Source organism: Hypomesus nipponensis, chromosome 1 (genome assembly GCF_054491055.1).
Source record: "Hypomesus nipponensis isolate SF chromosome 1, ASM5449105v1, whole genome shotgun sequence".
NCBI classification, from domain to species: Eukaryota; Metazoa; Chordata; class Actinopteri; order Osmeriformes; family Osmeridae; genus Hypomesus; species Hypomesus nipponensis.
The window spans coordinates 25,928-305,649 of NC_140361.1; the positions used below are offsets into that span (position 1 = coordinate 25,928).

At 44.8% G+C, this 279,722-nt stretch overlaps 23 protein-coding genes, 2 long non-coding RNA genes and 1 pseudogene across 43 annotated transcripts; 12 read left to right on the forward strand and 14 right to left on the reverse strand.

The window, feature by feature from the left end:
• Positions 1 to 10,689: 10,689 nt before the first annotated feature.
• Positions 10,690 to 12,183, forward strand: LOC146301742 (uncharacterized). Its single transcript, XM_084699193.1, has 4 exons — positions 10,690 to 10,847; positions 10,974 to 11,024; positions 11,187 to 11,300; positions 11,733 to 12,183. Exons 1-4 carry the CDS (start codon positions 10,722 to 10,724, stop codon positions 11,850 to 11,852), a joined length of 411 nt encoding a protein of 136 aa, XP_084555319.1. The 5' UTR covers positions 10,690 to 10,721; the 3' UTR covers positions 11,853 to 12,183.
• Positions 12,184 to 12,252: 69 nt separating this feature from the next.
• Positions 12,253 to 27,964, reverse strand: kif3a (kinesin family member 3A). 3 transcript variants are annotated; one of them, XM_084698827.1, is made up of 17 exons: positions 27,789 to 27,957; positions 27,125 to 27,407; positions 26,735 to 26,879; positions 26,479 to 26,563; positions 23,843 to 23,948; positions 23,610 to 23,749; positions 23,165 to 23,362; positions 22,234 to 22,408; positions 21,751 to 21,849; positions 17,808 to 17,964; positions 17,344 to 17,524; positions 16,011 to 16,121; positions 14,387 to 14,512; positions 14,034 to 14,087; positions 13,601 to 13,669; positions 13,373 to 13,503; positions 12,253 to 13,008 (listed from the first exon to the last, which is right to left on the reverse strand). In XM_084698827.1, the coding sequence occupies exons 1-17, from the start codon at positions 27,792 to 27,794 to the stop codon at positions 12,960 to 12,962; spliced, it is 2,115 nt and encodes a 704-aa protein (XP_084554953.1). In that variant the 5' UTR covers positions 27,795 to 27,957; the 3' UTR covers positions 12,253 to 12,959. The 3 variants fall into 3 exon arrangements, with proteins under 3 accessions (XP_084554953.1, XP_084555216.1, XP_084555136.1); XM_084699090.1 differs by having other exon boundaries at positions 14,387 to 14,545; XM_084699010.1 differs by lacking the exon at positions 13,601 to 13,669 and having other exon boundaries at positions 14,387 to 14,545; positions 27,789 to 27,964.
• A 500-nt stretch (positions 27,965 to 28,464) lies between these two features.
• On the reverse strand, positions 28,465 to 44,015 carry sh3rf2 (SH3 domain containing ring finger 2). 4 transcript variants are annotated; one of them, XM_084700925.1, is made up of 11 exons: positions 43,923 to 44,015; positions 41,978 to 42,155; positions 38,166 to 38,522; positions 36,856 to 36,951; positions 35,943 to 35,984; positions 32,519 to 32,646; positions 32,111 to 32,281; positions 31,625 to 31,896; positions 29,654 to 29,907; positions 29,255 to 29,505; positions 28,465 to 29,157 (listed from the first exon to the last, which is right to left on the reverse strand). In XM_084700925.1, the coding sequence occupies exons 2-11, from the start codon at positions 42,131 to 42,133 to the stop codon at positions 28,977 to 28,979; spliced, it is 1,908 nt and encodes a 635-aa protein (XP_084557051.1). In that variant the 5' UTR covers positions 42,134 to 42,155; positions 43,923 to 44,015; the 3' UTR covers positions 28,465 to 28,976. The 4 variants fall into 4 exon arrangements, with proteins under 4 accessions (XP_084557051.1, XP_084557046.1, XP_084556637.1 ...); XM_084700920.1 differs by having other exon boundaries at positions 35,601 to 35,984; XM_084700511.1 differs by having other exon boundaries at positions 29,255 to 29,475; positions 35,538 to 35,984.
• A 6,776-nt stretch (positions 44,016 to 50,791) lies between these two features.
• On the reverse strand, positions 50,792 to 65,995 carry LOC146301745 (BTB/POZ domain-containing protein KCTD16-like). Of its 2 annotated transcripts, XM_084700937.1 has the most exons (3): positions 65,193 to 65,995; positions 55,709 to 56,293; positions 50,809 to 50,878 (listed from the first exon to the last, which is right to left on the reverse strand). In XM_084700937.1, exons 1-2 carry the CDS (start codon positions 65,983 to 65,985, stop codon positions 55,791 to 55,793), a joined length of 1,296 nt encoding a protein of 431 aa, XP_084557063.1. In that variant the 5' UTR covers positions 65,986 to 65,995; the 3' UTR covers positions 50,809 to 50,878; positions 55,709 to 55,790. The 2 variants fall into 2 exon arrangements, 1 of the variants encoding a protein (XP_084557063.1); XR_014762106.1 differs by lacking the exons at positions 55,709 to 56,293; positions 65,193 to 65,995 and adding an exon at positions 61,073 to 61,355 and having other exon boundaries at positions 50,792 to 50,878.
• A 5,960-nt stretch (positions 65,996 to 71,955) lies between these two features.
• Positions 71,956 to 97,240, forward strand: nr3c1 (nuclear receptor subfamily 3, group C, member 1 (glucocorticoid receptor)). Of its 3 annotated transcripts, none has more exons than XM_084701092.1 (9): positions 71,956 to 72,180; positions 73,649 to 74,889; positions 87,883 to 88,049; positions 89,168 to 89,284; positions 89,427 to 89,708; positions 89,863 to 90,007; positions 90,452 to 90,582; positions 90,803 to 90,960; positions 91,135 to 97,240. In XM_084701092.1, the coding sequence occupies exons 1-9, from the start codon at positions 72,106 to 72,108 to the stop codon at positions 91,285 to 91,287; spliced, it is 2,469 nt and encodes an 822-aa protein (XP_084557218.1). In that variant the 5' UTR covers positions 71,956 to 72,105; the 3' UTR covers positions 91,288 to 97,240. The 3 variants fall into 3 exon arrangements, with proteins under 3 accessions (XP_084557218.1, XP_084557955.1, XP_084558249.1); XM_084701829.1 differs by having other exon boundaries at positions 71,957 to 72,180; positions 87,883 to 88,034; XM_084702123.1 differs by having other exon boundaries at positions 72,103 to 72,460.
• Positions 97,241 to 97,733: 493 nt separating this feature from the next.
• LOC146301747 (fibroblast growth factor 1 pseudogene) lies at positions 97,734 to 99,178 on the forward strand (annotated as a pseudogene).
• Positions 99,179 to 103,723: 4,545 nt separating this feature from the next.
• LOC146301748 (NEDD4 family-interacting protein 1-like) lies at positions 103,724 to 110,154 on the reverse strand. Of its 2 annotated transcripts, none has more exons than XM_084702998.1 (8): positions 109,978 to 110,153; positions 108,858 to 108,951; positions 108,286 to 108,425; positions 108,047 to 108,134; positions 107,676 to 107,800; positions 107,408 to 107,474; positions 107,116 to 107,224; positions 103,724 to 105,052 (listed from the first exon to the last, which is right to left on the reverse strand). In XM_084702998.1, exons 1-7 carry the CDS (start codon positions 110,011 to 110,013, stop codon positions 107,118 to 107,120), a joined length of 657 nt encoding a protein of 218 aa, XP_084559124.1. In that variant the 5' UTR covers positions 110,014 to 110,153; the 3' UTR covers positions 103,724 to 105,052; positions 107,116 to 107,117. The 2 variants fall into 2 exon arrangements, with proteins under 2 accessions (XP_084559124.1, XP_084559900.1); XM_084703774.1 differs by lacking the exon at positions 103,724 to 105,052 and adding an exon at positions 105,285 to 106,708 and having other exon boundaries at positions 109,978 to 110,154.
• On the forward strand, positions 109,663 to 113,462 carry LOC146301749 (uncharacterized). 2 transcript variants are annotated; one of them, XR_014766561.1, is made up of 3 exons: positions 109,663 to 109,802; positions 112,755 to 112,895; positions 113,218 to 113,462. It is a non-coding gene; the product is annotated as an uncharacterized LOC146301749 (long non-coding RNA). The 2 variants fall into 2 exon arrangements; XR_014766467.1 differs by lacking the exon at positions 109,663 to 109,802 and adding an exon at positions 110,221 to 110,363.
• gnpda1 (glucosamine-6-phosphate deaminase 1) lies at positions 110,254 to 112,890 on the reverse strand. Of its 3 annotated transcripts, none has more exons than XM_084702252.1 (6): positions 112,752 to 112,890; positions 112,307 to 112,430; positions 111,524 to 111,706; positions 111,166 to 111,350; positions 110,768 to 110,942; positions 110,254 to 110,490 (listed from the first exon to the last, which is right to left on the reverse strand). In XM_084702252.1, the coding sequence occupies exons 1-6, from the start codon at positions 112,848 to 112,850 to the stop codon at positions 110,447 to 110,449; spliced, it is 810 nt and encodes a 269-aa protein (XP_084558378.1). In that variant the 5' UTR covers positions 112,851 to 112,890; the 3' UTR covers positions 110,254 to 110,446. The 3 variants fall into 3 exon arrangements, with proteins under 3 accessions (XP_084558378.1, XP_084558296.1, XP_084558465.1); XM_084702170.1 differs by having other exon boundaries at positions 112,307 to 112,408; positions 112,752 to 112,882; XM_084702339.1 differs by lacking the exon at positions 112,307 to 112,430 and having other exon boundaries at positions 112,752 to 112,875.
• A 563-nt stretch (positions 113,463 to 114,025) lies between the features above and the next one.
• Positions 114,026 to 117,346, reverse strand: hspa4b (heat shock protein family A (Hsp70) member 4b). The gene is given in 5 exon segments (XM_084698728.1): positions 114,026 to 114,254; positions 114,375 to 114,539; positions 114,790 to 114,909; positions 115,627 to 115,734; positions 115,927 to 117,346. Coding segments are annotated over 5 exon segments (618 nt in total). The 5' UTR covers positions 116,044 to 117,346; the 3' UTR covers positions 114,026 to 114,146.
• A 2,487-nt stretch (positions 117,347 to 119,833) lies between these two features.
• Positions 119,834 to 121,151, reverse strand: uqcrq (ubiquinol-cytochrome c reductase, complex III subunit VII). The gene is made up of 3 exons (XM_084706479.1): positions 121,036 to 121,151; positions 120,193 to 120,364; positions 119,834 to 119,998 (listed from the first exon to the last, which is right to left on the reverse strand). Exons 2-3 carry the CDS (start codon positions 120,344 to 120,346, stop codon positions 119,901 to 119,903), a joined length of 252 nt encoding a protein of 83 aa, XP_084562605.1. The 5' UTR covers positions 120,347 to 120,364; positions 121,036 to 121,151; the 3' UTR covers positions 119,834 to 119,900.
• Positions 121,152 to 121,278: 127 nt separating this feature from the next.
• Positions 121,279 to 123,942, reverse strand: gdf9 (growth differentiation factor 9). The gene is made up of 2 exons (XM_084705525.1): positions 123,490 to 123,942; positions 121,279 to 123,292 (listed from the first exon to the last, which is right to left on the reverse strand). The coding sequence occupies exons 1-2, from the start codon at positions 123,884 to 123,886 to the stop codon at positions 122,379 to 122,381; spliced, it is 1,311 nt and encodes a 436-aa protein (XP_084561651.1). The 5' UTR covers positions 123,887 to 123,942; the 3' UTR covers positions 121,279 to 122,378.
• Positions 123,943 to 133,390: 9,448 nt separating this feature from the next.
• Positions 133,391 to 135,521, reverse strand: sowahab (sosondowah ankyrin repeat domain family member Ab). The gene has a single exon (XM_084698739.1). The coding sequence runs from the start codon at positions 135,411 to 135,413 to the stop codon at positions 133,995 to 133,997; it is 1,419 nt and encodes a 472-aa protein (XP_084554865.1). The 5' UTR covers positions 135,414 to 135,521; the 3' UTR covers positions 133,391 to 133,994.
• A 691-nt stretch (positions 135,522 to 136,212) lies between these two features.
• On the forward strand, positions 136,213 to 150,194 carry LOC146301755 (septin-8-A-like). Of its 3 annotated transcripts, none has more exons than XM_084708570.1 (10): positions 136,213 to 136,332; positions 138,323 to 138,437; positions 138,573 to 138,768; positions 140,157 to 140,343; positions 140,664 to 140,825; positions 142,532 to 142,628; positions 144,508 to 144,676; positions 144,890 to 145,022; positions 145,220 to 145,407; positions 149,422 to 150,194. In XM_084708570.1, exons 1-10 carry the CDS (start codon positions 136,303 to 136,305, stop codon positions 149,474 to 149,476), a joined length of 1,332 nt encoding a protein of 443 aa, XP_084564696.1. In that variant the 5' UTR covers positions 136,213 to 136,302; the 3' UTR covers positions 149,477 to 150,194. The 3 variants fall into 3 exon arrangements, with proteins under 3 accessions (XP_084564696.1, XP_084563347.1, XP_084564164.1); XM_084707221.1 differs by lacking the exon at positions 149,422 to 150,194 and adding an exon at positions 145,770 to 146,515; XM_084708038.1 differs by lacking the exon at positions 149,422 to 150,194 and having other exon boundaries at positions 145,220 to 145,411.
• A 1,290-nt stretch (positions 150,195 to 151,484) lies between these two features.
• Positions 151,485 to 155,181, forward strand: ccng1 (cyclin G1). Its single transcript, XM_084666947.1, has 6 exons — positions 151,485 to 151,672; positions 152,488 to 152,751; positions 153,046 to 153,299; positions 153,380 to 153,458; positions 153,660 to 153,770; positions 154,022 to 155,181. Exons 2-6 carry the CDS (start codon positions 152,488 to 152,490, stop codon positions 154,247 to 154,249), a joined length of 936 nt encoding a protein of 311 aa, XP_084523073.1. The 5' UTR covers positions 151,485 to 151,672; the 3' UTR covers positions 154,250 to 155,181.
• A 43-nt stretch (positions 155,182 to 155,224) lies between these two features.
• Positions 155,225 to 157,180, reverse strand: nudcd2 (NudC domain containing 2). 3 transcript variants are annotated; one of them, XM_084668856.1, is made up of 5 exons: positions 157,090 to 157,180; positions 156,763 to 156,969; positions 156,561 to 156,609; positions 156,301 to 156,452; positions 155,225 to 155,791 (listed from the first exon to the last, which is right to left on the reverse strand). In XM_084668856.1, the coding sequence occupies exons 2-5, from the start codon at positions 156,949 to 156,951 to the stop codon at positions 155,708 to 155,710; spliced, it is 474 nt and encodes a 157-aa protein (XP_084524982.1). In that variant the 5' UTR covers positions 156,952 to 156,969; positions 157,090 to 157,180; the 3' UTR covers positions 155,225 to 155,707. The 3 variants fall into 3 exon arrangements, with proteins under 3 accessions (XP_084524982.1, XP_084524288.1, XP_084524901.1); XM_084668162.1 differs by having other exon boundaries at positions 156,763 to 156,959; positions 157,090 to 157,166; XM_084668775.1 differs by having other exon boundaries at positions 156,763 to 157,119.
• Positions 157,174 to 160,897, forward strand: aup1 (AUP1 lipid droplet regulating VLDL assembly factor). Of its 2 annotated transcripts, none has more exons than XM_084708698.1 (12): positions 157,174 to 157,351; positions 158,008 to 158,145; positions 158,275 to 158,425; positions 158,502 to 158,689; positions 158,882 to 158,954; positions 159,096 to 159,169; positions 159,336 to 159,402; positions 159,488 to 159,593; positions 159,713 to 159,844; positions 159,928 to 160,064; positions 160,228 to 160,304; positions 160,438 to 160,897. In XM_084708698.1, the coding sequence occupies exons 1-12, from the start codon at positions 157,311 to 157,313 to the stop codon at positions 160,463 to 160,465; spliced, it is 1,212 nt and encodes a 403-aa protein (XP_084564824.1). In that variant the 5' UTR covers positions 157,174 to 157,310; the 3' UTR covers positions 160,466 to 160,897. The 2 variants fall into 2 exon arrangements, with proteins under 2 accessions (XP_084564824.1, XP_084565289.1); XM_084709163.1 differs by lacking the exon at positions 157,174 to 157,351 and adding an exon at positions 157,358 to 157,491.
• An 899-nt stretch (positions 160,898 to 161,796) lies between these two features.
• trpc3 (transient receptor potential cation channel, subfamily C, member 3) lies at positions 161,797 to 167,603 on the forward strand. The gene is made up of 11 exons (XM_084668978.1): positions 161,797 to 162,534; positions 163,013 to 163,198; positions 163,751 to 163,915; positions 164,332 to 164,548; positions 164,645 to 164,878; positions 165,424 to 165,688; positions 166,094 to 166,289; positions 166,418 to 166,627; positions 166,761 to 166,826; positions 166,938 to 167,013; positions 167,135 to 167,603. Exons 1-11 carry the CDS (start codon positions 161,800 to 161,802, stop codon positions 167,332 to 167,334), a joined length of 2,550 nt encoding a protein of 849 aa, XP_084525104.1. The 5' UTR covers positions 161,797 to 161,799; the 3' UTR covers positions 167,335 to 167,603.
• A 93-nt stretch (positions 167,604 to 167,696) lies between these two features.
• Positions 167,697 to 170,623, forward strand: gstp1.2 (glutathione S-transferase pi 1.2). Its single transcript, XM_084669218.1, has 7 exons — positions 167,697 to 167,835; positions 168,237 to 168,272; positions 168,782 to 168,888; positions 169,022 to 169,109; positions 169,561 to 169,664; positions 169,935 to 170,036; positions 170,128 to 170,623. Coding segments are annotated over exons 1-7 (627 nt in total). The 5' UTR covers positions 167,697 to 167,834; the 3' UTR covers positions 170,317 to 170,623.
• A 569-nt stretch (positions 170,624 to 171,192) lies between these two features.
• On the forward strand, positions 171,193 to 175,213 carry fnta (farnesyltransferase, CAAX box, subunit alpha). The gene is made up of 9 exons (XM_084669107.1): positions 171,193 to 171,380; positions 171,758 to 171,843; positions 171,967 to 172,081; positions 172,198 to 172,302; positions 172,710 to 172,836; positions 173,555 to 173,703; positions 173,833 to 173,895; positions 174,272 to 174,443; positions 174,541 to 175,213. The coding sequence occupies exons 1-9, from the start codon at positions 171,256 to 171,258 to the stop codon at positions 174,691 to 174,693; spliced, it is 1,095 nt and encodes a 364-aa protein (XP_084525233.1). The 5' UTR covers positions 171,193 to 171,255; the 3' UTR covers positions 174,694 to 175,213.
• An 882-nt stretch (positions 175,214 to 176,095) lies between these two features.
• Positions 176,096 to 177,421, forward strand: tmem271 (transmembrane protein 271). The gene has a single exon (XM_084698750.1). It carries the CDS (start codon positions 176,150 to 176,152, stop codon positions 176,939 to 176,941), a length of 792 nt encoding a protein of 263 aa, XP_084554876.1. The 5' UTR covers positions 176,096 to 176,149; the 3' UTR covers positions 176,942 to 177,421.
• An 11,799-nt stretch (positions 177,422 to 189,220) lies between these two features.
• Positions 189,221 to 218,043, reverse strand: pigg (phosphatidylinositol glycan anchor biosynthesis class G (EMM blood group)). The gene is made up of 13 exons (XM_084670047.1): positions 217,451 to 218,043; positions 216,969 to 217,174; positions 214,713 to 214,922; positions 212,601 to 212,789; positions 207,476 to 207,614; positions 206,635 to 206,847; positions 201,188 to 201,405; positions 199,515 to 199,799; positions 198,645 to 199,045; positions 196,028 to 196,219; positions 193,791 to 194,100; positions 192,082 to 192,245; positions 189,221 to 190,557 (listed from the first exon to the last, which is right to left on the reverse strand). Exons 1-13 carry the CDS (start codon positions 217,602 to 217,604, stop codon positions 190,338 to 190,340), a joined length of 2,901 nt encoding a protein of 966 aa, XP_084526173.1. The 5' UTR covers positions 217,605 to 218,043; the 3' UTR covers positions 189,221 to 190,337.
• A 6,378-nt stretch (positions 218,044 to 224,421) lies between these two features.
• On the reverse strand, positions 224,422 to 230,567 carry kctd8 (potassium channel tetramerization domain containing 8). Its single transcript, XM_084672963.1, has 2 exons — positions 229,125 to 230,567; positions 224,422 to 225,860 (listed from the first exon to the last, which is right to left on the reverse strand). The coding sequence occupies exons 1-2, from the start codon at positions 229,936 to 229,938 to the stop codon at positions 225,382 to 225,384; spliced, it is 1,293 nt and encodes a 430-aa protein (XP_084529089.1). The 5' UTR covers positions 229,939 to 230,567; the 3' UTR covers positions 224,422 to 225,381.
• A 146-nt stretch (positions 230,568 to 230,713) lies between these two features.
• Positions 230,714 to 238,764, reverse strand: guf1 (GTP binding elongation factor GUF1). Of its 2 annotated transcripts, none has more exons than XM_084671181.1 (17): positions 238,502 to 238,764; positions 238,158 to 238,269; positions 237,803 to 237,951; positions 236,915 to 236,995; positions 236,697 to 236,774; positions 236,489 to 236,572; positions 236,337 to 236,401; positions 236,003 to 236,206; positions 235,676 to 235,815; positions 235,438 to 235,561; positions 234,818 to 234,950; positions 234,272 to 234,415; positions 233,418 to 233,551; positions 233,223 to 233,324; positions 233,016 to 233,135; positions 231,646 to 231,682; positions 230,714 to 230,973 (listed from the first exon to the last, which is right to left on the reverse strand). In XM_084671181.1, the coding sequence occupies exons 1-17, from the start codon at positions 238,721 to 238,723 to the stop codon at positions 230,839 to 230,841; spliced, it is 2,064 nt and encodes a 687-aa protein (XP_084527307.1). In that variant the 5' UTR covers positions 238,724 to 238,764; the 3' UTR covers positions 230,714 to 230,838. The 2 variants fall into 2 exon arrangements, with proteins under 2 accessions (XP_084527307.1, XP_084527970.1); XM_084671844.1 differs by lacking the exon at positions 230,714 to 230,973 and adding an exon at positions 230,982 to 231,568.
• Positions 238,765 to 248,278: 9,514 nt separating this feature from the next.
• On the forward strand, positions 248,279 to 249,507 carry LOC146301766 (uncharacterized). Its single transcript, XR_014758148.1, has 3 exons — positions 248,279 to 248,498; positions 248,695 to 248,805; positions 248,891 to 249,507. It is a non-coding gene; the product is annotated as an uncharacterized LOC146301766 (long non-coding RNA).
• A 6,835-nt stretch (positions 249,508 to 256,342) lies between these two features.
• Positions 256,343 to 273,862, reverse strand: gabra2b (gamma-aminobutyric acid type A receptor subunit alpha2b). Its single transcript, XM_084698761.1, has 9 exons — positions 273,792 to 273,862; positions 272,647 to 272,762; positions 267,049 to 267,116; positions 265,205 to 265,425; positions 264,175 to 264,257; positions 263,736 to 263,879; positions 259,877 to 260,029; positions 257,767 to 257,969; positions 256,343 to 257,252 (listed from the first exon to the last, which is right to left on the reverse strand). The coding sequence occupies exons 1-9, from the start codon at positions 273,860 to 273,862 to the stop codon at positions 256,947 to 256,949; spliced, it is 1,365 nt and encodes a 454-aa protein (XP_084554887.1). The 3' UTR covers positions 256,343 to 256,946.
• Positions 273,863 to 279,722: the final 5,860 nt, after the last annotated feature.

Here is a 279,722-nt window from a genome sequence, read left to right on the forward strand (position 1 = left end):
TCCCCTCTACGGGCGTGTTTTGGATTGGATTTTGAGATTTTTGGACCAAATTCTTCCTCCCCCTTTGTCAGGCCCATAACTCTGCTTAGGAAGCCCCCAGAGGCCCCAAACTTGGCCTGGCCTGTTCATCAGAGTCCCCTCTACGAGCGTGTTTTGGATTGCATTTGGACATTTTTTGGACCAAATTCGCCCTGCCCTTTTCTCCGGCCCATAACTCTGCTTAGGAAGCCCCCAGAGGCCCCAAACTTGGCCTGGCCTGTTCATCAGAGTCCCCTCTACGGGCGTGTTTTGGATTGCATTTGGACATTTTTTGGACCAAATTCGCCCTGCCCTTTTCTCCGGCCCATAACTCTGCTTAGGAAGCCCCCAGAGGCCCCAAACTTGGCCTGGCCTGTTCATCAGAGTCCCCTCTACGGGCGTGTTTTGGATTGCATTTGGACATTTTTTGGACCAAATTCGCCCTGCCCTTTTCTCGGGCCCATAACTCTGCCTAGGAAGCCCCCAGAGGCCCCAAACTTGGCCTGGCCTGGCCTGTTCATCAGAGTCCCCTCTACGGGCGTGTTTTGGATTGGATTTGGAGATTTTTTGGACCAAATTCACCCGGCCCTTTTGTCGGGCCCATAACTATGGCTAGGAAGGCTCCAGAGGCCCCAAACTTGGCCTGGCTTGTTCATCAGAGTCCCCTCTACGGGCGTGTTTTGGACTGTGTTTGGAGATTTTTGGGACCAAATTCGCCCTGCCCTTTTGTCGGGCTCATAACTCTGCCTAGGAAGGCCCCAGAGGCCCCAAACTTGGCCTGGCCTGTTCATCAGAGTCCCCTCTACGGGCGTGTTTTTGATTGCATTTGGAGATTTTTTGGACCAAATTCTTCCTCCCCCTTTGTCAGGCCCATAACTCTGCCTAGGAAGGCCCCAGAGGCCCCAAACTTGGCCTGGCCTGTTCATCAGAGTCCCCGCTACGGGCGTGTTTTGGATTGGATTTTGAGATTTTTGGACCAAATTCGCCCTCCCCTTTTGTCGGGCCCATAACTCTGCCTAGGAAGCCCCCAGAGGCCCCAAACTTGGCCTGGTCTGTTCATCAGAGTCCCCTCTACGGGCGTGTTTTGGATTGGATTTTGAGATTTTTGGACCAAATTCTTCCTCCCCCTTTGTCAGGCCCATAACTCTGCTTAGGAAGCCCCCAGAGGCCCCAAACTTGGCCTGGCCTGTTCATCAGAGTCCCCTCTACGGGCGTGTTTTGGATTGCATTTGGACATTTTTTGGACCAAATTCGCCCTGCCCTTTTCTCCGGCCCATAACTCTGCCTAGGAAGCCCTCAGAGGCCCCAAACTTGGCCTGGCCTGTTCATCAGAGTCCCCTCTACGGGCGTGTTTTGGATTGCATTTGGAGATTTTTTGGACCAAATTCTTCCTCCCCCTTTGTCAGGCCCATAACTCTGCCTAGGAAGCCCCCAGAGGCCCCAAACTTGGCCTGGTCTGTTCATCAGAGTCCCCTCTACGGGCGTGTTTTGGATTGCATTTGGAGATTTTTTGGACCAAATTCTTCCTCCCCCTTTGTCAGGCCCATAACTCTGCTTAGGAAGCCCCCAGAGGCCCCAAACTTGGCCTGGCCTGTTCATCAGAGTCCCCTCTACGGGCGTGTTCTGGATTGGATTTTGAGATTTTTTGGACCAAATTCGCTCTCCCCTTTTGTCGGGCCCATAACTCTGCCTAGGAAGCCCCCAGAGGCCCCAAACTTGGCCTGGCCTGTTCATCAGAGTCCCCTCTACGGGCGTGTTTTGGATTGCATTTGGAGATTTTTTGGACCAAATTCGCCCTGCCCTTTTGTCGGGCCCATAACTCTGCCTAGGAAGCCCCCAGAGGCCCCAAACTTGGCCTGGTCTGTTCATCAGAGTCCCCTCTACGGGCGTGTTTTGGATTGGATTTTGGACCAAATTCGCCCTCCCCTTTTGTCGGGCCCATAACTCTGCCTAGGAAGCCCCCAGAGGCCCCAAACTTGGCCTGGCCTGGCCTGTTCATCAGAGTCCCCTCTACGGGCGTGTTTTGGATTGCATTTGGAGATTTTTTGGACCAAATTCGCCCTGACCTTTTCTCCGGCCCATAACTCTGCCTAGGAAGCCCCCAGAGGCCCCAAACTTGGCCTGGCCTGTTCATCAGAGTCCCCTCTACGGGCGTGTTTTGGATTGCATTTGGAGATTTTTTGGACCAAATTCGCCCTGCCCTTTTGTCGGGCCCATAACTCTGCTTAGGAAGCCCCCAGAGGCCCCAATTTTGGCCTGGCCTGTTCACCAGAGTGCCCTCTACGGGCGTGTTTTGGATTGGATTTTGGACCAAATTCGCCCTCCCCTTTTGTCGGGCCCATAACTCTGCCTAGGAAGGCCCCAGAGGCCCCAAACTTGGCCTGGCCTGTTCATCAGAGTCCCCGCTACGGGCGTGTTTTGGATTGGATTTTGAGATTTTTGGACCAAATTCGCCCTCCCCTTTTGTCGGGCCCATAACTCTGCCTAGGAAGCCCCCAGAGGCCCCAAACTGGGCCTGGTCTGTTCATCAGAGTCCCCTCTACGGGCGTGTTCTGGATTGGATTTTGAGATTTTTGGACCAAATTCGCCCTCCCCTTTTGTCGGGCCCATAACTCTGCCTAGGAAGCCCCCAGAGGCCCCAAACTTGGCCTGGCCTGTTCATCAGAGTCCCCGCTACGGGCGTGTTTTGGATTGGATTTTGAGATTTTTGGACCAAATTTGCCCTCCCCTTTTGTCGGGCCCATAACTCTGCCTAGGAAGCCCCCAGAGGCCCCAAACTGGGCCTGGTCTGTTCATCAGAGTCCCCTCTACGGGCGTGTTCTGGATTGGATTTTGAGATTTTTGGACCAAATTCGCCCTCCCCTTTTGTCGGGCCCATAACTCTGCCTAGGAAGCCCCCAGAGGCCCCAAACTTGGCCTGGTCTGTTCATCAGAGTCCCCTCTACGGGCGTGTTTTGGATTGGATTTTGAGATTTTTGGACCAAATTCTTCCTCCCCCTTTGTCAGGCCCATAACTCTGCCTAGGAAGCCCCCAGAGGCCCCAAACTTGGCCTGGCCTGTTCATCAGAGTCCCCGCTACGGGCGTGTTTTGGATTGGATTTTGAGATTTTTGGACCAAATTCGCCCTCCCCTTTTGTCGGGCCCATAACTCTGCCTAGGAAGCCCCCAGAGGCCCCAAACTGGGCCTGGTCTGTTCATCAGAGTCCCCTCTACGGGCGTGTTCTGGATTGGATTTTGAGATTTTTGGACCAAATTCGCCCTCCCCTTTTGTCGGGCCCATAACTCTGCCTAGGAAGCCCCCAGAGGCCCCAAACTTGGCCTGGTCTGTTCATCAGAGTCCCCTCTACGGGCGTGTTTTGGATTGCATTTGGAGATTTTTTGGACCAAATTCTTCCTCCCCCTTTGTCAGGCCCATAACTCTGCTTAGGAAGCCCCCAGAGGCCCCAAACTTGGCCTGGCCTGTTCATCAGAGTCCCCTCTACGGGCGTGTTTTGGATTGCATTTGGACATTTTTTGGACCAAATTCGCCCTGCCCTTTTCTCCGGCCCATAACTCTGCCTAGGAAGCCCCCAGAGGCCCCAAACTTGGCCTGGCCTGTTCATCAGAGTCCCCTCTACGGGCGTGTTCTGGATTGGATTTTGAGATTTTTTGGACCAAATTCGCTCTCCCCTTTTGTCGGGCCCATAACTCTGCCTAGGAAGCCCCCAGAGGCCCCAAACTTGGCCTGGCCTGTTCATCAGAGTCCCCTCTACGGGCGTGTTTTGGATTGCATTTGGAGATTTTTTGGACCAAATTCGCCCTGCCCTTTTGTCGGGCCCATAACTCTGCCTAGGAAGCCCCCAGAGGCCCCAAACTTGGCCTGGTCTGTTCATCAGAGTCCCCTCTACGGGCGTGTTTTGGATTGGATTTTGGACCAAATTCGCCCTCCCCTTTTGTCGGGCCCATAACTCTGCCTAGGAAGCCCCCAGAGGCCCCAAACTTGGCCTGGCCTGGCCTGTTCATCAGAGTCCCCTCTACGGGCGTGTTTTGGATTGCATTTGGAGATTTTTTGGACCAAATTCGCCCTGACCTTTTCTCCGGCCCATAACTCTGCCTAGGAAGCCCCCAGAGGCCCCAAACTTGGCCTGGCCTGTTCATCAGAGTCCCCTCTACGGGCGTGTTTTGGATTGCATTTGGAGATTTTTTGGACCAAATTCGCCCTGCCCTTTTGTCGGGCCCATAACTCTGCCTAGGAAGCCCCCAGAGGCCCCAAACTTGGCCTGGTCTGTTCATCAGAGTCCCCTCTACGGGCGTGTTTTGGATTGGATTTTGGACCAAATTCGCCCTCCCCTTTTGTCGGGCCCATAACTCTGCCTAGGAAGCCCCCAGAGGCCCCAAACTTGGCCTGGCCTGGCCTGTTCATCAGAGTCCCCTCTACGGGCGTGTTTTGGATTGCATTTGGAGATTTTTTGGACCAAATTCGCCCTGACCTTTTCTCCGGCCCATAACTCTGCCTAGGAAGCCCCCAGAGGCCCCAAACTTGGCCTGGCCTGTTCATCAGAGTCCCCTCTACGGGCGTGTTTTGGATTGCATTTGGAGATTTTTTGGACCAAATTCGCCCTGCCCTTTTGTCGGGCCCATAACTCTGCCTAGGAAGCCCCCAGAGGCCCCAAACTTGGCCTGGTCTGTTCATCAGAGTCCCCTCTACGGGCGTGTTTTGGATTGGATTTTGGACCAAATTCGCCCTCCCCTTTTGTCGGGCCCATAACTCTGCCTAGGAAGCCCCCAGAGGCCCCAAACTTGGCCTGGCCTGGCCTGTTCATCAGAGTCCCCTCTACGGGCGTGTTTTGGATTGCATTTGGAGATTTTTTGGACCAAATTCGCCCTGACCTTTTCTCCGGCCCATAACTCTGCCTAGGAAGCCCCCAGAGGCCCCAAACTTGGCCTGGCCTGTTCATCAGAGTCCCCTCTACGGGCGTGTTTTGGATTGCATTTGGAGATTTTTTGGACCAAATTCGCCCTGCCCTTTTGTCGGGCCCATAACTCTGCCTAGGAAGCCCCCAGAGCCCCCAAACTTGGCCTGGTCTGTTCATCAGAGTCCCCTCTACGGGCGTGTTTTGGATTGGATTTTGGACCAAATTCGCCCTCCCCTTTTGTCGGGCCCATAACTCTGCCTAGGAAGCCCCCAGAGGCCCCAAACTTGGCCTGGCCTGGCCTGTTCATCAGAGTCCCCTCTACGGGCGTGTTTTGGATTGCATTTGGAGATTTTTTGGACCAAATTCGCCCTGACCTTTTCTCCGGCCCATAACTCTGCCTAGGAAGCCCCCAGAGGCCCCAAACTTGGCCTGGCCTGTTCATCAGAGTCCCCTCTACGGGCGTGTTTTGGATTGCATTTGGAGATTTTTTGGACCAAATTCGCCCTGCCCTTTTGTCGGGCCCATAACTCTGCTTAGGAAGCCCCCAGAGGCCCCAATTTTGGCCTGGCCTGTTCACCAGAGTGCCCTCTACGGGCGTGTTTTGGATTGGATTTTGGACCAAATTCGCCCTCCCCTTTTGTCGGGCCCATAACTCTGCCTAGGAAGGCCCCAGAGGCCCCAAACTTGGCCTGGCCTGTTCATCAGAGTCCCCTCTACGGGCGTGTTTTTGATTGCATTTGGAGATTTTTTGGACCAAATTCTTCCTCCCCCTTTGTCAGGCCCATAACTCTGCCTAGGAAGGCCCCAGAGGCCCCAAACTTGGCCTGGCCTGTTCATCAGAGTCCCCGCTACGGGCGTGTTTTGGATTGGATTTTGAGATTTTTGGACCAAATTCGCCCTCCCCTTTTGTCGGGCCCATAACTCTGCCTAGGAAGCCCCCAGAGGCCCCAAACTGGGCCTGGTCTGTTCATCAGAGTCCCCTCTACGGGCGTGTTCTGGATTGGATTTTGAGATTTTTGGACCAAATTCGCCCTCCCCTTTTGTCGGGCCCATAACTCTGCCTAGGAAGCCCCCAGAGGCCCCAAACTTGGCCTGGTCTGTTCATCAGAGTCCCCTCTACGGGCGTGTTTTGGATTGGATTTTGAGATTTTTGGACCAAATTCTTCCTCCCCCTTTGTCAGGCCCATAACTCTGCTTAGGAAGCCCCCAGAGGCCCCAAACTTGGCCTGGCCTGTTCATCAGAGTCCCCTCTACGGGCGTGTTTTGGATTGCATTTGGACATTTTTTGGACCAAATTCGCCCTGCCCTTTTCTCCGGCCCATAACTCTGCCTAGGAAGCCCTCAGAGGCCCCAAACTTGGCCTGGCCTGTTCATCAGAGTCCCCTCTACGGGCGTGTTTTGGATTGCATTTGGAGATTTTTTGGACCAAATTCTTCCTCCCCCTTTGTCAGGCCCATAACTCTGCCTAGGAAGCCCCCAGAGGCCACAAACTTGGCCTGGTCTGTTCATCAGAGTCCCCTCTACGGGCGTGTTTTGGATTGCATTTGGAGATTTTTTGGACCAAATTCGCCCTGCCCTTTTGTCGGGCCCATAACTCTGCCTAGGAAGCCCCCAGAGGCCCCAAACTTGGCCTGGTCTGTTCATCAGAGTCCCCTCTACGGGCGTGTTTTGGATTGGATTTTGGACCAAATTCGCCCTCCCCTTTTGTCGGGCCCATAACTCTGCCTAGGAAGCCCCCAGAGGCCCCAAACTTGGCCTGGCCTGGCCTGTTCATCAGAGTCCCCTCTACGGGCGTGTTTTGGATTGCATTTGGAGATTTTTTGGACCAAATTCGCCCTGACCTTTTCTCCGGCCCATAACTCTGCCTAGGAAGCCCCCAGAGGCCCCAAACTTGGCCTGGCCTGTTCATCAGAGTCCCCTCTACGGGCGTGTTTTGGATTGCATTTGGAGATTTTTTGGACCAAATTCGCCCTGCCCTTTTGTCGGGCCCATAACTCTGCTTAGGAAGCCCCCAGAGGCCCCAATTTTGGCCTGGCCTGTTCACCAGAGTGCCCTCTACGGGCGTGTTTTGGATTGGATTTTGGACCAAATTCGCCCTCCCCTTTTTTTCGGGCCCATAACTCTGCCTAGGAAGGCCCCAGAGGCCCCAAACTTGGCCTGGCCTGTTCATCAGAGTCCCCGCTACGGGCGTGTTTTGGATTGGATTTTGAGATTTTTGGACCAAATTCGCCCTCCCCTTTTGTCGGGCCCATAACTCTGCCTAGGAAGCCCCCAGAGGCCCCAAACTGGGCCTGGTCTGTTCATCAGAGTCCCCTCTACGGGCGTGTTCTGGATTGGATTTTGAGATTTTTGGACCAAATTCGCCCTCCCCTTTTGTCGGGCCCATAACTCTGGCTAGGAAGGCTCCAGAGGCCCCAAACCTGGCCTGGCTTGTTCATCAGAGTCCCCTCTACGGGCATGTTTTGGATTGAATTTTGAGATTTTTGGGAACAAATTCGCCCTGCCCTTTTGTCGGGCCCATAACTCTGCTTAGGAAGGCCCCAGAGGCCCCAATTTTGGCCTGGCCTGTTCACCAGAGTCCCCTCTACGGGCGTGTTCTGGATTGGATTTTGAGATTTTTTGGACCAAATTCTTTTTCCCCCTTTGTCAGGCCCATAACTCTGCCTAGGAAGCCCCTAGAGGCCCCAAACTTGGCCTGGTCTGTTCATCAGAGTCCCCTCTACGGGCGTGTTTTGGATTGCATTTGGAGATTTTTTGGACCAAATTCGCCCTGCCCTTTTTTCCGGCCCATAACTCTGGCTAGGAAGGCTCCAGAGGCCCCAAACCTGGCCTGGCTTGTTCATCAGAGTCCCCTCTACGGGCGTGTTTTGGATTGGATTTAGAGATTTTTTGGACCAAATTCGCACTGCCCTTTTGTCAAGCCCATAACTCTGCCCAGGAAGCCCCCAGAGGCCCCAAACTTGGCCTGGTCTGTTCATCAGAGTCCCCTCTACGGGCGTGTTTTGGATTGGATTTGGAGATTTTTTGGACCAAATTCACCCGGCCCTTTTGTCGGGCCCATAACTATGGCTAGGAAGGCTCCAGAGGCCCCAAACTTGGCCTGGCTTGTTCATCAGAGTCCCCTCTACGGGCGTGTTTTGGACTGTGTTTGGAGATTTTTGGGACCAAATTCGCCCTGCCCTTTTGTCGGGCTCATAACTCTGCCTAGGAAGGCCCCAAAGGCCCCAAACTTGAACTGGCCTGTTCATCAGGCCAATTCCTCTACGGGCCTGTTTTGGACTGGTTTTGGAGATTTTTTGGACCAAATTCGTCGATTCCACCATTGGGTGTCAGACAGGAGAAGAGCTCTGGAGAGGGCGGGTTGCACATGCTGGGAGATCATCGAGCAGCGAGTTGCAGTGGTCCAACTTTTAGAGGACAAGTGCTTGGACTAGTAGCTGGGTGGAGTGCTCAGACAGGTAACTCCTGATCTTCTGGATGTTGTAGAGGGTGAATCTTCATGACCGGGAGACCGCAGCAATGTGGGCAGTAACCAATATAGCTTCCTTTAGTGACTTCCTACCTGCAAAAATGGACAGGGGCGTTTGTTGAATGGCCGGGGAAAAGTCTGACCATAGCAAACCATCTATTTGAGGGTATGACACTCAGGGCTTTTTCACAACTTCAAACCCAATAAGGAATTGCGCCTAATGAATTGTTTTGGTACTTTCAAATACATCACTATTTGACGACACATAAGGAATGGGACAAAATTCACCATCTAATTTTGAACAGATTGGCTTGAAGCGGCTGAGAATCAAAAGCACACAAGTAAAATAATATCTAGTTTATACAGAATTCACTTGGATTTGACAGATAATACATTAGATGTGAGAAATAAATGGGAACTGGAGGCCAATACCATTATCCCGGTTGAGAAGTGGGAACAGTCCTGGGTGTCTGGGTGCCTAAATAGTCCAATTTGGAGGAAATTTGCCTGGAAGTTGAGAATGCGGTACTTCAAAACACTTTTTGAAATATATGGCTATGACAAGAGGTCTAGCCCCCTCTGCCGGAGAGGGTGTGGAGTTATTGGAGATTTCTCATACACCTTTTGGGACTGCCCAAAAATACCAAGTATACTGGTAGGAGGTAATGAGAGTAATTGGAGAGATATTGGGATTTAACATATTAGTTCATCCACAGAAATTCATTTTAGGGAACACACATTTAAGAGGGTTGGGAAAAAACCAAATTGTATATGCTCAGAGCTCTGGTATTAGTAGCCCATAAAATTATTACAAAGAACTGGCTTAAACCCCACCCACCCCAGACCAATGGACCCAAAGAGTCAAAGCTGTCAATTGTATGTAAAATATAACAGCAAAATTACAATTCAGGATGGACATTTATTTAGAGAGGTGGTCGCCTGTCATACAGTATACGGCAATGGAATAGAGTGTGGAATTAGAACTGGACACTTGCAATTAGGAAAGTAACCTCTAACATCTTGTGTGTCCGTAGTATCATGATTTTTGTGTATATAAGTGCATGTCAACACTATCTGTTTTTGTACCATGTTGTGTGAGATGCTCTGTCAAGGATCTTGTTTCAATTAATTTAATTAAATTAAGATTAAAAAATGTTTTTAAACAAATTCTAATGGCTGCTTTTTACTTATGTCAGAGCCCACACTTCTAGACTTGAACTTGAGTTAAAAAGTGTAGTCAGTACATCAACTTTTACCAGTGTTTTTAAACAATAGTGGCCGGGTTTGCCAGATTCATTAAGAAGCTCTTAACGCTAAGAGCTTCTTAGGAGCATTGCAAGAACGCATTAGAACACTCTTATAACGCTCCCAAGAAGCTCTTAGCGTTAAGAGCTTCTTAACAAATCTGGGAAACCTGGCCAGTAGCTGTACTGCTACTTCTACTGAAGGATATGTGTACTTTTGCCATCTCTGTTAAATTGGCAAACATTGTGCTGGAGACCAGATGATCATGAGACCATGATGAAGGTACTAAACCACAAAGAGAATGTTTTAGCTGCTCAACAACACTGGGACCGTCAAGAAGATCAGAGGCCTGTTCCATAAAGTGAGTTTACCGAATAAGCCAGACTTATGTCAGTTAGTCAGACTCATTTCTAGTTCATTAGGTTCCATAAAGCTAGTTCAACGTAGTTCGAACTCGGTTACTATGGCAACTTAGGCTGCGAAACTAGTCTCTGGCCTTCTCTTTTCCATCATAACCATTGATATGCAGTGTTGGTCAAATTTAATCCAGGTTTTTCTTTTGGTACATGTCAGGGGCACCCCAGCTAACCCCATCCCAAGTATCCAGCACTCCCCTTTTGTTCCCTTTTTTTAAGAGCTTTGTAACCTATAGTATCCGTGCATGTGGACGTGATATAGACTGTGTTATATTCACCTGGGGGAGTAGTACTGGTTTGTTACTTTTGTAGAAACTGGGTTGGAATTCAATCTTTGACTCATTAGCTCATCTGATAATGTTAGAGTTCATCTTTTTTTACTTTTCTTTTATGCCAAGAAACATAAAATGGCATTGTTTGATATAGTACAATCGATTTCAGCATCACATCTGGCCTGTTATCAAACTTTCAGTTTGAGCTGCACCAACTCAAAAGTCCCGACCTAATAGGACAACGGAAGACATGTCACTGTGACGCTGCTCTAATCTGAATCATCTCATCTGATTCTCTGAGTGAGTGTCAGCATTTAATGTCAATATAAGTGGCTAGGGCTTTATGTTTAAAGTTAACCTGGTTCCATCCCTAACCTCCTGCCCTGAACTACAGTTGTTCCAAGCCATGAAGACTGTGAGTTTTCTCTGCCTCATGTTTGTGCTGGTCTGCTCTGCACCAACTTCAAAAAACAAAAAACAAAAACAGCTTCTGTTGGAAATCATCACAGAAGCCAACAAAACCTATACAGAGGTAAGAAGACATGGTAGTGGACCGATGAAACCTCCTGAGGATTCCTTGTAAAGCTACAGGACACTTCTCATTTCTTTAGGACAGACTACTACTATCTTACTAACATTTTACTTTTTTTACCTGTAGAAACTTATGAACCAGTTTGTTCAGGAGCTGCCCATATTGCAGCAGTGTAACGTAAGTGACCGATCAAAATGAATCTGACAGAGTACACTTGCAGTAGGTTTGACATCAATTTAGCATGTCACTGACTGTTATTACATTTTCTGCAAAATATTGCTACAAATGGAACAATCGATTTATGCATGAGTGTATTATTTAAATACTATTTACTTTCAGAACACTTCCCTCTGCCTTGCTGGGAAGATCCTGTCTCATATCAAGTCAGAGGACTTTGGGGTGATGAATTGGAAGTTGCCGCAAAGCCTGAAAGAATATATAAGGCTCACCATGGTAACAAACAAATCTGATTGTACTGACCGTTGCCTTTAGCCGGGTAGGGTCTAACGGGTCTCTGGGACTCTAAAGTAAAAGGTTTACATGTCAATCTAATGATCAGTGTAGATTGCACCCAAATTCAGGGTTGTGGCAAGCATTTAACTAAACAGTATTACAGTCTTGGATTAACACTAGCCCTAGAGAAACATAAATGTCACTGGGGATTTTACATTGAAATGCCTTGTTAGTCCTGCACCAGGACGTAGCTACACTGGACTGATTTAGGGCAATGATTTAGGGATTGAATTCACATGGCACCACTGATCCTTATGCATGTTAAAGGGCCCAACATCCCCACACTTCAGGTGACAGCTCCGGTTGAAAGAACCATGGAAGTCAGGGACCTGTGATGGACTTGCTGGTTCTGACAAATTGTTTTTCTTCTAGAACACCACATGCCATGTACCACACTGCGAGGACCAGTACGAGCTGAGAGCCCTGCTGATAGAAGTCAGGGATTGTGCTAAAAAGCTCTACCGCACAAACCACTCTCACTCCAAATCCTAAACCCCAAAGGTTAATACTCTTTAAGGCATAGTTCAAGAATGACAATCTATTTAAGTTCTAAACCTTATTTATTAAAACATGTTACTTCTGAAATAATGTGTACTGTATCTACTAATTAATAAATACAAATAATTCTCAAACATGCAAATGCATAAATACAGTATCTGATGCTCCAGTAGTTGTGTATAGTTTATCTATTTAGTACTTAACCACAAGTTTCGGCATCAGTTTGTCAAAGTATAAGTGTGTACCAATAGGTAGCAAAGCTGCTTTATCTGTGAACATATGAACACACATGAATGGAACTGTGGGCAGAGCTGCACATTGCCAACTTCACCAGAACACCAACCACCAATACCTTAACTAAAAAATATACACAAAAAATACACAAAGCAAGATAAAACATGTAAAATAATTTAATAAATTAAATACAGTATACGGGGGTAAAGGGCATCAATAGATGTAAACATTTCAGACATACAGTATAATACAGAATGTCACTCTGCTTCGACTATGCTGCACAATAAAGACAAGAATAATAATGAAACAAAACAATGTGTTTTGAGCAAATGGCCATAGGACCCTAACCATAGGACCTGTCCAGCATGCATGTCCTACCTTTCTGACCTAAAACATATAAAGCTTAAAGCACATTTTTGATTTCCACAACTCAAACTTCTCTACATAGAGGTGCAAAATACCTACCGCCCATAAGCGTACACTGTGATTAATTGCAGGAAGTGTATTTTCTTGGTTTTCTAACTTTTATTTTTGCCCATTTCTATACCATCCTGAAGGAAATTGAACAGACTGTTTGGCAGAGGAAACCCCCAGACATCACAGACAGGAACACGGTTCTGTTTAGGAGGAACAGTGCAGACACTACTGCAAAAAACATTACACATTAAGACCCTCTTAAGGAAGCCAAAAATGTTATGAAACAAAAAAAGTTTAAGTAATCTCACTGTGTCTAAATCCTACAGTGGGTGCTCCCTGATCCTCTCACTTCATTACAGTGTGTTCACATACATGTTTTAAACAACGTTCAGGAGCCAGATCTTGGCCTCTTGTTGTTCCAGTGTGGCGTTGCAGGTCCCCGTCTTCAACTCACTGCAGGAGCGACTCGATCACCGCCTCAGGCTTTGCAGAGCGCTTCCTGTAGAGATACATTCATCACTTCACCCCGGACAACTGATAACTGATATAAAGCTTCATGATTTCTGAGAACTGCAACTTCTGGCGAGAAGAACATTTCCATCATTTAAATCAAAGAGGATCTCTAAGTGGAGACTTGCTCAAACAGAGGCGTTTATTGGCAGCAAGCATTACTGCAGAGTCATCCCATTACCTTACATTCACAATTGTATAAATCCTTTATGCCAGTTATCTAGCAGATGTCTTGGTTTCACCCTGTGCCTATTATTCCCAGGGGGCAGGAACAGACAGTAGCATGGAAATGTTGAAAGACTTAACCAAGAAGAGCAGCTTGCTTTTGTTGATTGCTTGTAGTGCATGTTTACCTGCGTCCAGTCTTGGGCCTGCCACTCTTGGCGCTCCTGGAGGTGCGTGGCCTCTCCAGTCTCATGAGAGACTGCCTCATGCTCTCCTCTGTGTAAGCCAGGTACACGTGGGACAGGTCCACCTCCAACGGCTGCACACACACACACACAAGGGCGTCAAGGGAGGGAGAAAGAAAAATAATGAAATGCTAATGGATGTAATCCAGCAAATCATGAGGAAGAACTTACGTCTTTCTCCTTCTTGTCTGGTAGGGGTGTCTGTTTCCTCATATTGTTGCCAGTGTATGCCACGCATTTCTGGACAAATAGATCAACAGCAACACCATGAGCGGAGAACTAAGAGCACCTCGCATGATGCACTGCTGCTACTGCACCAGCTCCTCCCATGATGCACTACTGCACCTCCCATGATGCACCACTGCTACTTCACCTCCCTCGATGCACCACTGCTACTGCACCAGTTCCTCCCATGATGCACTACTGCTACTGCACCTCCCATGATGCACTGCTGCTACTGCACCAGCTCCTCCCATGATGCACTGCTGCTACTGCACCAGCTCCTCCCATGATGCACTGCTGCTACTGCACCAGCTCCTCCCATGATGCACTACTGCTACTGCAACAGTTCCTCCCAATGATGCACTACTGCTACTGAACGTACCAGCTGCCATTCTCCAATGTCTTCGTTCCAGTGCACATAGTTCTCAATCATCTCCTGTACAGAGGAGACAAGCATCATTAAGACCACACACACCATGTAAATATGAATACACACACGCAAATATGAATACACACAAGCAAATACACAAATTCAAACTCACTAGTGGGAACTGAAACTGAACAAACATCCCCCAACAGACACACATATCCCTGGTAGACACACACACACCCCCGGTAGACACACACACGGTAGACACACACACACACATGTCCCTGGTACAAACAAGTCCCACAGTAGAGACATACACACATCCCAGGTAGAGACACACATCCCTGGTGGAGCCAGCTCAGTACCTGGTACTCCTGAGGGATAAAGTTGTCTATGATCAGCATCTGCAAACGCAGCTCTCTGCTCAGCTGCCTAATGTTCTCCAGAAGACCCTCGATTTCCCTGTGGTGCTCCTGCTGCAGGTCTGCCATCTGACACACACACACCACCACACTACATAAGGGCTGCAACAAATGATTATTTTGATAATCGACTAATCCAACAATTATTAGAATGATTAATTGACTAATCATCAAGACATTGTCATTCACCATTTAATTAACAAGTAACTGATGCATAATATCTTGTTTTGTATGTCATATGAATATGGAACAAAATATGGATGAGTGATAATTGGTCTGTACTGTTTCTTTACTGTTGGCGCTGAGTGGCTTTACAGGCCAGTAGCATCTCCACTAGCACTTTACCTCTGCTGCATAACTAGCTTTACAAGTCAGTAAAATCTCCACTAGCTCTTTACCTCTGCTGCATAACTAGCTTTACAAGTTAGTAACATTTCCACTAGATCTTTACCTCTGCTGCATAACTAGCTTTACAAGCCAGTAGCATCTCCACTAGCTATTTACCACTGCTGCATATTTTACAAGTTGCTGTTAAATGTTTCTTGTTTGCCTGCCATCTTGTTTACCTGCCTTTAGGCAGGTAAGTATAGGCCTCTTGTTAGTCCTATATTTTTCTATGGGCTTACTTTTACATAATGTGTTTTGTAATGTTTATACTTTTAATGCACATTTGCTTACTATTCATTGTAAAATGTTGAATTTAATTTATAAATGTATTTATTTTATTTTTGTTTGAATAACGTGTCATGTTTCTTATGATGTAGTATCCATTCATGCTATGTGTGTGCTTTGTAATATGTTGGCACTTCATATTCTCCAGGAAAATGCTTGATCGTCTCATTTCAGAAAGACTACTTATCAATCAATTCTCTTGGAAAAGGGAATCACCATTTTTAGTTGTTGGCTGTTTTGGTGCCAGGCAGCTAGAAGTGAGGGTTAGTGTTACAGCTAGCAGTGAGGGTTACGGTGTGTGTCCACTACAGCGTTGTTTTAAAGCTCTGCACCGCTTGCCTTCCCACAGTAAACCATGCTCGGGGGCGTGTCCAGCAGTTAATACAGAGTTGTAGTTCTTTAAGGTCACTGTTGTAATTCATGTAAAACGGTGACATGTGTTCTAACCTTTTATTATATTACTCAATCTCTGCAAATCAATCGCTAGATTATGGCTAGCCACTACACATTTACTGTACGGCTAGCGATTGACTGCCAGCCAGCATTTCAACGTTGAATGTCAATTGTGTGCTTGCTAGACTATGCAGCTAGCACAGAAGAAAGTTACGTAATGTGACGAGGTTGAATTTCAAAGTATAAAAAACACACCAGAGACGCTGACAATCTCAGCAACCCTGCGCCAGGCATAATTGTTTTGTTAACGTCTCTGTAATCGTACAGACGTATCAAACAAGACTGGGTGTGCAGACACACATACGATAAGTTTCTTCTCCCTCTTGAAACTGAGAAACCTCGAACATTTTTACAGCTAGCGTGGAGGGGTAGGTTTACAGCTTGCGGGGAGGGGTAGGTTTATAGCTAGCGGTGAGGGTTACAGCTAGTGGAGAGCGCTCACCTCAGACTTGGCTGCCATCAGCATGGTCCACACCTTCTTCAGCTTCTTGGTCTTGCCCTGGGCCTCCTCCTGCAGGCTGCTGTACTTCTCCTCCATGTCAACGCGTTCCTGCTGCTCAGTTTCAACAAACAACAAGAACACACAGTACGCACTCACTTTCTAAAAGGAAAGCGGCTACATGGCATGTACATATATACAGTAAATCTGACTGTGTCCGTATAGTTGTGTTAATCTCCATTTCTCCCCTTACTCTTATTTACACATTCAGGTGTCCATCTGTGATTGGCTCATCACTGTTATGCATCACCATTTCGACTCCCAACTTGTTAAAAACACTAGGTAAGGAATGGGTGCCACCCAATGTACCTTTCTAGAGAGGCGTTATTTGGTGAGGCAAGTTAGGAACCCTTGTTCCCCTGTGTGGAATGAACAACATTCCCCTTGCATTAATGTAATAAATGTCACCTTTTATAATGAAAAACGGTTTCCCTTTGTTGCTGCGCACACAACCTTTTCCCCTTCCAAACATGGTTCCTATATTTGTTCGGCCCGTGTCTCTCCCTCGACAGACACGAACCATAGAGAGAGTCATAACAGAAATACACCAATAACCTTAGGAAACAACAATACAGTAATTTCCCCAGCTTCTGAAAGCCTATTTACAGACTAGGTTGAATAGGAGTAAGAATATAGAAGGTTGACGCTGAAGTTTGGATTTCATAGGAGCAGCGTCCCCTATAGCAACAATACCCTGAGCTAAGAGCTAACAGAAGATAACTTTCAATCCTTCAAACAAGCAAAATATGATCATTCTACCCATAACATTGGCATCCACCATAATGCATTCAGTTTTCAAATCAACGCACAAACTATGTCAGAACTCTGACAGCATGATGCAGCACCTGCCTCCACCTAACCCTTACCAGCTATGACTCACCCCTGCTTCCCAGCAGAGGAAACCAGACATGTTAATGACATTACCCCACACATCCTGTCTGGGGGGAGGTGCCCTCATCTGTAGAAGCAGATGTGTACTGAATGTCATGAAGACCTCCCCTTGTATTATATGTTTCAGCTGTTTATGCCTTTTTACGCTTGGTATTTGACATGTCAAAACACTTCTTAACACTTCTGAAACAGTCATGAGGTATTTTTTATGTCTGGCAGGGGTGAAAAGGCTGCCAGGTAATTGTACAGTTAGTGGTTGGTGGTAGTTACAGGTAGCATGGTAGTGGTTTCTGATAGCATGGTGGTGTCAGTGAGGGTGTTGGTGGACTCCCTACTAGTCTCCCCCTCCTCATCCTCCCCACCTCCTCTTCTTCCAACCTCCCACCTCCTTTTCCTCCAGCTCCCTCCGTAGCTGCTCCGCCCTCCTGCGTCGTTCCTCCAGCTCGTTGTTGGACTCCTGCAGCAGCTTCTCCTGCTCCTCGGCCTTGGCCAGCAGGTCCACGCCGCCCACAATCACCTTCTTCTCCAGCGCCAGCAGCTTCTCCAGCAGCAGCTGGTGCTCCTGTCTGCAGGCCAGAGGGCTCAATCAAAAGTCTTCATTTTATCAGCACACTTAAATTAATTGGTTTGTTGGTTGATTTACTTAATGCAGGATTATTTACTTTGATTTAGTAACCGATTAAGGCAATGAATTACAGAACAGTCACTTCACATACAGCCTTGGATCACATACAGCCTTGAACCTAATATCTACTCAACAGAACTCTAATCTCTCACTGCATCCTTTCAGAAGTCAATAAAGGAAGGATGGTTTCTTCAAGAGGTGTGTGTGTTGAGAGTGCTGCTCACTGGGCCTTTAGCAGATCCTTTTCCCTCTTCTCCAGCTCAGCCCTGGCCTTGTTCCTTTCCTCCTCCTCCATGTCCAGCTTTGCCTCCAGCACTCTGCGCTCCTCCTCAATCTTCGCCTGCATCTCCACCATCTTGTCGGGAGAAACTTTCTTCTTCCCTGGAGGAGTTAATTAATAGTTCACAGTATATTTAGCCAAGTTGAGAGCTGAGGCAGATTTAAATTGCTTCATGAAATTCGTTTTTTGAATTTAACGTTAGGGAACATTTCATGTCAAGATGGGTTTTTCTAAAAAACAACATCATATCTAAGCTGCTGTCTATCAGAATGGTTTTACAAGTCCAGACAGCTTGTCTCTCTCACTATCTCTCTCTATCACATTCCCTGTTAAATGCATTTATAGATAAGGGAGGGTTACTCAGAACTGCACACCATTTTTGTTATAACTATTATGTAAAAAAATCCAGAAAGGAGCCATATCTTAACTGTGGTCATGTAAATGGAGGATGTCTCTTTTCTGGAGAAATTAGTTAAACTCACAGATACAGTATTTGTAGTAAATGTCATATTCCGTGTACCGCATTTTTTGGGAAATAAGACGCTTTTTCTGAGAAACCAGCAGACATCCCAACCTGCAAAAACGAATTTCAGGGAGGTGGCTTCACCGGCTACAAATATATGAGACGTTACGCTGCGAGACCAGCATTCGAACGATCACATATGTGCGACACTACTCCTTATTGGTTTAATTAGCATTCACGGAAAAGAGTTTGTACTGTTGTTTTGTTATAAAAACGTTCTATAAGCGGCTTTGAAATATAAACCACACCACCACAATAATTTTTTTAAATCGGGTTATAAACCATGGTTTTATTTCCGAAAATTACAGTACTGTGATTAGTGGTTGTAACCCTAACCCTGTTGCTAATTAGATAGGCTTACAGTTAATCTTTTATCTAAATATCTTTTGATAGAAATGTTTTAAGAGCTTTACATAAAAATGCTAACATTGTTTGGTAAAACAAGCCACACAGATGGTACTGAGCCGAACCTTTAGTTCCAACACTCAATGTAACCTAAACCCTAAGCCAAAGCACCTACCCCACCACCCTAACCCCCACTCTAACCTATCCTTTAGCTGAAACAAACAGCAGTCTGTATGCAAATGTTAATAATTGTATCTACTAAACAGAAGCTGTGGAGATTTTCGCACCAACCTCTTTCTTCTTGAGTTAAGATACATAGCAAGTCAGACAGGAGGCACCCAGAGTAAGAAAGAGAGAAAAAGAGTTTCACATTACTCAGTGATCTGGAAAAGTTATATGACTTTACAGAGCATAGGAATAACAGAGAAAGATAGATTTAGTAAGAGAGAAAGAAAGAGGGGGGGAATGACAGAAAGAATTTAAGAGAGACCAGTAGATAGACCACAGATGTTTGCTTCTTCAAGAGGAGATTAACCAGAGAGCAGACCTGTGAGAAAGATCAGATATGTGTTTAATCTCCTGAGTCAGAGTACCCCACAGTAGCTGACATGCAGTGTAGGAGCAGAGGAAGCTGTGTGATCTGTATCCCACCGTTAACGGCTTGGACTATTCATCTAAGCTCCCCAACAAGAACAACTTCAGGGTACTTGTAGGTACCATACCTGCAAACTCTGAAGGTCTGAAAAAGGTGTCATTTTATACAGCCCAGCCCCCCCCGCCCCGAGAAGAAAATAAAGGAAAATACGTCAGGTAACAGTCAAGACAACAAACAAAAAAAAGTTCTGAAACTTTATTTAGGTTGATTATTCCTCCACTTCAATAATACCAATTGGTATTGTGTTTTATATCGCCGGAAAGCCTGATTAGTCACCTTTACAATGAGGTACAACTTGTAAGGATCGTGCATTTGTAGAATGAGCAACACAGCTAATTGTGTGGGTAGCGGACCAATTTTTTTTGCCAAAATCCCCTTCACATGGATCTTGACCTCGATCTTTAGCCAGGCCCAGCTCCATTTGCACCTTAGCCCTGAGTCCAGCTGTGCTATATACATTGAATCCTTCTCTTTAAGCTTGCTCATTCTGGAAACAATTGTCAATATTTTATGTGCTGGACCAGGGCAACTCCGACTGCATTAAATCAACGTTAAATGATCCACCAGAGCATGTGTTTCGATCACTCATTAAACCAGACACCAATTGGTCTTGTTTCATTACGTGTTCGTAATGAAATTACGAACGTATTTAGCTCCAACATTGTAGGTAGGCTACTGCAACACATTTCGCTGATCTTACGTTAGCTGACAAGCTGACTGGTCGACAAGCTGACTACTGTAGCTTTTTCAAAGAAGAAGCTGCAGGTCACTTGATTGTGATTGGCCAAATGACTTGCCTGATGTATCACCAAAGATGCTTTATTGTGAAGACGACCGCAGTAGGTTTTTGAAACTCCCGTTTATGGGAAATTGTATCCCCCCCCCCAATAAAAAAAAGTGTCTGCTAAATGCATAAATGAAATGAATGGATGAATGAAATAAAAACTCTCCGGATCTACACGATTCACGTGGATGAAATGTTTTTAATTCAAAAAGTTTGCAGGTATGTGGTACTAGGGGAGCCCAGCACAAGGTCCCCATTACATTGCGTTCTCACTACAGTGTGTTGTTACGGATCTGTCTGCACAGTGGCCATATTTTTGTGGCACATACCAACCGGGTCACTGTGCAGGAGTTGAGGAATATCTATGTCCTATCCCTGACTGATTTTAGCAATCTGTACCTACTCAAATGTTTAGCTTCTGTCTTTTTACTTTTTGTTTTTTACTTTTGTGTCCATATTACAAAAGGAAAATATGTCCACGTCCATTTAGAAAATTCAAAATCCCCACAGTTGATAGAAATACACAATAGTGAGAAAAAAGGGATGCATTTACATAAAGGAGCAGGGTTAGGATTGTATTGCGGATTATCACTAAGGTTGGGTTGAAGGTTAGAGTGCTGTTCTACTCACAGCAGGTCTTACACTTGCAACCCTAACCTTAAACATAACCCTGTCATCTGCAGGCCAAGATTACTGCTAGGGGAGGGGCTAGAGAGTCACCCACACCCAGGCCCAAAGAAAACTTAGATAAATAAAGGGTGGTTCAGAAGGGGGTGGATAAATAAGAATTGGATTGGGTGAAAGACAGCGTAAATATCAGATCTGAAAAGCAGCAAGCCTATAAGGCAATAAACATTTACAAAGTGAAAAGATGTTTAGGAGAGGCACACTAATGCAGACAGAGACCATGGAAATACACTGTATCGGATGACCAAATCTGGCCCATATGCAATGAACTTCAACAACAACCCTGTGTCATGGTCATGAACTGCAGCAGTGACCAGGACGATTGCCTGACTGACTGAAACACACGAGGATCATCATATGAACATAGTTTCCTGCCGTTTCATAGGCCTGACCTCACCACATCCTGAACATCACTATGCAGCAGGTTTTGCAGGTTCCCAGCAGATTTCTGCTGGGTGGTTCCTAGGGGGTTATTCCTCCGGTGATTACTAAGGGGTGGTTACAAGGGTGATCACTAAGGGGGTGATTACTAATGTGATTACTAGGAGAGGGTTGCTTGGGGGTGGTTCCTAGGAAAGCATCAGTGCTGTGGGGTGATTACCAGGAGGACGGGTGCTGCTGTGATGAGTCACTAAGCTAACGAGGAACTTCAAACCCACAGCAAGCGTCAGGTGAAATATCCTGTGAGGAGGCTGGGGTGTGTGGGAGGATGACCTTACTGATCCTATCAGCAGCTGATAATCAGGCCATGCAACTGTTTCTGTTTGCTGTTTGTCTATCTACTGATGCAAGACACTGTTACAGGTTATAGAAAAAAATGTACAACTTAAAAATATAAAGTCTTCTTCGAAACCCAAACATCGTTCACACAAGTGTGTGTGAGACAGTCTTACCTCTTCGTTTTCTGCGTTCCTCTCCAACCTCTCCTCCTTCATCTTCTCCTTCATCCATTTCTTCTGACCCACTGCCTTCTGACCCTGAGATTTCCTCCCCTTAAAGGGCACAACAAATATCTAGTTAAGGAACAAGTTGCTTGGAAGACCTTAGAAATAGGCTGTAAACTGTTAAGCATTCATTTAAACGTGGTAGATTGGAGAACTTTGTTTTTTTCTGCACTGTACTGTGTAATATTGTAGTACCGTTCCTAGTAGCCAAAATGTGGTCCTTTGCCTGCTAAAGACTTGACTATGACCACTCAACTCCTGGATTCTGACCACAGAAATACAGTTAGAACTTCTGATCCTTCATTTTTTGCTGTATTTCTATATGAACTCTTTGTCAAATGTCACTTTGCATACATTCGTCTGTTAAATCAACAAAATGTGTCAAGACTTTTCTCTTTACAATGCTAACTGTGCTCCCAGTGAAGAGTCTACCTTCCTCCAGCTTCTTCTTGAGCTCTTCAATCTCCTTCTGGAACTGGCGCAACAGTGCGTCCTTCGGGTCCTCGTTGATGCGGGCCTTGTTCTTGATGTTCTTGGCCCGGTTGGCATACCGCAGCGTACTGATGGTCTCGTCATAGTTGTAATCTGCCGGCCCAATGTTAGCACACTGGCAGACACATATGAATGAAGGAGAGGGAGATGGAACAGAGTGAGAGAATGAGAGATGAAAGAGGTGGAGAGAGATTGAAGAGACAGAGACACAGAAAGTTGGTTAATTCCTATTCCTAACATTTAAGGAGTACCGTATTTTTTGAAAAAGACGCATTTTCTATAAGCCGCCCCACACCAGAATTGGAGCTTTGTGTTTGTAAAACTGAGTATAAACCGCACTGGAATATAGGCCGCACTTGATACGGGAAGAATTATACCAAGCAATGCAGGAGTATAGGCGGTCTTACAGCATGCCGTTGTGTAACACACTTCGAAAACGGAGGTGCGTAATGTATGTTTTCTATTGTCCGGGAATTAACTAATATTTAAATAGTATTCATGAAAAAGTGTTCCTACTGTTGTTTTGTTGTAAGCTGGATCAAAATATAAGCCGCACCACCACAAGAAATATGTAAAATCTGGGTACAAGCAGTGGCTTTATTTCCCCAAAATACGGTATGCATTTACAGGAAAGTGTCGGTCTGTAACTGGAAATTATATTCTATACAAGAATGACAGGATAATTTTCCAGTGCCATAATCTGCTCAGGACAGAGCATCCTTACATCTCAGACTTGCATGTGAATACGGTAAGTCAGAATGGCACATTATCTATCAACCTATTATCCTGGGCTTGGAAACTTGGTCTGAAGTTTTGAGAATGGTAGCAGCCATAATGGAAGCTGGTGTGTATGAGTTGCTCAGTGGGCTACCATCATGGTTTTGGAGTTTCCCCCCAGGGAGTCCTGCAGCAACCGGGTGAGCTTGGAGTTCCTGTATGGCACGTGGGTGCTCTTTCCGTCCACCAGGGCAGAGATCACGTTCCCCAGGGTGGACAGGGACAAATTGATCTTGGTGGCCTCTTTCAGGCGCTGGCCTGTTGCTCCGGTCTTGCCCTGCCTCTCTGAGCCCTGCATGTGGAAGGGGAGGGGGATCACACCACAAGAGAAAGGGTTTGGTTCCAGGAGGTTGTATCTGAGAGGTTATACTGTATATGAGAGGTAATATATGAGAGGTTATATATGAGAGGTTATATCTGAGGTTATATAGGAGGTTGTATCTGAGAGGTTATATATGAGAGGTAATATATGAGGTAATATATGAGAGGTAAGAGAGGTTATATCTGAGTGGCTATATGTGAGATGTTAGGATCTGTACCGCCAGGTCCACCAGATGTAGCTTGCCCATGCGGACGTGCTGGTTGCCATCCATGCCCTTTTCGCTACACTCGATGGTGATGGTGAAGATAGCGTGCGAGCGTGAGCTGTGCTCGTTCATATTGGTGGCACCAACAGAGCCTGGTCAGGAAGAAAACACAGGAAAACCCTTTCTGTTGTGTTCACAGAACCACAGTATGGTCTGCAGCGCGGTGGGCAAGGAAAGGAGCTTACGGTTCTTGTGTCCCAGGGTCATGATCCTGTCCATATCGTCTGCATTGTTCACTACGTACCCAGACAGGTCCTTAATGTACACGCCCACGTCAGGCCTCTCTTTCACCTAGGAAACACAGCAACAAATGTTGATCCATTAAATGCAACGGTGATGTAATCAGCATGTTTTGCTGTGGTGGCTTTTAACAATCACCCAAAATCCTTTAAATATGTTACTTCGCCATTTTACATCTTTACAGAGCCATGGCAAATAACACTGTAGTCACCCTGCTACCAATTAAGGAGGGGGGGGAAGGGGCGGGGGTAAAAGAAGCATTATAGTTACTCAAAGAAAAAAAACATAAAAATGTTTTTATGTGCCTTCTTGACAAAGCTGGTAGCCAGCTAAAAGTAAGGATTAGGGTTAGGTGTTTCTTAATGAAGAAAAAAACATCAAATTGCTTATGTTGCCTTTGTATTGTGCCTCCACTTGGAATGGATGTAAAAAAAAAAAAAAAGACAATTAGCAGTTTTAATTTCTGTGATGGCGATGATTGTTGTCTGTAAATCTAATTTCCATTTCCATCAATGACAATAATGCAATAAAAGTCTGGCTGTACGCAGGCAAAAGAAAGTTCAACGTCCAAACAGATTCTGCTTTTTTGGTAGGTTTAATCGATTGACGAAAAACTAAAATTCTGTATGACTCTACTGTATGACCTACTCTGCTTTCTCTTGTTCCGACTTCCTTTTGCTTTGGTACAAACACTTCTCCTAGCCAGCTTCATGTCCTAGCCTGATTACCTCTCATATACTGACAGACTGAGGTGTGCCCCCTAGTGCCCAAATAAAAATAATAAACATATATAGCTGTAAAAAATGTACATGTTATAAAAAGTTTCATCTTGCAGCAGTTATCAAGATTCAAACTGCATATCCTTTGGATACAGCTGCTACGCTATAACCCACGGAGCCACTGGCACTTCTGTTAATACATGTAATTGTAATCACTCAATCACTGACGTGGAAAGAACTTTTACAGTGTCCAAAGCAGTCTCACAATATTGTTCAAAATACAACTTTTACACACATGAGACAAGAAATCACATGAGACAAGAACACGCTACACACAAGACAAGAACACGCTGGCTAGATGTAGGATGATCTTATCTACAAAACACAATATGGCAACTTGGACAACAAGAGGGAAAAAATATTTAATGCTTGAGAAACTGGCTAAATAGCTGGCTGACGGGAGATTTACGAGTATGTGATGTCAAGTCAACCTAACCTAACTCTATATCCACGCTGCTACACATCAACTGTTGACTCAATCTGAGATTTTGTAAATGGAAAGGGCAGTGTATTAGCTATGCTCAGTTTGAATCATCTTTTGACATCAAGTTGAAATTGTGCATGGTGCTTCAGAGGGATGTCATCTTGAAGCCAAGGTTAGAAAAATAATCAGTCAAAAGGACATTTGCATTTTTGACACAGACATTGAGGCATTGTGTACATTTACATAAATACACCGGATTCAGCCATATTGTATTCATTTTTGCTAAATAAAGCTTTGAAAGACGTGTATCCTACACATCTACAACAACAGATGAGTTTTAAAGGCTGTCCCAAATTTGGACTGTACAAGAAAATCCATAAGCCTGACGTTATGGGTCCTTGAGAATTTTTGTGGTGTCTTCCTTGTGTGTGGAACAGACCATAGGTCAATGTAGCATTGATTTAAGGATAAATGAAATATGTGCAACAGATGAAAATTCAAAATGCTAATAAATCCGCCATATTGTATTACATTCTTTTTGCTAAATATCAAATTGAAAAACATGTATCCTTCACACACATCCCATGTTTCAAGTCAATTAGAACTATGGTTCATAAGGAGTAGATTTTTTTACATTGTTTTTGACACATTTTCTTTGTACAGAAAATTACAATATGGCGGCCGTTATAGGTTCTTGAGGCTTTTTTAAATTCCTCATGACAAAAAAGGTTAAATATTATACATCTGTTTGGTAGGTTGTCACAGGCAAACTACACTGCACTGTTTGTGCATCAGAGTTAGGGATGTGGTAATATGTTTGTGTTGGTCATGAAGGTTTTGTCTCCAAATATTAGTGCGATCCTGACAGTACAATTATTACAATCCTTTGAAAAATAACAATAATGACTAGGGCTGTCCCAGACTAAGATTTTCGAGTTTCGTCCCAGACTCGACTGTATTTTAATGAAATGCTGCCATACCACAGATTTTCTTTGCCATTTTGACTAATAACACAGACAAAGTAGGCTATGGCAGAGTTTGTAGTTCTGCAGCCAATTGTGCTGGTGCCGTGTGCAAAATATCAAAACAAACCGCAGATCAACGAAAGGGAAAATAGTGACACCTTTTCTTTTAAGTTATATTTTGAGAGTTGCTTTATTTGTCTTAAATAATATAGTCTACAATTTTCTGAGAACATTTAGTTAATTCAGCAAAGATGACCCAAGCGGGAACCAGATCTCACACTGCCATACGGCAGCTCGACTAAAAAAATCTTAGTCGACCAAGAGCATATCGACCAGAAAATCGACGTGTCGACTGAGTGGGGACAGCCCTAATAATTACAGGTTCCAGGGTTCTGGCCATGTTATACTCTGACCTCTAGTCTCTGCATCTGATCCTTGCCCAGTAAGTCCCTCACTTCTTCATTGTAAATCTCCAGGTAGGATACTCGTACTAGGAACCTGGAGAGAGAAAGAGAGACCGGAAAAACATCAGTCAATTAACAATCATAACATCCAAACTGTGAGTCTGTGATGAACTGGCCCTGAGCTCATTCATTTCTTCTTGGCAGGGGGGCAGCTCCTGGGGTTAGGGTCAGACAAGCCAGGTGCGGTGAGTTCTGGCTGCCTCACCGAGTGTCGCCCTCTGCCTTGGCAATGTGGCCAAAGACGTGAGCGAAGGAGTTGGGAATGATGCCTCTGAGCTCTGGCACTGCCCTCACACCCTCCATGGTGAACGTCTTGCCTGTTCCCGTCTGCCCGTATGCAAAGATGGTCCCTGAAATGGACAACAAGAAGCATTCACTAAACAAATCCAACAAAACTATCTAACAATCTGTTATTGGATAGTTATAATGGTAACACTGAAGATAAACAGTAAATTCAATTATGTTAGTGATGTGAATATCACTTAAACGAAACTACCAACATAACCGATTTAAGGGTGGCAGGAATACGTTATAGATCTCCTTGTCTTTTACTTCGTACAGTAACATTTAGAGTGTTGACAATAACAATACTTACCATTGTAACCCTCTAAAACTGAGTCGATGATGGGGCGGGCTGTGAGATTGTAAACATCCAGTTGTTTACTCTCTGGTCCGAATACTGTGTCGAAGGTAAAGGTTTTGGGGGGTTCGTGGAGTGTCTCTAGTTTGTTGACGGTGATGGTGCCTCGGATCTCGTCCACACTGACTGCCTGTTTGTTGGCCATCATTTTCTCTTTCTGGTTGAGAGGCCGACATCTCACCACCACCTTGACGTTGTCGCTGATCTCCGGCTTCTCGGGTTTATCAATCTTGTTGCTCTGCAAAAGCAAACCATAAGCGTTCAAACCATTTTACAATGTTAGCTAACATAGCAACCATCGAACAGATGTTTCGTTGTCTGTTGTTACTAGAAGAAGCCACAGCGCTGCCAGCTAGGCTAGCAGGCTAACATATTGCTAATACAAACAAATTAAGACGGCTACATTACAACCGCAATTACAGATTACAAATAACGACCATATAAAAATAAAATTACAGGCTCAACTCGTTACCTAACTGTAACTCGATGACTAACGTAGTGACAGGCTAGTTGCTATGCATCTTCCTCCGTTAGCCGGGTGGAGGAAGGAAGGTAGTTTAGCTACTGTACAGTACCCCTCCCCTGCTCCCAAAAAGCTTAACAAAAACAGAACACTTACCGGCATTTTAAGAAGTGTTACTACTATACTATTCAAGCGACGAAAACCGAAGCGTCCTCGGGATTCCAATTGTTGTTTTTCTCGTTTTAAGATAATGCAACCGCTACCAGTTAGAGCTACCCATATCCGAGATTGATGCCATTTTTTGTCAGGACTTGGCTGAGCCTGCGGCTGCGCAATATACGTTGTGCGACGCGTATGCAGTAAATGCAGTTGAGTCAAGACAATCACGTTGTAGGCTATTATTTAAGCATTATTTGTTACATGACATGGGCTTGTAGGTTTGACTTTGGCGGAGCAGATGATCTAAGGGAAGCACTCCCTGCCTCCTTGATGCAACACACACATGACATATGAGGCAGGGAGCAATAGATATATCCCCCTGATGGAAAGAACGTACAGACAGCACGGAGGAGAAGAGGATGCCGTCTTATCGGACGTGGCCCAATGGGCTTGTGCTACTACCACAGGTGTGGTAATGAGCGGATGACGCGCGCTGCCCGATTGCCGTGCCTGAACGAGCAGCGCTTATTTGTTGGGGGTAAAATGGAACAACAGGGTGCATTCTTTACATTCAGCGCCAATACATATTATCACTGTGTGTGTGTATAAAAAAAAAAAGGTAAAGGTAAGGCTTTTTTGCACACTTGAAGTCTAGAAAAGTGAGACACATACATTGTTGATGGAAGCATTTTTTATTACCATATCTTTTTACAAAGGCACCGACTACAGTGTGCAATAATATAGGTCAACACATAAAACACTCTTAAAGTCAGAGGTGAGTTTGTGCAGATGTTTGAAGTATATGCAACTAACACACTTCTGGCCACAGACAAATACACAAAATACATTTTAGAACTTTATCTTAACCACAGTATTAAACGTTTCTAGGGAAAAATATATTTTGTGCAGGTTGGCCATTTGTTGGGTAAATCTCTTGGAAGACATGCAAACACGCATACACATAGGATTTACATCCACACACACACATCCACACAATACATCATCCACACCCACACACGCTTGCTTTGGCTTTGGCAGGCCGGTCATCTCATCTTCAACACATTCAACAGCAAAATGACACATTACACAGCACATTTTTATGAATAATATACATGTACAGCCATAACCTCCTTTAAAAGACAAAAGACCATCAGTCAGCTCCCCCATAACCCTGCAGACCACCAGTCAGCTCAGCCTCTCTAGGAAGTGGAGCACGCTGCTGTGGAAGAGGCCTGTCTGGGCACTGCTCTCCTGGGTCACCAGAACCCGCCCGTCAGGCCGGTGTGGATGGACCAGCACCAGCTCTCCCTTGGTCAGACTCAACTCTGAGTCTGTGTGGGCCCGGTAGGAGGATGTCAGCCTGTGCCTGGAGGAGGGGAGGGGTGTAAGTGTATTAGTCTATACTTATGCTTGATGTTGCTGGCGTTTTGCTTCATGGATGAATCAATGTATACACACTCTACCTGCTGGGACTGGCCTGTGTTGGTGATGGTGCTGACAGTGAGGTTGATGAGGGTGAGTATGAGGAAGGTTTCTGAGTAGAGGTTAGGTTGTCTGTAGAGGCCGTCCTGAGCACCCTGTCATCTCTGAGGAGGATGCCGGGGCCGTCGCGGCCCAGTGTGAGGGAGGGAGCCCACACCTCGCCCTGCCAGCTCTCCTCACCAGCCACAGACCCTGGCTCATCCTGGGTAACAAACCTCACAGATTTGGTGGCCTGAAAAAACAGATTATAAATATTCCATCTAAACTGACATCCATAAACATCCGTCTTGCATGGATCTATGGAGGTAAGGGGTAGGGTAAAGGCTTGGGTAAAGAGTAAGGGGTACGGTAAAGGCTTGGGTAAGGTGGTGTTTGCATACCTTGTCTGTGTGGTTCCTGCCTGCCTCTGGCCTCACCAGGATGGACTGAGGAATGCTGGAGGCCTTTCTGCCCAACAACTCTCTGTCCTTCACAACGCTGGCAGCAGAGGGCGCTATGGGCTCAGACGTCCTCCCCAGCATCCATGCGGGCTGGGGCAGCAGGCTGTGGTTCTTCCTGGGCAGAGCAGGGGAGTAGCCGTGTGGCTGGAGGCCCCAGCTGGAGGAGGTGTAATGGCTTCCTCTCTGAACTGAGCCTGGGGACAACAGGGGTCAGGGACTCACACAGCAGCCATTCTCATCATCTGCAGTGTTTTTGTGGTGTCTCTCCTGACTTCCTTCGACCTGACGCTGCTGAACACACCAGCGACCCACCGGGTAGGCAAACAGCTCGATCTCATCCTGACACATAACTGTATCACTGACTTAACCTCTGTAACCCCATTACACATCTCTGATCAACTCTTTATCCAGTTCTCTGTCTCTCTCCCCCCAACTCCTCCTTTCTCCCCACCCCTACTAACTTTCTAACTTTCCGTCGCAACCTCCGCTCCCTATCCACCTGCCATTTCTCCTCCATTGTAACATCCTCCCTCCCTCCCATTGACAAGTTCATGTCCCACCCCACTGACACTACCGCCAATACCCTGTTATCCATATTAACTGCATCACTTGACACTCTCTGTCCCGTCAACCAGGCCTGCACGATCTTCTCCCTCCTGCCTGTGGCTCACGGATGATATTCATGAAGAACGGTCCACCCTTCGGGCAGTTGAGGAGATGGTGCAAGTCCAAAGATGGTCTGGACCCTGAGTTTCACTCCCTCCTTAAATCCTTCTCTGCTCACATAATTGGTGCTAAAACCCACTACTTCCTGAACAAAATTAACTCTGCCTCAAACCCTCACAAACTTTTCTCTACCTTCTCCACCCTTCTTAAACCACCTCTTCCGCGCCCCCCCCCCCTCCTCCCTGACAGCAGATGAATTCTCCTCATTCTCCAAAACCCTGGTACTGACCTTCCGAGCGGTGAACGGGACTGCACCCGACTACATCAAGTCTCTCCTCCAGCCTTACACCCCCACCCGCCACCTACGATCTTCTCCTGACAACCCTCTGGTGGTCCCACCACTCAAGAGCACCCGCTCCCAACCCAAGCTCTTCTCCTGTCTGGCCCCCCAATGGTGGAATCACCTCCCCACCTCCATCAGAGATGCTGACTGTCTCTCCACCTTCAAGAAAAGACTAAAGACTGGAATACGGCAGTACAGTACTGGGGAATTATTTGCTGGACCTGATGTCAGTTTCCTCCAGGCAAACAATGACTTATTGAGGGACTTGTTTCTCTTGTTGGTTAGTTGTAACTGATTTAACTTCTTTTACTCGCTTTGAATAATATTATTGTTGCTTGCTTTCCTACAGGTACACTCTTGCACTTTTGAGATTCATGTTGTTTAATTGTAACTTGTGCTCTTGTGTTTCTTCCCATTGGCACTTATTTGCTTTTCACAATGTATGCTTCATGTTTTGGCTACCCACAATGTTTTTGGGGCTATCACATTGTTCATGATCATTGACCTATGCACTTTTGTAAAGCTCTCTCTTGGAAGTCCCTTTGGATAGAAGCATCTTCTAAATTAATAAATGTAAATGTAAATGTTTTTAGTAGGATGCCCCTTTTTGATGATGTAAAGATCAACTTACAATTGACGAACATCAATCTATGTAGCAATACATTTAGATACAACACTAATTACATAGGAACTGCATTACGGTTCAGCAGTGCAAGTTATTGTAAGTATTGTATTGTAAGCTATTGCACATTGAAATGTGGTATGAGGGAGGTTAGGGTCAATCTGCTTGACTAGAAAAGTAAATTACACCTGTAAACTTCAGGTCTATCAAGACAGCCTGAATATACATGTTTACAAAGCACTATATTTGAGCACTATGAACGTTAGGTCCCTTCTCTCACCTCTATGTAATGAATGGAAGGCTCGTCTGACTTTGTCCCATCCTTGGGACCCCCCGTTCTGGGACATTCTCCCTGCGCCTGTTGATGACAACACAGGCTGCCCCCCCCCACTGCCAGACGGGGCCTGTCCTGCTGAGAATGAGGTTCCTTCTGAATCAACTCTGTTGAGAGCGACGACCACCGCTGGGCCTTTGGAACCCGACGTTCTTTTTCCAGGCACTGTTCCGGAGGCCACAGAAGCAACTTTTGATTCTAGAAGCCTGGCTGAAGTTCTATAGCAGGAGAATCAGATACAAAGAGGTTATTTGCGGACCAACATAACATGGTACAGTGTGTAGAGGTAAACTTCTTGAAAGTGAACAGTTCTCTTATTGGTTCCTCCTCCAATCACAGTAGCCAGCTACATCACAGTCCTGATTAAAATTCCATTCATTCTTCACATCCAGCTAAGTTCTCTCAAAGTTATCTAGGGTCCCGCCCTCTTACCTGAGCACTGGGGTAACATAGTTGCCGGGCAGAATGCCCACTTTACCCGTCCTAAGTGACAGGCCGCGGAGCCAACCCTCCTTGAAACTGCCGTACACGCCCACCATCTCCCCCCTCCTCAGCTCCAGCTCCTCTGAACGCCGGGGCTTGTAGGAGTACAGAGCAGCACACCTGGGGCAACAAGAACACCATCACTAGGCAAAAAGAACATCATCACTAGGCAACAAGAACACCATCATTAGGCAACAAGAACACCATCACAAGGCAACAAGAACACCATCAATACTGCTGGGACAACAGCCCTTGCCCACCAGTCATTACTGCTGGGACTACAGCCCTTACCCGTAAGTCATTACTGTTCCCTCTCTCTCTTTCTGGGAGTATAGCTACCTGCTAGTCGTTACTCACACACTGATGGAGAGCTGCTGGGTGGAAGATGGCAGTTTGGTGTCGGCTGGAGAAGAGGAGGAAGAGGTCTGGGGGTTGATCAGAGCCATAGTGATAGTGGGAGGAGTCTCGTTCATCTTCCTCTCACCCTGACACAGAGAACCAGAGAAGACAGACATAAATAAGAGAGAGAGATAGAGAAGACAGACAGAGAATAGAGATAGAGGAGGATAGAGATGTGGAGGAGAAGAAGAGAGACAGATGAGGAGGAGAATGGAAGAGGGAAAGACAGAGGAAGAAACCATAAAGGAAAAGAAAGTATGAGATATTGAGGATATTCTGTAAACAGACATGCATTCAAGCAAGTATAAACACCTGATGTAGCCTCGGTAACCATCTCAGCACATTAGATTGTCTGCTGACATCTACAGCTACATCTACAGCTATATCAGTAAATTCATTTACTATAACTTAGTAAATATTATAAATATATAAGACATAATACAAACAAAGCCTCTTCCTCCCTCCCACTCTGAGACGTAAAAAACAATGATGAACAAATCAGGGATTAATAGTATCTGACTCTAGGCTCCAATATCTTTACTCTTTTTGGGGACAGGCTCTCTCGTCCCCTAGCACAACAGTGAGTCAACCATGACGCTGCTTCCTCTCTCTCTCTCTCTCCCTCACTCTTTCCCTCTCTTGCTCTCTCCCTCTCTCTCTCTTTCCCGCTCTCACTATTTTTCTTCCTCTACCTCCCTCCATATCACTTTCTTTACCCCCAATATCTCTCTCTTTTCTTCTCACTTCAGTCTGTCCCCTCTGCACCATTAAGGATGCTGTTAATTTCAGTCACTACACAGGGAATTACAGATTTCTTCTCTATGACTTAAAACAACCACACGTAGCTATGGAAGTGGCGTCCTTCCAAGGCTTGTTTCAAGGACAACAACTGTTATTGTAATTATGCTCATTTCCATCATTATCCAGATGTGAACTCATTTGCATCTTGGTGAGAATTAGCAGCACGTTCCTGTGGAGGTCAGGGGAAATCAGCCTCGAGGGGCTCCCATTTAGACAAAGCATTCACATAAAGCTGCTCTTCAGACTCATGGCTAAGATGCCGTTATTACGTGTGCTGAGTGAAAAGAAGCGCTGTGAGACTAAGTTAGCCTGAGGACCGGCTGCCTGCCTGTCAAGATACTGGGTAATGGACAGGCTGCCTGCCTGTCAAGATACTGGGTAATGGACAGGCTGCCTGCCTGTCAAGATACTGGGTAATGGACAGGCTGCCTGCCTGTCAAGATACTGGGTAATGGACAGGCTGCCTGCATGTCAAGATACTGGGTAATGGACAGGCTGCCTGCCTGTCAAGATACTGGGTAATGGACAGGCTGCCTGCCTGTCAAGATACTGGGTAATGGACAGGCTGCCTGCCTGTCAAGATACTGGGTAATGGACAGGCTGCCTGCCTGTCAAGATACTGGGTAATGGACAGGCTGCCTGCCTGTCAAGATACTGGGTAATGGACAGGCTGCCTGCCTGTCAAGATACTGGGTAATGGACAGGCTGCCTGCCTGTCAAGATACTGGGTAATGGACAGGCTGCCTGCCTGTCAAGATACTGGGTAATGGACAGGCTGCCTGCCTGTCAAGATACTGGGTAATGGACAGGCTGCCTGCCTGTCAAGATACTGGGTAATGGACAGGCTGCCTGCCTGTCAAGATACTGGGTAATGGACAGGCTGCCTGCCTGTCAAGATACTGGGTAATGGTACTTCATTATTCTACCTTCTGTCAATGGCAGATACTTTAGATACATGTTCATGTTGTTTAATTGTAACTTGTTAAACTACATGCTCTTATGGATCTTCCCTTTGGCACTTATTTTATTTATTCATTTATTTTTCACAATGTATGCTTCATGTTTGGCTACCCGCAATGTTTTGGGATATCTCGGTTATGATCAGAGACCTATGCACTTTTGTAAAGCTCTCTCTTGGAAGTCGCTTCGGATAAAAGTGTCTGCTAAATGAATGAATGTAAATGTAGATGCTTTACAGTATGTCTCTTTCAAAGCTTTTCATATAGAGCAACTGACAACCTATTTGAAGTGAGTGAGGTGTTCTAAGAGATGAAAAAAAAAGAGACAGATCTAGAAACTAAAGGCCTGGCGGTCATCATTGCCAGTTTCTAGTGCCATGCAGTATTCATGCCATATGAAAGACAGGAGAGTAACAGAAAATAGAAGGAGAGAGGGAGATGGATATACAGTTACCAGCCTACTGATGTACTAGAATAACTCATTGTTTCTCTGTATTTCCTACTTGTAGTCTCTCCCGACTCGCCCTCTTACTCCTTTCTCTCTCCACTCCACTTGTCTCCTACACTCCAATTCACTCGTCCATTTACACCATTCCTCATCTCCTCCTCTCTTTCTCTCCACTCCTCCTCTCCTCCAGTCCCTCTCTACTCCACTCGACTCCTCTCCTCCATCTCTACACCACTCCTCATCTTCTTCTCCACTCCTCTCCTCCATCATGACACCATTCTTCATCTCTCCCTTTCTCCTCCACGCCTCCTCTCCTCACCACTCCTCATCTCATCCACTCCTCCTGGTTCACTGGAGTCAGTAGGCATTTAGAAAGCCCACTCTAAACTGAGGCAGGGCCTAATTTTGCTATTTTCATCCAAAAAAGAGTCTTACCTTCTCAGTAAAGAGAAATAGGTAGGAGATCTGAACCAGAGGAGAGGAGGGGTTTGTTATGTAACTAACCCTGCTGCCTAGTGAGTCATCATCATAAGCATGTAAGAAGGATAGAAAGAGACTGAGCTGGAGAAGTAAGCATCCTCTTTCCTCACACTTCTACTTCCACTAGACAGTGTTTCACTGTCTAGTGTGATCCTCCTGCAGTGTTATCCTCCTCTGCCTATTATTAGAGGAATCAAAAAGCATGAAGACTCTCAACAACTGCAGGACAACAAGCTTAAGTAGAATAAGTATCTCCCAAAGAAAGACATCCCATAAACACTTGACATACCCTGTTTGTTTCTTCCCAGCACACACACACACACACACACACACACACACACTGTGACCTCACGTGTGACCGGTATCTGTGTGTGTGTTGAGAGCAGTGCTTGACACGCTGTAAGAAGGTCCCAGAGTGCTGAACCGTGCTGGTCAAGTTGTGGGGGGGGTCCCGGGGCTGTAGGGGCCTGGGGAGGCCGGGGGGGCGGCCTTGGGGGGGGCGCTTCAGCGTGATGTAGTGGGGGGGTGGTGCCTGGGGGGCCTGGGCTGGAAGGTCATGGATGTTGGGGATCTTGGCAGGACCCTGGGGTGCCCCTACGACTGCTGTCCAGTTGGACACATCAGCAGTGTTCCGGTCAAGCTTGGTCCCATTACCGCTTCCTAGTTGAGGGGGATAATCTGACGAGTCACTCACTTTGTTCCTTCCCTTGAGAAGCTTGGCAGCCGCAGAGTTTGGCTTGAAGAGAATGGAAACAGTTAGTGTCTGACATAGATAAACAAGAGAGATTACAAGAAAAACTGAAAACTCAGAACACAGAGAAAACAGAAATATATCCCCCAGTCAGAAACTCTCAGTCAATTCCACATCTTACAAAAAATAACTGATCATAAAATAAATCATAAAATAAATCCCTCCTTTTCTCTACTGACTTCTCCCTGTCTCTCTACTGCCTCTACTCCTGCCTTCTCCCACTGTCTCTACAGCTATGCGTCTTCTAAATATCGTCCTCACTAACCTCCCTTAGGCCTTACACTGGTTGGTTAGGCAGACAGTCAAGCAGACAGACAGTCAGGCAGTCAGGCAGACACACAGTGGTGACTAGTGCTGTGCAGGGAGGTGGTAAGACAGACAGGCAGGCAAGCAGAAAGGCATAACACTCTCACTCTGTGATGGATGTGTTGTTATGCCATTCAAGCAGAGAAAGCATTTCTTTGACTTCATACGTGGTTGCACGAGAGCAAAGGATAGGAGAAGAGGGGAATGGAGAGAAGAGAAGAGAAGAAAGGAGAATAACGAAGATAGGTTGTTTCATCATTTCTTTAACTCTAAAACAGTGATGCACTTGTCTGTGTGTGTGTGTGTGTGTGTGTATGTGTGTAAACTGCAATTTCAGAGAAAACCAAGTAATCGGTTGGCTACACAGACAAGGGGGACCTAAGGACTGACATCTCTTGATGCATCAAAGAGTAGAATCAAGCAGCTGCTTCAGAGTTGAGGACTTCACGGTCCACTCATCAACAAGCATTGGAGAAAGGGCAGATATGAAACCTGACATGCTTGGTAGAGAAAGAAAGGTAGACAAAAAGGAAAAGGAAAGACCACTGACCTCTGTAAATTGAAGAGGAAAAATCCCAACTTTGTCCCCGAGCTTCCCTTCAATCCAGTCGTCATCTACTCTCCTGATGACTGCGAAGAGGTCTCCCTTAGAGAGGAGAGGCAGAGTCAGGGGAAGGGGAGGAGAGAGAGGGGAGGGAATAGGGTGGTGTGTTAAATAACTGAGCAAGCAAGTGAGGCAGTGTCCATGTGTGTGAGAGGAGAGAGATGGAGGGAATGGGGTTGAAAGAGAGAGTAAGAGAGAGTGAGGGAGAGTGAGAGAGAGAGAGAGAGTGAGTGAGAAGGAAAAAGAGGGAGAAGGGTAGAGAGAGGGAGAGAGAGATTAGAGCAGGCCAAGGCCTCTTTTAGGATGACCAGCCTTTCTTAACCCATCTGACTATCTGCTTAAAAAAAAACAGCCCAGATACAGTATGCTTTAATGGAGAGTGTGTGCTTCAAGGTTCTTATATAACGGTCTCTCTGAAACAGTGTTAGGAGAGCAGTCTCCAATGGAGCTGTCCAGCGCATGCCTCTGGCTCTGCTTCTTGCTGTCTCTGAGCTTTTTCAAAACTCCATGAATAGAAAGCAAGGAAAAGCAATCTAGAAATAGTATGGTTGAAGAGCTGGCAGTGATTTAGAAACCTGCATTTCAACTAGTAATGAGCAAACAGGATGAGTTCAACATGAGGGTGCTGGGATTTGTCATACAGACATTAACAGTAGTGAACTATGCCTGGTAGCTGAGATGTGGTTATACCGTGTCTGATACAACTGTTCCTTAAGTCTGACCATTGAAATGCAGTTTGATGCGCTTCTGATTTTTGGTTTTCTGCTATACTTTTGACATGCAGTCTTTGTATGTTGCTTTGCATAAATGCTAAAGGATGTAAATGTTCAATGTACTGTCATATTAGTAGCTTGCCAGGTGAGGTGTTTCACAGCACACACACAGCACTACTCAGACAGAGAGTGTGGGTGTGTGAGCCATAGGAGTCCTAGCAGCCACTAAGCTCTTGGCAAAAAAACCCTACTTATACTTTAATTACAGCCTGCAATGCCAACACTAACCCTGACACTAACCCAACACAGGGATGAATCATGCAGACATGCCTTCCCTTAAAGACCAGAAACCTAACCAAGTTCTTAAGTATACAGGTTCCCTGTATAACTGAAGAACACATGCACACCCTTTCCTCTCTCTCTCCCTACATTTAGTCATTTAGCATACGCTCTTATCCAGAGTGACTTACAGTAAGTACAGGGACCCTACTTCTCTGTCTCCCTGCATTCTGTCTCCCTGCCTCACTCAGGTTCCAGACTAACCTTGAGGAAGGGGAGGCAGTCCTTGCAGTCCTCCAGACCCAGCTGCTTGGGGTCAAAGTTGTACCGGGCCTTGCAGAGGGCCATCTGAGGCTGTGGCTGGAGTTCTAGTTGTTGTTGATGATGATGATAATATTGTAGTTGGTGGTGATGTTGTCGTTGAGGCTGGTGCTGATATTGCTGCTTGAGGACCTGTAGACTGCTCACAGTGTTGGAAGGAGCCAGCTCAGAGCTGCTTAGATTTATCATGATTATGTCACCATAGAGCATGTCTTCCTCCACCTTCTGTCCCAGACCGATGATGTCACCAGGAGCCCCCTCAGGCTCCCCTGAGAGGCTGAGGGCCTCTCTGGATACACCCTACACACACAGATCAAGCACACACAGATCGAACACACACAGATCAAGCACACACAGATCGAACACACACAGATCGAACACACACAGATCAAGCACACACAGATCGAACACACACAGATCAAGCACACACAGATCGAACACACACAGATCAAACACACACAGATCAAGCACACACAGATCGAACACACACAGATCAAACACACACAGATCAAACACACACAGATCAAACACACACAGATCAAACACACACAGATCAAGCACACACAGATCGAACACACACAGATCAAGCACACACAGATTGAACACACACAGATCAAACACACACAGATCAAACACACACAGATCAAACACACACAGATCAAACACACACAGATCAAACACACACAGATCAAACACACACAGATCAAACACGCACAGATCAAACACACACAGATCAAACACACACAGATCAAGCACTCAAACATCTTGCACACACACAAGACTGGACAGTGTTTATGGGTTTTGGCTGCTCTATTTGTGCCATTTTATTGGGCAAAGAGTTTGACATAGAAGTCTATATTTTTGGGCATATTACTGAAGCAATACAATGCAGTACAATGATGCTTGTGTTTCATGAGGTGACCCATATCCAGGTGTATTAGAAGGATGTTGCTTTTCTAATAAACCTGCCAATACAAATGCTTCTCCCTGCAGGGCAACATGAGGCTCGCAGTCTGACCCAGTTCAGCACGGCCCTAATGGCACCAGCCACTCTGGAGAAGATAGTTTCATAGTTTTAAGAACTATAGTTTTTAGGGAAAATTTGACATTTGTTTACCCTTTTAAAACATTTTATGCAAATCATTAGGGCTGTCCCCACTCAGTCGACGAGTCGTTTTTCTGGTCGATATGCTCTTGGTCGACTAAGATTTTTTTAGTCGAGCCGCCGTATGGCAGTGTGAGATCTGATTCCCGCTTGTGTCACCATTGCTGAATTAAAGACATTTTCAAGTGAAATTGTAGATTATATTATTTAAGACAAATAAAGCAACTCAAAAAATATATATTTGAAAGAAAATGTATTCTTGTTTTCCCTTTCGTTAATCTGTGCTTTGTTTGGTTGCTTTTTGCACACGGCACGAGCACAAATGGCTGCCAAACTACAAACTCTGCCATAGCCTACTTGTCGGTGTTATTAGGCAAAATGGCAAAGAAATCTGTGGTATGGCAGCATTTCATTTACAGTACATTTACATTTACAAAGTACCGGGTGACTCAAAAAACATTGAATGCAAACTCTGCCAACGGTTTATTTTTCATAGTTCGACATTGAATATGGTGTGGCCTACCACCTGAAAACCATACTTCGCTCATGCTAACACACGCTGGGTTGAAAATTGAAAGCTGTGAGCAGCTTTTGAATTGGGTCGCTGATTGAATGCAGTAGGCTAACTCAGTGGTTCTCAACCTTTTTCCGTGATGTACCCCTTGTGAAATATTTTTTCAGACAAATACCCCCTAACCAGCGCAGAGCATTTTTGATTGAAAAAAAAGATGTAGGCCATAATACACAGCGCTATGCCATTGTAACGAATGTGTTCAGGGCATGAACAGGCACAACTCATGGGTGGGTTTTTATCATTATTTGCTCCTGCAGAAGACAATGAAACAACATTTTATTTTCTCTCTCTTTGCACTTCAGCTTCCCTCAAGCAATACAAAATGTAGTGTTCATTCAACATTACATCACATATTCAATGCACACTACTAGCCAAGATCTATTCAAATTTGACCAGAAAACTTTTAGCAAATTAATGTTAACATCACGAAAAATTATATCCAGAGGAGATAACAGTGCCACCGAGAGCAGGGGTTCTCAAACATTTCAGCCCACAACCCCTAATATAATGGTGCCAGTGACTTGCGACCCCCCCCATCCACGGAGGTGCTTTACGTATAAGTGGGAGTAAAAACAGTCCCTAGACTTTGATCCAGACCTACCCACCAGAACCAGCCTCCGTATACGCCACCACAGCTGCCCTGCCCTGCTAATGCATGCACATTCTGAGTTAGATGTGATGTTAGTTCAGAAGATCAATGGTTAATGCGAGCATGCGTAGCGCGCAATCAAATGTTTTTGCCTTTATTTGACCGCAACATATTTTTTTCTTTGAGTAAAATAAACAAAGCCGTTTTTCAATTGGTAAAATTTTGGGCGTAGCAACTACGGTTGCCACCTCCAATGTGGTCAAATAGGGAACACCTTGGCTGTGGCCAATGTCGGGGGGGAAATATTTAAGCGGGGGTCTGTCCCCCACGTGCTTTTTATGCATCAACTTAAATTCCTCTGCCACTCTAAACATAAAATTAATGCAGAGCTGCATCTATTATATTAAAGATGGCCTAAATTGAAAAGTTATTTTCCTTACATTTATGTGCCTTCAAATGTTTGATCTTGACTACATTTACATTTAGTCATTTAGCAGACGCTCTTATCCAGAGCAACTTACAGTAAGTACAGGGACATTCCCCCCCGAGTAAGTAGGGTGAAGTGCTTTGCCTAAGGACACAACGTCAATTTGCACGGCCTGGAATCGAACCAACGACCTTCTGATTAATAGCCCAACGCCCTAACTGCTCAGCCATCTGACCCCCAGTTTAGTTATGACTAAACATAACTAAACTGGCATATGTGCAATTTGAAGAGTTTTCTTTCACAATCCTTTACAGAATCCTATATTGGACGTCTACTGTTGAACAAAATATGAATCACAGTAAAGTAATTTTTAGATTTTTTGTGGGGGCTTAAAGGATTAAAACATATTGTGTCTAGATCCTGGACATATATGTTTGGTCTGTCAAAATTAACTAATTTAGTTTGGAAGAAGCAAGAAACCATTGATAAACTCAGAAATAGCAAATGACCTGGGAGACCACTAAAGACCACTATGATGGATGTTTAATTTATTTGTGAAATTAAATTAACAATACAATTAGTTGTGAAGGTAAATGCAGTAAGTTGAGAATATTTTTGGCTGTCAAGCTGATCAGAACAACTGTTAAAAGAGCAGGGCTCCTTTGAGAGATTGAGGCAGGAACTTGATTATTAAAATGCCAAGTAATTACAATCATCATAGACCGTGCTACATGTGGGATTATCTTATTTTGATTATCAGAATGACAGGCAGTCACTGTCTCTATACGTCATTGTTACTATATCTCGTAAACTCTTGGTTTTATTATATTATTTCTTGTGTAGGAGCATGTGAAAACGTAACGTAAGCATTAGAGTAGGTTTAACACGAAAATACGGGTGTAAATTTTAAAATAAAGTAAACTTTTTTTAAATAACTATGAAATTGATTCATTTTTGCCTAGATACATTAGAAAATAGCAATACATTCATTTTCCAAAATGTTTATATGAGCTTGCCCATCTCTAAACTGTGACCACATCAGTCTCTAAGCTGTGCTTACCTTGCCTCCTTGCCTCTCTCTGTGCTGAGTGGGCCTGCTTTCCTGCCCCAGAGAGGGCTCCATGTACTGGGAAGCCTCTCTGGTCCTGCCATCCTGCCCCCGGAGGGCCAACTCCTCCATCTTTGAAGAGGGCTGTCTGCTCTGATGGAGCCTCATGCATCAGGCAACAGTGGTCATACTGGGAAAAAAGTGACAAAATTACATTAGGGACGAGGTGCAGGCATACGGAGGTACGTTTTCTGCGGAGTTCATAGCTGCATTGGCAGAAATCCCAGGGGGGGATGCGGGGGATACGACCCAACAATCCTAGGAAAAATAAAATGTGTCCTCCCAAATATACAACGTAGGTAATGTATTACATCAATACTTTTGGTGTCCCCCTTCAAAATTGCCCTTCAGAAAATGTCATGCAATTGTCCCTTGCATGACAGGTACGGTAATCTCACAACAAACTTTGGATAAAACTTGAGAGCCTTGTAAATGTATCAACAGTGCAGTGTTATATCCAGAGATGGCCAAAGTACACACATTCTTTACTCAAGTATAAGTACAGATACTCATGTTTAAAAAGACTGGTAAAAGTTGAAAAGTACTGACTACACTTTTTCCCTCTATTCTCAGTCATGTAGACATCGCTAACTCCCTCTGTCTCATCCAAAACGTTTTTTCACACACAACACAATATTTTTACCTTCACACACAGTGAAAGGAGAAGAAGAGAGGAGAGGAGAACAGAGAAGAGCCTAAAGTAGCCTAGAGTAGTTTAAAGCCGAGCACGAGTAGAGAAGAGTAGAGTCCTCATCAATGAAACAGAAGTTTGGGGGAAATCTTTTGAAAAACCTTTCAAAACTTTTTTTTTAAAGGTAAAAAATGATGTTTTCAAACTTTTGATACACACAGTGAAAGGAAGAGAGTGGACAGGAGAACAGAGAAGCCTAAAACAGAGCGGAGTAAAGCAGAGCAGAGCACAATAGAGTACAGTTAGTGTCATTCTCATCAAGTACTCATCAATGATGCATACATTCTTTCAACCTTGCCAAACAAAAAAACAATTTTTTTTTCACAAAGTTTTTTTCCAAAATATTTTGTTAACCTTTCGAAACTGTATTTTTTGAGCAGAGTACAATAGAGTACAGTAGAGTCCTCATCAAGTACTCATCAATGATTACCAACATTTTTTGGAAAATCTTTTTCTTGTTGCCTTCTGCTTGCTCCATGGTAGCTTAGTAGACTATATTACGTTTGTTGTGCGTTATAGCCAGGAAATGAAAAACCATCAAATACAGATTAAAACCAGTAACCAAGTAACGAGCCTGGCTTGAAAATGTAAGAGGCATTAACTACAGATATTTGTGTAAAAAGTGAAAGTAAATATGTTGTCAGACAAATTAATTGCAAGTGAAGTACTGATACCTGAAAAATCTACTTCAGTACAGTAACAAAGTAGGGTATTAAACTATTTGTATTCTACTTCGTTATTTCCAAAGTCTGGTAGAATCTTAATATTACATAGCACTGCGCAGGTCTTTCATAAAACATATTGCTATTACAGCGACTGACAATCAGAAATGACACCGAAAGGTGTGCTGGTGTCGTGTCACTGTCATTCGGCATTCGCTGTTATCAGGAAGTGTCGAGTTCTCCTAGTATGGCAATACACCTGTAGCTTCGGCTCAGGCTACTTATCCAACACTGACAGTATCGAATACAGGCTTTTATTACTCTTTTTTATTTGTTAATTAATAGTGTAGGCATCAATAAACAAGTTGATTTTGCCTCAATTGGTCGCACAATACGATGCACGCGCTTTCAAGAAGCTGACGCAGTTGAATCCCCGCAAGTTTATACGTCAACAAAAACACCGAACTCCGTATCGAGAATATTTTGTTCATAAGTTACAGGGACACTGATATACTATGACCAACTGAAACAGGAGCCTACGTACCTAAAGCCTATATTTGGAGGAGACCTTCTTCAGTGGCTCTGTCCAAAATAAAAGGTTGCCAGTTTAGAACTCGTGCACTTGTACCTGTATTGGTGGTGGCGTTCTGATGACATCACGACTTGTACAGTTTGCAGAACTGGAAATATGAGTGAAGAACACATTGTGAGTGAAAGTGTAGTGCATTAATTCCTTGCAAATTTGTACTTTTTGAACATGCAATGATGAGAATGTAAAGAGAAGGCATTTAACAGCCATGACTGCATTGTTACTGAGGTGAAAATCACGAATGTGTGATCTCATAAAAAGTGCATAGGTCAATGATCATAAACGAGATAGCCCCCCAAAACATTGCAGGAAGCCAAAACATGAGCATACATTGTGATAAGCAACCAAGTGCCAATGGGAAGAAACATAAGGGCAAGTAGTTTAACAAGTTAAAAATTAAACAACATGCATTCCTCTTGCATGACTTTGTGCTTTCAAAATATTTCACACCGCTTCAGTTCACATTCCCAAGACTAAAAATGTTACATCTTAATTATTATTTAAGTAGCAATTTGGTGTTTATTACAGGTTTTCATTAAATGATAGAAATTACATCTACTGTTAAATAGTAACAAATAGATTCTAATGAAATTTTACAGAACCTCTTGCAGTGATTAGGAGTGTTAGGTTGAACAAGGACTACTACACTGTCTGTATTGGAGCACAATCATTGTATTAGTTGAAACTTGGTATTATGGTGGCTAAATAATGTTAAAGGCTGTCAGGGGAAGCTGCTGTCTCCTGATGTCATGCGCGTGTCATCGTCTCCCCCTGCTGGCGGCTTCTCTCAGCTCACCGCTCATACGCATGCGCGCGCGCACACACACCTAGGAATGAATCTTCTGGCATGCCTGATGCATCCCTGGCAATATCCAGACATCCAGCATTCATTGCGTCTAGGAAGGACATTTGATCATGTGGATGGTGGTCATACAGTAAACCTTCCGCCTCCATGAGGAAAATAATTATTCTATGGGGTTGAGGAATGGAGAGTAAGGTGGGAGGAAAAGTGGCACCATTCTGGTTAGGGTTAGGGTTAGGGCTGCAAACCACTCGGTGACTGCACGGGAGTGGTTAAATGCCACATTGTCCTATACAAATGTTTGCTGATTTCTTCTCTCTGCATCCCTTTCCTCAGCTAGCACAACCCTTGCGTAGAGATCATTTTATAGCATTTAATTTTTGGATTCAAAATATATTTAATTACAATATTACTGTAGAAATGTAGCAAATTTCTGTCTTATTCAGTTTTGTATGATGTTATTGTTTTGAACTGATGTTGACAGTTTTTCCAACTGCTTAGATACAAAAATGTCAAATAACACAGTTAGTGAAATCTGACACTCAAGGAGCAAAACAGCAGCCCAGACCTGCACAACTATAAGCACATTCTCATCCTCACATTATTTGCAAAATACTACACACAGTGTTTGGCAAATCACACTTTAAACACACTTTTCTACATTAGACATCAGAAATGTAAGATTATGTCACTTCATTGGCTTTTTTAGACATTGCCTTGTAAAATGCCACACATGTGAACAAATGGACCAAACACGTGCATCAGATGTAGAAGCACTTAAGTGCTAAACTGTAAACATACCTATCAGGTGTAAGCACTATAAAAAGGCAACAGGTCAGTGTACCTGTCCTCATCAAAAATGGAAGGCAATGTTGCAGGAAGAGGAAGAGGGAGAGTGAGGATGAGAGGCTGTGGAAGAAGAGTGGTAGGGAGAGGTAGACCTGGAGGCCGTGGAAGAATAAGGCCAAATATACAGTATCTAATGAAATTCAAACAACATCGAACATTGGTTGACCATGCTGTGAACCATGGGGCAACATTGAGAGAGGCTGCACAGACAGTTCAGCCAAACCTCAGCAGACACACTGTCACAACAGTAATTTGGACATTTCAACAAGAGCACAGGTGAAAACTACTATTCTCTACTGTCTACAGTACAGTACAGTAAAATGTAGCTTCATGTAGCTACAGCTATATGCACTTCATCAGTACTTTTTGTGTACACATTCACTGCAGTCCATGATTGAAATACAGTAATGTTCTGTATTTCATTTGCTGTATTCTTTCTTTTGTCTCCACAAATGTATTTGCTGTGTTTACAGACTACTATGTAGCCTGCTACAGTATTTGATCTGAAATATGTTCAGATTTTCTGCACAAATTGCAACCTTTACATAGACAATGTGGAAAAATACAGTAAATATTTTCAGCAGTGTGCTGTACTGGTCTTGTGTGTTGTGTTTGGTCAACATATTCAGGTACTTGTACGTACTCCACTGGAACAATATCTCTGACCAAATCAAGCAGGTTATATCATTAGAAAAGAATAGTTAGTTCAAGTTCAAGTCTTTTATTTGTCAGGTACACAGAACAACACAAGGTCAGACTGGGCACTGAAATTCTTAAGACAAGACAACGCAAGCACCTGGCATAACATAACATATAAGTACACAGAACATAATTTACATCTATGCTGAGCTTAAATAAGTGAGTTAGTGTAAAACTGTTTAAAATTTTGCACTACAGTGTGTAGCTGGTTCAAACAGATTAGACACATCTGCGATGGTGACCCCTTCATCCTCTGCCAGGAACCTCGGGGTTACCACAAGTTCTCCCTCACGGCCCATATTGCTGCAGTCTCCCGGTCGTGTAGATTCACCCTCTACAACATCCGAAAGATCAGGAGATACCTGTCTGGGCATTCCACCCAGCTGCTAGTCTAAGCACTTGTCCTCTCCAAGTTGGAGTACTGCAACTCAGTGCTCGCCAGTCTCCCAGCATGCGTAACCCGCCCTCTCCAGAGGATTCAGAACGCAGCAGCCCGCCTGGTCTTTAACCTACCCAGACGCTCCCATGTTACCCCGCTGCCTCATCTCCCTTCACTGGCTACCCATCACAGCCATATCAGATTCAAGACCCTGGTACTGACCTTCCGAGCGGTGAACAGGACTGCACCCGACTACATCAAGTCTCTCTTGCAGCCTTACACCCCCACCAGCCACCTTCAGTCTTCTTCTGACAACCGTCTGGTGGTCCCACCTTTCAAGAGCGCCCGCTCTCAACCCAAGCTCTTCTCCTGTCTGGCCCCCCAATGGTGGAATACTCTCCCCATCTGCATCAAGTTCAAGTTCAAGTCTTTTATTTGTCAGGTACACAGAACAACACAAGGTCAGACTGGGCACTGAAATTCTTAAGACAAGACAACGCAAGCACCTGGCATAAGATAACATATAAGTACACAGAACATAATTTACATCTACGCTGAACTTATATAAGTGAAACTTCCTAAATATACAGATAGCAATAAATAATCGACTATACTAACCCTAATACTGAAACTTCATAATTACAGATACAATAAATAATACACTATACTAACCCTAAATGCACATAAAACCTATTCCAACCCTGTAACCTATTCTAACCTAAGTGGAGTACAGTACAATAGTGCAAAATTGCAGATCAGTGACTATGTCAATGACCATACAGGAGCCTGGTGGTGAGGTACTGTGAGGTACAGTAGTGCAATGTTACTGATAGTGCAACCAGTTGCTGAAAGTGACAGTGTATAAGTGACTAGTGTGCAGTAAATCAATGTCCATGTCAGTGTCCATTCAGAATTCTGATGGCCCTTGGGTAGAAACTGTTGTCCAGTCTCCATGTGCGCGACTGGATGGACCATCCGAGACACTGACTGTCTCCTCACCTTCAAGAAAAGGCTAAAGACGCACTTGTTCCGGGAGTACAACAGTAGGGTACTGTCCGAAAGATTTGTTGGATCAGATGTTAGTTTTTAGTGTTATGTTCTTATGTTTCTTCCCATTGGCACTTATTTCCTTTTCACAATGTATGCTTCATGTTTTGGCTAACCGCAATGTTTTGGGGGCTATCTCGTTGTTTATGATCATTGACTGATGCACCTTTTGTAAATCTCTCTCTTGAAAGTCCCTTTCGATAAAAGCGTCTGCTAAATTAATACATTTAAATGTAATAACTATTATCCTCCCTTAGGGTTAGGGTTAGACATCCTCCATTAGGGTTAGGGTTAGACATCCTCCGTTAGGGTTAGGGTTAAACATTCTCCATTCAGGCTGCTGAGCTCACACCAGCAGAGGTGCACTTTAACCTTGAGGTGACCTCGGTTGATTCTCCCCTTGCAGACGGCTGCATGGGTCACATTTTGAGGAACAGTCTGCTTTTACATAAGATCATTTATAGACATCTGGCTCTGTCGTCTCAAAGCATTTTCGAGTAAAGTAATCTGATCAGCTAAATCGTGGGGAGTCCGATTATGTAGACAAAATGAAAAGGAATAAACACATTAGTCCACAACTGGTATTTTAGAACCACAATAAACACTCAAGTGCATATTTTTTATGTTGAGGCTGTTGAGGCTCCTTTGCTCTGCGCTGCTCTCCCCTCCAGTAGTACTGCAGGCTGTAGGTTGAACATCCAGCAGTACTACAGGCTGTAGGAGGCTGTATGTTACACATCACTTGATGCCAAAAAGAAAGACCTCCTTCTAACCTATGTGGAGTCCAGAACTATGCTTTGCCATAAGAGCAGCAAAGATCAATATCATACCTTCTGTAAGTTCTGTCGCATTGACATTGACGTGAGTAGTAGGAGGAAAGGGGCTTTAAGCATGCCTACGATACGCAACTGCACAAGGATAATGCTTGGTCTGCCGCCCCCCCCCCCCGTCAACAACTTTTTGTTGTCCTTCTTTTTGACCCTTTGTCCTCCTTTTTGGGCCCAAGTGTCCTCCTTTTCAGGGTCATGCTTCTGGTCACCCTAGTAACTAGCCTGGTTAATTAGACTGTCCAAAGCTTCCTTAGACAGATATGAAGGATGGATATTGTGACATTTACTGGAGAGTCAGTCTCCTCCCAGCACCAGCAGAGAGTCAGTCTCCTCCTCCCAGCACCAGCAGAGAGTCAGTCTTCTCCTCCCAGCACCAGCAGAGAGTCAGTCTCCTCCCAGCACCAGCAGAGAGTCAGTCTCCTCCCAGCACCAGCAGAGTCAGTCTTCTCCTCCAAGCACCAGGATCAGCGGTCCAAGCTGCCTCACGGCCTGATCGTGGGTGACAACAATTACCAGATTCTTGCTCCCCACTCCTCTAACGAGCTTGATATGCAGATTTTCTGTGTACATGTGTTGTACCTGTGAGGTCAAAGGTCATGCAGCAAGAAACCCTCCGAGCAGAATATAGCACACAGTCCAGACAGTTAGGAGACTGTGAGGCAAATTATGGACAAAGGCCTTCCGGCCTGCCCTCTTCAGAAAACCTCCCTATCAGAGCTGCGACTTGTTCCCCAATCACCCTCCTCTGCGACCAGCCCACAGGGCCTTACATTACATTTATATTTAGTAAATGCACAGCTGTCAGAGTGAAGGAACAGCCTGTATTTACCAGACACAGTGCAAAGTTAATCTCGGCTAAAAAATAATATGGACGATGGAGAGGTGTGTGGTTGACACGGAGATCATCACTGTGGAGCATAGAAGGAGAATGTAACTTCTCTGTCGACCTCCATCTCCACAGTGGGCTGTCACTTAATGTTGAGAAAACGGCCTCCTTTAATTATTCCTCTGAGAAAAGGCTGTGTTGGAAAATGAGGAAAGAGCTAGATGAGTTATTAAGTACGTAGGATGAGTAAAGAACTAGAAGGGTTATTCAATAGAATTAGTAAAGATCTAGAAGGGTTATTCAGTAGAATGAGACTAGGTGATCATGAGGATCGGTGGATAGGTTAAGGTTTCCACATGTAAAATAGAAAACCAAGAATTTGATTCCAAATCTACTGAAACGCTGTTGGAACCATGCACTTCTTAATGACCATGTTAGATTGGATAAAAGTTTAATTAATAAAATACATATGTTAGAATATGAGAGGGTTTCAGTTAGGTCTGCCTAACAGGAAGAGTTGTTATCAAACCTGTGCTGCTTGTACTCTGCCACCGAGTCTAAACTGCAACCTTTTACACAGAACTGTAATTGGCCATAAAAACGCAACATTACCGTCTTGAACAGGTTTCAGACTTGTACCTCCACTTATGCCAGTGGGGTGAGGGAGCAGTATGTGTAAGGGTGGTTGTTTGAGGGTGTGTGTGTTTGAGAGTGGTTGTACGCCTGAATGCATGTGTTTGTGTGCGTGTCCTGTTCCGCTAAATGTGCCGAGATCATCCAGAGAGGATGTGATGAAGACACGCCTGCTATTTAGTCTGCTCCTTCCTACAGTTTTAATCCTCTGGTACTTCCACCGCAGGCTTGGCAGAATAAGGTCAGAGTGAGGCCCAGAGTGGCCAGAGGCAGAATGCTGGGTCTCTCCTCACTGCTGGCAGAGGCAGAATGCTGGTCTCTCCTCACTGCTGGCAGAGGCAGAATGCTGGTCTCTCCTCACAGCTGGCAGAGGCAGAATGCTGGTCTCTCCTCACAGCTGGCAGAGGCAGAATGCTGGGTCTCTCCTCACTGCTGGCAGAGATCCCACAGCAGACCACTAACACTGCTCGTTCTAGCTGTGCTAGAAGATGACCCCTCTTGCTGACCTCCATGTAGGTGACAAACAACAAACTAACATATACAGTAGTAAACATCTCAACATTTTTATTGTATGTGTTTACTGTTTATCAGCCATCCACAACAACCCCTGACTTCCCCTGCATAAATGAAATGATTGACGGCAGCAGAGTTTGTATGTTGGGGTTATTTCTGTAGATGTGTTCCAGGCAGGCTGCTAGCAGACTTCTTCCCTCTCCTAGTCAGGATTTGGATGTTTTATTCCCAACCCTGTTAATAAATGCATGATGTAGTTTCCTCTATAGCTGGATGTGGAGCTGGCAGCTCCTTGGTGCAGCAGACCAGAGCTGTCAACAGACTGGTCTGGTACTGTGGGAACACACAGGAGAGAAAACCACATAAAAGAGATTTAAAATGGTTGCAACTCTACTAGGAAGGGTTAGTTATTTGTGATGTTATTCAACTTTATCTACTGAACATATTTGTCTGGTTGAGGTCACCTTTGTTTAAGAAACAATTTCAGGTTAGCAAGAACCATGTAGGGTTCTAAAGAGCACCTTATTATCTATATTCTAGAACCTCAACCTTGGGGTTTTATACCGGACCAGATGTTGGGGTAGCTGGTGTGTCTAAGAGTGTGTGTGTTTGTGCATGTGTGTTTGTGCGTGTGGAAGAATGTGTGTGTGTGAGGAGAGCCTGTTTATGAGAAACAGTATTGATCAGCAGGGTAATTGATCCTGTCGTCTGAGGGTGTGCCTGGAAAGGGTCAGTTGAGTTTGTGGGATAGGGCAGCTTGGATGGGAGGGGCAGTATTATTGCTAGGGGAAAAGGATCTAAGGTTGATCTGAGGCTTTAGTGCCTTGATACACCAATATGATAACACTTGATATGTGAAATCTGATAAATCGATTTCTCATCAGCTCAGGGATTCAGATCATGGAGAGAGAGAAGTAAAAAGTGGGGGAGAGATTAAATGTATCTGCTTTTAACGATGGAGGAGAGGTGCTGTGTTTCCCAGTGAGGCATCCAGCTGAGGCAGCTGTGTGTAGCGGGGGCTGTGTGTGTAGCAGGGACTGTGTGTGTAGCGGGGGCTGTGTGTGTAGCAGGGACTGTGTGTAGCAGGGACTGTGTGTGTAGCAGGGACTGTGTGTAGCAGGGACTGTGTGTGTAGCAGGGACTGTGTGTGTAGCAGGGGCTGTGTGTGTAGCAGGGGCTGTGTGTGTAGCAGGGACTGTGTGTAGCAGGGGCTGTGTGTGTAGCAGGGGCTGTGTGTAGCAGGGACTGTGTGTGTAGCAGGGACTGTGTGTGTAGCAGGGGCTGTGTGTGTAGCAGGGACTGTGTGTGTAGCAGGGACTGTGTGTAGCAGGGACTGTGTGTAGCAGGGGCTGTGTGTAGCAGGGACTGTGTGTAGCAGGGACTGTGTGTAGCAGGGACTGTGTGTGTAGCAGGGGCTGTGTGTAGCAGGGGCTGTGTGTAGCAGGGGCTCTGTGTGTAGCAGGGACTGTGTGTGTAGCAGGGGCTGTGTGTGTAGCAGGGGCTGTGTGTGTAGCAGGGACTGTGTGTGTAGCTGGGACTGTGTGTAGCAGGGACTGTGTGTGTAGCAGGGGCTCTGTGTGTGTAGCAGGGGCTGTGTGTGTAGCAGGGGCTGTGTGTGTAGCAGGGGCTGGTGAAGAGGGAAGGAGACAGGACTGTAAGCAGAGGTCCTTTATCCTTTAAATGCAGTTTTACATTCTCACCAAGATTCAGGAGATCTACCCCCCTTCAATCCCACACTGTTTGGTTCTTATAGTTACTACCTAAACATTAATACAAGTCTAAAACTGAGCTTCGAGAAAGCTACGACTTAAAGAAATGTTCTGCTTATGCTGCATTTATAGTATGAGGATTGTTGCTCCTTTGTGGCCTGGATTATAAGGCTCCATTCAGAGGTAGGTGCTTCTACTTTGTCACCATGGAGACTCTGAGAAGCTTAACTTTCAGTTGGAGGACATTGGCAGTCCCAAAACTCTGCATCATCAGTCATCACAGCTGCTTACTCTAATTGCTGCAGCAGTGGCTCCTCCAGCCTCCAGAATCCTCCTCCCAGCCTCCTCCTCCTCATAGCCTCCTCCTCCCGGCTTCCTCCTTCTCCTCCTCCCAGACTCCTCCCCCCCTAGCCTTCTCCTCCCAGCTTCCTACTTCTCCTCCTCCCAGACTCCTCCCCCCCCTAGCCTTTTCCTCCCGGCTTCCTACTTCTCCTCCTCCCAGACTCCTCCTTCTTCTTGTCCTCCTCCCAGTCACCTCCCAGTCTCCTCCTCCCAGTTTCCCCTAGCCTCCTTCTCCTACCCTTCCCAGCCTCCTTCTCCTCCTCTTCCTATCTCTCCCCCAGCCTCCTTCTCCTCCTCTTCCTATCTCTCCCCCAGCCTTCTCTTCCTCCCCCTAGCATCCCCCTTCTCTTGTTTCAATGTGGTGACACTGCAGAATCCATTTTTGCTAAAAATAGTGCTTTCTATAAATGTTTCTTGATGCTCAGCTAGTCGTTGCTCTTCACGTTTCCTTGTGAAGAGGAGATACACATTGCAATGTAAAAAAGAAAGGAAGGATCTAAGTAACTAAACTAAAAACTGCATTTTTCCATCAACGTAACATAGCCAAAATAAAAAAATTCCTCTCACGGGATGATGCTGAAAAACGAATACATGCATTCGTTACATCCCAATTGGACTACTGCAATGTATTATTCACTGGCCTCCCAAGTATCTACTTAAAAAACATACAGCGGGTGCAAAATGCTGCTGCTCGACTACTGACCAGAACCAGAAAGTATGATCACATAACACCTGCTCTCGTCTCTTTACACTGGATCCCTGTCCAAGCCAGAGCTGATTTCAAAGTTCTATTACTAACTTACAAATCTCTGCACGGATTGGCACCACTATACTTCTCTGGTCTTCTTGCACACTATCACCCCATAAGATCACTTAGATCCCAAGATGCCGACTATCTGGTGGTTCCCAAAATTAAGAAAAAAACGGCTGGAGGCAGGGCGTTCTCATATAGAGCACCTCCTCTCTGGAAAAAATTACCTGTCTCAATTAAGAAGGCTGATACCGTTTCGACATTCAAAATTAGGTTAAAAACTTTTCTGTTTAGTCAGTTCTACGACTGCTAAAGTGTGTGTGTATGTACTTTCAATGTAAACCTGAAGTGTGTGTTTGTCTGTTTGTATCATATATAACTTATATTGGTCCTGTTCTTGTTTCTGTTACTAGTTGGAGATGATGGGGGACGGGGCTTCTTATTCGTATAAGAATGACGTATTTTAGAGTTTTTTTCTAGTCGTCAAGTGTAAACTAGTCTCTCTGACGGACAACAGCAAGTTCCCGGACCCTTTCCTCACCCCTCGGCCTGTGATATTGCGCCGGTCACAGTCCCCAGCTCTGTGGCTACCTCTGCTTAAACTGACATTTATCAACTGACCCAAGTTGGTAAAACAATAAACAGTAAAACAATTATTTTTACACTTTGAACTCATTTAATAGTTTTTTTCCTATACAAACGCATGAACAGAGTTCAACTAGTATTCACAACATCTCACATATGAACATAGTTCAATACCCATCAGTTTGACCTACTCACAACATCTCAGCTACACTCTACACATAATGACAAGTGTGGACAAATATTGGGCCTCATTCTCGAACGCAGTTCAGAAAAATTTAAGAAGGAATTTCTTCTGAATTGGATTTAGGAAAACATTAGGCATTCATGAAAGTTTTCTCACGTGCGATTTGTTCTGAACTTGAGAAGACTTTCCGAACTCGAAATAGCAGTCGTAAGTCGGGCAGAGTTGTGTCAAATGCGATTCCTTAAAAAACCACAAGGGGAATCGCATTTAAGAAAACTCTCTGTGTTAGAAGTGTTGATGAATTTGTGAGAAATCGTTGGTGATTGCGTTCACATCAACTCTACAGACTATGGCAAGCCGTTTTATCATTTAAACAATGAATTCTTGATAACAAGAATTGCATTTTGGATATCAAGAATTCGAATTTTGGATATCAAGAATTCATTGGTTAAATGATAAAACGGCTTGCCATAACAGACATCCTCGGATTTAAATAATTATAATAATTAACCTTGCTTAGTGTGCACACTGTTAGATCCAGTGGAGAACAATTCCACTGCTCATCTTACTGGTATGATGTTGCACCGATGCACCTGTGCACCGGTTGCTTTTCGCTTGGACATAACTTGCGTTCCTGTTGCTTTCCTAATTGTGTCGATTCTGACTGCACACGTCACTGCTGTTGCGTGCCCTTATAAGGAGCTGTCGGGCGTGTATGTATGCAAATTCAGGAGCACGAGGACGCACTTTTAACTTAAGAAAACTCTTCCCGGGGAGCACAGCTCAGAAGACTTCTGCTGCGTAGTAACACATTTTCAAGCGTTCATGAATTTGGCGGATGTCTTTTTCTTACGTTGTTTTTCCGAAGCCCATAAGAAACAATTCAGAAGAAAGTTAAGAAAATGTTCGAGAATGAGGCCCATTGTTTGTAAAAGCAAAAAAAGAACCAGGCAGTGCTTTCCTTGTTGTAGTTTTGCTTCAGTCAACTAGATGGTGCTGGTTGATTCCTCTAAACACACAAATTGCATATATTTTGATGTTTTGTTTTCATTTGATGTCCGTTTGCTACAGAGGAGAAATGACATGCAGTTTTGCTCATTTGGGATAATTGAGTTATATTGTGCTGTATGGTCTAAATCAAGGCCATGAGTCCGACAGCATCAGAAGGGGTCAGATGGGGGAGCGGTTAGGGACTCAGGCTGTTAATCGGAAGGTTGCCAGTTCGATTCCCAGCCGTGGAAAACAATATGGTATCCTTGGGCAAGGCACTTAACCCTACTTGCCTCGGGGGGAATGTCCCTGTACTTACTGCAAGTCGCTCTGGATAATGACTACATTTACATATATCAGGGAGTGTAGAAGTGTTCAACCAGGCATGAAGAGGGAATGACAGTCGTCCAACAACAAGCACAGGGGTTGATCAAGGTTAGGGTTAGGTTTAGAGAGCCTTTAACTCGGCCAATTAACCATGACGCCATCAATGTTCTGTTCTGCATGCCATCACTCTATCCAGCATGTAGAGGAGCTGACCTATGTGCAGTCAGTGCAGTAACTAGTCACCCTGCATGCAACAGCATGGTGCCCACACTCACCTCATACTTCTTTCATTCTCTCTGTACATCTTTTCTTTGTCTCTCAATCAGGATCTAAATACTCCACCACCCCCTGCCTCCTTCAGAGTCTGTACTTCATCAGCAGCTCAGACTGCCACATGTGCTTCCGCTCTGGGAAGTGCTCCGGGATGCGTATCCTGTGGAAGTCCTGGATGCACTTCTCCATTTCCTGCTCAGGCGTCAGCTTGTCCCTCCCTCTCCTCTTGGCAGGCTCCCGCTGGCGGAGACCCATGGTGCGCACACGGAGGAGGTCCGTCTGGCGCCGAATGAGCTCCACCTGCGCAGCCACGTGGGCGGGGCCTGTCCGGTCCAGCGTGTGGGCGGGGCCTGTCCGGTCCAGCGTGTGGGCGGGGCCTGTCCGGTCCAGCATGTGGGCGGGGCCTGTCCGTTCCAGCATGTGAGCACTGACGGGGGGCCGGCAGATCACCGTCCCCTGAGGAGAGCTGGCCTCTGATTGGGTCTCAGAGCAGGAAGTAGACAGCTCGTTAACAGAAGTGCCGCTCTCTCGCTCACGGCCCCGGCTGCAGCAGTTGCAGTGTGAGGAGGACCATCTGGAAGGCCCGCCTGACACACACACACATGTGCACACACATCATACACACACACGCAAGAAGGAGCCAGGAAGGGAGGAAAAGAAGGGAAGGAAAGAAGGAAGGGAGGAAGGAATAAACAGGAGGGATGTAAAATATAAACAATTTAGTTCCTTTTTCAATGTTCAGTATTTGTCTGTTGCAGGCCACAATAGCTGACTAAACACTAACCCAACATAAAATCAAGCAATTAAAATATGATCAGCAAACATCCTCAGACATCACTCAATCAGCAACACTTCCCCGGAGGAGGAAGCAGATTCAGCCTTACTACACCTGTGGACACGTGTATGACAACACATGAATGTGTTGGGCAAGTGAAATGTATCAGATCCGACAATGGAACCAATTTTGTTGGGGCTGAGAGAGAGCTAAGGGAAGCCCTCTCATTTCTAAATCCGAACCAAATACATGCAGCAATACTGCAAAAGGGTGTACAGTGGAGTTTCAACCCCCCTGGAGCATCCCACCATGGAGGAGTGTGGGCTTATTCGTTCCCTAAGACAGGCATTCCATTCTGTTCTGAGACAGCAGACTCTGGATGAAGAGGGACTGCAAACCATCTTGTGTGAAGTCGAGGCCATTCTCATCTATGAATGGATTTGGCTCCTACAACACCAGACACAGGGAGCGGGATGGCGGAAGGAGAGAGAGGGTTGGAGGGAGAGATTGAGGCAAAGTGGAAGGCTCTGTGTCTCCAGAGAAGCCCGGCCTAAACCCAGTAATAGCATCATAAAAGTTTCAAGACACAGGAGGAAAATTAGTGGTAATGTACTGACGGTAGCAGAATGTTCCATCTTATTCACCCCAACAACTCAACTGGCAACAGCCAAGCTCAAACATGGAAAATAAATGAGCTTCTGAGCTTCTGAAACGAGCTTCTGAAATACCAGATAAATGATTTATTAGTCAGACATTGTTTCTGTGTGCTGTTTGGCTTGAACCAAGGTTGCTATGTATAGCTTGGTGCTGTGATAGCAATCCTTGACTCTGAATGTGTTTGAGTACTCAGCAGAGGGTGTCTAGTGGCCAGGCTGAGACTGGAGGTTTCTTGTGCTAGTGGATGATACCTGGCTTGGTACAGAGAAGACCTGGGTTCAATCCCCTCCATGGACCCACTCTGGGGAGAAGGGGAAAGAGAATGGTAGAGGGAGAGAGAAAGAGAGAAAGGGTGGGGCGGCAGATAGAAAGAGAGGGGGGATTTTCCACAGTACATAGACACTTGTACAGATTGAGGGTGTTTGACTATGACACATGCTAGCATGCAAATATCAGCATGTCTGAAGTTGGGGACATGTCCACTACTCTCCTGTGTGGCTGAACTCACACACGGCTCCTACATGGTGTCTTAGGTAGGTGGAGGTAGAGAAAGGCAGAAGGAGAGAGAGGGGGGGTGGAGGTGAGAGAGACAGAAGGAGAGAGGGGGAGTGGAGGTCGATGTTCCCTTTTCGTCTCACAGTGAAGCAAATTGTAAAGTCAGCTAGGCAAAAATCCATTGACCCTGAATCTCATCTTCTCCAATTAGAGAGAGGAGAGATTGAGAGGGGGAATGGAGAAAGAGTGAAATAATCTCATCTACACCAATTAGCAGCTGCAGATGCTGTAAGCTGTCATGTCTGCACCTCTGTGTTGACTTCCACCTGACCCTCACCTGACTCCCACTTGTGATGCCCCTCCTTATCAGTTGGGTTTACTGTGAAGCTGAGATTATTTGCATCATCGGTCAGACCAGAGCAACCAGGAAGTCATGACAACAGAGGCTAAATATCGTGTTGCATGGTGTAACCCTGACCCTGTCTCTTCTGAAAGAGGGATATGGGGTAGAGAAAGAGAGAAGTGGACACAGAGAGAGAGGAATGGATGGAATAGGATGGAGAGATTGTTATTCCTACTGAAAAAGGTGAATGTTACACTGAGCTAACCCTAACAGACCAGGTTCTAACCCAACCCTAATATCATCTCACTCTATCCCTCTCCAACCATCTCCTCTCTCCCCTATCTCCATCTTCTTTCTCCCTCTTTCTCTCTCATTAGCTCTGCCCCTCCCTCTCTCCTCTCTCTCTGTCAGTCTGTCTGTCTGTGAGGACAGCTGAGCCCTAGAGTGTTGAGCAGTTCCCCTCTCCTGCGCTTGCAAGGACACTCTGGCCTCATTTCAGAGTTAAAAAGCAGATAAACAACAGCACTGTAGAGTGCTACTGGGAGGAAGTATCTGGAACAGTCTGAGGAGAAGGAGACAGGAGGAGGAGATGGGGGGACAGAGGAGAAGGAGACAGGATGAAGAGACAGGAGAAGCACCCTGCACTCTGCTGTTCTGCGATAAGCAGGCATCATATTAACCACAAACATAAGATGTTCTAACGATTTCACTGCAGGGCATATGCCTTTGCTACACCTTCTTTGAAAGCTTAAGTCCTCAAGAATTTAGTCATGTGATACATTTTACAGTCAGTACATGTATTTGAGATTTCCGCAAAACCGACCAGCTAGCACTGTTAGCAGTAGAACGTTAGCTAGCTTCTTGTTTATCTACTTGAGGCTCTAGTTTTCACATCAGGTCTCTGCTATTAGCCAAAAACTGCAAATGTTTGAGTGACAAATTGTGCTGTAATAATAAATAGTAAAAACGTTTTCATCGAGGGGCTTTGGTACAGGCTATATGCAATGTGTTCAAACTTAGCCTACATGATATGTATCTTCCCTTCTATCTAATGGCAATTAGAAAGACGCATCTATGAAATAATTTGATGGCTGCGTTGTTTCAAAAACATTCAATTTCGATGCACTGCAGCAGTTGTTTTGCTCACAGCCATGCCCATACATTTGGTTATAATCTTGTATCTATATAAGGGAGTGTTGTTTAATGGCCCGCAGAGGGTGCTCTTTTCTCTTTGGCCTTTTGGGCTTGCCGTAGTGAACCGCCTTTTTGACACTCCGCAGTATTGGGAATCATACTTTGTTTTCATGTCAAAAAGGTAGGCTGAGCCCCAGAGCGCTGTAACACTAGAACTATTATTTGATTGTACATGTGTTGGTTTGTACCACGAAAATGTTTAGTTCACCTGTTAACAATGTTGTGTAAAGGGCTGAGCCGAATGTGTAGCAGCGCGACTTGATGTTTGATGAATGTGCTGTCAGTGCTAGCAGCCGAACGTGTGATTAGCTAGTTAAACTCAAGGCAAGTAGCTAGCGGTTACCGCCAATAGAGGCAGCTAGAGTTTGTTTATTTTCTCTATATTTGATTTGGGGGTTATTTTGTGAAACTGACGAACGATACTATGTTTTCATGTCAAAAAGGTAAAAAAGAATTAAAGGAGGAAAGGTTTACTCTGCCTCAACCGCCATCTGGACTCAGATTGCCCTGTTCTTTCCACGCACCCTGGCACAAACCACACAACACAACGCAGAAACTTTGCTGGGCTTAGCGCAGGGCTCCAGACTGCGACCAAATGGTCGCATTTTGCGACCAGTTTTTGAGACAGTGCGAACATTTTTTACAAGCATTCGCGCATGTGCGACCTACACATTTTGAATTAATTGGGTGTGTACAATGTCAGCACACGTTAGCAACAACGCATAGATACGACGTTCTAGTAAGACCGCGATACCAGCGTTCCTTCTGCATTAGTACCGTAGCTTAAAGTCTAGGAAAGTTTTGGCTATTTTTCGCTAGGTACCTATAAACCTAGCTAAAAGTCTTGGAAAGTTTAGGATATTTTTCGCTTGGTTCCTACGCACATGTCTTAATCTGCCAGACAAGTGGGTGCCCCTTCGTTCTTTTGGTGAGCAGTTTCACTAGCCCTTCTTACCCGGCGTCATGGAGCCGAGCAGCTAAATACTTATTTAGCACTAGCGTTGCTACTGTATCCCTGCCTGTGTTTGAGCTGTTGCGCTGTTATACTCGGCAAGTATCGTGTTGTGGTGTCGGAAGACTGATCGAAAAGTGCATCATACATTCAAGTCATTTAGCTAAGACTTGCATGTACAGTACGTAATGTCACATTAAATAATGTATTTAAACTCAAGCTTATATGGTGCGTTGCAGGGGCGATTCTAGGATCAGACCTATAGGGGTGCTCAGCCCCCACTGAGAATGTGACATGAATACAGTGCCTTGCAAAAGTGCTAAACGTAAACCCCCTTGCTAATATAAATCCCTACTTTCACTGGATAACAATGAATACATTTATGTATTATTATGCAAAATATTGAATGAAAAAACTAAGGATGTCCCTTTCTTCATGAACTACCAGCATCAAATGATAATAAACAATATATTTAAGAAAATATTAGGAGTGCTTGAGCACTCTAAAAAGGATCTAAAATTGCCACTGAATTTTACCCTCTCCAGTTTCATTAATAAATGCATTGCAGGTCAATATAAGGTGTGCCCCTTAGTTTTCTGCTTGCGCTCCTAAAATTTTCAGTCAGGGGCTACTGTGCTCCTAGTAAAAAAAGTTAGTCTGGAGTCCTGGCTTAGCGGCCTGTAGACAAGGGTTACATCTACTTATCATGAATTGAGAACACTAAGGCATAGTAAAATATAGCTAGTTTCTTTTATTACACGCTTCATTGATACGAGCAGACAAAAGAAAACTGTTTTTTTCAGCAAGGGACACAGATCCTCAACTTTAGTTGGAGGAGATCGATGCAAAGTATGTCGGCCCACAATACTCTCTACATGACAGCTGTTAGACACCTTTTCTTTCCATGGTCAAAACAATGACAATACAGGGTCTGATTCCGGTTACCCTACCTGTTATAGCAGCCGCAAACTGTAGTTGACGCTGGGCATCTCTATAAGCCATAAATTCGTACCAGAGCCTGCTTAAAACACTCTTTAAGCACCGTTATAAAGTGGAAAGTATCTAAACCGGAAATGAGAATACGCGGATGGCCGCGCCCATCGTGACTTCCGGAATAAGGTCAATAGCCTACGTCATCATTCAGACTCTGATTTTACAGAGATTCACGATATCAAAGCTTCATATGTATTTGGAGGTAATTTTCACCTCAACCACCTTAAAATAAAAACCAATAATTATTATTTGCCACCAACACCAAGCAGCATTCTTATAAATATTAATAAAAAAAAAAGATAGGCACACACACACAGGAAATATAAGATGTCTATACAGGCCAGGTTCTTGCCAGCTATGGAAGGGTGGGCTGAACGTTTTCTGATTTAACTCTTTATAATGCTGGGGACACACTACAGGATAATTGGGCCGATTTCGCCCCTTCCGACAATCCTAGGTAACATCCCGATTATCTTGATGATTCTACAGATTATCTTATCAAATGTTCCCTTGGTGTGAGGTGTTCAAATCTGATCAAATTTGCTCGGAAGGACGTCGGAGGCGCCCCGATCGCGAATCCTAAATATTCAACATGTTGAATATTTGCGATCAGAAATCCTGATGTGAAGGGGGAACCCCGACGACATACGCCGAGTTTATCACGTGAAACAAAACAATATACAATCAGAAAGCAAGCTGAGAGAAGATGGGAGCATAACAAACGGAGTCACAGCGCAGCACAAGTTAAATGGAATTTATTTTTGGCAACAGCAAACCCTATTATTTTTTCCGTTAATTTTCTGTGAAAATCATTCCAAACACTATCATCGCAATTTCTTTCTGCATATCGTCCGCCATGCTTATTCTTAAATCTCGACAGATTTTGCTAGATTTCTTGTGTTAACAGTCGGGACACTGGTTGGAAATCTGTGTGTGGTGTGCTGTCTTTGTCAAATCATGGCACACCACACACTGTAGGAGCAAAACGGCTAAATTTAGGATTTTTCGTCCTCATGTTTGTGGTCTATCACAGTTTGAAAATCTTACAAGATTAAAAAAAAAAAAAAATTAAAAAAAAATGAATCTGAAAACATGAAATGTGAAAATGTGAAAGTAAAAAATTTAAATTAATAACTTATTCAAAATAATTCCAGAATTTAATTGAAATTGTATTCAACCTGAAAAAAAAATTGGTACACTTATTTTTTCTTTGAATGCATGGTTTTGTTTTTCAAGTTTTCGACCAAAACTTACATTTTCATTGTCCAACCATGTATTGGAGGAGGCTAGGGTTCAGGTTCAGTTTTCATTATAGTCCAGCAGTTTATCACCTTTTCTCTTTACCTCTCCATCTCCTTCTGCTTCCTGTACTGTATACTTCTGTCTCTCCTCCGTCCTTCTCTCCCTTTCCTGCTCTCCTGGCCTCTCCATCTTCCTCTCGATGCCTTCTTTACACATAATTCCAACTCCATCAGGGTCACAAATCACTCTCTTGACAGTAATCCTGGAGTTCCCCCTCCACCAGCCCTTGGTGGCCAGCAGCTGCTGCTCTTGGCATGGGGGATGTAGGACAGTGGGGACACAGTTTTGTAGCAGACTGTGTCGCTTGTACCTGAGATAAACAATCTGATCCCTGAATGCAGAGACTGATTACCTGTTTGAGGTCCACCTGGGATCCCTGTGGTAAACACTCTTAATCATGACCTGACCTTAAAGAACACGATGCAGAACAGCTGCCATTATGTTCAGAAACAAGATGTCTAACAGCTGTCATGTAGTTCTGCATTATACTGGAATTCATGTATTTTTCTAGATGTACCACCATGTAAGAGCTGGATGTATCTAAACCAGAGAGAGACACTTAGCTCTCGATGCCAAGATTACAGAACTTTATCACCAGGGCAATGCTGTCATCCCAAACTTAAAATCAAAATATCCTTTTTATAAAGGACAACCTACATTTTCACAGAATAAGCTCATGTGTTAATGTCTCTTGACAAGGCACACTGGTCTAATTAGACTGATGATGGATCCTACACAAGACGCCATTCATTATCTGAACCTCTGAGCAATTCTAGCACTTACACACTCACATAGACACACTCACGCACACTCTGACATACTGTAAACTTACACACAATGACACACACACAATGACACACACACACAATCCCACTGACTCACTCACTCTCAGGGACGGACTGGGGGAAAAAAGTGGCCCGGGAGTTACTGTCAGACCGGCCCACTCAGTACACGGCGCGGTCCACTATGGCGCGTTGCCCACTCAATGCATCGCACAAACCAACCAGTGGCCTACTTGGAAAAATACCCGTACACTTAACATTATTTTGGATTTTGGGACCAATTTTCAGGCGTTCATTAATAAGGTGGAGATCTTTTCTTAGTTCCGAAGTCCGTAAGAACACATATCAGAAGACACTTCATAACATTTTCGAAAAATAGGCACCATGAGTGTGAATACAGATCGCGAGGAGGAGTATAAAACTCAGTCAGTGATTTTAGTCTACTACTGGACTTAGAAATTATACATGTTCAAGCTGTGTAATACGGAAAATAATTTGAGGTGCCAGCGATGTCAGAGAGAGCGCCGGTTGGAGATTCAAGCGAGCGGCTGTTTTGGACCATCTCAACGGCCCACCGAGGATTCCCCCAGTATCCCCGATGGCCAGTCCGCCCCTGCTCACGCTGACCAGCAGAAGAGCCCTGTTGTAGCATTTCACTTTTCACGGATGGGATGCACTATAATGGCATCAGCTCCAGACACATCCAGCCATGGTGAACACAGCACTGTGCTGCTTGGATGCCCCACTGCTAAACACACTAGCAGTTCATTTTATCTGACAGACAGAGAGAGAGAAAAAGAGAGATAGTGAGGGGGGAGTGAGTGAGGGGGGAGAGAGAGCGAGGAAGAGAAAAAAACCATTGGAAACACAACAACTTCTCTTCTGACTTCTGTTCAGGATGCCCTGGGAGGCGTAGTTTTCACAGGCTCAAGGACCTCTGGGAGTTGTAGTCCCACAGACTTAAAGATGCTGTAAAGCAAATTCCATGATTTGCTTCTCAGTACATTATATACATGTGAAATGAGTTCCTGAAAGCATGTGCAAAGCACAAAAAAAAATTCGCACTGAAATGTGGAGTTGAACAGTTTATTTCCCGTTTCCAGCTCAGGTTTTGTATAGGTGGGGCAAAAACCCAACCTATCTACGTCACAGCGACTTATCTACCGTATTTATTCGATTAAACGCTGCGGCATTTATTACACAATGATAATTTTTGGTGCAGCGTTTATTCGAGGATGGCGTTTATTCGAGGGAGGCGTTTAATTAGTAAGAGAGATTTAGAGAATTGCAGCTGCACGCGAACTTGGGGTTGATGAAAGGTGAATGCGCCATTGGTGAAGTCAGCTACCTCGCAATATTGTAAGCTACATGTAATTGTCACAATTACATAATGTATCATTTGTTTTCAACCAATGTCCTAATTTAAAATACTTGCATTCAGTATTATTAAGTGACTTTATTTGGTAAGAGTACAGTGCCTTTATTTTGAATGCCTTTTGGAACGCTTGGGAGTTAACGCTCCAATAAAAGTTTAAGGTTGTTGATCGGATGTTAGCTAAGGATCTAAGGAAACCTTAGTGAGCTTGTGTTGTGTCATTTTTTCAACATCAGCCCTGCTGGTTTACGTGGAGGGTTCAATATGGGATGTGGAGACCTGCATAGCTTGTGCTGCTGTATATTATTCATGTCCCCACGCCCTTGGGCTGACAGGCTGCAGGTAGTCACAGATAGTTAGGCTGATGAGTGAGTAGCAGCACAGCGGCCTGGCAGTGCCAGCACAAGGTAAGCAGCCGAAGAGCTATATGCGAGTGAAAGCAGGACTCAATTCAACTGCATTTTCATGGGTAGTTCGCGTGCAAATGCCCTGCGCAGCGATTATGTAGCATTCTTAAAATTGCTCTGCAGAATTTTCCCTCGAGCACAACGTCATCCTCCTCATTAAAAATCTACGATCTGAAGGTTTGATGTGAGAGTGAACATAAGTTTCACTTACGGTAGAAGACGTACTGCGTACAGTTGGACCAGACCTTTTCGTCTGTGTAATGACTGAGAGAGGACGACGTCAGAGAGGAGCAGCAGGCAACGACGTGGAAACCGTTATCTGAGAGCATGTCAAACGCTCTTTCCATGTGCCGGAATCTGAGGTAGGACCGAGAGGAATATCGGTCTGGTGGCCTGTCCACATCATGGCCCTGATTCAGCGTGTCTCCAAACACTTCTTTAGCCAAACCAACCCTGCCGCTAATAAAGATTCTTGGAACTTTCTTGACTTTCGAATCAGTCTGAATTTCTCTACCCGTGTTACAATGTCCTTTGAATCCGACTGTTATATAGCCGTACCTCCGGTCCAGGGCATACGGAGAAAATATCTGGTCGCTGTTGTCATCGAAATCACTGTAATCATCAGGAAAATGTTTAGATTCATCGGAGGTCAAAAGTTTGACCAATTCGGGCAGCTGAAAGTATTCCGCCTCTCTTCTCAGCCGTCCTCTCTCAGGGAAGTGATCGGGAAGAACGACTTGTTTATCTCGAAGGTAATCCAAAACATATCGAAACAGAAAACCATCTCTGTCGATGAAGTATCGTCCTCTAAGGTCCCTTGCAATGTTGTTCGATGAATCTTTCTTGTTAGAGAACAATTTACCCAGTAAAGAATTCGGGATGCTTGTTAAAGTACCAAAGCGAGTATAGTACACCTGTCCTCCCACATTCAGTTCAACAACGTCAGACTGGAGCGAACCCTGCTCTTTAGCCGGCTGGGTTCGGCCATTCTCGCTCAGTGCCATTCTTAGTTCAAGCGCGAAACCAGCTTCAAGTCACGCAAAAGAGGTTATCCAAAAGGTTAAATTCCCAGGGTTCATTTCCTTGATGCCTTGGCTTAGGCCCTATTTATCGCACACAGTTTAAGAGAAATCCTCCGGTTGACTGAATGCGTAAATGTTTGACCACAGTGCATGCCATCGAAACTAAAGCGCTTCGTGCTACACTTTATATTTATGTCCAGTGCCTGCCATTGATGCTGGTCCATGAAAGTAATCCTCTTCTCTTCTCGGCCTGCTACACTAATCAACTACTTTCTACAACCCGTCTGTTAAAGAGATGTCGATAATACTGTTAAGTATGACATGTTTTTGTGGTGCGTAATGTCCTTCCCGCAGATATTTACAGTCCAATTGACCTCGAAGAGCATTAATCAGTTTAGATAAAACATCTGTGTTTTGCTGTCCACGTAGCCTGCAGGTTATCACGCGGGAATACCACCAGATTAAAAATGGGACTCCAGCGCGCGCCCATCTCTCCAAACTCCAAACCACTGAACGGTGACTATCGGACTGGCACGGCGTAAAGACGGTCGAGATGATGTTGATCCAGCGGTGCGAGAAACACTCCTAGGGAGTAACGTCTTACATCATCTTAAAGGAAAATTACGTGAAAACGTGGAGTTTTTTTCCTCATAGATAGGCTATCTGTCTCGATTTTAATGTAAAGGCATAATATAGGCATGACAACAAAACAGTAGAATCGAATATTAGAGGTATTTAGGACCAGTGTTCTCATATTGTATCAGCCTATGACTGTCTGCTGTGGTGGTATTTCCACCGAAGTAACAAAAATGCGCTTGGATTTGGCTAGCTGTGATCGTACGAATGTGACCTTTCCTCTTCATGGACAGACAGGTAGCTATGGAACGCCGAGTTAGTCAGAATTAAATAAATAAATAGATAAGTAAATAAATAGATAAATAGATAAGTAAATAAATAGATAAATAAATAAATATGGCTATGAAATAAATTCTTAAATTAAAAAAGATGGCAATAAATATATAAATATTGCATCTTATAATTATATAGCTTAATCCATTTACTTACATCAATAAATAAAAACATTTACTTAGTTCAAAATTACGTTTTTGTAAAGACAACATTTATTTATTTCATGGGACTTTTATTTCCTAAATAATGCCACATGTATTTATTTTTTGAGATTTTTGAGACATATATTTCCAAACACAACATTTATTTCTGTGCTCTATTTCCAATCTCACATGCAAACGAGAGGGGTGTGGTTATCTTCAGACCAACGCAGCTGCACAAAATCGAAGGCAAATAGGGACACCTACATTCGAGAGAAGATGGAAGACATTAGTCGGCTCAGAGATCGCATGCTGGTCTTAGTAGATCAAATTGATCAGCATGGCTTATATAGCCCTTATATAGTCCTGGCATGGCCAGGATATATCATTTTGGCACACATTGTAGAGGTACTTGGGCGTATAAGTGCTAATGTCTTCTATCATCTCTCGATTCTAGGTGTCCCTATCTGCCTTTGATCTTGGTCTGAAGAAAACCACACCCCTTCTCGTCTTTACAAAAACTTCATTTTGAAATAAGTACATTTATTTATTTATTGATGTAGGTAAATGGATTCAGCTATATAATAATATGATGCAATATTTATATATTTATTGCCATCTTTTTTAGAGAATTTATTTATTAACTTTATTTAATAATTTATTTCATAGCCATATATTTTTTTTTAATGTATTTATCTATTTTTTTTATTGATATATTTATTTATTTATTTAATTCTGACTAACTCTGTGTTCTATATTTAGCCAGGAATTTTGGAGGGGGCAAAACACCAGATTGGATACACATCATAACTGAACACCAATGTGCAAATCTTCTTTTCATTAGCAGTGAATTTATGCACAATAAATGACTGTAGCATGTTTTTGTAGAGATTGTGTGCATTTTATCCTACCTACAAAGCAATTAGCCTTACAACACAGGCTTCAACCACTGTGCAAAATCATGACTCCGCAACAGCAGCGTCTCTTGGCCTCCTGTGTTGGGACACCTAAACCTTGATCTGAGATTCAGAACAGAATAGCTGGAAGCTGCGGCCACGCTGCAAATTCGCAGCATTGTTCTGGAAAGGGGTTGCTAAGCAGCGGGGTTGCTGAGTGGGTTGTGAGCTTTAGTTACAGAGCCGCTCACTCCAAGCCCCTGTAAAATGAGATTTCATTCTCTCAATTATACAAACTGCTGTTGTACTGGCCTACTTGTTTAGTTTGCAGAACACTGCGGGTGGATTATCATCCCCCTTTTAGCTGTGTCTCTAATCTCAATTTCTGAATAAACAAAGGAACCCAAATGGATCTGAATTTATTTGAGTTTGATGTTACTGTGGTGCCATTTGCATTGTGACAGCTGCCTCAGTCCTGCACAACATTGGCAGGTCAGCATAATTACAGACAGACCATGTGAAGACAGAAGTTGTTCTTGGGGGCCAGGGTTATCACCAAAGCAATACACAGAGAGGATGTTCCTTGGCATATTTCTGCCACTTATGAAAAAAAAAAAAACTAACTTGCCTGTCTGCATACCGTATGAAACCAATGTGCTGCATGTACTGTATATGCTGTCTCATTTGTTTTCATCCCATAAAAAAAGGTTTCAGATCTCCTATTAGTCACAATATGTCCCGTTATATAAAAAATACATTTGGTGTGAGCAACAGTCTACCGGTATTGTGGTGGCCTTCCCCCAATGCTATCAACTGAAAATATTAGTTCAATTACAGCAGTGTCTCACTGACAGGGAAAGTAAATTAGTATGAAGTAATTGGATTTTGTCAGACACATGGGTTTGAGTCCAATGATTATGAGTTGTGCATGCAACTATGTTGACAACTCACACTGCTCTTTGTTATTAGGGTTCCTCCGGTAGGAGGAAACCTATTGTTATTGTTAATTTTATTATTATTATGGTTCCACCTTCGGAGGAAACCCCATTGTATTTGTTAGTTTTGTTAATTATTAGGGTTCCTCCGGTAGGAGGGAACCTATTGTTTTTGTTAGTATTCTTATTAGGGTTCCTCCGGTAGGAGGGAACCTATTGTTATTGTTGGTGATCTTATTATTAGGGTTCCTCCAGTAGGAGGGAACCTATTATTATTGGTGGTATTCTTCTTCTTTTTCTTCTCCTTGCGCCCCAATATCTCCAAATGGCCCTGGTCATAAATTTTCTAATTTGGCACATTGATACTACATCCAAGTGGGTACCCCCACAACAAATACACATCACCCACATCACACCATAGGGGGCGCCACAGGCTATGCCCAAAAGTCAAATTTTCAAAGTGATGGCATTCCCACCCCATTGCTCCAATTCTTCTGAATCTTGGTGTGCATGCCTCATTTTTCATGAGGAACAAAAAGGCCACAAAGACTCATAGGTCCGCCATGATGGATTTTCCTGTACAGTGATAATTTTGGAAAAATTCCTCTTCTCTTGAATCAAAGGTCAAATTGACTTGAAATGTTGTACAGATATGTATCATTGACGTATTTAAAAACATTACTTAAGACATTTGAATCAAATACAAAATGGATGAAAGGGGTGTATTTATGTAAATGTCCACATTGCTTCAATATGTTTGTGTCACTAAATCAAATGTATTTTTGAAGTATGGTTCAAACCTAATAGGCGTTAAGATGACTCGTCCCTGAAGTACCATGCAAAGTTTCACCTTGATATGTCAAAATATGATTGAATTACAGCTGTTTGAACCAAATCTGACAATGCTCGCCATTGGAGACAAAAAAAAAATATTATGCAGTTACTGAACTTTGCGTAGTCCATGTCTGGGAATTGCTCAATTGGCTCAGATGTTGTGCTGGTAAGCAAATAGTTGTAGGTTCAAAACCAGTCAGAGGCATAGTTTTTTATTCTGACGAAACGGTTTCTAGTCTTCCGATCAATCCTCCGGTTGTAAAACATAGCAATGTGTGTTGTTTTGAGCCCATCGCATAACTCCGATCATCTGTTTAGCGAGACTGTGTAAACCACTGCAAAACAAGCCAGGTTCACCATAGTAACTAACTACTTTTAGTCTATGCATGGTATAGATAACTCTAATGTTTATCTCTAATAAAGTAAATTGATTGTTCAGGTGAATCCCTTGCCTGTTGCACAAATTTATAGAGAGAATTAGAGCAGTTTCAACGTTGGCTGAATCTAACAACGCTTACCACAGGAGAAACAGCTTACTTTTTTATACAGTTACTGAACATGACACTATTCAACACTGAGAATAGCTCAATGGATGGTGACCTGTAAAGTATAAGGTAGTAGGTTGGAATCCAGCCATTATGTTTTGTCCTGTCATCATTTAGATTATCTGTTTAGTTAAACAAGATGATATCATTCTGAAATGCCATGCACAATTTCATGCAATTTCACCTTGAAATGTCAACCGTTTCTTAACCTTTGTCCTTAAGCTGACCAAAGCTATACTGTGCCCTTTCTATTCATACAATCTTAACAGTTGGTGTGTAGCAGAGAGGATAGGGTGACTGACTTGTAACCTTATGCTCATGAGTTCAAATCCCCATTCAGCCTGTTATTGGCCAAACATGAAGTAGTTTTGCTCTCTTGTTGTCCATCTCTCGATCTTCTGCAGTGTACATGTTTATAATATTTTGCCATTTTGCGGAGGAACCTGCATCGCTGCTTGCAGCTGTATTTGTCATTGTTATTCTTATTTTTATATATATATATTATTTTATATTTAAATTGTTGTATTCTTAGATTGTTTAATTCTTAGAAATAGTTAAACTTTTGTACTTTCACTTAATTTAAGATTTGTATATGTTTAGTGTTTTGCACCCCCCTGCCACAGTAAATTCCGTGTTTGTATAAAATACATGGCAAATAAACCGAATTCTGATTCTGATGTGCAATAGTCCATTTGTTGTCAGTCATATCTACTCCTAGGGGGCAATGTTAGTGCAAGATCTTCCAGTTTTTACAAAGTCTAAAATCCAAGTGCAATGTGATTGCTTTGAGTGATACACTCACAACCACACACACACACACACACACACACAGTCCAGGGGTTTTCAGCTTCAAATGACAGTGTTCTAATCTGAATCAAGGCTACTCACAAATATAATGGTGCACAATGACATAAATAATGAATGCATTCAAAACAACAATGGAGGCTGACATGGTATGGAATATAGCATGAGGTTGGGAATTCTTAATGTCTCAATACCAGAGTTGGGAAGTAACGAAGTACAAATTGTTACTGGTATCAGTACTTTACTTCACTATACATTTTTTCTGACAATTTTTTACTTTTACTCCTTACATTTAAATAAAATATTTGTTTAGTTTCTACTTGTTACATTTTCAAGCCAAGTTTGTTACTTTGGTTTAATCTGTAATTTGGTGTTTTTTCATTTCCTGGCTATCATGCATAACAAACGTAAAATAGTCTACTAAGCTACAATGGATCAAGCAGAAGGCAACAAGAAAATACAAAAATTAAAAGGTTTCACAAAAATGTTTAGCATCATTGATGCAATGATGTAGCCTACTTGATGCGGACTCTACTATACTCTACTGTACTCTATTGTTATCTGCTTTACTCTACTTTGTTTAAGTCTTCTCTGTTCTCTTCTCCCCTCTCCTCCTCTCTCCACTCCTCTCTTAACTTTTCATACCTCATGGAAAGTTTAAGAAAGGTTGAGATGTATCTTTGTTATTGCTGAAAAAATACATTATTGTGTGTGAAAAACATTTCAAGGTGGTATAAAATTATAAGTACTTTTCAAAGTCAAGACAGAAAAGGAAGAAAGGTTATTTGTTAAGATATCAGAAAACATACAGTTTGTAAGCCTGTCCAAAACCGTTGAATTACTAACAGTCCATTTGAATTACTAACAGTCCATTCATCGCAGCATCATAGGCCTTCGTTTGAGCTGAATGAAAAAATGTTTGTGGTCTGACCTCTTCTGCTGTAGAATGGGAGCGATGTGGCCTGTTTACCATCTGTAAGATTCCAGTGAGCCAACGCAACTACAGTTGTTTCTCTTTGTCGAAAGAGGGCGATGCAGCATGCAGGATGTGACAGGTCAAGCCCAGCGCTCGGGCCGTGCTGTCAGATCTCCATTTTGTATGTTTTTCCTAGAGGTTAGCGCCTACTTTTCTCTTGGCTATGAACCGTGTCATAGCAGGCAGGCTAATTGAGTAGTTAGCTAATTCTTTGCATTTCGTATGCCTTTTGCTGTCGATTTCCTCGACGTGGATTAAATGATTTTACTTCGATAATAGCTGTCCAATCTAATCTTATACCGAGGATCTGCAAATAAACACGCAGTTTGGTTCTGCTAATACCTAGCATTAAGTAGTCCATAATCAAAACAATGTCAGACGATGCATGGACTCGCATCAACTACCAATCGTTTGACGGGTAGGCAAATCAAACTGTTTTTTTCTCTCTAAGTTAGCTCTAACGATTCCATACATTCAATGTTGTATGCGTTTTGCGTTTCTGTTTTCAAATTACAAGCACCAGCTAATAGGTTGCTAGCTAGTTAAGCAACTTGACTAAACGTACATTAGTTAGCTAGCTAGCCTACATTCACTGCAGCTACATTGGGGGGGGGGGGGGGGGGGGGGGGGGGACTTGTCAAAGTAATTTGTTTAAGGAGCACAGCTCCTAGCTAACGTTGTGGCAAGATTGCGTTGTCGCAGCAGCTAGGGCTAGCTAGCTAGCATGCAGGAAATAGTGCACTACTAGTTATTAGTACAGTATTATTAATGACGTTGCCGCTTAGCTAGTTAGTTTTGCTTGTTGACATGTTGGGCAAATATTGGTGACAAATTATCATCGCATTAACAAGCAGCTAGTTAGCTTCCTACTTTTAGTTTATTTTAGTAACTTGCCCTTGGGTTTGTGTGAAAAAATGACGTATCTGAAAAGGGAACGATACTTTCCAAGTTAGCTAGCTAGCCAAATATGCTAGCTTGGCTACAAGGCAAGGGCGCGCATTGCTCACAGACGCGGGGCCTAATAATACTTTTACTTAGACATCATTAGCTTGCCAAATAATTATACATTGTATGCCTGTCTTCATTTTCAAACTAATCTTGTAATCTAACCGTACCAGTAGGGCTAATTTCCTCTTTGGAACGTAGACAGAAATATAAGTCGATTAGATATTTAAGTAAGTCATATACAGTTCTCTTTTTGACTACATTATGGCAGTGCTGGTTTGCTAATTTGAAAGGTTTCAGTAATCAAATTTGGCCAGATGGGTTACCTTCCTCCTACACCCAATTCACGCCATAAAGATATTCTTGAATGTATTAGGTTGTTATTTATCTAAGTGATCGTGTGCTAGTAGCACATTTTTGCAGGAGGATGTCATCAAATATTTTTTGTTGCTTGCCTATGTTTTTTTGTTGAGATAATCTGAGTATTAGATTAAGATGCGTTTGTGTCAATATTTGTACATTTGTTTTCCTGCTGTCATTACAACAAAACCTACCGTCAGCCACTTTACATGCGTAAACAGGATGCCGTTTTGTTATCAGCTAATTGGTTCTCTCTCAAACTCTCACCTTCTCTCTTTGTCTTGTTCTCTCAAACAATTAGGACCAAAAGATGGATGAAGGAGGAGTAAAGAGGAGAAAGAGTACCAGTGATGCCCATCTGAGCACGCTGGTGTACAGAGAGAGCCCTGCCGAGGGAGCCCCACTGAGAGTCACTCCTCGCAGTGCCATGTCCGTAGCCTCCGCCACGTCTGCGGGGCTTCCGTCCAGCCTTCTCATGCAGCCCGGAGACGTGCTCAACGGCCTCAGCACCAGCCCCCCCCCAGAAGAGCTCACCACAAGCTCTGTCACAGCCTCCGTTGGCCTCTATGTGGAAGACCTGGAGCTCAAGGGTCAGCGGCCCCAGCAGCAGTTGCAGTTTCCCCCACAGCAGGCTCAGAGCCACGTCTCAAGCTCCCTGGGTCTCTGTGCTGCGGGGGAGAACTTCTCCCGGCTGGAGGCTAGCATTGCTGACCTCACCAGTGCCTCCCCCTCCATGGAGTCTCTGATAGGGGGATCCGACCCCAGCCTGTTTTTGAAGACTGAGGACTTCTCCATGGATAAAGGAGACCCCATGGACCTGGATCACAATGCCTTCGGGCACAGGGACGTTGATGTGAGCCAGAAGCTGTTCAACGACAACACCCTGGACCTGCTCCAGGACTTTGAACTAACCGGCTCGCCCTCAGACTTCTATGTAGGGGACGATGCGTTCCTCTCCACCTTGGGGGATGACGACTCCCTGATGGGGGAGCTGAGCTCTGAGAGGGACAGTAAGCCCTCCCTGGCTGAGCCTGGAGGAGGGGACGGCTCCTCTGGCCTGAATGGCAGCAGCCTCACACCTTCTCAGGATGAGTCCAACTCAAGCACATCCATCTCCACCACGCCCACGCTCAGTGCTGCCCTGGTGGTGAAGAAGGAGAAGGATGCTGGTTTTCTGCAGCTGTGCACCCCAGGGGTGATCAAACAGGAGAAGACATCTGCTGGGCGCAGCTACTGCCAGATGAGCAGTGGCTCCACCTCGTCGTCCTCCTCCGGCCTCCCCAGCCCCATCTCCATCTGTGGGGTAAGCACCTCCAGCGGGCAGAGCTACCACTTTGGGGTGAGCTCCTCCAGCCCCGCCTCCAGCTCCAGCAGTGGAGGCACTCACAAGGACCAGAAGCCCGGATTCAGCCTCTACCCTGCATTGACGACCATCGGGGAAGCCTGGAGCAACCGGACGCCAGGCTACGTGGACGCCTCAGGAATGCAGAGGGGTGATGGCTTCTCCAGCTCCCCCGCCTCCTTTTCGGCTGGCTTCTCCAGGTAAGGAATGTTCTTAGTAAACACAAGTGGTCAGGAGGTGTGGGCTGGGCCAGGGGCAGAAGGTGGTGTGGATCTGGAAAGGGGCCTTGCTAGCCAGCCCTGGAGGGAGATGGAAGGAAATTCAGATTTACATTTATTCGTTTAGCAGACGCTTTTATCCATAGCGGTGATGGTAGGCTGCAGCTCTGTCCTAAACTGGCTTGTATCGACATACACCAAATCTCTGTGTTTGTGTGTGCCTTGTGTGCAGAATGAAATAGGCCTATTGTAGTTCCAGCTACAGTTCCGTGTTGGGTAGATTGCCAACTGTTATCCTGCCTTATCTTTCCAGTCGAGCTAGCTATTGCCTCCACAAATGGGTATAGAAACTAGGTCATGTGAATAAATTGTGTCTCGCTGCAACTTCTGAACAGTCAAAAAAGAATTACGTTTGTGAAGAGCGGCATGACACCATGGCTGGGCTGGTGTGTGTAGTGTTGAAGGGGAATTCCAGCCTCTATGCAGACAGTTGACATAATCAACAGTGCTACCTGTTTTGAACCACTTGTCCCTATGGCAACAATGAAGATTCAAGCTAGTTGCGCTTTTACTGTCCAGCTTGTGAGAAATATCCATTCTCTAAGAGCCAGAGAGGTCTTTTTGGCATATCCTCCCTTTGCTTTATTCTATAAATAAACTGGAGGGAGACACTGCTAACCAGTGTAGCGACTGTGCTAACCAGTGTAGTGACTGTGCTAACCAGTGTAGCGACTGTGCTAACCAGTGTAGCAGGGATGGAATTTGTATTTTTTGTCCACCGGGTACTGTGGCTGGTGGATTTCAAAATCTACCAGCCACTAAAAACTTTTACCACCCACTTTCTTGTTTTCAACCGACAATTAGGGCTGCCGCGATTTGTCGACGTCATCAACGACATAGACGCTGAAAATGCGTCTACATCAATATTTTAAATTGACGCATCTATTTTATTTTAATTTTTAATTATTATAAAAAAATACAAAAACGCTTCAATTTATTATAACAAATGTTCTTCTTCAATATCACAACGTAATTGGTGCCTGCATGACATCAGTTGTTGTTGGCTCAAGTCATTGGTCGGCTCCAGTCAACCAGGGCTCCAGACTAACTTTTTTTACTAGGAGCACAGTAGCCCCTGACTGAACATTTTAGGAGCGCAAGCAGAACATTTAGGGGCACACCTTATATTGACCTGCAATGCATTTATTAATGTAACTAGAGAGGCTACAATTTAGTGGCAATGGTTTAGACCCTTTTTAGGAGTGATCAAGCACCCCTAAATTTAATCTCAGCAACCCTAAAAATAATATTTGTAAAATATATTGTTTATTATCGTTTGATGCTGGTAGTTCATGAAGAAAGGGACATCCTTAGTGTTTTCATTCAATATTTTGCATAAAAATACATAAATGTATCAATTGTTATCCAGTGAAATTAGGGATTTATATTAGCAAGGGGTTTACGTTTAGCACTTTCGCAAGGCACTGTATTCATGTCACATTCTCATTGGGGGCTGAGTCTGATCTTAGAATCGCCCCTGGGACCATTTCTGGGGAAATTGTGGGGTGTGACTGCGTCGGTCGCAGATGGGTCAGTTTTTTTACTGTCATTTTTACAACTGATATACAGCGACACACCATATAAGCTTGAGTTTAAATACATTATTTATATTAATGTGACATTACGTAGCCTACTGTACATGCAAGTCTTATTTAATGACTTAAATGTATGATGCACTTGCTGAATATAACAGCGCAACAGCTCAAACACAGGCAGGGATACAGTAGCAACGCTAGTGCTAAATAAGTATAGCTGCTAGACTCCATGACGCCGGGTAAGAAAGGCTGAAACTGCTCACCAAAAGAACCCGACAGATTGTCTGGCAGATTACGACGTTCGTAGGAACCTAGCGAAAAATAGCCTAAACTTTCCTAGACTTTTAGCTACAGTACTAATACAGAAGGAACACTGATAACACTGTCTGACTAGAATGTCGTATCTATGCGTTGTTGCTAACGTGTGCTGACATTGTGCACACCTAATGAATTCAACATTTGTAGGTCGCACGTGCGCGAGTGTTTGTAAAAAATGCTTGCACTGTCTCAAAAACTGGTCGCAAAATGCGACCATTTGGTCGCAGTCTGGAGCCCTGCAGTCAACGCTCATATATCATGGCAGCTGCAGAAGAGTCCGACTTGCTTCCAAAACCCGAGTCCCCAAATACCCGAGGCTTCAAAAGTATGGGAATACTTTGACTTAACGCTATCACCAAACAATAAGGTGGTTTGTACACTGTGAAAAGTTGCAATGGCATACCACAGCAGCACTAGCGCTATGCACGAGCACCTGGAAAGAAAACATACAGGCGCTATACTGGATGATTGACTGCCAGAAAAGGCAAAACCACCGTTGTCTGGTGTTGTCTATTCATGTTTTATTAGGGAGAGCCTTTTTAATATATGTTGTCATTGTAGCTGCTAAATACACGCATTATTAAAGTCGTCTGCCTGCTACCTTAGAGTTTCCATTGAATAAATGTTTAGGTAGGTTAGAATCTGGGTTTATTCTACGTAGGTTGATAGGATGGCTCTTAAGGTTAGCTCTTGCTATTTAGCTAACTTTTTAACCATAACCATGACGCATTACTAGGACAATGGAGGCATATGAAGTGATTTAAAGACGTTAGCCCTACTCCGTCTCTACTCTGTGGTAAATGTAGACTACCTGGTTCTTAGAAAATTGGCGAGTATCGCTATTGAATCATTACCGAACTGGCAGAAGCACCAGCCCAGAACCAGCACCTTGGAATTTTTGGTTTAAAAGGGGTGTGTGTTCGTGTATGTTGGGATATGTTATGTACCTTATCTAAATATTTTAATTAACGTTGGAGTTAATAGTTTAAACCTACAGTTTTGCACTTTAATTTGTAAGCCTTTGTTTGTCAATGACATACAGTTTGTTGTTTTCAAAATAAAATGAACTGAAATGGTCAAATGTTTTTTTGGGAGGAAAATTAATCGTTTAGATTAATCGACTAATCGATAAAATAGTCTACAGGTTAATTGATAGAAAAATAGTTGTTAGTGGCAGCCCTACCCACAATGTGTAACTGCATGTGAAAATTAATACTACAAGATCTACTATACTTAAGCAGTTAATTTAATCTCAAGTCTCAATGAAACACTGACACATTCTCTTTCTCTCTTATACATACACAAACCACAAACTGATATACATTTCATTAAATGAGTGGGGCAGATTAAACAACAAACTAACATTCCTCATCCCATCCTCCCCACTCCCAGTACAATTTACTTCTGCTCATCAGAATCAGATTCTGAAGTTTCAGAGGTGCTTTCCTGAGCGTTCTTCTTCCACGACAGGGCGAACAGCACCCCGACGCAAAGCAGAGGGTTGTCATTATCGGGTTTTCCCGATAATGACAATGTCTATATTAGACATTCTCTGCTAAAATGTTTACCACTGTTTTCTTCTATTGGATAGCATACGGGAGGGCTGCATTAGTCTAGGGCTACAGCGCCGCACTGGTCAAATCACGTTATTGCAGGCACTTAAAATAGGTCCTATGAGATCGAACGATTTGTCGACGACAGAAATATTTGTCGACAATTTTTTATTGTCGACGTTGTCAATAATGTTGACTAATCGTTGCAGCCCTACAGTGTAGCGACTGTGCTAACCACGGGTGAGGTGTGAGGACAGACTTTAGTCCTGGTCGGAGCAGGGTATGGAGCAGAGGAAGGGATGTCACGCTTAATTCAATGACGATGAAAAAATAGGCCTTGTGAGGTGTGTGTTGTAGCAGAGCTCGACCTGTGACATTTAGCAGCTTGTGGTTGATTGCTCGTCCTCTGTCAGGTAGGCCACAAGTCACCTCCTCCTTTGCCTCTTCACACAGACATGCTGCTCCCTCTCACACACACTCACACACACTCACACACCCTGTACACATACACCATGTACACACACACTCACACACCACACACACCACATACAGTCACACACCACTGTCACATACACACACACACCACACACTCACTGCCGCTTTGTCTCCCTCCTTATCCTCCTTCCTGCTGTGACTCATTATGTCAGAGCCAGACAGTTGGACTGGTTCTTCCTCTCCTGCCTACAGGTCTGGTCAGCTGTCCTCTCCTGGCTACAAGTTCTGGTCAGCTGTCCTCTCCTGGCTACAAGGTCTGGTCAGCTGTCCTCTCCTGGCTACAAGGTCTGGTCAGCTGTCCTCTCCTGGCTACAAGGTCTGGTCAGCTGTCCTCTCCTGGCTACAGGTCTGGTCAGCTGTCCTCTCCTGGCTACAAGGTCTGGTCAGCTGTCCTCTCCTGGCTACAAGGTCTGGTCAGCTGTCCTCTCCTGGCTACAAGGTCTGGTCAGCTGTCCTCTCCTGGCTACAAGGTCTGGTTATCTGCAGGAAGGGTGCAGGAAATGGGGAACACATGCTGTGAAAGGGGGCTACAGCTTGGGGTGCAGGAGCTGCAGGGATGGTTAAATAAATTGCTCTTCACTTCTTGAAGCCCTGGTTTGAACTCATTTTGTTTTATGTAGCCAAAATTAGGGGTGGGCGATATGGCCAAAATCTATCACGTTATGAGTAATTTTATACCACGGTATGGTATATATCACGCTATAGTAATTGTTCTGTGAATTCAATTAAGAAATGGTACAAAATAATGTTACTGGCTAATGTTTAAAGGCAACAACAGTACGAGTGTTTTGATTGGCTGATGCGCAGTCATGCCATCCGCGTGGTGACCTACTCACAGCTCAATACGGATCCGTAAAGCCCTCCGACGAAAATTTCAAAATGAGCGAAAGCCATCCGTCTGAGTTTTACTATCCATATCTAACTTCGGTTTCGGCGTATCAACCCCGTTAAAGCTCGGTCGATATGTTAAAGCCTCAGTTTGATATTTCCCAGCACAACCTCACTCTCAGTAAGTAGTTAGCCTTCACTAGTCATCCTAGATCAAGAATGCTAGCAACGCCACCAGTGTAATTTTACAACAATAATTTTACAGCACAAGACATAAAACTTGAACAACATATCAAATTGGTTTACCTGCAGAATGAGTCATCAAATATATAATTAATAATAATGTATGAAATAAATAATTTAAACCAATAATAAATAAATACATAAATAATAGCTGTTGAAACGGTATAGCCAAATCTCTCCCGGTAGACACATTTCTACCGTCACACAGTCTATACCACCCGGCCCTAGCCACAATCTGAAAAGGATATATTGCTCATAAACATGCAAATTATATTAATAGAAACATTTTTGTCGAATAGCATACAAGGAACTTGTTGTCCACCAGTCACACTTGGCCTTGAGATGCTGGAAGCTCCAAGGGCTTACGTTGCGTGTCCACTACAGCGTTTTTTAACGCTCTGCACCTTTAGCCTTCCCACAGTGCTCCACGCTCGGGGGCGTGTTAGAAAAGTTAATACAGATTTTTAGTTCTCTAACGGTGCGTTCACACTGCAGACTTTTTTACCGCTCAGCACCGCCGGCCTTCCCACAGTGCACCACGCTCGGGGGCGTGCCAGACAGATTCATTCAGAGCTGTAGTTCTCTTAAATCACTGTTGTAGTTCTATAATGTCATGGCAAATGTGCAGACAAAATACAACTTTTACACACATTAAGCAAGAATCCGACACGCTTTCTAGATCTGACATGATCTTATCTTCAGCACACAATAGGTTATCTTTTTCCACACTTTTTTTAGGCCGAGTGAAAGATTAAATGCCACCCGCACTCTATGTAACGGGTCTTTTTCCGGCTGGAAAAAAAGATGCATCAGACATAAACGTTGACATGTGTAACCTTTTATTATATTACTCGAAATCTGTGCAAATCATTTGCTAGATTATGACTTGCCTCTACACATTCACTGTATGGATAGCGAGTGGCCGCCAGCCAGCATTTCAGCGTTGAATGTCAATCGTGTGCCGGGTGAGCTAGCTAGACTATGCAGCTAGCACAGAAGAAAGTTACGTAATGTGAAGAAACTGAATTAAAGTACAAAATACAACAAACCAAGGACGCCGACAACCTCAGCAACCCTGCGCCAGGCATATATTTTTTTTGTTTACGTCTCTGTAATCTAACATAGACGTATCATACAATACTGGGTATGAAGACACATATGATGAGTTGCTCTTCCATCTTGAAAATTGTCAAACCTAGAAATGTTTACCATTACCAACAGTTGCTACGTTACAAGAAACAAGAAACCAACCCGATTGGCCATCGCTGGCGTTTTCACGCTCCTCATTTACATAAAGTTCAGAAAATCCAACTTTCTCTGCCCCGCTCGCCTTCCCACAATGCCCTATGCGAGCTTCGCCGCCCCGCTCACCTTCCCACAATGCCCTACGCGGGCGTCAACGCCTGGTTTCATTGACAATTAATGGCAAGCCGACGCCCCGCTCTGCCCGCCCCGCTGCAGTGTGAACGCACCGTAAGGTCACTGTTGTAGTTTGTGTAAAACGGTTTCATGGACAAGTGTGCAGACTTGGGTTCATGTTCTTACAATATTGATCATTATTGAGATAAATATAGGTGCTCCTGTCTCGATCAAAATACAGCTTTTACACTGCATGATGCAAGGAATCAGATATGCTTTCTAGATGTTGCATGATCTTGTCAAAAACTAGGCTATAGGTTACAGTACTGTACAGCACTTCAAACATTTTTCCAGTAACATTCGCTAGGTTATGGCCACTACACATTAACTGTATGGCGAGCGAGTGACTGCCAACCAGCATTTCAACGATGAATGTCAATCGTGTGCCGGGTAAACTAGACTACTGTAGCTAGACTAGTACAGTATGCAGTTAGCAAAGAAGAAAGTTCGAGCTAGGTTACGTACTGTAGCTAGCCAAAGTGACGAGACTGAATTTAACACACCAGGGACACCGACAACCTCGGCAACCCTGCGCCAGGTATACATTTATTGTTAATGTCTCTTTAATCATACAGAGGCGTATAAAACAAGACTGAGTGCGTAGACACACATACGATGAGTTGCTCTTCCATCTTGAAATTGTCAAACCTAGACATGTTTACCATGACCAACAGTTGCTACGTTTCAAGAAACAAGAACCCAACCCGATTGGCCAACGCTAGCGTTTTCACGCTCCTCATTTACATTAAGTTGAGAAAATCCAACTTGCAACGCTCCGCTCGCCTTCCCACAATGCCCTACGCAAGCGTCGACGCCCTGCTCGCCTTCCCACAATGCCCTACGCGGGCGTCAACGTCTGGTTTCATTGAAAATGAATGGGAAGTCGACGCCCCGCTCTGCCAGCCCCGCTGCAGTGTGAACGCACCGTTAGCTCTGACACGTCAGCTTCTTTAGAGTTATGATTGGTTAGGGTTAGGAGATGTCCTGGTTCTTCCTGCCAGGGTGGTTAGGGTTAGGAGATGTCCTGGTTCTTCCTGCCAGGGCGGTTAGGGTTAGGAGATGTCCTGGTTCTTCCTGCCAGGGCGGTTAGGGTTAGGAGATGTCCTGGTTCTTCCTGCCAGGGTGGTTAGGGTTAGGAGATGTCCTGGTTCTTCCTGCCAGGGCGGTTAGGGTTAGGAGATGTCCTGGTTCTTCCTGCCAGGGCGGTTAGGGTTAGGAGAAGTCCTGGTTCTTCCTGCCAGGGTGGTTAGGGTTAGGAGATGTCCTGGTTCTTCCTGCCTGGGTGGACAGAGGAACAAACAGCCAAACAACTGCCTGCAACAGCAGGATTGAAACACTGAAAATATGATTATTGTTGTTCGCACAGATGGAAACGTTCCACAATGTTCCGTGCATACCAGGGCTTGAAATTGTGACCTTTTTGTTGCATACGGTCCCGAAATTGTATCTGTGCGACCTCAAAATATATTTGAGAGCATTTGTGCTGGTACAAATAATCATTATGATGCAACCTGTTTTAACTTCTTAACAAAACGCTTGCTAATTAGCCTACTGTACAATGCCTGCTGTGAGCTGATACAGTGACCGGTCTACCGTTCTATCCAATGTTACGCAACCAATTTAACTTCATCTTTACGTTCTTAACTTTATATATATACAGATTTTAGATTGGTTAAAATTAGCAGTCATCTACTCCATGGTACTGCACTCCATTGTCACGTGACAGGCAGCTAACTCATGCAAAAAATGTGATGAGATAAAAAATGTCAGTGGGTTACATTTTTGCTTTCCTAACCTTTTAAAGTTGGGCGCAAAGTTAAAAAGCAGTTAAAGTAAATTAAAGTTAAGTATTTTAGTTAATTTTGAGCACTACATAACATCACTGCACATATTACAGACATGCTGTACTGGCATCTTACATTTTAAACAAAAGATGACATAAAGATTAAAGATGTCATCATCTTGCAGTTATTTGTGCATTTGATGAGGACTTCAGATACAGGTCTCTTACAGGTCTCTCACGCAATGGCAACCCTAACCCTGTCCCACCTGGGGCTCCCAGATGTCTGGTCATTCTGTTGAAGGTTGTGGGGGAGTTGGTGAAGATGTTTGGAGATGTATGGTCAGGTTTGGAGATGTGAGGGGATGAGTGGTCAGGCTTGAAGATGTGAGGACATGTGTGGTCAGGTTTGGAGATGTGAGGAGATGTGTGGTCAGGTTTGGAGATGTGTGGTCAGGTTTGGAGATGTGAGGAGATGTTTGGTCGGGTTTGGAGATGTGAGGAGATGTGTGAACGGGTTTGGAGATGTGAGGAGATGTTTGGTCGGGTTTGGAGATGTGAGGAGATGTGTGAACGGGTTCGGAGATGTGTGAAAAGTAGTTCAATTTGTACTTCCACGTTTGTTGCATTTAATGTTATTAAGGTAAATTATTTCACTTTGTATTGTTGCTTATATTATTTTGATTGGCTTGCTCTAAAAACACCCTCTCATCTCTGCCTCCCTTCTGTCCCTGTAGCCAGTGGCAACAAGGCAGTCAACCTCAGAGATGTAAATCCCCTTGATGCGGTTGTGTGTGTGTGTGTGCGTGTGTTGTGTGTATGTGTGTGTGATGTCAGGAGGCTGCTGGATGGTGTGTAGGAACGCGTGTGTTGTGTAGGAAATGTCTTGTGCATGCCCCCGTGTTGCGTGGCTTCTCCGACCACAACACTGCTAACACCTCTCGTCCGACCTGCTTTCCTCACTGTAGACTGCTTTCCTACTGTACTCTACTGTACTCTACTGTGAGGAAAGCAGCCTACTGTACTCTACTCTGCTTCTACTCTAATCTTCCCTCACAGCAGAGTAGATTAGGCATTTTAAAAACTAAATAGATCAGTTCCTCTTTTCTATTTTCACAGTAACTTGGTGAAGACCCATTTCCTTCTGGTCCTCCTAGAGCTGGCTTTCTGGCCCGGCCTGGTGTGTGTCGGGGGGAAGGAGGGAAAACTCAAGGTTACTTAACTACATTTTATGCTGGATATTCTGGATTGGTTTGTTTGCAGGAGAGCAGGATCAGGTTAGCAGCAGCAGGTTAGCAGCAGCAGGTTAGCAGCATCAGCAGGAGAGCGTCAGGTCCAGGGAGCTTGGAGGCTCTGTATACTGCAGCCCCAAGCACTGTTCCTCCTGGTCCCTCCTCTCTGAGCTAATCCAGGAAACCAGAATGTTTTCTTTTGTTTCGTGAGAAAAGTTTCATAATGCCTGACTGAAAGCAGACATTGGCCGGGTTTCCCAGATTCGTTGAGAAGCTCTTAAGACAAAGAGCTTCTTAGGAGCGTTCTAAGAGCGTTCTAAGAGCGTTCTAGAGCGTTCCTAGAACGCTCCTAAGAAGCCTTTAGCGTTAAGAGCTTCTTAACGAATCTGGGAATCTCCCGGCCATTCTGAGTTCACTGGAGACCAGCCAGTAAGACTGTCTGCATGCTGATGGAGGGTGGATCAGTGGTGCTCATCTGATCCCAGTTTGACCTGTCAGAATGGGTTAGTATTGACATGATGTGTGTGTGTGTGTTTGTACATTATAATTAAGTTTAGGGTGTTAACTATACAAAACATCAAAAATCTCAATTTTGACAGAAAACAGGTTTTCGATCTTTTTTGGCTTATAGCCAACAATGAGCGGCCGCGATATCCGACGGGTTCTTGCAGACCGCTGCACGTTTAAGAATATCGACATGATTATCGATATCGCAATATTCATGCTTAATATCTAGTGCTGTCAAACGATTAAAATATTTAATCGCGATTAATCGCATTAATGTCATAGTTAACTCGCGATTAATCACAATTAATCGCACATTTTAGTCTATTCTCAATGTCCCTTGATTTCTTTTTGTCACATTCTTTTTTTCAAATTTTAATGCTCTTATCAACATGGAAAAGTGGTTCGGATTGCTTCGTGCCAATATTTTTTTTATTGAAAACAACATTGCAATCGCCTGGCTTTGACGAGGGGGCGGAGAATTCGCATCAGCTGTGTGCTTGGCCATCAAGTGGTATTTCAGACTGGACGTGCTGCGATGATAGCTCAGTTTACAACGACAAAACACACAGATCACTGGTCTTGTCAATGGAACCACTTGGCAACTTTTTTAAAGTAAACTCTCCATTCAGAATCTTATTGGCATCCATTTCGGCATCTCGCACTCGCCATCCACTCAAAACGTAACGTTAGCCTACTACAAGAGAATGTCTAATATCCGTAAACGGGCTCTGCTACTACTCTTTAGCCGGCTCGCAAGCCAAACAAGTGTTTGTTTCTCTTTAGCCGGCTGTGTTTGTGGCGCTCCTGTTGTTTTGTTTCCGGTCTAGCTAGATCCGGTGTGGTGTTGTAGTTTTTCTAAAGTCGGTAATTGTTGCAACAGCATGTGAAAAAAACTACAAAGTCTGCAAGGCCAAAAAGAGCGTTAATCGCGCGATAAGAAAATTGACGCCGTTAATTTGGGTTTGCGTTAACGCCGTTAATAACGCGTTAAACTGACAGCACTATTAATATCGCAATATCACATTTTGTCAATATCGTGCAACCCTCGTCTGTACCAAATTATGTATACGTTTCTGGAGAAATGCTGCTGCTGGTATCTTCCGGCTGAGCTAATCTAGCACCATCCTAACCATCCCCTGTTGACAAAGCTGCCAGCTCCGTAGAAAAAACCTGCCCTCCCCCTAAGCTATAACCGAGTGTAGGGATGGGTTGGGCTACGAGACTAGACATTGCATAACTATGTGTTTACATTTTGCTCTCCATTAAATAATATTGACCGATGGAAGAAACTCGAGCGATGCCTGGAGTCATGTTGGTTTGAGGTGCTGCTTCTCTGGCAATGTGTGATTTGTCTTTAACAAGAAGCGGTGGCTTCGTTACCTCTATGGCTCTGGGTCAGAAGAGCGGCAAAACTTCAAACCAGTTTGTGACGTTTTAAGTATTGAACGTCATCTATCACGTGGTTATCGTAATTTGATACAAGCTCCAAAACACTTTTTCGAAACTGCGTATGGTTTTGTGACACAAGCATCAATGCGACAGTGCCATAAGTCCCATCCCTAGTGATGTACATTTAGGCCATACCGCCCAGCCCTACTGGTGTACACACTTTAGTAGCCACCTGTCTTAATGTACCTGCTAAGTTGTTTAACGTAGGCGTGGCAAATGGAGTGTTGTGTTGGGGGTTGAGTAGAGTCCAAACACTGCTGTTGCAGTAATAGGATTTAACAAAGCTGTCCTCATACCTTCAGCCTCAACCAGGGACAGCAAGAGAAAGACAGAGACAGATGGATACGCTGGCAAGTGAGGAACAGACAGGCAGGCAGTAATGCTGGCTGAGACAGACAGATGTTTGTGTTGGTGTTTACGGCCTCGTATAATCCTAACCCTCTCTGGTTGTGTTGTAGGACCAGGTAGATGGTACAGCATTTACCCTGGTAGATGGTACAGCCTTTGCCCTGGTAGATTGTAGTGTTAACCTTGGTACATTTACAGACGCTCTTATCCAGAGCGACTTACAGTGAGTACAGGGACATTCCCCCCGAGGCAAGTAGGGTGAAGTGCCTCTCCCAGGGACACAATGTCATTTGGCATGGCCGGAAATCGAACTGGCAACCTTCTGAATAATCTAACCGCTCAGCCCTCTGACTCCCTGGTTGATGGTAAAGTCCTAGCCCTGGTAGATGGTACAGCCTTAACCTGGTAGATGGTACAGTCCTAGCCCTGGTAGATGGTATAGCCCTGGTAGATGGTACAGTCCTAGCCATGGTAGATGGTACAATCCTAGTCCTGGTAGATGGTACAGTCCTAGCCCTCTCTGTGTGGGCGTTGTTGTTGTCGCTGCTGCTGAGGCCAAAATAGGAGGCAGTACCTGTGGTGCAGGACTGCAGCAAAGCCAGGCCCCATCTAGTGGCCAGTTGGAGCATCCCAGGGGATTGATGCATTCATTTCATAGACCTTTTAAAAGTCCATTCAAACAGTATACAGCGTGGGTAGCTGTCGTTATTGAGAATCAAGGAAATGTTCAATTTTGGTGAGGAACACTGCTGCAGTGTGGTGTTTGTCCCCTGTACCAAATGTTCTACCATGAAAACCACTCTCTTCTAATCCTTGACTTTTTACTGTACTTTGGCTAAAAGTGTCTGATAAATAAAATGTCAGATGTAAAGGGTGCCCTTCCCTTTATAGAGCCCTGATCATAGACTGTAAAAAGAATGGGCGATGCGTCTCCTCCCACTGTACAAAAATTAAGCCAAAATATCCCGGATACGGGTGCTACCATCTTGCTGTGGTGATGTTATTTGGAGCCAGTCTTAGCAGTAGTGATTGGGTGGTGGAGCCGCGGTATTGAGGTCCCACCCATACACTCGCCCGACCCAATGACTAACACAAACTAACCCCTTTTTTATATTGTCAAATAACCAATTAATAACAAACTGATCAAAACAATGAGCACTTGAACAGTCTATGGCTCTGATCCTAACCTGCCTCTTCTTTCCCTGCAGTTCCACCTCCAGGCAGGAGGGCAGCGCTGTGTCCCAGAGCAAGGCCAGTGGCACCAAGGTCTGCCTGGTGTGCTCAGACGAGGCGTCGGGCTGCCACTATGGGGTGCTCACCTGCGGCAGTTGCAAGGTCTTCTTCAAGAGAGCTGTGGAAGGTATGGTCGCAAGAGGTGGGACACTGCAAGCACACACACGTGCACGTACACACACATGTACACACACACATGTACACACACGCATGTACACACTCTAGGGGTCGACCGATTATTGGCGCCGATATTAAGAATCTTTATGGTTATCGGTATTGGTCATTTTCAAAACTGATTTGCTGATATTTGTATTTATTATTTCTGCTTTCTGCACCACAACCTGGTGCTGCTGGATTGGGACTAATTGTTACTTATTTTATTAGCTTATAAAACTTCAGGGAACTATTACATTTATTTTCCATTATTTGTTCATTTGTTGCTTGTTGTGGTTTAAATTTACTTAAGTTTTACAAAATGTTTACAGAATCCTGCGGGATTCTCCCTGCACTTTTTATGTTGTTGTTATTATTATTAATATTAATGTTGTTATTATTAACAGTTCTCAGAAATAAAGATACAGTTAAAATTATGTAAAGAGTCTTTGTCAGAGGCCTTTTTATTCAAAATTTTGACTTAAGTTTAATTCTTACACTAGACATATCGGTTATCGGTCTACTTGATCTGTAATAATCGGTATCGGTCCTGAAAAAGTATATCTGTCGACCCCTAACACACAGACGTACACACGTACACAAGCATGTACACTCACACACAAAGATTCAAATACAGACATGTATATACACGCACGTGGAAAGGTACATACAAGCATATCCACATTTACATTTAGTCATTTTAGCAGACGCTCTTATCCAGAGCGACTTACAGTAAGTACAGGGAAATTCCCCCCGAAGCAAGTAGGGTGAAGTGCCTTGCCCAAAGACACAACGTAATTTGGCACGGCGGGGAATTGATCCGGGGAATCAACCTTCTGATTACTAGCCCGACTCCCTCACCGCTCAGCCATCTGACTCCACCACATAAACATACACATTAACAAATATGCACAAACACACACACATACATAAACACACGTGTATACACACGTAAGCAATTTTAGTCAACTGCAACAAAAAAAAAGCTATTGTATTGGTGCATGTCATAGACGATGACATGTTAAATTAAAGTTGTTATTTTCAGCCTGACTTGACCAACTCAGTCTTAACTGATATTCACACACTAAACTGTCCCCCCCCCCTCAGGACAACATAATTATCTGTGTGCTGGGAGGAACGACTGCATCATCGACAAGATCAGACGGAAAAACTGTCCAGCCTGCCGATTCCGGAAGTGTCTAGTGGCAGGAATGAACCTGGAGGGTAAATCTCTCTGTCCGTCTCTCTCTCTGTCTGATCTCTATCACTGTCTCAGTCTTTCTTTGTCATCCATGCCTCCCCCTCCATATTGAAAGTGTACTTGCCCATTCTGAAGGTGTGATCACTGCTGTGTTTCTCCTGTCAGCTCGTAAGACCAAGAAGCTGAACCGTCTGAAGGGGATCCAGCCAAGTGCCCCTGCGGAGCTCAGCCCGCCCCCCCTGCCTGAGGCCCGCTCCCTGGTGCCCCGGTCCATGCCCCAGCTCATCCCTACCATGCTGTCCCTGCTCAAGGCCATTGAGCCAGACACCATCTATGCCGGCTACGACAGCACAGTGCCCGACACCTCCACGCGACTCATGACCACACTGAACCGGCTGGGAGGCCGGCAGGTCATTTCTGCTGTCAAGTGGGCCAAGGCCCTGCCAGGTAGGAGCTCCTTTCTGCCTGGCCCACCTGCCTCGTACACCCAAGACCGACATACCTGCATCTGTACATTTGCTCTGGGCTACTGTTCAAAATATTCTGTCTGTAGAGTGTTCAGGATGTTCTGTTCTGAGTGTTCAGGATGTCGTCTGTCCAGGGTTCCGGAACCTTCACCTAGATGACCAGATGACCCTGCTGCAGTGTTCCTGGCTGTTCCTCATGTCCTTCGGGCTTGGCTGGAGGTCCTACCAACAGTGCAACGGAGACATGCTCTGCTTCGCTCCTGACCTCGTCATCAATGAGTACGCAGTCCAGCTGTCCTGTCAGTCAGTTAGCTCTGTTAGTAGGTTACATTCTTCATCCGTCTGCAAGGCTTGACCATGGGTTACATCGTCTGAACCATGGGTTACATCGTCTAAACCATTTTGGTTGCATATGCTCCCAAAATGGTGTCTGCGACCTCGAAATATATTTGGGAGCATTCGTGCGAGTGCAAATAATCTATGGTGCGACCTGTTTCATTTCTTTACAAAATGCTCGCTGATTAGCCAACTACACCTACTGCTATCCAACATACATTTTGTTGTTGTTGTGGTGGTCCTTAATATTCGGTGGGTGCTCCTACATTTTTACTGGTGCTCATAACTTTTAAAATTGGGATTACCAGTGCCACCAAGTAAAAAAGTTAATTTCAAGCCCTGGTCTGTGTTACATGTGTAAGTTACATCCCTCTCTGTCTCTCGCAGGGAGCGTATGAAGCTGCCTTACATGGCAGACCAGTGTGAGCAGATGCTGAAGATCTCCAGTGAGTTTGTCAGGCTGCAGGTTTCTCATGATGAGTACCTGTGTATGAAGGTTCTCCTGCTGCTCAGCACAGGTGAGACTGTGTCTGTCTATGTCTGTATGTTTCTCTGTCTGTGTCTCTCTCTCTGTCTGTCACTGTCTCTCTGTATGTGTCTCTGTCTGTCTGTCTGTCTGTCTGTCTGTCTGTCTGTGTATGTGTCTGTCTGACTGTCTGTATAGTATTATCTCAATTGTTGTTCAACAATAACCTCTCATTGTCGTATCAACAATCCCGGTTGTGTCTTGTCCCTCAGTGCCAAAGGACGGCCTGAAGAGCCAGGCGGTGTTTGAGGAGATCCGGATGTCCTACATCAAGGAGCTGGGCAAGGCCATCGTGAAGCGTGAGGAGAACTCCAGCCAGAACTGGCAACGCTTCTACCAGCTCACCAAACTACTGGACTCCATGCATGAGGTACACACACACATGCAGACACACAGGCTCACACACACACACACACACACACACACACACTCACTCACAGGCACAAACACACAGTGTTTAACCTTAACCCTGGACTAGCATGGATTATTAATTGTCCCGGGGTTGGAGTAGTGTCAGACAAATGTTCTGTCTGTGATTCGGCAGATGGTGGGCGGTCTTCTGAACTTCTGCTTCTACACGTTCGTTAACAAGACCCTCAGTGTGGAGTTCCCTGAGATGCTGGCGGAGATCATCAGTAACCAGTTACCAAAGTTCAAGGCTGGCAGCGTGAAGCCTCTGCTCTTTCACCAGAAATGACTGTGACCCCGCAGCGCCCCAACACAATGCCTTAAAGTCCCCCAGCACCCCACCAGGAGCACTCCACTGGGGGCAGGAGCACACTCAGAGGAGATAGAGAGACAGAGAGAGAGAAAGACAGAGAGAGACAGAGAGAGAAAGACAGAGAGAGAGACAGACAGACAGAGGGAGGGAGAGGGAAGAAAGTGTGGGGAGAACTATGCAATGAGATGGTAGGGTCAGGGGTTGAAGGATCACAGGAAGCAGAGATTTGTAGAGTGAGAGAAAACGTGAGAGAGCACTGTGTGTTTATCTTCTAAATGGTCACAGTACAGTATGAAACATTTTGGAAGGATCTCATTTACATAATCCACATAATCAACCATGAAATAAACTAACCATCTATGTTGTCTCAGGATTCTGACATAACAATATCTATAAGTAGATCAAATAAGTATCTGTGTACAGGTAATGATTATATTTTTTACATTACTCGATTTACAGTATGTCATAGTTTAAACAGTTTCACAGATCAAAGTTAGATGAGCAAAGGTAATTTCTATATAACTTACTGTCAATACTTTCCACAACTCATATACCCTTGTCTTCTGGGAGGGTTCTGACACCAGAATGACTGCTGTGTGTGTTACACACCTGACACCAGGCAGCAGCTGTGTGTAAACATTCAAATGCTTTTCTCTTTTTTTCATGTGGGTTTTTAGAGATTACTTTTTGTAGAAAACGTTCACCCCAGTCAGATACAACTTCTCACATGCTAACTGCAAACAGGTTTACACGTCTTTTATAAAAGGGAAAAATGTGCCTTTTTCAGCTCAAAGTCTGATTTTATCCATCCTAACCCATTAACCCTCCTAAACTCTTTAAAGCTGGTTTCACTTTGTTCCATCTAAACCCACCATGTCCATCATTGTATGTGATTGTATTTTGATATGACATGCAGTTCCATATTTCCTTGTTTTAAACGGTCATGTTTTTTATGTTGAAGTTGGCAGCTTGGTGTTACTGTGTGAACTCATAACAAATGATTCTTATGAATGGGTAGATGTAGTTCTCCACACTATACCTAGCCACTCAGCTCTCTGAAACCCCTTTCATACTAAATATGCTGTTAAGCCACCACCGCCCCCACACTACGAAAAGTTTTAAAAGAGAATGATACTATATAGGCCTACCAGTGTTCCCCAACCTTTTTTCAGTTATGGCACCCTTAGAAAAGTTTCAAAATGTTGTGGCCCCCCCCCCCCCCAAAATGAAAAGGACTTCACTCTGCATATTGCGAATTTTCCTGATTGAGGAACGTTTTTAACTCTTCCCTCATTTCGTAGAGTCGTGCCAAACCTTGCCGCGTGATAGCCATCGTACGGTCGTATGTAATAACAAGGTCTGATGTTCCGCTCATTTCCTCGCATAAAATCGAAAATAGACGGCTCTTCATTGGGCGTGCCTTGATGAAATTGACTAATCTACTGCTCTGTCTAGTACATCAGAGTTCCTTCGGGAGCGTCTTTGCTACCAGTGCCTCCCTATGTAAAAACACATTCTGTGTTTAATGTAATGCAAGTTAGGGAGTTTCACAATCCGTGCGAGTGAGCATGGCGTGCGAGCGAAATTGTTTTGCCTTTATTTCAGGGCAAAATTGTTTTTTGAGCTTTATGTAAAATAAACATAGCCGTTTTTCAATTGGTAAAACGTTGTTAAGCTAAGATTGTCTTTTTGTCTCTTATTTTTCAGCCCCCTGGTTTTCGATCGTTATATAGTCTCTACTAGCTAGCTTTCGATCTCAGTGTCACTGTTGTGTGTAAGCGAGACAATGGGGGCGGGATAAGGACTGCACAGACATTCATTTAGAATAGACTAACCGGCCTTGGGGAAAGGGAGGCCGGCCAACCGTGTCGCTCAATCTTCTGCCGACATTTTATTAGTAGTTAAACAAATTATAAGGCAAGCGGCCCTCCGGCCCCAATGTGTCTCAGCCCACCGGGAATGCTCCCGATGGCCAGTCCTCTACTTTTACACGGCACTCTAGCTCTCATCAGACGGCACCCTAGGGTGACGTGGCAACCCGGTTGGGGAACACTGCTATATACATCAGAGCCTTTTTAAGGAGAGCATGTCCCCACCCCCTATTAAGCCCCATTGTACCGAATTTGGTTGCAGTTCCTCTAGAGTTCCATTTGGGGTGATCGCGAGCGAGTGCATGCTGATTAGGAGTCTATGGAGTTAAACGGCAACATTTGTCTCTTTCGCCTGATTGTCGTTAAGAAATCTCAGATTTGATTGTAGTTTTTGCATGTTTAACATGGATTATAGGTCAAAAGCTGACTGAACTTGTACTTATGTATTTTCAATACTAGCATTAGCTAAAGAATGCTGATTAGTGAAGGACTGACTACGACCAGACATCCCACTTGATGGCATCCTAAGCAGAATCTGAATGTCAGAGCATTAGCAACATTAGCAACTAGTGCTGTCAAACGATTAAAATATTTAATTGCAATTAATCGCATTAATGTCAAAGTTAACTCGCGATTAATCGCAATTAATCGCACATTTTTATCTATTCTAAATGTCCCTTGATTTCTTTTTAACCAATTATTTTTTCTCATTTTAATGCTCTTATCAACATGGAGAAGTGGATCGGATTGCTTGGTGCGAATGTTTATTTTTTATTTTTTGAACAACATTGCAATTGCCTGGCTTTGACGAGGGGGTGGAGAATTCGCATCAGCTGTGTGCTTGGCCATCAAGTGGTATTTCAGACTGGACGTGCTGTGATGATAGCTCAGTTCACAACGACAAACACACATCACTTTGGTCTTGTCAATGGAACCATTTGGCAACTTTTTAAAAGTAAACTTTCCATTCGGAATCTTATTGGCATCTATTTTGGCGTCTTGCGCTCGCCATCCACTCAACTTAACCATAGCCTACTAGTCTTTAGCCGTCTCGCAAGCCCAAACAAGTGTGTGCGGTGTGCCTGTTGTTTTGTTTCCTGTCAAGCTATATCCAGTGTGGTGTTGTAGTTTTCTAACGTCAGTAGTTGCTGCAACAGCATGTGAAAAAAAACTACAAAGTTTGCTTGGCCAAAAAGAACTTGAATCATTCAACAACTTTAAACCCCATTAATCGTGCGATAAAAGCGAAGTTTAATAACGCGTTAAACTGACAGCACTATTAGCAACAACATTAGCAAGCCAAAACTCTTTCTAGCATGTGTATTGACAGGGACAGCCTAACCTGTCAGCTGTGTTGTCGATGCCTAGAGAGAGAGGTGACGTCATTGACATTTTAAAAGGCTTTTTAGAACAGAAAGGTGACTAAAGAAGTTAACACCCAGCAGTTTGTATTTTTTGCCTCCCCTTTTGAATTCAGAATTCAAATTACTAGACAAAAATGATATCCTTAGAAGAGTGGATTTTGAGGGGTATAGCTCCAAAGACCTCCATTCATTCTGCACTCGCTCGTTAGTGCCCTCATATGTAACTCAGAACCCGGAAGTTTCCAGAGAGTGGCAGTTCTCCCCATACTAGACATTATCTGATTTACATTACTAGGTTTGAATTTAAACTGCATGGGAGGTGGGGGATGTTTTAGTCATGTGACTGATTCCTTAACTCCATGTTTGTTTTCTTGTTTTCCCATCATGCTACTGCTGGAATGTGATTGTTAGTTAGGTAGTTGCAGTAGCCAATCAAAAATAGGTAAACGAGACCTGGGCACAAAAACAAAACTGGTTGCCATGGTTTTGCTGAGTGGGCTTTCCGTCCTGTAGTGTCTACACTGACCACCAGGAGGCACACCAGTAAGGGAGTTGTCAACAAAAAAAGTTTTTAAGTATGCAACAACAACAAAACGTCTTCAGACCCATACATATTTAAACATCTCTGGTACATCGGAATGAAAGGCATTGTGATATTAACCCCTCAGTTTTCCTCCTGCTGTGTGTACGTGTACTCGTGTGTGTGTGTGTGTGTGGCCATGTTAGGAAACCCCTTTCTTAGTAATAGTTATTATCGCATCCCATGATGAGATAATTATCTCATCTTGTTGCTACCATTATCCTCTCCACTCTCTTGGAATCACGCAGTGCCAAATCTTTTATTTCTTCTGTTTTTAAGTTTGGGAAATCTTAACAGATGTCAGTGTTTATATCAACAGAAACCAAGAAAGCATCCCCAATCAGAGACTTTATTCGGTTCATGAAGTCAAGTTCTGAATATGTACAGTGCTTTGGACCATTAGTAATGCCCTTTGTGAGAATGAGTTATGAATTAATTTAGTGAGCACATATTTACTCTGTTAGTATTATCACACTGCACCCAGCTTCTTTCTAGTGTGTCTCATGTAATTAGAACAGTTCCCTGGTATTTTAGCTTTTACCTATAGTTGGATTTTAACGTTGTATTGTTTGTGTTGTGAAGCACAGACTCACTTAGATATCAGAAATATTATGAATCCAGAGGGGCTTGTCGCCCTTTATTAGAATTGTTTCATAGACGTTTATCCAATATCATGATGACGCACTCTGTCTGGTCTGGAGAAACTGGAGGACAATAATTATGTAGATTAGAAAGAGATTTTAGGAAAGCTGCAGTGTGATTCTACTTTAATCAAATTAAAATAGTTATGTTTATCTCTTGTTTGCTGTCTTGGTTGGTCTATTTGTGCATGGTGGAAAAGCACAGGTGTCATGTTTCTGTGTAACACACAAAGCCAACATCAGTCAAAGCTATCCAGCCGTGCTCAAGACATGCTCAGGTGGGGTGTGATGGAGCAGGTGTATGTGGAGCAGGTGGTCGTCTATGTACACCGGTACATGGAATGCACCAAAAACACACTCTTTAATTTTCAACATTGTTTACTTGTTGGTTTTGTTTTTTTGGCAGGAAGTGCTTAGCAGATTGGGTAAGTGTTGGTTTGTGTGGTGTCGTTCCCCCCCTTCCCCAGAACGGATGCTTGTGTGTACATTTTTTATTATATTTCAACTTTATTAGCTAATGATCCCTCCAGGCTCCCCAGGTTTACTTATAGTTTACTTTCACATCCAGTGCGTCACACTTCTCAGCCCCCTGCTGGCGTGTACTCCTTGTCTCATCTTGCTTTCCTCTGTGGATGAAAGCTGCTACATCTTAGGCAAGGCCTTCAGAATATGCAATAGACTAACAGAAGATTAGACTTCAGTGATCTGTCCTTTTTACACTAGACTTTTCATACCTTTTCCACACTCAGTTTAGTGGACATTCTTAGTACCTCTGCAGGACAGATTTTCAGGAAAATTTTACCTGTACGTCAGTAAAACAGTCCTCGGAAGCTTCTGGCGATCGAACTCCAAGGTGACCAAAGCTTTGACAAGTTCAGCATATTTCAATCTAGAATTAGCAGCCTTTAGCCAGACAAATGTACAGTACTTTTGTTTCTTTTTTTTTTGTATTTTAGCCCCATATTGCTTTGGTCAAAATGTGTAATACTGTGAATTTGATAGGAGTCGGTTTCTTCTTTTCACACACTGCTTGTGAAAGTAATCACAACCTGAAAATTTGCACTACCCCAAATATTGTTTCAAATTCTATTTTGTATAAAACATATGCAAACATTAACTTTTGAGAAAAATCAATATCACGTGTTACTGATATGCTTTCTTTAAATCTTTGTTTTGCTTTCAAATCATTATGTTGTGTGTACATATAACCCCAATGTGAAGAAAATGTGGCGTACTTGTCCCAAAATAATAGTTTTCTATATCCACCTGTATAATTTCTCCCTGTAGAGTGAATCTGGTTGATATTTTCCCTTTATCTGATTAAATGTTAAACAGGTTGTCTTTTGTTGTGTGGTACTTTTCAAAACAAACTAATTGTCAGTTGATGTATGCTGATATGATATTAACTCAAAGCCAGCAGTGAGCTAGAAGCCACTTAAGCACTTGCTGATAAAATAAAGGCGCATCTCTGTTGCTGTGAGTGTCATCATTAATTGCTGGATGATTCTTGTGTAGTGGAGGGGGCTGAATTGCTTTGATTAAATAGTCAACGCACACAATGGTATGACTGCATCTGACCTTAGATCATGAGGTCACGGGTTCAAATTCCCCGTGTGGGGAACACCGTGCCCTAACTGGATGCGTTCCTCTCCAGTTCTAAACTTTAAAATCACGTATACATTTTTTTTTCTCAAGTAAATGGATGAAAGATCAAAGAGTTGGCTGGTATCATGTTTGTGGTAGGCCATGCAACAATATGTTTACATGACTTGTCTTGTACATTCCAGCTCTATATTCTATAAGGGGGGGGGGGGGGGGTGGGATTATTCTTTGTTCAAGGGTCACTGCTTTGCCAAACCTGATTCAGATTGCTTGACACTACTGTTGCTTGTTCGGGGAACTATAAAGGCGATAGTTACTGGACCCATCATTTAGGTGGGACAATCCATAGCGCTCTCTTTAGATAATGTTCTCACTTGGCCAAGATGACGAATGGAGTAAAATAAAAGTACTGCCAGGCGGGCAAGAGAGGCAGGGGATAGACCTGCAGGATTACACAAACCTGACTCACCTGTATTGCATGAATTGCGGACATCATCTGCAAATTCTTCCCGATGGGACAGTGACAGGCCAGAGAGACCATGGTGACATCCACAGTAAGAAGTCTGTAATTTACGTTTCTTTGGTGAAAATTCATACACGGCATCTAATGGGTAGCTTAATATTTAAATTTTGAGGCTTAAAATTGGAAGCGTATAAAAGGTTACAAGGTGTATTTATAACGCATGGTTTAATATTTCCAAATGCAAAGCTTGTTGAAAGGATCGTGTAACTTCAGTAAACAATCATTGTCGTTAAGCAGTTAAAGGCTAATCTTACTAAGAATAAGATGGATACATGGATACATACATGGATAAAATGCAGCTTTCCTCGTTGAGTTATGTCTGAGATGTGTGTGAATGTTGCAACAGGACTCTGCAGCATCAGAATGTTTCTTGAATGAAAAGTGATGTAATTGCCTCCTAATAGCTTTGTCCTGTCAATTTATTAAAGAAAGTGTATTTTTAGAGATTACAAAGGTTTCAGTGGAGATTTGTGTCCAGTTTCATTGCCTGGCAGTATTGTTGACATAGCTGCCGTGTCTGGAGCGGTGCTGTGAGTGAAGGCCGTGGGATGGGCGATCAACGGAACAGCGGCAGGAAGATACCGAGCTATGAACAAAGACGGACAGCTGCTTGGTTTTGTCAGAAATAAACTCTCGAAAATAGTCCATATACCTTGATGAGCATAAACATGACCCCTCACAGGTGTACAAGGGCACATGTCAAGGTCTGGGTAGATTGGATTGTAAACAAACAATCAGTTCATGGTCAACATGTTGGATGCAGGAGTAAATATAACCAAGTTGAACGTACAGTGTCCGGTTCTCGATATTATCGCGACACAGACAGAAATACAGATATTATTGCCTTTATAGTTACATATTTACTAACAGTTTCTAACCAGTGTATTGAGATTTTAACTGTCAGCCCTTCGTTGAGTTCCCAGCCTTTCACCAGTGTTTCTCTCTTTCTGTCCAAGCCCACTGTGACAGAGGACTGTTACTTCTTGGAGAACCTGGAGGAGAACCATCAAAACACCTACTGATCTCTGACCAACCAGGACAAGGGATAGTACGTCGGTCTGAAGAACGGCAAACCCAAACTGGGTCACAAAACCCACGTTGGACAGAAAGCCACCTACTTCCTGCCGAGGAGGCTGGAGAACATGGGGGAGTGAAGAGATGCTCAGAGCAGACCACTGACGTTTATAGGGGAGGAGGATGTTGTTGACCATAATGTGCACACCTGGTCCTACCTACTCCCTGCCTGGTTGGGCCTACCTACTCCCTGCCTGGTCGGGCCTACCTACTCCCTGCCTCATTTTGGGAACTTCCCAAACACTAGACGTGATACATGAACACAGCAAATTACTATCCTCACCTGCTGCCTGTGATACGTCAGTTCTGGCACTCATACCTCACAAATTCCTTCAAAAGTATTTAACCACCATGTGCAAAAAAGCAGGAATTGACTACTATATAAAAAACACTTTTGTAAAGATTTATGATAATTCAGAAAAGGATTTATGAGTTTAGCTGTACTAGGGTGACCAGATTTGAGTTTGTGATCAAAATTACAGTTCTCTCTACAGTCAGTGCCCGCGCAAGAAGGTGGAACGTAAGGGAGATACCCTTTCCAAAACTTGTAAGGTCGTAATAGTTTATGAAAGACCCCAGGGAACAACAAATATCTGACGAGGCAAAATCCCACACAATTTTAGAATCCTTGTCGGACGCGTTTTTTTGGTCTCGAAAAGAGGACATGTCCAGGTAAAATAGGACGTCTGGTCACCCTAGCTGTACGTATTATCCATATGGATTTAAATGGTGCATAGTACAGGGTCAGATTCATACGACGGCATATTTGGGACTGTAGGAAAAAAAAAACTGAGTCGGGTTAGGGTCAGAGAGAAAGGGGACATATTCTAAGATTAAAGTCGTAAATTCGAGAAAAAAGTCAGAGATTCTCCGAGTTTATAAAGTCACAAATTTGTGAGGAAAAAAACTATTGAATTTGCAAGAAAAAAGTCGGAGATTCTCCCAGTTTATAAAGTCACAAATTTGCGAGGAAAAAAACTATTGAATTTGCGAGAAAAAAGTCAGAGATTCTCCCAGTTTATAAAGTCACAAATTTGCAAGAAAAAAACTAGTAATTTTGCGAGAAAAAAACTCGGAGATTTTACAACATTATTAAGTCGAAAATATGGATTCATTTTTTTCTCAAGGAACCTCATTCCTTCACTTTGCATGGTCAACCTCATCACAGCAGACACCATTGTTTTCCATGTATAAAGCCCAGTAATGGATGACCTGATCAAATTATACTTTTCAATTGGTTCGTGGTTCAACAGGACACAGCCAAGACTCTTTTCTAAACTGATCCACACCTTGGGGATCGACTAATTTGAGGATCTGTCGTATTGTGTCCTGATCACAAATCGAATCTGTAATGTTTCCTTCTGAATAGGCCCAAATCACATATGGGTACATACCAGTAAAGCTACAAAACTCTCTCTTGCTACTGATGTGTTTATTTAACACATCAACAAACAACGTGGCTCCACATAACACTTAACGACAGAGCGGCTTGCTTCTACCAGGAGTTGTAGTACAAAAAGTGGAGAGAGAGACCTTGTGTAATTGCTCTCCATATCTCTCACACACATGTGAAGTTACCACTGTCACATTTACAAACCTAAATTAGGAATGCAACCAAGCTCAGAACCAATGTGCCTACAGGCAGTGGCGTAACATAGTAATGACGGGCCTAAGTGCAAGATATTATGACGCCCCCCCCCCCCCAGTGACTGCAAAAAAAAGTGTTTCACATTGGAATCAATAAGGAAACACTTTGTTACATTTGGCTCCCCTCCCCATCCTAGGAATGGCCTCCCTAGCACCTTGCTAGGCTATTGGCTCGCTTAACATAATAATTTGCTATCCACCTAGTAGTGAGCACTATTTACCCAACTTGTATCCTAGTTATCCTGCCCGACCATTAAGTGTATGTACGCTATAACTGGGCTTGAAATGTATATCTATCACAATAGCCGTAGATTACCTGTCTGAGGGCAGCAATACTGATCCCAGCTGAACTGCTGCACTGCTGCTAGCAGGGGGGACGTCCATGCCGGGGTCGTCCGTGGGGGGGTTGTCCGTGGCAGACTTCTAGGGTTGGCAACTAGTTGATGGTCTAGTTAAAAATGTATTTAATTTTGGCAGCTTTGCCGCCTTCTCATCTTGTTCTTTTTTTCTCTTGCCTTTTCCTGCTTCCACTCTTATGCTTAAATGGCATTGCTACATGTTCAGTTGTCCTGTGCTCAATGAACTGCGTTGTCGTGACCTTCGAATTGGTGTGACTACAACGTTATCATGTACGTTGGTGTACTATAACTATAACGTATCATCACATGATCAAATAGAGACTTAACATTGGACAACAACATACATAGTACCCAGCAATCATGCTAATCACAAAAATACCAAAGAAAATAAGAACTTATTCATTTCATTGAATAGTTTTTTGAGTATATGTCTGAGTATATTTCTTTAGTATATGTAGGATAAGCATATGATTTTGGTATAAATTCCTACTTTTCCCCAAAAAATAATGACAACCATGACTGAGATAAGTTTGCCTTATAGCATTTGACACTACCGTTAGATTTTTAACCGTGCGTTTGAACATAAGCATATCCGAGAGGGAGCACAGCGCTGTACTGAGGGAAGGCCCGTCGAGCGACGGTACTTGGAGACATACACCCCTCGAGTGACGCGTGTATGTCTTCGACACCCCACGGACCCAGGTGCAGCCGCACCTGCTGCACCCCCTATAGTTACGCCCCTGCCTACAGGGCCATACGCGAACAGCAATAAGCTCAACACCATTGGCCACAAGGAAGCCAGGGCTGCCAACTTTTCAAAAAACCTTGGAGTAAGATTTGGTGGGGCCAACCCAAATTTTGCTGCATACAAAGCAACCCTCCCCTGCGCCTCGGCCATTACTGTTTACAACGTTAGCAGGACTACTACATTGCACGGACCAGCACCACAAAGGCAGGATGATTAAATATGTTTTCACTCACCAAGGCTGAGGGCTCACTTGAAGAGATAGGTGCCTTCTTTTGTATGCTAACCGTTGGCCACTTTTTCTTAAAAAAACACTCCACGTCGTTAAACCTGCGGTTACTTTTACCAGCAATTTGAGTGATGACAATATGTGTGAAGGCCTGCGGAACCCCTCACATCGTGAAAATTTGACTTTCTGGTTATTATACATATTTGGAAACTACAAACTTCATTCAAAGATTTGCTACACTTCATAATTCGATTTGACATGGCTTGAAAATCTTGCTAGCTAACATGTCCAAAAAACGTTGAAACTGTTTTACTTAAGTAATCATATACTTTTTGTACATTACAATGAAGTTGAGGGTGTTAACTATAAAAAAAACATCAAAAATCTCAATTTTGACAGAAAATGTTTTTTGACCTTTTCAGGTCAACAGTGAGCGGCCGCGACATCCGACGGGTTTCCGCAGGCCGCCACACATATCCTGTGGCTGATGGGCACGAAGTCGCTTTACTTCCAAGTTTCTCCTCCAAATTAAGGATAAGGTTATATAACCAGTGCTCGAGTATGAAATCCACTTAATTTATTTTCTCGAGTTATCTGGCGTTTGTGAAGCTATCAAGCTAGCTAAGACAATCTCCCCTCTTCGCTCTCCTTGCCAACTAATGTTAGCGCCAGACAGACAGACAGTAGCCTGACGTTGTCATACTCATAATTCTAGTCAGAATATGAGTCTGAAAACTCTCCGTTGGGCTGTGACTACGGGGCGTGTTTCAACCGAACTCGTAAAACAAATGCCTCTTTGTTCAATTGGATAGACCTACAACCAATCAGAGCAACGTAATATGTTGTTTGTTGAATACAAATTCAACCCAAGGGCTCTTTCGTGACGTTGTTGATTCCGTTACTGTTGATCATCTGTCCATCATCGTATAAAGCCCGCCCTGGCAATTTCATTGGTCCGTCCCGATCCTGGTTTTGTGTAGTTGTTCCCAATACGAGACCCTCCAGACCCAAATTCCCGACCAAATTTTTTTGTGGGCGCGGAGAAGTTGGGCTGGCAGCCAGGCTAGACAGACAGCCAATCAGGTCTGAAATACAAAATGACGCTGTACCAGCAGCACTAACATTCTGAACATGTGTGTTAATACTTTCACACGTACAATGTAGGCCTAAATTACAATTGTGAGAGAGGGGCTAGCCTCACATTCACACTTAGCCTACTACTGCAAACTCGAATCAGCAGAACGCAGTCTGAAGCATCGACCAATGAACATGAAATAAAATCGTAACACAAATTATATGCAATTTAGGAAGATGCTTTATTCATAGATAATAGATTATAGCAAGTAATCCTCTGGAAATAAAAAACAATTTTGTTGCAGTTCTTTCTGTTGACAACAGGTCAACAGAATCGGTAGATATGATTGGCTGCCCCTAATGACAAGTCACCACTGCTTGTTTCTTCTGACAGTACTTGTTTTACTGACACAATACTTTTATTTGATGCTCACTCATAACATGAATGTGCTGCTTTTGCTCACTGTAATATATCAAATCATGATGAATCAAATGAATACATGAATGAATCATATAAATGCAGAGATGGCAAAAGTAAACACATCCTTCATTCAAGAAGTACAGACTACACTTTGCAACTTACCTCAAAAGAGAACATTTAAATAATACCCGAATAAAATCTACCAATTTACACACAGTACATTGTCTTGAAAGCGTTATTTTAGTAACATCTGAAGGACTGAAGGGACTCAAGAGACAGAAGAACACTTTAAAAGTGACATTTATTAGACATGAAGCTTTTTACAGTTTTAAACAGCTCATAACAAAACCATAAGGATGCAACAAACTGTGCGACTAGGGGTGTGTGGGACTGGCTGCAGCTGGGCCATCACCCGGGGCAGGTCCACCGGCTGGGTGGGTCAGCTAGCTTGTACATGTTGAAAACATCCATAATGACAATTAATGGATCCAAGATCATTACTAATAATTATCAAGACAAAGTAATAGTAGCCTATTGAGTGTCATTGTCACTAACCTTTAAGAATGTAGACTGCTAATGAATAAATGTAACCCATTGGTAATGTTCATGTTTCTGCATGATTTGGGATGATGTTTCTGCATGGTTTGGGATTATGTTTCTAGGACTCTGGAGGACTATGAGGAAGAATCCCCAGGGTTTAATTGGTATGATCTAAAAGTGCACCTGCTTACAACAATCTTTGATAATAGTTTGATTATTACACTTCTACACACACTCCCTCTCCAAACAGAAAATCAATTTAAAACATAAACAAAAAAATAAACATCTTCTGATCCCTTCATACAAATCAGTATGAATCTGAATAAAACAACAATGGTTACGAATCATAAATTGAGATGCACACAGACATCACTTGTGCTCTAACAATCTGCTCTACCGTGCCTAGAAAAAAAAGACACCATCTCAAGACATAACTACGCCTACAGACCTCCTCTCATTACTGACCTTGAAGAGATCATTAAAACTCAGAATAAATGTAGCAAAGAACACTGCCCACTTCTGGCTACAACAAGGCAACACTACTTTAAGCCCACAGGGTTAGGGTCACCTGCAACAGATCAGTTAATGAAATCATTAAAAAAATCATTCAAAATAAGGTCTTTATACTCTGTACATGTCTACGTGGAGAGCACTGATTGATGAATAGCAGACTAAATCATTGAAGTGATTCTAAGTTGTAGGTTTTGTTAGTAACTGTGTACCCTGACCCGTGGGCTACTGGTGGTGTTACATCAACTGTACATAGGACTGTTGGGCAGGTGCATGCTGGGAAGCCAACATCAAAAGATATAAGGCATCACCCAGTATTACAAACTTCAAATGTAAATAGCAACATTTGCCACTAATGAGTACACAGTTGAACAAACTACCACCTTTATCAACATCCATGAATACGGTCCCGCCCCCCCCCAAAAAAGTGACAATTATTTCCTGAATGTTTGAGCTGTCTTCCAGCGGATGTGTGATGGGAGTTTGGTTTCAGACTTTTGCAGAGTTGATGTTTTTGTTTTCAACATACAAGAGATCATTCAGATTCCAGGCTTTCAGCAGCTGCATGAAGAAGAAACACGCTTATTCAATAACAGTCTTGTTCACATAGAACTGCAGGGTTTACTGCAGCACTTTTCAGTTAAGGCGTCCACCTAAGCAACACATGCCTGCCGCCTTAACTACGGTGTAAAAAAAAAAATATATATATATATATATTTTTTTTTTATATACATTTTCTGCGGAAACCCTGAACTGGCAAATAATAATAATGAAAATAGAGTAATAATCACGCTGAAAATGGTAAATAATTTAATAATAATAATAATGTAATAATAACAACAACGCTTTTATCCAAAGCAACATACATTGAGGTTCCACCCTGTAGCCATCCCATAAACCAGGGTGGGCAACATCCGGCCCCCAGTGGCACTGCAGGCATCATATTATTAGCTGCATTGTCTGGGCATTTTTTAGCTCCATTATTCGTTGGTCGCGGCCGGGCAGCTGCACTATTTTAATATATGGAGGAGGACCTTGAAGGCCCACAGCGTTGTGTACCAATGTGCCATAACATTTCCTTGCGCGCTCTGCATTAAGTGTGGAATTCCCTTTCGAGCATCAAATCAAACCCAGAATACGTGCTAGGTTTGGGCTAAGACCCGAATGTTTTCAACGTCTGGCTCCGCACCTGATTAACACTCGGATCGATAAGCAGTCTCAAAAATGGTAGCAATATGAAAAATAATACGATCCCTTTCCGTAATCATGATACTCCCCCAGAAATGTTCACTGCACCCTCAGTCAAAGCAGGTTGCATCCGGCCCTGCCAGCTAACGTCACAAACCTCACCAAAGAGAAGCAGTTCCAGCCATCACATTAGGGGTAAGTTAATTAAATGTTTGATTAGATAATATAGCAGACACATTTTTAAGTTGATAATTCTGTATGGCCCCTGACTTATGTTATAAATACCCAAATGGCCCTTTGCAGAAAAAAGGTTCCCCACTCCTGCCATACACCATGACTCGTGCAAGATGAAACCGTTCAGACCGAGTTCAGAATCCGAATTTATTCGCCATGTAGGTTTACACAAACACGGAATTTACTGTGGCAGGAATGTGCAAACAATAAACATATAAGGATCTAACCCCTGCGAGGTTCTGGGACCCATCCTTCACTCAAGTAGAAGTACAGATACTCATGTTTAAAAAGACTCCGGTAAAAGTTGAAGAACTGACTACACTTTTTCACACAAGTTAAGGCCGATTTAGGGTACTACACATGGGAACGCCTTTGTCTACGTGGAACGCCCTCTCTAGGGGAAAGCCCCGGGGAGCTCGATGTGCACCTCCTGAATTTCCTAAATATCCGTCCTAATTTCGGATAGTTACGGATACCACCTTGGCTGTGATTGGTCCGTATTAAGAACCGCTGGCGTCAGGGGCTGATTTGCCGTGAACAACAAGACAAACAGAATCCTTTGACTGCCATTGCTGTTAGTTTTTACAATTCATATTTCAGCTAAACAGTACATGTAAATCAGCATCTGAATTAAAATTTGACGATAAATTGGCAGTGTAGTTGCTGAAAATTTGCTTATTTTATTGATAAAACTGCTATTTTGTAAATTTGCTCCGACTCTTCGATAACCAAGATAGCATCGCAGTGCAGCGCCACCTACTCTTCTGGCAGTGAATTGTTTTCAGCACCCACAGCCTACGGAGAACCATAAACAAAAAAGAGTATCGTATCCATCCGCCCATGCGTAAACGGAGTCGGAGTAGCATATAAAGGCCTTTAAAGTAAAGCAGTGTGGGCTCTTAAAATATACTAAATAAAATAAGTAGCCATTACTACTAAATGTTTTAGTTTCATGCTGGTAACTGGAACTCACATCATATTAATACATAAATACAAAAAGACACTACAGATACGCAGTCTTTTAGAAATTTTCTTTCAAAAATATGTTTTCTACCTTTCAAATAATTTTTTTGTGAACTTTTTTTACAAACTAGTGAAAAGTTTTCTGAAAAAATTAAGAGTAAAGTAAAGTATCAATACCAAATAAAACTATGCAAGTACTTCCCATCTCTGGTTAACGGGGTTGGTGGTTGACGGAGTACCTTCAGTAGATGAACAGGACCCTGGTGCGGGGGAGGGTGGCATAAGATGGGTCGGCCAGCTTGCGCACCCTGGAGTAGTTCACAAACCCTCTGACGAACAGCATGAAGCCTGGAGCAGAGCAGGTCATAATGTGTTACTTCTGCAATCATATGTTCATCTAGCAGATGCTTTTATCCGAAGCAGTGTACAGTGTCTTGATCTGCATGTCAAGACTCAAGACTCCACCACTGAGTAGAGGATATTCTACAATCCTGTGGAGGACAGAAGGCAGCTGTTGGTTGTCACACTTACCCAGAACCAGGAACACCCACCACAGCCAGTACTGCCCATCAAAGTATCCAGGGAAATAAGTGGAGAACTGTGAGGAAAACATGATGACACCCATTAGATACAAACTGTTGCACCATCCCTGGCTGAGATGTGGTTACGTTGCACTGCGTCTGGTAAACAGCCCGTTTGTTGACTGATTACCGAAGTGGTGTTAAAACTATGAACTTCATTGACTTTCTATGTAAAGGGTTAGGCTACATGGTGAGAAGATGGAGGTGTAACACCTCACCCTAACAATGAGGACCCATTTGATGAGTGACAGGCCGAAGCCAGAGATGGCCCCATAGCGTCCGGCTGCTGAGGTGGTCAGGCAGAAGGACAGGAAGAACCCAATCCAGTTGAAGAGGAATGCCACTGGAGGGAGAGACGACAATCACACTCACTAACAAACGCAAATCCACATAGCTGAGACCACATGCAACATTATGGAAGACAGACCAACTGAGCTACAGAGCTGCTGGTCACAGCTAACAAAGCATCAATGCAAGGCCAAGTGACACATTACATTAAAACAGAATTTCATCTGAAGTTACATAAACTTAAATGTTATGTTAGAATGTTAACATATTGTTTATATGTTAGGTAGGGCTGGACTCATACTGAAGAAGGTGAGCATGAAGATGCCATCGTTGCCGATCCGGAGCTGGTCAGCATCATCAAACTCATCCCTGCCAGCAAAGTCATCCTCCTGCAGAAAGAAGAAACTATTTCAGCTTATTACCTCAGGACCCAAATCTACCACGTTGTGTTCCAAGTATTACAAGTCTAACAAATCTTCGGTAGAATCCTGAGAGTAGAACAGAAACTAGAGTGAAGAGAGGTTCCCGGTAGAGCTTTACCGTAACCCTGCCAGGCACCAGGGGCGCTGCAGCCTCGGCCTTGGACCGCTCCGCCTCGTCGTAGGACGGCAGTGTGGTGGCAACGTTGTAGGACGGGGGGTTGGGGAACCGGCCGCCATCTTCCTTGTAGTCAAAGAAAGCTGTGGAGGAGTGGAAGCTGCATGAGCTACAGGTAATAAAGACTTCTGGAAGGTCAGGGTCAGAGTTCTGGTTCAGGTTTTTGAAGGGTGATATAACATTGGTCTTGTTGAACCCTTTTAAAGTGAAACCTGATCTTACAGCCAAGTACTAAACAAAGGATGTCAAAATGAGTAACTTTTAACAGGGTAGATGAAGTGATGATGTTGCTTGAGGTCTAAAGGTGGACTAGGACCATATCAAGAAAGTGTTTGTGACACACTTCCATCAAACGTGATTGGTTTAAGAGCTCACCTACTGTATGGCTTTACTTAAGTGGCACAACTACCTTTCCCTGCCATGATATTAAGTTAAAAGAATAATTGATTAGTTCCCAGTGATTATCTTAAAGTATTTCTGGTTGACAAGCCCCTCCCAAGTGACGAGGGGCCGACCTGCGTTGGCTGCTGTGACGCTGCTGTAGGGCGGGGGAGCGTCCAGCCCCACAGCCTCCTGGGAAGACACCCCCGGCTCCTCTTCATTCACCAGCTGCAGACAGAACATTCTTTCACTACAGCTGAGCACACTTTACACTACTGCAGAACACAGTCTTACAGACAAGACTTTACACTACTTCAGTGGTTCTCAACCCTGTCCTCAGGGACCCCCTGTCCTGCATGTTTTAGATGTTTCCCTGATCCAACACACCTGATTCAAATAAAAGGGTCGATATCTAGCTCTGTAGAAGCCTGGTAACGAACATGCATTTGAATCAGGTGTGTTGGAGCAGGGAAACATCTAAAACATGCAGGACAGGGGGTCCCTAAGGACAGGGTTGAGAACCACTGCACGACTTGATACAAGAATTTACACAACTGAAGACAAGATACACTTGACGCTACTTAAGAGGACAGGGTAATCACTTTACTGGAGGGGAGGGCTCGTCTATAATGTGTAATAACACCAAAAGTACCGATCCGAATGCCATGGACCATTCCCACTCTTGCTCGATAGTACCATTCCAGCTTCAAGTGAAATGTATACTTATTTCCCAACAGCACCCATTAACATCCAATGAAACTAACACAAACGACAAGAGTTGATCTTAGAATTTGCCTGTTTAGAATCTACCTTAACCTACTGCGTAAAAGCTGGCCATTTTTAACTAATTAAACGACAGACAGCTATACCTACAGCTGCGGTCGACTATCTCGAAAATATTGGGTGGGACATTATCTGAATGGGCCCTCCTAGCACGGCAGCTAGCTGGGCTAACGCACTAGACCAATCTGTAAACAAAACACAAACCGGACGATGTGTGACGAACGACTGATTTTCAATAATTCATCAAAGCAGCCGATACAATTCTTATAGCTGGCTTCAAACTAGAAGACTAGTTGGTGAGTTGCTAGTTTGCTAAATCTTCACTGCATTCATAATTGCAATTGGGCCATTGCTTGGCTGACTTACTGGCATGTCAGAACCCGTTTTTTCGTTGTACTGCGATACTATGGTAGGTAGGTAGCGAGCAAGCTGAGTCTCATACTAAAAAAACTCATAAAACTCATGTCTTACCTCCTGATAACGAACATTGCTGCCTTGCTCTGCCATGACGTCCAAGATTCAATCACTTTCAATAGCTCACTCTAGTTCTCAACCTGTGTGCGTAAATGTAGTCTTGATAGCAAACTAGCACAGGTCGGCCATCGCTTCTTCTAAAGTCGAGGCGAGAGTGCTTGTTGTTCCTCCCTCGCACTGTCATGTGACCGATTGAGACCAACTGACTGGTTCAACAACAAAAGACGTAACGAGATCAACCGAGATGTAAATCATTACATAATTACTTAAGAATGACAATCAAAGGTATTTTATTTAAAGGACAAATACTTACAAAAGCAAGGTTGTGGAATAATTGGTTCATGTGATCATAAAGAAACAGCACTGGAACTATCGACCAACATGTAAGTACAAAGTCATTCAATAGTAGGCCTACGTGCTAAAAACAGACAACGACACAAAAACGTAAAGCAGCATCCCAGCTCACTCAGACTGGAGGCTCCACCAGTTTGTTGTGCACATGCATCATTCCTGTTAGGAATAAAAACAACGTATGAAGTGGTTAACACCCCAAAGTCCCCCTACATTTACATTTCCTTTCTTTTCAGACTTGTCTTCAATTTAATTTGTTTCAAAAACCAAAGCTAATTTATCCTCATTCCAACATTGTAAGCCTATGTATTTTACAGCAGAGTTGAAAAGAAAGAAATAAAAATATCTAGATTTAGGGTTTGTAGCACCAAGATAGCTCTTTCACCAGAGAATCTGGTGTTCTTCAGTGTTGTCACAAGTGCTGTGAAACTCTCACCCTGGAAGTACTTCACGGTTTTGACCTTGAGCTCCAGCGTAGCGTCCTCGTCACACACAAACATGGTCTGCGGGTGCTGCTGGAATGCGGACACCGTCCACATGTGGTTGACACCCTCCTCAATGGCCTTGTACAGAGCGAAGGCCTTATGGGCTCCTGTGATAAGGATCATCACCTGGCCGCCAAACGCACATTAACACATGACGCAGTTGGAATGCTTTCAGATCCCTCATAAAGCATAGCGATTCTATCTAAAGCGACAAACAACTAGTGCATATAAAAAGTAAAGCAGGATAATCAAAGACCAGAAGTGCATAGTTCTGAGTGTGTTAGTGGTCTGTGTCAGGGACAAACGGCTGACCCCTGTCAGAGGAACACGCCAGAGCGTGGCGCCTCACCTCCTTGGCGTCCATGACGGTGGCAACACCCACGGTCAGAGCCATGGTGGGCACCTTGGACAGGTCCCCGTCAAAGAAGCGAGCGTTGGCCAGGATGGTGTCGCTGGCCAGGGTCTTCACCCGCGTCCGGGATAGCAGGCTGGATCCAGGCTCGTTGAAAGCAATGTGGCCGTCCGGCCCAATGCCTAGACATGGAGCGACACGCGCTGTTATGTCCTTCACTTACTCATAACTAGCGCGCGTGTGTAATTGTGCTCACAAAACTGCCTTGAACAACAGACATTACAATTCTATTGTAGCTGAACAGAATCCAGGGGAGCAGGGCTGGTGTTGGGCTGTGAAGGACCATCCTCCTCACCTCCTACAAACAGCTCAATCCCGCCTGCAGCAGTGATCAGCCCCTCGAAGGCCTCGCACTCCTGCTGCAGGTCGCACGCGTTGCCGTCCAGGATGTGGGTGTTCTCTGCCCGAATGTCTACGTGCTTGAAGAAGTTGTTCCACATGAATGAATGGTAACTTTCAGGGTGTTCTCTGGGAAGTCCTGTATGATTTGGATAACAATTCATCCAAGTCAGTCTAACCCAAACCCTTAGCGTAAGGGGTCCCATTATCGTCCACCTACCTCTCGACGCTCGTTAGAAATGTTACCAAAATGTTGTTATATTACAAATTAAAAACGTTACGTCACAGCTTTGTACTTTAATATATAGATACACACCTATATTATAACATTCCGGTTTTGAAATCCAATCAGGATATGCCTAGAAATGTTACTCTCCTGATTTTAGCAGTTAGCCAGGGGGTCCCATTATCGTCCACCCAACCACTTTCAATGGAGAAATGTCAGTTTGATGCTGCGGAAGGCAGATGCTACACATATGGTTTGTGAGCGTATTTAGATACTCAAATCTCAAAGTAAGAAGCTGTAATTTGGTATGCAGCAATATAAGATGTGTACATATCGGTGAGTTACTTTCTTTCGTTGGTGCTGCATATCTTCTTTAAGAAATTAACGGAAGAAACGGTTGTGGACGATAATGGGGCCGCTCACTCTACCTTGGTCCCGGTAAGTTTGGCCACATTTGTTAGTTATCTGTATTAAGAACAAGGTTTTATGCAGAAAAATAGGTGAAGCACATACCGACATATTCATCCATGTTGAAGGTTTTGACATATTTGAAAGATATTTCTCCATTCTTATAATATTCAATCAGCTTTTTATAGCATCCTAGTGGTGTACTGCCTGTTGTAGGAAGAAAGAGACACTAAAAGCAGAATAGTCATTTGGCTACACAGAGTTGGCTGGGGGGGGGGGGGTAAGTGGGAGTGCCCCTCCCACTTAATGTTGATTGACGAACAAATCATTTTTCTAAATACAGCAGGTAAACGCACTTTGCATGCTAAAAACTATGTTGATAAATGTGCCACCCCAACATAACATTCTGCATCTATCCCCCCCCCCCCCCCCATTAAACATTTGCTAGCTACGCCACTGATTACACAGGGCTTCGGTGTTCAACACGATGGCATGTGGAAGTCGCTTTGGATAAAAGCGTCTGCTAAATGAATCAATATGTGTGTCTTACCAGTAGGAAGTCCCAACGTGAACAATCTGTCGGGACCAGGATTGAAGCGAAGGATTTTATTCCTAATGTACTTTGCAGCCCATTCACTGGCCTGGTCATAGTTACTGAGGATGATCAACTTCATTGTGCTGAATGAACTTAAAAGTAAGTTAACGAAGGACAAAGCTGTTATCACGAGATACAGATAGCATTCGTCACACACTTAAAGACTTTAGACCCATGAAGGGTTGGGACTCGACAATTCAGGAGACGTGATATTTGTCGACACTTAACATTCTATTTTTGCACTATCAGCAGTTTTTCCAAGTTTGCCATGGTTAAATACTTTCTATGGTTATAGTTATATTCGGACTAGCGTCTATTTGTTGGGCAGGTCTATTTGCAGATTCATGAAAAGGAAAGCTATTAATTAAACGTAGCCTACCTGTTACCACATCCGACTCATCTATCCCCGTCTTTCTCGCAGAAACAGGAAGATATCAAGGAGTGCGCTTGGTACGGGAGAACTATAATCACATGACGGAGGACCGGAGTCCAGCACAGCGGCAGAGGCGGGGCGACGGGCCACGGACCATAACAACCAATATGTTGATGTCAAAGAAATTGTCGTTTTTATATTCTATCACTTAATAAGGACTGGTTTCTTTTTAAGTTATATTGGAAATCAAAACACAGTAAGATATGGAATAAAGTTAAAAATCATTAAACGAATACCGATTTTCAGTGACTTTATTAAAACCAAATTGTGACATTGACCCAAACGTTTAGAGGGCACACAACAGAAATAAATACCATTATGTGTACAGCGCTCATTGTCAATCAACAGGCTTATTGCAAAAGGCTTTCCATTTTGTTTCAGCAAAAGATAAAGGACATGCTTTGGCAGCAGAGACAATAGGCTGGACTTCTGACAGTGGAATGACTCATTTAGACACTCTGCTTCTTTCAGTTCCACCCCCATGAAAACCTATGAACTACCTCCAGACTGGAGTAGTGACAGGGGTCCCCTGCCCTGTCCTGACCCAATCAGCTATGTCACATCATCCAATGGCAGAGGAAAGGAAGAATGCTAATTTTAAAAGTATTTAAACAGGCCAACTGGAACACTTCACTAGCCCTTATACAACTAGGTTCTGCGTCTCAATCTGAAGGGGGGGGGGGCTGAGGTTGGGGGAGACAGGATGGAAGGGGGGATGGGTGGGGGAGACAGGAGGATGGGGGGATGGGAGACAGGGTGGAGTGGGGGGGAGGGTGGGGGAGACCTCAGTGGGGTGTGGGGGGTAGCCTGCCTAGTTAAGGTCCATGTCAGGCTTGGTTTCCGTGGTTTCTGAGGCAGGGTTGCCATCTGTGGCGGGGGTTTCCTCCTGTGCCCCGCCCCCCTGCCCATTAACAGGGTTAGGGGTTAATGGGGTCGTTCTGCTCGCCCACCGGCTTGTCATCCTTGGGGAGCTCCACCTTGGGCTTGGGCCGGCTCAGCACCGGGCTGCAGGCAGAGAACAGCTCCTGCAGGGGGAGACACAACACAGCTCTCTGGTCACCAACATAAGATCTAGTTTGCAGGACAAGGATTCTGAGTCGTTATATCTGTAAAACAACTTCCTGGCCTGAAACTCCTTGACCCACCTTGGTCTTGGCCTGAATCTCCTTGACCTTGCCTGCTGGCTCCAGACTGAGCTCTTGAACCTTGCTCTGCTGGTTCATCTTGCTGTTCATACAGACCCTGGCCTCGCTCACCAGCCGGTCCACCCTGCTTACCTCGGCCTCCTCCAGGTGCTCGTACTGCTCCTCCTGTAGCCCACGGGACACACAGACACACAGGTCAGAAACAGTACACACAGTAAAAGAGCTTAAAAATTCACATGAAAGTGAATTGAATGTAAGCAGGGGCGTCGAAGTGGGGAAAAAGAGGGACTGACTAGAAGCGTGACCCTCGGGAAAGCTTGGAATGAAGATTAGTTGAATGAAAAAACAGACATAACTAAAACGGGGGGGATGGAGGGCGTCCCTGGTTAGAAATTGACATCCCTGTGTGTCGTACCTTGATTTTATATGCTTCAATAATCTTGAGGTACTGCTGGATGTGTTTGCCCATGTCGTCGAATGCCCTGGGTCTCTCCTCTGCCTCCTGGTAGCGCTCCTGGATGGGCTGGCCCACATCCTGCAAACACAACACCAGGTATAGACTAACCACATCCTGCACACACAACACCAGGTATAGACTAACCACATCCTGCACACACAACACCAGGTATAGACTAACCACATCCTGCACACACAACACCAGGTATAGACTAACCACATCCTGCACACACAACACCAGGTATAGACTAACCACATCCTGCACACACAACACCAGGTATAGACTAACCACATCCTGCAAACACAACACCAGGTATAGACTAACCACATCCTGCAAACACAACACCAGGTATAGACTAACCACATCCTGCACACACAACACCAGGTATAGACTAACCACATCCTGCACACACAACACCAGGTATAGACTAACCACATCCTGCACACACAACACCAGATATAGATGAACCACACCATGCACACACAACACCAGGACAATTTACTACATAACCAGACTTCTGCAGAGAGAAACTGTACTAGACATGGGCTCTCAGCAGTTCTCTCCAGAACATTCCTGGGGATAACCCCAACCCTAATCAGTGCTTCTCTCTGTTATAAGCAGAGAGGGTGACCCTAGAATATTCAGCTTTTACAAAATACTGAGCTGTTTTAAATTGAAACTAAACATGTTCTGGAAATTGTATATGGCATTTTGTGTTGCATGTGCTGTGACTAGTACCAACTAAGAGGACCATGCAGACCCAGTGCTCTGTGGGGGTTCCTGGAGCGTGCTTACCTTGAGTTCAGACAGTTTGTCGATGTAAACCTGTTTGGGCTGGTCCTCTCCATCTTCATACAGCCAGTTCTCTTTGTCCTCCAGTTTCAATGACACCGTATCTCAATCCTAGTGTACAATCAAACCACAAGATGTAACAAATAATTCTAAGAATCATCTCAGAAAATTGTCAAATGTATAAAGACTGTATAAATGCAACACATTACTTGGTCAGCAATTGAGAGATATAAAAAAAAAAGTTTTCGTCACATGCATGGCAGCCACAGATGCAGGTTCATAGGGAGAGCTCCCATAACTCACAGCCTCAGTGACATATTTCTCCAGCGCCCCATGCAGCCTGTCCCTCATCTCGTATACATACTCCTCCAAGTAGTTGGCGTCGTTCCTCTCCTTCTCCAGCTTGTCCTGCATGACCATTTTCCCCTGAAGAAACAGGAGATGGCTTTCCTCAGACACCCACAAACCCTGCTTCTGTCCCTGACAACAACACAGGGAAAATAAGTTGAGAGAAGATGGGAGATAACTGGTCTGTAGTTACCTACCTCTGTTCTTCCCTCATGCTGACCACTCTGTCGTGAGGAAGTCACATGATCCGAGCTCAGGCTAATAAACCAAGTCAAATCTCTTCAGACTTGTGCCTCTCTTTCCGGCCTGCCTGCCTCCAGACAGAAATACATTCTATCACGTGGGGACCACCACACACACACAGGTGTAAAGAAGACCGACAAACACACACTGGTGTAAAGAAGACCACCACACACACACAGGTGTAAAGAAGACCACCACACACACACAGGTGTAAAGAAGACCACCACACACACACAGGTGTAAAGAAGACCGACAAACACACACAGGTGTAAAGAAGACCACCACACACACACAGGTGTAAAGAAGACCACCACACACACACAGGTGTAAAGAAGACCACCACACACACACAGGTGTAAAGAAGACCGACAAACACACACAGGTGTAAAGAAGACCGACAAACACACACAGGTGTAAAGAAGACCACCACACACACACAGGTGTAAAGAAGACCGACAAACACACACACAGGTGTAAAGAAGACCACCACACACACACAGTTGTAAAGAAGACCACCACACACACACAGGTGTAAAGAAGACCGACACACACACACAGGTGTAAAGAAGACCGACACACACACACAGGTGTAAAGAAGACCACCACACACATGTAGGTACAGAAGGGTCTGGGTAGCTACATGCCTATGGAGGGGTCTGGGTAGGGCAGCTCTCTGGGGCAGTTGGAGTAAGCCTTGAGAGAGAAGGGCTCTCTCCGGTAGAAGGTCAGCACCTTGGAGAACAGAGCAGCATGGTTCTTTGGGAAAACCTTGCAGTCACTGCAGGAGGAACAGGCACAGGGTTCAGGACAGACCGGACTGGGTTCGGGACAGAACGGACTGGAAGGACAGACCGGACTGACCGCTCGGCTGGTAGAATCAGAGTTAGTGGAGAACTCTCGTACTTTGAACGCATGAGACAGGATGGCACACTGCAGACACACACAGCTGTCAGCAGGCGAACAGTCAGTCTACCACGGAAGGTGAACCTTGATACATCTAACATTATCATAATGATAAAACAGCATGCACTTCTGTTCCCCAAAATCAAATTAACAGCATTCTATATTTTCATTCATTGACCAAAAACGCTGAGGCAAGCCTTTTGAACATGGCAACCCAGCCAGCTGAGCACTGCAGCAACCCCTGTGAGGGGGAAGAGGTTGTGGTGAGGGGGTAGAGGTTGTGGTGAGGGGGTAGAGGTTGTGGTGAGGGGGTAGAGGTTGTGGTGAGGGGGTAGAGGTTGTGGTGAGGGGGTAGAGGTTGTGGTGAGGGGTAGAGGTTGTGGTGAGGGGGTAGAGGTTGTGGTGAGGGGGTAAAGGTTGTGGTGAGGGGGTAGAGGTTGTGGTGAGGGGGTAGAGGTTGTGGTGAGGGGGTAGAGGTTGTGGTGAGGGGGTAGAGGTTGTGGTGAGGGGGTAAAGGTTGTGGTTAGGGGGTAGAGGTTGTGGTGAGGGGGTAGAGGTTGTGGTGAGGGGGTAGAAGTTGTGGTGAGGGGGTAGAGGTTGTGGTGAGGGGGTAGAGGTTGTGGTGAGGGGGTAGAGGTTGTGGTGAGGGGGAAGAGGTTGTGGTGAGGGGGTAGAGATTGTGGTGAGGGGGTTGTTGGAAAAATTGAAAATGTAACTGTTATCCTGTATAAGAATGATTCTGTGTTCAGCATTCCTTCAAATTCGAGAGACCGCAGATAGAGACAACCTAGGCTTGTCTGGGTTGTTTTATGGATTTTTGGTGTTTCAAAACCCATTGACTATGTTTAGCTTGTGTTGTGCTCCTCTCTCTTACCAACCATCTCTGGAGGAGGGGATCCCTCTCTGAATTGCTCCTCCCAAGGTTTCTTCAATTTTTTCTCCCGTTGGGAGTTTTTTCCTTGTCTTCCTTGAGGGTTTAGGTTGGTTGAGGGGCAGTTCTATGGGCGTATGTGAAGCCCTCTGTGACATGCTTGCGTGTAAAAAGGGCTATACAAATAAATTTGATTTGATTATATGTTTTAGATCTATTACTTTTATCACTTGTATTTTGTGTTTTTGTTGATTTTATGTAAAGCACCTTGAGCTGCAATTCCTGTATGAAATGTGCTATATAAATAAAGTCTTACTCACTTAGGCTTACTTTCGGGAAATGTTTGATTTTCCAGCTACGGCAACTAGCTCCGTTACAGTAGTGGTGAAGGAATTGGCTAAGACGAACGCTTGCGATTGGTTATGGTAGATCAGAGTGGCTCTGGGCAGATCCAATAGTTTTAAACTTCAACAGAGGACCCGCCTTCAAGGAAGATAACGCTTGTCAATGGGGCGATCCCAGACCCTCGAGGGTCTGGTTAGGACCAGGCTACTCCAGACCAAACTTCCCGACCAAATTGTTTTGTGGGCGGGGCAAAGTTGGGCTGGAAGCCAGGCTAACCGCTAGCATCATGCCTCCCTTGTCTCGGGTCCTGTTTGAAATGTCCCCAAATTTCACAACGTGAAAGAGTAAACGACATATAAAGAATTAATTATATAAACTAAATCCATGTTATTTATAATAATAGTTAGTACTTACGGTGTACATCGGTCGCTGTAGGCCTATTCGTTTGCTACAGTTTCAATACCTCCAGCTCGCGCTACTGCTACATAGCAGTTAAAGGAACCAAACTCTAACAGATACCAGTTAGAAATAGGACCTAATACCCGAATTTGAAATTACTAAAACACGTCGTCGTCGTCGTCGTCATGTACCGCTTGTCCGGGGATCGGGTCGCGGGGGCAACGACCTAAGCAGGGAGGCCCAGGCTTCCCTCTCCCGTTAGGTTTTGATTAATCATTCCACCCTGGTAGGTAAAGTAGGTTATCATAGGAATCAGACATGGCATGAAATGCAGGGGCGTTTCTACAGGGGGGCCTACAGGGGCCAGTGCCCCTGTAAACATGTCCCTGGCCCCCCCTGTGGCCCCCCTGTGGCCCCCCTGAGCTGACAAAAAAAAAAACATATATATATATATATTTATTTTTAACGTTTTTCTTCTTCTAGTAGTCATCATGAACCGAGGAAAGGACATTGCAGCCTTTTTAATAAAAAAAAGTTAGAGAAATATATCAAGGTATTGAGAGAGTTGAGGAGCTGGAAGAGGGAGAGCCAGAGCATTTTGTATGATTTTAATGTAAAGCAAAATTAAAGTATTTAATGTTTAAATATCATTTGTTTCCATTTTTAATGTGCCCCTCTGATTAAACACTGGCCCCCCCTTGGCCCCCCCAGTAAAATTAGTCTAGAACCGCCACTGATGAAATGTACAATCAAGGGAACTGTGAAAAAAGAAAAGCCTGAACAATTATTTAGCTCATCTCCAATTATTGCATATTAGGTTAATGAAATAATAAAATACCAACACGCTCAATTATTTAACCTGCAAACAAAGGCTGTCTTGATACACTGCAGTTTACTTGAATAAAGAACAATGTAGCATTACTAAAGTTTTACAGTCTCCATCCCACGTGACCCCAAACAGTAGCACCAGTAAACTGCTGCACAGGCAAATTGGAAATACAGTCCAACCACCAACACCTATATACGTTGTACAGCAAATCTCTATGGAAACAGAGGTCTACATGAGTGGTTCTCAGAATAATACATCCAAATGAATACAGGTTTGTGATAAATACCATCTTTATTTAGAGAAACAGTCACAGGAACATCAGGAGCTCAGGAGGATCTTCTACTCCTCGGGGGTTTCAAAGTCAGACAGATTCTTCCTCTTGCCCTGCTGATGGACATGGTTCCCCCAGGTATAAGTCAGGTACATGATGACCATGGCTGAAACAGATGAACGACACATTCAGCTGTGTGATGTTTACTCCATGTTTGTGTTTTGATCAAATAAGAGCAGCTCTTTGGTAAAAGGAAGATGACTTCCATTTGGAAGAAGTAGTATTTTTGACTATATATATATTTAAGATAACTTGTAAGTTCCCTGAGCAAGTGGTACAGTTAAGCACTACAAAACTCACGGGGAGCGGATCTGAAGACGGAGGCTCTGAATCGCCTCCACATGTTGGGGATTCCCTTGGAGAAGTAGTTTGGGAAAGCCCTCTGCTCAAAGGGAGACAGACTGTATGTGATCACATGTCTGATCTTGGCCAAATCTCCAAAGTGGCGACCCATGATGCCAGATGAGATGATCTGAAAACAATAGAAGTTGAGTGACTGCAGCATGTGCATCTCACAAATCAGCATAACAGTAACTACAGTAGGTACTATCTTAACCTTTCTACCATAGTTTAGAGTTCTAGTCAAGTCAGAGTGCTCACCCATGTCCATGCCTGGGACATGGGCAGAAGGGCAGTCTGTTCTGATTGGGGTTCTTTGCGGAGGAAACTCATGACAGCATGGCCCGGTGCCACACTAGTGTACCTGCTATAACTAGCCTATACATTTAGCTTTGTGTACGTGTCAATGTCTTCAAGAGAAACAAAAGCAAAAAAAATAATGATAAGTAATGTTGGCTAAGATCACTTGGTGCCTAGTATTGCCCACGTAATATACTTCTATATTTTAATATATTACTATATTTTAAGATAAGTGGCATTTGACACACAAGACGGCCACAAGTCTAGAGCTAGGCTACCTAAATTAAACACGACAGTTTGTGATTATCTTGACATTGCAGCTAGGCAACATTGGGTCCTCGAGACCTTGTTTGACATTCACATGAAAATACACAAAGTCTCAAAGTTCATTTAGTTATATTGCAAAAAGTGTAGTCATATGGGCTTGATTACGCCATTAAGTAGCAGTTTATATCATTTTAAAATAAGGTTGTGCAATCAAAAAAAAGAACATTCATCACTAACCTTTAGCCGCAACAACTTGTAATGGCGGATAACTGTTGTGACGACAGGGCTTCTTCTTCTTTAACTTTGATTGGTGGAAAACATCCAATTTAGGAGTGCCTACACCGCCACCTATTGGGCAGGAGTGAGTATCCAGTCACGGCCTCACTCCCAGTCACAACCAATGGTACACGTCATACAACCAGTCGCAGGTTTAGGGCCATTGACTGTGAAAACAAGTTTAGGGCAAATAGTGTATATGTCTTACATACTCTTTTATTGGGGTTAAGTAGGCAGTGACTGGGCTCACACTCCAGCACAGTAGATGGTGTATATGCATCTAACAGTTGACAACCAGAACCCATAGAAGATTAGGTCCTGTGATATAGTTCTGAGCGGACGAGCACGGTATAAGCTACATGCATTCTCTTCACGGGGCATCTCTACAGTTGGCGGTGCTTGGAATAAACTCTGGGGTTATTATCCAGTCTCAATTGACAGAAAAATACCACATTTACAGTACAGTTGGCACTTTGAATAATCTTTCAACAGACACATGAACTATGCAGTTTGTTTATTCTAGTCTCCCACATATAAACCCTTTTCAAAATTCTTGTTTTGAAAAATCAGCAGGGGATCAAGAGCTTAGAGTAAATTCATTTGATATGCATAAATAGTACATGACACGCATTTAGTTAAATTTGTCAATACAAGTTCATTGGTATGCAGCCATTTCATGACCAAAGGTAATGAATACACACTGAAATGTTCTTTTTAGATATTATGAAAAGAGCTTGTCAATGAGACAACTGCAATCCCAAAGAATAAAATGTAAAAGTGTTTCGGTCAGAGAACAGGAGCCACTTTTATATTTAGTCCAGAACAGATTTAGCCTACTTAAAATGAGCAGATTGTATTTAAAGTAATAAACGATAAGGACAAACCCCCCACCCAAAATAAATAAACAAATATAACTTAAACATAAAAATCATTTTGATAATATTTTCATGTGTCTTCAGCTGCAACATACGTCGCAAAAAAAACAAAAACAAGACGGATGCACTAAAACAACATTAACAACATTCCTGCCATCACGTCACTACAACAAAAGCAAAATGTATCCTAATATTTGCTAATAACTTTTCCAGTATTTAACACAGTGCTTAGCAAAGAAAACACTGGATGAAGTAAATGCATCTGCTCTAGATAAATACAATTTCACGCAAAGATGGTTTTACAATGTATGAAATCACTGAGGCTGGCTTGTTAGTATTGCATATCTGATTCTGGTGAAAGCCACGTGTGAACGACGAGGATGCTTGTAAAACTAAAACAACGTCGTCACACTGTGTCACTCTTGGATGTTAGCGACAAGTACAGCGAGTAGCGATCATCTCCTCGTACACCTTGTAGGTGATGATGCCATTGTACTCCGTGATTACATTCATGGGTTTGTATTCTGAGGGAACACAGGAAGGCCTTGGCACTGAGGCGTCCAGTCTCTCGTAGATGATGCTCTGCACCATTGTGTGGACCGGGGAGCCGTACATGAAGCCCATGGTTCGAGGGCAAGTTCCCTTGCAGTACCTGGGGTTGTACCAGTGAGGGTAGATGATCCAGTGGTTCAGTTTCAGCTGGCTGAAGGTCACCCGGAAGTCGTACAAAGCACAGTCGTTAGTGGGGAAATCGTAGGTGGACTTGAGTTCGGGGAGGCTGGCTTTAGCTGCTCTATTTCTGGGTGCACTCCTCCTCAGCCGGCCCATGTTCTGCCCCACCCAGCGCTCTGCCTCGGAGTCCCTCTGGGTTTCAAACCGGTTCCAGCCTGCTGACCTCTGACCTGGCCCGGGGATCCGGCGGTGGGAGACCCGGTCGCTGGTGTCATTGAGATATAACAGCAGAGACGGTGACCTCAGGGTCATCTCCACAGAGCCCCCTCTGGACATCTTGACCCCTCTTTCCTCAGCACACGTCAGGTTGATGAGGAGATGTATGTCTTTCTGGTGGGCCTGTACTAGGGGGAGCAGGAAGGAGCTGACATCCACCTCTACCCACCTGCTTCTGCTCGCTGGTCGGCGCCCCCTCCCCAGCAGGAAGCTGGAGGCATGCTGGGCCCCGGGACCGAGGGGGCACTGCTCTGCCTGCTGCTGCTGCACTGACAGGTGGCAGACAGATGGAACCAGTCTTGGGCGTTCAAAAGAGTAGAGCAGTACAGATTTCATGGGCTGTTCTTTGGCTCTCACCTGCTCAAGGTTGAAGGAGAGGTCTTGCATAAAGATCTCTTTAGGGAAATATGGAAAAAACATTTAAGTGCAACAGATCATTGTCATCAGTTTGTCTGTGTTGTTTAGTCATGTCTGTCTGGGCCACAATAATTACATTAATTTTGAATGCACTTCATAAACAAAGAATATATATCTTCTCATTTAAGTGTAAGAATGTTTAAGTGTTGTATTACTGTTTCACTGGCCTGCTTACCTTTGCTCCGCTCGAGACATTCTCTTGGGGTTATGAGTCGAACTGTGTTGAACAGCGGGTTAGTCCCAGCTGCACCCTTCTGGCTAACGGACTTCTTGTACAGTCTTTTCATGTACCGAACATGTCTAGGCTCCGCTCGCTGCTTTGGGTTTGGGCCAAAACCTCGCCAGTTCTCTCCACCTTGTTCCGACAATGCCCTCAAAAGGGGGGATAATATATTTCCATGTTGAAAGAGAGAGGAGTCGGCAAAGTTGTTTAATCCGTTTGACGTCGAAGGGGATGATCGTAGGGAACGACCACAGATCACAAGATGGATTAAAAGAAAAGTGTTCAGATTATAAAGTACGACTGACATCCGCACAATAGTTTCTGCCATAGTAAACAAATCCACCAACATTTGAGAGAGAACTTTGCGGTGAAAACGGATGTCAACCAACCTGCACGTGCTGCTCATAAAGCAGGTGCGCGTAATCACCGCAGGTCGCCATGCAGAACAACAGAAGATGCCGGGATGAAAACCGAGCAGTTTAATATTGAAGGTGAATGATCTGTTAGACGTGTCAAATATACTGCTACTGTAAGGCCATCCCGCTATATGACCTTAATAATTAATTGTGAACAGGTATTAATCTATCTCTGTGTCAGCAGTCATATTGGTCTTTTTCTAGAGCTGCAGTCTGTGGCAACTCCATGTATTAGGCTAATATTTTGATATATTTTTTTACTTCTTTGTAAATACTTATTTGGCCTTGCTTATTTTTTATTTTGTCGGTGTGCCTTTGTTGTTGTGGCCTGAGCCCAGTAGCGGACTGGCCATCAGGAGCACCGGGAGAATTCCCGATGGGCCAAAGCACTTCTGGGACGGAGGGCTCTTGCCTTATAATTGTTTTAACACTAATACAAATTTTGGCAGAAGATTGAGCGACACGGTTGGCCAGCAACACGGTTGGCCGGCCCCCCTTTTCCCCAGGACGGTTGGTCTATTCCAAATGAAAGTCTATGCAGCCCTTATAGTGCCGCTTATTCACAGTGACACTGACAGATCGTAGTAGAGACAATATAAAGATGGAAACCCAGGCTAAGAAACGTAAACGTAAATACCTTCACGAGACAATGTTTATCAATTGAAAAAACTTATGTTCGTTTGTTTTACATAAACTCTTGGCTCAAATCAGCCAAAATGCGCTAGGCGCGCTTGCATTAAGCGTGGAAGTCCCTAACTGGCATCACATCAGGCACAGAATATGCATGCATTAGCTGGGCGCTCGCTGTGGTGGCGTATATGGGACCGGTTCTGTTGGGCCGGTCTGGATCAAAGTCCAGGGCCTATTTTTACTCCCAGTCCGTCCCTGCCTGAGCCCTCTGAAGGTGCCAGTATGGTACTCCGACTCCGTTACGGATGGGCGGGCCGCCGGATAGGACGGATTAATTAGCATTTCTGTTGCCTTTATGGTTCTCCGAAGGCTGGGGGTGCTGAAAACAATTCACTGCCAGAACAGTAGGTGGAGAAGCGTTTTTTTGTCGAAAACACGTTGCTTTGTTGCGTCTTTATAAGTTAGAAATCGTCGTTGTTTATCTCCCACCTCTCATCACACGTGTGACACTCTTACCAGCTGTCACTACTCAGACGATGAGTGCAGCAGGTGCAGTCACATAATATTATATTAAAGACAAACTCAAGGCCCGCCGCGTCATTTTATGTGGCCCGCGGAAGATTAATGGGCTATTGAAATAAGTCTACGCTGCTTTACAGCGTGCATTGACCATAAACGACATCTCTCACCATGCATTTCAATTGTGTTACGGCATCAGTGTTAAACGCAAAGTTTAACTGGGTGAAGGCGAGCATGGTTTGAATGACAGCACTCCAATGCAGCCGGTTCTGCGAACGTACCCCATGTGCATTTTCAGCCAAGGTCCTCGGGCATTCAACCCAAGTTGGTATCGCTCTCGAACTTGGTTAGAGTACTCAGCCAAGCTAGCATGTTTCTGCTTCCCTTATCGACAATTTGGAGCCAGCAATGATGAAGACATCACCTTCATTAGACAAGGTTTTACCTAGGCTATTGGAAAACGGCAATGTTTATTTTACATAAAGCTCAAAAAGCTATTCTGCGTTCAGATGAAGGGCAAAACAAGTTTTGCTCTTGCGCTATGCGCGCTTGCATTTTGTCACCAAACACTGAGAAAAATTTGCAAATGTATCCTCCAAGAAAAACAGCAGATTGTCCAAGAATTAAACGGCCAAATTGCAGCATAATATGCCCTATGTTCACAAAAGCTACAACAAAAACACCATGTTTTTACATCGTTACTGACGTTACATCGTAGTTACAACTGGCCCTTTGACGGCAACCATGCTGATGTGGCCCTCGGTGAAAATGGGTTTGACACCCCTGCGATATAGACAAGGCTCTGGTTTTGTGAATTCATTTCTCCACCAAGTGTATAATCCAATGTGAAAAATGAGAAACAAAAAGACTGATAGAATTGGAAACAAAAAGATCCATACAAACTGTATGTAGGCTACAGTCAAAACTACAATGTACTACTCTAGGTCACTAAACTGTGGCAGTCAGTGCACAGACAACAAACTCACGTTTCTGAATTCGCTAGAGTAGAGCATAAACTAGCTCACAATAAAATTTCTCTCCAAGAAGTTCTCATCACAGACGTCTTTCAAAAAGACGACCTTAGAGAAAACGCCTTTCTGTCGAAGTCGGAAATGATGTCGTTTGGAAATGATGTCGTAGCGGACCAATCACGGCCAAGGGGTATCCGTCGCGTACAGCACGGCACGACGGATCGACAGGAATTTAAACGGTGCACGGAAAAGGTCTCCGTCGGCCCCGCAGACGACGGAGAGGGCGTTTCAGGGCGTTCCAACTATGCGTAGGCCCTTCCCATGTGTCCGTAATCGTATAGTACGGAGTAGCATATAACGGCCTTAACATTCCACCGCATCTCTTTCACTCGAGGGGATTCGGGGAACAGCTCTGCTGCATTCTGCTCTGCGTGAGGAGCGGCAGGCCGAGATGAGCGGCAGGCCGGGAGAGGCGGCAGGCTGGGAGCAGCGGCGGGCCGGGAGGAGCGGCAGGCCGAGAGGAGCGGCAGAGCAGGGTGGCCGGCGGGATCTGGCCGGTCTACTGCTTCATTTTGGCAGCACTTAAATCACCAGTTACTTGTTCATTGATGTTGGAGATTGGGGATGAAAAAATATACAAAAAGACTTGACATCATCATTACTCAGAAGAGGAACTGTGGTCATAATGTGTTATTCTTGTTCTCATTCCTGCTGAAATTCCTCCAGGGAGGAACGAGCTGATAGTTTTCATGAAACCACCTCCTCCATGTCTCCTACACATGAACAGAGTTTAATGCAAATCAACATTCCTAAGCCTCACATGTCTGTTCATCCCACCAACCTCCCCATCACACGCATTCACAAGTATTGTCTTGAATGAGTCAAACATAGGGATGTATTGTTTTATGAATCAGCATAATTATTAATACTCTGAACACAACTATACTCTGAATGAAGGTTCAAAATGGGAATTTTAAACTACAATGACAGTAACTGTTTCAAGTATGAAGTGCTGTCTTTTACTTTTTTTGAAAGACCAGTTATGGTACTTACCTGTACAGTCATGGAAAACACACCCATCTGTCACACAAGAGATTGTGATAAACAATAATTAGATCACCCTTTGTGGGAAAGAACAGAGTGAAAATGATGATATAAACAATACATGGTTTCTGTCTACAGTAGAAGTACAGATACTCATGTTTAAACAGACTCTGGTAAAAGTTGAAGTACTGAATAAAGTCCTGTTTTAGTGTCACACTGGTAACTGGACCTCACATCATATTAATACATTAATACAAAGAGACACTAGAGACACGCCGAGCATTCGCCAGTGTAACCAATGTGAATCGGTGAAACTCACTCTTCAGGTATGTAATGGGCCACCCGCGTCAATGAATAGCCAGCTTTTCTTTGGCGTAGCTGGTAGTGGTTGCGCTTGGCAGTCCAGAGGTGGCAGGATCGACTTCCGATGGCAGCGAATGACGGCCCTGGCGGACCAAATCCACGTCCGTTGCATACCCGTTAGACCAGGAATCCTTTTTGACGTTGACAATTTCATCTCCCTCATTTATGGCAATTCTCAGTCCTGTAGACATCGCTAACTCCTTCTGTCTTATCCTTAATGTACATTTTTCTAAACTTTTTCCCCCCACATGCAGTGAAAGGAGAGGAGAGGAAGGAGAACAGAGAAGCCTAAAACAGAGTAGATTAAAGCGGAGCAGAGTACAATCGAGTACAGTAGTCCTCATCAATGATGCAAAACTTTTTTGTGAAACTTTTTTTTGAAATACGTTTTCTCCCTTTCAAAACGTTTTTTGAAACGTTTTTTCAAAATAAAACAAAAACATTTTTTTTCCTAAATCTTTTGGAAGCTGTAGTAGTAAAAATGTAAGAAGTAGAAACTACAGATATTTGTGAAAAAAAATGAAATAAAAAGTTATCAGAAAAATAAATAGTGAATGACAGTACTGATACCAGAAAAATCTACTTAAGCACAGTAACAAACTATTTTTACTTTGTTACGTCCCTTCTCTGCATTTCCTCATGTTTAAATTCAAGGTAAAATATAGCTGCAAGCAGCAATTCGGGTTCCTCCGCAAAATATTATAAACATGTACACTGTAGAAGATCGAGACTTGGACAACAAGAGAGCAAAACTACTCAATGTTTGGCCAACAACAATAGGCTGAATGGGGATTTGAACTCATGAGCGTAAGGTTACAAGTTAGTGTCTCTAGCCTCTCTGCTACAGACCAACTGCTGAGTTTTTATGATTAGTAAGGGCTGAATATTTCCGTAGGATATTGAAACTCTTCTCAAATTGATTTCTTTCCAGACTCTAAGTCAATGCACATCAAACAATAGTCATGTGGGCATCTGGGCTAGGGAAGAGCTCACATTCAACTCCTTGCGAGAAGAGCCTGTGTCAGGACAGTAGCCGACTCTCTGGTCACATTAAACTACACAACATGCACAATCAGTGGTGACCAACAAGATTATATTAACTAACCAACAAAAACATCTAACTGAACAAACACAACAACTGAAATCCCTCGCACGGCTTTTGTAAACAAACTATTTTCCACATGTATTTGTGTTTTTTGACATGTCGCACTGCATGCTGGCTACCCAAGGCTGCTGACGCTGATTATCAAGCTGTGCTCCGACTACGTGATATGAGTATTAGTTTTTGGTCAGCAAGGTTAAGAAACGGTTGACATTTCAAGGTGAAATTGCATGAAATTGCCCATGGTATTTCCGAAGGATGTCTGCCTGTTTAACTAAACAATTAATCAATATTGATGACAGGTGAAAGACTGTGCCTGGGTTTCAACCTATGACTTTGCACTTCATAGGACACAGCTTCAACCCATTGAGCTACCCGCAAGGATGAGAATATGTGGTCAGTTTTTCTATACAAAAGGAAAGCTGTTTCTCCTGTAACACGGATTGTTTGATTCGGCCCAAGTTTAAACAGCTATAATTCAATGATCTGTTGACATATCAAGGTGAAATTGCGCATGGTACTTCAGAACGATGTCATCCTGTTTAACTAAATGTATATTTTAATTTAAGACAGACTCAAACAGTGTGGCTGGATTCAAACCTACGCCCTTATACTTTGAAGGTCACCATTCCAGCTCATTGAGCTATTCTCAGAGTTGAATATTGGCATGTTCAGTTACTGTACAAAAAGGTAAGCTGTTTCTCCTGTGGTAAGCGTTGTTAGATTCAGCCAAGGTTGAAACAGCTCTATTTCAATCATATTTTGGCATTCCAAGGTAAAATCGTTTATGGTACTTCAGAGAGATGTCTGATGATCAATTTACTTCATTCGAGCTAATTTGGTTGTAAATCGGACACTACCATACGTAGACTCCAAGTAGCTAGCTACTGTTGTAAACCTGGCTTGTTTTGCAGTGGTTTACACAGTCTCGCTTAACAGATGATCGGAGTGTTGTTATGGGTTCAAATAAACACTCATTGAATAAACTATGCCTCTGACTGGTTTTGAACCTTCCACCCTTTGCTTACCAGCACAACATCTCAGCCAAGTTCTATAACTGGATAATTAAAAAGATGTTTCTCCAATGGTGAGCATTGTCAGATTTGGTCCAAGTTCAAACAGCTGTAATTCAGTCATTTTGACATATCAAGGTGAAACTTTGCATGGTACTTCAGAGGCATGTCACCTTAAAGCCTATTACGTTTGAACCATCTTTCAAAAATACATTTGATTTAGCGACACAATCATATTGAGGCAATGTGTATATTTACATAAATACACCCCTTTCAGCCATTTTGTACTTGATTCAATTGCCTTAAGTAATATTTTTTAATACGTCAATGATACATATTATTACAAAATGTCAAGTCAATTAGACCTTTGGTTCAAGAGAAGAGGAATTTTGAATGGTTTCCCAAATTATCACTGCACAGGAAAATCCATCATGGCGGACCTTATGGGTCCTTAAGGCGTTTTTGTTCGTCATGAAAAATGAGGCATGCACACCAAGTTTCAGAAGAATTGGAGCAATGGGGTGGAAATGCAACCACTCTGAAAAGTGGACATTTGGGCGTGGCCTGTGGCGCCCCCTATGGTCTGATGTGGGCCAGTCTGTGTTTGGGCCGTAGTTGTGGTATGTTGTATCAATATGCCAAATTTCAAAACTTTTTACCAATGTGTTCATGAGATAAATTACAAGAATAATAATAATAAATATAACTGCAAGCAGTAATGGCGGATTCCTCCAAACACTGCGAACCATTGAAAAATGTTTATTTTTGACAAATTGTAACTGTATAGAAAAATGTATGCTGCAGAATTACCAATGGCATACCAAATCTGAAATGCAATACCATCAAGATCCACAAGGGCCTTTATTTCAAGCCAGTAAGTGAAGGAAGGGGGCTTGGTGAGCTTATCCATTCCAGAAAGCCTTGTATCTTTATGCATTAAGGCGTGGCCTGTAGCGCCACCTATGGGTAATGGTGGGCCATTTGTGGTGTGGTAGTTACTCTTGGCCTATACTATTAATGTTTCAGGATTTTAAAAACTTTTTACCATTGCATATAAAATCGGAAATGCAATACCAACAGGATCCACATGGGCTTTGGGTAAAGTGTGGTAGTTACTCTTGGCCTGTACTGTCAATGTGTCAGGATTTGGAGACCTTTTTACTATTGCATACAAAGTAGGAAATGCAATGACACCAAGGTCCTCAAGGGCCTATGCTGATATTCAAGGAATGAGTGGGGGCTTGGTCAGCCCACACAGTCCTGATATGTTGCGTGTGTGTCTTGCCAAGCCCGCGCGTGTCAAGGGAAGAATGAGTGTCTGAGAATTTGGAGCATGCGCGGGGAGGAGCAGGGGACACATTTCATTGTAAATTTCCCTAGAAATTAGCCAAGCATGCATGTTTCAAAGATTCACCAAAAATCGACCTTTCATCTTAGAGTCAACTTTTTCTCAGATTTGTGTACTAAACATTCTCAAGAGTCTTCATATGAACTTGTTTGACTGGCTTACGTGTAAAGCATTGCGAACCATTGAAAAATGTATATTCTTGACAAATTGTAACTGTATAGAAAAATCAATGCTGCAGAATTTCCAATGGGATACCAAATCTGAAATGCAATAACATCAAGATCCACAAGGGCCTTTATTTCAAGCCAAGAAGTGAAGCGCTTTAATCTTCACAAGAAGTGAAGTGCTTTGTGCTTTAGGGCGTGGCCTGTAGCGACACCTATTGGTAATGGTGGGCCATTTGTGGTGTGGTAGTTACTCTTGGCCTATACTATCAATGTTTCAGGATGTTTTTAACTTTTTACCATTGCATACAAAATCGGAAATGCAATACCAACAAGATCCACATGGGCTTTTGTTAAAGTGTTGTTGTTACTCTTGGCCTTTACTATCAATGTTTCAGGATTTGGAGAACTTTTTACCATGGCAAACAAAATCTGAAATGCAATACCATCAAGATCCACATGGCCTTTGCAAAAGACCAAGGAACACTCTCCTGAAATGTTGCGTGTGCGTCTTGCCAAGCCCGCGCGTGTGTCAAGGGAAGACCTATGGGTAATAGTGGGCCATTTGTGGTGTGGTAGTTACTCTTGGTCTATACTATCAATGTTTCAGGATTTTTATAACTTTTTACCATTGTATACAAAATCGGAAAAGCAATACCAACAAGATCCACATGGGTTTTTTGTTAAAGTGTTTCTTTGCCTATACTATCTATGTTTCAGGATTTTGAGACCTTTTTACCATTGCATACAAAATCGGAAATGCAATACCATCAAGAGCCACATGGGCCTTTTTTTCAAGCCAATAAGTGAAGGGAGGGGGCTTGGTGAGCCTATCCATTCCAGAAAGCCTTGTATATTTGTGCTTTTTGGCGTGGCCTGTAGCGCCACCTATGGGTAATGGTGGGCCATTTGTGGTGTGGTAGTTACTCTTGGTCTATACTATCAATGTTTCAGGATTTTTATAACTTTTTACCATTGCATACAAAATCGGAAATGCAATACCAACAAGATCCACATGGGCTTTTGTTAAAGTGTTTCTCGGCCTACACTATCAATGTTTCAGGATTTGAGACCTTTTTACCATTGCATACAAAATCGGAAATGCAATACCATCAAGAGCCACATGGGCCTTTGCTAAAGACCAAGGAATGAGTGGGGGCTTGGTCAGCCCACACTCTCCTGAAATGTTGCGTGTGCGTCTTGGCCGCGCGTGTGTCAAGGGAAGGCTGAGTGTGTGTGAGATTTTGGAGCACGCGCGGGGAGGAGCAAGGGAGACATTCATTGGAAATTTGCCTAGAAATTAGCCAAGCAAGCATGTTTCAAATATTCACCAAAAATCGACCTTTCATCTTACAGTCAACTTTTTCACAGATTTGTGTTATGAACATTCTCAAGAGTTTTCATATGAACTTGTGATTGAATCAGAGTATCAGTTTTTGAATGGCTGATGTGTAAAGCATAATTTTAGCGTTAGCGATAAGTTCAATTTGCTTTATATCAATCATTTTTTGAGATATGAATTTGCCTTTGCACATGGTAACATGTTGTAGTGTCTTCCTCCGATCTACCAAGTTTAGTGTTGATATCTCAAAGATTTGCTGAGACATGACTTCACATCCTGTTTTGCGGCTTTTCTGATGAATTTGATTGGCTGTACCGGACAGACGGTTATGAGGATCAAAATTCCTTTGATAACTTTTGTGAGGCTTGGTCTGAAGATCATCTCTGGTGATTTTGAAGAAGATATGACAAAAATTGTAGGAGGAGTAGGCTTTCAAAGGTTTTTGATAAAACCGGAAATGGCGGGAAATCTATAGAACCGGAAATTAACGCCATGGTGTGCGTTGAACTCGGCTTGATCCAGGGAATCCAATGGTACCTCATTTTTGAAAATGAGTCATACGGTTCAAAAGTTGCGTGTGTAAACACAAGTCCAACTTTGACCCATTGGTGGCGCTAGAGTGGTCTAATGGGAGACATGAAACTTGGTGTAGGTATAGAAGAAACTGTCCTTAATGAGTGTGCCAAATTTCACAAAAAGTTGTCGATGGGGTCTAGGGGCTGCCATTGACTCCCATGGTACAAGAATTACAAATAATAAAACCACCAATAACAATAGGTTTCCTCCTTACGGAGGAATCCTAATAATACCAACAATTACAATAGGGTCGTCGTCCTGACGGAGGAACCCTAACAAGATGTAATTCATTTAAAACTACTTAGAATGTGTAATTATCTTTATTAAGTACTTAGTTTCATACAAAAATAATGTTAATTTGACCAATTACCAATTTAAGAGCTCTATATATTTAAAATATAGTTTTAAACTTTAAATCATCTCACTCACAGGTCCCCGGGGACACAACCAGATTCAGAAACAGAATAAGAGCATCACATTCATTAATGTTTAGTGTCACTCAAGACAAGGGACTCAAGCTTAGCCTAATGTAATTCTAGGCAATTACATTACTTTAAAGACTATTATTAATATTAAATACAATTCACATGTTAGAGGATATAAAAATATCAATATTCTAAATATCAAATAGCGAGCTAATACCCACCTTGGTCTATATTGGAAAATCCTTATTTGTACATGTACATCTTCATCCTCCTGCCCCTAGTAGACGCCTCCAGCCTCTCATAGTCCCAGCCTCCTAGTTCCAGTGTGACATGCCTCCAGCCTCTCCTAGTCCCAGCCTCCTAGTTCCAGTGTGACATGCCTCCAGCCTCTCCTAGTCCCAGCCTCCTAGTTCCAGTGTGACATGCCTCCAGCCTCTCCTAGTCCCAGCCTCCTAGTTCCAGTGTGACATGCCTCCAGCCTCTCCTAGTCCCAGCCTCCTAGTTCCAGTGTGACATGCCTCCAGCCTCTCCTAGTCCCAGCCTCCTAGTCCCAGGGTGAGACGCCTCCAGACAACAGCTTGTTTTTCCTCCGGTGCGTCCCGTGAGGCTGCATGAAGAGTCTGCTTAGGGTGTTTATCCCTCTGGGCATGTCCCTGTCCTCCTCCTCCCCCTCCCCGTGTGCCTGGGCCCTGCGTCCCAGCAGCTGCTGCAGCTCAAGAGACACACCTGGCCCAAGGTAATGCAGCGGCTTCTTCCCATCATTGTCCCGGATGTTTGCGTTGGCTCCGTAGAGCTTCAGCAGCAGAAGCATCAGCTCTGCATGGCCGTGCAGAGCAGCGAGGTGCAGCGGTGTGTAGCCTCCATGTGTGCGGGCGTTTACATCCACTCTCACCTCTGTCCTGCGCGACACGTCCATGATGGTGTGCACCATCTCACTGTGGCCGCTCTTAGCCACCCAGTGCAGCGCTGTGTATCCAGACATGAAATCTTTCCTGGTGGCCAGCTGGCTGTCCTGCTGCAGCTGGCCGTGGATCTGACCCCACAGCCCAGAGGCTGCCGTCACCAGCCACCGGTGGCCCCCCGGAGGCAGGGGGACACACCCCAGGCCCTGCTGGTCCTCTGCTGCTCTACAGGTCCTACTTCTCCTGAGCAGGGGGGAGCCTGGGGCGCGTATCTCCTCCTGGGACCGCTCTCTCCACAGGGAGACACTCTGCTCTGAGCCCACCCGGCCTGGACCATTAGGAAGAGGCATGAAATCTCTCTCTGACGGTGAAACTGGCATCTGCATCAGAGACTTTGATCCAACTGGGGTTTTCAACCCAGAAAAGGTTGGTATGCAGTTTAACTCATCTTGTCTTGCCGGGGGTGAATCACCACGGGATGGAGATTTGAGTGCCACGATAGCAAACACTGGGCCAGTTTTTCCCGTTTTGATCACCCCATCATAAGAAACGTTCAGGACCTTGATTACGGTAGGGGGGTCTTCGTTAGAAGTCTTACATGACCCACCGTTTCTTAAACCTCGTTGGAAATCAGCCCTATTGTTCAATCGATTTCCATTCCTGTTTGAGGAGTTGCACGTATTGTTGTTTTGAATATCCAAGTTCGATAGGTGGACAGATTCGTACTTAACTAAAGCACTGAGCTCCGATACCGTCGGTGAGAGGGACGAGGTCTGGCTACTAAAGCTGTCGTCTAAATCCGAATTTTGCGCGCTATATTCCATACCCACTTTAACAAAGTCCTGGTATCTTTTTTTCACGACCACAAACTTGACTTCATTGACTTGTTTCACAACCGCAACACTGTTCACGAATTTCTTAAAAATATCCCTATTATGCTTCTTCTCTCCGGGATCGCTACAATTTAGTTGACATTTGAAATTATTTACCAACTCAGAATTTTTTACTTTTCCGCCGTTCTCCAGCAAAAACGTCAAAATACAATCTTGAGTCAAAGCCATCTTTTCACCTCCCAATCCGTTGACAAGATGTCAGCGGGATGCAGGAAAACCTGTTTTTCTTTGACTCCTTGCAGCAAATCCCGCCGTCCGTCTCTTCTCTTAAACTGCTCCGTGTGATGGTCAAGTATTCTCTCTTCCCCCTCGTCACTACCTGCTGCTTCCGGTGTCTGGACTATAGTTTCTTGCAATTTTCTTTTCGCTTGAACGCGGGATTTAATTATAGGCAGAACGCGCATGAAAAGCGCGCCCCCGATGCTTGTTCTGTCTGTTCTTGTGCTCGGTGACGCCTGATGCTGTATGGAGTCAGCGCCCAAGTGGGGCTCAAACATTATTAAGTAAATAGGTTGACGCTATAGCCTACGCACATATTTGAACATGTTTTGGCTGTTAATGTAGGCTATATCTGTAAATTGCATTAAATTAATTAGCCTACGTTTTTTGTTTGTTAATAGCCTAAACACCTGTTACATGTTGTTATGACTGTTGCGATGTTTGTCGATAGGTTACTGTGAGGCATAAGCCTCTATGGTACAGCATTTTATTAACATCATTTTTAGGTCACATTGTGTTTGATTATACGGTGTTTTGTTACTAACGAGTTATTATAGGCTAGCATTTACGTCCTGTAGGCTATTATCGGGTATACCCATTCCTGTGATATCGCAGTATGCCTGCTTGTAGTTAAGTCTGACTGGTTGCTTTTTTAAAATCGGTTCAAATCAAGAAGCCGAGAATGCCCGAGTTCTAGACGTGCTAAGTGAATGGCATTCCAGCACCGAGGGGGTGAAGCCACGAAGTAGCCATATTGAATGAATTGAGCCGTTCCCTCAGTCAAACCCAGTTCCGATGACGACAGGTCCTCACAGATTCTCTCCGTACTCCTTGCACGATGGCGGCTACGGACATTGACATTTTCACTGTAAGTAGCCAGGCCTATTGGTTTAGGGTTGTCATGTTTTCAATAACCCTTGTTCGTTAACTGGGGCTTTTGTGATGCTGCCTGTGGACCAACGTTCAGGTGTTGTCAGAATGCGCCAATCGTACGACTACGAGGGTTACGAACCGTGATTTCTCTTTCGATGTCAACAGTCGGTCTTAGCTAATTTCTGCGTAAAATAAGATTGAGATGCTTATTATGTCAATATTCAGGTTTAGGTCTATTGTGAAATTCCGGTTTTAAATAGGCTATGCAAATCACACTACTACACACAATTCTCACTGTCAAGAGTAAAACGATGACACATACTCAGTTCACGGATCAGTGGATGTGACGTTGCTAAATTGTAAGAGTTACATGTTATTTTTAACTGCATGTATTTATTTTGGCTAGAAGGTTAATTTATTGGAGCTGCTCACACACGGAATGAAGTGAGAGTGGAACGGGGTGGGCTATGGTGTGTTTATAGAGTAGGTTGTAACATGGACAGAGTCAGAGGATAGCGGGATAATGAGATAAAGAGAACACTCCTCTGTCTTCTCTCATCCTGTAAAATAACAGCCAGATAGAAGCACTCATGTGCACATGTGTGTGTGCACCAGGGATATTGTTGATGGTTGTGTGAAGCATATCCAAGTCCTCATGGTTTCTCTCAGCAGTGAGGTACCAGCTGTGTGCTCCTCACAGGTCTGTGTATTCCACACTGGAAACACATAGACCAGTTATCATGCGACACACATGGGACAGGCCCCTATTATTCCTATCATTTAATCAAAAAGTATCACAACTGTTTCAAAAACCTTATAATTAATGGACGACGTTGTGGATATTTTGAAAAAAATATTTTAATATATAAAACCTCTTCATAAGATTTGATTGTCAAATGGTTGCAGAAAACTAGTGTCTTTGTGATACATCTGATACATCTAGGTTGTAGTTGGAGAAAAACATGACGTGCACCTAGTCATCTAGTCAGTGCATCTAGTCTTTTACTGTTATCAACAAGATTCAACAAGACATTTTCACTTGGCTGTATCCAATGTTTAGATATGTTGTGGTATTTATGCAAATTAGTGCATACCTAATTAGTTTATGCACTGTTTGCCCATGTTAACAAACAATTAAAAAAACTTGTAAAACATTTTTTTGTTTGTCTTGATGTAAGTAATCAAATCATTAATTTTCATGGTGATATGTAAAGGTAATTTTTTTTGCCCTATTCCCAAGAGAAAAAGAATGAATAGGTGTATGAATAGGCTATATTTGGGTCTTTTTCGAAACTTGCCCCTAATGGGATTCTTTGGGGCTTTTTTTCCCTTACTCAGAACATATTGAGAATACAAAATCAGTTGAGTTTGCTTCTGTTGCAATTTGTCCTAGGTTGACCCCAATTTTGGCTTAAAATGACAGATTTTAACTATAACTTGGGTTGATTTGAGGGCAATGAAGGATTCAATGCATCTTCAAATGTTAAGATGTCAGGTGTTCTAGTAAGATGTTTATTATGAACCCATCATGCAGATTCATCCCTGTTTTATTCAAACCCCTCTACCTGTAATTAGAACATACCTTTTCCATAAATAATGCAGGAAAAACATACAATTACACTTATGTATTTAGCAGACACTTTTATCCAATGCGACTTCCAAGAGAGAGCTTTACAAAAGAGCATAGGTCACTGATCATAACAACGAGATAGCCCCAAACATTGCGAGCAGTGAAAAACCAAATAAGTGCCAAAGGGAAAAACCATTAGAGCATGCAGTTAAACAAGTTACAATTAAACAACATGAAACTCAAAAAGTGCTATAGTGTACCTGTAGAAAAGCAATCAACAGTAAAATAGTTCACAGTGAGTACAAGAATTTAAACCGTTACAACTAACAAACAAGTGCAACAAGTCTCTCAACATAGACACACAGAACCCAGTAGTGATATCGAGAAAACAGTCATTCTGTGTTTGTTGTCTCAGAATGAAGAGAAGAGGAAGCTGGAGTTGGGCGGCCATGTTGGGTTTGACAGCCTACCTGATCAACTGGTCAGCAAGTCTGTCACACAGGGTTTCTGCTTCAACATCCTCTGTGTGGGTATGTATCCATGGAGATGTGGGGAGACAGGAGTGTTGCCCCTGGTGCAGTCTGCTTATCAGTGCCACAGAAAGTGGAGAGACGGATTATACGCTGAATCAGATTAAACTGATTACATTCTTTTTTCTTTTCTAGGGGAGACGGGGATTGGAAAGTCCACTCTGATGAATACCCTCTTCAACACAGCATTTGATAATGAGGAGGCCAGCCACTACCAAGACGACGTCCACCTGCGTCCAAAAACCTACGACCTGCACGAGAGCAGCGTCCACCTGAAGCTGACCGTGGTGGACAGCGTGGGCTTTGGGGACCAGATCAACAAGGAGCAGAGGTGAGGTTACCAGGGGTTACCAGGGGCTATAGGGGTAGAGGTGAGGTTACCAGGGGTTAGCAGGGGCTATAGGAGTAGAGGTGAGGTTACCAGGGGCTATAAGGGTAGAGGTGAGGTTACCAGGGGCTATAGGGGTAGAGGTGAGGTTACCAGGGGTTACCAGGGGCTATAGGGGTAGAGGTGAGGTTACCAGGGGCTATAGGGGTAGAGGTGAGGTTACCAGGGGTTAGCAGGGGCTATAGGGGTAGAGGTGAGGTTACCAGGGGCTATAAGGGTAGAGGTGAGGTTGCCAGTGGTTACCAGGGGCTATAGAGGTAGAGGTGAGTTTACCTAGGGCTATAGGGGTAAAAGTGAGGTTACCAGGAGAAGAGGTGAGGTTATCAGGGGCAGTATAACCCTGATCAGTGTGACGATGCTCCCAGAAAGACGAAACTGTACACTGTTGCTATGTCCCATCAAGGCTTGACAAAATGTGACTGTTCTTATTGGCTAAACAAAAAGTATTTTGAGAGTATTTGCAAGTAGTATTTGACCAAGGTCTGTGCCTTTTGTAGCTCCATTCATGGTGTAAAAGTAGAAGAACCCTAACCCAGAAGACTCTTCTGGTGTGGGGCTTCTGTTGTGGGGCTTTGGACTTTGTGTGGGCATGAATGAAAGGGGAAGAGATGGTAGAGAATGACTGGTGGAACTAATGTGATCTGAAAGGACTTGGTCCAACAAGAGAGAAAAGGATTCTTGGCAATAACTGATGTAGTTGAGACCGTTACCAAGATACAATAGTAATGGTTTCTGCCTTTGAAAGACGCCTGGTAACCTGGAACTATTCATTTTCGGCGGTTTTAAACACATTAACGTATTTTTTGTATGTAACGATTGGGATACAAGTATTCAGTTAATTACGGACTGCATCCGATAATCATTGTACCACATGATTATCATTGTACCATGTAATTATCATTGTACCATTGGCTACATTGAACATTTTATTCCTTTAGCAGATACTTTTATCCCAAGTGCAGCAGAAGATGAAGGGTCAGAATCACGATAGTTCATGTCACATACCTTAGCTTTTGCTGAAACAACACCCCTGGTTCTAACAGGATGTTGGTGGACAAAGTCAAGACACTGTATTTACCAGGCACAGTGTACAGTAACATCTCAGTTACTAGGCACAATGTAAAGTAACCACATTTCAGCTAGCAGGCACAGTGTAAAGTAACCACATTTCAGCTACCAGACACACTGTACAATAACCAAATTTCAGCTACCAGGCACAGTGTAAAGTAACCACATCTCAGCTACCAGACACAGTGTAAAGTAACCACATCTCAACTACCAGGCACCGTGCACAGTAACCACTCAATTTGTCATGTGCTCTCTCCATTCAGCTACAAGCCTGTTGTGGATTACATCGACACACAGTTTGAGAACTACCTTCAGGAGGAACTGAAGATCAAGCGTTCCCTCTTTAACTACCACGACAGCAGGATTCATATCTGCTTGTACTTCATCGCCCCCACTGGACACTCCCTCAAATCTCTGGACCTGGTCACTATGAAGAAGCTGGACAGCAAGGTACTTAACCAAAATGTACAAGATTGTTATAGGTAGCTAATTATCCAAAACATTCAACATTTGTATGGCAAAATAGTTAACTAAAATGTTCAAGATCGGTATAGGAATGAATGTTTCTCAAAAGAGAATGTGTAACCAGTTGTAACGCTGTTATTGGGGCAGGTAATGTCTCATGTATTGAGCAAAACTTTGTAGCTTGAGTCCCATGCTCGCCAAGCTCTCCAAGGCAGCCTGTCAGGTGTTCAGCCTGTCAGGTGTTCAGCCTGTCAGTTGTTCAGCCTGTCAGGTGTTCAGCCTATCAGAATGCCATGCCTCTGCAGGTGAACATAATTCCCATCATCGCCAAGGCAGACACGATATCGAAGAGCGAGCTGCACAAGTTCAAGATCAAGATCATGAGTGAACTGGTGAGCAACGGGGTGCAGATCTACCAGTTCCCCACGGAGGACGAGGCCGTGACGGAGATCAACTCCTCCATGAACGTGAGTCTGATGTCTAAAACATACCCATACCTCAGAGCTGACATACACACACATAAACAAACATACATACTCACTCACACCAGTAGCGGCTGGGAAACCCCCGCAGCCACCGCAAGGAGGGTGGAGGGGGGCGCTCTCCATAGCAAAAAACAGACTAGGCCTATATAAATATATATATCAAAAAAGAAAAAACTTTGAGGGCGCTCATTGAGAGCCCCAAGTTTCAACTACCGGGTAAAGGAATCCCGTTATGTAGGCAACGTAACATATCTTCATCCACTTCCATGGGCTAAATAGTCTCAAAATCCCTGAATCTTGCAACAATGGCTTTTGCGTATCTTACGTGCACTACTATGCCATTACACCTTTTAAACGCCCACGTTTCAAAAGTGCTAATCATTACGTTTTGCTAGATGACGGTTGAGTAAAAGACAATATGCAAGCGGTGTTCAAAAGCGCAGCAGTAAACAGTTGTCTGAAGCTTGAGCAAAACACACAAAGATTACACACTTATTTAGACCAGCCAGAGAGGACACTGTCATCAGCATCTCCACAGACAAAACACTACAGCGGCCGCTGGTAGCTAACTGCAGCACGTCTTCACCAGCAACCAACAATAAATATACTTTCTAACTTATTGTCAAGCATTAATGTTTTCCTTACCCTTCATTGATTGTGTGTTATTTCATAGTGGCGATGCTATCCTTGGTTCTGAACTATCAGAAGGCTATGGTGCTGTCTTTGGTTTTGAACAATGACAAATAGGTGCTGTTGTGCTGACACAATTGTGCTTTTGTTATTTTTTAACTTTTTTATTTCTCTCTCACATTGCTGAATATAGGTTATAGTTAAAGGTAGACAGTCTATTGGCAGTGGTATAAGATAAAAGATGGAGATTCATTGAGTGGATTTAGGGGTCCCGGCCGCTACTGACTCCCACACTGTTACGGTCATAGACATGTCTATGGTTACGGTATTTGCAGGAATGAGGAGGCAAGTGCAGATTTGATGGTACTTTTAATAACCTTCCAGGGATTTTCAACAATGGAGGGTCGGAGGCACATACTCTGAATATAAATGAAAACCTCTGACACTAGATACGTCAGGACAGTGTCACGCATAATAACCAACAACCAAGTAAAACCAAAACCCAGGTTATATACTCTACTAATGATGATCCGAAACAGGTGAACGAATAGAATAACAGGTGTGCACAATGGTACGTAATGCACTGGCCAGCGCCGCCCCTAGTACTCCGGTGAATCCAAGCGTCGACGTGGAGCCTCTGGTCCAGACGTAACACACACACAAACACACATACTCACTCACACACGTACACAAACACACATACTCACTCACACACACACACGTACACAAACACACATACTCACTCACACACACACACGTACACAAACACACATACTCACTCACACACACACACGTACACAAACACACATACTCACTCAAACACACATACACAAAAACGTACACACGGTGGGGCAAGCTTTCTGTCAGGCATTCCTAGTTACACCCAAGACCAATGTACCCATACCGCTGACTCTGGGTAAGGGTTAACCCTAACCCTAACTAACCATCTAGTCTGTTGTTAACCTGGGTAAGGGTTAACCCTAACCCTAACTAACCATCTAGTCTGTTGTTAACCTTTGGTCTTATGTGTGATTGACCTTGTGAGCTCTTGGTTCCAGGCCCACCTGCCATTTGCAGTGGTGGGGAGCACCGAGGAGATGAAGGTGGGGAACAACATGGTGCGGGCCAGACTCTACCCCTGGGGCACCGTGCAGGGTGGGTACCACTCCACTACGGTGGCCCTGAAGTGCAAATCACACCCACTAATATGAGTACATCCCCCGAATGAAAATACTCCCCCCAAATACGAGTCAACTCCCCCCAAATAGAATGACTTGCTCTCCTCCACCCAATACAAAGACACGCTCCCCCAAATGGGAAACGACATAACATTAACTCAAAACAACATTACATTAGTTTTTTACAATCACTTTGACACAAATTTCAGAACCTTGATGTCCTTTTTTCAAAAACAAAACACACAACTGATGATCAAAATGCAAATCTTTCAAAACGCTTACACGATTTTTAATTGCTTGGATACATTACACATACATCTTAGATCATTTGTTCATTGGACTAGTATCATCTGTTCAAAAAGACACAACTAAAGATCAAAGTATCACCATTTCAAAATGCAAATTCACACATAACATCTGAAATGTCTGTAATTTCCTTACATTACAGTGATCTAACTGGCAATTGATATTACTGCTCAAAATGATAAGTAACTGTTGCATTTCTCTTACTGCATAGTTTTATAGAAACTGACAAACAATATTCCAAGTTTAGAACATGAAGGTTTCAGTATAATGAGATCCATTGACACTAATTACTATGAAACATGAACAAATTGGACGAAACCAACATGTTTTCAGATTTGAAAACCAGCAGCACCTGTGGGTATGCGGGCCTTGTACTGTAATTGCTTTGTCAATTTACAGCCTTTTACTTGACCCCATACTCTCCCTTCCTCAACCGTATTGAGGAATTGTTCTTCACATGGACGTGTACAATAGGCACCCTCATGGACAAGTTACTCTTCTCCAGGCCATGGATGAGGGTTACAATTACATCACGGCAGACCAGTGTCAGGCCTGGATTCGCTATGCCTGGAGATTCTTTCAGAGATGTTTGTCAAATGAAAACATCTATTGCAATGTGAATAAAAACTTGTGGTCAAATCCACAGGGGTGATGGAACTATAGGAGAGTAATCAATCCTTTATTTTGCTTTGTTTGTTTTCTGAGCCAGGTGAGGAACACTGCAGTACATGTTCACGTACTGTAGCATATTCTTCTTTTGTATCTAATTATGTTTGCTTTGATACAAAAAAACTAAGAAATGTTGTAATTTGATTGGATGTCATCAATACATTTCATATTTTGCTCAATGATTCCACTGTCTGAAGTATTCTCTCTTCGTCCATTTATGGTGATGTAGTATCTTATGAAACATGTATCACATATTTTGTAGTTGTACAATATTTAGTGACTGTACAAACAACTAAATGATGAAACTCTGGGTATCTTGTGTTTGGATGATCTAAGTGAAAGTTCCTATGGTATTTCATGATAATTTTTTTATATTTTTTACTAATGATTCTGCATGTGCAAGGTGTCTTTAGAGATATGAACATACAATGCTATGCTTTGAACATGTGACAGTGTGTGTTACAAGTAATGACTGTTTCGAGTTCTGTATCTAGAGTTTTGAAAAAGGACAGCAAGGTTCAGAAATTTGTGTCAAAGTGAAAGGCTAGGTACAACCTTTTCGTTGCTGATTGGATGCACAGTAACTAACAGGAAATAAGAAATTGATCGACAAAAGTACAAAATGCAATAATGAGTTATGCGCACCAGGACAGTTGTTTGGCCATTGAAGCATCGAGGCACCACCAGCCCAGAACATCACTGTAAAATAACACCCCAGATCAGTGTGATACAAAAGATAAACACGAGTCAGGGTATCGTACACACCCACATGTCCTTGTCTCATGGTGCTGATAGGGAGGTCTGTAGGCATCTGTGAAGCCCTCTGTGATGTTGCTTGTAAAACGGGTTGTACAAATAAAAATGTGATTTGATGTTCCCAGTTGAGAACGAGAGCCACTGTGACTTTGTGAAGCTGAGGGAGATGCTGCTGCGGGTGAACATGGAGGACCTCAGAGAGCAGACACACACTCGCCACTACGAGCTCTACCGACGCTGCAAGCTGGAAGAGATGGGCTTCAAGGACGCGGACACAGACACCCAGCCCTTCAGGTGAGGCTACCAGCACCACCTAGCTCCTCTACCAGCTATTTTATTCAACCAGTGGGGTTAAAGTGTGTGTCTGCATGTGTGTCTGTGTGTGTGTTTGTGCGTTTGTGTGTGCGTGTGTGTGTGTGTCTGTGTGTGTGTCTGTGTGTGTGTGTCTGCATGTGTGCTTGTGTTTGTGCACGTGTGTGTGTGTGTCTGTGCGTTTGTCCACCCCAGCCTCCAGGAGACGTATGAAACAAAAAGAAGGGAGTTCCTGGGAGAGCTGCAGCACAAGGAGGAGGAGATGAGGCAAATGTTTGTTAACAAGGTGAAGGAGACCGAGGCTGAGCTGAAAGAGAAGGAGAGAGAGGTAAACCAGTCTGGGAGGGGGTGGTCTTTAACCAGTTGTTGTGTCAAATGTCAAAGAGGATATAACAGAAGGTCGTCTTGCATGGGTGTATGACTACATGGAAGCTAAAATGAGCATGTGTCAGTGGACACTGGTTAACGGTAAGATCAAACTTTTATTGTTGCATCTCTGCTAAGCTGTATGTCTGTAAAATCCAGCTCCATGAGCGATTTGAGCAGCTGAAGAGGATGCACCAGGAGGAGAAGAGGAACCTGGAGGAGAAGAGGAGAGACCTGGAGGAGGAGATGAACGCCTTCAACAGGAGGAAGGTGGCAGCAGAGGCGCTGATGGGACAAGCCCTGCAAGGATCCTCTCAACCCTTCAAGAAGGATAAGGACAAGAAGAAGTAAGTCTTGTACCTTTTTTTCTCTTTTTCTCTCCTCTCTTACCAAGTACTCCTTCTCTCTCCACCCCTCTCTGAAATATAACCAAATGAATCCCCCTCACCCCCCCTCCCTTACCGCCTCGTCCCCACCCTCATTCCCACCCCCACCCAGCTTACGGTGCAGTTAGAGCGCTGATCATACATTTGGTTTCAGAATCAGAATGGGATTTTACTTCTTCTTTCTACTTTTAAGTTTTCCTCTCTTTTCTTATCTTCAGTCTCATCTCACTATAGTTTCTAAGTTAGGTATGTCATTTATATTTTATATTTATTTTCCTTTCAATATTTCATATTTTGTCATTTTAATGTTTTTCCCTTTTCAGTTGATTCATGGAACTGACATCCAGGGAAACCAGGGCTTTGTGCTCCATCATCATAGGAACTATTGACTGTTGTAATTGACTACTGACTTGTATGCATGGACTCAGTGACACTGTGACACCAGTGTGTGTGTGTGTGTGTGTGTGTGTGTGTTTGTGTGTGTGTGTGTGTGATGTGGCGCCCCTAATCCACTTGTGTTCTTATGGATCAGAAGGCGTCTAAGCTCAGTGGACTTGGTGTGTCTCAAATGCTGACTCTGCTAGATGCGTGAAAACACGACTGGGGGCTCTGTTGCGATAACTAGGCTTATGTTGTTTCATGATCCTCAAATTGTTTCCATCCTGTTGAGCACTTTTAACCCTGTGTTCCCAGGGATGTGTCGAGCTCTGGTGTAATGATGTAATTCACACATGTAAGAGTGTGTGTGTTAAAGTATTGTCTTAACATGGAATTATACATTTGTGTATTTATACATGCAAATGTTTGTGAAGCTAGATAACTAAATATAACTAGTCTGTTAATCAACAACATGAATTACTCCAGTGCTGTCTTATATTAATACAGTTCCTATGAGTATTAATACAATATTTATATCTAAAATATTCTGATAGTTTTTCAAAATAAAAAGTTGCTCATGAAGCGGAATAGATCATGTATGTAGAATATATGAGACATCAATCCATGCATGGATCCGAAGTGAGGGTTGTGTTTAGGTAGTTAGTGTCAGATGTTTCAGGCACTCTGGTCAGTCCTGTCAGAGTGGAACTGTGTTCTTGCTTGTTATGAAAATAAAGCAATGAATGGAAAATGGGCTTTACTTAAATTCAGTTTTTTATGACTTCACTCCAGAGATAGAACCCTTTCTGCTCCGTAAAGTTCTAGATAGAACCTTTAGTGCTGTTTATGTTTTTGTCTACCATCAGCTTGAAACACAAAGACTTAGTTTACATTTATTCATTTAGCAGAAGCTTTTATCCAAAGCGACTTCCAAGAGAGAGCTCTACAAAGTGCATAGGTCACTGATAATAACAACAAGATAGCCCCAAAGCATTGCGGGTAGCCAAAACAAGAAGCACACATTGTGGGCAACCAAAAAGTAAGTGCCAAAGGGAAAAACCATAAGAGCATGTTAAGCAAGTTACAATTAAAACATGAATCTCTAAGTGCAAGTGTACCTGTAGAAAAGCAAGCAATAAAGTAAAATAAAAATAAGATTAACTAAAATAGAATACAACAGTTTAAATCAGCTACCACTAACCAACAAGAGCAACAGTCTCTAAGCAAGAGTCATTGTGATCCTTGAGGAAACTAGCATTGGGTTCAGCAAACCATTCCTAAGTACCGTTGTACTCTTGGAACAAGTGCCTCTTGAGCCTTCTCTTGAAGGTGGAGAGACAGTCAGTGTCTCTGATGGAGGTGGGGAGTTGATTCCACCACTGGGGGGCCAGGCAGGAGAAGACCTTGTGTTGGGACTGGGCAGTCTTGAGCGGTGGGACCACCAGGCGGTTGTCTAAAGAAGACCGTAGGTGGCGGGTGGGGGTGTAAGGCTGCAAGAGAGACTTGATGTAGTCGGGTGCAGTCCTGTTCACTGCTCGGAAGGTCAGTACCGGGGTCTTGAATCTGATGCGGGCCATGATGGGTAGCCAGTGGAGGGAGATGAGGAGCGGGGTAACGTGGGAGCGTCTGGGTAGATTGTAGACCAGACGGGCCTCAGTTGACTGATTTGGAGTTCCATGATTATCCATTAAGGGCGTAACGATACACTCAGCTCACGATTCGATACGTATCACAATACAGGGATCATGATAGACTAAATATAACGATATGTTGAACAAAAAAAATTGGAAACTGAAATGCAATTAATATATTTCTTTCCCAAACATTAAAAATGTTCAATAACTTTCTTTGTTGTACATACACCTTAGTTAACTCTGTATAAGTGATTTCTGTGAATGCAGTGAATGCATGCGTGACACAGGTGCAGAATAGGTTGCATGCTGGTAGCTCATCCAATAGTCAAAGTCAAAGTGGACTTTATTGTTTATTAATATTGGTGGCCCCCGCGAAGCGGCGAAGCCACTTAAGGGTTTCTACCTTTTCTTATTATTATTATTAATCATTTTCCTCTCCCATTGGAGTCTATGGCAGCCCCTCGAACTGTATGGTCACTCTTTGTGAAATTTGGCACACTCATTAAGGACAGGTCCCTCTTTAATCTCGCCAAGTTTTATGTCTCCCATTCGAGCACTCTAGCGCCACCAACGGGTCAAAGTTGGACTTGTGTTTACACACGTAACTTTTGAACCATATGACCGATTTAAAAAAGAGTTCAAAACATTCTATTTTTTTTTTTTTCTCCAATATTTCCCGGAATTGGCACACATCATCGTCAGAGCAACCCTCACTAAGGTATTATTTATATATTTGATTTTCAAAATTGTTTGTCCGGTACAGCCAATCAAAATTGTCAACAAAGCAACCAAACAGGAAGTTGGATCAAATCTCAGCCAATCTTTGAGATATCAACACCAAACTGGATGTCCACACAAATTGGTGTCATGTGATGACTGGGCGTGGCTGCAAGAAGCAAAAATGTGTTTTGGCCAATAAATGTTGATTTGTTTGCCTTTATTAAGTGATTCCTTTATCTTGAGACATCCCCGTGTGACACATGATAACTTGTGATAACAGCCGAATTGATGCGGCCGCCATTTTGAATTTATGAAAAAAATAATTGTCTACTACTTCTACAAAGTGTGTCCAATCTGAACCAAATTTGGCTGAGAGTATCTTAAGACCAAGCCTCACAAAGACCATCACATTATTTTTTGATTTTCAGAACCGTTTGCCCGGTACAGCCAATCGAAATGTGCCGTTAAGCCAGCAAACAGGAAGTTGGGTCGTATCTCAGCAAATCTTATATGGATTCACACCAAACTTGGTATAGAGACTCGGAACTCTGTTCTAAGGATGTTTTTTAAAATGTTTTCTGGGTCATATGACTGCTTGGCCACCTCCTTGCTGCTTGCAACTATATTTATACATTATTATTATCAAAGTGAACTTTATTATTATATATTATTAATAGCTCATCCAATAGGATAAAAGGGCTACGATACATATTGTAATTTGCATTGGGATATATTGTGCCACAATATATTGTTATACCCATAGACATATATACATATATCTATGGTTAAACCCCTATTATCCATCTTTGGTTTCTTTCCCCATCCATTAATCCATCCTATCTCTCCTCTCCTCCCTCCTCTCCTTCTCTTTCCTCTCCTCCCTCCTCTCCTTCTCTTTCCTCTCCTCCCTTCTCTCTCTTTTAGCCTGGTTTATCTGAGTTAATAAACACTGGTTGAATCTCAGAATGAACAGCATGTTTTGACACAGTATGTACTTGCTATAACCAGATAACACTAACTATTTACCTAATAGACTTTTAATAGTTTTAAGTGTTATTTTGCCACAAACTCTAAAGTGATAGGAATACATCTTTGTTTTATCCATGTTAATGCTTACGTCGGTCTATGATAGTTTATTAAAGTCAGTATCCATACATTTCTTTTGGTCAGTTTAGTAGCGTTGCACTTCTACACTAATGAAACGTCTGTCAGGATCTCTGACCTGATGTTCTTCTGTTTGTAGCTTCTTTAGTCTCCCATCTGCGTGCTCCTTAACCTCAGGGAGAAATCTACACTAGAAGACTTTCTACCACAGAAATCAATTTCCTTGTTTGAAACTGATAATTGAGTTTGCTGTTTTTTTGACAGTATGAAGCATTTTCGAAGACCCTCTGTGCTCCTGTTTATGTCTGATCTCTTGTGATCTTCTCTGACCACCGTCTTCCAACCTGCCTAACTCACAGGTGGTTATCCAGGTACAGATTAATTCTGAAGCAGAAAAAACAGGAAATCAGTGTTTTTCCCAGTTCAAAATTAGATTTAATCTGTGTTTAGGGGAAGCTAAAGAACCACTCTCTTCCTCAACCTCAGTAGCATGGTTACTCCTCTCTCTTCACCTGACACAGAATGCTTGCAGGTAACCAATAGATTCTCTTTATTTTACTATTAAATGTGCTTTTACTGATGTTGCTGTATTTATTTTCTGTTCATATTTATATATATTTGATTGGTGTCATCCTAATGCACTGTGAAATTGTAAAGTTGAAAGGGGTTGTATTAAAAGAAAAAATGCTTAAAAGGCCTTGTCAGAAAGGGTTATCAGGGTTGGTCAAATTATAAATAAGACGCACTTTAATGAAACAACGCGTAGACACTAAATTATATACAATACCTATAAATGTGATCCTGGAGTTATTGAATAGCCTAACATTGTTGAAGGCTGAAGGGATTAGGCATATAATTATATACATACGCACATTCTTAACTGTCTTAATGAGACTAAACTAAAATGTGAATCGTGATTCAAATGTTTTCTTATATAGTTAATCCATATTGAGTATTGTCTTCATCAGGTTTGTGCTTAATCATCCCGTATGGATTTGTATTTTTTTTTTCTCAATGAATAAAGTACTTTGAAAGAACATGTGTCATATGAGGTTACTGAACGATATACATTTTGAAACACATGTTTAGATCATAGCTGAACACAGGTGCGACTTTATAGCAATCTGCCCCCACACTACTAGAATCTTCTGGTGAGGGGTCAGAGGCGTTGTTAGACATAAAACTCTACTGGGGCACAGGCCCCTATTCATATCCCTTTTTTTCTTTCATGCTTGCTGCGCACAATGCACTACAAGGCTATAGAAACTCCCATTGCTTAACCCACTATACAACATTCCAGGGACGCAAGTTTGATATCAGCTTTGATAGGGACATCAATATTTAATGCGAGCGAGCACATTTTTTGCACATTAATTTGAGCGCAAATACTGTTTTTTGAGCTTCATGTAATATTGTTTTTATGTTTTAATCAAAAAAAGATGATTGGTAGGCCTCTCATTTAGAAATTATCTTAAGTAATGTTTTCTTAGCCTACCTCAATTCTGACTTGTGTGGCGAGTCCAACACCTGGACTTCTGTGTGCGTGCTGCAGCGGCTATTTGGCAAGCTCAGAAGAGGCGCTGACATGGAATTGTGCTTGCATAGGTTTGTGTTTTCAGTTAAACAATTTACAAGCGTTGATTGAGATACTGCGTTTATTTTTTCCAGGATTATCACTCTAAATTAATGCCCTGACTAATAACGTAAATTGTTAAAACTCAAACTTTAGATTTTACTGGGGCACAGCAGATTTATACTGGGGCGCGTGCCCCAGTAAAAAGGGTCTAACGACGCCCATGGCAGGGGTCTAAAAGTTCTAGAAAACCAGCTGCTGGCTAATAGGCCTACAACCTGGCGCTGAAAAGCTCAATTCATAAGTATTTTTTCCTCAATTTCCCAACACATTTAGACTTTTTACGTAGACCGAATGTGTGTGTATTTTTGGAATCTGAGTTCATAATTTAGTATTTGGAGAGAGGGAGAATACATTGTGTATTGTCATAGGCCGAGCGTAATGTTCCGAAACCACTTCATCGTTTTATACTGAAGTAAAAAGGAACGCCTTGCGCTCACTGTCAGAGTGACTTGTGCGATTTGATCGAATCAGACTCCAAAAAGAGGGAGGGTCTTCCCCTCGACAGCTAATCAAATGTGCCTTTGTGTGGGCGGGGATGAGCGGCCGTACTTAAGCCGCCGGAGCCCTTTCTCGGGCGCTTTATGCCAAGGGTAGGGAGTGTGCATAGGCGAAAATTTACGTTTGCTTGAAGCTTTCTTGTCGGAAGATCATACTGACACTTTTTAAATTTCCTTTCTAAGCATTTTTATTTAGAACATTATTCTGTAAACTCTTGGATAACCATATTGCAACGCTTTCTATCACTTCAGATAAGGTAAGTTGCCGCAATTCTCTATTGTAATTTCAAATCCTGTGCTAACTAGCTACCTTGTATTTAACAACTTGTTACATTCGCTTAAAATATAATACATAAATATTCGCTTGTGTCCTATATGTTTTAAACTTGGAGTTACAATGTAGGCTATAAATTAGTTTCATATGTAGCCTACTGTACCTCCACCTAGCCTAACGTTTGCTGTTACGTTCAGTTATCGATGACAGGGCATTATAGCCTAAACGGTGCCTGCGCCTTTTGACAGGAATATTTTAGTTGTATCATGTCGTCCACTGGTGTAGTTTATTATATATGGTAAAGTCTATTTAGAATGGTGTTTTAAACGTACATATTCGCGTAATTGCGATACTGTGGTCGTGTCTATTGCTATCTTGGCTTCTATCTACCTAGTCTATGTTGGGGACATGCCCCGACATGCCGCAACGCTGCTGCCCTATAGTGACGCACAGGCGTACAAGGCCCGGGTCGCTCGCTACGATAGCCCCGAAAAGTTAAGTTCTTAAATCAAAGACTAGGGGCCTACTATGTGTATGTCCTATACATAGGTGAAACGCAATATGTTTGGATGAAGAATACTTTTGGATCACACTGACATTCATGATTACTATAATTATAATTTCATTATTTGTGGCCTACTAGTCCAGTTTATTGACAATTTCAGCTCGGAATCTGACTCGATAAATGAAAAGCATATACCCGTTATTTAAAATGGTGGTAGCACATGGGGATTGACTGCAGGTCCAAATATGATTATTCTATGATCAGCGTTTGGTAACGTCTGTGACCCTCCACAGATGATCGACACAGTACCATCCCCCGCGGTCCAGCCCTTCTCCGCCCAGCTGCGCACGTTGACTGAGCTGGAGTCTCGCTACCAGCCGAAACTCACGGGCCTGCGGGTGATTGAGAGCGCCAGCGACAACGGACTGAGGATGACGGTGCGGCTGAGGGAGTGTGAGGTGAAGGACCTGCTCTCTCTCACCCGGTTCTTTGGCTTCAGCTCGGAGACCTTCTCCCTGGCCGTCAGTCTGCTGGATCGGTTTCTCTCAGTCATGAAGGTGAGTGTGACCGGAGCTGCAGGCTGCACACACCACTAGACTCGTTAGAAACATCTGGACTGAGTCTGGTTTGAAACATCTGGTGAATGAAGAAAATGTTTAGACGGGCAGCCTTTCATGTGTAGGTCTCCCTGGTGCATATTAGGTGTCTCGCAAATATTTGTATATGGTTGAATGGTGATAGTCATGTGCTACATAAGCTGTCAAAATGATAACGTAAAACCTCTACAGACATTTATTAAGGAACGATGCTATTATGTCTACATGTAGACTAACCAAGCTCTCCCCCTCCAGATCCAGCCCAAGCACCTGTCGTGCGTTGGCCTCTGCTGCTTCTACATTGCCATCAAGTCTTCAGAAGAGGAGAAGAACGTTCCCAACGCCGCCGATATGATCCGCATCAGCCAGAACCGCTTCAGCGTGTCGGACATGGTCCGCATGGAGAGGATCATCCTGGAGAAGCTGCTGTGGAGGGTGAAGGCTCCCACCGCACTGCTCTTCCTGCGCCTCTTCCACAGCTATGTGCAGGAGCAGCTGGGCTCTGACGGGTAAGCTGCTCATCTGGAGCGCACTGGCTCTTACAGACAGAGCGCGTCTTTAACCCTAACCGGGCACTTTGTCTCCACAGCCAAGAGGTGCTGAGGATTGAAAGACTGGAGGCTTTGCTGAAAGCTTGCCATTGCTCGTTCGTCTTCTCCAAAGTTAAGGTATGTTGGTGTCTTGTCTTTCTATTATACACTTCAGCGGCACACTGTAAGCACCAACTGTTATGAAATGCATGTTATGAAACGTGATATTGGACCTTGGTCTATTTTTAGTTAGTAGTCCTGGTGTGTCTTTATGAACCTCCTACAGTGGTGTGTTTCACTATCTTCCTCCCCCCACTCTCCCTTCCGCTCCCCTCCCAGCCCTCTCTGCTGGCCCTGGCTCTACTGGCCTTGGAGATCCATGAGGAACATGATGGTGATCACGTCCACAAGCTAGTGGAGGCTGTGCAGTCCCTCCAGCAGCTCCTGAGTGTGAGTGACCAGGGTCCCCTCTCTCCGTAACAGGATACTGAGTGGCATTTCTCAGACAGCTGCTGTTGTAGCCTTGTTGCACAACTGAATGCCTAAATGTGTAACCAGGGTTCATGGGAAATGTATAGTTGATCATTAATCAGGACGATGAGACACTGGGTGCTAATGCCCTCTGGCTTGGGTTTAGTGACTCTCACATAACAGCAACATTGGCTTGATGTGAAGTGTTGTTCCTGTGTTCTGTTGCCCAGGTCAGAGACGGGGACCTAGTGTGTGTGCGGGAGCTGGTGGCCAAGTGTTTGGTGGAGTACTCCACCACCAGGCGCTCCAGGCCCAACAGCCAGAGGCTGCGCTGGGTGATCTCAGGACGGACAGCCCGGCAGTTGAAGCACAGCTACTACAAGATTACCCACCTGCCCACCATCCCAGAGTCTGGCTGCTTAACCCACCTGCCCACCGTCCCAGAGTCTGGCTACTGAACTCGCCCGAGCTGGAGGCGTATATGGCTACACTTCCTACTAAGAAATAAGCCTCCTACCACCGCCAACTATTTCCTTACAGAACTGCGTTATGGATGATGGAGTTCTTTAAGGAAATGCCAACTTAAATTCTGTTTCTATTCTTGTTTATCCCCCCCACCTACCTCCTAAGTTTCTGTGATGTAATTGTTATTTTTTGGATAAGCTCACTATGACATCACATCTGTCTGGTCAACAGTGGGCATGTCTTGTTGCCCCCTAGAGAAGGATTTCCTTCCAGGTTGAATTGCTTGCACAAGTGTACAGTTATGCTCTGATGTTAATCAGTGTGAGGATGTTTTCTGAAACGTTCTTTAGCACCGGTTTCAGTTTTAAGCGATGAAGTATCTAGAACCACCTAGGTCCTCAAGCCACCATGTGGAAGAGGAGGGAGAAGGGTTTTGTGAAGTGCACTAATAATGGAACCAAGAAATCGGGCCCAAAACCCTTCACTCCCACCCTAGGTTGACTTGTCCTAAATGCACACTCCTACCCAAGGTGATGAAAACAAACTTTTTTTTTTTTTGTGGTTTCCTCAGTGATGGAGGAGCTAGTGTTGATCTGAAACATGGTTGAAGCTTGCCTGATATAGCGATGCTGTTTTAGCTCAACTACTCATAGTTACTCATAGTTACCTCCCAACAACTGACAAGATGTGTATTATGATAGTATTCACAAGTTGCACAAAAAATTTAGATGTAGACAATTGTTACCATTTTAGTATATTGTGCCAATGCAAAAGGCCCCTGAGTTGATCTATATAGGAAGTTGACTTTTTTTTCTTTACAAATAAAGTTGATTTTTCAAAAAGTATAAAATGTTTTGACCAATTGGCTTACTACACATCTGTGCGCCCCATGTACAACCTTTCAATAAACTTTATTGAAAAGCAATTTGTGTTTTACCTTGTCGTTGGACCAACCATGCATCAATGTGTTTCAAAAGGAAAAAACGTTTTATTCCACTTAAAATATTGCAATATACTTCGCTCAAAGCAACCCGGTTCACATATTCATAGATTCAGTTTCTGAACCCCACCCTAGCTGACATGTTTATAACACATTCATGTGCAATGAGAACAGCTTGGCAGAATAAATAGAACTTAAAAGGCAGGTGGTTGGCTAGTAAATTACGGCTTTCACTGACACTTGCATCCCCATGTATAAACCCTTCCCACCTTGTACACTGTTAGCGTGTAGCACTGGGATGACCCAGAGCCCATGCTGTTAATCCCCGGCCCCCTGAGGGGACAGCTGTTAGCACGTGACAATGGTTTCTACTTCCCCTTCAATAGCAAGTTAAGAGTCGCTGCCGTCCACCTGGCCAGCTGCTGGGGTCTTAGCCCGGACAGTAGAAGGTTCAGGGGTGGGATCAACATCTCCAGCATGGTGGTTCAGGACAGCACTGTGTATCATCATGTCACTTCTGCAGGTTGGAAAAGTCTGGCCCTCCACCTGCAAAGTTCCCAGAGATCTCTGCCCCGCTGAAGTCAAACCCTGGATTCTGCAGGAGGACAACACCGGTTAGAGAGGGCATCACAGGGATGGTACAACAGGTTAGAGGGGGCATCACAGGGATGGTACAACAGGTTAGAGGGCATCACAGGGATGGTACAACAGGTTAGAGGGCATCACAGGGATGGTACAACAGGTTAGAGGGGGCATCACAGGGATGGTACAACAGGTTAGAGAGGGCATCACAGGGGTGGTACAACAGGTTAGAGGGGGCATCACAGGGATGGTACAACAGGTTAGAGAGGGCATCACAGGGGTGGTACAACAGGTTAGAGGGGGCATCACAGGGATGGGTGCAACTCAGAGGTAAATCATCTCTCTCCCTTGCTTCCTTGGGAATCTCTTAAAATAAATAACTGTCAAATTAAATAGTTTTATATTGTCTTTTTTACAAGAAAAGTCAACAAGGGCTTTACAGCTCCCCATATAAATTGCCAGTCTACATAAGGGAATCATTTCCGGGCTTGGCCCAGGCAGATGTAAGATGTGTTGGTGTACCTCTCTATGGAAGCGCTCCAAGGTGAGTTTGCGCTGCATCTGGTCCTGAACCCAGGCGTCTGCGCAGTACTGCCCCTCCAGCAGAGACACCCAACAGTTTCCTGCCTCCCGATTTGTCTTCATCAATACGATGCGGATCAGACACTTGTCCTCTGGAGTGCGGGAGGGGGCGAGGGGTTGTACAGCTATCAAGTATACATTCAACCATGGAGCTAGGTTAATTAATGTAGCTTAACAGATACAGTAGCTAGAGGACTTACCTAATGTCCATGTTCCTTCATCAGAAACTGTGGTTCCAAATAGCTTACCCTGAAAATAAACGTGGCAATATTTCAGCCAGTAAGCTAATGGCATGTTGATGTCTGCACCAAATACATTATGATATACATTGATTATAGATTGACTGATATAGATTAGAAGACCCAAATCACCAACCAGTGGTTTGAATTAATACATTCCTACCTTGAATATCTCTTGTCCTTTCACGTGCAGTTCGATGTGTTTGGATCCCAGGTTGCAGCTCACTTCTTTACCAGACGTGCCGTGAGGAACGTTTACCTCGATAAACACCTCCTCCATGGTTTGATACCAAGACCCCCACGATGTTCTACACAAGATGACTCCGCTCCTCTCCTCGAAGTGATTTGACATGCTGCTTGCTTAGAACAACTTGAAATAATCAGTTCAAAATATTCATACAGTTGGCTAAAATTAGCGTCGTAGTGCCATTAATGTTTGGTAAACATTTAACCACAATTAGCTCTAGATACTAGCTAGCTTTTCACTTACAACTGCGCATGCTGGATGACCTTCCGGTTTCGAATGTGGAAACGCCCCTTCCGCTGTGCTGACTTCAGATCGATGAGACGGCAGCCGAGGCTAGCTGGGGATGTTAGCCAGCCAGTTGGCTTAGTACTCAAGTGATAAGTCACTAAGAAGTTAGCTATCGTCGCAGTTGTTTACGATGCAGAACAGCAATCACGACAACTTCTTATCGAAGTAGTTGAACAATGGAAACTCGGGGAATTGAACATATGTTCGACTTTCAGCGGTAAATTGTTTTGGCAAATGTTGAAAGGGTCAAATTAGCACTAGCGCCGAAGCGATTTTGAGCGCTAGAAAGGGACGAACAATTTAGCTAGTTTGCCAATTGCATAGCTGCCTAATATTTGGAGAACTCCTTTGTCGTAGGTGTGTTGTTGATGTGTGGTATTGTGTCGAAAACTGTCTAGTTTCTATTTAGTGGTCTTTTATTACAGTAGCTGGCTAGTTAACGTCACTTAATGCCAACGCTAGTTGGTAGCGCTAGCAGTAATCACTGAAAAGCGTCGATTAGCTAGGCTAGTGATGTTGGCTAGTTTCTAGCTGCCAAGCCACGTTGTCTACGTGAGAAATTGTCGTTAAGGAATTCCTAATTAGGAAACGTTCATTATCCACGTAGACCTGGTTACCATTTACAACTTTAATTATGAACATGGTAGTGTTACATGTTTTGATATACTGTTTCACAAATGGTATCTAGCTACAGCAAGTCGACCTGCTAGCTGTTGTTGGAGATCAACTGTGCGACCTGAGCCATTGCGCAACTAGTTTGTGTGTTAATATATAAATAGTAAACCTGTACAAGTCAAGATAAATAGAAACAGGTCTTGGTGGTGACCTTCTTGTATAGGTGGTCTAATAGTTATTTTTACGTTTGTATTATAGGTTGCCTAACGATGGACTGGTTCGCATCCTGCTTCTAATCTACTCTCCTATAGGCTTGTGCCTGATGTTAATACGCATCTTCATAGGTGTACATGTGTTTTTAGTAAGCTGTGCACTGCCAGACAGCCTTATCAGACGGTAAGCACGAACTACCCTGCCTTTTATGTACACTTCTACTTCCAAAAATATGTTATATCATGTTTTAATTAATATACTTGATATCTTGTCTTCTGTTGTGATGTCTAATAAATCTTTTATGTAATCTAGATGTATTGTGAGGATAATGTGCTCGGTGCTTGGCATGCACGTAAGACAGAACAACCCACGCCTAAGAGACAAACGCGTGAAACTCTACATTTGCAATCACGTGACAGAGTTTGACCACAACATCATCAATCTTCTGACCTCCTGCAACACAGTGAGTGTAATATCTGTACCAAGTGTATCTGGGTGTTCTGATTCAGTTCAACATGTGGAGTGTGTGCTATCTGCAGCCGATGCTGGACGGCTCAGCAGGGTTTGTGTGCTGGGCCCGAGGGTTCCTGGAGCTGGGCCCCGCCCCGGCCCCCGCCCAGCTGCAGGAGGCCTTGCAGAGGTACTCCTCCTCCCCCGGCACCCCGCCCCTGCTGCTCTTCCCCGAGGAGGACACCACCAACGGAAGAGCCGGCATGCTTAAGTTCAGGTTTGTCTCCATCTCGCCATTTAGAAGTGTCACTAGTTTGATAATCTTTCATTTTCATCATAATCTTTTCAAATCTTGTGTGCAAGTTTGTGCATGTTTGATGGACCAGATAAATTCAAATAAACGTTATTAATCATTGAACTGGCTGCGAATGTGACATCTGTTACTGCTAACGGTGGTTCCCTCCTGCAGCCTGTGGCCCTTCTCTGTGACTGAGAGTCTGCAGCCTGTGGCTCTGCAGGTGAAGAGGCCATTCCTGTCCCTGGTAAACATCATGCTCCCACCTACTCTGAACCACACCAGCTGGTCGTCGTCATTGTGTATAATAGGGTCTGGGGAAGATGTGGAGTGAGGGTAAGCCAGATTAGCGGGAGTTGAAGAGATGTGGTGTTGATTTTCTCCTCAGAGCATCCCAGAATCCTCCTGGTTGACAGAACTGTTGTGGACCTTTTTTGTCCCGTGTACAGTCTATCATGTAAGGTACTAAATAATTACTTTTCTTTTTCATTCACAATTATTTCAGGTTTTAGACGATCGCACATAATATGTATTCCTGCCAGAGTGCCACAGGCAGCAGTGGGTCTCAGTGTTCCAGAGAACAGCCTCAGCTCACACTCTGTTTTTTTTAATCTATTCCTCCTCCAAGATGGCTCCCAGCTGTGTCCAGGCAGGAGGGAGAGACCCTGCAAGACTTCACCAATAAAGTTCAACAGGTGCAGAATGTTCATGTTCACTTCCTCTGCTGCCAATCATCACTGGCTGCTCTATTTTCAGATGACTTGACTGTGTGCCTTTCAGCTCCTTGCAGCTGAACTCAGTGTGGCGTCTACCCAGATCACTAAAGCAGACAAAGCTGAACATATCAAAAGGAAAAGACATGTTGCTCCGCACATCAACACGTCCGGTAAGCACACCACCTTCCAGTAACACCTCACCATTACCAGTAACACAACCACCTTCCATCTGGGCATTTTCCTTTGTGTGTGTGTGTGGTCTTGTGTGGGTGTTCGTGTGTTCCTCTAGGTGCCAGCCCCCGCCCCAGCCCACGGGGGGGCCAGGTGCGTGGTGTGGACGAGGCTGGTCTCAGCAGGCTGGCCCTGCAGGTGAAGGATGTGCTTCCTGACGTCCCCCTCAGCGTCATCACCAGCGACCTCGGTACCCACACGCTCACACCGCGCGCAGTACGCATGTTGAACCACAGGATAGTGGGTCTGTTTCTTATTAAATGTTCTCTTCAGTGCAAACCAACTGTGTGGACGCCACCATCACTAACCTGCTGGAGAGGACGGAGTTCTCCTCTGGGCCGACAGGAAGCTCCGCCTTCACCTCCAGCAGGAGCTCCTCATCTGCCTCTTCTCCTCCCCCTGCTGTCAAGGTCCTCTTCCCCCACCCCACCCCTCCACTATCTTAAGTACCACCCCACACACACACACACACACTATCAAGGTGTGTGTGTGTTTGTTAGACTGTGATTTTGTTGTTTTCTTATGTAGGGTTGGGGTTGTAGTGTGATGTAGGGTTCTTCTTGTCACCCACAGTGTTTTGGGAAGTCGCCAGTAGACAGACACATGTCTCTTCAAGAGAGGAAAGAGGCCTTGTATGACTTCGCTAGAAGGTAGGAGTCTGTCTTAATGTCATTCAGTCTTCAACACTGTTTGAGAGGGGACAACAACCCATGCACATTTACAGTCCGAGTGACATTCTGAAGGATTTCATGTTAGAACACCTGTTTTCTTGTGTTTCTCCAGGCGCTACATTGAAAAACATGGACAGTAATTGGAGGACAGATTTTGAACACGTAGAAGTGGTTCCTATTAGGAAAACCATTGTTGAAATCAAACAATAGCAAAAACATTTGAAAGGATTGGAAGCAATCAAGGAAATTCTCTTGTTGGATTTGTTTTTGCAACAAAATGAATATTTTGAAAAAGAATTTTATTGACTACCCTAACTACAGGAATATGTCAGGACCTCGGTTGATTGTGTTTTTTTTTTTTTTTTGGCATGACAAGTCTGCATGTGTCTTAAATAATTTGTTCTAGCAAAAATATATTATTTTCATAATGTATCTTGTGATTGTGAAACACCACATTCTAATTATGTGCAGTGGTCTTGTAAGACAGGACACATGGACTTCATCAGTGAGGGTGTGTGTTTGTGCAATTACATTTTTGAAGACAATAAAGTCAATAATCTACAAATGTAAAACTTGTCTTAATGACACTATGTAGCAATGGCTTCAAAGTTCACACATCTGCTCAAGTGTATGTGTCATGGAAATGTAAACGTTTGTTTTGCCCATGTATCTGTAGGTGCACAGGAATCTGTTGAGTTATTTCCTGAGTGGTGTTCAAGCCTGATTTCTGTCCAGGACATTGGATGGGTATTGCTCTGCAGTAGCACATTTGACTGCAGATTAAGAGGTCATAGGTTCAACATTAGTGAACTGTGTGTTGTTTTAGATAAGTGTGCTGAATGAATAAATAAGTGCTTCAGATGTGCCTGGATAGAAGTCCTGCTGGAAGAGCAGGAGAGCTGACCACATCCAGGCTGTAGGGAAGCTGCTTGTTGAATCTACAAAAGGTCTGACATGTTTTACTGAAATGTTCATATTGAACTGAATGTCTTAACCCTCTGTATTAACATAGTTTACCATTATGTTTGCTTGTATACTTTTCTAACCTGACCCAAGGTTATCCACAGCTTCTCCAGCCTGGCTCTGTTGGTATCTGGCGCAATGATAATGTGCCACAGACAGCAGCACCTGTAGTGCTCCTAGCATCTGTAGTGTTTCATTAAAACGCTATTAAACCAGTAGGAGTTCTGTGTCGGGGGTCTGTTCCATGACGGCTGATCCTGATTTGCTGCTGCTGAGGTGAGAAAAGACGCGTTTCCATCTCGTATGCCACCATGAACACACACAGGAGGCAGAATGACGCTGACTTGTATCACAGGATGTGAAAGAAATATAAAGCAACAAATCACGCACTTAAACAGTCGGCCGATTAATTTCTGCGTGATCTGTAACGCACACACAAAGTCTGATTTGAACGAAGCAGGTTATTTGTTTCAGTCTGTCCACAACGACGGAACTTGCCACGCACAGACGCATGAATGCAACCAGAGATAGGGGCCGTCGGATAGGGGTGCGCGGCCCGGCACTCATGTTCAATGGTCGCGGCACCAAACTTACCGCTGAAGAGGAGCGTTTTCTGGATGCTGCAGAGTATGGCAATATCCCAGTGGTGCGCAAGATGTTGGAGGAGATGCCTGCTCTTAATGTGAACTGTGTGGACTACATGGGCCAGAATGGGCTTCAGCTGGCGGTTGGAAACGAGCACCTGGAGGTGACGGAGCTACTCCTGCGGAAAGACAACTTGGCGCGTATCGGGGATGCGCTCCTTCTCGCCATCAGCAAGGGCTACGTCAGGATAGTGGAGACCATCCTGGCCCACCCGTCCTTTGTTACCAGTGAGCGTCTGACGCGTAGTCCCCGCGACCTGGAGGACGACGACTTCTATTCGTACGACGAGGACGGCACGCGCTTCTCACCGGACATCACTCCCGTGATACTGGCGGCGCAATGCCAGAAGTACGAGGTGGTTCACATGCTACTTCTGAAGGGCGCACGCATCGAGCAGCCGCACGATTACTTTTGCAAGTGCGAGGACTGCACTGAGAAACAGCTCAACGACTCATTTAGCCACTCGCGGGCTCGCATTAACGCGTACCGGGGGCTGGCTAGCCCTGCTTACCTGTCCCTCTCCAGCGAAGATCCCGTCTTTAAGGCGCTGGAGCTCAGCAATGAGCTGGCCAAACTTGCCAACATCGAGAAAGAGTTCAAGGTAGGCTACAGGATAAAAATGGCTTGAAATGTCATTTCGTTTTCCTGCTTTTTACATTGTGGTATAACAATATGTTCTTCAAGTTGAGTTGATTTGTATGTTTTTACGTCTGATACATTTAGTGCACGGAATATATTTTAATCTTATGTTTTCTATTAACACCAATTTTATGCCTGGTGTTTGTATATGTGCTACTGTGTCCACCAGGAGAAAAAGAACATTAAAAAAGAGACAACACACAATTGCTTCTCCCTGGTAAATATATATTTGGCAACAATTAACTAGGCTACTTGTTGTGTTCTTCATGATATCAGGACTGCATAGTACTCAATTGTCTCACAAAATCATGTGTCGTGTCAGTTGAACTTATATTGAGGATCATGAGTTATTCATAACGATTTCGTTATAACATGCACAAATTGACTGGAAAATAGTGGACATTAATGTTGCCCTTCTCTGTCTCTTGTTGTTTGTCCAGAATGATTATCGCAAGCTGTCTCTGCAGTGTAAGGACTTCGCGGTGGGCGTTCTGGACTTGTGTCGGGACACGGAGGAGGTTGAGGCCATCCTGAACGGTGACATAAGTAATGAGACGGAGGAGCGGCAGCGTCGCCACTCCCTCCTCAACAGGGTCAAACTCGCCATTAAGTACGAGGTGAAGAAGGCAAGTAACTGCGACAGGTCCTGCCAAGACCGAGACCCTGAGATTTTACATTTGACATTAGGCTACAGCAAGGCCGTAGCCATGGAGTCAACATTGGGGGGGACGAAATTTGCTGGGGAGTCCAAGGGTCCCCCCTGAAAACCCTTTTACGTTTAGTTATAAATATGATTACATTTTTTATGATAATTTTGGACAGTGCGTGGTTCCCTGTCGTAGTAGCACAATCATATTTTATTTATATTTCTATATCAATATATTGGGGGGGACATTTTTTACCAGATTTGAATATTGGGGATGCCCCCCCCCCCCCCCCTCCATACATATTATGATTACAGCCCTGGGCTGTAGTCATTTATCAGACACTTTTATGCAAAGCAACAGTGCATATGTACAAAATCAGAAATGCATAGTTCTAACAGTATTTCAGTGGTCAAAGAACGCTCTGTATTTCCAGGCATAGTGCAAAGTGTCCACATCTCAGCTGCCAAACACTGTGCTCACAGTATCTCAATCTCACGTCACTTCATTTGTTTTCCCGTTCTTCCTCCTCAGTTTGTAGCCCACCCCAACTGCCAGCAGCAGCTCCTGAGTCTGTGGTACGAGGACCTGTCCTTCTTAAGGGAGCAGAGCCTGCTGGTGAAGTGCCTCGTGGTGCTGCTGGTGGGCCTAGGTCTGCCCCTTCTCGCCACAGCTTACTGGCTGTGCCCTTGCAGCAGGGTGAGACCCCAGCACCATGCCAAACTTGTGCCATCACCACTCACCACCACCATACCAAACTACTGCCACCACCACCATGCCAAACTACTGCCATCACCACCATGCCAAACTACTGTCATCACCACCATGCCAAACTACTGCCATCACCACCATGCCAAACTACTGCCATCACCACCATGCCAAACTACTGTCATCACCACCATGCCAAACTACTGCCATCAGCACTCACCACCACCATGCCAAACTACTGTCATCCCTACTCACCATCATGTCGAACACTCTGGTGAACAGTCAAAGCCACAACACCTGTTACGCTTCACAAAGGTCTAAACATTTAGTTTATTTGGTTGGATTAGTAAATGATCAAACTGTTTAAGGCTGAATAACGTGGTCTGACTTGTTGCTTGTCTCTGCAGCTGGGCGCGGTGCTGCGAAGCCCCTTCATGAAGTTTGTGGCGCATGCAGCCTCCTTCATCATCTTTCTGTGTCTGCTGGTGTTCAGCGCCTCAGACCGCTTCACAGGCATCACCACGCTGCCCAACGAGACGGTCACGGAGCACCCCCGCCAGGTGTTCAGGGTGACCACCACACGCTTCAGCTGCACAGAGGGCCTCATCATTATCTGGGTTGCTGGTTAGATCAGACTTATGAGGAATTGTACAACAAAACAAATCCCTCTCAGTGTGGGTGTCTGCTCTCAGCACTGTGGTCTTCCTGTTTCCTGTGCAGGGATGATGTGGTCGCAGTGTAAGGAGCTGTGGACTCAGGGCTGCAGGGAGTACATCTTGCAGCTGTGGCACGTTCTGGACTTTGGCATGCTATCCATCTTCACAGCCTCCTTCACTGCCAGATTCATAGCTTTCCATCTGGCCAACAAGGCTCAGAAATACGTAGATGACCAGGTTCAGGCCAGCGATCTATCCCTCGTCACCCTGCCTCCACATGTCAGATACTTTACCTACGGTGAGAGCAAGGAGCACTTGTGTCTTTCAACTTGACATTCTCACCGCATAAACGCTGAGGGAACAAGCACTTTAGTGATCTGGAAGAAGTGTGTTGTCTTGCAAACAACTCATTCATTTTTTTGGGGGGGACTTGAAGTATGACGTAAACCTGCTTCCTCACTGGGTACTCTTCAATTTAATGTATTCATTCAGCAGGGGCTTTTATCGAAAGCTACATACAAATAGTGCACATGGAAAGTTCCATAGTTCCAAAGGTCCATAGTTCTGACAGTGTTTGGGTTCATGGTTCTTACACTATCTGTGGTTCTGTGTGATTCTGACTGGTTCTGACTGCTTCTGTGTGATTCTGACTGAATCTGTGTGGTTCTGACTATCTGTGTGGTTCTGTGATTATGACTGGTTCTGTGTGGTTATGACTATCTGTGTGATTCTGACTGGTTCTGTGTGGTTCTGTGTGATTCTGACTGGTTCTGTGTGGTTCTGACTATCTGTGTGATTCTGTGTGGTTCTGACTGGTTCTGTGTGGTTCTGTGCCCCTGCCAGCCAGGGCCAGATGGAGCCCTTCAGATCCTCAGCTGATCTCAGAGGGGCTGTACTCAATCGCCGTGGTGCTCAGCTTCCTGCGGATCGCCTACATTCTGCCGGCCAACGAAAGCTTCGGGCCTCTGCAGATCTCCCTGGGCCGGACGGTCAAGGACATTTTCAAGTTCATGGTCTTGTTCATCATGGTCTTCCTGGCGTTCATGATAGGCATGTTCATCCTGTATTCATACTACCTGGGCGCCAAGGTCAACCTGGCCTTTACCACGTGAGTATGTTCATCAGTGTGATGTTAGCTGTTACAGTCAGCTGGTACAGTCAGCTGGTACATTCCCAGCACATACAACATGATCCTGGGTGTGACTGGGGTTTGGGTCTACAGTGCTCTCAAGCTGTTGTGATGGGGTCAGGGGTCGGGTTACAATGTTAATCCACTGATGAGGTATGGAGACAGGCATGCTATGCAGTAGGAGTATCATGTCACACAATTAAATAAATAATGCCTTTTCAAAATAGGTTTTGAAAGAAGGGCCTTTACTGGGTATCTGTTACAGTATATACAGTGCCAAACTGTTCTTTTTTTCTTCTTCCCTATAGCTACTGACACTGTTTAAGTGACACAAGAGATTGTCTTTCCTTATAAAAAGTGACCAGTTTCATGTTGTTACTGTAGGGTGGAGGAGAGCTTCAAGACGCTGTTCTGGTCGATATTTGGACTGTCTGAGGTGTCCTCGGTTGTGCTAAAGTATGACCACAAGTTCATTGAGAACATTGGCTATGTGCTGTTTGGAATTTATAATGTGACGATGGTGGTGGTGCTTTTAAACATGCTCATAGCCATGATCAACAGCTCCTATCAAGAGATAGAGGTATGGTCTACCAGCACCCGTTACACCAACACCTGAACATGTTTCTTTTAATATGGGAAGATTAAAAGTTAACTTTTTAGGTGACTATGTTTCCAGTCCATGATTATATAGTCATTCCCTTCTCTCAGGATGATGCTGATGTGGAGTGGAAGTTTGCGCGGTCTAAACTGTGGCTGTCCTACTTTGACAATGGAAGGACCCTCCCCCCCCCCTTCAGCCTGGTGCCAAGCCCCAAGTCCTTCCTCAGGGTCATCCAGGCAGTCATCTGCCGCCTCCGCTGCCCAAGACGCAGCTTGGAGGGGAAGACAGACCTGGGGATATACTACACTAAGTCCAGGGTATGAATACATTTTGAAGTCACATAAATGAAGTCACCTAGATGGTGACAGTTTATGAAACAAGATATTTTGTTTCATAACATTGTTTATGTGTCTGTTTTAAAGTATGTTTTAAGTATGTGTCTTAATGTAGGCCAACCATCAAATGGCAGCGCTTCACAGTTTAAACAGCCAGCTGAACCAGCCCACTCGCTATCAGGTACAGAATGCCTGTCAGCGCTCCAGAATGTTACCCAGAGAGCTTGTCTTTGAATCCTCCATAAAAACACAACATCCCACCTGCTTACTATAATTAATCTCATGATTGCAGCAAATTATGAAGAGACTCGTCAAGAGATATGTCTTAAAAGCGCAGGTGGATAAAGAAAGTGATGAAGTTAATGAAGGTATAGCTCTAAAGATTAAGGTTAATTAATCTAAAGTACAGGTACAACATCACGGTCACACTGTCTCATAGTGTTGTCCTTTGTTCTTGTTGTCTCGGTCCTTCCACATCCCTGATTTCAGGGGAACTTAAAGAGATCAAGCAGGACATCTCGAGTCTTCGCTACGAGCTCTTGGAAGACAAGTCTCAGGTCACAGAAGAACTCAACTTTATCATCCAGAAACTGGGCACCCAACTGAACCCAGTCTCTACACACTATGCAGGCACAGGGGACACTGGAGATGGTCTGGCACAGCAGACAAACATTTATGCTACAATATAGCAATACAACACTTTCACAGTTTGTAAGATTTTCTTTGAATTTTTAATGAATCTGCTACCCGGAGGCATTTTACCTGACACTCCTATGCACATTCCAACATTGCATGTATGCGTAATAAAATAAGGTTCGTGTGAGGGAGTGGGAAGGGAAGAAATGGGCTACTAGTTATGCGAGTACATGTGGGAAACGTATTGACTTTGTTTTGTTAGGACAGTTTTGAATATGGCATTCACCAGCAGTGGTATTGTCACGAAACCACAATGTATCATACATGAAAAATAAACACGTTGCTTAGAAACTACTGCTTTCCAAGTGTACACTCGGGGAGCTCAACTTTGTCCTAATAGACCAATTAGCAGTCAGAATGACTCAGCACGTAGAGATGGGCGTCTCCAAGATCTCTTTTGTCCGTCGCTTTAAATGTCCAGACTCTTGTTCCCAAACGCACTCCGTCACTAACGCAGTCAACCTAACCTACAACATTCCCTTTTGCCTGCACAAGTAAGTTGCAAATTTCGTATTTTTGCAATGTTAATGCATTATGCAGTATTGCTCTGTGCTAGTTCTAGCTAGTTTTAGATTTTTCATTTAGTAGTTGCAGAGGTTTCTAAATAGCGCAATCGCAAGTCGACTGCTTCAGTGAATGTACGGTTATAAAGTGAATGTTATCGCGTTTGTAAAGATGGCTTAATCTACAAGTAATGCTTACACAAGAAACGTGGGTTAATCGTTATGTAACACGCGTCGCGACGCAGTGTGCTCGTTTGAGTTTGAGTTCGTGTCCTGATTTGTTGGACTGAACTAGCTAGTAAGTTGTCTGAGTAGCGCTTAAATGTCCGGATACAGTATGTGATGAAAAATGCTTTTTTTCCTGTGACTTATCACCTTTGTCACCCCTATAGTGCCGCCCTACACTATCACTTACTTTGCTGTGCGAGGTATGTGTAAAGAACAGAGAAATTAATGTATTTGTAAAATCATAATGCCACATGATCTTGAGCACGTGACTGTCTCTCCAGGGGCAAACCTATTTTCCACTTGGCGCTTGAGTTTTGTCTGATTAATCGACTGACTTATTTCATTGCATTACTTTGCAATGAAATAATTAGCTAACATCTACATTTTTGTTCTGTTCAGATGATTTGGCCTCGTCGGAATTTGATTCACTAAAGAGATTATCTTCCTCTCCTCCCAATTCCTTCCCTGGAGCTAGCCCTAGAGTATTGCATGTGACACATGCATTCATAGGCCGACATTAATGAGCCACCCTGACCCTACATTGTTTTGACAAAATTAAGGAGAAATTAGTCTGAATGTATTCATGTAAAAATATCAATAAAAAAAAATGTTTTCAGTCACCATTAAATATGACTGCGCTATGACTTCCTATGATTACTTTAGTCTGTGTGCCAAAGGTTTGTTTTTTACACAATGTTTTGTGTAACAGGGCGCTGTAGTGCTGCCAAGATTATGCTGGCGGACCAGGGCCAGCAGTGGAAAGACATTGTCGTCAACTTCGAAGACTGGACGAAGGGAGACCTAAAAGCCACTTGTGTGAGTGAAATATCTTATTTTTAACTTTTACTGATTTTATAATAGTCCGTTTATATATCTTCACTAATTATAATGTGACACCTGTGCATAATGTCTTTACAATTGGAAAAAAAAACTATTTTTGTTGTTTTAGGTTTTTGGCCAGTTGCCCAAGTTTGAGGATGGAGATTTGGCATTGTTTCAGTCAAACGCCATCCTGAGACACTTGGGTCGCAATCATGGTGATTTGCATCCTCACTCTCTTATTGATATAAGATCAGTAATTCATAGAATTTGTACATCATTTTTATAGACCAAGACTCTTTATTTTATATTCTTATTAGGCACATGTACTGTATCACTACTACCCGTCAATGCTTCGCAGTGTGTAAATTGCATAGTAGGTTTTGAGTCCCACACTAACCCACATCCCCCTGCAGATACTAGACACAATTTGTAAGTCACTTTGGATAGAAGTGTCTTCTAAGTGTCTTGAGTAATTGTCCATTAAAACCCATATATTACAATCCATTTACAGGCTATAATTTGTATTTAAACAACAGCTGGTATAAGAAGACCTTGCATAATGAAATACTGTTTAATTACACAAATTTATTACTTGGATTTTTTTGCTGAACAATTTTTGATGCTGCTACATGAATCAGGAGTGTAAAGGGTTGCTGTTGTCTTCAGGGGCGTATGGGAAGGACGCTAAAGAGGCGTCTCTCATCGACATGATGAACGATGGCGTAGAAGATCTGCGTCTCAAATACGGTCGCCTGATTTACCAGGAATACGTACGTATGGGAGGTAGCTCTGGTATCCTTTCTCCTGCAGAAGAGTAGGAGTTGACTCTTGGTTGTTAGAGCGGTTGAGCTTTGCTGACTTATTTCACCACATCTAAAGCACCTTCGGGTCCGTCTGGTTTTCATAATCAGTTTGATGGCTGTAGTGAGATTGAAATCATCTCTACATTGTTGTCATGTAGATGACTGGGCAACTGCTCAAGTGGTTATTGTGTTTTATCACCATGGCATTGACTCATTTTATTCACTCAACTATGACAGGAAACTGGAAAGGAGCAGTACCTGAAAGACCTGCCTGACCACCTCTCCAAGTTTGAGGCTGTTATGGCTCGCAACAAAACAGGTTTTCTTGTTGGTGATAAGGTACTCAATCCTGCCAGACTAGGGAAAAGTTTATTCATGAGAGCATCTGGAGACTTCATTCCCTGTGTTTTGTGTGTGTTATCTCTTCAAGGTTTCCTTTGCTGATTACAATCTGTTTGATATCCTGCTCAACCACCTGGTCCTGTGCGACTGCTGCCTGGATAGCTTTCCTTCCCTGAAGAGCTTTGTAGGAAAGATGTCTGCTCGACCTAAAATCAAGGTCTACACTGACTCTGACGAGTACAAGAAACTGCCTATCAATGGAAATGGCAAACAGTGATTGTTTGCTATTTCTGTTTGCCCCCCCCAAAACATAATCACATACATCTGGTACTAAAGTTAGATACTACTTATTTGGTTGTATTGCACTTCCGTTCATACTAATGGTTGTTAAGGGTCTATTGCATGTTAGTTAATAGTAATGGTTGTTTTGGGTTTATTGTAGGTTAGATGAAACCAATAGTTGTTTTTGTTTCCACCTTTTGTGTTTTCCCCATCATACTATACAACTTCAATGGATACAAATGTCTTTTTTTTTATATGGATTTGGCAGCTGAAATCTAATAAAAAGTACATTTGAAAAATGACTATTTTTTTGTCATTGCAGTCAATGACTTAATTATTTCAATGTTTAATGTTATTTTTAAAAAACAATTCACTGTTACTGGTCCATGACACTGGAAAAAACAATTCACTGTTACTGGTCCATGACGCTGAAAAGAAATATTGCATTTTGTCTCATGCACCAATCTGTTTCCTAAGTTGAAAGTAACTCAAGTTGATGTTATCGGGATGTAGCCTCTAGAACTGAAGAGGAGGAACCAGTTCTCCTTTTTCCCATCAAAAGAAAAGCTGTATTGGAAATTACATTGCAAATAAGTACAGGGTCCACGAGGTAAAAACATGAACGAAAATACTGTGGGAATTGAAAAGAGCAGTGGAAATGTGTAGGTGTACTTCTGCACATGATAGATTGCAGTGTCCTCGGACTGACCTCCTTTAAACAACGGTGAGGGTTAGCATATAGGTGCTTTATTTATGTATTGTGTTGATTTTTGGGGTTTATTTTGAGATTGTGAAGGCCACCGACTTCACACTCCCGAACAGTAGGCGGCGATGATGCGCCTTAAACGTTGGTTGCAACCTTCCATTAAAACTACAAGAAGAAGATTTCCTAGCGAACTCGGCTAGCATAAACTACTGTGCGAATTAACTAAAAATGTCCGGTCTAGAAGACAATTATGGGATACCCTCGGAATTTCAGGAGGAGAATGAAGGCGAAGGGGATTTTGAAGAGGAGCCTGAAGCTGATTACGTGAACCCTTTCCGATATGTCTTTTATAGGTAAATTAAGTTAGCTGGCTAGCTAGCTGGCAATATTCGGTAACTGGCCAATGAATATGACGAGCGCCATCATAATGCTTCGTTTTGCATAGCCTTCTCTTCTTCGCTAGCTAATTAGCACTGTATTTGTTTAGCTGCTAGTTGGCTTCGGTGTGAAAGATGTGTTGTCTTGACAGCTTCAAGCATCATCCATAAACGGGTCTTAGATCAAGCTAGTAGTCTCAATGGTCTACGAAAATCTGTCAGTGACCACTGCTCGAGTTACACCTGCCTGGGTTCCTAGCTAGCTCTAACTGCTAGCATAATTGACTTAAAACAAACCAGCATGCGATTGCAGATTGGGAACCTGAATGATCTGAATTTATTTTCCTCGACAGAGATAGGAAAGAGTGGTCGGATTTAGAGGGCGTTCCACAAGATGACGGACCCAATCCTGTTGTGAAGATAGCGTACTCTGACAAGTGTAAGTGAAATGGTCACAGTCTAAAGAGCAAAGTGTATATACCTAGCTCTACGTTTTTTTTAAATCCCTCAATCATCAATATTCGAACAAAAGATAAGTTACAATGCATGTTCTTTCCCACAGTCACGGATGTATATGACTATTTCCGAGCATTACTGAAGAATGATGAGAAAAGTGAAAGAGCCCTCTCACTCACTGCAGAGGCCATTGAACTGAACGCAGCAAATTATACCGTATGGTAATGAAGCCACACGTCACTATACCAGCTCATCACATAAAAAACTAAAAATTTCAAGTTGAATGAAAAAAAGAAAAAACATTGCAAGGGCTGACTTCCTTTGTGTGAATCTGCAGGCACTATCGTAGAGTCTTGCTGCAGGCTCTGGATAAGGACCTTCGGGAGGAGATGAACTACATTACAGCCATCATCGAGGACCAGCCAAAAAACTACCAAGTCTGGTGAGCTCCTGCAAGGTAGAAGCTCTGGTGAGCTCCTGCAAGGTAGAAGCTCTGGTGAGCTCCTGCAAGGGAGCAGCTCTGGTGAGCTCCTGCAAGGGAGCAGCCCTGGTGAGCTCCTGCAAGGGAGCAGCTCTGGTGAGCTCCTGCAAGGGAGCAGCTCTGGCTTGGATGCCACAGTGATGCAGTGTTTTTTTTGTGTCCTTTTGTTGTCAACTTTATTCATAGAGACAGACAGGAAAGTAGGGAGGGAGAGAAAGAAAGACATGCTGGACATTGCCTCAGGATGGATTTGAACCCAAGTCCCTGCGCTATGGCAGAGAGAAATATGACCATCATGAGCTTGTCCACACTCCATGCTCGCTACCCTATCTGCTCCCTGTGACCTTTCTCTGACCCCTGGTCTCCAGGCATCACAGACGCATCGTGGTGGAGTGGCTGAACGACCCTTCGGAGGAGCTGGAGTTCATAGCAGACATCCTGAACCAGGACGCCAAGAACTACCATGCATGGCAGCACAGGCAGTGGGTCATCCAGGTAGCAGCCTTAAGATTCATACATGGTCAAGATTTATACACAGAGTATCAGGATTTGAACATAGTCTGATTTTATTGTGCTTATTATTGATTCATGGGAATGGGGGAAGCACAGTATAAAAAGCATCGGCTCAATACATGATTACAGAATTATTAAAGGTCCCATGACATGAAATGTTGACTTTAGGAGGTTATTTAACATTAATGAGTTCCCCTAGCCTGCCTTTGGTCCCCCAGTGGCTAGAAATTTCGATAGGTGTAAACCAAGTCCTGTGTATTCTTCTCCACCTTTGAGAAAATGAAAGCTGAAACGCTCGGTTTTGAAAATCCTCTCCTTATGTTATCATAAGGAGGAAGGTTACCTCCCCTTTTTCTGCTTTGCCCGCACCACATTTGGCCCACCAATGAGAAAATGAGCTGCGAGCGCGATATTGGTTTTTCCTCGAGACATCATGGCTTGCGAATGACCGAAGCATGGCAGTTAGCCCCGTCTCTTTCTCATAGCATTTAAAGCTACAGACACAGAAACAGCACGTCCTGAGGAAAGCTCATTGTGGGACTGCTCGTAGTGGCTGTAATTCTGCACCAAGGCTGAATTTCGGGAAAGAGACTTCAGAAACACTTTTAAGGGGACCACTAAGGCCACAGCATGTCATGGGATCTTAAATGGAGGCCTGAAACAGTAAACTGTGGGGGTGGTGATCATGTGTCATCCCCAGGAGTACAGCCTGTGGGATAGGGAGCTGGAGTATGTGGACCAGCTGCTGGAGGAGGATGTCAGGAACAACTCCGCCTGGAACCAGCGGCACTTTGTCCTCTCCCACACAACTGGCTACTCTGACCCAGCCGTACTGGACAGGGAAGTTCGGTAAGTTTGTTAATTCATACCTGGAATCCTCTCTAATCTTACATAGAAATTATTGTCTTTAATTAGTTGAATTTGTACTGGCAGTGTGTCTTATCCATACGTAATACATTTGTATTACTCTTTCTGTAGGTATTGTCTCAAACAAATAAAGAAAGCTCCACACAATGAAAGTGCATGGAATTATCTGAAAGGGTGAGTTCCATAATTCAATTAAATATGGATGATTTCAACATATCCTCATACATTCACACACTGAGTAATCATAACACAACAGTTCCTAGCATGCTCCAGCAGATGGCAGTACTCTCTTGGTTTCATGAGTACTTGGAGAGACTGAGATTAGACCACGAGCGTCAGTGGCGGGGTCGGCATGGCTGTGGGGGAAGGCATCCTGCTGTGCCGCTTGACCTTTGGCTCGTCCACATTGATTGACAAACATTTGACAAAATATAAACACTCCCATTCAGCTGTTAAACACCCTGTGCATGACAATAACTATGTTGATAAATATGCCAACATAACGATGACACCCATCTGGCCTGGTAACTCTCCCCTGACCTGTGTCCAGGATCCTGCAGGACCGCGGCCTGTCGACCCACCCCGGCCTGCTGGAGCAGGTGTTGGAGCTCAGGCAGACCCACTCCTCCCCCTACCTCCTGGCCTTCCTGGTGGACAGCTACGAGGACGCGCTGGACTGCTCCTCCAGCCCCCAGGAGGAGTGCCTGAGCAGGGCCCTGGAGGTAACACAACTCCTCAACACTGCCCTCTGTTGTACTCTCCCTGACCCCAGCCCCCCCTCCCTTGACCCCCCAGACCCACTTCTCTGTCTCCCCCCAGCTGTGCGAGGTCCTAGCCCAAGAGAAGGATACCATCCGTAGGGAGTACTGGAGGTACGTGGGCCGGTCCCTGGAGAGTAAATACGGACCTGTGGTGAGGTCCGAGGTGGTCCCAGACTCTGCCCCTGGGCCCGAGGGAGAGGCCAGCAGCTGAGGAGCAGTCCCTGGTCCCCACCCCACTCTCACCTCCTTTTCCCTGTCTGCCCTACCCTCTCCATCCCCTCTATCCCTCCATCCCTCCACCTTCCATACCTTCATCCCCTCTATCCCTCCACCTCCTTCCATACCTTCATCCCCTCTATCCATCCATCCCTCCACCTCCCCTCCATCCCTCTATCTCAAGGTTGCTGCTTATTAACCAGTAGTGCAGCATCGCCATGTTGTTTAGGTGAAATGCTGTAACCAGGATAGTTCTGCTGTTTTTGCGTGACAAGGTAGTCAGGATGTGAGCCAGTGCTCTCTGTAGGGTCCCTGCTGGTGTCCAGACACACCTGCTGAGCAGAGGAGGGCCCCTGCTGCACCCAGATATCACGTATGTATCATGTTAAAGAAGTGGGTCACCTTTGTTGTCAATGCATATAGCTTTTTGCAGAATACAGGGTAACTGTATTGTACTGCTGTACTCCTACAATGTTTTTATGCAAGAAAAAGCCTGAATACATGAATATTGTAAACTGGGCAGTCTTCTCTTGAATTCTTGTGTGAACCATGATGCCTTGAAGGTCTTCTTTCAGTCATGTTTCCACTTTGCTGCTTGAGGCATAATAATCTACCATTAGGTGAATTGAAAAGAGCTAATGCATCTATAATTAACCAAACTAGAAATTAAATTAGTTAAGAATACATGAGTCACAACACAGGCTGATATTAAGCCACATACATATTTTAGTGTAAGTGGTGTTCTAGCTTGTAAAATATATACATTTATAATAATAAATGGAGTCGCTCCAGCTAGGCTACAAGTGTCAATCCAAAAGCCCCAAGGCTCTAAAACTGGATTTTTTCTTCTTCCAGTTTCTGCAATAAAAAAAAAAACTTAAAAAGATATTATCTAAAACAATGCTGTTTTCTCAAAATGCCATTAGAATCCAAAGACAGTCTTGTTAGAAGCAACAGCCGGTCACAGGTTTAGTACCACGGACAGCGTTTGGTACACGCTACTCACTGGCCTATGTTGCGTGTCACTAAACTCCCTGAAAGATCCAAGTCTTAACTCCCAGGTTTCCAGACATTGTTTGATCTCTGCCGCTCCTCTGCAGCATGGTGAAGAAATTCTATGAATCACCCTCACGCGACGTGAGTACCGGAGGGATGCCTATAATCCTGGTATAACTTGATGGGATAGGAGTGTCATGAAGGTATTCATTACCACAGGGTTGGATTTGGGGAGTGTTTACCGCAGAAACAAACCATTCTTTCCATTAATAATTAATACGTTCATGAAGCAGCGGGAACGCGAGAGAGAGCATGCAGTACTGGAGATCCTTGTTCTGAATAGCTGTCACCGGCGTATCATGTCACAGTCTGACAGCGCTTCGCGAGGGGCAGACGAGGAGGACGCGGGAGGATGAGGGAGCAAGAGGGACCGGGAGAGGTAGAGGAGGAATATAATGAAGTTGAGTGGGAAAGGACTGTGTACTATCATCTCCAGCACCCTCCTCTTCCTCTGTGCCGTGAGCGAAGTTGTTGTTGGATTCAAATGCATCGCGATGGGCACAAGGGTAAAAGTGCATTTCCATCTGGGCACTGCGGCCGGAGCCTTCTACTCTGGGATACTTATCGTTATCGGCCAGGCGCTCCTGGGCTTTGCGCTGCTTTGTTGCAAAGGGAAGCCCGGGTGTCGGAATTTGTTCCTCCTGGGCATCCTGGTGTTCTTGCTAGGAGTACTCACAGCCTTCTCTGGCGCCGTGGTGGACGGGGACACGGTGTCTCTGGTAGAGCGGAAATATTCACACTATTGCCTGCACTCAGTGGATTTAAACCACATGTGCGAGCAACTAAAGGAATATCAGAGAGGGCTAGTTATCTCAACCATTCTTAGCACTTTGGAATGCCTTCTCGGGCTTATGAACTTGATTATTATAAAAAAATATAAAACAGCGCAGTTTTACAGACGGAGGCAATCTCAGAGACAGAGTACGGGGGCAATTATATTCAACGAAGAACAGGACTTCTCCTCTGCAGAATTTCAGCCTGTTTCCTATATAAACTTGGGTGTTTTTAATGTGTTTGATGAAGCCGGAGTGGAGGTACAATGCGGGGGCCACCCGTCAGTTGAGCTCCCGGGTTATTCGCCCACGGATTCTGAACTAAATCATTCCTATCCCTTTTCTTACCCGCTTCCGAGTGAACTACCGCCCGCGTATGAAGACATTTTCCCTCGAGAAGAAAGCAACAAATAGTCTAGCAAGTCTTAGTCCATCAGTTCCAAATTCTGCAGTGACAATCACCGGCTTTTACCCCACAGAGTAAGATACTCTATATGAGGAGAAAGGGCAATTTTCTTAAAAAACTGGATTTAATTCATCACAGCATTGTGAGCTCTCATGCGTAGCTATTTTTTTTAGCAAGAGTCCCTGCCTAGTCCATTGACAAAATGCAACAAGAACATGCTGTCTATAAATTAGGCTATTTTCATCATCAGTCGACTAGTTTACAGTATAGTCAACGGTGTTTGGAAAAAGAAAAGTCCCTACTTTACTTTTGAGATGTTACCATACAATTTAAGATATCAAAGCAGCGTTTGTGTTGCTTTCAGATTGTAAACACTATGCTCAAATAGGTTGTTGTTGTTTATTGTTCCTTACCATATCAATAAACGTGTATTTACTCTTATCCAATGTTGACATCTAAAGTCTGCTAACCTGAATAAATAAACTTAAACCACCACTTGTTCAATTCCCCATTAGCCCACTGCCTCCCCGTTACACCCTCCAGCAAACAAGTCAAACTGTAAACATGGACCTAGAGTAGATGACAGCACAGTTATTTAAACACGTCATGCATAGAACAACTCGTGGCCGTGCAATGTTGCCGGTAGCGTAACGGTAGTGTGTTCAGTGCTGAGCAGAGAGCAGATGTCATGTTCTCACCTGAACGTGACTCACAGGGTGGGTCTGTCTCAGGGGCGTTGTTAGACATAAAGCCCTACTGGGGCACAGGCCCCCTATTCATAACCCTTTTTTTCTTCCAAGCTTGCTGCGGACAATGCACTAGGCTACTAGGCTATAGAAACTCCCATTGCTTAACCCACTATACAACAGTTCAGGGGCGCAAGTTTGATATCAGCTCTGGCAGGGACATCATCAATAGTTAAAATGCAAGCGTGCACCTTTTTTCCGCATTCATTTGAGCGCAAATAGCCTACTGTTTTTTTTTGCTTCATGTAATATTGTTTTAATGTTTTAGTCAAAATAAGATGATCGGTAGGCCTATTATTTAGAAACTAGCTCAATTCTGACTTGTGTGCCAAGTCCAACACCTGGACTTCTGTGTGCGTGCTGCAGTGGCTATTTGGCAAGCTCAGAAGAGCACGCTGACATGGAATTCTGTGGGCATTGGTTTGTGTTTTTGGTTAAACTGCTGATTTTTCAAGCGATGATTGGGATTCTGCATTTATTTTTTCCGCGATTATCAATCTAAATGAATGCACTGACTAATAAAGTAAATTGTTAAAACTCAAACATATACTGGAGCTCAGCTGATTTATACTGGGGCACGTGCCCCTGTAAAAAGGGTCTAGACATCCCTGGTCTGTCTCATCACTCATATGAGCTTTCTTTTCTGACATGAGGTCTGGAACTGCTCTGTTAGTAGGTGTTTTCAATTCCTCTTTTAGGAGCAGTGGACAAAAACCTTAATTCTAATAGTTGACATGGAAATAATAGTGAAATTACATTTAGTTTGAGACCATCTAATGAGACAGGCTTAGGCTACTCTTAGTTTGCCAGTTTGCCATGGAATGACATCATACATCTAAACTTGTCTTCTTTAAGCCTTTCGATTCCATCATAGTTAGTTCTGACGTTGTCACAACTGCAGAGAAGCAAATCTCAGGGTTGACTTGATTGCAGGGCCGGCCTAAGCCTTTATGGGGCATTAAGCAAAATTGATTTGGGGGCCCCTTGGCGTTGCTTATCGTTGCCAATAAAAAAAAAGGATATATACATTTTTACACTTATACATTAAACTGTAATTTAATGTGCTCTTGGGGGCCCTCTGGTAGCCACAGGGGCCCTAAGCAGCCGCTTAGTTCGCTTATGCCTTGGGCCAGCCCTGCTTGATTGGATGATTACTGAGAATACCTGGCCGGTGGCACCTGTCTTCTTACTTTAATCTTCAGCGTTGATTGTTACCAGCCAGAATGTTATAGCAAAGAGGTAAAGGACAGTGTGCAAGCTCTACTCAACTGTTAGCTATGCAGCCTATACAGCTGTTAGCTATCTACTCTGCTGTTAGCTATGTAGTCTATACAGCTGTTAGCTATCTACTCTGCTGTTAGCTATGTAGCCTATTGAGCTGTTAGCTATGTAGCCTATTGAGCTGTTAGCTATGTAGCCTATTGAGCTGTTAGCTATGTAGCCTACTCAGCTCAATGTACTCTGCTGTGTTACTGTGCTCTGCCCTGCTGTTGAGCTGCAGGATGGGCCTGAGGTGACACAGCTTTTGCCTCAGGGTGTATTCAAGTTTAAACAGACAACATTAGTAGTAGTTTTTCATATAACTCTATAAGAAGAGAAACAAAGGGTAAAAAGACATGGATCAACTATCCAATTATAGATCATTGTTTTGCAATGCAACATAAAATAACATAAATTATTTTAATGAAAACCAGTGCTACTTTTAGCCTGCAAACATAAAACACTAACAGAAAGTAGCTAATTATCTCCATTGGGTATATTAGTGCTTTTGAGCCTATTTAAAGTAAATTCATGATTCATGATTTTGGTGCCTTGTTCTCAGTTGAGTTTACTAGCCTTAAACAGTTTAGTTTACTTTGCTTAAACAGTTGAGTTTAATCGCTTTTAACAGTTGAGTTTACTAGCCTACCCTACGTGTCCACTACAGCGTTTTTTAACGCTCTGCACCGCTTGCCTTCCTACACTACAGTAGGCTAGGCTACACCACGCTCGGGGCATGTAATTCTCTGAGGTCACTGTTGGGTTAATGTACTCACAATATTGATCAAAATACCACTTTTACACAACATTTTTACACAATATTTTACTAGTACACGATTATAGTAGACTACATTTTATGCCACCGGTCACTTAACCAGTCGTGTGTCGGCTGGGCTAGTGAGATAGCAATGGCACAGAACAGTCACCACTGTAATGTGACAAGACTGAATTTAAAAGTATAAAAATATACCAGACACACAACATCGGCAACCCTTCACCATGCATTTTTATTTTAATGTAATTTAAATTCAGGCTCGTCACATTAAGTAACTTCGTTCTGAACAGGACTGGTTGTGCAGCCAGCCACACACGATACGTTTCTCATCCGTCTTGAAACCGAAACCTTGAAATGTTTACCATGACCAACGGTTGGTACGTTACAAAAAACAAGAAACCAATCCGATAATTGAAGCCGACGCCCCGCTCCGCTGTTGTGGACACGCACTGTAGTCAAGATCATGCTTTGTGCTACTGTAGCTGATAAACAGCGAATGCAGGTTGAAATGTTAACTAGAGTTTTTCATCTTTGGCTTTTTTTTGTTCTGATCAAAGGTGCTTTCTTGGATAGTGAAGTTGCATTAGTTTAATGATGCAGCCAACGTTAGGCCTACTATGTCCACACAAAGAAGAAAAGGCTGACTTGCATATCCCAGAGTGATGGGGTGATTATGCTGCAGGGAGGGTTAGGTAGACCTCTAGTCTACCTGTGGTCTGGTATCCTCTAGTCTACCTGTGGTCTGGTATCCTCTAGTCTACCTGTGGTCTGGTATCCTCTAGTCTACCTGTGGTCGGGTATCTTCTAGTCTACCTGTGGTCTGGTATCCTCTAGTCTACCTGTGGTAGCCGAGGAAGGCAGGGCATTGCGGGTACTGTATGTGCTGAGGGTGGTACATACCTCAGTATCTCTGCTTCCCATTCTGGGTAACATTTTTGAAGGGTAAAAAAAACTACACTTAGATAAAATCAATCCTCCCTAAAAGCCTTTCATTAAACACACTGTGCAGAGCTGCCAGGAACAGTTCCCTTTGGAGGCGTTCCAGTGCCTTCTGAAAGCCAACAATGTGCATTTCCGTGGACAAAATGTGGTTCATTACCCTTGTGTGTGCTTCCAGGCCATTAGCCTTGTTAGGGTGCACGTTATTGTTGTGCATATTTTAGTTTTCTTTTCTTCATCTTTGGAATCTATAACTTTCTCAGTTTTAGAGTTAGATTTGAAACGTCAAAAGTAATTAAAAGCAATTTAGTAAGAAAGGTGAACAATATTATGGTGTCAAAATAAATAAATGTGTCGCATATGGAATTTTAACAGGCTAACTTGGACAGGTGTAAAAATAGTAAGTGATCAGTGATTGCACTAACAACAGGGATAACATGTATTTTGTTGTGTTAGGTTGATTAGCATATTACCCAGAAGCCTCTTTTGCGGCTTCACCCAAAAAAGTGGAGAGGAAACCAGGCTGGATATCTTAAGAGGTGGCAGGCTGACACACTAAGAGCAAGCACAGTAGAAACTCCATATCTAGTGGCTCAGGGTCTCATCCAATATGACATGATTTATTATTTTTAAGACACCCACTTTGCTACTTGCAATCAAGTAAATTAATCAGTGTAACAAATCAACCCCAGTCTCCAATATTATAGTTGAGGGGTGCTGCCAGCTTCCAGTTTTCCAAACAACAAATGGTTCAAAACCTACCACTTCCCATATCAGACTGTGTTACTTACTGAAACATATTCATTTATCAGGCTGAGTGAACACTGGGCTTAATGTGAGCTAATCCACTTGGCTTGTAGGTTTGCAGGTCTGAGTGACATCATCACTTTTCACTTCCTGCTAAGAGGATCTGAAGGAACAAAGTGGGCCGACGCAGAGAGCAAATGGAGCGAGACAGAATTGATCTTTTGTACAATAAAGGACTGTCTCCAAATCCAGGAGGGCTGCTATCTCTGTGGTGACCTGGGCCTTTCCAACTGTCAGCCTCAGAACAAGACAGCCTCTGAACAAGCCGTCTTGGAGCTGTGGATAAGCATCTGCTTGCCTGTGATTGTCTATAGTTCCTCTGTCTTGTTGCAGGGTGAACTTGAGGAATGCGTGGGGTGGGCAGAGAGAAAAAGACCTGCTCCACTTTTTGATGAGGTCAAAAACAAAGAAGCGCAGTTTCATAGAGATGATCAGTTTGCTGCTTTGTAAAACCTCTGAGCGTGTCAATGCATGCTGTGGTTGAGGAACTTGGCGGGCAGGCTAACTCCACCCAGACATGCTGCCCCCAGAGACAGACCTGCCAATCTGGATGCTTACAGCCACACACAAAGGCACCTTTCATGCTTAATGTAAAACAGATCAAGTGTCTTGACCACAGTAATTCACAATCTGAGATGCCTCAGCTTGCTCCAGCCCCCTTTCCCCCACTGGTATTAGGATGGAGGTAACTAAAGGAGCTTAAGTCAACACATTCAATTACCATGGAGAGTTTGATAAGGACCCAGCCTTTGGTCTGGATCATGTCCCTTCTTCTGTTTTCTGATGGCATTCTAAATCCTGCCTGACAAACTTTAATTATACTGTGAGCCAATGATCTGGCCATGCCTAGCCTTGTCTTAGGGCAGCAGTATGTCATTCTCTCAGTACCAATCAACAACCGCCTGTGACCTGATCGTGCTGACCGAAAAAAAAAAAAAGCCTGATCAGACTGAAAAAAAAAGCATTTCAAAGTTTGATTAGTCGATTTTCAGACGTTTTAGTCGAGTCTTGGTCAACCAAAGAAAATCTTATTCGGGGACCGCCCTACTGTGTTCAGGGAACACCCGCCACGCTCCTGTGTAGTCCCCACCCGCCACGCTCCTGTGTAGTCCCCACCCGCCACGGGGGACTTGGTGACGGCACCCACAAAATGGAGTGTCAACTTCCCCAAAATGATTTTGTTTAGCATGAGAATGATTCCTGTCAGGCTGCATCCGTTGAAAGGTGAAAACTGTCTTCCTTATCGTCCAGAGCGGAGCTCCTGGATGCAAGGGAAGCCATGCGTACGCACAGAGCTTCTTTGTTATACCAACAATGAGTTTGTTTCCAAATACCTGCTCTAGTTTGCATACAGGGTTTGTACCGGAGGCCAGAGTCTGACACAGAAGAAGAATGTCCATCTAGCTTTATTCACATCTCCGTTCACCCTCCTCCTGGTCCCTCTGGCTTCCACTGAACAACTGGTAACTACTCAGAATGAGTTTGAGCTCATGACTTATGCATGGGGACTCCGGGTTATAATGTGAATAAATATGAACCTTGTCAGGAACCGAGGCATTCCATAAATTAAATATGAAGTTGGGATGGCATGGGTAATTTGTTTATCCTGAGGTTCCACGGCATAATTCTTACTCTTTGTGAAAAGTTTGGTGTTGCAATATGCGGGGCTAACAACAGTGAGCCGTGTATCAAAATCCAATCTATTATCCTTATTTTGTCACAGCCGTAGTGTGGTTAAAGTATTGCACACTCAACAGGAAATATTCAAGCTCAAACCTATTGTGGAGCCCAAAGCCAGACAGTACAGACCCAGGTCTCTCTATTTTCTATGCTGTTTAACTGCCCTGACAGGTAATCAACTGCAATTTCATGCTGTATTCTAAAGCTGCGTCTGGGCTGATGTGCTGCGTCTGGAATGAGTGGAGCAGCTTGAAGGAGAGAACACAGGGGCTAGCCTTCACCAGCCTGGGAGGACCTCAGCACTCACACACTCACTGACACACACACAAACACTGACACACACACACACACTGACACACACGCACCCCCCGGGGGGGGCTGAGGGGGCAGCCTTGAAAATTGATGTGAGCTGTGATACCTGACGGGGCAGAACACTCCGCCCCTATGCTGGTCTTCATGACAGACGCACATTGGTGGTAAAACAACATCAAGACTGCCTAATCCCTGTGTGGCTGTACTAGAACCCTGTTTACCCAAGGCTGTGCTGTACTAGAACCCTGTTTACCCAAGGCTGTGCTGTACTAGAACCCTGTTTACCCAAGGCTGTGCTGTACTAGAATCCTGTTTTTCCAGCGCTGTGCTGAGGCTGCCTGGGAGATTAATTGATCATCTCCTAGTGAAGTGAACAGCAACTGGTAGGAAGAGAGGAGAGGAGGAGGTGAACAGGGACTGGTAGGAGGAGAGGAGAGGAGGAGGTGAACAGCGACTGGTAGCCGGAGAGGAGAGGAGGAGGTGAACAGCGACTGGTAGGAGGAGAGGAGAGGAGGAGGTGAACAGCGACTGGTAGCAGGAGATTCAGGATTCAAGATCTCAAGATTTTATTATTTGTCACATACATGATTATACATAGTACAATATGCAGTGAAATGTGTTTGTGTACCTGCTATCACCTAATTAAATAAAAAGGGTACTAAGAGAGACAAACCATTCTAAGACATAAGACATGAATGGATATTAAAATAGAAATAAATACATTACAGTAAATAAAATAGAATAAATAGCACACAGCAGTATGTCAACCCTGTACATTAAGCAGACGGATGGCCTGGAGGAAGAAACTCCTCATCCTCAGAGGAGGAGATGAACAGTGACTGGTAGGAGGAGAGGAGGAGGTGAACAGTGACTGGTAGGAGGAGAGGAGGAGGTGAACAGTGACTGGTAGCAGGAGAGGAGGTGAACAGCAACTGGTAGCAGGAGAGGAGGTGAACAGTGACTGGTACGAGGAGAGGAGGAGATGAACAGTGACTGGTAGCAGGAGAGGAGGAGATGAACAGTGACTGGTAGGAGGAGAGGAGGAGGTGAACAGTGACTGGTAGGAGGAGAGGAGGAGGTGAACAGTGACTGGTAGCAGGAGAGGAGGTGAACAGCGACTTGTAGCAGGAGAGGAGGTGAACAGTGACTGGTACGAGGAGAGGAGGAGATGAACAGTGACTGGTACGAGGAGAGGAGGTGAACAGTGACTGGTACGAGGAGAGGAGGAGATGAACAGTGACTGGTAGGAGGAGAGGAGGAGGTGAACAGTGACTGGTAGCAGGAGAGGAGGTGAACAGCGACTGGTAGCAGGAGAGGAGGTGAACAGCGACTGGTAGCAGGAGAGGAGGTGAACAGTGACTGGTAGGAGGAGAGGAGGAGGTGAACAGTGACTGGTAGCAGGAGAGGAGGTGAACAGCGACTGGTAGCAGGAGAGGAGGTGAACAGTGACTGGTAGGAGGAGAGGAGGAGGTGAACAGGGACAGGTACGAGGAGAGGAGGAGATGAACAGTGACTGGTAGCAGGAGAGGAGGTGAACAGCGACTGGTAGCAGGAGAGGAGGTGAACAGTGACTGGTAGGAGGAGAGGAGGAGGTGAACAGGGACAGGTAGCAGGAGAGGTGAGTGGGGGGACACCAGCTGCAGATCAGCTGCACTTGAATCAATAAACAGCAGATACTGTATTTAAGAAAAGAGCTCAGTTTCTCTCTCCCAACAGTAAATCTTTTGGCTTTCTTCCAGTTTCCATCTGGCAGGCGATTCGATGTTGGAGGCTGGCAGCCGAGGGAGGGGTACAGTGACAGTAACTCAGCCTCCGAGGCTGGTTGCATCTCCAGAGGGCAGAGATGGTACAGTGCAGTGTCATCCAGAGAGGGTACAGTGCAGTGTCATCCAGAGATGGTACAGTGCAGTGTCATCTAGAGATGGTACAGTGCAGTGTTATACCCAGAGATGGCAAAAATACACAAATCCTTCACTCAAGTAGAAGTACAGATACTCATGTTTCAAAAAACTGGTGAAAGTTGAAGTACTGACTCAGTGTTCCCTCTAGGATTTTTTTTTGCAGTGGGGGCAGGTCTGTCCGAACTCCCCCCCCCGGCCAAAACAAGATTCTAACCCTATATTTCGGAGAAGGTTAATGTAATAGTCTAATAGCTAATGTAATATTGCACGTATTTTTGTCCTTTTTCCCCTAAATAAATTAAGTTAGCATACTTGAATATACTAGCATACAACTTACAGCATGTTCTAAATGGCATAAATGCTGCCAATTAATAGTTGACGTAACAACTTATTGTAAATGGTCAGTGGCCTATAGATCAATTATTTGTTTGTAAACATTCAGGATGCGCGCACAATGTGGTTGCAGAACCGGGAAAGGATAGCATTTAAAACGGCAAAAGGACCACACGGATCATACAAATAGTCAGATTAAAAAAGGCCAAATAGGGTCGAGGAGGACAGTCTTTAAGAGAGAAAGCGATTCCCCATTGATCTGTCACATCAGAATTTTGATTTGGTCACGAAAGTCTTGAAATTTGAGTGAGAATGTCGCCCGGTAGACCGTATAGTCGGCGGGAACCATGTCTTCACGTCATGTCACTAAGTTCATAATTTTACAGTTTTACAGTCGATTCTACATCTAAAAAGTTGAGCAGGGAAGCTTTCAGGAGATATGGAAACTCTGCTTTTAGCCAGCTGCTCTGATTATTTTTGTGATTTGTTTAAACCTGGCAATCTGAGTGAGACTGCGTCCCCGTTACACTGTTTTGACGTTAGCATCAGTCAGACTCGGGTCGCTCACTGACAGTGTGCACAATGTTGTATTTCACTCCATTCTACATCAAAAAGGTCAGGGAGGACTGCCTTTTGTAGATACCAGCCTACGTGAATTATAGATTTACATGACAACACAAGTTATTTAATGGAATGAAAACAGTCAGTTTCACCCCCTGCTGTGTGAGGGGTCTTGTGTTTAAATCTGTCTGAAGGATCTTCTTACAGCTAAATGTTTTGCTCTTTGACTTATAAATAAAACTTGACTTATAAATAAAACTGATAAAAGGTACATTTATTTTTAGACTCTTGGTTGAGCCTTTCCTGGTGGGACAGTTGGGTACCTGGAAAGACAGTTGGGAGAGGGGATCTGGACAGTCGGGGAGTGCGCTGTGGTTACAGGGATCTGGGCCCATGGATGTGTTTCGCACTGCGCTCTGTGCTGGATTTAACCCAGGTTGTTGTCGTTTAGGCCCTTGTTCTCAACTACACCACAGCTTTGCAGCTGGAACTGAAATAGCTGCCATTTGTACTGTGCCACTAGAGGCGCTGGCAATCCTCAAAGTGTTAAAGGGGCGATTGACTGGGTTTTTGGGTATTTCACACTGTTCCTTAAAGTCTCCGAATAGGGTATGTAACATTGGTTGGGATGAAAATGGCCCAGGTGCTGTTCTATGCACCCTGATAGATCCTCTGAAATTTTCCCGGGAAAAAACACAAGCTTTTCTCCTTTTATGGTATGCTCATTAATATTTAGATGAGCTGCGCGCTGATTGGTTGTTTTTTAACGAGTGAAGCTGGGGAGCAAAAACGCAACACGGCCAACAGCACTCACTGAAACACCGAATGCGGAGACTTGAAATAAAAATGCGCAAATAAATCTATTGTGTCTACACAACACTGTTTTCAACAGATTGACTAGATATCATTTCAAATGATAACGTTACTTGTTTCCACTTCTGTTGTCGAAGCAAACTGGATTGACTTAGGTGGGTAGAACGTTACAGGTTAGCAACCAAACTATATTGTGATTCAAATTCAGCTTCAGTTAGCTAGCTCTAGCTATCTTGCTGAAAAATAGATCTGGACAAACATGCATTGTAAATTGTATATTTACATAAGATCACAGGTTATTTATTTGGATGAAACACAGTCAGGAACATGAAACAATGTTAGCCCCATTGCCAATAAACCATAGCCTGGCTGCCAGCCCAATTTAGCCCCGCCCACCCAAACATTTTTTGGGTCGGGAAGTTGGGTCTGGGGAACCTCGGTTGGGGAAAAACTATGTCCGAACAGGAGCTGTTCGGATCAATCAAATTGTCAGGACGGGCTTTATACGATGATGGACAGATGACCAACAGTAACGTAATCAACCACGTCACCAAAGAGCGCTTGGGTTGAATTTGTTTTCAACAAACAACATACTACGTTGCTCTGATTGGTTGTAGGTGTATCCAATTGAGCGAAGAGGCAATTGTTTTACGAGTTCGGTTGAAACACGCCCCATACTCACAGGCCAATGGAGAGTTCTCAGACTCATATTCTGACTAGAAAATTATGAGTATGACAACGTCAGGCTAAATTAACTAGGCTAAATCATCACACATTCTACCTATGCTCTTGCGTTAGCAAGCTAAACTAGTTTATATGCCTACAGTCTAGGTGTTTTCGCTATCTAGCTGTTCTTGCATTCCTTGCAAATTAGCGTTAATAAAAAGCAGATGGGCTAGACTCTAGCTAACATTGACTAGACGGGCATGGCTGATGTTTGTCTATTCCGTAGCGTAGAAGATCCCTGTGCAGTTCGACCATCGACACATTTGCGCGAACCATTTCACCAAGGACTGTTTTGAAAACCTGGGACAATGTAAAGCAGGATTTGCCATGAAGCTGTTGCTGAAAAGAGGTGCGTTCTGACCGTTTATCACAACCGCAAGCTGTAGTATGATTTTTTCGGTAACAGTTATTAGCAATGCTAACGTATCTCGTATCTAGCACCTGCCTTTCTCCAGTTCTTTCAAATAAATAATCTAGACTGGTGTTGGCAAAAGGCTATTCTTTTTTTGGCTATTTTTTCAGAAGCTTCCCTTCTAATGCCGACTACAGCTAGTCTAGATTAGATTCAACTAGCTAGAGTCATTTGCTAAATTGGCTAAAGTATGTTGATGTGTTTAGTAAGGTATTTAGCATTCTACCTATGCATTGCATTGCTAATAACTGTTAGCGACAAAATCATACTGTAGCCTATTTACAGCTTGCGGTTGCGATGAGCGTATGGTCGGAACAGCACAACTTTTCAGGTTCAGCTTCTTAGCAAATCCTGCTTGAAATTGTCCAAGGTTGTCAAAACTGTCTTGGGGTGAAATGTTCAGAGCAAATGAATAATTGAGTGTCAAACTTCGCTGGGATTTTCTCATAGACAAACAGCAGCCATGCCTGTCAAATGTTTGGCTCCTTGGGAAGACTGTGAGTGTTAGCCTTCCCTGTACAGCCTGGAACACAGCATTTATGACCGTGGTCCATTTTCAATATCCTTGTTATACTTCAAAACGTTATTCTTTGTTATTGCTTCGAAGTAGCCTACACAGAGCAGCGCGCAGCTAAACTAGCATCGGAGATCTACGCTACCTCGGACTGGGCAAGAACACCAGTGAGTGGGCTGGTCTGGATGTACATTTTGGGGCGTGACAAAGATACAGACCAGAGCCAAAAAAAGGCGGTCCCCGGACTGACGTCAGTCCGGTGGCTTTGCTGAAAAGCTAGTATTTTACAGCCAATTTTGTTCGTTTTGAGATTTGCATAGGAAAGAGGTGTCAATGGACTTTGAGGTTAACTGTATGTTCATTTTACCCACCAAACTGTCGTTATTCAACTATGACAAGGTAAAATTGGTTTTGCAATCAATCGCCCCTTTAAAGAACACTAGATTAACATGGAAAGTTCCTTCACAGAAACATGTTTATGTCAAGTAAAAACAGCAATGCGGACATGTAAGAGAGCTCACATTTGCATGTTTTATTTGGATGAAAGAAACAGTTCTCCCAGAGTAAAGACGTGCTGATGTCAGATTATTCATGACATTTCACCCTCAAAAAATGACAGAAATATGATCCAAAAGCTAATGTACTAAATTTCCGTCATTAGAAAATCACACAGGAGATAGCTGCGGCATAACTGATTCATCACATTCTCTGCACAGCCCTTTGTCCAATAAGTTAATGTGCCCATCAATAATAAACTAAATCGATTACTATGTAGAAACACTGACACTCTGGATCTGTCTTGAGGAAAGTTTTAACACAAGCGCAGGTACATGGACAATAAATGAAAGGAAATCACACCAAATTAATAAGATTAAAGTAAAAGAAATAAAGGAACCTTCAAGCAAGACAGTATATGAACATTTACAACAAGATTCACCCAGTGAATCTATTATTATTGTTTTACTTTCAAGCTCTATTCAAAAGGTAATCTGTAAACAAACAAATAGTATTCCAAAATATCACCCCATTGAAGTTCTCAGTGAAAGAAAGATTTACACTACACAATTAAAAGATAATTAATAGAATATCAGAATCTGATATTAACCTGATTAACCTAATCATGTCCTTCTTGATTGGAATAAAATATAATTGTTGACAAAAAATGCATTATATCGATGGCTTGACTTACAGAGTGCAAGAGTGGAATCTTACTGAAGCTACTATGAAGGAGACTAGAGTAATAGAGGTAGGTGAACGCTCCACTACTGCGCTGCACAAAAAAACACACAAAAATAACATTCAAATAATTCCATAAAAGTATGCGCCCCTGCCAGAAGTAATGTGCTCCTTCAACAGTAATATTATTGGAACACCAACCCTGCAATCTGCAGTCCGTCAGTCCCACAATAACACATCCAGATTTTAGACATCTGCATTTATTACAAAAACTGTCATCAAGTATATTGCTTTTCCAAACACATTCTCAGAACTTCAGTCCCATCCACACTGTTCCTTATGCGTCATGCCTCTTGTCCACCAGGGAGAGGGTCCTTGGTTCTGTCCAGTCCCCCAAACCCAGTCCCCAGCCCTTCCCTTCCAGTCCCCCCCCAGGCAGAGCAGCAGAGCTAGGCTCTGCTGGGGTGTCTCTGCTCCATGGTGGTGAAGAGCAGGCAGAGGCCGGCGGTGATGACCGTGTGTAGCGCTTCATACAGCAGCTTGGGGGAGAAAACGCTCCAGATGAACAGGTGGTACCGCAGCACTGTCACCAGAACCACGTAGGTCGCCACGGGAACAGACCGCAGCACCGCCAAGCAGTAGCAGCCATGACCCAGCCCCACTGAACTCCTGAAGCAGGAGAGGAGGGGAAAAGACAAGACAAGAAATATGAATGATAATATAAATATAAATATTAACAGAAGGTAAGATGGAGGGAAAAAAGGACACAAAGTTTGAAAGAAGGAAAACAGGAGGAGACAATGACTAGTCTAAAGGGAAGGGGAGTAGCGGACAGAGGAGGAGAAACATATAACTGAATAAAAAGTCCTCCTGTTCTTCATGTCTCTTTCCAAACATGTCAAAATGTACATGTTGTGTTTCATGAGGATAGCTGCTCTGCACCATGTGTCTGGTCCACAGACAGCCCTGAGGGGGTCAGACAAGCAGGCAACAGACAAGATACAGCCTCTGCCTGACTGCTGCACAAGGCCCTGCAACCTTCTAAACAGCCTCATATCTATTCACATCTAGTCTGTGTGCTACTAGCAGCAGGAGGACAGATGACCTTAGAGGGCAGTCCTTGAATTAAACCCACAAGCAGCAATGAAAACAGGCCGGCCTTTCCGGGGCTCCAGTGTCCACGACTATATTGTATATATATATAAATATATACATGCATACATTTGAATGTTTACACACACCCTCACACAAACACAGCATGCCCACCATCCTGGTTATCAGGAAGCAGGGTCTGACTCATTTTCAAGCCTCCAGAGCCAGATGTCTGTCTCAGCTTAGACACACCAAAGACACCAGTCAGCATGTCAGGGTTAGGGTGAGGGTGAGGGTTGGGTTTAGTGTTAGGTTTGGGGTTAAAGATTGTATTCAAACAGGTGTTTGAATCAGCAAAAAGTACTATTGTCAAAAACCTTTGATACTGGTTGAAGATGTTTTGGTTCATTATGCATATGTGCCACAGATACTTGCTTACAAAATAGCAATTCCAGACCATTTGCAAGTCTAATACCATCTCCAATGTGTTAGGGCTAGTTACCATCTCCAAAGCCATGTTTATGCTCTTGTTGATGTGAAATGTAGTGCAATGTTTGGTCCTACTGTCTCTCTGTTACACGCACACAGACCTCTCAACGCCCACTCCAACTCTCTTTGTGGGTTTAGACTGGGAGTTATTGATCAGAGTCCATCTCCAGTCTGGTCTGCTGACGGAGCTGGAGCTAATGAGCTGGATGGGGTCAGACTGAGGCTCAGACTCGGTCAGAGGCTCAGACTCGTTTATCAAGGCTGGGGGGGGAGGCTGGGAAACTAAGTTATTCCCACTCATGAATAACGTAGTTTTTTGTCTAGCAACCTTTGAATAACTGGTTTAGAGAGCATTTTAAATCAATCAGAATACCTTTTGTATGTGCTACTAAGCTGGCCTGCAAGTAGTGGAACACATCACACCATCACGTCTACCTCCAGATAACACAGGCCTATCCTCTAACCTGGAAGGACGTGAAATGTATAATTTCATTAAAATGTTCTGAGTTGTGATTTTCCACTCTAGTGATTCAGCCTCATGGTTAGGAACAGCTGCCTCTGTGGATCAACCAATCAACAGAAAGGTGGCAGAGGAGGAAGAGGAGGGCTGACCTGTGAGAGTGAGTGCTGAGGTAGTACAGCAGGTGGCAGGCCCAGAGCAGAGGCCCAGCGTAGGTGGTCAGGGCGGTGAGGAAGATGGCAGGAGCTTCCACGTAACTCTCCAAACCCACGAAGCCTACAGAGATGTCCACGCTGGCGATGTTGTTGGAGTTACCCTGCGGACACACACAGACCTTCCCAGGAAACTCTCCTGATAAATGGGCACAGACACTGGCCATGAAGAGGAAGGAGGCCTTCTTCCTGCTCCTTCTCAAACCCTCCTCCCTCTCTCTCCCTCTCTCTCTTTTCAACTCCCCCTTCTGTCCCTCTTCCTCCCTCTCTCTCCCTCTCTCTCTTTTTAACTCCCCCTCTGTCCCTCCTCCTCCCTCTCTCTCCCTCTCTCTCTTTTTAACTCCCCCTCTGTCCCTCCTCCTCCCTCTTTCCCTCTCTCTCTCTTTAACTCCCCCTCTGTCCCTCCTCCTCCCTCTCTCTCCCTCTCTCTCTTTTTAACTCCCCCTCTGTCCCTCCTCCTCCCTCTCTCTCTCCCTCTCTCCCTCCTCCTCCCTCCCTCTCACCTTCCCTTTCCTCCTCCTCCTCCTCCCTCTCTCTCTCCCTCTCTCCCTCCTCCTCCCTCCCTCTCACCTTCCCTTTCCTCCTCCTCCTCCTCCCTCTCTCTCTCCCTCTCTCCCTCTTCCCTCCCTCCCTCTCACCTTCCCTTTCCTCCCTCTCCTCCTCCCTCTCCTCCTCCTCTCTCCTCTCCCTCAGGAGTGATGGCTCGTACAGATCTATCCACTCACACACGAGTTGAGCCAGGCTGATGAGGCTCAGTACACATGTCTCACCTGTGTGTGTGTGTGTGTGTGTCCAGTACATGTGTGAATGAGAGTGAACGAAAAAGAGAATTTCTGGGACACAACCAGCTTGATCATGTCATGAATATCCATTTCAAAGCCCACAGAACAACAGACACTATTCTGGTGGATCAATGTAATCGCTCAATCATGAAAGCCCCAGACAGCCAACCGTTGGGGGACCAATCAGAGGCCGGAACATTGGCTGTTCAGCGATGCCTGGAGTGGGCCAGGTCTTTGAAGAGAATGCCAATACTGCTGTTCCATAACGCCAGCACTCCAGTCTATAATTTCACGGCTGGACGGCTGAAGAGGTAATTGGTGGTGGTGGCAGATTCCTGACCCCTCAATGCTGCTAACGACTTTACAGCAGAGATGGTCATCACCCCTCAAGGGTAGAAACACTGAGGTGCATCTAAAATGTTCTAAGGAGGAGACAGGAGAGGAGGAGAGAGAAGGAGAGGAGGAGAGAGAAGGAGAGGAGAGAACAGGACCATCGAGGAAAGCTGCTTGGTGGGGTTACCCTGACCTCCACAAAAATCAACTTTCTCATTCACACATACTGTACTCACACACTCACACACACACTTGCATTGGGAAGCACACAGGTGAGAGATCTCAAGTGGTCCTCATCAGCCTGGCTCAGAAGGAAGAGGACCTACTTTCTCCTCAGCAAATAGAGGGCGAGGAAGCCAGGGAGAGGAAGAGGATGATGGGGGCAGGAGAAAAGGGTGAGGAGGAGAGGGGAGAGTGTGAGGAGAGGAAGAGGGTGAATGGAGAGGAGGACGGGTGAGGTGGAGGTTAGGGAGGTTAGGATGAAAGGGTGAGTGGAACAGAGAGAGGGTCAGATAGCTGCATGTTCCTGCTGACCTGGAAGTAGAAGAAGGCCTGTCCAAACCAGTAGTGCATGACGCTGGTGTGAGCAGGGCGGTAGTGCAGCGGGCTCCAGATGAACCGGGCCATGAGTGTCTGGACCAGCAGGCAGCAGGCCAGCACCGGGAGGTTGTGGGGTCGCAGCAGCAGGGCCACCAGCAGCACCACCCCGCTGTACAGCTCCCACAAGCCCCTGCTCTTCAGGCGGGCGTCAGCCGAGACCACCTGCGAGCGCAGCAGGTCCCTGGAGCCGCTGAACAGGATGCCCAGAACAAAAACGTACACGAAGCGTGCCTCCACCGTTCCCCTGGCAACAGGAGGGGCCGCTGTCAGTCACGTGTTTACCACAGAGCAACACGCACACATGTACACATACACATGTACACACGCACACACGAGTAAACATACACACACACTGTTACGTGCACGCCTAATGGCTGGGTGATGGGAATGTTTCATATTCCTTTATCGGAAGTAACTTTAATGATAACACTTTAGTGGTGTGGCGGCCCTGCACATGGTGGTGACTGAAAGTGGGACTATGCCCTGTGTCCTGATTGGGGCCCAGGTAATCAACAGTGTTTTTTCTACAGTCCGCAGCAGGTAGTGGTGCTAGATGTCTCTTGGCTAGCTCTCCATACAACACTGGCACACAGGCCTCTGAAACGTAACCATGGAGACAAGGCAACACCGCACTGATTGAACAATGAGAACCAAAGGCCCAGATCACACACCTCGTCTCCATGGCAACACAACGACCAGGGAGACGCTCCCCCTGGGCAGGACCGGAAACATGCCGCGCTGAAAATAACGACTGGACTAAGTCTAAGACTAAGAACTTCTGTAAACTGTTTATTTTCAAACATCCAACCCGAAACCTCCTCGGACCGCTTGTCTATCAAATCCAAAAAACAACATCCACAATTCTCTATATTTGCACCAGGCATCACCAGGCATCACTAGGGCATCACAGGGCATCACCAGGCATCACTAGGGCATCACTAGGGCATCACAGGGCATCACCAGGCATCACTAGGGCATCACCAGGCATCACTAGGGCATCACTAGGGCATCACAGGGCATCACCAGGCATCACTAGGGCATCACTAGGGCATCACAGGGCATCACCAGGCATCACAGGGCATCACCAGGCATCATTAGGGCATCACTAGGGCATCACCAGGCATCACAGGGCATCACCAGGCATCACAGGGCATCACCAGGCATCACAGGGCATCACCAGGCATCACAGGGCATCACCAGGCATCACCAGGCATCACAGGGCATCACCAGGCATCACAGGGCATCACCAGGGCATCACCAGGGCATCACCGGGCATCACAGGGCATCACCAGGCATCACAGGGCATCACCAGGCATCACCAGGCATCACTAGGCAGCAGCAGGCGTGCGGGAATGGGATTCAGTAGCTACGTCGCGGTCTATGCAAACCACAGTCTCATCTCATGCCCGGCTGGACACACAGGAGGAGACGCTCCCCAGGAGCTGCAGACACAGTCCTGCAGACGCTCCCCAGGAGCTGCAGACACAGTCCTGCAGACGCTCCCCAGGAGCTGCTAACACAGTCCTGCAGACGCTCCCCAGGAGGACTAGGAGGGGGGCCGGGACAGCGGGAACAACTTCTTGGGGTGATTAATGACCAGGGGGCTGGAGGCAGCCCACCTGTCACTTCCACACTCCAGCCCATCAGTCCTTACTGCTCCCAGGGAGCTGACAGAGGGACCTGTCCTGGAGGGAGCTAGGTTATCTGGCTGACTGCACTCAGTGGTTATCTGGTTATCTGGCCGACTGGTTATCTGTCTGTAGGGAGACAAGGTCTCTCCGCTGAGAAGCTCCTCATGGTGATTACAAGCAAGGGAGTAAACAAAGCGATCAACCGACTAATTGATCCATTTATCATCCAAGGGGCTGGTGAACAACAGCTCAATGATCCTCGAGCTTGAGTCCTCTAACTGTTTTGCTGTGTAATGATCCCTGCCCCCCAGCCCCCCTCGGCCCCCCGCCCCCCCCCTAGTTCCGCCACCCCCAAGCCCCCCGACGGCCCCCCTTGCCCCCAAGACCCCCCTTGCCCCCACCGCCCCCTAGGCCCCCAGATGTCCACCCCCGGACTCCAACCTCTATCCTTTGGTCTTACATACACTGCACGTTCTGATGTACTCAAATATTCTACACTAATGGTAAACAAAACAATACTGAATAATAATAATAACTTACTTAGACATGTTTCTGCCAGCATGTTGCCATGGGAACAAGACGTTTCCCACAGCGGCGCGGTAACTGAAGACTCCCAGAAGGCCGAGCGCCAGCGCCACCCTGGACACCCAGGAGCAGCGCCGCTGGACCAGGAAGTAGATGAGAGCCAATGAAAACGCAGCCAGGAGGGAGAGAGCTGTCTTGTGTTCCGAGCTGTGGAGGAGAAGAAAGACAAGTTGTCCGTTAATCCTCTCGAGGCAAAGGACATGTCTGTACTCACACACAACTTCTAACCTAAAAGCTTGTTGTGGAGCTGCCATGTTCTGCTTGCTAAACAGAAATCAAACCAGTGTCCTGGGTACTGCAGCAAACAGGAGAAGCCTTCATTAGGCTGCAGGGTGTAAAGCACCAAGCAGCTGGGGACACATACCAGAGCAGCCTCATTATTCAGACCATAGGCAGAGGAGACGAGGGGGGAGGCAGTAATGGAGGGAGGTCAGATGAGCACAGAGACAAACTCTGACCTGCAGGAGAGCCCAGGAACAATCAAAACCTCACCAACAACCCAGGAACAACCACAAGCTACCAACCACACAGCCTCGCCCTGCTTTGCCTGCTTCTTCAGAACATTCTCCTGATGACACCTTTGCTGAAGGTTAAGCAGATCCTTCATGACGTTCACAATCTGATAGAAATCTGCGGAAATTCATTTGAAAGAGACTATTACGGCTTGTTATCTCGGCAGACATCAGCATTAGCTCTCCCCCCAGAGTGACAGACTCCTACAGGCTGAGCTGGTACCTGCAGAGCAGACAGGATGTGACTCAGACAGCAGCTCTTAGTTCTTGTCCAGGTGCTTTTATTCATAACCTCACTGCAAGGAACCACTGTCATTATGTTGCAGAAGACTTCCACCCTGAGCCACACAAGCTAATGGAAAGCTTTCTCTGCTCTCAGCTTGGATAAAGAAGAGTGCATCTCTACTTGTTATCTAACGCTCTCCTTCACTCTGAGTCTCTCTGGTACCAAGAGTCTTCTTAGATCAGATATTTATTATCTCCAGAAATCACGTGGTTTCTAATGTACTGTAAACAGGCCTTAGAAGATATGTATTAAGCCTTATGAAGAGACAAGCTAGAACAAGATACCAGATAGGTGATTTTAGAGTCCAGGATCATAAGGACCTGTCTGAGCACTCCACCCAGCTGCTAGTCCAAGCACTGGTCCTCTCCAAGTTGGACTACTGCAACTCGCTGCTCGTTGGTCTCCCAGCATGTGCAACCCGCCCTCTTCAGAGGATTCAGAACGCAGCGGCCCGCCTGGTCTACAATCTACCCAGACGCTCCCATGTTACCCCGCTCCTCATCTCTCTCCACTGGCTACCCATCAACGCCCGTATCAGATTCAAGACCCTGGTACTGACCTTCCGAGCAGTGAACGGGACTGCACCCGACTACATCAAGTCTTTCCTGCAGCCTTTCACCCCCACCCCTCACCTACGGTCTTCTTCAAACAACCGCCTGGTAGTCCCACCGCTCAAGACCACCCGGTCCCAACACAGGCTCTTCTCCTGCCTGGCCCCCCAATGGTGGAACCAGCTCCCCACCTCCATCTGGGACACTGACTGTCTTCCCACTTTCAAAAAAAGGCTCAAATTACACTTGTTCCGGGAGTACAACGGTACATAGGAATGCTTGATTGGACCTGATGATAGTTTTTTCTCTTATTGAGAGACTTGTGCTCTTGTAGGTTAGTTATTATGAAGTTAACTCTTGTACTCGCTGTGAAATATTTTACTGTTGATTGTTCTTCTACAGGTACAGTCTTGCACTTTTTGTGGTTCATGTTGTTTTAATTTGTAACGTGTATAACTGCATGCTCTTATGGTTCTTCCCTTTGGCACTTTTTTAGTTTTTTCACAATGTATGCTTTATGTTTTGGCTGCTTGCAATGTTTGGGACTACCTTGTTGTTATGATCAGTGACCTATGCTCTTTTGTAAAGCTCTCTCTCGCTTTGGATAAAAGTGTCTGCTAAATGCATAAATGTAAATGTGAGGAATCTGTGTTGGACAAGGGTTAGGGCTAAAACGTATTCAGTTATTCAACACACAGACCCAGACCTAGTCAGTTTATAGACCCAGACAGTATACCGACCCAGACCTAGTCAGTTTATAGACCCAGACAGTATACAGACCCAGACCTAGTCAGTATACAGACCCAGACAGTATACAGACCCAGACCTAGTCAGTATACAGACCCAGACAGTATACAGACCCAGACCTAGTCAGTATACAGACCCAGACAGTATACAGACCCAGACCTAGTCAGTATACAGACCCAGACCTAGTCAGTATAGAGACCCAGACAGTATACAGACCCAGACCTAGTCAGTATACAGACCCAGACAGTATACAGACCCAGACCCAGTCAGTATACAGACACAGGCTGGTTAACTGGATCTGCTTCCAGTTCTGGCCTGAGCACACTTCACGGTAGAATGTGTCCAGGTGAACAGACCAGCCACCTGGCCCTCTGCTCCTCTTCTGAAGGGGGAGGGGGGATGAGGGGAGGGAGAGGAGGATAAGGGGATGGAGAGGAGAGGAGGATGAGGGGGTAGCGTAGAGTGGAGAAAATCACCTGTTAAGCCAGTGGCCCAGGTCGGGCAGATGGGCCCACTGCACCCCCGTCTGGTTGAGGGAGCGCAGCAGCCGGCAGCAGCCCAGCGTGACAACCGGGGTGGCCAGCGCAAGCCACCTCTCTGCTCCCGCACCCTTCCCCTCCAGGGGGTCTGCGGAAATGGGGGCCAGGGGCTCCTCGGAGCAGGGCAGTAGGGGGTCCACGGGCCCCCTGGGCTCTCGGAAGTAGGTGCGGCAGACATCCTGGAAGAGGGCGAGGCACAGCGTGCTGAGCAGGAAGTACCACGTCTGGTGCTCCTCCTCCACAAAGCTGCTGGCCGCCAGGCTGAGGGTGTGTCCGGCTGTGCCCAGCAGCAGCAGAGCCTCCAGTTCCGACACGCTCCAGACGCCTCGCACCGGCGACTGGGGAGGAAGCAGGGAGGAACACACCCCTTACATGCAGTACAGGTGGTACAGTCTAACCCCCTACATACAGGTGGTACAGTCTAACCCCCTACATACAGGTGGTACAGTCTAACCCCCTACATACAGGTGGTACAGTCTAACCCCCTACATACAGGTGGTACAGTCTAACCCCCATATTGAGAGAACAAAATTACAGCAAAAAAAACACAAAAATAACAAAACATGCTTTGCAGAGCCTGAAAGAGTTGAATCCCTGTGGCATTTTCCTGAAATTGCCACACAGAAGTTGGGTTTATCAGATTCCCTGGCAGGCTGCTTTAGTAGGGTTATCTCTCTTTCAGCAGATATCATCAGCAGGAGGGCCTCCAGGTTGTATAAATGTTCATTCTACTGCTGAGATCCCAGCAGACTATCGGAGTGCCAGTGCCAGTGATGGTGCTTAATAGAAGGAGGGGAAAAAACTCACCTTCCCAGGGGGCTTTGCTCCCAGGGGAAGCCTCCTAGTTGCCATGGAGAGCAGTATGCAGAGCAGGGCTGAGGAGAAGGCCAGTGCTGGGAACACCAGGCCCCAGGGGAGACTGCAGGAGTAGCAGGAGGCCTGGGCGGAAGTGCAGAGCAGCACGTGGGCGGAGCAGAGCAGCAGAGAGAGCAGGTAGCAGGGCGGGGCCAGCAGGGCGGCCCTCACAGGAACCTCCACCTCCCCCGAGCCACCCAGAGCCTCCGGCAGGGCCAGCAGCAGCAGCAGCACGGACTGGAGACACACACATACACACACCACACAGACACACCACACAGACACACCACACACCACACAGACACACCACACACCACACAGACACACCACACAGACACACCACACACATACACCACACACCACACAGACACACCACACACATACACAAAGGGGAGAGAAGAGAACATCACAAGCTTGTCCTTGGCTCTCCTCAGAGATGAACAGCTCACTGTCAAACTTTCCTTGTGAAAACAGCTCCTTCTTCCTCCTTCCTGGTCCCTCAGACAGGAGAGACCAGGCAAGGCTGGGAACCCGTCAGTCCTGACAGGAGAGAACCCGGGACTTGAGGATAGCATTTCTTAAAGGACTAGTTAACTGTAGAAACCCAATTGGATGAAAGTTTTATCATCAAATGAAGCTTTTTACTTAGATGAATCATGTTAAAATGCATGTTGTCGTTGATGTGACTCCAGCAGCCAGCCTGTGGGCCCAGCAGAAAAGCTGTGCTCGTCTGTGTGGGGCCCACCAGGGGACTGTGTTTCTGCTAATGTCTATCCCTTTTAACATTCGTTCTATAAAGAGCTGTTGCTCTAAATAACATTGCTCCCCATAATAGTGTTAGAGAATGGATTTCTCAACAAAGGCTATGAAAACACCCTGTAGTTGCTTGAGAACTTCGCCTAGGCTTAAAAACCAAACAAAATAATGCATATTCAGGAAAAGAGTTACGTTCATTAAATATTAATGCACAAGTATGGAACAGGGGTGGGCAAATGAAGTCAGATCATACCAAAAATAACAAGCCAGCAAAATGAGGCAGAAAACAACAGCAATAATGTCTCCTTAACAGTATTGCTATCCCTTTATTTTATTTGTTTTGCTACAAAATAAAGCTACAAAATGAAGCTAGAACAATCCAGTATATCAGTTCTGATGATAATAATAACATACTGATAATTATGTTAATAATGTACTGATAATGATGATAATGTACTAAGATAGCAATAACATACTGATGATGATGATAATGTACTGATGATGATGGTAATGATGATAATGATGGTCATGTATTGATAATTATAATAATGTACTGATGATGATAATGTACTGATGATGATGATAATGTACAGATGATGATGATAATGTACTGATGACAATTATAATAATGTACCAATGATGATGATAGTGTATGGATGATGATGATAATGTACTCTTTATAATAATGTACTGATGATAGTGATAATGTACTGATGATGATGATAATGTACTGATGATAATGTGCTGCTGCCGATTATAATGTACTGATAATTATATACTGATGATGATGATGATGATGATGATGATAATAATACCTTACTGATAATGATGATAATGTACTGACCAGCCCTCCAGGGAGAGCTCCTCACCTGGAAGACGAGGGCCATGCCCACCAGCATGGAGTACAGGTCGTAGCGTCCCAGCTGCCTGCTGAGAGCTGCGCTCAGGGAGGCCAGGGCCTGCTGGTAGAGCTGCACTGCTTTGCTCCCCTGGCTGGACAACACCTCTGGGGTGCTGCCCTCCTGCTGCAGACGCAGCCAGCGGCTGTGGGCCTTCTGCGCCACACGCGCCTGCTCGTAGCCGCCCTCTGGAGGGGAACATACAACATCACTCTGTGTAAAGAAGACACCTTAAGTGTTTCTACTTCTAGTTTCTACTACAAAATACAAAATACCAGATTTCCGGGAGATTGTATAGCATTAGCGGGCGTCAGGGAGCCGCTATTGAAATGCGGGAGACTCCCGGACCTTCCGGGAGACTTGGGATGTCTGCTAAATTTTCAATGGGCATAAACAGGTGCAGCCCATATTTTTCAACATTAACATTTCAATATAACAAGTCATTATGGCCTTTGGAAAAATGATTTTTTTGGGGGGAGGTGGGGTCGTGCATTATAGACCCCTGTGCCTAAGCTTTTGTCCTTAATGGCATTTTTTTCTCCCTTACATTGCTACTTTTACTTTTATACTTTAAGTAGTTTTGAAACCAGTACTTTTACTTGAGTAAAAAGTTTGAATTAATACTTCAACTTCTACAGAAGTATTTTTAAACCCGAGTATCTATACTTCTACTTGAGTAATGAATGTGAATACTTTTGACCTCTGTTTGTATACAGTAACTGTGCACAACAATTCCCAGCACTGAGAATGGCTCACTGGGATAAGACGGGCTCCTTTGAAGTGCAAGGTCTTAGGTTTGAATCCAGCCACAGTCATCAAGCATGTCATGATACTGATTTATTTGTTTAGTGAAGCCAGGTATGCCACAGTAGCTGTCTAGCAGTTAATCATAATATAATAATCATAATGCGCACAATAATGTTTCATTGTCTGGGAATTTATACTCAAGAAGAGTCAGATTTATTGCGCTTTGTAGATATAATCTACAAACATCTAGCCTACATCTAGCCAGTGCATCGGATTTCTTGCATCATAACTTCTGAACAGATTTTTCATAAATCACAAGATTGGTCTCTTCTGATTCTACGTGGCATACCAAGTCGAAATATATCACATTGTCCCGTGTCCACTATTTTGGGTGTCGGCCATTTGGAATTTTCATAAAAACAAACTCCTCGTTTGCCATTGCCCTTTTTTCATGGACATGTAATCAAAACATTTTCAGACCACAATCACCTTGATATGTCAAAATATGACTGAAATACAGCTTTTTATACTTGGGTAAAATCTAAAAAATCTTCCCACAGGAGAAACGGCTTACTTTCTTTCTTTTTATACAGTAACTGAACACAGTAATTCCCAGCACTGAAAATAGCTCACTGGGATAAGATGGGTTCCTCTGAAGTGCAAGGTCATAATTTCGAATCCAGCCACAGTCATCAAGCATGTCATCACACTTGTCTGTTTAGTGAAGCCAGGTATGCCACAGTAGCTGTCTAACAGTATAATGGTGATGATAATTTTCAATCTCAGGGGATCTATACTCAAGAAGAGTCAGATTTATTGTGCTTTGTAGATATGTGTCCTCTAACCTCTAGGGGGCGATCCCGTGTGTGACACATGACTTGTGATACCAGACGAATTGATGCCGCCATTTTGAATGAATTAATAAAACCTTTCTGTCCTACCCCTACAACGAAATGTATCAAATATTCACAAAATTTGACATAGATTATCTTCAGACCACAATCACATTGACATATCAAAATAGGACTGAATTACAGCTTTTTAAACCTGGGCCAAATCTGACAACCGCTTGCCACAGGAAAAATTCCTTATATTTTTACGCAGTCACTAAAATCAGATTTCCAGCACTGAGAATAGCTCACCAGGATAAATTGGTGTCCTGGCAACGTCAACGGTTCAAATCCGGCCAAAGCTGACAAGCTTGTCATGTCTCTGATTCTCTGTTTAGCGAGACTGTAAGCCACTGCAAAGGAAGCCAGGTACACCGCAGTCACTAGATGTCGAAGGTTTCTTCTGGGTCATCTGACCTGCTTGGCCACCACATTGCTGCTTGCAGCTATATTTGTTTTTTGTTTTTGCTTTATTTCAGACTCTGAGATTCCATCAACTTGAATGATAAGCATCTTTTGATGACCCGCCAGTCAGAGTAAAACTGTGGTAACAATGATGAATGAGTGTTGTGATGACGCCAGCAAGCCACTGTGAGGGTGTCACAGGCCCCAGTGTCAAGTATGAATCATGGTCCTAACAGCTCTGGCCAGGTTCCACCAGACACACACAGCAAGTGGTCTGAACACTCTCTTTAGGTCATGGATGGGCACCTGCAGTTAATAGCACACAGCGAGGAGATTAAAAAGGGAATTTGGCAGAAGAGTGTGTGTGGTGGTGTGGGTGTGGGTGTGCCTGCGTGGGTATGTGACTATGACGTGAGCGAGAGAGCGAGATTGAGAGAGTGAGATAAAGACAGATGTTTGTTAACCAAATCTTCTCCATCTCCTGTCAGCTGTCTGATATTGTTAGAGCGGCAGCAGCATTTGTTGCCAAGTTACACTGCAGTCAGTACCAGCGTCGTGATTGGTCACTCGTCACTTCCATTGCAAACGATGCAGCAGGAAACCCTGTCTTGGTGTTCTGGGTCATCATGAATCTGTACCTGCCAGCTGCTGCTGGCTTTTATAGCCTGGCTGTATGTACAATGTAAAAATCCTCTCTGTACAGGTAGATCCTGTCCTCTCCACACAGGTATACACAGATACAAATAATTTGTTACTGTACTTGAGTAGAACCAGTTTTCTGGTATCAGTACTTGAATTCCTTACTCTCCTCACTCACTCCTTACATTTTTTACACAAATATCTTTAGTTTCTAATTCTACATTTTCAAGCGAGGCTCATTACTTTGCTTTTAATCTGTATTTTGTGTTTTTTCATTTCCTGGCTATCACGCACAACAAATGTAAGATAGTCTACAAAGCTACCATGGAGCAAGCAGAAGGCAACAATAAAAAGTTTGAAAAAGTATTTTTGGAAAAAAACATTTTGAAAGGTTGAAAAAATACATTTCAAAAAACGTTTCTCTAACAAAGTTTTGAAAGGTTGAAAAAATACATTTCAAAAAAAGTTTCTCTAACAAGGTTTTGAAAGGTTGAAATAATATTTTAGAAAAGAAAATGGGAAAAAAAGCTTCACACAAATGTTCACACAAATGGTAGGTTGAAAAAAAATACTGCTATAATAACCTGCTACACCGACCAAACTTTAGACTCGGGAGGAAACTGCTAGACGAGGGGGAGGTATAAATAAGATATCAATAAGACATGCATATTCCAGTTTACAGCCTCCAGAAGGATCAGCCTTGAGTCCAATACAGTAGTTTACATTAGTATACATTTGGCATCATTGATGAGTACTTGAGGAGGGCTTCTCTGTTCTCTCTCCTCTCCTTTCACTGTTTGTCAGAAAAAACGGTTTTCGAAAAAAAGATTTGAAAGGTTGAATATTGTTCAAAAAAAGGTTTTATTTATTTGTTTGTTTTTGTTGTGGAGGGCGGTCATGCTTCTCTTCATCAGGTATGTAAATCAGACAAGCTCAGCCTCAGGTGGCCCTTAGATAGACACTCCAAACAGCCCAGCTTCCAGAAGGCTAACAGACTCACTCCCCTCTCCTGCCTCTACCAGATGTAGCTAGCGCCAGTCACCACTTCACTATGGAAACCAGGCAACCAAATACTGAATGGAGTGGAGTTGCCGGCCCTGTCAACAACATCTCTGAGCGACAGCAGAAGTGATCAGCAGCTGGTTACAAGAACTCAGAATGACAGATCCCTGGAGTCGTGTACCAGACAAGAGGGCTCACTTGGGCATGATGAATAATGTTTTACTGGCTTCCTGTATCACCTGACATGGTGACACAACGTCACTAACAGGTTCATCTCAGCCTTCATCTCACCTCCGGGAGCGATGTGTGTGTGAGTGTGTGAGTTACCTCGAGGCCTCGTCACGACAGAGATCGTGTCTTTATTGAATGACAAAGCTCTGTATCTAGTTTCCAGAGGACAGAGATGTATGTAAACACAGAAACACTCATGGGAACCCCACATCACAATCAGTATTAAAAAAAACTGCTGCATTGCTAATTTTGAAGCTCAACTTTTAAATTAATCAGGCTATTGTATTATTCCAGACAGAACTGTATCTGTTGTCTAGGGGATGGGAGGCTCTCCCACAGAGACATGCTAACTGATGTTCAAGCTTTCATGTTTAATGAGAAACATCCCCACCTTGCTAGAACAAACAGATATAGAGACAGAATATCTCTATTCTAATAAGATTAACCAAACACAGCTATAGAGACAGCATATCTCTAATAAGATTAACAGAACACAGCTATAGAGACAGTGCACCACGCTCGGGGGGTATCAGACAGATTAATGCAGAGTTGTAGTTCTCTGAAGTCACTGTTGGAGTTTGTATAACGTCATGGGTGCAGATTAGGTTTACATACGCAATATCAATCAAAATACAACTTTTACACACATTAAGCAAAAGTCCAATACGCTGGCTAGCTGTAGCATGTTATCTACTGTACACGCTAGTTCTGGCTGTATTTGAGGTCTAATCAGAGTGAAAGATTAAATGTAGTACTGTATGTGATCGGACGTGAACGCCAGTAATATAGTGTGCAATGCAGTCTCACAATATGGATGAAACAACTTTTACACACATGATGCAATAAATCGAATACGCTAGCTATATGTAGCGTGATATCTTTTTTTGTATTTTATTCAGGGTGAAAGAATACATTTTACAGTATGCTACCGCTGGGCAACCAGTTGTGTACTGTACCGACAGGGCTAGTTAGCTAGCACAGTTACGTTATGTTACGAGACAGAATTTTAAAGTACAAAAACCCCACCAGGAGCACCAACAACATCGGCAACCCTGCCCCATGCCTCATTTTTTTTGTTGACATATTGTATATAATATAGCGATTAGTTTCTCGTTAGAAATGTTTACCAGGGTTGCTACGTTAAGCGAAACCAAAAACACTGAAATTGGCCATCACTAGCGAAAATCGCTCCCAATTTGCATAAAGTTGAGAATCGCTTGGATCGTGTCGCGTCGCTACCCACAAAGCACCACGCAAGCGATTCGCCTGGCTCCATTGAAAATGAATGGAAAGCATGTTGTCGCGTTGATCCCGTCGCAGCAGTGTAAACGCACCGTAATAATATTAACAGAACACAGCTGTATTGATAAAACATCCCTGGAGAAGAAAGGAGCAGTGACTCCTCTCTGTCTGCAGAGGCACTCGAAGTACAGTGAGTGTATGTGTGTGAGTGTACACGCATGTGTGTGTGTGTGTGAGTTCAGAGAGTTGGAGTGTGTGTACCTCTCTGGTAATCGGTGGTGCTGTCCCGGAGCAGCGTGCACAGCTGGTGAGTGTTGAGCTGCAGGTAGCGGAGTTGTTGTCTAAGAGGCAGCTCCTCCAGCAGGGGAAGCAGCAGGTGACCCACGCTGTTCTGAGGCACAGCCAGCCCCAGCCCCAGGGCCAGGGACGAGGGCAGGTCCACCTGCTCCACCACCGAGGGCTTCTCCATGCCCACTGCAGGAGCACACACACACACACACACACATGCATACACACACACACATACATACACACACACACACACACACACATACACATGCACACACACACACACATACACATGCATACACACACACACACACACACACATACACATGCATACACACACACACACACACACACAAACATGCATACACACACACACACACACATGCATACACACACACACATGCATACACACACACATGCATACACACACATAGCCATTAAGGTATATAGGTACCTGTGGAGATCTAAGGTGTGGAGCAGTGGTATGTGAGCTGGCTAGCTATGATTAATCTATTTCCTAATCACAAGCTGACATGGAAATACAAACAGGCAGAAAGAAACTAAAATAGAAGAGATAAAAAAAGAAACAATTATCACATTGACTCTGAGGTGCTGTGACACGTTCATCACAGCCTGTTCATGAACCAGTCTACACATTACTGTACAGTCACACAACTGCTCACAACCAGAGGGTAAAGGGGAGATAGAGAGGAGGGTAGAGGGGAGGAGAGGGGAAGGAGGGGAGGATAGAGGGGAGGTGAGGGGGAGGAGAGGACACAGGGAGGGTAGAGGAGAGGGGAAGAGACACACTCACCTTTCCTCCTAAAGGCGGGGCTGATGAGCACCAGGGGGGTGTTGACCTCTGGTTCAGAGGAACCTCCATGACTGCCTGTGTCTGACATGCCGTGGTCGGCACACAGCACCAGCAGGTACGGCAGCGAGCCCTCCTCCTCCTGAACAACAGCCAGGGGTCAGAGGTCAGCTCAGCAAGACTCAGAGGCATCTACACACACTTCTACATAGATACAACTGCTACTATTAATATTACCGCTATCATTAACTACTGCTACTAATAGTACTAATCCTCCTCCTACTACTATCATTAGTGAATACTAATACCACTATTATTTACTACAGTACTGTTACTTCTACTACTCCTCCTTTGATTCAATTAACAATAATATATGTATTTAGACTCTCTGTATAAACTAACTCTTCCTCTTTAATTCACGCTCTAATAGGAAAAAAACTTGATTGAACAGGTGTCAGGACTGCTCTGTCTGTGAGGTGTTGAGATGCTAATGTTGGGCTGCTAGTGTTGGGCTGCTAGTGTTGAGATGCTAGTGTTGGGCTGCTGGTGTTGGGCTGCTGGTGTTGGGCTGCTGGTGTTGGGCTGCTAGTGTTGAGATGCTAATGTTGGGCTGCTAGTGTTGAGATGCTAGTGTTGAGATGCTAGTGTTGGGCTGCTAGTGTTGAGATGCAGGTGTTGGGCTGCTAGTGTTGAGATGCAGGTGTTGGGCTGCTAGTGTTGGGCTGCTAGTGTTGAGATGCTAATGTTGGGCTGCTAGTGTTGAGCTGCTAGTGTTGAGATGCTAGTGTTGAGATGCTAGTGTTGGGCTGCTAGTGTTGGGCTGCTAGTGTTGAGATGCTAGTAGTGGGGCTGCTAGTGTTGAGATGCTAATGTTGGGCTGCTAGTGTTGGGCTGCTAGTGTTGAGATGCTAGTGTTGGGCTGCTAGTGTTGAGATGCTAGTGTTGGGCTGCTAGTGTTGGGCTGCTAGTGTTGAGATGCTAATGTTGGGCTGCTAGTGTTGAGATGCTAATGTTGGGCTGCTAGTGTTGGGCTGCTAGTGTTGAGATGCTAGTGTCGGGCTGCTAGTGTTGAGATGCTAGTGTTGGGCTGCTAGTGTTGAGATGCTAGTGTTGAGATGCTAGTGTTGAGATGCTGTTCATGACTAGAGCTGGTAGAGGGAGGGTTAGAGACTGGGCTGGCCTCCTTTCTCAGCATATTACAAAAAAATATTCTGCAATATTTTGCATGTATTTCAAATGTCTCAAAGGAAACAGAGCTTTCCTGCTGTAAACAGCCCCTGAGAAGAACCAAGCCTTATGCCCACACAGCAATTAACAGTAGAAATTAGATTACAGCTTTAACAAGAATAGCATGAAGAAACATTACCAGTCATAATTGGTTCCTTCACACCTTTCTATCTATCACTTCCTGTAGTCCTGTCTAATTCCAGCAGGAACAGGAATCTTATTTATAGAGGTGCCACTCAGAAGACATGGGGATTTCTACCCCCTCTCTCTCTCATACACAGACAAACAGAAAAATACCTCTTAAATTATACAGTACAAGTCCTCTCTAGTGTCATAACTTGATGATGAGAGCCCTCGAGAGGCGAGACATAGTTTAGGTGATGAGAGAACTTGAACAAGTTGTGCCTTGAAGCCTTCCTCTCCAACCCCAGGCCTGCAGCCTGCGAGGTGAGCAGGAGACAGGCTGCGGAGGCCTCCATCTCTGTTCCCTTTCATCCAGGCTCACGAGGACCTGCCGACACTACGCTTCACAGGGCTGCCGTCACGGCAACAGGAAAACATGCCATGAAAGGAAACGGAGCGGAACAGTAGAAGATGTCAGGCTTCGCCCGGCAACTCATGTGTTTATTCCAGGGGATGTGTGCTCTACGTGGAGCGCAGACAGAGCTTGATCACTAATGACAGCTTCTGGAATTATTATGACCTACACAATCACACCGTAAAAGATGATGAAAATTAATTCATTATTTGCACAATTTCAACTCCAATTTGTCTTCAGGAACCCCATACACCAGCCACACCCAGCCCCACACACCACCCACACCCAGCCCCCCAATCCTCCAGTCCTCCAGTCCTGCCGCCCTCCAGTCCTCCAGTCCTCCAGTCCCCCAGTCCTCCAGTCCCCCAGTCCTCCAGTCCCCCAGTCCTCCAGTCCCCCAGTCCTCCAGTCCTCCAGTCCTCCAGTCCTCCAACCCCCAGTCCCCCAGTCCTCCAGTCCCCCAGTCCTCCAGTCCCCCAGTCCTCCAGTCCTCCAACCCCCAGTCCTCCAGTCCTCCAGTCCTCCAACCCCCAGTCCTCCAGTCCTCCAGTCCCCCAGTCCTCCAGTCCTCCAACCCCCAGTCCTCCAGTCCTCCAGTCCTCCAACCCCCAGCCCTCCAGTCCTCCAGTCCTCCAGTCCTCCAGTCCCCCAGTCCTCCAGTCCCCCAGTCCTCCAGTCCCCCAGTCCTCCAACCCCCAGTCCTCCAGTCCTCCAGTCCTCCAACCCCCAGTCCTCCAGTCCTCCAGTCCCCAGTCCTCCAGTCCTCCAACCCCCAGTCCTCCAGTCCTCCAACCCCCAGTCCTCCAGTCCTCCAGTCCCCCAGTCCTCCAGTCCTCCAGTCCCCCAGTCCCCCAGTCCTCCAACCCCCAGTCCCCCAGTCCCCCAGTCCTCCAGTCCTCCAGTCCTCCAGTCCCCCAGTCCTCCAGTCCTCCAGTCCTCCAGTCCCCCAGTCCTCCAGTCCTCCAGTCCTCCAGTCCTCCAGTCCTCCAGTCCCCCAGTCCTCCAGTCCTCCAGTCCTCCAGTCCCCCAGTCCTCCAACCCCCAGTCCTCCAGCCCCCCAATCCCCCAGTCCTCTTGTCCTGCCGCCCTTCAGTCCCCCAGTCCTCCAGTCCCCCAGTCCTCCAACCCCCAGTCCTCCAGTCCTCCAGTCCCCCAGTCCTCCAGTCCTCCAGTCCTCCAGTCCCCCAGTCCTCCAGTCCTCCAGTCCTCCAGTCCCCCAGTCCTCCAGTCCTCCAGTCCTCCAGTCCTCCAGTCCTCCAGTCCCCCAGTCCTCCAGTCCTCCAGTCCTCCAGTCCCCCAGTCCTCCAGTCCTCCAGTCCTCCAGTCCTCCAGTCCCCCAGTCCTCTTGTCCTGCCGCCCTTCAGTCCCCCAGTCCTCCAGTCCTGCCGCCCTCCAGTCCCCCAGTCCCCCAGTCCTCCAACCCCCAGCCCTCCAGTCCCCCAGCCCTCCAGTCCCCCAGCCCTCCAGTCCCCCAGTCCTCCAACCCCCCAGTCCTCCAGTCCTCCAACCCCCAGTCCTCCAGTCCTCCAGTCCCCCAGTCCTCCAGTCCTCCAGTCCTCCAGTCCTCCAGTCCCCCAGTCCTCCAACCCCCAGTCCTCCAGTCCTCCAGTCCTCCAGTCCTCCAGTCCCCCAGTCCTCCAGTCCCCCAGTCCTCCAACCCCCAGTCCTCCAGTCCTGCCGCCCTCCAGTCCTCCAGTCCTGCCGCCCTCCAGTCCTCCAGTCCCCCAGTCCTCCAGTCCCCCAGTCCTCCAGTCCCCCAGTCCTCCAGTCCTCCAGTCCTCCAGTCCTCCAGTCCTCCAGTCCTCCAGTCCCCCAGTCCTCCAGTCCTCCAGTCCTCCAGTCCTCCAGTCCCCCAGTCCTCCAGTCCTCCAGTCCTCCAGTCCCCCAGTCCTCCAGTCCCCCAGTCCTCCAGTCCTCCAGTCCCCCAGTCCTCTTGTCCTGCCGCCCTTCAGTCCCCCAGTCCTCCAGTCCTGCCGCCCTCCAGTCCCCCAGTCCCCCAGTCCTCCAACCCCCAGCCCTCCAGTCCCCCAGCCCTCCAGTCCCCCAGCCCTCCAGTCCCCCAGTCCTCCAACCCCCCAGTCCTCCAGTCCTCCAACCCCCAGTCCTCCAGTCCTCCAGTCCCCCAGTCCTCCAGTCCTCCAGTCCTCCAGTCCTCCAGTCCCCCAGTCCTCCAACCCCCAGTCCTCCAGTCCTCCAGTCCTCCAGTCCCCCAGTCCTCCAGTCCCCCAGTCCTCCAACCCCCAGTCCTCCAGTCCTGCCGCCCTCCAGTCCTCCAGTCCTGCCGCCCTCCAGTCCTCCAGTCCCCCAGTCCTCCAGTCCCCCAGTCCTCCAGTCCCCCAGTCCTCCAGTCCTCCAGTCCTCCAGTCCCCCAGTCCCCCAGTCCCCCAGTCCCCCAGTCCTCCAGTCCTCCAGTCCTCCAGTCCCCCAGTCCTCCAGTCCCCCAGTCCCCCAGTCCTCCAGTCCTCCAGTCCCCCAGTCCTCCAGTCCCCCAGTCCCCCAGTCCCCCAGCCCCCCATGTTAAGTTTTCCTCTCTGTAAGTACAGTAGGAAACAACTCTACAGTTCCTCATAATTACCACAAGCCCAAGTAGGCCAGAGCTGCAGTTAGGTTTGAACAGAGATAGAGGTGGAGGAACACCCCCCCTCCTCCACCCCCTCCTCCACCCCCCTCCCCCAGCCCCCTCCTCCACCATCCTCCCAAGAACACCACTTTCTCTAGCGCACTACGGCATGGAAATAACCAGAGGTTTCTAGTTCGGAGGGGGGTGGGGGGTGATAAAAGTCAATGTTTTATATAGCCTACCTGGAAACTGAGTTTGCCTCCTCATCTGAGGAACATGTCTGCTGTTGGGCTTACGGGACCACTATCAGATGTGTCTATATATAGGTCACAAACGCTCTGTGGAGAGGAGCGTGGAGGCAGCAAGGCTGCGGCAAGGCTTTCAACAAACGCTGCTCAAAGAGCTACCGGGTGGATCTCCCGGCTGATTCCAACTACACGGCTGGTTAAATATGCAGGAGAACACCGTTTTAGTCATGATCCCATTAAAACGTGAACAGGAAACCATTGCTGAGCGCATCGTGCAAGCTATGTATCGTTCTCACACGAATAAATGATGCAGAGCCGACTCATAATACCAAGTGATACCATACAAATTATTACTGGGAATGAAAAATATATGAGCTTTCAGGAAATTACATAAATGTGTTTACAAATAGATCAACTTCAAACTTTCAGGCAAAGGGAATAATAAATGAATAAAAGCTTATGTTTGTGTGAGTGTTGTTTAACAACTAGGTTTGACACACACAAACACACACACTCCAAAAGACAATCGGGAGTCGAGGGAGGGTGAAAAAGCACCTTGGAGATGAGCGAGGCGTGGATCTTCTTCAGGATGTCGTCCATCTCCAGTAGCTTGGGCTGGATGAGGGAGCTGTGGGGCCCGCTGGTGTGACCGATGTGGTCCAGGCCCAGGTAGTGCAGGATCAGCACGTCCCAGTCATCTCTCTTCAGCGTGACGTCTAGGTGACGTGTCACATTGTTGTCCACCTGCATCGAGACATTGAGATGCAGAGACACAGACGCTTATACACACACCAATGACTACCCCTCCTATCCTCTACCCATCTAACCCATCCTCTACACTGTCCCTCGTGTGGCTGAGGAAGACAAGCGTGACTGACCTCAGTGCAGTCACCCAGGATGCAGACTGACCTCAGTGCAGTCACCCAGGATGCAGACTGACCTCAGTGTAGACACCCAGGATGCAGACTGACCTCAGTGTAGACACCCAGGATGCAGACTGACCTCAGTGCAGTCACCCAGGATGCAGACTGACCTCAGTGTAGACACCCAGGATGCAGACTGACCTCAGTGTAAACACCCAGGATGCAGACTGACCTCAGTGCAGTCACCCAGGATGCAGACTGACCTCAGTGTAGACACCCAGGATGCAGACTGACCTCAGTGTAGACACCCAGGATGCAGACTGACCTCAGTGCAGTCACCCAGGATGCAGACTGACCTCAGTGTAAACACCCAGGATGCAGACTGACCTCAGTGTAGACACCCAGGATGCAGACTGACCTCAGTGTAGTCACCCAGGATGCAGACTGACCTCAGTGTAGACACCCAGGATGCAGACTGACCTCAGTGTAGACACCCAGGATGCAGACTGACCTCAGTGCAGTCACCCAGGATGCAGACTGACTTCAGTGCAGACACCCAGGATGCAGACTGACCTCAGTGCAGACACCCAGGATACAGACTGACCTCCACTGCTATGCTGACGACACGCAGCTGTACCTGTCGTTCCCCCCGACTGATCTGGGGATCTCAGCTTGGATTAAGGCCTGCCTCACAGACATCTCCGCCTGGATGACCGAGCACCACCTCCAGCTGAACCTCGCCAAAACAGAACTTCTCATCATACCGGCTAAACCCTCAATCTCCCATGATCTGTCAATCACCCTGGGATCTGCAACGGTGACCCCTTCATCCTCTGCCAGGAACCTTGGGGTTACCATGGATGACGAGCTCTCCCTCACGGCCCACATTGCTGCAGTCTCCTGGTTGTGTAGATTCACCCTCTACAACATCCGGAAGATCAGGAGATACCTGTCTGAGCACTTCACCCAGCTGGTAGTCCAAGCACTGGTCCTCTCCAAGTTGGGACTACTGCAACTCGCTGCTCGCTGGTCTCCCAGCATGTGCAACCCGCCCTCTTCAGAGGATTCAGAATGCAGCAGCCCGCCTGGTCTACAATCTACCCAGACGCTCCCATGTTACTCCACTCCTCATCTCTCTCCACTGGCTACCCATCAAGGCCTGTATCAGATTCAAGACCCTGGTACTGACCTTGCGAGCAGAGAACGGGACTGCACCCGACTACATCAAGTCTCTCCTGCAGCCTTACACCCCCACCCGTCACCTACGGTCTTCTTCAGACAACCGCCTGGTGGTCCCACCGCTCAAGACCGCCCGGTCCCAACACAAGCTCTTCTCCTGCCTGGCCCCCCAATGGTGGAACCAGCTCCCCACCTACATCAGGGACACTGACTGTCTCCCCAACTTCAAGAAAAAGCTCAAGACGCACTTGTTCCGGGAGTACAACGGCACTCAGGAATGCTTCGCTGGACCTGATGTTAGTTTCCTCCAGGATCACAATGACTCCTATTGAGAGACTTGTTGCTGTTGTATGTTAGTTGTAACGAAGTTAACTCTTGAACTCTTGTACTTGCTGTGAAATATCTAACTGTTGATTGTTCTTCTACAGGTACAGTCTTGCACTTTTTGGGGTTCATGTTTTAATCTGTGACTTCAGTGACCTATGCTCTTTTGTAAAGCTCTCTCTTGGAAGTCCCTTTGGATAAAAGCATCTGCTAAATGCATAAATGTAAATGACCTCAGTGTAGACACCCAGGATGCAGACTGACCTCAGTGCAGACACCCAGGGTTCAGTGTGACACTGACCTCAGTGTAGTCGGACACAAAGAAGGAGGAGGTGCCGTCGTGCTCCAGGAAGTGTTTGGGGAAGAGGCGGACCCAGGTGTCGTCCCCGTAGAAGATCAGTCTCCTCCCGGCTGTCTTGGCCTGCCAGATCAGGTTGTCCTCCGTCAGCGCTGGGGAGTTCAGGTTCATCACCACGTCTATGAACCCAGGGATGGTGCCTGTGGTCAGAGCCTGCGGGCCAGACAGAGGGCTCGGTCATAGACTGTCAGGTGCCAGAGAGAGGGCTGGTTGGTGCAGAGGGAGGGCTGGGTGCTGCAGAGAGAGGGCTGGGTGCTGCAGAGGGAGGGCTGGGTGGGGCAGAAAGAGAGCTGGGTGGGGCAGAGGGAGGGCTGGGTGGGGCAGAGAGAGGGCTGGGTGCTGCAGAGAGAGGGCTGGGTGCTGCAGAGGGAGGGCTGGGTGGGGCAGAAAGAGAGCTGGGTGGGGCAGAGGGAGGGCTGGGTGCTGCATAGAGAGGGCTGGGTGCTGCAGAGAGAGGGCTGGGTGCTGCAGAGAGAGGGCTGGGTGGGGCAGAAAGAGGGCTGGGTGGGTGGGGCAGAGAGGGCTGGGTGGAGCAGAGAGAGGGCTGGGTGCTGCAGAGAGAGGGCTGGGTGCTGCAGAGAGAGGGCTGGGTGCTGCAGAGAGAGGGCTGGGTGGGGCAGAAAGAGGGCTGGGTGGGTGGGGCAGAGAGGGCTGGGTGGAGCAGAGAGAGGGCTGGGTGGAGCAGAGAGAGGGCTGGGTGGGGGGCTCCATAAAACACTCCTGCCTGCCTGATGCAGACCAAATAGACGCCCCTCTACGCTGTTCAGTCCTGTCCCTCTCTGCTTCTCATTCTCATGTACTGATGCGCTGCAAGAGAGGAGATGAACTTCACACTTCATTTACTCTTATTGTTCTCCATCTTTACAGAACAAATACTAGTTAGGTTGGAAGGGGAACTTGTTTCTTATTTAAAGCCCTTCAGGCCTTCACCTTGAACCCAATGGGTACAGGTCAGAGGTCAGGTGTGTTGCGGGCCAGGGTCATCTCTGCATGACCAGGGTTAATGGCATACACAATTCTACAGGTTGTAGTGGAACTAACTTCTGATAAAAACTGTCAATTATCAGCATACACCTTTAAATAATGTCAAAGTCAACAAAATCTTCAGTCTGCTGCCGTGGTAACGCTCTGGGGAGAGACTGGGATCCAACCTGGTTTCTTGTTTTCTGAGATCTGGCATGAAAACAGTCAAGATCAAAGAGAGACGAGCTGTTTCTGTTGATTTCATCATGCAGAGGATGGATTCCACTATCCTATAACTGCGCCTGACAGTCTAAACAAACATGCTAGCTGAGCACTAGAGCCCAGCATTTAGAGAGCTTGATGTTCACAGAACAGAGCACAGCGCTTTAATGTTTGGAACATAAATTAAGTCCGAAAGAAAGTCATAACAACTTGTTAAATATTAAATATTGAGTGCGTGTGAGAGTTTCATATTAGCAGCACCAAGAATGAAAGCAAGAAGAAAGTAAAGGTCCTGGTCATCTCAATGATCTCATCTTCAACATCCATTGTTTCCTATTTTCAAATATATTTCCGTCAGGCTGCCTAAGGTAAGTGTTCTATGTGAAGCGTGCTTCTGTGAGGTTGAGATGTGGGTTAGCTAGCTGGCCTGCCAGTTTACTGGCTGCACTGCAGTGATATCAGGTGCAGTACTTTGTCAGTGGTACAATACTGCCACCTTCTGACTAATTACAGAACATATCTTCAGCAACACACCAATTTAACAATTGGTATTCATCATTTGCATGCCAAAAGTTAAAGGCTGGGTCGGTAATGTTGTTGAGAAGTACTTTTTGTCATATTTACTGAAATAAACTTCACATCCTGATAGCAACCAATAATTCAAAAGGTTTTGACAGTAAGATGTGATCAATCCAATATCTGTGGGCATCGCAGGACTGTAATAAATATAGCCAATCTTTAAGGTCGGACCTGCACTAATGATTGCACGGCATTTGGACTGAATTGGACGGGCTACTTGTCTGTCTACTTTGCCTCCCGGCAGGACTCAGGCAGCTAGTTCGTGTGTTTTTTGAGGAGTGTCTTTTAACGGAGGGATGCGAGATATTTTGGTTCGAATCCTTTCAAACTCAAGCTAAAATTGCTAGGTTTGCAAAACTTGCTAACTCCGCCTTAAATATCCTTGAGTCATGACAAGTAACGAGCTCCCACCACACTGCTCTGCTCCATCGGTACCTTAATCCTCGGCATGGTGACGGTGGGCGGCCGCGCCTTGGCTACGAAGCTGTGCGACGACCCGCGCTCCACCACATGTCTGGTGTACGGCATGTAAGTCCGTCCATTTGGTCCAAATAGAAAATCTTCCCGCAGAGCGTCAATCAACATTATAACCACTCGTTTAAAGAGCGGCTGGGGGGCTGTGGAGGCATTAGCAGAGTTCCCTGTAATGCAACAACAAAACACAATGTCACCAAATACCTCAGCTGAGGAGTTAACAGCTGCCATGTAGTATTTTGATCTCAAATAATGTTTCCAGTGGAAGATGACTGTAATTATTATCTTAAGATGTTTACAGCTAAGTGGTTGAGCATTTGACTACAGATCAACTGGGAGCAACTTCAAACCCCCGTTTGTAGGGCAGTTCTGAGGAGTTAGGGTTCAGTTCAGCAGGAATGGGATGCTAGCAGGCGGGCTAAGAGTAGTACTAAAGGCTGCACCTGTCCCGGGCTCCGCTGGGAGGTCCAACAGCGAATTCTTTGATGAGAAAGATGACTTGATGGGGACAGGAAAAAATCCTCTTAAAAATAAAGCTATTCCCAACACCTCAAATATGAGGCAAAAGGATGCGAAGACAGACGAACGTACTCTCATTGTGCTCGCCAGGTAGACACTCACTGTGCTGTATCAAGCTATGGAGTACTACTGTAGCTAGATAGCTGTTGTCAGACTTGCCAACAAACTAACCGAAACTTTCAAGCTATTCGAGTTACCTTTAAACAGTCATATCTATAGACTAGCAAACTTCAGGTACAGGCTAACCCGACGGATCCCTACTGCAGTCAAATGAACCAGTTATGAACGATGTGGTAGCCTGCTACTTTAATAGCTAGCACGAGCTAGCTCTTTTGCTTTTGGAGTTAATTAGTCGAACTATATGCTTACGCCACCCTGTTGAAATGTGGCCCGTTTGCTACGATCACAGAGACAATGTTTTTAGTTCGTTTTTTCATATTAAAACATTAATTAATTCGCAAACTGAAGATGCAGTAAGAGCTCCAATCAGTGCACTTGTCTATTGTTACTTCCGTGTTGTGTTGAGCTACGGGTATTCAAAGTAATCAAACCGTGCAGATTGTTCTACCGTTCTGCAACACAATTGACATTACGTAACTGCTCAACGGACCGAATGTATGTATTTTTTTACATGTGGATTATCGAAAACGAATATAAAATGTGTCAATCTAATCTAGTCTGATATCTGATGTTTAAAACTAGGATTTATCATAATGTTTCAATTTTAAAGCGAAGTGGCCGCTAATTGACCCTGTTACTAACCGAAGTCTTAAAAATGCAGAGCACGGGTTTTTAAAATGTAATCATCAAATGTGTATTCATTCTTTTACAGAAAAGGAATGTAATTTGCTGGTGTACTGCCATAGATAAATTGGATTTAGTGACATACATGCTATGAATGACTCACTGTAATGATGACACATTTTCTGTATCAAATTAATTCAATTCTGATGATAATCTTAATGTAGCTTTCGCATCCTTCAGCTCAGTTTCTGCAATACACCACAAGATGGCGCTGGAAGTCAGTGAATTTGGGGGGGGGGGGTAAACAGATCAGCAAGCAGGGATGCTGAACTACTACATTGAGTGGAAATCGAGGGTCCTGTCTCCCAGTGGAATCGTTGTAAAATGGTTCTGTGTTCATCACTGATTGATGACAAGAACAAAGAAAAGAATGAAAATATCACACAATGTCACTGTTTTAAATCTGTTCATTTTAAGTTGCAGTCAGATTTCTGCATGGTAAACTAAGTGTTTCCTTTTGATTATTGCCGCTTTGCTGGGAGAATACTCCTGAAGGTTAATCTTCCTTTAGATGTCCTGAGGCCAAAAGTCATACATTTGCTCACAGAAATGTTCACCTGCTTATCTGGCACCAGTCTGAGCTGTGAACTTGACCTTCCCCGCTCTGCCATTCATCATAACTCATTATGAGGCTGCAGCCTGGGATGCAGTGTGAACGTGACAGATCCATCCATCCACTGCTATTTGTCCCAGTCTATTAACCCAGGAGATGTGGAGGCGTCTCAGAGCCTCTAATCCTACGCATCATCTCTCTCATCTGTCCTCACACACAATCTCTTTGTGTTGTCCACATTGCCATGCCAACAGATGCATTCAAGCTATTCATGCAGCTCGCAGGAAGGATAAGGACCGCCTCTGGCCTGCGATGCTGAAATGCAAAAGACCTTATAATCAGGATAACCTGTAAGATAGGAGACCTTATAATCAGGATAACCTGTAAGATAGGAGACCTTATAATCAGGATAACCTGTAAGATAACAGACCTTATAATCAGGATAACCTGTGAGATAAGAGAGCTTATCATCAGGATAACCTGTAAGATAAGAGACCTTATAATCAGAATAACCTGTAAGATTTCATCCTGTGTATACGGTTGCGTAATACTTGCTTTCAAAAACAATTCTGCTTCGAGATGACCATGACTTTAAAGGGGTAACTTAAGTTGTCTGTAATAAATACATTGTACTGAATATGACAATGACAAGCTGATGAGGAGCATCTGTAAACACAGTTTCCCTCCCAGCAGCTCTGGGGCCGCACGTCTGGGCTTCCTGTCTGATTTATTCATCAGCCCACCAGGCTCCCATCCTCTGAACTGTGCAAGTGACATTTAAGTTCCCACTCGAGTCGAATGCTATAAAGAAAGAGCCTTTGGTGAGATGGTTTCTTCAGCAGCAGGGGTGTTGAGACCCTGGCGACTGGTTAGTAGCAGGATGGTAGAACCCTAAAAAGAACCCTGAAAGTCAACTGTCTGAGAGACGCAATCTGCCCCTGCACTGTCTATAAAATAATAACCCATTATTTAAAAAGCTGCAGTTCTCTGACAATTAGATAATTTCATGATCTTAATATAATTGTATTACAAATGAATGTGCTGTACGAAACGCATATTTGATGTCTTGCTAAAACTGAATGAAACATTCTGGGCACGCACCATGACATTGTTTCATTGTTTAGGACGTAATGAGGAGGAATATCCATGAATGTTTCATACAGTATAGATGAAGGAAGATGAAGAAAGCATGAGTAATGATTATAATCCTATCAGACAGTATAGATGAAGGAAGCATGAGTAATGATTAAAATCCTATCAGACAGTATAGATGAAGGAAGCATGAGTAATGATTATAATCCTATCAGACAGTATAGATGAAGAAAGCATGAGTAATGATTATAATCCTATCGGACAGTATAGATGAAGGAAGCATGAGTAATGTTTGCGCTCAATTCTTTTGATATTTGACAAATATGCCTTCAGCTGTGCCTGTACCCTGCTGGGGGATCAAAATGCCAAGTTAATTAGAGAACGTTTCATCTGAAAACGCTTCTGCCTGTCCATTTGCAGTCACCAGCTGATCAGTTTCCCAGCCTTTAAATTCACCTTGTTGTCAACCTATGACAGGAGACCAGAGCGTGACAGCATCATCTTAGAGCTGGAGCATCTTGACGAGGGTGGAATGCACCCTCCAGCACAGAGGGCCTTCCTCTGGGTTCTGTTTGTATTAAATGGTTTAATTGTTTGTAAATGTTTGAATGAATAACAAAGTTAGGGTTTGTGAAAAGCCTCAAAAGAAAGGAAATTCAAATGAGCACCAGAACCCTATTTCTACTGATGCACAAACAAGGTGTTTAGTGATGTGTGATGTAGTACAGTAATCCAGTAGTCCGACAGTACAGATGTAATAACTGTGGACTGGAAACCTTGTTTGTGCTTCAATAGTTATACGGTGCTTGCAGAGGTCTCTGTAGAGCCGTTCATCATTATGTGATCATGGTGAGGAGAACATGGAACTGTTACAGCAGGCTTACCTCTACTCATACAAAATAACTCAACTTCAGGACATGAGAAGGTCAATGTACATGTTGAGCTATTTTTATATAAATATATTTGACAGATTTTGAATGACAGAATTTGTCTATTAGAGATGCTCTGCACCAGTTCCTGCTCTGATGGAGATGCTGTATTAGAGATGCTCTGACAGAGAGAGATGCTGTATTAGAGATGCTCTGACTGAGAGAGATGCTGTATTAGAGATGCTCTGACTGAGAGAGATGCTGTATTAGAGATGCTCTGACTGAGAGAGATGCTGTATTAGAGATGCTCTGACTGAGAGAGATGCTGTATTAGAGATGCTCTGACAGAGAGAGATGCTGTATTAGAGATGCTCTGACAGAGAGATTGGCTGTATTAGAGATGCTCTGACAGAGAGAGATGCTGTATTAGAGATGCTCTGACAGAGAGAGATGCTGTATTAGAGATGCTCTGACAGAGAGAGATGCTGTATTAGAGATGCTCTGACTGAGAGAGATGCTGTATTAGAGATGCTCTGACAGAGATGCTGTATTAGAGATGCTCTGACAGAGAGAGATGCTGTATTAGAGATGCTCTGACAGAGATGCTGTATTAGAGATGCTCTGACAGAGAGAGATGCTGTATTAGAGATGCTCTGACTGAGAGAGATGCTGTATTAGAGATGCTCTGACAGAGAGAGAGGCTGTATTAGAGATGCTCTGACAGAGAGAGATGCTGTATTAGAGATGCTCTGACAGAGAGAGATGCTGTATTAGAGATGCTCTGACAGAGAGAGATGCTGTATTAGAGATGCTCTGACTGAGAGAGATGCTGTATTAGAGATGCTCTGACTGAGAGAGATGCTGTATTAGAGATGCTCTGACTGAGAGAGATGCTGTATTAGAGATGCTCTGACTGGGATGCTCTGATAGAGATGCTCTGAAAGAGATGCTCTGCAGCAGTTCCTGCCCTCACTGGCGCCCTTGAACGACCCCCCCCTCCCCTCCCCCTCATGGCTTCATGAGCACCAGCTGGACCCGGGCCAACAGGTGCCTGTGGAAAACTGCCCCCCAAGGTACTGACCTTGCAGTACAATACCCACTGACAGTGTGAGGCATCTGTGATGTCTACAGTTACCCCAGATGAACTTCAGTTCTGTGAGGTGGTCAGTTTGATTTCACTTTAATTTGATTTGGTTTGTTTACTTCAACTGGACTAGCATATTTGACATTTCCAGAAAAAGAAAATCCAGACACACAAAACCTGTTAATTGTACGAGGTCATTCGAAAGGCAAGAGGAAAGACTGTCAATCACAATTCCTAATCCAGGCCTTAAGATACCAATGCCAAGACCACAGAGGGAATTTGTTTTCAGAACACGGTTTCCATGTTGTGGAGGTCCAGACATCTGGAGGCTGAAAACAAGAGCCCTGTCTTCCTGCTTCTGCTTCTGTCTAATAGAGGATTTCAGATGCATGAATCTTATCAGTGGACCACAGCTGCAGCAAGTCTTAAAAATTCTATATTAATTCTTTTAAAATGTATTTGTATTTATACAACTTCAAGATGTGCTGATTCTAAAGTCAGTTGGCTCTCCAACTGCAATGGTGAGAGGGTATGTGTGTATCAGAATACTGGCATTTTTACAGCCATGTACGCAGGGATGGGCAGCATTCATGATACAGTAAATGTATTTAAAATAAGTATTTAAAATACAAAATAGGATTTTGTCATTTGCTTCCTTTTTTGTATCAAAATACTTTTTATATATGTTTTATATTTTGTATTTACAAAATACTGTAAAATACTTTGCGAGAAGTCTACATAATGATACAACTAGTGCAGGGTACCCGTGATGCAGTCATTCAAAACTATGGAACGCCATATGTGCCAAAACATGTAATCTAGCATTTGCGTTAAGATGACACATTTGTTTTTTTTGAAGTCTGTCTACCCAAATACTGTTAGAACTCTGCTTTTCTGATGTACTTATTATGAAGTATTTGCACTTAACTTGGATAGATGTGTGTGCTGAATGAATCAAATGTGAAGGTAAATATGTAGTGGGATGCTGGCATTGCTGCTCAGGTAAAGGTCTGGAGGATTCCCAGATGACTCCAGATGGAGAGATGCACCACAGCAGAGTTTTAATTTGTTGAAGGGTGAACATGAGCAGATTTTCTTTTTGCGTTTAAAGATTATCCATCTCCCTGGGCTGTGGAGAAGCTGTTAATCCTCCAGATCCAGCATGGCAGACAGGAAGCTATTATTTATTCAACCTGATGTCTCATGAGTCACTGAAGCGTGAGGAATGCTATCAGAGCCGATGAATCATAACTTGCAGGATTGGGATTTAGTTTTTCAGACATTCAATGGATATGAGATCTGGGGTTGTTTTTCATAGAAATCATTCTGTACGTTTGTGGTGCTTGCTTCTGAGTGAATGAGTTTTCTATAAAGACATTTCTGAGCACCTTGTTTCTTGGGTTCAGAAGCAGGACTGTAACCAAGCAGAAGTAGTGGGTGAGAAGTGGCAGAATAATTGGACCTCCTTTTTTTCTTTGATGGAGGAGAAATTAAACTTCACAGCACACACACAATTTTCTACCAGTATACTTCTGACACATGAAAGGGTATTTCTGAAGTCAGATACGTGCTACAAAGACATGGTGCCAGTAGAACTTCATCATGCTGACACTTTTAGAAAGGCCTGCAGCATTTAATAGACGGAAAAAGGAACAAGCTTTGAAGGGTAGAATTGATAGAATGGCCGATTTTTTAACAGCTCTCTAGAGCACAATGAGACCATGTTCCTATCCTCAGCATTCACAAGAGGGGTTAAGCATGAAGTTATGTTAACACTCGAGGTCTGCAGAAATATTTAAACTAAACTAGCAGACAACAGAACAGATGGTGTTCCAGTTTGTATCTCTCCAGCTCCCAGCAGCCTGTCTTGTGTCAATATCTTCCTGATGTCCCTTCTGGTCCAATCCCAGATTTTCTATTGACAGATCTAACTCCAGTAAATCATGCCTTGTTAGCACTGGATTTGCATAAGGCAGATGCCAAGCAATAATGATTCTTCAGCAGAGACTGTAATGAATAAGCCATCTCACAGGTGTCCCTCCCCCAGCCTCCACCATGACGGACATGTCTCCATGTTAACACCAACTCTGGAGTGTGAGATTACCAAGCTACCAACGAGGAAACCACCGTTACATGTTTGTATTCAAAGAGCAATCCACTCCGGAGTTACCATAGAAACAGTGCTATCAGTGCTGAACATATTATTGTTTCTTTATTTCTTTATTTTTTCCCCCAGAGGAGTGGAACAAAACATGTCCTAACAGAATGGTGAAGTGGTTCTCAGTGTGTAGTTACAGGCTGTGTGGAGATGGACCTTGCATAGGCACAAGCTGGTTTAGCCTGCCACTAACACACCTACCAGCCTTGTTATTACACACTCCAACTTACCTTGAGAGTCGAGATGTAAAATGATTTCTCATGATGCAGTACATCGGAAGTCTCCAGATTAGGGCTTTGGGTAGTAAAAAGCCAGCAGGTTTGCAGTCTTTCTGTAACACTTTAATTTGACAAAGAGACCGGACAAGAAAGGCTGACAGGTTTTCCACCTGTCAACATCCTGTGATGAGAGGCTAAAGGGCTCCTATACATACAGTCCAGAACAATAACACAGCACTCCAGGAAGGTCCAGCGCACATCACGCTCCCCTGCCTAACGTCGCTCAACAGTGCCCAGACACATATGAACTGGTAGTTGCGATTAAACCTGCAGCTGTTGCAGTACCATTGTACACAGTAGTCACTGTACAACACAAATTACATATTTTGCGCTCTTGTAATTCTAGATTATAAATGATTCAAATGACATGCTATCAGTGGCAGCAATACACATTGGAACTCACAGACTGATTATGGACATCATATACTAACATACAAGGACTAATATAGCAGATAATAAATGGTATTGGCAATCACTCATCTATAATGTGTAAACAGGTCAAGTCTAGATATTATTGAATGTATTTTTCCATTTAGAGTTTGTGCTGTTTTGATGTCTATTTCAGAACAACTAAACAGTTTTTAATTTTCAACTAGACCAAGCAAAAATTGAACATTATTTAGAAATCAAATTAATTTAATAAAAATGGTCAAACAGTTAATATAGACTTGTTGATGAGCTGTCTGTTTTGAACATTATTCTTATACATTTCTGAATAGCTTTAGAATACTCTGTTGAATGTTCTTCCAGAACTGATCTTTCAGTCACCATGGTTTAGAATGGCAGAACTAGATCTTTCAGTCACCATGGTTTAGAATGGCAGAACTAGATCTTTCAGTCACCATGGTTTAGAATGGCAGAACTAGATCTTTCAGTCACCATGGTTTAAAATGGCAGAACTAGATCTTTCAGTTACCATGGTATAGAATGGCAGAACTAGATGTTTCAGTTACCATGGTTTAGAATGGCAGAACCTCAGTGTGTGTAGTCCGTGAGCCCCAAAAATCTGCCTGATCCTTACAGACCATACTTCTGGAGAAGTTCAGACTGCCACTGTCGCTTGCGTTCAGGAAAGTCCTGTGGGATTGTGATGTTGTGGAAGTCCTGTATGCACTGCCTCATGTCCTCCTCCTCACCAGGCCTCTCCTTCCTCCTGATCAGCCCCCCCCCCTCTCCTCCCGTCAGGGACTGGAACAGCTCGCTGTTGCGCCGCTTGCTGGGCAGCTGCATCCACTGTACTGAGGAGCCCTTCTTGGAGGGGCGACCCAGGGTCAGGGTGCTGGGCTGGCGGGACACGGACTGAAGGGCCCCGCATCCCCCCACCACTACCCCCACCACCGACCCATCCTGGGGGGAGCTGGCCTCCGAGTGGGTCTCCGAGCTGGAGGTGGAGAGCTCGTTCAGGGATGTTCCACTCTCACTGCCCTTGCCGACGAGTTTCTCCTGCTTGTGTTGGTCACAGTCCTGCTTAGGGGACAGCGTAAGGCAAGAGGGCCCTGGCAGACACACCCACAGGTCAGCAGCATTCGGTGTTTTCACAATAGATAAAAGCCTTCTGAAACCATTATTAACACAACCATTGTTTGCCTTCAGAGCTAATTAGTACTCATTAAACATGCAACTGGTTAGTCCTGCCCTGGCCAGAGGAGGGCTCTCTAATCACTACGGTGATCGCAGGGTGGGGCTGGTCACAGTAAACTACAGACAAAACAGGATGAAAACAGACTTAGGCTAAAATCAAGGAATTATTGATATTAGAGGTCCCACTTCAAAGGAAATTAGTTTGTTTAAATTGTTGGTTTTACAGTTCAGAAAATAATATTTAACTTTACTTGGCCAAGCGTATTGAATTGCAATTCTTACGTGCTCTGGGTTCAATTCATATGTGGGAACATTAGGAATACATTCAGCCTTCTAAGCATGCAGGGATAGCACTCAAACTCTTCTGCTTTCCTTCTACAGCCACTCTCCCTGGCTGTCACCTCTGAGAAGATTATTATGGTAGGGAAAATGGCAAGAATCTGTGTTGGAAAGTGAGAGGGAATTAGAGAGGATGAGGGAGAGGATGAGGGAGAAAGGGGATGAGGGAGAGGATGAGGAGGAGAGAAGATGAGAGACAGTATGAGGGAGAGAGAGGATGAGGGAAAGAGAGGATGAGGGAGGGATAGAGGGATGAGGAAGAGAAAGAGAATGAGGGAGGGAGAGAGAGGATGAGGGAGAGAGAGAGAATGAGGGAGAGAGGATGAGAGATAGAGGATGAGGGAAAGAGAGAGGATGAGGGAAGGAGAGAGAGGATGAGGGAGAGAGAGAATGAGGGAGGGAGAGAGAAAGAATGAGAGAAAGGATGAGGGAAAAAATGAGGCAGAGAGATATGTTAAGACCTGTATTGTAATTCCCATTTCATCCCCAAGGTAGAAACATCCTTTTCCGCTGAAATGCATTGTGGGATGAGTAATCTAGGATTTCCATATGTAATGTGTCTCTGTGGCGGGAGCCACTCAGGATTCCTGTGTGCTCGCTGCCCCTGGGACCGTTGCCATTAGAGACGGTAAACCAAACAGCAGCTATGCGCTGGAGGAAACGTTTCACTGCCCACTCACAACCAGGGTTAAGGTTTCACCGCCCACTCACAACCAGGGTTAAGGTTTCACCGCCCACTCACAACCAGGGTTAAGGTTTCACCGCCCACTCACAACCAGGGTTAAGGTTTCACTGCCCACTCACAACCAGGGTTAAGGTTTCACCGCCCACTCACAACCAGGGTTAAGGTTTCACCGCCCACTCACAACCAGGGTTAAGGTTTCACTGCCCACTCACAGCCAGGGTTAAGGTTTCACTTACAGAGCTGAAACAGTGGATGATACTAGCGTGGATTCAAATCATTGCAGTTGTGAAGTGTTGTGAACCTATCCATTGAATTAAAAACAATAAACTGTTTTATATGGTAAGCTGGTTTGTGCAAATAAAGGAAATTCAAATGACCACCACAAACCAAACGTAACTCTGCTGATGTGCGTACCATGTGTTTAGTGATGTTTAAAGTACTGCCGACAAACAGAGGTCTGTCACATGTCACAGCTGGGAACCAGAACGAGATTGGCTTGTGCATCAAAACAGTTGGGGTTATGATGGTTACACAAATATTATTTCTTTTGAGGCTTTTTACAAACCAAATTAATGTATTATTTTGTTTGAATTGAAAAATATATATATATATATATATTGTAGGATTTTACACAGCACTTCTGTCACCCCCATCTCCATGTCTTATTTTTTCTTTTACATTTTCTTGAACTGTTAAAGTAATCTGCAGGTAGTGTCATGGCTTGTGCAAGTATTTGTCATTGCATTAAATTTGACATACGTTGTAGCTAACTAGTTAATGCGGCAAATGTATTTAACCCTACCCACCAAGCCAGGCTGACTGATGGCAACAACCTTGTCTGGAAAAATAGGTAATTTAGTTGGTGTGACAAATCAGACAGGAAGGCAAATATAATTGCAGTAGAAGCTTTCCATGGCATTAATAAAGTGGGTGAGGTGTTTGCTGTAGTAAGCTTTTGTCTGTTTAAATTTTTAATTTTGTGGCAACATAATAAATATTGTTTTAAAATTCTATTAAGTTTGACAATCGTGTGTAGAGTAGACATTTACATTGGCACTTGACTCCATGCCAGACCATGTATCCATGTAGTCATAACCTTTCCTTGTGTTGTCAGGCCAGAGGCTCGGAGCACAGGGACAGAAGACCTGCTGAAACACCAACACAAAAGCTGCCCTTCTCTGCTAGCACTGGCACACTGACAGGAAGAACCCCCCAAAGAGTCCCTGCCAGGCACACTGCTGACTCAGAATGAACTACAAGCTGACCTAGGGCAGCAGGGCACTCCGGAAGGTCAGAGGTCATTTAATCAAGCACCATGACCACCTGTCTCAAGGGCATGACTACTGTAGCTGCACTGGGATGCGCTGAGGGCAATGGAATCTTCCATAAGGTCAGATCAAGTTGAGTGAGCAAAGAAGGGAATCAATATAATTAGCATATAAATACGCCGTCAAGCTGATAGTTTAACTCAACAATGTTCCCAGTCTGGCTTCAGAGCTGAAACGGGAGGCAGGCAGCAACATCACACTAAAGCCTGCCGACAGCCCTGTCCACACTGCTCTCCCCCCTACTCTCCCCCCCTCCTCTCCCTCCTCCTCCTCCTTTACCCCCATCCTCTCCCCCCTCCTCTCCCTCCTCCTGCTCTTCTCCCCCCTCCTCTCCCTCCTCCTTTACCCCCATCCTCTCCCCCCTCCTCTCCCTCCTCCTCCTCTTCTCCCCCCTCCTCTACCCCCATCCTCTCCCCCCTGCTCTCCCTCCGGTTCTCCCCCCTACTCTCCAATGCCTGCTCTTTCTCACCAGACTTACACTCTCCCTGTCAAAGCCTTCATGTTCACAGAAACAAGCCCTTAAGTTCTTGGTTGGTTTGGGGGGAGGGGAGATGAGGGGAGAAGAGAGGTGGGTGGGGGGGCACATGATGGGGAAGTTGGAGTGGAGCTTTTTTTTTATTCATCGTTAACTCGACTGGCTCGGTTTAAGCTTCATTAACACTTCTGAGTTCCTCAGAGGCCAAACAGAGCTCATGATAGCAACTACATGCAGGCACTTGCTCAAGTAACACATACACACACACACTTAACCCTTTCACAGATAGTCAACACAAAACTTCCAGTTCCCAGTGCCAGTATCCCGCCTGGCATGACATGTGTCCACTTACTGAAGAAGATGTACTCGGTGTAGCTGCTCCACACCTTGTCCAGGTCTCGGTACTGGCTGACAAAGGCTGCCGTGCCGGTGGAGTTGCAGGCCACCATGTGGAAGCCGGCGTCAGAGAGACGGTCAAAGGCGTGCTCGAGGTTGGTGAACTTCAGGTAGAAGCGAGATGTGTACTTGTCTGGAGGCCGGTCGGGGTCTCTGCTCTCATTCAGCGTCTCCCCGAACACCTCCTTAGCCAGAGCGATGCGCCCGCACACGGTTATCCGCGCTACGCGACGGAACTTGGCGTCTGCCTGGCTGTCCCTCAGAGTGGTGTAGGAGCCCCTGTAACCGACGGTGATGAACCCTGACCTCTTGTCGGAGAGGGAGGCAGGGTTACGGGCTGCTTGGTGCTCGCTGGCCTGGGAACTCTCCTCAACATCGCTGTGGCAACCCTCGTCGTTCATGGAGGCGTGCCTGGCTAGCCGTGGTCCCAGCAGCCTCTGCAGCTCCCCCAGGTGGAAGTGCTCGGCCTCCCGCTGCAGGCGCTCGCGCTCGGGGAAGTGCTCGGGCAGCACTAGCTGCCGGTCACGCAGAAAGTCCAGCACGTATCGGAACAGGAAGCCGTCGCGATCGATGAAGAAGCGCCCCCGGCTGTCTCGGGGCAGCTCCCGGGGCGGGGACAGGGCAAACATGGCGTGCAGGGTGGTGTCGGGCACGCTGAGCAGGGTGGAGCGCTTGGTCACGTACACCTGTCCTCCCACGTTCAGCTCCACCACCTCGGGGTAGGGGTTGGACACCTCGCTGATGGGCAGGATGCTCTCCTTCATAGCCATGGTCCAGACCTCCAGCAACCTGGAGAACAGCACCTCTCACCTGGACCGACGAGGAGGAGAGGGATTACTCCTGGAGATGCAGCAGAGGTCACAACTTAGTTCACAGAAGAACAGATGCTGAAGTTTAGGAGAGAGGACTACATCCCTCCTTTTTGGTTGTCAAATATGTCAGAGTAAAATACTGCCCGGATGCTGGTCTGAGAGAGGTTGGAGGAACAGGCTTCCCTGGACTCTGTAACCTTGTTTGAGAGAGAGATGTGAGGAGAGACCAAAAGAGCCCTCTACTCCTAGCGTCATTTGCTCAGAGTCTGAGGGAGGACACAATGACATCATCTGTTAAATGAAAGGGGCGGTGCTTGAATAGCTGACTAGTGCCTCTTAAAGAGACAGTACGACTTCAATCAGAAACAGAAACTCATCATTAACACATTGTACTACCTTCCTAATCTGTCCACATCACACAAACACCTGGAACAGGTCAACCTGTCTTCCAGCAAATCATAACTTACGTGTCAACGCTCTTCTCCGCCCTGGTGTGGAGGTGAAATGCTGCAGCCAGGTGAGGAACCCTAAGCTAGAGCGCCACCTGCTGCTCACTGCAGTGTGTCACCAGGACAGGAACACTGTCTAATGTGCAACCATCTATTATCATCATGATGAACTTCATCTACCGTAGCATTCTGTGTAAATCAGAGACTTCAGATTCACCCTTCATCAGGGTCTAGTACACATACATTATATACACATGCATTAATATTAATGAGGTCCCCAAGTATTTAACCAAACAATGGTTCAACCTTTAATAAATGTACAACTTTAACTATTTACAGTTGTAACGGTAGCATGGAGCTACTGTATATGTCAATAAATAACAACAGGGCACTGGTATTGTATTGTCCTCTACTTGTCCTTCCTTTTCAGCACGCTGATGAAGGCGTCTTTGGGAACGTCCACGTTGCCAATACGTCTCATCTTCTTCTTCCCCTCAGACTGCTTCTTCAACAGCTTCATTTTCCGAGTTACATCACCCCCATACTGGACACACACACACACACACTGTGTTACATCACCCCTATACTGGACACACACACACTGTGTTACATCACCCCTATTACTGGACACACACACACACACTGTGTTGCATCACCCCCATACTGGACACACACACACACACACACACTGTGTTACATCACCCCCATACTGGACACACACACACACACACACACACACTGTGTTACATCACCCCCATACTGGACACACACACACACTGTGTTACATCACCCCCATACTGGACACACACACACACACACTGTGTTACATCACCCCTATACTGGACACACACACACACACTGTGTTGCATCACCCCCATACTGGACACACACACACACTGTGTTGCATCACCCCCATACTGGACACACACACACACACACACACTGTGTTGCATCACCCCCATACTGGACACACACACACACACACACACTGTGTTGCATCACCCCCATACTGGACACACACACACACACACACTGTGTTACATCACCCCCATACTGGACACACACACACACACACACACTGTGTTACATCACCCCCATACTGGACACACACACACACACTGTGTTACATCACCCCCATACTGGACACACAACATGGAATGGATGGAGGGATTATTTGGAGCCAAATATTAAATTGTGAGCGGAAAGATTTACTTACACATTTGGCAAGAACATTCTTCCGGAAAGCCTTTATCCTGCCGTATGTTATGTCAAAAGGACACAGGGATCCAAGGTTAACAATAAAAAAAAACACACAAAAAAACAGTAAGGAATACCTCTAAACGATTGAATTTCCACTTTTGAATGTGAACATACAAGATACCCTCTGATGGCCTCGGTAGTCTGCTCATTGAGGTAGTCTGCTCATTGAGGTAGTCTGCCCTGTGAGGTAGTCTGCCCTGTGGGCTAGTCTGCCCTGTGGGGTAGTCTGCCCTGTAAGGTAGTCTGCTCATTGAGGTAGTCTGCCCTGTGGGGTAGTCTGCCCTGTGGGGTAGTCTGCCCTGTGAGGTAGTCTGCCCTGTGAGGTAGTCTGCCCTGTGGGGTAGTCTGCCCTGTGGGGTAGTCTGCCCTGTGAGGTAGTCTGCTCATTGAGGTAGTCTGCCCTGTGGGGTAGTCTGCCCTGTGGGGTAGTCTGCCCTGTGAGGTAGTCTGCCCTGTGGGGTAGTCTGCCCTGTAAGGTAGTCTGCTCATTGAGGTAGTCTGCCCTGTGGGGTAGTCTGCCCTGTGGGGTAGTCTGCCCTGTGAGGTAGTCTGCCCTGTGGGGTAGTCTGCCCTGTGAGGTAGTCTGCTCATTGAGGTAGTCTGCCCTGTGGGGTAGTCTGCCCTGTGGGGTAGTCTGCCCTGTGGGGTAGTCTGCCCTGTGAGGTAGTCTGCTCATTGAGGTAGTCTGCCCTGTGGGGTAGTCTGCCCTGTGGGGTAGTCTGCCCTGTGGGGTAGTCTGCCCTGTGAGGTAGTCTGCCCTGTGAGGTAGTCTGCTCATTGAGGTAGTCTGCCCTGTGGGGTAGTCTGCTCATTGAGGTAGTCTGCCCTGTGGGGTAGTCTGCCCTGTGGGGTAGTCTGCCCTGTGAGGTAGTCTGCCCTGTGAGGTAGTCTGCCCTGTGGGGTAGTCTGCCCTGTGGGGTAGTCTGCCCTGTGAGGTAGTCTGCCCTGTAAGGTAGTCTGCCCTGTGGGGTAGTCTGCCCTGTGAGGTAGTCTGCCCTGTGAGGTAGTCTGCCCTGTGGGGTAGTCTGCTCATTGAGGTAGTCTGCCCTGTGGGCTAGTCTGCCCTGTGGGGTAGTCTGCCCTGTGAGGTAGTCTGCCCTGTGGGGTAGTCTGCCCTGTGGGGTAGTCTGCTCATTGAGGTAGTCTGCCCTGTGGGGTAGTCTGCCCTGTGGGGTAGTCTGCTCATTGAGGTAGTCTGCCCTGTGGGGTAGTCTGCCCTGTGGGGTAGTCTGCCCTGTGAGGTAGTCTGCTCATTGAGGTAGTCTGCCCTGTGGGGTAGTCTGCCCTATGGGGGTTAGGGTTGCGTTGTTGACAGGAAGGACTCACGTCTCTCTTGCGATGACCTTGCTGCCGATGGACGCCTGAACTGCGATCTCAAACATCTGTCTGGGGATGGAGTCTTTCAGGCGCTCACACATGGCCTTACCTGCGCTGTACGCCTTGTCTCTGCGACAGAAACACAGGGACCATCAGCCACACTGACTGAATGAATCCACAAACTCTTGATCTGAAGTTCTACTCTACATACCTCACCTGTGTACTATAGTGGTAAGTTCCTCTACAGGTCGTCCGTTGAGCAAAATGTCCATCTTGATGAGGTCAGCTGCCTGGTAACCAGCCTCCTCGTAGTCAAAGCTGAAACACAGCGACAGCAACACACCGTAGACACACATGTATCTTCATTTACAGCACTCTCAGTAGCCAATCAGAGAGCAGCCCCAGTCTCACCTGGCGTAGCCTGAGGACATGGACTTGAGAAGGTCGTAGAAGTCCACCACCACCTCATTGAGCGGGAACAGGTATTTCATCATGACTCTGTGTTCATCGATGTACACCATGTTCTTCTGCAGGGCTCTGCGATTCTGAGGCAGCAACAATCACAGATTAAATCAAACTAAACCTCCAAACTAAACTATTCAATAGCATTGTGTTTCTTCCTGGTAATCTGTCAATGCTAAACACACGACTGAGGGACCACAACAGCAGATCTCCTGGTCATGTGCTACCATCGCTCTTTATCAGCTGGCGACAACACACTCATACCCACAGGTTCTCCTGCAGGTTTCAGTACGTTCTGAAGAGCCAACATGCAGGTTACAGTACATTCTGAAGAACCAACATGCAGGTTCCATTACGTTCTGAAGAGCCAACATGCAGGTTCCAGTACATTCTGAAGAACCAACATGCAGGTTCCATTACGTTCTGAAGAGCCAACATGCAGGTTTCAGTACGTTCTGAAGAACCAACATGCAGGTTCAAGTACGTTCTGAAGAGCCAACATGCAGGTTCAAGTACGTTCTGAAGAACCAACATGCAGGTTCCAGTACATTCTGAAGAACAAAACATGCAGGTTCAAGTACGTTCTGAAGAACCAACATGCAGGTTGCAATACGTTCTGAAGAACCAACATGCAGGTTCCAGTACGTTTTAAAGAACCAACATGCAGGTTCAAGTACGTTCTGAAGAACCAACATGCAGGTTCCAGTACGTTCTGAAGAACCAACATGCAGGTTCCAGTACGTTTTAAAGAACCAACATGCAGGTTCCAGTACATTCTGAAGAACAAAACATGACAGACATACCAGGCAGAGGCTCATGATCCTACTGATGTAGTCGTCAGGGGCTATAATGGTTCCAAGCACCATGGGTTCCAGGTACTCACTGACGACGCTCCTGTCCGGGAACTGAGCCGGGCTGACAATGGTGATCTCCTGCGCCCCATGCTCCTGCAACACACAACTACCTGCCATCAGGTCTTCACCTAGCAGATGCTTTCATCCAGAGAGGTACTGGGGGGATTTGAACCACGGAGCTCCGTAGATGCTCTACCGCTGAGCCAGACCCATCTTTAGTGGATGTAGAAAGTCTGACTGGTCATGCTCCTAGAACACAAACTGTACAAGGAGCAGAACAGTATGGCCAGTCTGAGTTCTGTTGGGACAAACAATACCAGCCACACGTCTCTGAACTGTGTCCATCTGAACACTGGTGTCATTTGATTGCTGTGTTATCATATTAACTAATACTGGCATCATACTGGTATCATGTTAACATATCGTATAATTCTATGATCATTTCATCATACTGGTGTAATAGAAGCTTCATGATGTGAAGGGTGGATGGGTTACTTTGATGAGGCGGGGCGATGACAGGACGGCTCGGTAAGGCACAGTGGGCGCCGTGACAATGACCGAGGCGTTGTACTCCTGCTCCAGCCTCTGGTTGAACACCTCCATGTGAAGCAGGCCCAGGAAGCCCAGCCTGGAGGGTAGATAACCACACATGTACAGGCCTATCTCCATCACCTCCAACCTACCTGAGGCCTGCCCCTGGAGAGGCCTACCTCCAGCCTGCCTCCCTCCAGCCTGCCTCCCTCCAGCCTGCCTCCCTCCAGCCTGCCTCCCTCCAGCCTGCCTCCCTCCAGCCTGCCTCCCTCCAGCCTGCCTCCCTCCAGCCTGCCTCCCTCCAGCCTGCCTCCCTCAAGCCTGCCTCCCTCCAGCCTGCCTCCCTCCAGCCTGCCTCCCTCCAGCCTGCCTCCCTCCAGCCTGCCTCCCTCCAGCCTGCCTCCCTCCAGCCTGCCTCCCTCCAGCCTGCCTCCCTCCAGCCTGCCTCCCTCAAGCCTGCCTCCCTCCAGCCTGCCTCCCTCCAGCCTGCCTCCCTCCAGCCTGCCTCCCTCCAGCCTGCCTCCCTCCAGCCTGCCTACCTCCAGCCTGCCTACCTCCAGCCTGCCTACCTCCAGCCTGCCTACCTCCAGCCTGCCCCCAGTGCCAGACTGCTGTCTCTCTTCACCATGACGCTGGAGTCGTTCAGGGTCAGTTTCTCCACCGCGCTGCGGAGGGCACTGTAGTCTGATTGGTCCACAGGATACATCCCTGTAGGACACAGAGCTGACTCATCTATCCAATCAAACATGTCATGCGTACAGAACTTTTTACAATCATTGTCACAGAGGGGTTCACAGATGCCCCCAGATCAGTAGTCTGTACCAGCAAACACCATGGGCTTGGCGGGCTTGAACCCTGGCAGGGCCTCCACGGGCTGTTTGAGGCTGTAGAGCGTGTCACCAATCTGGGCTTCCTTCACCTCCTTCATGCCTGCTACCATGTAGCCCACCTGCCCTGCAAACCTGCAGATACCACACAAAGCTAGACTGATGCCTATTTTTAAATAGGATGATCAAACATGGATACAGAGAGGGTTCTAAAGCACATGGACACAGAGAGGGTTCTAGAACACATGGATACAGAGAGGGTTCTAGAACACATGGATACAGAGAAGGTTCTAGAAAACATGGATACAGAGAGGGTTCTCACAGTGTGTTTGTCGGGCTCTCCTCTGGCCTCAAGATTCCCAGCTCGTTCACCTCGTAGGTTTTCCCCAGATATGCTGACACGATTTTGTCTCCTTTACTGACCTGCCCTCCGAACACAGCAATGTTCGCAACCACCCCCCGGTAATGGTCAAAGTTGGAGTCAAACACCAGTGCTCTGAATGGCTCCTCTGTCCTGGCTGTGGGCCTAAGAAGGGTTGGTTTCCATGAGGTTCTGAACATGGATGCACATCGGGGTCTAAACAGCTGGATGGTTGAACATGGATGCACATGGGGGTGTAAACAGCTGGATTGTTGTCAGGGTTACTTGGACTTACGGTGGGATTCTAACTATGACTTCCTGTAACACCTGGTCCACGTTGGTGCCGAGTTTGGCTGAAATCTAGGAGAAGAGTATTAGCACCCCTTTAGGACATTTCATTGTTGAAGATCTGTAGACACTGTTAGTCTATATTATATATTCACTCACCCGAATACATTCCTCACATGGAATATCAAACACCTTCTCAATCTGCTTCTCTACTCTCTCTGGATCTGCATTTTTCAAATCAATCTACAGAAAAACAGACAGAACAACTGTAACTTTCTTCACTTCATTACAGGGACAACTTGAAGACAGCATGAAGGGAAATAAAGACAACCAGCAAATATACAAAATATTTATCACATGGTATTACCTTGTTAATAACAGGAATGATAGTCAGTTGAGCTTCAAATGCTAGATAGAAGTTAGCCACTGTTTGCGCTTGAATTCCCTGATAACAACAGGAAACAATACTGGATGACGGTATAGTAACAGTAATGTAGGCATTGCTTTGGATAAAAGCGTCTGAAATTAATTAGCTGTAAATGCCCTGGTCAACACAATGCCAGATGTCCATGCAGGAGAGCAAACCTGGTTGGCATCAACAATCAGCAAAACTCCCTGACATGCAGAAATCGATCTGGAGACTTCGTAACTGAAATCCACATGGCCCTGTGCCAAAACAAGGAAATGAAGGTTAATTTGGTGCACTGGTGTACAGTACATTCATATTTGATTCTTTCAACAGGCGCTTTCATCCAAAGCCGAATACAGAAGAGCACATAGAAAGTAAAGGAGAGTTCTAACAGTGCTTGAAGAACATGAGCTGTGGTCTGCTTGAAACATGATGTACTGGCAGAGATGGGAATCTTTCTGGTATCAGTAATTTACTTCACTATTTATTAAACTACTTTTTACTTTAACTCCTCACATTCTTTACACAAATATCTGTACTCTCTACTTCTTACAACATTTTAAAGTCAGGCTTGTTACTTTAGTTTTAATCTGTATTTGGTAGCATGATCAATACTTTGTTACTTTAACTATGGTGACCAGATGTCCTCTTTTTGAGACCTATAAAATTCGTCCGTCAGGGATTCCAACATTGTCCGGGATTTTGCCTCGTCGGATATTTGTGTTTCCCTGGGTCTTTCACAAACTATTACGCCCTTACAAGTTTTGGAAAGGGTATTTCCCTTACGTTCCACCTTCTTGCGCGAGCTCTGACTATAGAGAGAACTGTCATTTTGATCAGATAGTGCATGCAATACATGACCAGCTCCCTCCGTCGTCGTCGTCGACACGACAAAGTGTCCTCTTTTTTACAAACTCAAATCTGGTCACCCTACTTTAACTTGAGGGAAAAAGTGTAGCCAGAAACGGGCAGTTAAACATGAGTGTGTACTTCTACTTGAGTGAAGGATGCGTTTACTTTTGCCATCTCTGCGTACTGGAGTATATATGTGAAACATGACGTACTGGAGTATCTATGAGGTTGAGCAGGTAGGTCTGTCCTTGGTGTGTGTAGAACAGAGAGGCAGTCTGAGCCTTAACCGTGATGCCTCTCTCTCTCTCCACCTGCAGCTTGTCCAACACCTGTTTGTTCCTGTCTGTCTTGGTTATGGCCCCTGTTACGAAAAATTATATACAATCATGTGTTCATTCACCAGACACTCCAAAGCAGGGGGATATGAACCTTCTCTCTGCAGTCAAATGCTCTAACCACTGAGCTATAGCTATCCCACCACTTCACACAGTCATCACGTTATGGCTGTGCTGAAGAGGTATGAACTGAACAGGGCTGTGGAATGAAGGGCTGTCAGCCTGGGATTACCCGTCATCTCCAGAAGCCGGTCCGCCAACGTGCTCTTCCCGTGGTCGATGTGAGCAATGATGCTAAAGTTCCGGATCCTCTCCACTGGGAACTCAGACATGTCAAAATGTTTCTTGAAAGAAAATAATAGTTTTAAAAGACGGTCCTCCAAGACCATAGACGTGCCAGAACATATAATATTAGCGGCAGCGGCGGAGGTGCCTACCACCGCGAAATGCCCTGGTCTCAACAAGGTCGAACAAAGTAGCTAGCTATTGTAAATTGTAAAATACAGTTATGTCCGAAACAGTCACTGTCAAACGCAGGTCTGCACTGCGGGTAGAAATACAACTGATTTATTTTACCTTTTCAGGTTGCGTACTGAACATAGTTGTGGCGTTGTTTTGAGAAAACACTGGTACATTTTTCATCCAGCGGTGTCTTAAAATTATGCATGTTGTATGATTGCCCTGGTTCCTCAGTCTTGTTCGAAGGATTCTAAAGTCCAAAATACACCTACAAAACATTGTCTTGTAAGCAAATTGAGAAGAATACAGTGAAAATATCATGTTGAGGGCTGTGATCATGTGTGGGACCAGTAAACCACGTCTAACAGGGGGCGGCCATTTTCCAGATGTCAAAGGTTGTCGCTAGTGCATCATGGGAAGTGTAGTTAAAAGTAAGTAGTTTACACCATTGGAGCGTAAGGTCCCTTACCGCTTAAGTGGCTGTAAAGCAGACCTGAAAATGAGTTAAGTTCATCACACCACAGAAAAATGTGTTGTTAACTACTCATCCGAATGAAAAAAAACACAGACAAGTATGTAAAATTAGGCTTTGAAATCGTGAGAAAGTCTTCTCTGCTTGAGACTGGGAAAGGCCTATTGCCTCAAGGAGCTGAAGCTCCGCCCCCTCAAATTTATTGAATTTAGCAACAACAGCAACAACTAGTTAAATCAATTGCAGATATAAGAACAGACCTACCTGCAGCCTCTGAGTGTTTTATGTGTTAATTACTTTGTCTTTACATTGTACCAGCTGAGTAACAGAACGCAGGTTACATATGAACCGTCTGTGATCTGACGTAGATAGGTGGCTGTGACGTAGGTAGGTTGGGTTTTGTCCCGCCTATACAAAACCTGAGCTGAAAACGGTTGAGAAACTGTTCAACGGTCTAACTTCATATTTCAGTGCGACAACGTTTTCGCGCTACACATGCTTTCAGCAACTCATTTCACACGTATATAATGTAGTGAGAAGCAAATGATGAAATTTGCTTTACAGCACCTTTAAAAATGGTGTCGTCAATGTTATTGAGAAGCACTTTTTGTCATATTTGCCAAGATAAACTTCACATCTTGATAGTACGGTTTCATTTGGGGGGATGTAGCCTACTCTTATTAGGGGGGGTCTGTAGCGTGGTTTGCTCGTTTAAGATTAGTAATACTTAATTTCTAATAAAGTATAGTAGTTCTTGGGGCACCACCTCTGATTCGTGAAAGGGACAGAGGAAACCTTGTTTAATAGTATCGAATAATAGCACTCGTAATAATCAGTCTAATCTTAAGTAGTAAATTCTATGAAAGTAGAGCAGATCATATAACGTGAGAGATAAGCGAGTATTATACACAATGATTTATTTAAGAGAATGTAATTATAGTGAACACATACCAGACAAGTTATGGGTTAGTTGGGCTAAAGCAGTACAGTAGGCCTAAATTCTAATGAGAGCGCGCTACACAATGGTTGCGTAGAGCGCGTGTGGAGGGGAGGGGAGAAGTTGAGGAAGAGGTAGAGATAGGAAGAGGCTTTTATAGTAACAATGGACGATCAATGGAAACTGACCTAACGATGATTAAGTCAAATCATTTGTAGAATACAATCAAACATCAACAATTCAATCACAACATGCCAATATGTCACAAGTAAGAAATATTGCAAATCGCAGTTACTTTTGTCGGTTTGAAGAACGGAGTCAAATGGTTCGTTATGTCCAACGAACAGAATCGGAATCTCTCGTCAAAGTTCCGGGCGCTCAGTGAAGGTGCAGGTTAAGAGGAATAGGTTAGAGAGTGACGCGTTCACCCACAAGTTTATCCTACGAACAAGCCGGGGTGATTGTACGTTTGGGGGTTAAATACCCCAAAGAACAGGGGGTCATCCCTGTGAAGGTGACCTCTCTCATTGGTCTGTTACTTCCACCTGGGCGTTGTCCTGGGACCTGCCCAGAGGTGTGAAAGTGGCTGATAGTTTTGAGTTCCATTATCTCAAATGTCCATGGAATGCTCAAACTTCAGAATATAACAATACAACGTTCATAACTGGTTTTGTTAGTATGATACAATTATTTTGATACCAAGATTGACTGATTTAACTATACCTGAAGGGAAGTTATAATCAAACATCAATTAACAACGTTCTAGGTAAATGAGACAAACACATTCTAACACATCGACTACTGTCCTTGAATTAGTGTCCATGAGCCATGTAGTCCTTGTAATGTTTGTAAGTCCACACAAGTAAGTTCCTTCAAGTAATTCCTTTTGTTCTGACAATGTGAGACCATGGTCTCTGTTCCTGACCCCATGCTGGGTCAGGACTTTGAAGCTCCTACTCTGGGAGATAAGGACAAAAGGGGAAGGACCCTTCCCTTGTCGGGGGTAGGGGAAGGTGTGGATGGTACCATGCTTTGTCTGTGGACTCTCTGCTACATATCCCCCTGCTGGCAACGTCCGATGACTCGACGTCGTTGGGCTGTTGGCACGTAAGAAGAGCAGAGAAAAGACAAACACGACAGTACGATAGCATTTCTACTGGACACATTGGCATGAGTGGACTCTAAACAAGGCAGGAATCAATGGGGCTAACTTAGGTCCTATTAATAAGTTTCTCTAGGTTAAGGTCCTATGCCTAAAATTGAAAGGAAAGAAAGAGAAAAAGAAAGGAGAAAGAAATAAAAAAATAAAAATAGAAATACAAAATAATAAAGTGGGAGTGGGCTTTGACTTCCTGGAGTCATAGTCGTATTTGTAAGGGGCCAGGGTAGTTTGCTCATGAGGCATTGTAGCATATTATTGTGGTCAGTCATGTTGGGTGTCTGGTACCGATTTATTTATTTTTGGTAAATTGGTGGAGCCATATTTGTCTTGTGACGGTATTTGGCTATTGTTTTGGTTTAAGGGAAGGTTAGTTTTGTGAACTTTGAGGCACTTGGGCAAGGCACCTGTTGTGCACTTGTTTCCTCAGCAGTTTGACAGGGTCAGGTTGCTGGTATAAAGCCAGGCCAGGGCTCTGTGCATGGCTTGTTGTCCGCGAGTAGTGGTGGTTTCTTCCGGGGTTTGTGCCACCTTGTCACCGCTGGGGTGCTTCTTCTGGGATGCTTATCGGCCATAGTAGGTCTTCCTACTTTCTGCGCTCTCATCCAGTTTGCATCATGTGACTTCTTTTGGACCTGTGACGCTTCTCGTCGTAGGTGGGTTTCTGCTGGTCGACAGTCATTGCGGAGTGCTGATTTTCCTCGAACTGTGTGTCTCGATGAGTGAGTGGCGTAGCTCTGGGGCGGTCTGGAGTGGCCATCTAGTCCATGGGTCGAGTCTCCTTCTGAGATATGTGGATCAGACGTAGGATGTCCCCCCCTTCAACTGTGAAGACTGTGTTGTGGACTTCAGGGTGAGGCAGTGGATAGGGCTTCTTGACGTTGGTCCACATCTGGTTTCGTTTGAAGTCAATGAGGGGTTCCAGTCTGTTGAGTAGATCGTGTCCAATCAGCAGTTTTTCGGTCTCAAGCGGAGAAACATGGACGGGGTGGATTAGGGACATTTCCCCTAATGTTAGCTTCAAGTAGAGTGTTTCTGTGACTGGAGCTTTGTTTTGGGTGAAGCCTGTGATGTTGAACTCACTATTTTCACTTGTAATCCATCTTCTGTTTGACCTGGCTATTCCTTTCAGCTGGGCGGCCAAGGTGGGTGCAATAAGGCAGATTTCTGCACCCGTGTCCAGCAATCCTTCGCAGGGTACTTCATTTTCAAGTGTGACGGGGACATAGCTTCGGTGAGCTCTTCCTTTTCTGGAGAGCTTACCCAGAAATGTGTGTAACTGTGGCGCTTGTTTGTGTGTTGTTTCTGGAGGTTGTCTTCTTGTGGGTTTGTGCTGTTTTTGGGTCCTCTTTCCTTTTTCCCATCCAATGAGGGGCACTTGAGGTGTGTTATTCGCGTTGGGGCCTTCTAGTCATGCCGATTTCGATTCTTCTTTCTGGTTTGCGCTTTCCATGTTCCTAACTAAGGCAGTTAGGGTTTTCTTTATGATTTCCATGTCCTTGTCACGTTTATCTTGTTTTTGTTGGTACTCTTGGCGTTTGTTTGAATAGTTTTGTGCCTGATGGGGGTGTTGTTTGTTGTCGTAGTTGTTATTGGGTTGTCTGTTGTAATTGCTTTGATATTGTTCGGGTGTTGTTGAGTGGTCTTGTGCATTATAGGAGTGTTGCGTGTAGGCAGGTCTGTGTTCGTAGGGTTTTTGGAGTTCTCTTCCTTCTAGTTGTAGGTGTGAATTTGATTCCACCACATAGACATTTGGTTCCTGAGGTCGGTTGTTGTTCGCCCAGGATTTATATGCCATGTCCCTTATTTGCAGAGCCGTCATGGTTTCCTGGTCCGCGAAGGTCATCATAAAGGGTCGTATGGCTTGGGAAAGGTTGTTTATAAACATTGATTTGAACATGGGAGTTTCTTCTCCTCCGGGTTGATTCTCTGTTGTAAAGAAAGCTTTCCGGAACCTCTCATAGAATATTTTGGGGTTTTCGTTAGTTTTTTGTCTTGTGTGCATGGCGGTAGTGCAGCCAGAGCTTTTAGTTTCTGAGTGCCACGCTTTGAGGGTACGGCAAGCCATGTCGTAGCTGTCACGTTCTCCTTCTGGTTGCCTGTCAAGCAGGGCTCTGATTGAGCTGGAAGAAGTGTTTTTCAGTAGGTACAGCTTGTCCGCGTCTGTAGCTGTCGGCAGGCGTTTCAGATTATAGTTTAGTTGGTCCAGATACATTTCAATGCTCTGAGTGGGATTTTCTGGATCGAACTTTTCAATGTGCCTGCTTACTTTCGAGAGCAGATCAAGGGATACTGCCGGTTTTGATTCTTGCCACTTTCTTGGATTTTGCTGATGGGTTGAGCGTGAGTCTTCACCATCATCCCATCTGTCTGGGGCTATGCTGTCAAGGCCTTGTTCAGGTTGGAATTGATGCTCATATTCCTGGTCCTCGCGTCGTCTGCTCAGCCGGTCTGCATCTTCAAATCTCCGTCTCCTGCCGGTGTTCATATCATCTGTGGAATGGATTTTGGCATTCGCTGCATCTAGCTTTTGGGTGGTAGATATTAGTTTCCTATTTGTTTCATACCACTCGTCCTTTATTGTCTCACGGGCCGCTGTGATGTGTTTGAGATCATTGTCCAGGCGTTGGATCTTCGTTTGGAGAGTGTTGTTCTCTTGTTTTAAATCTTCGTATTGTGATATTCTTTCATTCGTTTCATTCAATACCCTAGCTGTGTTTGACAGTAGTGATTCTGTGTCGTCCTTGCTTTTCTGAACCCCCTGCATTTCGTCTTTCAGGTTTTCTAGTTCTTCAGCAAGTTCCTCGCTTTCCCGTTGCAGCGTCTCTCGTAGTTCTCGTTCCTTTTTTTCAGCCTTGAGGGCATCCTTGAGGGCTATTTTCCGTTGAGTTAGCTTTGTTTTAACTTTTTGCAGTTTTTCGACTAGGTTGCTGGTTTCCTGTTCCTCAGCTGTCAGTTTGAGGGCATCTTTGAAGGTTGAAACCTGATGCGTTAGCTGTGCTTTAGCTTTTTCGAGTTCTTCGACTAGGCCTCTGTTGTCCTGTTCCAGACGTTTTCGTTTGTCCTTTTCTTTTTCTTTCGCTTTGAGGGCATCTTTGAGGGTGCTATCTTGTTGCGTTAGCTGAGTCTTAGCGTCTTCTAGTTCTTCGGCTAGGCTGCTGGCTTCCTGTTCTATTTGTTCTCGTCGATCTTGTTCTGTTTCTCTTGCTTTGAGGGCCTCTTTGAGGATTATTTCCTGTTGTATCAGTTGTGTTTCCTGTTCCGTTAGCTGTGTGTTAGCACTCTCCAGTTCTCTAGCCAGGTCGCTTGCTTTTTGTTCCAATTGTTCTCGGCGCTGTCGTTCACTTTCTGTCGCTTTGAGAGCATCTTCTTGATCTCGAAGAGCTTGTGCCCATTGTGTTTTGACATCCGCAATTGATAACCTGAGTTGGGCAGCATAGTTGAGACCGAGGCTGGATAAGCATTTGATGGTTTGGGACTTGCTCAATGTTTGACCCACATTTTCTGCAACCACTTCCAGGGTTTTCCTGGCGATCTCCTCAAACGGTAGACCGGTCAGAGTTTCCACATATTTGGGGTTTTCTTTCTCTGATAGGTAGGCCATCAATTTCTCAGCTTCCGTGAGGTGAGACATGATTAGTTAACTAAGGATGTATTTGGCTAATTGAGGTTATTAGCACAATGCTATTGTGGTAAAGTTCTTAGGCACTTTAGTTTGTAGTGTTTTTTTTTTTTTGTAAAAAAATTTTTTTTAAAAAATAAAATAATAATAATTAAAAATATATAATATTACTTAAAATCAGAAATTAATATTCAAAGATTAGCAATCCAAAAGTGAAATTAATATTCAAATTAAAATTAATATTAAGGTTAACTGGCAGATCAAATCACAGATAATGAACCAAATTGCTGCTGCATCTTTGATGTAGCTTTACATTGGGCAAGGCTTTACATTAATGTCGAATTGAATGTAAAACGGTGAAGCTTTTCCGAAAGCTAGGGTTTATCAATTTAAGAATTGTGTAACAATTTGTGGCAGTAGGCTGCGTTGTTTGGCTACTTCGAAACAAAAGTCCTTTTGGACTGCTCGCAGATATAGTGGGCAAACTAAAAATAATACACTTTACGTTTAATTATTATTTAGTGACTGTGTTAAAGTTGGTACTGATGAGGGGTAAATAGAATTACAGTTCAGGATGGTCAACAGCGCCGATATTCTGACAACTTTCCACTTTTAAGTGCGCGGAATGAAATCAAATTACAAGTTTTGCTGACGAAGCGTAACTATTTCCGGTTTAGCAAACAATAAAAGTCCTTAAATAAGCAGCGTCCACTGTCTCAATAATTATTTTACTGTTACTTTATTGATTCTAGAAAGTTGAGTGTTTACATTAATGTTGAATTACATGCAAAACAAAGTGAAACTTTATTTAAAAAACTATGTTAATCAATGGCCAATTGCTTAACAATATTGAAGCCTATAGCTTAGTAGAGAACTGCGAAGTGTCTTTCAACATAAAAGTCCTTTAGGACTAAACCGTATGTTTGTTTCTCGGAACAACTTATCAGTTTCAAAGTGAATTCGCTTAAGTCTCTTTCAAAATAAAAGTCCTTTAGGACTAAACCGCATGTCTGTTTCCTAACGAGACATGGAACAACTTAACAGTTGCAAGGTTAATTCGCTTAACCCAAAATAGTAAACACTACTAAGATACACCTTCAGAAGCGTGTATGGTACCAATATAAGTAGTGGTTACGACTCGTCAAAAGGTTCTTATGCCTTCTCTTGGAAGCGCTGCCTTCAAATTTACAAAATGAAATGAAACGGGACGCCGTGTCACTGCGCACGCGCGTACCTCCGCTCAATCCTAGCTCAAAGCTAGATAGCAACCACAAACATTCAGTTGTCACGACAAAGCCAATTCAATCAGTATTCAGTACACAGCGCAGTATTCAAACAGTGTTTAAAACTGTAGCTATTTGGGGAATAGTTAAATACAACGGACGTTTATTTAACCAAAAGGGTGGGAGGGTGGGTTCTGTTTCAGACGGAAAATCTCAGTTATAAATCGCTCGTTTCAATCTGTTTCAAAGCCTCGCACGGGGCTCCAGTATGTAGCGTGGTTTGCTCGTTTAAGATTAGTAATACTTAATTTCTAATAAAGTATAGTAGTTCTTGGGGCACCACCTCTGATTCGTGAAAGGGACAGAGGAAACCTTGTTTAATAGTATCGAATAATAGCACTCGTAATAATCAGTCTAATCTTAAGTAGTAAATTCTATGAAAGTAGAGCAGATCATATAACGTGAGAGATAAGCGAGTATTATACACAATGATTTATTTAAGAGAATGTAATTATAGTGAACACATACCAGACAAGTTATGGGTTAGTTGGGCTAAAGCAGTACAGTAGGCCTAAATTCTAATGAGAGCGCGCTACACAATGGTTGCGTAGAGCGCGTGTGGAGGGGAGGGGAGAAGTTGAGGAAGAGGTAGAGATAGGAAGAGGCTTTTATAGTAACAATGGACGATCAATGGAAACTGACCTAACGATGATTAAGTCAAATCATTTGTAGAATACAATCAAACATCAACAATTCAATCACAACATGCCAATATGTCACAAGTAAGAAATATTGCAAATCGCAGTTACTTTTGTCGGTTTGAAGAACGGAGTCAAATGGTTCGTTATGTCCAACGAACAGAATCGGAATCTCTCGTCAAAGTTCCGGGCGCTCAGTGAAGGTGCAGGTTAAGAGGAATAGGTTAGAGAGTGACGCGTTCACCCACAAGTTTATCCTACGAACAAGCCGGGGTGATTGTACGTTTGGGGGTTAAATACCCCAAAGAACAGGGGGTCATCCCTGTGAAGGTGACCTCTCTCATTGGTCTGTTACTTCCACCTGGGCGTTGTCCTGGGACCTGCCCAGAGGTGTGAAGTGGCTGATAGTTTTGAGTTCCATTATCTCAAATGTCCATGGAATGCTCAAACTTCAGAATATAACAATACAACGTTCATAACTGGTTTTGTTAGTATGATACAATTATTTTGATACCAAGATTGACTGATTTAACTATACCTGAAGGGAAGTTATAATCAAACATCAATTAACAACGTTCTAGGTAAATGAGACAAACACATTCTAACACATCGACTACTGTCCTTGAATTAGTGTCCATGAGCCATGTAGTCCTTGTAATGTTTGTAAGTCCACACAAGTAAGTTCCTTCAAGTAATTCCTTTTGTTCTGACAATGTGAGACCATGGTCTCTGTTCCTGACCCCATGCTGGGTCAGGACTTTGAAGCTCCTACTCTGGGAGATAAGGACAAAAGGGGAAGGACCCTTCCCTTGTCGGGGGTAGGGGAAGGTGTGGATGGTACCATGCTTTGTCTGTGGACTCTCTGCTACAGGTCTTTTGCACTTCAGGGCCACCGTAGGATAGCAACCAATACATCTAGCCTAAAGGTTGGACGGTAATATTAAATCAAACCGACATATGTTGGCGTTGCAGGAATGTAATAAACACGACAGGCTACCTGTCTGTCTACCACCTACCTGCGCGCACTCTGCCCCTGCACTCAACTTCACGTTATTTGATGTGAAGTTACTTTCGGCAAATATGACAAAAAGTGCTTTTTAACCATATTGCCTACCCTGCATTTAAAGGAATAGAACCCAAAATAACGCGTTTCAAAAACATTGACTGCTAAATGACTTTGTAATATGGTGCTGTTTGGCATGCAATTCCTTTATTTTCCACATGGCAGCGCTTTAGACAATAGATGAGAAAAGGGACAAACGGAAACCATTGCCATAGCAACGTCAACCAGCTGCACTAGTTGCATTCATTTTCAGATAAGAAGATTGACAAATGAAATATTCCCTTGCTTTGATCCCTGATACCTTTCACAATAGATATCTCCTTACCAGTTGAAGATATGCCAAACAGTGTGTGTGTGTGTGTGTGTGTGTGTGTGTGTGTGTGTAGGAGTGTGTGTTTGTGTGAGAGTGTGCACACGCCTCTCTATTCATATTCTAAATATGGAAATGACTGGTAAAAAAAGTGTAATTCTCCCCAGTGAAGGGCTTTTCCATTTTCATGTTTTCTCTGTTGTAAAGGACCAAACGGTGTGATGGTGAAGGACAGGTAGGCTGGGTTTGATCCACGATGCAGTATTGAGCTGTTACATACATTCAGGCAGCCACCCATGGCTTTATGTGTGTAGGCTGCTTAGAGAGTTAGGGTTAGGGTTAGGTTAGAGGGTTAGGGTTAGAGGGTTAGGGTTAGGTTAGATAAGAGATCTCAACCCCTTGCAGGGTTGGAGTTGCGCTGGCACTAGCTCACCGTGTTGGACTGTGGAGACCTATTGTTCCTGTGAGAATGGGAAGATAAATAACTTTATGGAGATTTGAAGGTCTGTAAGGTAAGTGTTTTGATAGATATGGTTCACGCAGTGTGTCCTCAATGAGGGTGCAACAAACCAATGTTCCATCCATTTCATTTCCCCAGGTGAGTCCCTCAACATTGAACGCAGCAAAAAGGTAAGTGCAACTGCATTCTGGAGGTGGGATTTGCCACATGGCAGGGTCCCTATCAGTAGCCCCCTCCCAGAATATCTATTTCCCACGTAGACGTCCTGGTGGAAGTGCTGTTGTTTTGCCAGGGATACCTTAGGTTTTTTGTTCAGGCTTGAGTGTATCAGTTTGTCCTTGAGATTTTTGTTTCTCCTGTATGCAGAGATCAATTTAAAACCACCCAGGTCCTCCAGGGTCTCCTGGGCCTGTCCAAAGTTGAGCCTCAGCCGGCCACCCAAACGTCCAAGAGGATGAGAGAACGTTGTGACCACAGGTATGATTTTCTGTTCATCCCTTTCCACCACATACTTCCCATTTGTTTGAAACACCTGTCTCACCTCACTTTTTACCCCCCTCAGGAACCTCCGAGAATATCCCCGAGACCTCAGGGCTTTGAAGAGGACCGACGTCGCCTCCTCCACCTCACTAAGATGAGTACAAATGCAATAAAATCTGATCAGTTGTGATTTGACCAAACCCTTGTATGTATGTTTTGGATGATAACTGTTTTTATGGAGCAGAGCATGCCTGTCTGTTTCTTTAAAGAAAACTTTAGTGCCTAGTGTTTTTGTTGCTCCCAAACTGGGTGAAAAGAATACCTGTGTGTCTAAAAATTCTAATGTTTCTCTCTGGATGTTGTGTGTTATTGTAATGGCCGGATGATGTGTGTTTGAAACCTCTAAGAATGCTTTAAAACTCTCCATGTCTCCCTCCCAGATACCAAAGATGTCATCGAGGTACCTCAAATACAGCGACGGTAGATGGCGGCATTTCACAATGCTGATGCTTCCCACCCACACATATACAAGTTAGCATAGGCTGGGGCCCATCGCTGGACCATGGATCTGGAGGCAGTGCTTGTTGTTAAAGGGGCCCATCGCTGTACCATGGATCTGGAGGCAGTGCTTGTTGTTAAAGGGGCCCATCGCTGGACCATGGATCGGGAGGCAGTGCTTGTTGTTAAAGGGGCCCATCGCTGGACCATGGATCTGGAGGCAGTGCTTGTTGTTAAAGGGGCACATCGCTGGACCATGGATCTGGAGGCAGTGCTTGTTGTTAAAGGGGCACATCGCTGGACCATGGATCTGGAGGCAGTGCTTGTTGTTAAAGGGGCACATCGCTGGACCATGGATCGGGAGGCAGTGCTTGTTGTTAAAGGGGCACATCGCTGGACCATGGATCTGGAGGCAGTGCTTGTTGTTAAAGGGGCCCATCGCTGGACCATGGATCTGGAGGCAGTGCTTGTTGTTAAAGGGGCACATCGCTGGACCATGGATCTGGAGGCAGTGCTTGTTGTTAAAGGGGCACATCGCTGGACCATGGATCTGGAGGCAGTGCTTGTTGTTAAATTCAAAATAATTCCGGTCAAGGCACATGTATAGAAGTTCTAAAATGTATGTATCAGTTCTTCCTGCAACAGGACAATTATTAAAAGCAGCTCTAATTGACTGTAGGCCCAAAGTCGTATATATGTTTGTGTATAAGGAGTTGATGTCTACAGAGAACAAAAACGCATCGGCTGAGACTGAAATTAACCGAACCTTCTCCACAAAATCATACGTGTCCTTTATATAGGAGGCATGTTTGTGTGACAGCGGGTTAATGTGAAAGTCCAAGTACTCAGCAATGTCGGACGACTCTGAGCCACAGTCACTCACTATTGGTCAGCCGCAGGGAACCTGGCCCGGGACAGTCCATTTATCCAGGGCCTTGTGTATCTTTGGAAGCAGGTAAAAGGCTAGGTTAGGGTTAGGTTAGGGTTAGGTTAGGGTTAGAGGGTAAGGGTTAGGTTAGAGGGTTAGGGTTAGAGTAGGAACCACAGTAGACATCCCCTTGCATGAACACACGCACACACACGTACATACACACATATGCACCACACACATTGTGGAGCAACACGCATCACAGAGGAGTCTTGTGGCATGGAGACAGCGTGGGAGAGCACCACCTAGATGAAAAAAAAAATGTTTCATCAAAGTGAGCCAAACACCCACGCATCCTTATTAGCTGCAAAAGTGTATTGCCTAGCATATTATAGTTGGTGTACATGATTTAATATTGTACAGTTTGATACAATGTCTTAGGAGACAGTTCAGTAAAAGCATTAACACATTTTTTTGTGTTTTTCCTGTTTGATGGTGATGAGATGTTGGAGCACAACCTACAGTAGAGCAGTTAGGGGAGGTTTAGTGTGGAGGGCCCCTGTTACCATTTGTCTGATGGTGCTTTTAAACCTTGACCATCACCATGAATAACATCCAGCCAAATGTAAGTTGGGAAGTGGAGGTCTGAGCTGTGTGAGGTATCTGTCTGCATGTTCCCAGCGTGCACCTCAGCCTCTCTCAGGGACTTGCCATTGTCTCATCTGTCGGCCACCACAGCCAGCTGCTGCACAGTTGTAGCTTTTTCTAATTATAGTAGGTTGGATCTGAGGAAGACAGTTCTTCTTATCTGCTCAGTAACTGAACTGCATGAAGTATTCATGATGCCTGCATTGCTTTCACAATAAGAAGCTATTTTTAGCGGATGTGTTGCCCTATTTGGAATGCTAATCAAAGACTGGACTATCTTCGGAAACAGCTTTTTCATATGCTTGTAGTTTACTGAAGTACTGTTCAAAACATGAGAACTTCCAACCACCATACCGTAGGCTTTTTAAAATGTCAATGACCATTATGACAAATAAAAATATACACCACCCGTGATCTCCTCAAATGAAAGCTAAACATTCAAAGTGTCTGGTCTAAAATCTAATCTCTCCGCTTGCAGCAGAGATGAAGGGCCTGTTGTAGTGGGAGCTGCTTCCTATGGAGAATCAGGATGGCATGTCGTAATCATCATGTATCACGTCTGGGCCGAGCTGTGAAAGTGGACTGTGATGACATTTTAATTAAAGCTGTAATGAAGCCTGATGGCAGGGCCAGTCAGCGCAGATCTGATGCTGTTAATCCATCTCCTCAGGGTCTCAGACATGCACAGGGCATCTAATGCACCATCAAATATATTACATTCCAACTATTTGCAACATAAAATATGAACCCCACATTTACAAAATAGAATTTAAATGTAAATATTTGTACTTTGATAAAAAAATATGTAAAAAATCTACAGGGGAACTTATTACATTTACATTTATTCATTTAGCAGATGCTTTTTATCCAAAGCGACTTCCAAGAGAGAGCTTTACAAAGTGCATAGGTCACTGATAATAACAACAAGATAGCCCCTGAAATAGCCTATTTCGGAGCCTATTGGTTAGTGTCAAGATATAGAAATATCAATAGCATTTATTTGACCACAACTAGCACATGTGAAATGTACTAAACCAAGACAGTGTTGTAGCCTGGGTTAGTGTGTCTAAAATGTTCATTTACTCCCAGATTGCTTAAAGTAACACGTAGAAACGGATTTCTGCCTAGCAGACGTGAACCGTAATCGTTCTCCAGAAGTTTCTACACCTGACTGACAGGTGAAAGGAGACAGGACAGGCCTCGCTGGCTAGAAGGGGTGAAGGGGTGTAAGGGGGGGTGTGTGAGTGGGTGACTGAGGGGGGGAATGTGAGTGTTAGGGGGTGAGTGTTAGGGGGTGAGGGGGTGAGTGTTAGGGGGTGAGGGGGTGAGTGTTAGGGGGTGAGTGTTAGGGGGTGAGGGGGTGAGGGGATGAGTGTGAGGGGGTGAAGGGGTGAGTGTTAGGGGGTGAGTGTTAGGGGGTGAGGGGGTGAGTGTGAGGGGGTGAAGGGGTGAGTGTGAGGGGGTGAGTGTTAGGGGGTGAGGGGGTGAGTGTTAGGGGGTGAGTGTTAGGGGGTGAAGGGGTGAGTGTTAGGGGGTGAGTGTTAGGGGGTGAGTGTGAGGGGGTGAGTGTTAGGGGGTGAGGGGGTGAGTGTTAGGGGGTGAGGGGGTGAGTGTTAGGGGGTGAGTGTTAGGGGGTGAGTGTTAGGGGGTGAGTGTGAGGGGGTGAGTGTTAGGGGGTGAAGGGGTGAGTGTTAGGGGGTGAGTGTTAGGGGGTGAGGGGGTGAGTGTTAGGGGGTGAGTGTTAGGGGGTGAGGGGGTGAGTGTTAGGGGGTGAGTGTTAGGGGGTGAGTGTGAAAGGATGTAAAATGACTATTTAGTACAAGCTAAACAAACACCTATTCTCTATTCACAATTCTCTAAATCAAATGATATAAATAGGCTCTACAAAGGATGTGATAAACACCATGGAGTTTTCCTTCAGAGCGATGGTGATGAAGAGGGCTTAAGGTTTGTGTTTTGGTGAAAGGTGCTTCATGGTAGTGCTGCGTGTCTTGACAGGGCTTTCTTCAGAGCTCATATTAGCTCTGGGACTGTCATGGGATGCTTAGCTGTTCAAACAAGAAAATCCCTTCTCTTCGGTTACCAAGGAAACTGTTTAGAGAGGCTATTTTCTCCTCACAATGTTCTTTTCATCAAGACACACACAAGAGCGTGGATTGGCTGAACAGCTCCTGCTGAAACCAGCCTGCTTCAAATGGTGTTTTATGGTAAAGACAAAAACTGAAGCACATTCCTATATTCTCAGTGGTTGACTTGCACTTTGTCTATTGTGCCTCATAAATGTTTATAGAGGAACAGGAATAAATATGGCTCTTCTAAATGATCCCGCAGGAGGCTGGGCTTATCTGTGTTACAGTAAGAACAGAAATGTTTTGACATCTAGTACGGCTCTTAAGTCCTGGTTGTTTAACTTTTCACAAAACAATTTATCCCTGGCAGTGTTCTGCTCTACTAACAAGTCACGCAACTAAGTGAAGATTAACACTTGTAGGAATCCACTGTTTCCAGGAACGTGATGGCCGTTTAGCTCTGTTATGATGGAGCAGATGAACCCGACCGTGACGGGAAGGTCTCTTCTGCTTCTGCAACACAGCAGCTGAACGTCACAGCTTCATGGATCCCAACAAAACTGCTTGTTTCAAAGTGACTTATGGAAGCATGCATTGTAGAAGACACATATGGCTATTTTAATGTAATTATAAGCTTCACAGCTAGGGTAGTGTTGTTGTGTACCTGCTGTTGTATTGCTAATAATAATATTGCAGAAGCCAAAAGGGAACCAAACCTTTGCCACAGCTGTCATCACTTCCTGTCACACTGAACTGATCTGAAGCTGGGACATTGCCAAAGAAGTTCTTTTCAAAACTTTTATCCTTTTCATCATGTACACACACATGGGAGAAGTCATCCAGAGAGACAGAAGGAATCATCCAGAGAGACAGGAGGAATCATCCAGAGAGAGACAGGAGGAATCATCCAGAGAGAGACAGGAGGAATCATCCAGAGAGACAGGAGGAATCATCCAGAGAGACAGGAGGAATCATCCAGAGAGACAGGAGGAATCATCCAGAGAGAGACAGGAGGAATCATCCAGAGAGACAGGAGGAATCATCCAGAGAGAGACAGGAGGAATCATCCAGAGACAGGAGGAATCATCCAGAGAGACAGGAGGAATCATCCAGAGAGACAGGAGGAATCATCCAGAGAGAGACAGGAGGAATCATCCAGAGAGAGACAGGAGGAATCATCCAGAGAGACAGGAGGAATCATCCAGAGAGACAGAAGGAATCATCCAGAGACAGGAGGAATCATCCAGAGAGAGACAGGAGGAATCATCCAGAGAGAGACAGGAGGAATCATCCAGAGAGACAGGAGGAATCATCCAGAGAGAGACAGGAGGAATCATCCAGAGACAGGAGGAATCATCCAGAGAGACAGGAGGAATCATCCAGAGAGACAGGAGGAATCATCCAGAGAGAGACAGGAGGAATCATCCAGAGACAGGAGGAATCATCCAGAGAGAGACAGGAGGAATCATCCAGAGAGAGACAGGAGGAATCATCCAGAGAGACAGGAGGAATCATCCAGAGAGACAGGAGGAATCATCCAGAGAGAGACAGGAGGAATCATCCAGAGACAGGAGGAATCATCCAGAGAGACAGGAGGAATCATCCAGAGAGACAGGAGGAATCATCCAGAGAGAGACAGGAGGAATCATCCAGAGACAGGAGGAATCATCCAGAGAGAGACAGGAGGAATCATCCAGAGAGAGACAGGAGGAATCATCCAGAGAGACAGAAGGAATCATCCAGAGAGACAGGAGGAATCATCCAGAGAGACAGGAGGAATCATCCAGAGAGACAGGAGGAATCATCCAGAGAGAGACAGGAGGAATCATCCAGAGAGACAGGAGGAATCATCCAGAGAGACAGGAGGAATCATCCAGAGAGACAGGAGGAATCATCCAGAGAGAGACAGGAGGAATCATCCAGAGAGACAGGAGGAATCATCCAGAGAGACAGGAGGAATCATCCAGAGAGACAGAAGGAATCATCCAGAGAGACAGGAGGAATCATCCAGAGAGACAGAAGGAATCATCCAGAGAGACAGGAGGAATCATCCAGAGAGAGACAGGAGGAATCATCCAGAGAGACAGGAGGAATCATCCAGAGAGACAGGAGGAATCATCCAGAGAGAGACAGGAGGAATCATCCAGAGAGAGACAGGAGGAATCATCCAGAGAGAGACAGGAGGAATCATCCAGAGAGACAGGAGGAATCATCCAGAGAGACAGAAGGAATCATCCAGAGAGACAGGAGGAATCATCCACAGAAGCTTTATTCATGATTCCTTAGCATCTCTGCCCATAACTCTTCAAACAAAGACAATCAGAGCAAATAGAAAATAAACACTTGACAGGTGTGTTTCTAACGATTTAACAAACAGATGTGGATAAAAACTTAACCATCACATTATCTGTGTATCCTACTATCCATCTCCTCCATGTTCAACATACTGTCCTGTATCCTACTATCTCCTCAGTGTTCAACACAGGAAATACTGATAGACAACCAAAAAGTCTGCTTGTCATTCTTCTGTTTTAAGTGGCAGTGTTGCGTCCTACACGTCTGGTGATTCATGTCTTAACCCTAACATCTATGGGATAAGACACACACACACTCACTCCATGTCTTCAATACAGTGTATGTTACACATGTTCATCATGTGATTGTACCATTTTTAAATGCAGAGATGTTTCCAATTTTGTCACAACTTTATCTAATTATTGCTCTAGCACTACATAGGGGACAAGCTGCACAGTCCAGGAACATCATCTGAAGACTGTACAAGAGTAATACTACTATCGTCCAGTCAAGATTAGTTGGATATTACTAAGCTATTCATAGCTATAATGACAAGTTCCCTCATTTTGGCCCTGAAGTAATGAATGACTTAATACATATAAACCATTCACACATCCACAGAAAAACATAAACAACTCCCTGGAACCTCCAAAGCAAAACAATTTGTCTAAAATATACATCTTTATCAACGGAACATGATGATTGTGTTGAAAGTGTCAAGATCTTTTAAGAGTAAATATACAGTACATTGAACCAGCACTCAAGAGGATGTGCATATTGTTCAGAAAATCTAACATCTAATTTACATGTATAATATAATTCTATGAAAAATATAGATACATTATTAAAATGTCTTTAAAAAGGTGTTTATGACTGAAGTACAAATACTGGTCCAATTGTAATACATAGCTTAGGCTAGGTCGGGTTGAAGCCCTTGGGGTAGTTTGGTCCGTATTCTGGGTTTTACCTGTGAACCAGGGCTGGATGAGTGTGATGATCGCAGCCTACTAACTCATAACCACCAGGGCCACACAGTATATCAGGATTGCTGTAAGAAGATATGTCTGAAAGATTCTGGGATCAAGACAAGGACACAGATATTCTCTGTGATGACAGAAATCCAATCCATTTTTTCAGGACTTTGGGGAAGTAAAATGGATTAAATGATCATGAATAAAAACATTAATACAGTAAAATTCATGCAAAGTCTTACTGTGATATAACTAATCACACTGATGGTAAAAAATATTTTTGTTCATTTTAGTTCACAAAATATACAAAATTGGCAACTTTCTTTTTGTTGCATTGGACAGATTAGAAGCATACACAATAAAGAATTGAGTTTGCTCACAAATTAAAACAAACACAACAAAGGTCACCAAAAAGATAAAGAAAATTCGAGCCAACATTATAATGGAATAAAACACTGAGTATTTAATGTAAACTTGTTTTTAAATTGTTCATGTCAGACTTCCTGTCTCAGTTTCTCAACACCGTAGGGTGAACGGAAAATAGAAAGCACACAGATTGAAATACTATTTACAGATTATACCACCAAACACACATAACTCAGGAATATAAATACATACACATTTACAAAGGCAGTTATTTAAAAAGCAGAAAGTGGTGTAGAAAAGAGAAGAAAGAGGGTCCCAAAGCATCCAGGGCTGGGCTGGCTGTACAGCTCAGGCCTACAGTTACTGGTGGTTTTGGTTTGTCTCTTAGTCCCCGAATTCAGATACAGTATCGGAGTCGAGTCTTTAATTGGATGGGACCATATCCTTAATGACAGGTTCTCTGTTTAGGTAGGTGGCCCAGTAGACCAGGTTAAAGCTTCCAAACAGAACAGGGAACATTATCCTTGACATCCGGTCGATCTTACTCACGCTGTTGAACGTTTTCTTGCTGTCCGCGGCTTTGCCTTCCACCTTGGTCTTGCCAGGGTCGGACACCCCGCCCTTGGCAATGGTGGGCAGGCCTGAGTCCTTGGTGATGTTGGGTGCATAGTTGGCCACCGCTACGGCATACGCGTTGTTCTTCTTCACGACAGATGCCTTCTCTTTTTTCTGTCCAGGGATCGAAAGTTCAGAGATAGTCATCAGAGCTCACAGGAAGAACACCATGTGACACTCTGTCTCCTCCAGCCAGTCAGACTTAATGAATGAATTCACGAGCCAGGCTCATAACAAGACAGAATGGGATCTAGGAAAGGCTAATGCATCAATATAAATGCAGGGGAACGGTGGAAAGAAGACGGCAAGGTCTCATATATACTGTCAAGACGCACAATATCTCAGCCTCTGTCTATAGCTTCATTCCCTTCCTGCCTGAAGAGGTAAGGTCAGCTCTACGCTGTATTGACTCGTCATTAGGAGCCCTCATACTGCAACATCTACCTGAACATCATAGTAATCACTTGACCTGTATAACAGGCTATGTTCTGGGCAGGAGAGGAAGCTGAACAAAAACGTATTCACTGCTGAGCTTGTACCGAGAAATATTACATCTGACTTCAAATCATAAATCATCATCGAGAGATGTTCTGTAACAGAACCTTGTGGACAGCAGGACAGCAGTTACCTTGTCATTCACAATGCTCTTCCCGTCCCACGCCCAGCCACGCTTGGTGAAGTAGTTGACGGTGGCAAACTCAATGAGGGCGGAGAACACAAAGGCATAGCAGACGGCGATGAACCAGTCCATGGCCGTGGCATAGGCCACCTTGGGGAGGGAGTTACGGGCGCTGATGCTGAGGGTGGTCATGGTCAGCACAGTGGTCACCCCTGCAGGCACAGAACAGACCAGCACTCAGGGTGAGCTAGAGGGAACAGCCACTGAAAGGTCAACTGAAAAATATTGTTGTTAAAACATCCAGAACTGGTCCAATGTTGAGGTTTGAACACCGTCATGATTTGTGTCTCCGTTCCGCATCTCTTTAGATGACATTAACATTACGATGCGGTACGAGCCGGGGCTGGAATATGACACCACTGCTAAGGGTCTGAGGGGGGAACTATATCTTCAGCACGTCATACTCTTTATCCCCGGGCTGAGCTCCACTAACAACACAACTGGAGTTAGTTCAAGTTGACCTTTCAGGGACTTCCTTCGTACTGTTTGTTGATGACCTCCTTGTTAACTGTAAACTATTCCTAAAGCAGGGTTTGCGTTGATGGGAGCATTGTCTCCACTGTCACCATGTGCAGAGTACAGTGCTGCTGTAAATTGTTATTACTACTTTGAAGACACTGTAACATATTTAGGTGGAAAGTGTTCAACACTTCAAATTCAGGTGAAAACGTTGACTCCTCAAACTCCAGACTGACGGTGAGCTTCTTGCCAGTCTTTCTTTTTCTGAAGAAGAAAAATAAATCATCTTCTCTATAAATAACACAAAAGACAGTATTTACCCGAAAGATATTTTTAGAACTAACAACCAGAAAACAGCTTTGAATTTCTTTAGCCTACTTTTTTTTCTTATCAGAAGAGAAAGGAGCACAACCGTATGTGGCACCAAAATAATGAGGATGACTTGAAAAGCACACAGTGAACCATGAGCCAACAAGCCCCTCGTTCGACACAAACACAATTCAGACAGAGCCTGATCCATTAAAACTGTTGGAAGAGCCTCACCATTAGCCACTGTGCCAAGGTCATCATACTGTCTCAGTCCAGCTTGAGGTTCTCTTAGATTTTGCTACACATAATGAGTTAAGTCAAACCCAGTTTCTCCTCTCAGACAAGGAATATAACACTGCATACAGCATTCTCTACTCTAAATTATATAGTATACTATATGACAGTATACTATCTGTACATATTATACTTTACTGCTGTATAAACTCTATACAATATAGTATCCTATACTGCTGTATTTACTCAGGTAGCAGACTGCAGTGGCTTGACATGCAGTACCGATGAGTACCAGAGCTGTTTAGCTAAGAGTGTAGATTCAATTGCAGTTCCATATTAGAGCCCAGCTGAGCATTTAATGCTGTCACATCACATCAAGTGTTGGTGTTGCACAGTTCCAGTGACAGTCACAGGGGAATCCCCTCTCCCACCCCCCTGGCTCCCACACTGAAGCACAGATGCAGGGTCTGCATGTCAGACTGAAGGGTCAGTCTGGGACAACGCTGGCCAGCTGAGATATTACTGCAGGGAAGAAATAGAGGATTCCTAATCTTCACCCAAGACAATCCTTACCTACCTAACACAGTCCTTACTCACCAAATACAGTCCGTACCTACCCAACACAGTCCTTACCTACCCAACACAATCCTTACCTACCTAACACAGTCCTTACTCACAAAACACAGTCCTTACCTACTTAACACATTCCTTACCTACAAAACACAGTCCTTACCTACCCAACACAGTCCTAACCTACCCAACACTGTCCTTACCTACCCAACACAGTCCTTACCTACCTAACACAGTCTTTACTCACCAAACACAGTCCTTACCTACCCAACACAGTCCTTACCTACCCAACACAATCCTTACCTACCTAACACAGTCCTTACTCACCAAACACAGTCCTTACCTACCTAACACAGTCCTTACCTACCAAACACAGTCCTTCCCTACCCAACACAGTCTTTACTCACCAAACACAATCCTTACCTACCCAACACAGTCCTTACCTACCCAACACTGTCCTTACCTACCCAACACAGTCTTTACTCACCAAACACAGTCCTGGCAGGGACGGACTCCCTGTTGAGCCAGAAGGAGACCTGAGACAGGATGACAGTCATGATGCAGGGCAGGTACGTCTGGATCACAAAGTAACCGATCTTCCTCTTCAGGTGGAAGTGTGCAGTCATCACCGTGTATTCACCTGGACAGCACAGGAACAAGGACGCATTCAGGGACTTTTTGATGTTGTTACTGGAACATCTCATGACAGCATTAGACAAGGCAATGCATGGTGTATTGTATGTCTAACAGCATTATGAGCTGCTTGATTTCATATTAAAGTTCTGTGTTAGGATATCTAGTTGAGCCATTCCTGCATCATACAATATCTACAACTTGATTTCAGGCTGGGGCGTGAGGATGTCTCCTGGTGTCCATTTTCTCACACTCATATATTGAACAACTAATGATTCTATAATAATCACACGAAGCTGGCAGAAGCTTGCAGCTAATGAGGACATGCTGGTGGTGCAGCTGATGGGAGATCTGATCTCAAAGAGAAGCTCAGATTAGACATGAGACGAAGAAGAAGAGTGTTACCCATGGCAACCGAACAGAGAGAAATATATCTAATTTGCTGCAATTCTGCAACGAAGGCCTTGATACCGCCACTAGACAGGAGGGGGCTACTTTCTAAACAGGAGGGAGGAACCACTCAGTCTAATCCCTCAAGAGTTTGTTTTCACTCTTTTATTCCAGTGCACTTCCTGTTTTCTCCATTGATGTGGCATCCTCTCTCCCTCTCTGTCTCTCTGTGTCTCTCTCTCTGTCTCTCTCCCTCTCTTTCTCTTTCTCTCTCTCTCTCTCTCTCTCTGTCTCTCTATCTCTCTTTCTCTTCTCTCTCTCTCTCTCTCTCTCTCTCTCTCTCTCTCTCTCTCTCTCTCTCTCTCTCTCACACACACACACACACACACAAACACACGTACACACACACACGCGCGCGCACACACACACACACTTCCCAGCTCTGGAATGTAGATACAGTGAGCCAGCACACTCCCAGTCCGCTATATACCTCTACATCATGTGTAATTTAATTAGCATGCCTGTATGCTGTGGGGGGAGACAGAGGGGAGGGAGGGAGAGAGGGGAGGGAGGGAGAGGGAGAGAATGGGAGTGGGGGAGGGGAAAGAAGGGGGAGGGGAGAGGGGGGGAGAAGGGGGGAGAAGGGGGAGGGGAGAGGTGGGATATGTGAGACGTGGCAGCAGTCTCACCAGAGAAGCTCCTGCTGTCTGGTGAGAGCAGCAGGATGGTGATTACAGCACGATGACGCTCATGTCAGCAGGCATCCTAGCGTAGGAGACAGGCCCTTTGCTAAAGGGACAGAACAATGCTCACAAGGAGACGCTGATCCACAGTCAGTGGACCGGTCCAGGCTAGCAGACCAGAGGACCAGACTAGGTGACCAGAGGACCAGGCCAGCGGACCAGAGGACCAAGCTAGATGACCAGGGGACCAGGCTAGATGACCAGGGGACCAGACTAGATGACCAGGGGACCAGACTAGATGACCAGGGGACCAGACTAGATGACCAGGGGACCAGACTAGCAGACCAGAGGACCAGGCTAGCAGACCAGAGGACCAAGCTAGATGACCAGGGGACCAGGCTAGATGACCAGGGGACCAGACTAGATGACCAGAGGACCAGGCTAGCAGACCAGAGGACCAGGCTAGATGACAACACGTCCTTACTAGGAATGCTAATATGCTAATATGCTAATGCTCATGTTGGCAATCGTCTCTCGTCCTGGTGCAAGGAGGAGGAGACTGAGTCTCTGGGATTGTCTCTGACCCATAAGACAAGCACATGAACACTCATGAAGGTGAGAGGTGTAGTCATTTCGTAAAGGTGCCATGAACACTTATGAAGTCCTTTATTCATGTGGTGTTTTGGGATTCTTTACAGTCAGTGTCTTGTTGTTCTCTTGGCTCTATGCAGGATGTCCCTCACAACCACGCCTGGAGGCACACGGGGCTGCCAGACGGCCTGGTTTCACAGCACGCTAGACGAGCCTCCCACACTGCACTGGTGAATTATTAAGCTGCTGTCAGCCAATCACCAGCACCCAAGCACATCATCAAACAAGGAAACAGCCTTGGGCGGCCGCCTGTGCGCTCCTATTGGTTGAACCAAAACACTTGTTCTAGATTGCAGCTTTTAGTTGTGCATAAAGAACACGACAGGGATTCCCTCTGGACGGGGGGGCGTCTTGCTTTGGAGGTTCTCCTCAGAGAGGAGACACACCAGAGAGGAATCTAGGAAGAAGCTCCTTCCCCCTGGAGTGCTGTCTCTCTGTGCTGAGGAGGCAGAGAGCTTCAGAGCTGTGGTGTCACCCTGCACTGTTAGGAATCCAACCTCTGTGACCAGCGCCAACTCTGAGTGTGTTCCAGGGCCTTAATGGTCCGTGTGACAAGGCTGCTCCCAGGAAGACAGCTGATCCTAATTACTGAAGACCACTGCATCTGCAAGGTACTGATCAGGCCTGCAGTGACAGGCCTGATGACAGACAGTCAGTGTCACGCATTGGACAATGTTAAAGCCCCTCTCTCACCTCACTACAACAAACTATTGCTAGTTAGTTAGTTAGTCTGTACGTTGGGTTAGTCATGTGATGAACCATGTCGAGGAGGTGAATCAGCAGTTTTCTAGGATGACTCTGGGCTTTTGACTCATGATGATGACTCATGATGCTCAACTAAAAATGAAGAACTACATTTAATGTGGGAATCTGGTTTTTGAAAAGTCTCATAAGAAAGGAAATTCTAATTGACCACCCCAAACCTAATTCAACCAATGCACAAACCAGGGGTAAAGTGCTGTATCATGCAGCACGTACACCAACACTGCTGCAGCGCTGCCTGTAGGTCTGGCCTGTGGACGGTAATGTCTAAAAACAAAGATAAACAATAACTAGACCCATGATGCTTTATCCAGATCCGACATTTCAGAGTGGAATTCTGAATACAATCTCCATTGTAGTTGTTCATATTCCAGGTGAGGCCTGGTGACTGAGCCTTGCCGTGGGACGACTCTGGATCTGCTAATGAGTCCTCTCCCTCCAGCCCCTCTGAGGAAGACACATCTGTTCCCCTCCAGTGATTTATGCTTCACCGTGTCTCCAAGCCCAGAACACAGCCTCTCCTGCTTAGTGAACGCTTCGCTGCTCGCCTGTTAGACAGGCTCTTCCTCCACAGCACCAGGAGAGACGACGACCAGATATTCTCTTTAAAGATCCTGGTGTTGCAGACTGACACCACACAGATCTCTATTCTCACCTGACCCCTTCTTTCACTCTCTCTTTCCCTCTTTCTCCCTCTCTCTTGTCTCTCTGCCTCCTCTCTTTCCGTTTGTCCCTCCCTCCCTCTCTCTTGTCTCTCTGCCTCCTCTCTTTCCGTTTGTCCCTCCCTCCCTCTCTCTCCCCACCCCCCTCTCTTGTTCTCTTTGTGTTATTTCCAACCCCAAACTGTTAGTTGAGGCAGTTGTCTGCACATCATCATACTGTGACTGAAATTTCTAAAGTCCTTTGTCCTCTGTAAGAGGGTTTCTGTTCTCTGGTGAAGTATAACGTCCTGGGAGGGGCAGCAGGTGTGCTTCTGTTGTCACACGCACGGTGACAAGTTCTGTAAATCAGCTGCAGGTTGCCTTACATGTGGCTCCTACTTTAAAGACAACAAATCTCTCCTTTCCTACATCTCCTCTTCAATAAAGATGCTTAAAAATAAATCACCAGCCATCATTCAAGCTGATCAAAGTTGTACAGAGCTGGCAACAGCCATATCCCTCCTGTGTGCTACACCGGTGGCCATCTACAGCAAGCTCTTTGTGTGTACTAGAGAGTTGGGGGTACCTGTGCTGGACTTGATGGTTTCCTGTCCTGCAGTTTTCCCCACCAGGTCGTACTGGTTGAGACGGGAGCTCTCCTCCTCCACCACCACAGAGGATGAGGCGTTGTGGGTCCAGGCATACGTCACTTCGGACATGGTGTAGGCATCTGAAGGGGGCAGGAGATCAGTACTGGAGCTACACAACCAGGCAGCACAACAGGAAGTACAGGACGCCTGGTTACTGTGTTGTTTACTAGAGGGACAAGATTCAACACTGACTGGGGGAAAGCAAATGACTCTGACCAAGGTCATGCTGCTGGTGCAATCTAGTTGGTGGACCTCTCAATCAATGAACCCTCATAATACATGACATATGATGTCCAGAATAACGTAATGATAATCTACTTTGTGACAGCTGTTTTTTGTGTTTCTCTTTAAAGAATGTTGAACATGATCACTCACAGCTGCCAAACTTCAGGGGACAGGAGTGGAAGTCCATGGGGAAATCTTCTAGATGCATGGGACACTCAGCATGAACTGTTAACCTGCGTCCCAAACACAGATACACATACCCACACATGCACACACATACCCCCCCACACACACACACCCACCCACACACACACAGACACACACACCCATAACCACACACACCCACACACCCATACACATACACAGTACATTAATACAACATACAGTGCAGGTTACATATTTTTCATCTGTGTTTGATAAATGAAGGACAACATGTCTCTCCATGGTATACTGTCTCAGTCACTGAACCAGGTTCAGAAGTTTCCTCCCCTGCTGTCTGTAAACCAGCGCGCCATGAAAGCATGTTTCCACTCTGCTGCTTTCACCAATTAAAACGTGTCAGGTCAGCAATCACCTCCACAAGGGATGGAGAAAGGAGGCGTCTAATATAATCAAACATGCTCAGGTGAAGGAACTGAATGGAGAGCAGTTACAAAGAGAGGCCTGGGATACAGAGATACAGCAGAAACCAGAGCAGGGCTTCACATTCCTGCATGCTGTGCTGAGGAGCTTTACAGTTTCATATGAACGACCTGACTATGCTATTTCCAAAGTGATTTTCTCTCAATGCTTTTGACAATTCAATGCTTTTAGCAGTATCTGAGGGGAGTCACTTGTCGTCACTTGTCAGAATAATGGCTGCTGTCAGACGCCATTCCATAAATCACAGCTTTATTGATTTCGAGAGATTGAGGTAGAAGGAGGGTTTTTTCAGAGACCGATTTAATGAGAAGCAAAGGAGATGTGCAATAACATTTAATCTCTTATTTATGCCTAGGAATCCTCTGTTAGGTCAGTTTCCCTCTATTGCTAGAATATAATTATGATGTTATAAAATATGTTGAAAGACAGTTAATTTAGGTATTAGTGTGTTGTACGTGTGTCATATCTTAGATGTGAAGCAACACATGCTATTTTTTGAGTGGTTTGGTTTTAAACAGAGTGAGATGTTTGTGTTTACCTCATGGTGTAGAGCAGAGTACCATCATCTTGGATCCTCAGTAGCTTATTGGGCATGGTCATGTTGTGGGCGACTGACTTCTTGCCGTTGTGGAAAAATGTATCTGGAGTCCAGATCTTACTGGCCATCAAATTGTTCAGTCGCAAAATGTTCATTGGTCCCTCAAACTTCAACCTTTCATCTTTCCAGCTCTGCCGGAAGAAGACGTCGATGGTGTATTCCTGTAGAAGGGACATGGTCACTCACAACAACCTCAACATGTGAACACAGATCATGGTGTATTCCTGTAGAAGGAACATGGTCACTCACAACAACCTCAAAATGTGAACACAGATCATGGTGTATTCCTGTAGAAGGAACATGGTCACTCACAACAACCTCAACATGTGAACACAGATCATGGTGTATTCCTGTGGAAGGAACATGGTCACTCACAACAACCTCAACATGTGAACACAGATCAGCACAGCTACCCACCTGGAGCAGCATGAAGGTGCTGTTCCTTGACAAAACCTCAATGAAAACTGTGTTGAAAAGGTTGTGTTGAAAAGTGAGTTCTTTAATTAAGCCTGCAGGTACAGGCACACAGGTTTAGCAGCCTCCCTACGTCATGAGCACAGAGGCAGACCAAGCCCCCCACCCCCCATACACCCTCCCCCCCTACAGCCCCCCCCTCCTAGAGCTAGCATGGGGTATGGGATAAGGATAGGGTACAGTTAGCATGGGGTTTGTTTTGAGTTAGCGTGGCACTTTTACCCTGTTTGATAGATCTAAGTTTAGAAAATAATAAAATATTAATTAAACGTTCAGTGTGGAAATATTAAGTACAATCAGTTACTATTCAGCAGGTTAGCTGTTACATGCACATTTAAACCACTTCAACTTAATCAGCTAACAAGTGTCATTCGAGATGTTATTGTTGCTCTGCGAGTACATACTGCACTGTTGTATAATATTTAGTTCACCGTGCATGTTGAGAAATGGGTCCTTTGTCATGTGGCTTGTATATACAGACTGTTTCCTTACTGTGACCATTGAAATACTGTAGAACTTTACACTAGACACTTCTGATCCTTGATCTGCTGCTGTACTTTTAATATACACTACTCATGAGTCGCTTCGGATAAAAGCGTCCGCTAAATAAATGAAACATCAAATGTAAATGTAACCCAACGATCCCTTCCCAGGCCTGGTCCAGCTCATGTCGCCTGGATCCCTCGCCTTCATTTAGTTTAATAATAGAGAGAAGGGAGCTGGATGAGGCCATGCTGCCCTGCTGCCCTGCTCTCTGAGGTGCACCATGAAGGGAGCTGGATGAGGCCCTGCTGCCATGCTGCCCTGCTCTCTGAGGTGCATCATGAAGGGAATCAGGCAGGAGCTGGCAGGGAGACACTCCAGCAGAGGGGGAACCTGATGAGAGGATTCAGTGAGATAGGACTGAACTGGAAAAATAAAGGACCCTCACAATGAACAAAAACTGTCTGCTCTTATCTCTCCTTGTCATGCAGTGTTCCTGTTGAAGAGAGGGAACACAGAAGGCAGCGCTGTGGAGAACATTAACCGGCCATGAAGGATCCAAAGAGACACGTTTTAGAAAAGCAAACAGGTGTGCAGCCTGTGGTATGAGGAGCACTAGTGTGGATGAAGAGAGACTCAGAGCTGGGATGAGGAGGAGGAGAGACTCTGGGCTGGAAGGAGAAGGAGAGACTCTGGGCTAGAGTCCTGGCGTGTGGAGTCCAAAGTGGAGGCCGGTGAAGAGGTCCTGGCCTCTTCAGGAATGAGGTTGAAGGGAGCTAGCAGGTCAGGATGCAGACGGGCTGTGTGTGAAGAGGCAGTGTTCTCACCATATCTGTGTCTGACACGGGGCCAAAGCTGGTGACGTAGATGTTGGTCGTCACTTCTGTCACACGATCTGAGGAGAAGAACAGAAATGAGAGACCAGAGCTGCAAAATATAAAGCTTTCCTTCCCAACAAACATCAATAAATATAAATATACAGAGATGAGTCTGTCCTCCCTGTCCTCCCTGTTCCTCTGGTCTGTCCTCTCTGTTCCACTGGTCTGTCCCCCCTGTCCTCTCTGTTCCACTGGTCTGTCCCCCCTGTCCTCTCTGTTCCACTGGTCTGTCCCCCCTGTCCTCTCTGTTCCACTGGTCTGTCCCCCCTGTCCTCTCTGTTCCACTGGTCTGTCCCCCCTGTCCTCTCTGTTCCACTGATCTGTCCCCCCTGTCCTCCCTGTTCCTCTGGTCTGTCCTCTCTGTTCCACTGGTCTGTCCCCCCTGTCCTCTCTGTTCCACTGATCTGTCCCCCCTGTCCTCCCTGTTCCTCTGGTCTGTCCTCTCTGTTCCACTGGTCTGTCCCCCCTGTCCTCCCTGTTCCTCTGGACCACCGGCATGTCCTTGTGGTCTACTGGTAAACCCCAGAGCGGAGACCAGGGTTCAATCTCACTGGGACAAACATGTTGAACTATGTCATGACACAAAAAACCCAAACGTTTCACACAAGCCTCCAGGTAATATTGCGTGGAACCTGCCAACAACAACAGCACACAAGCACAGCTCTGTCTCTGCAGCATGTCTGCTTCATTAAGCACCGCATCTCCTCTCCGCTCGGCCAATTCCAAAAGCTTTTAGAGGTTCCTATCCGCCTTGCCCGGCACACCACCTCGGTGTTCCAGAGAGCTTCTCATTAGGCTGACTAAAGTGCTGTCAGGAGCAGAGCCGCCCTGCGCCTCCCCTCCCTGCGCCTCCCCTCCCTGCACATGGACATGTAATGGATATCCTTACTTATTCATGAGCTACAGGGGGAGCACAGTGGGTAGAGGGTGCAGTACATTTAGTAAGACATACTTATCACTTCATATTTCATGATATACATTTAAGTATGTAAAGCTAGATTACGGAAGATTTTCAACATGATTCAAAACCAGAACAGAAGCAGATTTGTTTCCTTTTTTATGCAAAATGACATTTGATAGAAAAGAAAACATGCAATAACAACATGCTGGGAAAAACAATATAACAGTAGTGGGCTGGTTAGTAACCTTTATCTAGTGTCCTGGCATACAGAGATGTTTCATACTCTGGTTTGGCTTCATGAAGTAAGATTGTGTGCCTACATTATGTAAATGTATATACAAAATGTGCAAAATGATGTTGGGGAAATCAACAACGCTATAATAAACAATATTTTAAAAACCTATTCAAAAACACAACTTACCTGTGTACATTTTAACAAACAAAAAATAATGTCAAACTAAATCAAGAACAAAAATAATTTGAGCTATATTTTCTACTAAAAGAGGCACCTTAGCATAGCTGAAGACACATAAGAAGACAGAAGAAGAAGCCCTGGGATGTTTAATAAGACCAGAGTGCTTTTACTGCCCCAGGACCTCAAACCACCCATTTATAGTAACAAGGAACAAACTGTCAGAGGTTCATTTGTGTGTCTCAGACAAACAGACCGAGTTTAACGGATGACCTGTGAACGGGCAGTTTGATCATCTGTCCCCGTCTTTCTACCAACACGCATGATTCATGATCCAACGGTCACAAATAAACTCAGTTAATTCAGCTGGATAAACCTAATCCGGAACAGTCAACAAAGCATGAAACCAGATATATTGTTTCAATTGATCTGTTGAATTTATCCATAGCAATATCACATAAACCTAATTTGCTGAGAGGGCCACTTCTTCATATTGTATTGATGCAACGACATTGTGAGTAACTCTGTGAACTAGTTCTACAGTGTCACCACAACACAAGGCCATCTTCTGTTCTCAGGGTGAGAGTGAGTCACCTCCCTAAGATGTCACAGCCTAGCAGACACCAGCCCATGCTGACCACATGATGAAGACCAATAATATCTAATCTACTATTGTCTTGACAACATGGAAAAGGTGATTGGTTAGCTGGTTTTGGATGCTGCTGGAGGAAGTTTGGGGTGGTTAACCCTCCTGCTGACCAGTCCCCCAGGAGGACTTGCTAAACCAGCAGCTTCGCTGTGCTCTTCCCCGGAGCACTGCTCTGGCTCTTAAATACAGACATTTAACAACTGGTCATGCTGACCTACATACTGTAGCTGGGATAAATACAGACCCTGTCTTGAAAATAAAAAATATATTGTTTGTTTGTTGGAGTTCAGAAAACAAATATTCCACTGACACATAAAATTTTCATGGATGCATCATGTGAATACATAGAAGAGGACAAAAAGGAATATTTCTTCATGCGGCATGCGGTTTTTCTGGGCACTCTTTGAGAATGGTTTTGTTCTGTGATGCATAGAGATCTATTTTTGATGTCCTCCCTGCCCCACATACAGGACAGTCTGCAAGGAAGTCCAGGACAGTACTCCACCCCCTGACCAAGGGAACACCTCTCTTTTTGAACTTTCAGTTTCAAATCACACCTGATGGGAGGCAGTGGTGGGGTGAGGGGCACTAGGAGAAGAGGAGGAAGAGGAGGAAGAGGAGGAAGAGGAGAGGTGCAGGAGGAAAGATGGAGAAGGAAAGATGAATAAAGAGAGGGAAAGGAGGAAGAAGAGGGGGGAGAGAAAGGGGTAGAAGAGGAGGAGGTAGAAGAGGAGGGGGTGGAGGAGGAGGGGGTAGAGGAGATGCAGAAGGACTGGAAGGAGAGATTCGGTCACTATAAAGAATCTTCTGTGTTCTTGGATGAAGACATTTAATATGTCACATGTTTCTGTGTCTAGAGAGATCATCTCTCCAAGGTCCGTTGTCTATGATCCACATTAACACCCTGGCATTGATGAGCTCTGCTTTTTAGTTTATAATCCTCATTACCCCATAATGGAATAAGCATCTCATATAGGGCACACTCACATTCACCTTAGATTAGTACCTCTTGTACTTAGAATCATGATTAATACATATTTATATTTGGTTATTAAAAAGTAGAAATACGAGACCAGGTAAGTTGTGGTTCTGAGTAGGTCCATGCTGCCTGCAGGTTTACCACTGAGAGGGAGCGGAGGTCAACAAGGATCCTGACGAGTCTGACGCTGCCTCTACACTCACACACACACACACACATCCTGCCTCTACACTCACACACACACACACACACACATCCTGCCTCTACACTCACACACACACACACACACACATCCTGCCTCTACACACTCACACACACACACACATCCTGCCTCTACACACTCACACACACACACACCCTGCCTCTACACACACACACATCCTGCCTCTACACACACACACACACACACACACACCCTGCCTCTACACACACACACACCCTGCCTCCACACACTCTGCCCCTACAGACACACCCTGCCTCTATACACACACATACACACACACACACCCTGCCTCTACACACACACCCTGCCTCTACACACACACACACCCTGCCTCTACACACACACACACACACACACACCCTGCCTCTACACACACACACACACACACACACCCTGCCTCCACACTCACACACACACACACACACACACACATCCTGCCTCTACACACACACACACCCTGCCTCCACACACTCTGCCCCTACACACACACCCTGCCTCTATACACACACATACACACACACACACCCTGCCTCTATACACACACACACATACACACACACACACCCTGCCTCTACACACACACACACCCTGCCTCCACACACCCTGCCCCTACAGACACACCCTGCCCCTAACCACACACCGTGCCCCTAACCACACACCGTGCCCCTACACACACACCCTGCCTCTACACACCCTGCCTCTACACACACCCTGCCTCTACACACCTTGCCTCTACACACCTTGCCTCCACACACCCTGCCTCTACACACCCTGCCCCTACACACCCTGCCTCTACACACCCTACCTCTACACACCCTGCCTCTACACACCCTGCCTCTACACACCCTACCTCTACACACCCTGCCTCTACACACCCTGCCTCTACACACCCTGGCTCAGACAAATCAGCTGACATGAAGAAACATGAACAGAAACTGTAGAACGTTTCCTAGTAGTAGAGTTGTTGCTGGCGAGGCATTGATGCAAAAGGTCACAATGATACCATTGAAATGATGGCTAGCTTATTATCCTTTCGTAAAAAGGTCCAAGTAATGGTACTACTGTAATTTACATTTACTAAATGCCATTACATTCCTCATCCACTCAAGATAAGGGAGAGTGCTTTTACGGCTTAGTAGCACTGACCTAAGATATGAATATCACAATACAGTAAAACACCCAGGAGAAGGAGCAGGCCTGTCAGAACAGGGCCTTCATGCTGGTGAACCAGCACGGCTGGTGAACCGTGACACAGTTCTGTCACAAACACAGAGACAATGGGCGTGGCACAGCCCAGCTGACTCACAACACCAGGGGATGGGGAGATCCACGACCAGCCCTGGGCTCTTACTGTCCCAGAGAGAGGAGGAGGAGGAGGGAGGGGAGGAGGGAGAGGAAGAATGAGAGGAGGAATGAGGGGAAAAGCAATAGGACGAGAGTGAGGAAGAGGAGTAATGAGAGGAATGAGAGGTGGGAGAGAAGGAGGGAGAGGAGAAGGGAGAGGAGGAGAGAAGGAGAGAGAGGATAAGGGGAAAGGAAGAAAGATGAAGGGAGAGGAGGAGAGAGGGAGGGAGAAGAGGAGGAGGGAGAAGAGTGATGACAGGAGGAAGACGAGGAGGAAGAGTGAGATGAAGCAGGAAGCCTCCCCCCTGCGCTCCCTGGCACAGTGTCTGTCTCCCCAGGAGCCTCAGGTTGCTCTCCCTCCACCTGGCTGCTGTCAGCCTGTCAGCCTGTAAGGCTGGACCCCACACACACTGTTCTCACCCCTCTTATATTATTACTGATTAGATCACATGGCTCTGCCAATGAGCAAGGACATGGTCATAGAGGTCCTAGTTCAGTCACCTCCCCCTCTGGTGGTCCAGGACAGTCACCTCCCCCCTCTGGTGGTCCAGGACAGTCACCTCCCCCTCTGGTGGTCCAGGACAGTCACCTCCCCCCTCTGGTGGTCCAGGACAGTCACCTCCCCCCTCTGGTGGTCCAGGACAGTCACCTCCCCCCTCTGGTGGTCCAGGACAGTCACCTCCCCCTCTGGTGGTCCAGGACAGTCACCTCCCCCCTCTGGTGGTCCAGGACAGTCACCTCCCCCTCTGGTGGTCCAGGACAGTCACCTCCCCCTCTGGTGGTCCAGGACAGTCACCTCCCCCCTCTGGTGGTCCAGGACAGTCACCTCCCCCCTCTGGTGGTCCAGGACAGTCACCTCCCCCCTCTGGTGGTCCAGGACAGTCACCTCCCCCCTCTGGTGGTCCAGGACAGTCACCTCCCCCCTCTGGTGGTCCAGGACAGTCACCTCCCCCCTCTGGTGGTCTTATAAATCAGTCAAGTGCTCCTTGTTCCTACAGACTGTGGATTCCCCTACAGACTGATACCCCAAGCTGCTCACCCCCCAGTCCTGGACGCAGGCGGTTGTCATAGCCGTCCAGGAGGCGGTCCAGGATACGGGTGAACAGGGTGATGTTGGTCTTGAAGGCGTTGGTGGCAGCTTCAGCAGAAACAGACCTGGACAATACACCAGAGTTAACAGCAGCAGCTGTAGAGCTGGGCTTCATCACAACAGACACAGGGAGCCCCTTCCTGTGTCTGGGAGCTGGGCTTCATCACAATATCTTTCCACAAAAAAAAATTTTAACATCAGAAGGCCTCTCATTCACTCACATGCAGACACATACAGGAAAACACACACACAAACAATATAGTGCACACACACACACACATACAATATAGTGCACACACACATATACACACTCCCCTAATCACTGTGCTAGGCTGACCCAGTTCAAGGCTGAACATTTGTCATCTGATCTGGGAAAAACAGACAATTGAATATGCAAATGTAGCGGTACACTGACGGGTAGCATATATATATAATACAGACCATTCTTTGACCACCAAAATTACAAACATACACTTCTGAACCTTGATTTTCAGTTACTAGCTTTGGATAAAAGCATCTGCTGAATAAATGAAATGGAAATCTTGTAACAGCATTGTTCATTATTGTTCATTTTTTATATTCATAACATCTTGAACCCACTGTACTTGAACAATGCAGGTTATATAAAAAATGACCACCATATACAAATAATAAACAGACATCAGAGCACCAATCTTGGTCCACTGAGCAAATAAACTTAAACTATGACACTGGTTGTACATTTTTATCCAGTGAAGTCAATATAAATCAATAAATAAATCGATTCTATGTGTTTGATTATTTTCCAAATTTGTGAAGAGTACTTCTCCAGGGCCCCTAACGGATGACTATATCCCAGACTCCCCCTCACCGCCACCGGGACCGCATCCTCAAATCAAGACGACACAGTCAGTTTACAAAGACCCCCGCTTTGACAACTATTTACTGCTGCTTGCTCGCTACCTCACGCTGGGGCATTATCACAGAGTCGAGTCCATCCAAATCCTACATCGTTGTTCTTGTGTTCTGAGCGAACATGAATTGTGAGGCCCAGTATGAGTGAAACACAGAGCTTTGCTTCGTAATAAAACTAGCACGTTCCTTCTATTAATTACCTCGTATTCCAGAGGATCATCAGCATGAAGCAGATGATCAGATATGGAAATCCACTCTCCCTATTCCTCATCGCTGCATGCACACCTACACAGTAAGAAACACAAATGAATAAATGATTAATGCAGTCACATAATTAGCAAAGATGCTGTAAAAGGCGTTACATGTGTGGTATGACCAACAAAACCTAGTGTGTGGCCTCAATACCCAAGTCGTTGGGCGGCCCACACCATATCATGTCAATATGAAAGCTCAATTGAGTATAACAGCGCGTTAACCAGGGACGCCCAATTAGTATTCAATGACACGTAACATGCCTGTGTTGAATAATAATGTATAGGCTACTGGCTAACGTGATATTCAACTGACCATTTCTGAAAGAGTTAGCATCTAAATCCCCAGTTTATCAAAACGTTTAGTTCAGAAAAGCATTTAGGAGGGATATCCCCGTTTTCCGAAAACTCTAAAATACGGGTTAATTAAAGCAGAACAGGCAAGCCGTTAAGATCTTAGAACATGTCATGCTTTTTTAATTCGTAGATTCATGATAGACTTTTCGTTCGTGAACCACATTCAAAAACACTAACCTGGAATGTAGGGTGCACTTGCAAGTGATCCGACCTCAAAACGAGAAAAACGTGCGAGTTGAGCCCAATTAGACCACAGTGCTTTCAGTCAGACTGAACCAGGTTCTATTGCTACCGCACGTCTTGGAAATTCCAAGCCCAAGAAATGACTCTTGAACAATGGGATCTCACAGCTGTCTTACAAGCTGATGATTTCTTTTTTGATGGCTGATAAAATTGTAGTCCTAGCATTCACAGTGGAATAATCATTTTACATTCTGAAAGCTGATTCCAGTTCAGTGTAGATCGTGATACAGACGCGCTCTCTCGGTCCCTTGCTTCTCTTCCCCCTCACTAACTACAGAAAAAGCCAATGAAGAACGACACCGGGTCCTAAAGGTAGCACATTTTTTGAAAACTGTCACCGAATGTTATTTTCGGTTATAACGGTATAACGGTTACAGCCTACGATTTAGATTCTCATTCCGGTTAGGGTTAGTCCGGTAAAATGGGAAACAGTGATTTAACGCCGCTATCGAAGATCGCAGTTCGTGGACAAGTGAACAAGCCACTCGACTTAAGACAGAGCTGTTCCTTCAGCACCACGTGCTTTCCTTAGAATGAAATATCTTATTTGACGAAATATAAATATGCCAGGTGTACTTTAATTAGTCATGTACATTTGTCATTAATCAAAACCCATCTTTTAAGGACATTTCCATAAAGACAATGACATGAATTATCAGAGGCAAGTAAGGGATTCACCTGAATTTCACCCTTTAGAGTGCCTGTGTGGATATATCTCTGTGCGAGGTCCTGTAGGGGATAGTCCGCGTGCCTCCAGCTCTCCGGGGACAGACCTCAGGTGTTTGTCTTCACACAGCGCTGCACATGTCAGGAAGAGATCTGCACATGGTCAGCTCAACAAACATGCCACAAATCCTTTCATGCCCAGGACAGTGTGAGAAGGGGTTTGGCCGTGCTTTTAGGGTCACCAGCATGAACAATAGAAAATACATATTCATCTTATTTGTATGTTCTGGATTAGACGGCTGGAAACAAGAAAATACCTTGTTGAACTTTGTTGCAAAAGAGCCATCAAAGTCAGTTCCTATATCAAATCAAAATGTGTTGCCATAATTCATTTAGTCACAGTGTAAGCAGAGCACATCAGTCACATACAGATATTTCAATTTTTAAAGAGGAAACATTATTTTAGATGTAGAGCAAAGGCCATGTGCTCCTGATGTAGGTGGGATGTGTGGGAGGGGAAAACACTATGAGAGCTGAAAGAACAAGGATGAATTGAGAGAAACATGGTAGAAAGAGAAGTTTCAAGAAAATGAACTACACAGCACTACCTATTGAAAGAACATGGTAGTTACACTTTACATTAAGGTTACAGTAAACATGATAAGTTTCACTTGGGTAATAACTCTAAGTTTGAGCTTTCCAGGAGTGGATGATAGTGGATGTTAAAATTCATATCCTTTTGGGAACAACCTTCAACTGCCCCTTTACAGCATCCACTTACCCCCCCTCCCCCACCCCCTCCCCTTACTGTGCCTTCTAAAACTTGACAACACCACTTCATTATTTAGCAGCTCTTATGGATCTATATTGTTACGATAGGTATTGCTATGCAGTCACATGGTAGGTAACATAACATCAATGTAACGTGTTAAGATGTGTGTGATGTGTAGTTGTGGAGGGGGTTGTGTAAGTCACGGTATGCCCCCGGTTGTCACATTATTCCATTGATTCCCAAACCAACCTCAACATGTGACAGGTCATCAATACACAGTCAACCTCAGCAGTATGACCTTCACAGCTAGTGTCCTGTCTGGACCTGTTTGGTCCAGTTTGGTTCTGTCTGGACCTGTCTGGTCCTGTCTGGTTCTGTCTTGTTCTGTCTGGTTCTGTCTGGTCCTGTCTGGTTCTGTCTGGAACTGTCTGGACCTGTCTGGTTCTGTCTGGAACTGTCTGGTTCTGACTGGACATTCACAAAGAACCTCGATAACTGGCCAGTGGCTGGTAATGAGAAATGTGACATATTTGCATTGCTAGGTGTTGCATCATGTCACTTTGTTGACAACAGATCACTTCTGCACTTTGGGAATGTGCTGCAACATGAGGCAGGGTAATCATCCTTGCTAAAGGGATTTGTTTTAGGAGCTGTGAACAACTGCTGTCGCTGACGCTGAGAGTGTACCGCTTCCTCAGGTAGGGAAGACCTTATGATGTGGAAGACATCATGCAATCCTCCATATCAGCTTGTTTTAATGACAAAAGTTCTCAAATTAGTGCTGAAGCAGGAGGCTTCAGCTTAAAGTCATGCTGTCACTTCCTGTGGGTCTGTACCAATGATGCTATCCAGACATGTGTCTTGTCTTTAGTGTACACGACACACCACTCAAAACATATTGATATGTTCATATATGACTAAAGGTGTGCTTAAGTTAATATCACAACCCAGACCTGCTCCTACCCAACAAGATATTTGATCACAGTGCCCCCTTCTGGACAGATAGATGAACAGAGCCTTAGACTGATATTTACTTTACATGAAAATTAGTTATCACAGTTTGTCATGTATTACATTAAACCCTAATCATAATTTTTACAGAAAGATCCAACCAAAAGTAGACGTGCACGGTGGAATTTGAGGATGTTTGGGATATTTTACAGAATATCAAAATACACGTCACAAAAGACATGAAGTGGTTTAACAGTAACCCACAGCATGTACATCCACAAATGTGGGTATTCTGTCACCAGAGGAGCATTGTAATATTGGAGGATCAAAATCAAGGTATGCTGCCACAGACAAACCCATAACATATGCAAGCACATACACACACACATACACACACAAACACATACAGAAAAACACAGACAAACACACACGCACACACACATATGCACACACATGCACACAAACACATCCACACACAGACACACAGATACAAACAAATACACGCCCACCCAGGCACACACACACACACACACACACACAGACACACACACACACACAGACACACACATGAACCATCAGCAGCACATCCAAAGCTCTTGATTCCACTGAGCTGTTGAACCTGTCTCCTGCCTGTTGCCGAGGCAACAAGCGTTCTGTGGCAGAAGAGAGATGCAGAGTTTAGGGCCTTTAGTGACATGCAGCTACACAGCTTTTACAGTTTTTTACAGTCGCTAGGACACATTTCTCAATACTTGAGTCACGTTTTCAAAATTCTTCACACAGTTAGCACAACAGAAGTATATGTGGGCTAAACTGTGGATCATTTATCATTGTTTTGGCACAAAATGCATTCAATGACTACATCTTTCAAATTACATTCATTCTTTTCTCACTTCGACACATCAACTGCCAAAACTCTGTGTACCTACAGGCCAATTTGCACATGCTAACATACTGTTTTCAAAACTGTTAAACTTCAGTTCAAAACAATAACATAATACAAAACTGAATAAGACAGAAATTTGCTAAATTTCTACAGTAATATTGTAATGAAATATATATTGAATCAAAAAATAAAATGCTATAAAATGATCTCTACAGAAGGGTTGTGCTAGGTAAGGAAAGGGATGCAGAGAGAAGAAATCAGCAAACATTTTATGGGAAATGTGACATTTCACCACTCCAGTGCAGTCATTGAGTGGTTTGCAGCCCATCCCAGAATGGTGTCACTTTTCTTTCCACCTTACTCTCCATTCCTCAACCACATAGAATAATTATGTTCCTCATGGAGGTAGAAGGTTTACTGTATGACCACCATTCACATGATCAAATGTCTCTCCTGGATTCAATGAATTCTGGATGCCTGGACATTGCCAGGGATGGATCAGGCATGCCAGAAGATTCTTTCCTAGGTGTATTGCCTTAGATGACATAAGATGTGATGTGGATGAGAACCTATGGCCAAATGCAGAAGATTTCAGTAGCATTCCTATTGTATCTGTATCAGTGGATGGTGTGTATACAAATTCTTGTATTCTGGAATTACAGTTTTTTACAGTTGCTCGGACACATTTCTCAATACTTAAGTCACTTTTTCAAAACGCTTCAAACAGTTCTCCTAACCAACTTTCAGCTCAGCACAGCAGTTAGTTGCACATTCAAAATGCACTAAAACTACCAAATCACTTCATACATGTCTCAAATCAACTCATTCTTCCATAACACTAGCAAAGGTTGACAGCCAACAAACATACTTTGTCACCCACAAAACAATGACCTAAAAATCACTAACAACAGGTAGCATTATACAATGTTTTCTTATGTAAAACAAGGACACCTCTCTACTGTTTAGAATTCACTGCAATATATGTTACTGGAATGAATCAGACATGATGCAGTATGCTACAATATGTTGTATATCTTTCTTTTTTTCTCACTAGTACGTAAGCCACTTTTTCAAAACTCTTCACACAGTTCTCCTGACCGAGGCAACAAGCGTTCTGTGGCAAAAGAGAGATGCAGAGTTTAGGGCCTTTAGTGACATGCAGCTACACAGCTTCTAATACACAGCCTCTAATAAACAGCCTCCTCTACACAGCCTCCTAGACAAAGCCTCCACTACACAGCCTCTAATACACAGCCTCCTAGACACAGCCTCCTCTACACAGCCTCCTAGACACAGCCTCCACTACACAGTCTGTAATACACAGCCTCCACTACACGGCCTCTAATACACAGCCTCCACTACACAGCCTCTAATACACAGCCTCCTCTACACAGCCTCCTAGACACAGCCTCCACTACACAGCCTCTAATACACAGCCTCCTAGACACAGAATCAACTTCACCACAATCATTTGACCGATTAATAAAAAAACGATGTGTCAAACAAATTTTAATGTCTTCGCTATCATCTGTTCTAACTCCACAGATGAAGTAAACACTCCTGGATCTGTACTAACTCCACAGATGAAGTAAACACTCCTGGATCTGTACTAAGAGAGCCCTCTCTGACCTTGCAAAGTCATCTTCTGTACAGGTTCTCTGCACATTCACTTGCAAATTTATGTCAGGTTACCAGGGAAACAAAACCAGCTGAATTTTACCGCATCCATCTCCTTTTTTGCATCATAATATATTTTACAATAGCAGCGTTTCTTCAAACAGCATTGACAAAAAAAAAGAAAAAAAGATGAACATAATATGTATTTGAAGAACAACATAAGACCAAACAACACACACAGAACAGGGAGTTGCTGGCAGGAGAATGACAGCACCCTCCAACACACAAGAAGGCTGTGATAACCACGGCAACATCTCTGCATGGGTTTGAGACAGTGCACCCCTCATATCTGTCTGTTGTTACATGGCTCACCAGCAGTGTGTGGCTG

What these genes read in the sequence shown, in the direction of transcription:
- LOC146301742 (XM_084699193.1), top strand. Translation starts at nt 10,722, where the DNA reads ATGAAGACTGTGAGTTTTCTCTGCCTCATGTTTGTGCTGGTCTGCTCT. An exon ending in CCAACAAAACCTATACAGAG is followed by an intron (nt 10,848 to 10,973) that starts GTAAGAAGACAT and finishes TTTTACCTGTAG; the next exon opens with AAACTTATGAACCAGTTTGT. An exon ending in CCATATTGCAGCAGTGTAAC is followed by an intron (nt 11,025 to 11,186) that starts GTAAGTGACCGA and finishes ATTTACTTTCAG; the next exon opens with AACACTTCCCTCTGCCTTGC.
- kif3a (XM_084699090.1), bottom strand. An exon ending in AAGGCAGAGGGCGACACTCG is followed by an intron (nt 26,564 to 26,734) that starts GTGAGGCAGCCA and finishes TTCTCTCTCCAG; the next exon opens with GTTCCTAGTACGAGTATCCT. An exon ending in CAAGAAGAAGCTGGAGGAAG is followed by an intron (nt 21,850 to 22,233) that starts GTAGACTCTTCA and finishes GTGCCCTTTAAG; the next exon opens with GGGAGGAAATCTCAGGGTCA.
- sh3rf2 (XM_084699803.1), bottom strand. Translation starts at nt 42,133, where the DNA reads ATGAGGCTCCATCAGAGCAGACAGCCCTCTTCAAAGATGGAGGAGTTG. An exon ending in GCTGGGAAGAAACAAACAGG is followed by an intron (nt 32,647 to 35,537) that starts GTATGTCAAGTG and finishes TCTCTGTGTCAG; the next exon opens with GGTGAGAGGAAGATGAACGA. An exon ending in GCAGGAACCACACAGACAAG is followed by an intron (nt 29,506 to 29,653) that starts GTATGCAAACAC and finishes CTGTTTTTTCAG; the next exon opens with GCCACCAAATCTGTGAGGTT.
- LOC146301745 (XM_084700937.1), bottom strand. Translation starts at nt 65,985, where the DNA reads ATGGCACTGAGCGAGAATGGCCGAACCCAGCCGGCTAAAGAGCAGGGT. An exon ending in TACGCAGTACGTCTTCTACC is followed by an intron (nt 56,294 to 65,192) that starts GTAAGTGAAACT and finishes TGTGTGTGTCAG; the next exon opens with GCGGGCCTTCCAGATGGTCC.
- nr3c1 (XM_084701092.1), top strand. Translation starts at nt 72,106, where the DNA reads ATGCAGGATGTGACAGGTCAAGCCCAGCGCTCGGGCCGTGCTGTCAGA. An exon ending in GGAAGGTATGGTCGCAAGAG is followed by an intron (nt 88,050 to 89,167) that starts GTGGGACACTGC and finishes CCCCCCCCTCAG; the next exon opens with GACAACATAATTATCTGTGT. An exon ending in TCTCCTGCTGCTCAGCACAG is followed by an intron (nt 90,583 to 90,802) that starts GTGAGACTGTGT and finishes CTTGTCCCTCAG; the next exon opens with TGCCAAAGGACGGCCTGAAG.
- LOC146301748 (XM_084702998.1), bottom strand. Translation starts at nt 110,013, where the DNA reads ATGGCAGAGCAAGGCAGCAATGTTCGTTATCAGGAG. An exon ending in CGTCACAGCAGCCAACGCAG is followed by an intron (nt 108,426 to 108,857) that starts GTCGGCCCCTCG and finishes ACTCCTCCACAG; the next exon opens with CTTTCTTTGACTACAAGGAA. An exon ending in GTGGGTGTTCCTGGTTCTGG is followed by an intron (nt 107,225 to 107,407) that starts GTAAGTGTGACA and finishes GCTCTGCTCCAG; the next exon opens with GCTTCATGCTGTTCGTCAGA.
- gnpda1 (XM_084702170.1), bottom strand. Translation starts at nt 112,875, where the DNA reads ATGAAGTTGATCATCCTCAGTAACTATGACCAGGCCAGTGAATGGGCT. An exon ending in GATTGAGCTGTTTGTAGGAG is followed by an intron (nt 111,351 to 111,523) that starts GTGAGGAGGATG and finishes CTCCATGTCTAG; the next exon opens with GCATTGGGCCGGACGGCCAC. An exon ending in AACCGTGAAGTACTTCCAGG is followed by an intron (nt 110,491 to 110,767) that starts GTGAGAGTTTCA and finishes TATTCCTAACAG; the next exon opens with GAATGATGCATGTGCACAAC.
- uqcrq (XM_084706479.1), bottom strand. Translation starts at nt 120,346, where the DNA reads ATGGGTCGCCACTTTGGAGATTTGGCCAAGATCAGACATGTGATCACA. An exon ending in CGTCTTCAGATCCGCTCCCC is followed by an intron (nt 119,999 to 120,192) that starts GTGAGTTTTGTA and finishes CATCTGTTTCAG; the next exon opens with CCATGGTCATCATGTACCTG.
- gdf9 (XM_084705525.1), bottom strand. Translation starts at nt 123,886, where the DNA reads ATGTTGGTGGATTTGTTTACTATGGCAGAAACTATTGTGCGGATGTCA. An exon ending in ATGTCTCGAGCGGAGCAAAG is followed by an intron (nt 123,293 to 123,489) that starts GTAAGCAGGCCA and finishes ATTTCCCTAAAG; the next exon opens with AGATCTTTATGCAAGACCTC.
- sowahab (XM_084698739.1), bottom strand. Translation starts at nt 135,413, where the DNA reads ATGGCTTTGACTCAAGATTGTATTTTGACGTTTTTGCTGGAGAACGGC.
- LOC146301755 (XM_084708570.1), top strand. Translation starts at nt 136,303, where the DNA reads ATGGCGGCTACGGACATTGACATTTTCACT. An exon ending in AGATCAACTCCTCCATGAAC is followed by an intron (nt 140,826 to 142,531) that starts GTGAGTCTGATG and finishes TCTTGGTTCCAG; the next exon opens with GCCCACCTGCCATTTGCAGT. An exon ending in CCCCTGGGGCACCGTGCAGG is followed by an intron (nt 142,629 to 144,507) that starts GTGGGTACCACT and finishes TGATGTTCCCAG; the next exon opens with TTGAGAACGAGAGCCACTGT.
- ccng1 (XM_084666947.1), top strand. Translation starts at nt 152,488, where the DNA reads ATGATCGACACAGTACCATCCCCCGCGGTCCAGCCCTTCTCCGCCCAG. An exon ending in GGTTTCTCTCAGTCATGAAG is followed by an intron (nt 152,752 to 153,045) that starts GTGAGTGTGACC and finishes CTCCCCCTCCAG; the next exon opens with ATCCAGCCCAAGCACCTGTC. An exon ending in CCCTCCAGCAGCTCCTGAGT is followed by an intron (nt 153,771 to 154,021) that starts GTGAGTGACCAG and finishes TCTGTTGCCCAG; the next exon opens with GTCAGAGACGGGGACCTAGT.
- nudcd2 (XM_084668162.1), bottom strand. An exon ending in AAGGACAAGAGATATTCAAG is followed by an intron (nt 156,610 to 156,762) that starts GTAGGAATGTAT and finishes GTTTATTTTCAG; the next exon opens with GGTAAGCTATTTGGAACCAC. An exon ending in TGAAGGAACATGGACATTAG is followed by an intron (nt 156,453 to 156,560) that starts GTAAGTCCTCTA and finishes CCCGCACTCCAG; the next exon opens with AGGACAAGTGTCTGATCCGC.
- aup1 (XM_084708698.1), top strand. Translation starts at nt 157,311, where the DNA reads ATGGAAACTCGGGGAATTGAACATATGTTCGACTTTCAGCG. An exon ending in GCCGGCATGCTTAAGTTCAG is followed by an intron (nt 158,690 to 158,881) that starts GTTTGTCTCCAT and finishes TCCCTCCTGCAG; the next exon opens with CCTGTGGCCCTTCTCTGTGA. An exon ending in TCACCAATAAAGTTCAACAG is followed by an intron (nt 159,403 to 159,487) that starts GTGCAGAATGTT and finishes TGTGCCTTTCAG; the next exon opens with CTCCTTGCAGCTGAACTCAG.
- trpc3 (XM_084668978.1), top strand. Translation starts at nt 161,800, where the DNA reads ATGAATGCAACCAGAGATAGGGGCCGTCGGATAGGGGTGCGCGGCCCG. An exon ending in TTAAGTACGAGGTGAAGAAG is followed by an intron (nt 163,199 to 163,750) that starts GCAAGTAACTGC and finishes CTTCCTCCTCAG; the next exon opens with TTTGTAGCCCACCCCAACTG. An exon ending in GCTCCTATCAAGAGATAGAG is followed by an intron (nt 166,290 to 166,417) that starts GTATGGTCTACC and finishes CCCTTCTCTCAG; the next exon opens with GATGATGCTGATGTGGAGTG.
- gstp1.2 (XM_084669218.1), top strand. An exon ending in GCCTGATTTACCAGGAATAC is followed by an intron (nt 169,665 to 169,934) that starts GTACGTATGGGA and finishes CAACTATGACAG; the next exon opens with GAAACTGGAAAGGAGCAGTA. An exon ending in GTTTTCTTGTTGGTGATAAG is followed by an intron (nt 170,037 to 170,127) that starts GTACTCAATCCT and finishes TATCTCTTCAAG; the next exon opens with GTTTCCTTTGCTGATTACAA.
- fnta (XM_084669107.1), top strand. Translation starts at nt 171,256, where the DNA reads ATGTCCGGTCTAGAAGACAATTATGGGATACCCTCGGAATTTCAGGAG. An exon ending in ACAGGCAGTGGGTCATCCAG is followed by an intron (nt 172,837 to 173,554) that starts GTAGCAGCCTTA and finishes TGTCATCCCCAG; the next exon opens with GAGTACAGCCTGTGGGATAG. An exon ending in GCCTGAGCAGGGCCCTGGAG is followed by an intron (nt 174,444 to 174,540) that starts GTAACACAACTC and finishes GTCTCCCCCCAG; the next exon opens with CTGTGCGAGGTCCTAGCCCA.
- tmem271 (XM_084698750.1), top strand. Translation starts at nt 176,150, where the DNA reads ATGAAGTTGAGTGGGAAAGGACTGTGTACTATCATCTCCAGCACCCTC.
- pigg (XM_084670047.1), bottom strand. Translation starts at nt 217,604, where the DNA reads ATGAGAGTACGTTCGTCTGTCTTCGCATCCTTTTGCCTCATATTTGAG. An exon ending in ACGCCTCGCTCATCTCCAAG is followed by an intron (nt 207,615 to 212,600) that starts GTGCTTTTTCAC and finishes GCTGTTGTTCAG; the next exon opens with GAGGAGGAGGGCTCGCTGCC. An exon ending in AGGCCTTCTTCTACTTCCAG is followed by an intron (nt 192,246 to 193,790) that starts GTCAGCAGGAAC and finishes GTGTGTCCGCAG; the next exon opens with GGTAACTCCAACAACATCGC.
- kctd8 (XM_084672963.1), bottom strand. Translation starts at nt 229,938, where the DNA reads ATGGCTATGAAGGAGAGCATCCTGCCCATCAGCGAGGTGTCCAACCCC. An exon ending in CACCGAGTACATCTTCTTCA is followed by an intron (nt 225,861 to 229,124) that starts GTAAGTGGACAC and finishes TGTGTCTGCCAG; the next exon opens with GGCCCTCTTGCCTTACGCTG.
- guf1 (XM_084671181.1), bottom strand. Translation starts at nt 238,723, where the DNA reads ATGATCACAGCCCTCAACATGATATTTTCACTGTATTCTTCTCAATTT. An exon ending in GTCATAGTTAGAATCCCACC is followed by an intron (nt 236,207 to 236,336) that starts GTAAGTCCAAGT and finishes AACCCTTCTTAG; the next exon opens with GCCCACAGCCAGGACAGAGG. An exon ending in GGATCATGAGCCTCTGCCTG is followed by an intron (nt 233,552 to 234,271) that starts GTATGTCTGTCA and finishes TTGCTGCCTCAG; the next exon opens with AATCGCAGAGCCCTGCAGAA.
- gabra2b (XM_084698761.1), bottom strand. Translation starts at nt 273,862, where the DNA reads ATGAGGAATAGGGAGAGTGGATTTCCATATCTGATCATCTGCTTCATG. An exon ending in CCTGCGTCCAGGACTGGGGG is followed by an intron (nt 267,117 to 272,646) that starts GTGAGCAGCTTG and finishes TCTTCTCCTCAG; the next exon opens with ATCGTGTGACAGAAGTGACG. An exon ending in CCGTGTCAGACACAGATATG is followed by an intron (nt 265,426 to 267,048) that starts GTGAGAACACTG and finishes TCCCTTCTACAG; the next exon opens with GAATACACCATCGACGTCTT.